General features: G+C 37.2%; 2 protein-coding genes, 3 long non-coding RNA genes and 1 pseudogene across 5 annotated transcripts; 3 read left to right on the top strand and 3 right to left on the bottom strand.

Annotated features, from left to right (window-relative positions):
• Positions 1-35505: 35505 nt before the first annotated feature.
• On the bottom strand, positions 35506-71920 carry LOC147580048 (uncharacterized). The gene is made up of 4 exons (XR_015251870.1): positions 71508-71920; positions 70384-70508; positions 58723-58763; positions 35506-36288 (listed from the first exon to the last, which is right to left on the bottom strand). It is a non-coding gene; the product is annotated as an uncharacterized LOC147580048 (long non-coding RNA).
• Positions 71921-87265: 15345 nt separating this feature from the next.
• On the top strand, positions 87266-89908 carry FOXG1 (forkhead box G1). Its single transcript, XM_086710012.1, has one exon. It carries the CDS (start codon positions 87497-87499, stop codon positions 88961-88963), a length of 1467 nt encoding a protein of 488 aa, XP_086566138.1. The 5' UTR covers positions 87266-87496; the 3' UTR covers positions 88964-89908.
• A 2901-nt stretch (positions 89909-92809) lies between these two features.
• LOC147580046 (uncharacterized) lies at positions 92810-101471 on the top strand. Its single transcript, XR_015252458.1, has 3 exons — positions 92810-93160; positions 93647-93717; positions 101331-101471. It is a non-coding gene; the product is annotated as an uncharacterized LOC147580046 (long non-coding RNA).
• A 423-nt stretch (positions 101472-101894) lies between these two features.
• Positions 101895-111990, top strand: LOC147580045 (uncharacterized). The gene is made up of 3 exons (XM_086708532.1): positions 101895-102046; positions 105642-105935; positions 111643-111990. The coding sequence occupies exons 1-3, from the start codon at positions 101895-101897 to the stop codon at positions 111869-111871; spliced, it is 675 nt and encodes a 224-aa protein (XP_086564658.1). The 3' UTR covers positions 111872-111990.
• A 21180-nt stretch (positions 111991-133170) lies between these two features.
• On the bottom strand, positions 133171-133870 carry LOC112855718 (ubiquitin-conjugating enzyme E2 E3 pseudogene; annotated as a pseudogene).
• A 36674-nt stretch (positions 133871-170544) lies between these two features.
• LOC147580044 (uncharacterized) lies at positions 170545-286289 on the bottom strand. Its single transcript, XR_015252457.1, has 2 exons — positions 285368-286289; positions 170545-174332 (listed from the first exon to the last, which is right to left on the bottom strand). It is a non-coding gene; the product is annotated as an uncharacterized LOC147580044 (long non-coding RNA).
• Positions 286290-288358: the final 2069 nt, after the last annotated feature.

Here is a 288358-nt window from a genome sequence, read left to right as displayed (position 1 = left end):
GTATTGAGTTATTTGAGTTTTTTAATATATTTTGGACTATACAGTACTTTTGGATTACTGTAAAACCTTGGATTGCGAGTAAGTTGTGAGCGTTCCGTAAAATGAGCAAACATTTCTAATAAATTTTAACTTGATAAATGAGTGATGTCTTGCAATACGAGTAGTACATGATGCTGAATGTCACATCATCACAACTGAGTCAATGGTTCTTGAAATTCACTTTGATATACAAATGCTTTGGATGACAAGCATGTTTCCAGAACAAATTATGCTCACAAACCAAGTTTTTACTGTATATAGTTTGCAAATATCTTCTCCCATTAGTAAATTGCCCTTTTGTTTTGTTAATGCTTCCCTTCACTGTACAAACCTTTTTATTTTGGTGTAATACTAAAAATTTATTTTTGTTTTTGTTTCCCTTGCCTGAGGAGACATAGCTAGAAAAGTTGCAAAGGCCTATGTCAAAGAGATTACTTCCTATGTTTTCTTTTAGAAGTTTTATGGTTTCAGGTCTGGTTTTTTTTTTTTTTTAATTATCTGTTTATTTTCAGATGGTCATATATAGTAATTTCCACATTTGTAATATAGACCCAAACTGAGCAATGCATTATTTTATCCATGTAGTGTAATACTAGGCTAAAGTATGCACGTTTATTTACCAGGGGTAATCAATTTTGCAGATTGTTGGTATAACTGCTTGTGACAAACAGTACTGTAGATAGATGCAGAACAGAACAAATCTAATTTGACTACTATACTAGTCTATTAAATACTATCTGTAGATAAAGGCAGTGGTAATGATCCTCCAGATCTCTATCATATTACCACTTTGTTTTTTATAGAAATTTATGGCTTCCTTCTGAAATGGAATAAAAGCCAAGCATCATCTGACCGGTCTATCAGGCAAAGCACTATCACTCTTCCCACTAATTCTGAGAAGAATTCACTTTTTTTTTTTCTGAAAAAATATCAGGTCATCTCAAGTTTTATCATGATTCAATGATTCTTTGACTCATCAAAATTACTTGAAAAGTAATCATATTTTAGAAACATCATTATTATGGCATATTGACTATTGACAAGTATGGTCTTATATGTAGTAATACCAAAGGTGAAATAGTATACTGTCATAAAAATCATTGCTTCTAAGAAATAATTTAGTTTCCAGCAACAAGTTTTGTTTTGTTCTGTTTTAACCAGGTCCAGTGGAACTAAGCCTTCTAAAAAAATTATATTGCTATTTCATAACACTGTGCATATTAGCATGTGATCACAAGCAGTGGTAGGCAGAACCCATTGAGGAGCTAGGCCAGAAAAAAGTAAACTGTGTGATGTTCAGACGAGAAATTAAAATCAAATACAGTGTTGACTGATGGAATGAGTTTGGAATTCAGGTCTCCATCCAAGATAGAACAATCAAGATCCCAAAATCATTGACTCAGAATCTGTCCAACAATAAAGTCTGAGCAAATACCCAGTCAGAAACAAAGTTTGCATACCAGCAAAGCTTTAGAATCAAGGGATCTTGAGGCACTTGGGTGGCTCAGTCAGGTGACTAACCCACCCTTGATTTCAGCTCAGGTTATGATCCCAGGATTGTGGGATCAAGCCCCACACCAATTTCCATGCTGAGAATGGAACCCGTTTAAGATTTTCTCTCTCTCTCTCTCTCTCTCTCTCTCTCTCTCTCTCTCTCCCTCTCCCCACCTCATGCGCTCTCTCTCTCTCTCTAAAATAATAATTTAAAGAAGAATCAGGGGATCGTGATTGGATATAAAAAGAGTAGTATTACAAAAACATGAACCAGATTATTCATGTCTTCAGTGTGTCCCCATTGTACTTAGTATTCTAAATCCAAATTTATTACTGTATCTATTAGGCTTTGGTTATAAGAACAGGAATTCAGTCTATGAATTCCTCCTGTGAGGGTTGAATTTAGGAATTAGGGATTTTGTACAACCACTATAAGAGCTTGAGCAACAAGGGTCAAGGGAACTGCCATTGAAGGCTGGGGGGCTGACTCCAAAGGATGGCAAAATAATGTTCTCAAAAATCTCTGTTTATTGCTATGAATATAAAGCACTTCATTTTTAACATTGATCTTGCATCCTGAGACCTTGCTAAACACATGATTTTGTTGTAGTTATTTTTGGTATTTTCCATATATAGCAACATATCTGACAATAAAGACAGTTTCATTTCTTCCTTTCCAACATAAATGCCATTAGCCACCTGCCGCCCAATGTTTTTTGTCTTGTGAGTCAGCCAACATTTTCTACAAAGAGGCAGGTAGTAAATATTTTAGGTTTAGCCAGTCACACATTCTCTATCACAACTACTCAACTCTGTTGTATCCAGAAAGCAGCTATCAACAAAAGGGAACAAGGGAGATACAAAAAAAACCAAAAAAAAACAAAAAAAAAACTTCACTCCCTTTCACTGAAAGTTTGCTGAGAGTTTTTACGTTGATGGTAGCTGGGTTTTGTCAAACACTTTTTCTGTGTCTCATGAGATGACAATATAATTTTTCACCTTTATTCTATTAATAAGTTGAATGAATTATAACCTAAAGTTTGTGTAAAACTGGTGTTTTTTATTTATACATTTGATATTATACACTAGTGAAGCTATCGGGCCTGGGATTTTTATTTGTAGGAACATTTTTAACTACTAAGTCAATTGCTACTTCTTATGTGTCTATTCACATTTTTTATTTCTTCTTGATTTAGTTTTACTAATTTCTATTTTTTATAATGTTTTAGTCAGTCACCAAATTCTGTGACAGATTTTTGGTCAAGTTGTTTCCATCAATAAGTACTGATTTTAAAACCTTTAAAACTGCCACACACGCATACACACACACGCACACACAGACAACAAATGGCTGACAACACATTTTCCTTTCCTTCTGAAGGTTTTACAATGCCTCCTCTTTGATTCTTGATTTTGTCAGTTCATGTGTTTACCCATTTATATTCTTGGCCACTCTAGTTAAAGTTTCCTAGTTTTGTTTTTCTTTGCATTACCAATTTTGACTTTATTGATTATCTCTATTGTTTTCCGGTGTTCTACTTAATTGTTCTATTACATGTTAGTCCGTACTATTTCATTCCTTCTGCCTGCTTTGGGTTAAGTTGATCTTTATCTAGTTTGTTAAGATACAAGTTTAGATTGTTGATTTTAGCATTTTTTTTCTTTTTTAATATAGGTGTCTCAAGCTCTAAATTTTCCTCTAAACATTGATTTAAATGCACCCACAAAATTTTATTATGTTGTATTTCACTTTTGTTCAGATAAAAATATTGGCAATTTATCTGGTGATTAAATCGTTGACATCTAAGTTCTTACAAATGTGTGTAATTTTGAAATATTTGGCAATTTCTCCAATTTTTTCTTTTTTTGATTTATAATTTAACTACAATATGCTCATTTGATTTAATGCTTTTTAATTTATTGAAATTTTTTAAGGTCTAATATGGGGCCTATTTTTTCAAATGTCCCATATGTATTTTAAATGAATGTTTATTCTCCTGTCACGATGTGGAATGATTATTTGAATTTGAGTTAGGTAAATTTCATTCATAGACTTGGTCAGATCTACGATATCCCTTCCAATTTTCTGCTCAATTGTTCTATTAATTTTTCAGATATAAGAATTAACTTCTCCAATGATTGGTGAATTGTCTATTTCTCCTTTCAATTTTTTTCTGGTTTTGCTCTACTTATTTTATATCTATGTTAACTGTGTACACATTTATAATTACTATATATATTTATAATGTATTAATCTTCTTATATTAGGTAAAATCCCTCTGTCACATGTAATATTCTTGGCTTAATGTCTATTTTGTCTGACATGAAAATAACTACTCTAGGTCTCTTCTGGTTATTTTTATGCAGTATTTTTTTCCATCCTTTTATTTTCTACCTATTTTTGTCGTGAATCTAAACTGTCTCTTATAGAGGCAGATAGTTGGATCTTGATTTATTTATACAATCTGACAAGCTCTGCCTTTTGATAAGAGCCCCTTTAGGAAAATTTTTTTTAACTTCTTTTTAATGTTTATTTATTTTTGAGAGAGACAGAGACAGAATGTGAGTGGGTTAGGGGCAGAGAGAGAGGGAGACACAGAATCTGAAGCAGGCTCCAGGCTCTGAGCTGTCAGCACAGAGCCTGATGCGGGGCTTGAACTCACGAGCTGTGAGATGGTGACCTGATCCAAAATCGGATGCTCAACCGACTGAGCCACCCAGGCGCCCCAGGAAAATTTTTAGCTATTATATTCTTCAAATCCAGAATTTCCACGTGGTTTCTCTTTTTATAGTTTTTAATCTCTTTATCAAGATCTCTATTTACTCAGCAAGTGTCATCATGCTGCTTTTTAATTCTTTAAACTTGTTTCCCTTAATTCTTTGAGCATAATTATCATAGCTCCTTAGAAATCTTTATTTTCTACATTACAACATCTCGGCTAACTCACAGACAATCTCTAGTTGCTTCTTTTTCCTGATTAGGGTTACACTTTCTTGTTTCTTTTCCTTTCTCATAAACTTTTATTTAAACTAGCATTTTAGATACTGTTTTATATATTGTAAACGGTCCAGATTCTGATATTTCCTTCCTAGGGGTTGTAGTTGTTGCTGTTCATTTGTTTGTGTCACAAACATGCTATGAAGGCACACACATGAATTGTGTCGCTCCACAATGTCAGCTTTATTCTATCATAAAGTAAGGTTAATATAAAATAACTATAAAGCAGTTTCAGGGCTCCAAACGCAATGATATTTCACTACATGTTTAACTTGGCTCCTTACACATGGCACAAAGCACAATAGCACAGTACAAGGTCACACAACAGGATACAAGGGGTAGGAAGTTAATGAACCAAATGCGAAGTCAGTCTGCAAGCCTGCAAATGAGATGAGGCCTAGGTGCCCTCAAGGTCAGTTCTCACGCTGCTTATTATGTTCAAGCAGTGGAGAATCTCTGCTATGTCAGAGATCAACTGGGCAGATCCTTTGGTGGCAGTTGACATTCTGATGTGGTCAGACATGAAAGGGTCAGCGTCTGGAAAGGCTAACAGTTTGCCACAAAAACCCTCCCTTCTTAATAGGAATTTAGTCAATCTTGGGACTTGGCGGCTCTTCTCTGGTTCTGTTGGTTATCACTTCGGTTGTCAGGCCTGTGCTGGTTTCAGCAATATCTGGTCTTGGCTGCAATGCCCTGGGCTGCTTGTATCACTGCTTGACATAAGTCACTGCTTGAATTGAGTGACTCCATCTTGCTCTCTACAGTCTGTTTGATTATTTAGCAATCTGCCTGGATCAAATCTGTGGAATATATCTCACTTGCAGGATGTCACTGCTGAGGTCTATACTCAGGGAGCTTTTTTAATTCTCATGTTAGTTTTTAAGATTGGCTTCCTAGGGACTGGTTCTATACCTGCATAGATTATGGCCATAGGTTGCACACAAACACCTTCATCCAAGAAAGGTTTCCACCCTCTGCCCAAGGATCTGGGTACAGGTCGGGGAGGACATTAAAAGTTCAGCATTGTTCACGTATGCTCCAGGTTTCACTTTCCATCAGGCTCTCTTATGTACGATCTGTGTATGAACACACTCTCCCAGACCACCTGTGATTTGTGAAAAGTCTGTTGTCAATCTCCCATGAACATTTACATGGACTTCCGGTTACCCAGGGATGTGTAAAAAGCTAATCAAGCCCTCCTCTGGTTACCTCATTTCCTGGACGTCCTTGTTAAATTTTTGTCTAGGTCATTGTCTGCTGCTTGCTGTAGCCAGAATGACAACTTCAGACTAGCTGAGCTATTGGCCTTTCCTGGTGACTTGCCATGGAGATCACTGCTTTTATTGACAACACTGCTGAGCAGGGGTTTTCACCTTCCACTCCAAATCAAGAGAGACTCCTTCAAAAGTAAAGTTTCCGGTGCGGTGTGTCTAGTCTTCCTTCCCCATGTAGAATAAAATGGAGCATCCAAACTATGAGGCCAGGGGAAGAGCCCTAGGCAAGAATGCCACAGATTCCCACTGATCTCATCTGAAGTTCAGTAAATTTTTATGAATTAACACTTCTGACTTTGTTGCATGGCTTTGATAGATTTCCAGAACTCTAAAATGGCTGTTTTTTTTTTAATATGAAATGTATTGTCAAATCGGTTTCCATACAACACCCAGTGCTCATCCAAAAGGTGCCCTCCTCGATACCCCTCACCCACCCTCCCCTCCCTCCCACCCCCCATGAACCCTCAGTTTGTTCGCAGTTTTTAAGAGTCTCTGACGGTTTGCCTCCTTCCCTCTCTGTAACTTTTTTTCCCCCTTCCCCTCCCCCATGGTCTTCTGTTAAGTTTCTCAGGATCCACGTAAGAGTGAAAACCTATGGTATCGCTCTTTCTCTCTATGACTTATTTCCCTGTTTTTGACAGTATGTCGGTTTTATAGTTGCTTTTTTGAGAATTTTCTGACCTCTTTATCTTGCCATACCAAAAGTTTCACCTCAGGCATGACTTTTTGCTCTAAGGTCAAAAGCTCTCTTATCTCCATATTACTTTTAAGCAAAGTACTGCTATGTTTATGGTTTTTCTACATTTAAATGGAGATACTGAGAGGAAGCAATTTTCGCTTTCATTACCCAATTGAATGAGAACAACTCAGTGGCAAAAACAAGTACCAATTAGCTAACTGAAAAGTTCAAGCTGTGAATTTATCTTCAGGGCAAACTGCAATGATTTGAAGGGCAGCAGTGGGAGGCAAAATATACAAGCAAGACAAAATAGATACTCTGGAGGTGGGACCTGCCTTTGTTGCTCATTGTAAATTACACATAGATTAACTGATTTTATATCCACGTTTACAATATACAGTCATATAATTTATTTAGACTATAGTTTGGACTGAATGCAGGTCATTGAATTCATTTGAATAAGCTAATCTAAATGGATATTCATGGAATAGTTATCAAGTTTAATCCTTTTACTTAAGAGTATAACATGTTTAAGAAAAGTTTTTTTTAAAATCTATCTGACATCCATTTAACATAATAAAAATGCTGCCTGGTAAAAGGCAAACCGAATTACATACTTGTCAAGAAAATTAAAGATATACAATAATTCAGTTTTAAAAATTGACAATAATTAAAAGTTGGAGGGAAAGAAATTTTTACAATCTATTACTACCACATATTGTCAAAGGTGTAGAAACTCATGGGAACTCTCCCCATGCTGGTGGGAGAATAAATTACTACAGCCACTTTGGAGAACAATTCCATGTTACCTAATAAAGTCTTTAAAAGCACAATTATACAACCCAGTAATTCCATTTCTTCCAGGGAGATATAAACAAGAAAAGTCAATTAAAATAAATGCACTATATCTAAATGTATCAAAACAGGTTTAAAATGTAACAATTAGAAATAAACAAGTTGTAGAAAGATATTTAATAGGATACTTTTATTTTGTTAGTGTATTTGTTTATGTATAGGAAGTTAATTTTAATATGATAAAGCAGACGAACTTATTACAAATTCATAGCGTAGGGTGACTCGGGGGAGGGCATGAGGAGTATATGGTACAGAGAAGGAGGAGAAAAGAGACTTCATAGCTCCCAGTAAAGATTTCTGAGTTTTAAAAAGATACGAAAATTTTGACCCTATTAATCATCACTAATAGTGCATGGTGTAACTAATATTTTTCTCTGTATTTCTAGCTTTTAATATATGTAGCTTTAAAAAATATATATGGTAAGATAATATCAAGAACAAATGGTGCTATCACACATAACTATTTGTTGTACCCATCTAAATTACCAGCTAATAGTAACAACTAATATGTTTCCAAAGCATTGCTTTGAGGAATATAGGTGAGTTATGGAATTTTCAATAAGTTCATCTTTACCAACTCCTCTATAGCATTTATTTAAAAAAATATTTTTTAATGTTTATTTATTGAGAGAAAGAGAGAGACACAGAGACAGAGCATGAGTGGGGGAAGGGCAGAGAGAGAGGGACACACAGAATCCAAAGCAGGTTCCAGGTTCTGAGATGTCAGCACAGAGCCCGATGCAGGGCTAGAACTCACGAACTGCAAGATCATGACCTGAGCTGAAGTCAGACACTTAACTGACTGAGCCACCTAAGCACCCAAGCCACCCAAGCACTTATAGTAATGCATTATTTACATTCAGCACGTAATTATTTGGGGGTACTCAACATGGTACAAAAGCATTTTCAGAGAGAATCCAATCAAAGTAAAAGTTGACATATGATTTCATCTTTAAAAAAATATGTCTTAACAAGAGTCTAGATGAATTATAGATTTCTCTTACTCCTCTAATATTTCAAATGAAAAGCTGTACCACAGCCAGCATCCTTTTGGCTGACAATACAATTTGCCTTTAGTGCTCACACCTCATGAAATCCTACTGCATTGCCCTATCTAATCCCTGTTTCATAGCAGTACTATAATCCCCAAAACAAAATTTTTTGTGTCCAAAGAATTGAGAAGGCAATTTAAACATTTTGACATATTAAATAATAACTGTTTTGCTCTAAGGCATGATTCTTTTCACCTGGTCTGGAAGTCAGGAGACCTATGTCATAGCTCTGGATTTCTGTTTTGGAAATCTGAACAAATCTGGACCTTATCAACTAGGGAGCAAATAGGGGTGTGAGGCAGACTAGTAACTTTAATTCCCTTCCCAATATACAATATTTGCATCAACTTAGTTGAGCAAATCACTTAACATGGCTGCACTTTCAAGTTCCTTACCTTTAAAATACTAACTAGCCTACCAAGAAGAATTAGGATAAAGTTTAAAAAGATTATATATATAATATTATATATATATTTATATTTATGCAAATATTTAATATATAAATACTTATATATTTATATATAATATATATTATATATATTATATATAGATTTTTATATATACTGTTCCAAGTATACTATATATACATAGTATATGTATGGGTACATGTATATACATACATATGTATGTGTACATATATATGCATATCTACATATATATGTATACACACACACACACACATATATATATAGTATACTTGAAACAGTGTCTGGTTTGTAACATATGCTGAGGTAAGTGTCTGCCATCATTATCATCATGACTATTTTTATTAGTGTCAGTAATAGTTTTAATAACCCAAAAACCTAGTTTTAATAAAAGTCATGAGAAACATTCACTATCTTTCAACAAATTCATGTAACTACTTTAAGCTGTCTATCTTTTTATGTAGATCAATGATACACAACTGAGGAACAAGATATTTAAGATAGCGATTATAATTACAGCACCTCAATTTCTCTGTGGAAGAAATATGCAAGACAAAAATATACAAATGCATTGAGTATGAAATTATAGTATGTTTCTAACAGAGGAAAGTATCTAAAGTTATAAGTAAATACACAAAGCGATTTATAAAACTGACATTCAACTTAAGTAATTAGTTTTATATTCCTTAACCACTTATTCCACTTCCAATACTAGAACCCTTCTCCTGTTACCTCTTATATAAGAACAAATTCCTTTCCCAAATTCACAAATAATCTTTCTTCTTTCCTCTCAAATCACAGCCAGATGAAGGGATGACATTCTTATTCTTGTAAGAAAACTCAATCTGACCAAATGCAGGAGGCAGAATCTTTCAACACAAGTAGCAAAGTACTATAATCCATTCCCATACTTTACAGTGTAGGCTGATTATAATCTGTATCAATAATTGTTTCCTTTAGACTCATTTAGTTATGTGACAGAGGCATTTCCTACACACTGTCTATCCATGTGCTCACCCATATTTCAGAACCCTCCTACAATCTGGCCTTGTGTCATAGACCTAGTTCTGACCAACAGACTGCACAGAAATACTATGTATCCATTCCAGACTGAAGCATGTTTAAGCCAATATATCAACCTTTTGCTCTCCCTTTACCTTCTGTGGCAACAGAGGAATCCATTTATTGAGCTGAGAAAGCCACAAGGTTAAAACAGCCTAGATTTCTAAGTCTACCCTTAGAAGGGAGCATAACTGCAGACTTTATGTGAGAGAGAAATTAACTTGTATATGTTAAGACACAAAAATATCAGCTTGTTTTCTTAGCAGAACATAATCACTTGGAAGTGCTGTAAGTTGCCCATCTCCATGAGCTACTGGCAACTGTCATATAACAAGTTCACAGGTACATGGATGTCACGAACAAGTAGTGTTCTTTAAACAAAATAGTTGGTCATGTTAAGATTATAGTAGCACAATGCTAAGGAAAAAGAGAAGGAGAAATTGGCAATTTCAGAAAGAAAATATTTATCCCAAGGTAATGACCACTCACTTCATATAAATCCTGTTTCCCTGCACAAATTTATATAAAATGTAAATATAAAAAAAATCTTGTATTTTTTTTAAATGTTTAATTATATTTGAGAGAGAGAGAGGGAGCACAAGCAGGGGAGGGGCAGAGAGAGAGAGAGAGAGAAACACGGAGACAGAATCTGAAGCAGGCTCCAGGCTCTGAGCTGTCAGCACAGAGCCCGATGCGGGGCTCTAACCCACGAGCTGTGAGCTCATGACCTGAGCCAAAGCTGGATGCTTAACCGACTGAGCCACCCAGGTGCCCCCAAAATATCTCGTATTTGTAATGAAGATATCTATTCTTCTAAATATCAATCTTCTTTCTAAGATCTCCAGATGAAAATTTAAAGATTTCAAAATTTACTTCAAGAAATACACTTTCCCATATACCCCTCTTCCACATTTACACTTGGATTGGCAATCAGTGGTATAAATGTGATTTAGAGGTAAGTGAGGAAAATAAATGGAAGAAAATAAATTAGATTACATAACTATGAGTTTTTCTTACTTATTGTTTTTCCCACCAAACTACAAAAGGATTTGTAGGTGTTTTAATGTTTCCTACAGAGAACTCCAGCACCAGATTAAAAGCAAGTGTGTGTTGGGGTCAGCAATCAATTATTCTATCCTAAAATAGCTTTTTAACAATTATCCTTTATAACAGTTTTCTGTTTTAAGTCCTAGTGATGAATTTTTTCATGATGTATCAAATGTGTAAGAACAAGAAACACTTTCCTTTAGATTTGCCGAAGGATATCTGTTATGATCTTTCTGTTACATATCATTCTTCAGTCAGATCAAAATTTTCCAAGTAGAATCACAGTGATATTGTTTTTTTTTTTAATTTGCAAATTTAATACAGTTTGGAAAGGAAGAAAAAAAAAAAACAGAGAGGATAAGTTCCCAAACTCCTATCACTGTCATTTACTAAGAGGCTCTATATTATGATAAAAGCAATGTTCTATAAATTTACAAATAAGTTGTATGTAGGTCAATCAAATGACCAAGATGATGTTTTCGACCAATTTTGGCCATTCTACATGGTGACTTTAAGTTTTTAATGTTTATTTTTTATTTTAGAGAGAGAGAGCAGGGGAGGGGGCAGAGAAAAGGGGAGACACGGAATCCAAAGCAGGCCCCAGGCTCCAAGCTGTCAGCACAGAACCTACTGCGAGGCTCAAACTCACTAACCATGAGATCATGACCTGAGCCAAAGTCAGATGCTTAACCAACTGAGCCACCCAGGTGCCCCTACAGGATGACTTTTAATGTATTTTATTTAATTTGATGTTATGAACATTTGGGGCATTGAAATTTCAAGTGTTTAGGGAAAAGGCATTTTTTTTCATGATTTAAAAACACAAAAAAAAAAAACTTCTAAAGACTTCATTTCTACTAGTCCATTTTCAAAAGTATATAACATCAAAAGATTTTTGCCTCCAATAGACATCGAGTTTTCTGACAAGATCAATTCTACAATCTGCAAGTGACAATTTTCTCCTTATTTAAAGAAAGCAGGGCAAAATCATAATTTGTCTAATTAACATCCTTCCCTAGTTTGGCTGTCAATGCTGCTGCTATTAACTAGTACTCTGCTACCTCACCAACTCCTACCATCCCAGCAGGCTCTAGTGATGCTGAGCCACTTCCTAATTCTACTGCTCTTTTCAGGACCCTGTTCCAATATGGCTGCCCCCCCCCCCCCCCCCCCCGCCCCACCACACTAGTGCCACAATTCCTCTGATTTCTCAAAGATGTTTCTTCTTAAGTAGAATGGTTATTACAACCTCTTTATTTGGCACCAACAATAATAGCTTATCCTTTCAGAGTCATATGCCCCTTAGATAATGAGGTTTCATCATAGTCATGGTGTACTGGACAAAGAATAATTTGTGAGCCACTATTCTGTCACATGCCATGCTTTTCTCAACAACAATACCCAGAAGCAATCTCCAATCCCACTTTTCCAAAAGCTCTCTTGTTAAATGATGGAAAAACAAACTTGCATCTTGTCTTCATGTTCAAGCAACTAGGTCTAACCCAAACTTCCTTCAAAAAACTCCATGCGGTCAGGTGGCCCGCCATAGTTATAAGCAAGTCTTTACTATGCCTTCATTATGTATTCAATAAAATTTCAAATATAAGATATTTATGAATTATCTCAAATTTGGTCTATTTGCCAATGTTGTTATAATTTTCCAAATATGGAAGATATATGTAACTATTTTGGGATTGCTATTGTGTGTCCTGTGAGTTTTGTGAGGATGGCATGAGGTAGTACATATAAAGAAATGTGCATTAAACATATAATAAACACTAAACACTAGTTTTCATTAATTATCAGTAGTTATTATCCAAATTCCACATATTATACTTTATATTGAAATAAATATCTAATTCCCCTGATTTACTCAAGTTTGAATAAGCCAAAAATTAATTCTTATAAATTTCATTTTAGGCTTTATTTTAAATATCAAACCTTAAAGGAGCTAAGAAAGTGATTTATAAAGTATTTCTCAAATGCATGATATTATTATCTAAATTATCCTTAAAATTTCATTAAGTTATAGTATTTCTCCGTTGTACTGGTTGATTGGTAATTTCACAAAAGATAGATCACCTGAAATCTATGAATGTGACCTCATTTGGAAAAAACATCTCCCAGAATTAATTAAATTGAAGGCTTTGAGATTATCTGGATTAGGGTAGGTCCTAAATTCAATGACAAGTGTCCTTAAAAGAAAAGGGAGAGTATATGCAGGTATGAAAACAGAGGTAGAGATTTTAGTCATAAATCTACAAGCTGAGAAACACCAAGGATTGCCAGCAGCCAGACAGAGAGAGACGCAGAGGGATTTTCCTTCAGAATGTGAAGAATCAATCCTACCAACATCTTGGCTTTAAACTTCAAGGCTCCAAAATTGTGCAAGAATACAATTATGTTGTTCTAAGCCACCAAGTTTGTAATAATTTGATACAACAGCCCTAGTAAACTAATAAAAAGTTTAGTTATTATAAATATCTTCATTATTATTATTATAGCTACCATTTATATAGAATCAATAGAATGAAGATATTCTATATCATACTTTATTCCACCAATCCCCCAAACTAACATAAAATGTATATAATATTATCCACATTTTACAGAGTGGAGAACAGATTCAGAAGGATAAAATAACTTACCCAAGCTTACCCAATAGTAGGCTACAAAATCAAGTTTCATACACAGGTACATCTGCCCCCCCAAATCTCAATCCCACAAGATTTGCTCTTTTATTAAATGGGAGATGTCTTAATAAAGACCATAAGACAAGCCAACAGCTAACATCATGCTCAGTGATGAACACCTAAAAGCTTTTCCTCTAAGCTCAGGAACACAAAGAAGCCCACTGTTGCCACTTTTATTCAACATAGTATTGGAAGAGCTAGTCAGAAAAAATTAGGCAAGAAAAAGAAATAAAAGGCATCCAAACTGGAAAAGAACAAGTAAAATTTCACTATTTGCAGATGAAATGATATTTAGAGTTATTGAGCAAACCATAAAGACTCTACCAAGAAATTATTAAAACTAATAAACAAATTCAGTAAAGTTGCAGGCTACAAAATCAATATACAAATATCTGCTGCATTTCTGTAAACTAATAAGGAACTATCAGAGAAATTAAGAAAACAATCTCATTTAAAATTGCATTAAAACAAAATATCTAGGAATAAATTTAACCAAGGAAGTGAAAGATCTATATATCAAAAACTTTAAGACATTAAGAAAAGAAATTTAAAAAGACACAAACATGGGGCGCCTGGGTGGCTCAGTCAGTTGAGCGTCCGACTTCGGCTCAGGTCATGATCTCACGGTCTGTGAGTTGGAGCCCCGTGTCGGGCTCTGTGCTGACAGCTTGGAGCCTGGAGGCTGGAGCCTGCTTCAGATTCTGTGTCTCCCTCTCTCTCTGACCCTCCCCCATTCATGCTCTGTCTCTCTCTGTCTCAAAAATAAATAAACATTAAAAAAAAGACACAAACAAATGGAAAGATATTCTGTCTTCATGGACTGAAAGAATTAATATTGTTAAAAAGTCCATATGACCCAATGCAATCTATAGATTCAATGCAGTCCCTATCAAAATTACAATGCTATTTTTCACAATAATAGAATAAATAACCCTAAAATAAATATAGAACCACAAAAGACCTTAAATAGCCAAAGCAACCCTGAGAAAGAAGAACAAAGCTGGAGGCATCAGGCACCCTGATTTCAAACTATGTTGCAATGTTACTGTAATCAAAACATTATGGTATTGACACAAAAACAGACACATAGACCAACGGAACAGAATAGACATGCATGGTCAATTAATTTACACCAAAGGAACCAATAAACAATTAGAGAAGGACAGTGGACAGTCTTTCCAATAAAGGGTATTCAGGCAAAAGAATTAAACTGGACCACTATCTTGTAACATATATATAAAATTAAAACAAGATAGATTAAATACTTAAACTTAAGACTTGACACTATAATACTCCTAGAAGAAAATATAGCCAGCATGCTCCCTGATATGTCTGGGCAATGATTTTTTTTTTGGATCTGGTACCAAAAACAAAGGCAACAAAAGTAAAAATAAACAGCGGGACTGCATCAAACTGAAAAGATTCTGAACAGCAAAGCAAAAGTATCAACAGAATGAAAAGGCAACCTACCAAATGGGAGGGAAAAAAATGCAAGTTATATCTGACAAGAGGTTAATATCCAAAAATATAAAAGAAACTCATACAACCCATTTCAAAAATAATCTAATTTAAATGGACAGAGGATCTGAATAGGCATTTTACCAAAGGAGACATAAAGATGTCCAACACCCATGAAAAGGTGTTCAGCATCATTACTCATCAAAGAAATGCAAAACAAAACCACAACGAGATATCACCTCACACTTGTCAGAACGCTATTACTAAAAAGACAAGAAATAACAAGAGTTGGCTAGAATGTGGAAAAAGGAGAAAGAACCCTTGTGACTATTGGTGGGAATGTAAATTAGTGCTGCCATTATGACAAACTTTATGGAGGTTTCTCAAAATATTAAAAATAGAAATACCATACCATCCAGCAATTCCAATTATGGGTATGTGCCTGAGTGGTGACTATAGTTAATAATACTGTATTACAAAATTGAGAGTAGCTAAGAGAGCGGATCTTGAAAGTTCTCATCACAAGAAAACAAATTTTTATAATTATATACGGTGACAGATGTTAATTGGACTATTGTGTTAATTATTTTGTAATCATATATACAAATATCAAATCGTTATGTTGATACCTAAAATTAACATAATGCTGTATGTCAATTATATGTCAATAACGTAATAATTAAAAACAATATAAATTAATGTTAGGTAATTTACAACTCCAAGATAATGAATGTTCAACCTGTGAATTACTTGTGAATGTAAACAGTAAGTCACACACTGCTTTCCCCTCCATACCCCTACCCAGTTTTTTCAGCTCATTTCATTTTTGTTCCATTCACACAGCAACCTACCTACAAAAGGACACTGATTCACAGATCCCTCTAACATCACTTAATTCCCTGGTAAAGACTTCCTTAGGGGCGCCTGGGTGGCTCAGTCGGTTGAGCATCCGACTTCAGCTCAGGTCACGATCTTGCGGTCCGTAAGTTCGAGCCCCGCGTCAGGCTCTGGGCTGATGGCCCAGAGCCTGGAGCCTGCTTCTGATTCTGTGTCTCCCTCTCTCTCTGCCCCTCCCCCATTGATGCTCTGTCTCTCTCTGTCTCAAAAATAAATAAACGTTAAGAAAAAAATTTAAAAAAAAGGACTTCCTTAGACTCAGTTAATTTTGCACATGCACACATCATATTTCCCAATATTTTTCCATTCTTACCAACTAACTTAAAAAATATTCTCCTCATGGCTCTCCCACCTCCATTTTTTTCCTCAATTGCTTATTCTCCATTCTTTAACAGTGATTTGATTAGGACTAAAAGAATTCTACCAATCCAAATTAGACATAATCATATTACGGCTATACAATGGGTTGTATTGTGTCCCCCCACAACCTCCCAAATTCATACGTTGAAGCCCTAAACCCACTACTTTGGATGTGATTATATTTGTAAGTAGGGACTTTAAAGAGGTTATTGAGTTAAAATGAGGCTCTTTAAAATGAGGTGTCTAGGGAAACCTGCGTGGCTCAGTCGGTTAAGCCATTGACCCTTGGTTTCAGCTCAGGTTATGATCTCACAGTTCGTGAGTTCAAGGTCCGCATCGGGCTCTGCGCTGACACTTATGGAGCCTGCTTGGGATTCTGTCTCCGTCTCTCTGTTCCCCTTCCTGGTCTCTCTCTCTCTCTCTCTCTCTCTCTTTCTCTCTCTCAAAAATAAATAAATTTTAAAAATAAATAATAAAAAACATGTAAAATCTATAAAAATGCCCAGAAGTTCCTTTCAAAAACTTTACAGATTTCTCCAATTAATCTATAAACAAGTTCATTCTCCTTGAGCACATTTAAAACGCAAAGTAAATAAGAAATGATTATTTACTTAAGCTTAGTTTTCAGTTTTAATTCACACTTCTATAACTGAATTGTTTTCATCTATTTTCTATTTGACAAGATTTAAGCTAGATTATGGACCAAATTATTTTCTGAATTAGGTGGAAGACAAAAGGTCAATTATAACATTGTTGATTTGAAAAATATATTGTAAGTTTCAAATAACCATTTTACATCAAATTTTCAGAATATAACCAAATGTCATTTAGGAACTATCTTATACCTTAGTGTGCATACATCTTGATACAAACTCACTAAATACCCTAGCATGCCTTAAAAGTATGCCAATTGTGCATAACATTTGACTAAATCTTTTATTACAAGGATCCTAGATGATTTTTTTATTGACATTCCTCTTAAGTCAGTACCGTTAAGAGGTACCTGGGTGGCTCAGTCAGTTAAGGGTCTGACTTCAGCTCAGGTCATGATCTCAAGGTTTGTGGGTTCAAGCCCTGCCTTGGGATTTCCGCTGACTGCTCAGAGCCTGAAGCCCACTTAGGATTCTGTGTCTCCCTCTCTCTGCCCCTCCCCTGCTTGCAATCTCTCTCTCTCTCTCTCTCTCCCCCAAGAATAAACAACATTTAAAACTAAAAAAAAAAAAAAAAAAATCAGTACTGTTAAGGATACAATTCAGTTAGAAGCTGTTTGGACAAATTGTACTCTGCTGTTAGTTTTTACTATTATCCTTTGTCTTATAGTAACTGAATTGTTCTCTGACCCTTTTTTCCTCACTCTTTTATCATGTACTACAGCCTTTGAAAGGACCATGGGCATTTGTTGGTAAGATATCTACTGACATCATCTAAGCTCCTCAAAATTGAGGGCCGAGTTTACTTCTTCCTATTTAATACCTAGATATATGTTTTCTTTCATGGTTTATCTATGGCATCATTAAATACCTTAATTGTCCTCATAAGGAAGTTGTTATCACTGGCACTAGTTATTGAGTAGTAAATTAACCTAGATGACATGTGAGCATATCACTACAGTTGCTCAAAAGTTTACAAAGTAAAGCTAAGTCAATTTCAAGTAATAGAGGAAAAGCTCTCTATATTTTCTTAAAGCCTGTCCTATTTACTCATTTTTACAAAAGCCTCCTCCTTACTGGTGTTTTTAATCCCAAGAAACCAAAGGACAGAACATCAGGCAATCAAAATGTGGAAAAGATATGTTCTTATTCCTCTACCTGTGATTGATATTTTAATAGACACCTACTACTTTTGTTCTTTCCTGAAATGCACTCAGATGTCACTTCTCAGCTGTCACCATGTTGTTTTGAAAATCCACATATTGATTTAATTTCCATGCACTATAGTTTTCAATAGTAGTGGAACTTCATTTTTCCTCCATGTTTTACATGAGTACATTTACATCCTCAGAAAATGGAACTGCAGCTATGGTAATGATACCTGTCTCCGCACCATCTCAAAAACAAACTTGTGTAACTAAGAACAGGAGAAAATTTATGTTCAGATTATTGACATGTAAGTATATAGAATGCAAGACTACCATTATTTACAAGTGGTTTATTACTTTCTTTTCTGAATAAATGTAAAGATGGTTAATTATATACTGAAAATATGGAACAGTTTTTTTATTCCTTTTGAATGCTACTTTTTTCACATAATTACCTTTAAGTAAGACCAGCATCTTTATACTTCATTTGCTATAATAAATGTATATTCTCTAACATATTTTATATACCCTAAATACGTTAAGTATTAAAACTTTGTCATTCATTTTCCTATTCTAAGATTTATGCAAGTGTAGAGGTTCAAAAGTGGTAAATTTTCACTATAATTCTTTTTTCAGACTATACCTCGAATCCAACACAGTCATTAAGCGCCCACAATATGCAAGGCACTATTCTAAGTCTCTAAAGGAATTAGAAATAATTAAGATATTGTTCCTATTCTCTGTGGCAGTAAAGCTGACATTACCTCACTGCTACTATGAAATAAATCTTATATGATATGGTATACCAATACTTGAAAATAGATGTTTTTAAGAAAATATTTAAGTGACTAAAATATCAAAAGGAAAATTACATAAAAGTAATTGAAGAATTTGTAAAATATATAGTCCCTAAAATTAACCAGTTTCAGGTAGTTTTACAGGTGAATTGCATGAGTTCATCAAAAAAAAGAAATGCATGGGGCGCCTGGGTTCAATCGGTTAAGCATCTGACTTCAGCCTGGGTCATGACCTCACAGTTCATGGGTTCAAGTCCCGCATCAGGCTCTGTGCTGACAGCTCAGAGCCTGGAGCCTGCTTTGGATTCTGTGTCTCCCTCTCTCTCTGCCTCTCCCCTACTAGCACTTTGTCCCTTTCTCTCTCAAAAATAAATAATAAACGTTAAAAAAAATTTTAAAGAAATGCATTACATGAAGAGATAAGGGGAGAAAAGCTATACAGTTAGTTATGGACATTGGTGCTAAAAATATATTTTATAAACACGAACAGGTAGTCTTAATTTTTAAATGTCTTTAATAAATTAGGATAGAATGAAAATTCCTTAATATTTTTAAGTATATAAAAATAAAGAATAAACATTTGTCTTAATAAAACACACAAGGATTTCTGTCTAAAGTCAGTATCAACATCAGTATCAATAGCCTCTATCATCAATATACTGAACAGTTTTCTTGAGGACTTAGGTGATGTAAAAATAAAGCAAAATAAAAAATATTTTTATAGTATAGGGAAAAAGTTTCACAATAATCGTTATTTGTGGATTTTTTTTAGAGTCTCTACCAAAAATTCCAGAATCAAGCTAGAAGTTAAAATAGCCATTTATAAGAGAAGATAAATAACTACCTTTAGTATATCTTATAGTCAGCCACGGTCCAGGAGCCCCTAGAGAACAATGACTTAGATAATCACTCATGGATGAGAGAGCCTCTGTGGAAGTCCAGTTTCCAGAGAAGTTACGGCACTCCAATGGAACAACAAAAACAAAAATTGTGTGTGTATATATATATAACATATATATATTATATATATATTATATATATATATTATATATATATATATAATATATATATGAGTTTGGATACCCTGGGGTGGGTAAGAGGAAGAATTTGACTTTATATTACTCTTGCCCTAAGATGGCATAGCTTAGGGCCAAGAAAGTTTTTCCTGGGCCCATGATTTTTCCCAGGGGAAAAGGGAGAGTGTGTGAGTGAGCACCCAGCTTCCCCAGATGTGTGGGACACTGCCAAAGAGGCTCATTTCACTCTCTAGCCATTAAGAGTAGCAAATCACGACTTATATGAGGTGGGGAAAGTGACAGATAGAACTCTCAGAGAACATCAAAGGGATGTCGATGCTAACTGTATCACTCATTCCATCAAGAAGGGCTTCTATGAGCTGCTGGGAATATCTCAGATCCCCCAAATGGCCCACAGGCACCCACAGTGCTCCACAGTGTGATGGGGGTATCACACATACCCCCATCCTGTGGCCAGCTCCCTGTGTATGCTTCCAACAGCAGTATGAGTGAGCTTTGTCAAACTAGGGAGCAAGCATAGTAAGTCAGCTGAATCTTCAGGCCAGAAGAAACCACAGACTTGAGCTTTAACCACACCTTTGGGGAAACAAAAAGGGTGGTCAGCACTGAGCCTTGTATGTGGCTGTTCCAGAGAAGGCATATAAGCTTAAGAATTCTGCCACAAGATGAAGCAAGAAGCATGAAGCAGGTGTACCCACAGAATTTCCAGATAACCTCAGAATCTCAGCAAGGTTAACAGAATGTATCTCTTTCTAGAGACAGTAAAAACTAGAGAAGGTAACTGCTACTTCAAATGTGAAGAAAACAATGCAAAACCTCAAAGAACACAAAAAATCAAAGAATACTACCAAAGAATCACAATCTTCTGGTCACTGACTAGAGACTTCTGCAATTTACCAAAGATTTCAAAATAGCTATTTTGAGGAAGCTCCATGAGCTACAAAAAGACACAGGCAGATTGGGGCGCCTGGGTGGCGCAGTCGGTTAAGCGTCCGACTTCAGCCAGGTCACGATCTCGCGGTCCGTGAGTTCGAGCCCCGCGTCAGGCTCTGGGCTGATGGCTCGGAGCCTGGAGCCTGTTTCCGATTCTGTGTTTCCCTCTCTCTCTGCCCCTCCCCTGTTCATGCTCTGTCTCTCTCTGTCCCAAAAATAAATAAAAAACGTTGAAAAAAAAAATTTAAAAAAGACACAGGCAGACAATCCAATGACATCAAGAAAACAATACAGGAGGAAAAATGGGAAGTTTAACATAGAGATCAAAGAAATCATAAAAAAGAATCACACAAATTTTGGAGCTTAAGAACACAATGAATGAAATGAAAAATGCAGTAGTAAAGCAGTACCATCAATTGTGTTTCCCAAATTCCACACGAATGAAATCATATGATATTTGCCTTTCTCTGACTGATTTATTTTGCTTAGCATAATACAGTCTAGTTCCATCCACATTGTTCTAAATGGCAAGATTTCATTCTTTTTGATCGCCGAGTAGTATTTCATTGTATGTGTATGTATATATGTATATATATGTATATATGTGTATATATATGTATGTATGTATATATATGTATATATGTGTATATATGTGTGTGTGTGTGTGCATCTTCTTTATCCATTCATCAGTTGATGGACATTTGAGCTCTTTCCACACTTTGGATATTGTTGACGGTGACCATCAGACTTCATTTAGCAGAGGAAACAATCTATGAGATTGAAGACCAGACTTTGAAATTAGCCACTCAGAGGGAAACAATTAAAAAAGAATGAAAAGGAGAGAAGAAAGCCTACTTGATCTATGAAACTTATAAGAAGGACAAATTTAAGAATTATTAGAGTCCCAGAAGGAGAAAAGATAAAAAAGGGAAAAAGAAAACTTATTTAAAGAAATAATGGCTGAGAACTTCCCAAATTGGGGGAGAACTTGGATATCCAAGTTCATGAAGCTTGTACACGATCAAACAAAATCAACTAAAAGAGACCTTGTCAAAGACACATTACAATCAAATGTGAACAAAGACAAAGAAAGAATCTTAAAAGCAACAGGAGAAAAAAGTTTATAACTTACAAGGGAAACTCCATAAGGCTATTAGCAGATTTTTCAGTAGAAATCTTACAGGCTGGAAGAAAGTATGATATACTCAAAGTACTAAGAGGAAAAAAAAAAAGAAAGAAAGAAAAAAAAACCTGCCAACCAAGAATACTTTACCAGGGTGTCTTTAAAAGAGTTCCTCAAGCTGTAATGAAAGGATGTTAACAAGTAACATGAAAACATATGAGAACATACAACCCTTTGATAGTGGTAAGTAGATAATCAAATTTATAATACCTCAATACTGTGCTCTGGTATAACATGGTGGCATATTCACCACTTGAGTATAAAGTTTAAATGCTAAAAGTATTGAAAATAACTATAGCTACAATAATTTGTTAATGAATAAACAACATAAAAATAGTTAAACTGTGACATTAAGAACATAAAAGGGGGAGTAAAGGGGTAGAGTTATATACGTATTGACGTTAATTTGCTAGCAGCATAAAATGGACTGTTATAAAGTGTCTAATATGAGCCTCATGGTAACTAAACAGGAAAAGCCTACATTAGAGTCACAAAAAATAAAGCAAACAGCATTAAGGCATACCACTACAGAAAATCATTTCACAAAGGATGGCAGCAAGAGGAAGAAAGGAACAAGGGACAGCAAAAAAGCCGTCAAACAATTAATAAAATGGCATTCGTTGCAGGATACAAAATCAACATACAGAAATCAGTTGTGTTTCTATATACTAAAGACAAAACATCTGAAAAAAAATTAACTATGCCATTCACAATAATATCAAAACAATAAAATGCTTAGGAATAAACTTAGCTGAAAGTAAAAGAACTGTATAATAAAAACTACAAAATTTTAAGAAAAGAAACTGAAGCAAATGCAAATAAATGAAAAGATATCCCATGATCACAACTGGAACAATTAATGTTGTTAAAATGTCCTTACTACCCAAAGAAATCTACAGATTCAATGAAATCCCTATCACAATACCAATGGCATTTTTCACACAACTAGAACAAATAAGCATAAGCTTCAACCCTGAATAACCAAAGCAATCTTGAAAGAACAAAGCTGGAGATATCGTGCTCCCAGATTTCAAACTACAAAAGTGTAGTTCAAAACAGTCTGGTACTGGGACAAAAGCAGGTACATTGAACAAATAGAGTCCAGAAATAACCGCACACATATATGATACATTAATCTACAAAAAAGGAAGCAAGAATACACAACAGGAAATACAGTCTTTTAAATAGCATTGGGAAAACTGGACAGCCACATGCAAAACAATGAAACTGGACCACTATCTTACACTCTATACAAATTTAAGTCAAAATGGATTAAAGACTTGAATGTAAGATCTAAACTGTAAAATTTCTAGAAGAAAACATAGGTGATAAGCAACTTATTATTGGTCTTAGTGACTTTTATTTTTTGAACCTGACTCCCTCAGCAAGTGTGAAAAAAGCAAAAATGAACTAAACTATTGGGACTAAAATGCTTTTGCATAGCAAAGGAAGCCATCAACAAAATGAAAAGGCAACCTACTGAATGGGAGAAAATATTTTCACATGCTATATCTGATAAAGATCTAATATCCAAAATATATAAAGAACTCATACAACTCAATAGCAAAAGGAAAGAAAAACAGTCCAATTAAAAAATAGGCAGGAGATCTGAAAAGATACTTTTCCAAAGAAGACATAGAGATGGCCAAAAGACACATGAAAAGATGCTCTACGTCACTAATCCTCAGGGAAATACAAAACAAAATCTCAACAAAACATCACCTCACACCTGTGAGAATAGCTAAAATAAAAAAAGATAAAAAGTAAATGTTACCAAGAAATTGGAGAAAAAAGAACACTTATGCACTGTTGGTGGGAATGTAAATTGGTGCAGCCACTATGGAAAACAATATGAAGATTCCTCAAAAATTAAAAATGGAACTACCACATGATCCAGTAATTCCACTCATGGGTATTCATCTCAAGAAAATGAAAACACTAACTCAAAAAATATACGCACCCCTATGTTCATTGAAGTATTATTTACAATAGCTAAGATATGGAAGCACCCTAAGTAACCAGCGATAGACGAATGGATAAAGAAGATGTGGTATGTATGTACAATGAAATATTAGCCAGACATAAAAAAAAGAATGAAATCTTACCATTTGCAGTAATATGGATGGATCTTGAGGGTTTTATACTAGGGGAAATAACTCAGAGAAAAACAAATATAATTTCACTCATGTGAAATCTAATAAACAAAATCAACAAAACAAAGCCAGACTCATAGATACAGAGAACAGACTAATGGTTGCCAGAGGAGAAGAGGCTGGGGGGAAGGGGGGAGAAATGAATGAAAAGGTAAAAACTCCCAATTATAAAACAAATAAATCCTGGGGGTGTAGGGTACATCATGGAGAATATAGTCAACAATATTGTGCTAACTTTGTATGGTGACAACCAGTAACTAGATTTATTATGGTAATCATTTCATATTATATATAACCTTCAAATCACTGTGTAGTACACATGAAACTTATGGGATACTCTATTCCAATTATACTTCCTTTAAAAAAGTTATTTATAGGGGCGCCTGGGTGGCGCAGTCGGTTAAGCGTCCGACTTCAGCCAGGTCACGATCTCGCGGTCCGTGAGTTTGAGCCCCGCGTCAGGCTCTGGGCTGATGGCTCAGAGCCTGGAGCCTGTTTCCGATTCTGTGTCTCCCTCTCTCTCTGCCCCTCCCCCGTTCATGCTCTGTCTCTCTGTCCCAAAAATAAATAAAAAACGTTGGAAAAAAAAATTAAAAAAAAAAAAAAGTTATTTATATTGTTCTTCCCATATATTCATACATTTGGAATTGTCACAAAATAAAATGTAACTTCGGCATTTAAAAAGGAGAAAATAGCTAAATATTTCTCAAGTTAATGCTGACAATATTGTACAGATGGCAGTTAAAATATAAGGGGGACATGAACTGAAAAAAAAAACCTCCAAAAACAAGTATTTTTCCTGTAAATTATTCATATAAAATAATATTAACAATAGTCTAGCTTTTAAATAGAATGTTACATTCTTGCTATTTTTTACTGTTATGGTTAATAATGTGGTTTTATATTACATAGACTATTTTGTATGTACAAAATATCACATTGAAAAACTCTCTGATATCTCCCCCTAAAGTATACACTGAATTATGTAAATATAAAAATGCAGAATCCCCAACAAAATTGATGAACAGAATCTTCCCAAAAAACACAATTGCTGAGGGAGGGGCCAAGATGGCGGAGCAGCATGGGAATTCTCTGCCTCTCTCACCTTTGAAATACAGCTAGATCAGCACCAAACCATTTTGCACACCTAGAAAATTGATCTGAGGATTAACACAACAATCTGCATAATCTGAGGCACAGAACTCAGCAGGTACACAATGCAGAGAGGTGAACTGGGGAAGAGAGAAGCTGTGGAGGGAAGGGAGCTGTCTTTGCAGAGAGAGGACAGAGAAATGGGGGAGAATACAGGAAAAGCACACCTCCAAAAAATAGCTGGAGAGAAAGAGAAAGAGAAAGAGTGGAAACACCCACAAGTGACTGAACAAGAAAGGGAGAAAGGATAAAGGAGTCCAATACCATTAGGACTCTATAAACAGGAGAGCACAGAGTCAGAAATTCTGGAATTTAATACCTGGCAGTGCTCTAGTGGGAAAGGCAAATTCCCAGGAGCAGACAGTGAGGTCCGAGAGATCTGTGCTCCACAGGAGAAGCAGTTCCCCTGCTAGGAGGTCATTTGGTAGAGGCCTTACAGCCACCCCATAGGCAAAGGTCCCAGCGGACCCCAGAGAACAGCCACGTTTGCTGGTGTTGGAACAAAGACACCAGGGTGCAGTGAAACCTGGTACCAGTTGTGTGTTGTGATTTACTATAATCCTGAACTGCTGCTGCTGTGTGATCGCGCAAACTTTTTCTGGGGCAAGCAGGCACCTGGCTACAATCTCTGAGCCTCAACAGCAGCGCAATTGCCTGAATGTTCCCAGATGCAAGCCAGCACCTGGCCATTGTTCTGCAAGACCCTCCCCTAGAGGTTCAGACTGGATCCAAGCTGCAGAGCCCTCAAAAGTAAGGGGTTTGGAAACACCATCTGAGATAAAATTTGGGAAGGAGGTGCTGCCTGGAAGGCTGACCGCTTGGACACAGACAGTGTAGAAGCAGGGACTGGACAGAAGCCAGAGACAAAGGAGGGGTGCTTGATTGCCAGTCAGTGAGAGCGCAGAACTCTGGTGCTAGAGACTGGGAAGCTAGGTGACGTCATTTTCACCTCTCCCATGCATGCACATGCTTGCACACGTGAACCACACCTATCAGCCCCAGTAAGCTAAGCAGCGCTAACTAGTGGAGCACAGAGCCATTACACCAAGCCCCTTCCAACTGCACCAACCAAGCACTCCCCGCTTGCTTAGTGTACAGACTAGGAAGTGCTTCATAGTTTGACTTCTAGGGGAAACTGGATGTAATTTCATTCAGATTTCATTCTGTTCACTGGTCCATCTATTTTCTTTTCTTTTCTTTTCTTTTCTTTTCTTTTCTTATTCTTGGATACAGAAGGAGAAAACATTTATTTTTATTTTCTGTTTTTATAAAAGTTTTAAAATTTTTATTATTTATTATTTCTTAAATTTTTATTTACTTTAAACAATAAATTAATAATAATAATTTATTATCATTAATGATATTAATATTATTAATTATTAATTAATTAATAATAATAACGACTCGTTATTAATTAATTATTGGTATTATTATTTATAATATATTAAAATATTATTGATAATTTATTATGATAATAAATTAATATTTATTATATAATTATATTATTATATATTGTATTATATATTACATATAATGTATATTATATATTTATTGTATATATTTATTATATATATATTATTATATATATTTATTATATATATAATAAATATATATATGAATATATAATATAATATATAATATATATAATATATATTATTAATATATATTATATATTTATATATATAAATATACATTTATTATATATACATTATATATAACTTATATAAAATATATTATATTATTATATATATTATATTATATATTATATAAATTAATAATAAATATAAATAATAATAATAAATTAATAAAATTAAATTTTATTACTTATTTTTTAAACTTTTTGTTATATTTTACTTTCTTCATTTCATTTTATTCTATTTTCTTATATATATTTTTAACTTTTAAATGTTTTCTTACTTTTTTCTTTTTTTTCTGTTCTTTTCTTTCTATTTTTTCTCTATTCTACCAAGCTTATTTCAACAACCAGACCAAAACACGCCTAAGATTGAGCCTCCTTTATTTGATTTTTGTGTTGTTTTAAATTTTTTAACTTTATTTATAATTTTATTATTTTTTTCTTCCTCCAAATTTTACTTCCTTAATATACAATAAATATTTTATTATAATAATGAGAAGAAAGCATAGTATCCCTTTCTGCAGAGATAAAAGAAGTAAAATCTAGTCAGGATGAAATTAAAAATGCTGTAATTGAGATGCAATCTCGAATTGATCCCATGGGGACAAGAATAGATGAAGCAGAGCAGCAAAATAGTGATATAGAAGAAAAATTTACGGAGAACAATATAGCAGAACAAAAGAGGGAAACTAAGGTAAAAGATCACAATATAAGACTTAGAGAACTCAGTGACTCATTAAAAAGGGATGACATCCAAACTATGGAAGTCCCAGAAGATGAAGAGACAGAAAATGGGTAGAAGTTTTAAGTGAGCAAATCATAGTGGAAAACTTCCTAACGTGGGTAAAGACACAGACATCAAAATCCAGGAAGCACAGAGAACTCCCATTAGATTCAACAAAAATAACCATCAACAAGGCATATCATAGTCAAGTTCACAAAATACCCAGACAAGAAAAGAATTATGAAAGCAGCAAGAGAAAAAAAGTCCTTAACCTACAGGAGAATACAGATTAGGTTCACAGCAGACCTATCCACAGAAACTTGGCAGGCCAGAAAGGAGTGGCAGGATATATTCAACGTGCTGAATTGGAAAAATATACAGCCAAGAATTCTTTATCCAGCAAGGCTGTTATTCAAAATAGAAGGAGAGATAAAGAGTTTCCCAGAAAAACAAAAACTAAAAGAGTTTGTGACCACCAAACCAGCCCTGCAAGATTTTAAGGGGGACTCTCTGAGGGCAGAAAAGATGAAACAAAACAAAAAAGACCAAAAACAAATACTAGAAAGGACCAGAGAGCACCACCAGAAACTCCAACTGTACAGGCAACACAATAGCACTAAACTCAGATCTTTCAGAACTCACTCTACATGTCAGTGGACTCAATGCTCCAATCAAAATACAGAGGATAACAGAATGGTTAAGAGAACAAGATCCATCTATGTGCTATTTACAAGAAACTCATTTCAGACCTAAAGTCACCTTCAGAATGAAAGTAAGGGGATGGAGAGCCATCTGTCATGCTAAAGGTTGCCAAAGTAAGCCAGAGTAGCCATACTTATATCAGACAATCTAGATTTTAAAATAAATATAACAAGAGATGAAGAAGGGCATGATATTATAATTAAGGGGTCTATCCACCATGATTCAACAATTGTAAACATTTATGCCCCCAACATGTATACATCCAAATATATTAATCTGTTAATCACAAACATAAAGACACTCATTGATAATAATACCATAATAGTAGGGGACTTCAACACCCCACTTAAAGCAATGGACAGATCATCTAAGCGAAAATCAACAAGGAAACAATGACTTTGAATGACACACTGGACCGGATGGACTTAACAGATCTATTCAGAACATTTCATTCTAAAGCAGCAGAATACACATTCTTCTCAAATGCACATGGAACATTCTCCAGAATAGATCATATACTGGGACACAAATCAGCCCTCAACAAGCACAAAAAGACTGAGATCATACCGTGCATATTTTTAGAACACAATGCTATGAAAATCAAAATCAACCACAAGAAAAAATTTAGAAAGACAACGAATACTTGGAGATTAATGAACATCTTACCAAAGAATGAATTGGTTAACCAAAAGTTAAAGAAGAAATTAAAAAGTACATGGAAGCCAATGGAAATGATAACACCATAGCCCAAAACCTCTGGGATGCAGCAAAGGCGGCCATAAGAGAGAAGTAGATAGCAAACTAGGCCTTCCTAAAGAAGGAAGAAAGGTCTCAGGTATACCAGCTAACGTTACACCTTAAAGAGCTAGGAAAAGAACAGCAAATAAAACCAAAACTAGCAGAAGATAGGAAATAATAAAGATTAGTGCAGTAATCAATGCTGTCGAAATGAAAAACAAAACAACACAGTAGAACAGACCAATGAAACCAGGAGCTGGTTCTTTGAAAGAATTAACAAAATTGATAAACCCCTAGCCAATCTGAGCAAAAAGGAAAAGGAAAGGACCCAAATAAATAAAATCACGAATGAGAAAGAATGAAATCTTGCCATTTGTAACAGCATGGATGGAACTGGAGGGTATTATGCTAAGTGAAATAAGTCAGTCAGAGAAAGATAACATATGTTTTCACTCATATGTGGAATTTGAGAAACTTAACAGAAGATCATAGGGAAAGGGAAGGGGAAAAAATAGTTTCAAACAGGGAGGCAAACCATAAGAGACTCTTAAATACAGAAAACAAACTAAGTGTTGATGGGGGGTGTGGAGAGGGGAAAATAAGCATCGGGCATTGAGGAGGGCACTTGTTGGGATGAGCACTGGGTATTGTATATAAGTGATGAATGATGGGAAACTACTCAAGAAGCCAAGAGCATACTTTATACACTGTATTTTAGCTAACTTGACAATAAATTATATTAAAAGAAGAAAAGAAAAGAAAAAGGAAAGGATCCAAATAAATAAAATCAAGAATGAAAGAAGAGAGATCACAACCAACACTGCAGGAATACAAACAATAATCAGAGAATATTATGAGCAATTATATGCCAATAAATTGGGCAATCTGGAAGAAATAAATAAATTCCCAGAAATATATAAACTACCAAAATTGAAACAGAATGAAATAGAAAATTTTAACAGACCCATAACCAGTAAAGAAATTGAATTAGTAATCAAAAATATCCCAAAAAACAAGAGTCCAGGGCCTGATGGCTTTCTGGGGGAATTCTACCAAACATTTAAAGAAGAGTTAACACCTATTCTTTTGAAACTGTTCCAGAGAATAGAAATGGAAGGAAAGCTTCCAAACTCATTCATGAGGCCAGCATTATCTTCATTCCAAAACCAGACAAAGACCCCACTAAAAAGGAGAACTACAGACCAATTTCCCTAATGTACATGGATGCAAAAATCAGCCAAACAGATCCAACAATACATTAAAGGAATTATTCACCATGATCAAGTGTGACTTATTCCTGGGATGCAGGGCTGGTTCAATATTCACAAATCAATCAATGTGATACAACACATTAATAAAAGAAAGAATAGGAACCACATGATCCTCTCAATAGATACAGAGATAGAAATTGACAAAATACAGCATCCATTCTTGATAAAAACCCTCAATAAAATAGGGATAGAAGGATCATACCTCAAGATCATAAAAGCCATCTACAAAGGACCCACCACTAATATCATCCTCAGTGGGGAAAAACTAAGAACTTTCCCCCTAAGGTCAGGAACACGACAAGGATGTCCACTCTCACCACTGTTATTCAACATAATGTTGGAAGTGCTAGCCTCAGCAATCAGACAACACAAAGAAATAAAATGTAACCAAACTGGCAAGGAGGAAGTCAAACTTTGACTCTTTGCAGATGACATGATACTCTATGTGGAAAATCCAAAAGATTCCACCAAAAAACTGATAGAACTGATTCATGAGTTAAGCAAAGTCACAGGATATAAAATCAATGCACAGAAATTTGTTGTATTTCTATACACCAATGATGAAGCAGCAGAAAGAGAATTCAAGGAATCAATGCCATTTACACTTGTACCAAACCCGTAAAATACCTAGGAATAAATCTAACCAAAGAGGTGAAAAACCTATACACTGAAAATTATAGAAAGCTTATGAAAGAAATTGAAGAAGATGCAAAAAAATGGAAAAATGTTCCATGCTCATGGATTGGAGAAACAAATATTGTTAAAATGTCTATACTACCCAAATCTACATATTCAATGCAATCCTTATCAAAATAGCACCAGCATTCTTCACAGAGCTAGAACAAACAATCCTAAAATTTGTATGGAACCACAAAAGACCCCAAATAGCCAAAGCAATCCTGAAAAAGAAAACCAAAGCTGGAGGCATCACAATTCCAGACTCCAAGATGTATTACAAAGCTGTAATCATCAAGACAGTATGGTACTGGCACAAAAACAGACACTTAGATCAATGGAACAGAATAGATCACCCAGAAATAGACCCACAAACGTATGGCGAACTAATATTTGACAAAGCAGGAAAGAATATCCAATGGAACAAAGACAGTCTTTTTCAGCAAATGGTATTGGGAAAATTGGACAGCGACGTGCAGAAGAATGAATCGGACCACTTTCCTCCACCATACACAAAAATAAACTCAAAATGGATGAAAGGCCTAAATGTAAGACAGGAGGCTATCAAAATCCTAGAAGACAAAGCAGGCAAAAACCTCTTTGACCTCAGCTGCAGCAACTTCTTACTCAACATGTCTCTGGAGAGAACTATTAGGACCTCAACAAAACTAAAAGGCAACTGATGGAATGGGAGAAGATATTTTCAAGTGACATATCAGATAAAGGGTTCGTATCTAAAATCTATAAAGAACTTATCAAATTTAACACCCAGAAAACAATTAATCCAGTGAAGAAATGGGTGAAAGACATGAATGGACAATTTTCCAAAGAAGACATTCAGATGGCCAACAGACTCATGAAAAAATGCTCTACATCACTCATCCTCGGGGAACAAATCAAAACGACAATGAGATACCACCTCACACCTGACAGAATGGCTAAAATTAACAACTCAGGCAACAACAGACGTTGGCGAGGATGTGGGGAAAGAGGAACCCTTTTGCACTGCTAGTGGGAATGCACACTGGTGCAGCCACTCTGGAAAACAATATGGAGGTTCCTCAAAAATAAAAATAGAACTACCCTACTACCCAGCAATTGCACTAGTAGGTATTTACCCAAGGGTTACAAGAGTGACGTTTTGGGGCGCCTGGGTGGGGCAGTCGGTTAAGCGTCCGACTTCAGCCAGGTCACGATCTCGCGGTCCGTGAGTTCGAGCCCCATGTCAGGCTCTGGGCTGATGGCTCAGAGCCTGGAGCCTGTTTCCGATTCTGTGTCTCCCTCTCTCTCTGCCCCTCCCCCGTTCATGCTCTGTCTCTCTCTGTCCCAAAAATAAATAAACGTTGGGAAAAAAAATTAAAAAAAAAAAAAAAAAAAAAGAGTGACATTTCAAAAGGGCACATGCACTACTGACAATAGCAGTGCTGCTGACAATAGCCAAAGTATGGAAAGAGCCCAAATGTCCATTGACAGATGAATGGATAAGGACATTACACACACACACACACACACACACACACACACACACACACACACACAATGGAGTATTACTCAGCAATCAAAAAGAATGAAATCTTGCCACTTACAACTATGTGGATGGAACTAGAGGGTATCACACTAAACGAAATTAGTCAGAGAGAGAAAAATATCATATGACTTCACTCATCTGGAATTTAAGATACAAAACAGATGAACATAAGGGAAGGGAAGCAAAAATAATATAAAAACAGGTAGGGTCACAAAACATAAGCGACTCTTAAAAATAGAGAACAAAATGAGGGTTGGTAGAGGAGTTGTGGGTGGGGGCATGGACCACATGGGCAAGGTGCATTAAGGAAAACACTTGGGATGAGTTGAGCAGTGGGTGTTATATGTAGGGGATAAATCACTGAATTCTATTCCTGAAATCATTATTGCACTATATGCTAAGTAACTTGGGTATAAATAGAAAAACAAAACAAAACAAAACAAAAAACCCACAACTGGTTATTTCAACTTTTAAAATCACTTCAAGTTTCTCTAGTTTTTTATATGGTCATTTTGGATCTTTTATAAAATGCAATACCATCCAAAGGGAAAGACAAAAAGATTAGATGAAGAGTTTTTAATAACTACTTTAAAAATAACTAATTATCAACGATTTCTGAAAAATGACAAAACAGTCAGCAAATAATGGTATCAGTGTATAATAGGCAATATGAAATTTATTATATGCACAAAAAACACCATTTATAAGGAACTTTATATTTCCAAAAGAATCATAATAGGTTTCATCAAAAAATACAACTATGTTGAATTGCCCCATACTTGTTTTATGATATAGTATTGATTTTAATCACCAGAATACAAACATAATAAGAACAAGTAATATTATTTTACTGTTTGTCTCCAGCACCTAGAACAATACCTGAGCAGATGTTCAAAATCAGTTTTGAATGAATAGATGAATTGTATCTGGAGATGATGCACTATAATCTTTTTAATGTTTGGGATACCTAAATGGTTGTAAGTCAGCTCCAGTTACCAAAATACACCGTGCTATATTTCAAATAACAATAAAAAAGAATTTGAAGTTTCTCCTTTTCATTCACAAAATTAATGGAGTTATGTAGGCGAAAAATAATTCTGTTTTTCATGGCCACTGTTCAATAATATTTCCATCTTTGTTCTTTTTAAAATTAAGTATTAGCCCATATAGAAGCAGAAGCCAGAAAGACATAAATTTGATATGTTCATTCTTGTTATGGATCAGAGCATGAGTGCCTTTGAGGAAAAGAAATTAAGTTACAAGGTGGTGTAGTAGTGGATTGTGGGAAGAGTGGAGAAGGACAAAGAGGCAGATTTTTAATCATAGGCTTTAATTTAAATCAGAAATTTCTGCTGAGAATTCCTTTGATAATTGCTTCTAATTTCTCTATCATTTGTCTTCTATGTTTTTAGCTATGTTCATTATGGGGAAGATTTTAAATTTAAAATAATTGTGCATACTGAATTCTCTATTGCCTCAATTTCCATTTCATTACATTCCTTTAATATTATAACGAACAATGTATTCTCATGCATCCAGTTATTAAGGAGCATTTGACTAGTCAAATACAACTTTAGAAACCTTACATTCTATTATTTTGGTATTCTATTTTAATGCATTCTTATAGCTTTTATTGTTTTTATTATACCAGTTTTCAGATCTAATTAATTCTGCCAGCACAATACCTTGTTAAAATGCTTTGAGACAGTAAACAGTGGAGATGTATGCTGTGTGTGTGTGTGTGTGTGTGTGTGTGTGTGTGTGTGTGTGTGTATACACAAAGGGTTTGATTATTTTAAGTGAAGTGATTGGATGTTGATACCTTAAAATGAGTAAATTCATTCAAAACAGTTAAATCTGCTGTGTGCATTAAAAAAACTACAAGATCAAAATAAAAATATCGGGAGCTCCATACAACACTACTTTTTCCTAATAATATTCAAAAACAAGAAGTACATTTTATTTTGTACTCAGGAAGATTGTAATCCAGCTTCTAGTTACAAGGAATCACCCCTTATTTCTAGATAGTATGTTAATATTGGCTATCTATTGTATTAATATGTAAATTCAGCCTAGATTAAAACTAGCTTACAAGGCAGACGTAAGTATCTAGGCTGATACATTAGATCTTCTCTTTAAAGTGACCAGCTGTCTAGGCTCCTTCTTTCTTGTGTTTACCACCCATCAAATATTATACTTTCCCTTTAAAGTGTAAACTGGAAGTTGCACACATGACTTCCACTCACATTCAAGTCAAAGACCTTTATCAATGACTATATCTAGCTGCAAAGGAGTCTGTTAAGCAGTGTTTATTCTAAGCAACTCTGGCCCATTGAAAACTTGAGAGAAGAAGCAGCAATCTCTGCCATAAGAGGTGAATACAATAAAAGCTCACAAATTCATAAAATTAGTTTACATTTAAAACTTCTGGGGGGGGGGGGGCGCCTGGGTGGTGCAGTCGGTTAAGCGTCCGACTTCAGCCAGGTCACGATCTCGCGGTCCGTGAGTTCGAGCCCCGCGTCAGGCTCTGGGCTGATGGCTCAGAGCCTGGAGCCTGTTTCCGATTCTGTGTCTCCCTCTCTCTCTGCCCCTCCCCCGTTCATGCTCTGTCTCTCTCTGTCCCAAAAATAAATAAAAACGTGGAAAAAAATTTTTTTTTTAACTTCTTGGGGGGGAGGGGTGTGCCTGGGTGGCTCAGTTAGTAAAGTGTACAACTCTTGATATCCACTCAGGTGGTGATCTCATGGTTGTGAGATCAAGCCCCATGTCAGACTCTGAGCTGAGCACAGAGCCTGCTTGGGATTCTCTCTCTCCCTCTGTCACTGTCCTTACCCTGATGTCTCTGTCTCTCTGTCTCTCTCTCTCTCTCTCTTTCTCTCTCTCTCTCATTCTCTAAATAAATAAATAAATAAATAAATATTTTAAAAAAGAATTCTAGGGGTGCCTAGGTGGCTCAGTTAAGCATCAGACTCTTGATTTCAGCTCAGGTCACGATTGATCCCAGAGTCATGGGGTCAAGACCCACAATGGCTTTATGCTGAGCGTGGAGCCTATTTAAGATTCTCTGTCCCTCTCTCTGCCCCTTCCCCACTTTCACACATGCTTATGTACTAAATAAATAAATAAATAAATAAATATTCCAGTTTGCAGCTGTATAATTCAGAATCTAGAGTCTCCATGTTAAGTGATCATAACTGAATTTCAAAAAGGAAGTAAGAATTAGGAAACGGGAATTTTTTTCAACACGGTTTTAAATCTTGCTCGAAGTAATGTTAATTTAGTAGAGTCAGACTTTATTAAAATGTGCTATCCAAAAATATTTATCATTATGTTACATTGCTTTCCTGTGTTGGACACGGATGATCACCCAGCATCCTCTCTTCCTTTCTCCTCTTTCCTCAATTATCCCAGTTTAATTCACGTATTCACAGAGAAATCCTCTCTGTGTGTGTGTCACATACACACACACATGACAAGAACAAAACACATAGCAGTTACCTCACAATCATAAAGAAAATCAACCTGTGTGTAAAGCTGATGTTGTAGGCAGCAGAGTGGAGAAGCTCAAAGAACTTGGATCCTTGATGAGAAGACTGAGCTGTTGAAACAATCCACCTCGATGCCATCCCTGACAAAAAATAAATTTTCTTATTTTAAACCAGCTTAAGCCAATTTTTCAATCACTTGCTCCACAAAGCATCCTAACTGATTTATATTCCTAAACAATGCTCTTCACTACTTACAAAAGCAATGAGCAATATGATTTCTAGAATAAACACAATTCAGAAAGACAAAATTTTAACCAAAAATTGTCAAACTTACATGGAACAGTTTCATCTATATTCTGAGTGAATTTGGATAAGACTAAAATGATACAACTTAAGTTTTAGATGATCAAATCAAAATATTGCAATTTTTCAAAGCATTTGATTTTAATAAGAATTCACTAGAATCTGTATAATTTCTGATCTAACCATGTATCAATGTGACCCTGTGAAATTCAGTTGAGTACAGAAACACAGCCATTAAATCAAACACACATACCTATTTGTCCAGCACCAAAAAATTGTTTTCCTGCTAAGATATGTCTACCAATGTATTTTTTTAATGCGTTTTTTGGTTTTTGTTTTTGTTTTTTCATGTGACTTATCTTTCCACAAAAAGAATCCTGGAAGCTTATCTATTTTCACAGGCTGGAAGTGCTGCATTATTTAAACGGAACTACAAATGTTCTCACTTTGCAACAGTAATTGTTCTTAAAGGGTCTTATAATAGTTAGATTCTATTGCAAACAAGCATTTATTTCCCTGACTAAAGGAAGGAACTATTGCACACTATCTGACTGGGATTTTTTCTCAGCCTTCTTTCTTTTCTGTGACTACTATTCGTGACTTATTTACAATTTATGCTTTGTATCACAAGATACATCATTATAATTGTCAGTCCCATTTAAGGTTTTGAAAGAGAGTGAAAGAGATAGATGTTTGAGACCTCTGAATAAGAAGTGAAGTAATATTAACATGTGATTGATTGGATGTCGGCTGCTTGACTAAAACAGATGATCGATGATATCTAGAGGGAACACACTATGGGCTGAGATGATGTTAACATAACTAAATAAGGCCTCCTAAAGAATAAAAAGAGACATATATGGGCTACTTATAACTTCACAGAGAACATAGTTCTCAGTTCAGCAATTCATCAGAAATTGGTTCCCTACCTATTAAAAGCAAGAGATAAAAAAAAAGCATTGATATATCCTAGCATCCTATATATGCTAGCAAATCATATAACCCAATGATGGTCTCATATTAAAACAAAAGAAAAAGTTGATAGTACAGCTTCTTAGTTTTACAAAGGATAAAAAAACAGAAATTGTAAATGTGGATAAAGGAGAAAACGATGCACTTTTTTGAACACATGGAAAGGTCACATGTGTTCCCTGTAAATAAATAAATGATGTAATGCATTTCACATGATTTAGTAATTCTTTCAGAAATTATCATGACAAAAAACCAATATTACAGTTGGTTAAGAGCATAAAACCAGAATACTGGGGTTTAAATCTTGGCCCTACCACTTATGATTGTGTGCCTTTAGACAAATTAATGAACATCTCTGATCCTCAATTTCCTCACCTGCAAGATGGGGATAATGATAATAATTGTAAAGACCTTATAGGGTTGTTAAAAGGAGTAAAGAGCAAATATAGGTAATTATTTAGAGCAGTACATGTATTAAAAATGTAAACTATTATTAGTAATTCATACACATGAAAGTTGTCAATTCATTCTATACATGTAAGACACATTAACTAAAAGCATACTTTTCTGTTTTTCTATTTCAAATTTTAATGGTCATACAAATACATGACACGTGATTCTATTAGATAGTCTTATTGACAGAAAAATTTAAACCTGCAGTCTGTTTTCTTATGTAAATATTGATTTCGTCCAGTATATATTTTTAAATAATGAATATACTGGTTCTATTCACAAAGTATAAACACCTCAGATATCTTAAACATTTTCTTTTAAATATATTCATTACATTTAACATATTCCAACCACTTATTTGGCACCTTATCAAAGATAAAAATAAATAATGTTATTTAACATATTTACATTTAACATATTCCAACCACTAGTTGAAAAATATTTTAAACTAGTATACTGAGTATTTTATTTTCCCTTAGTTTACATTATTTTAAAAAAACAACTATTTCTCTTTGACCTAAGTAAACAAAGAATTCATACATTTTAATCGCATTGCTCCCAAACTAATCTGCTCCCAAAATAATATGTATTGAAGACACCATGGTATTTCCATATAGCATGTGTTTCTCCACATACATAAGTCAAACATTGTTCATCAACATCAAATATTTATTACATACTAGCCAGATTGAGGGCATCACTTGGACTCCAGGTAATTAGCCAAAGAACTTTAGAACTGAAAGGACCTCAGAATATGTTGGACAGCACCCTCTTTTCACTGATGAAGAAACTGATTCCCATAAAATGACTCAAGAACAGAGAGAAGCCAAAGGCCACCAGCTTTGGGCAGGCAGAAATTTCAGATTCCTGTTGACTACATTCCACTGTTTAATATTTGCAGGGTCCCTGTCCTCAGGTTATGGCCAAGTTACTAAAAAACTTGCTTTTCTGTAGAACAGCAAATGGATTTGATTCGGAAGGCATTGTTATGGCCTTTTATAAAGTTGTATTGAGACCTACAGAAGGTCCTGTCTTCAATTCTACTAAAGATACAATGCTATTAATAGACCAGAAAAAAAAAAATTGGTGATATCCATAGTCCTATCTAAAGTTTGTGATAGAATCATTATGTTATCCTGATTAAAGAAATTGCTCTCCTTTGGTCAATCTGCCCCAGCTATTATCTGAGAACATGTAATCAAAAAGTGCTGGATAACATGTTCTAACAAGAAAAGATGTAGTTGTGCGTTATTAGAAGATGGTGACTGAAAAAAAAACAGTCAGAAAAAAATAAACTGCAATAAGATATTCTTGAATCCTCACGTATTTCTTGGAAGACTCACAATTTTAATCTTTTGGTCAATCAGAATATTTGTATTATCTATCTTCATTTTACTTCACATACAGTGACAATTAGAGAACAATCTTTTCTGAAGAGTAAAGAAAAGGGTTCAGCATCTACCTAATCAATCTTTTCTGTATAAAGACCAAACTGTAGAATTCGGTAGGAAATTTCACTTATTTTTCAACTGCTATTTTTAATCTGAGCATTCTGATAAATTGCCTTAATATCCAATTATCTTTGTTAATATGAATTCAACCACAGAAAGGCCAATAATTAAAGAACACTTAAAATGGGGAGAATTTCCATACTTCCTTGACTCCAACTTGACAAAATGGTTTTTTGCTATTTTTAAGACCCATTTATATCTCTGTAATTATTGAAAGTAATATGCACACTTATATACAAATTTGGCAGAATATGAATGTTTAAATAATTTTAATATGCACACCTCTTTTGTTACTCTCCTCCTTCTTTGCCATACTAGACATACTGCCCCTTTCTTCATGGAATGTTTTAAACATTATGCCTTCGGTTCAAGGAAAAATAGGTAATATAGTTGTTGGTAATGATTCAGATTCTAGTTTTAATGGTAATCAATGTCAAATATGAAAAAATATAGGGAAAGTAGAGCTTACGCGAGGAAGTGGATTGGAGATTCCTCTAAATGTGAAATAGGAGAAGTCTGGGGATCCAGAGCAGGGAGGAGACTCACCTGTTAACCCTGGAAAAAATCTTGAGAGGGAGAGTATGAGACCCAAGAGAGGAATGGCTATGTGGTCCATCTAAGAAGTTTGTACCAAAGGCACAAATCAGTCAACTGAACTGATGCTAGATTGACCAATGTTCTGTGACCTAAGCAAAACATAGAAGTAGCAAATAGCTGATAGACCAGCTATTTGCCAGACTATCCATTCTTAATGGTAATCAGTACTAATGGATGAATAATAATTGTAATTCCCTTCCTACCTCCAAACCATAGCACAATCCTTATTGAAGCTTGAGATGGAAAACCTTTGTTTCACCATCCACTGGGTGGTCAGGCTGTGCTTGATAGAGTATAACACGAGTGCAGCCAAGCTTAAAAGGCAAATAAATGACACCCAGGGAAGACACTAGTGCAATATTAAAGGTTGCTGAGAACAGATAATACACACACCAGTCCAAGTGGTACCGTATTTATTTGTAGCAAGAAAAGGAAGAAAGCGCACACAAATTCCAATCCTTTGCAATGCACTAGTTCCCCTCGGCCAACAAATCTATTCCATAGCTATCACAGGCAGTGTGACTGCACGCATCCCAATTTTTGCTGCAGTATAAGGACCCCAATCTTTCCCCTAGAGGATATGAAATACAGAAAATTCGAGGTGTGCCTGAGGGTCATTGAAGCGTGTCTTTCAGCAGAACAAAGGAGTGCATTGAGTTTGACACAGGGAAAGATATTCCCACACAAAGTAATAAGCCCAGCAAGGTAGTGTGGGTTCCCTATCTCTTGGTAAGGGATGTACTCCAGGCCAGAGGCCCATTCTTCTGGGCCAAGCTGGGACTGAAAGACTGCATGCAAGAGACTGTCTTTCTTAACAAGTTTCAACAAGTATAGCTAGATCATGACATCATCAAATTAAGTGCTTTTTAAATAAATACACATGACGTCTCCTGCTGAAAATAAACCTTCTGAACACACATTCAGAGACAGCTAACAACACCAACAACAAAATGGTTCCCTCCTCCATCTTCTGTATTTGCTCTTACTCCTTTTTCTCTATCACCACGGTTTCCCCAGTTACAATTTAAAAAGCCATCCTAATCTCCTACGCTTCATCAACCTTCTATCCAGTGTTTGTTCAACGTACATGGCTAAACTCTATTACAATGTGATGACCACTGAGCTCAAGCCCTTCATTGGGTGAGCTTGAGCCCCCACTTCAGGTAGGCCCCGCTCTCTCTCTCTTTCCCTCTCTCTCTCTCTCTGCCCCTCATGGGATTCTCTCTCTCTCCCTCTCTCTCTGCCCCTCGCTCACTTGAGCTCCCTATCTCTCAAAATAAGTAATAATGATAAAAAATAAATAAAACACTGATTAGCTTTAAACAAATAAATATAAATATACTGTGATGACCATCTACCTGTATCTTACTTTTCTCATCATCCTTAACATCCTCACTTCTTCTCATTACTTCTACTTCTCACTACTTCTAGTCACTTCCTAAATTCTCATTACTTCTTGACATCTTACAGTCTGCTTCAGTGGATAAGTGGATAGTGAAAAACAATAACTAAAAATTACAAGTTAAAAAAAACAAAAAAACAAAAAAAAAATTACAAGTTTCCCCCACTCTCTGAAAGTAGAGTGCTCCTATGAAACCTGTCATAAGCTGAAATGGCATAAAACGAAGAAGCAGTCACCATTGCGTAAAAGTGAAAATTCTCTCTGGCTTTCTTTTGGGTTAGTTAAAGCAGATATTAATGTAGGTCTTTCACAGACGTGAACTCTAGGAAAGCAAGGGAAACCTGTACTTCCGTTTGTGCAAAAATTCCATTGATTATGTATGTCCCCATATTCTAGTAATGTTTTACTTAATATCAGTGACTCTTTTGGATCGTCTCTTTTTCTTATTCTTTCTTCTTCATCCTGTTCTAATTTTCTAACTTTCCAAACGTACCCACACACACAGAGCTGTGTACCTACCCAAACATACGTGCACACAAACACATACATACACAAACACACAGAACTGGTTCATCCACTCTGACTTAGTGATTTACAACGACTATTTTTATGCACAAAAAAATAAGACTATTATAAATAATAATAGTGTCTTTAAATACATGATATAGGTTCACCATTTTACATAATTATATAGCCAGACAGGACAGATCGCTTAGTTGACTAAATTCAGAAAATAAATGGTTAAAATGCTGGTAGTTTAAAAATAGTTGTTTGCTATTTTATTGTGGGCTATTATAATTATTTGGAGAAACTACTCAAGCTGGTGGCAGTTACTAGTTATCAATAATTAATCCCCTCTGGGCTCTAAGGGATTAACCACTTCTTAACTTCCTCTTAACGGTTTATCTTGAGCTCTTTCGTTCTACATTTCCTTCACACACATGAGTCCTCTTTCTATCAAAGAGCAATATTAATCATACAAGAATAGAAAATATTCTCGGGGCGCCTGGGTGGCGCAGTCGGTTAAGCGTCCGACTTCAGCCAGGTCACGATCTCGCGGTCCGGGAGTTCGAGCCCCGCGTCAGGCTCTGGGCTGACGGCTCAGAGCCTGGAGCCTGTTTCCGATTCTGTGTCTCCCTCTCTCTCTGCCCCTCCCCCGTTCATGCTCTGTCTCTCTCTGTCCCAAAAATAAATAAACGTTGAAAAAAAAATTTAAAAAAAAAAAAAAAGAATAGAAAATATTCTCATTAAAGCCCTGAAGCTCATTAGGGAAGTTTAAGTTATTCTAACACTTCCCTGATATTGTTGGATCCATGTAGTGAAGAGTGCGGACTCTCCTGCCAGTTAATTGTCTTACATGAACTGACCTAAAGACTGAAATGCATTTTCTGTGCTGAGTAGAAGATGGAGAGTTGTAGCTATTTTTACTAAAACAACTAATTAAAATTTTCTCTGCCAAAACACTATTTTTCCTTTAGTGCTATTACATTAGCACATGCTTGTAAGCATATTATAGATATGCTTCATTTTATACAACTGATGCATTTCTGAAAAGTCAAAGATATTTGGTACCTGTCTGAGGTGCAGAGAAGATTTCAGGCTAAAGGAAGCCTATGCAAAATAATTTGTTAAATAAAATATTCTGAGCTATACAGCTATCCTCAATGGATAAATTTTCTTCTAAAGTCATTGTGGGACACAAAAATAATATTCTGTAAAGCTGAAAGAGCCTTGGCAAGACAAAGACTGCATTGTAAAAAAAAGGTAAGGAAAAAGGCAAAGAGTCAAAAGAAATACGACAGATTTGGCAATGTATGAATGCGGGCAGTGAAAGGATAAAGTCTCACCTTCAGAATCAACTCACCTAACACTGATTGTCAAGGAATTTCAGAAGTCATCTGAAGTAATAGTGAACAATTAGGGAAGCTGTTTAAGAAAGAGAAAAAAGATGCTTATGTAGTCTACCCAAGTGGAAAGTATACCCATAAAAGATTCCCTCTCTCACTGAGTCAATGCAGTAGAAAAGGCATTCATGAAATTAACTAAAGTGAATATCAATTTTAAAGTTCTAAGCCTTTCAAACTAAAGAATAAATAGCATGATAAATGTGAACATTTTTTAAGTTGCAGGGCAACCACTGGATTAAACAAGCTAAACAAGTATAAATTTCCTGCAAGCCTTTACTCCTCAGAATATAAGTATTTTAGAATATATGGTAAATCTTCAACAGAAAGGGTTTTTTCCAAATTTAAGTCACAGAAATTTCTGCTGAAAGGTTTTCTGGGATTAAAGATTAGAGCACCATAAATTACCATAAAGTTGTACTAAGATACAAATAAAAATTATATTAAAAAAGACATTAGCAAAGTTCTGGTTGGTGTGCCAACCAAAAAGAAAAAAAAAACAATTAGCTTTACTAATGCTAAAGCATTAAAAATTTAAAGCATTAAAAAATGTATGGATAGTGTCTTCTTCCTGACTGGCCTTGGTGCATTCTGTCTCAGCTGCTGATGACAAGATATCTTCAGGAAAGGCCAAAATTGGGCATCCTGCCTCCAACTTCAAAGCCATGGCTGTTATGCCAGATGGCCAGTTTAAAGACATCAGGGGAGGGGCGCCTGGGTGGCGCAGTCGGTTAAGCGTCCGACTTCAGCCAGGTCACGATCTCGCGGTCCGTGAGTTCGAGCCCCGCGTCGGGCTCTGGGCTGATGGCTCAGAGCCTGGAGCCTGTTTCCGATTCTGTGTCTCCCTCTCTCTCTGCCCCTCCCCCATTCATGCTCTGTCTCTCTCTGTCCCAAAAATAAATAAACGTTGAAAAAAAAATTTTTTTTTAAACTTTAAAGACATCAGGGGAGGCACCTCAGTGGCTCAGTGGGTTAAGCATCCGGTTCCTGATTTCGGCTCAGGTCATGATCTCACCGTTCCAGGTTCCAGAGATGGAGTACCGCTGACAGCACAGAGGCTGCTTGGGATTTTCTCTCTGTCTCTCTCCCAGCTCCTTCCCTACTCACACTCTTTCTCTATCAAAATAAATAAACTTAGAAAAAGACATCAGCCTATCTCACTACAAAGGAAAATACGTTGTGTTCTTTTACACTCTTGGCTTCACCTTTGTGTGTCCTGCAGAGATCATTGCTTTCAGTTACAGGGCAGGAGAATTTAAGAAACTCAGCTGCTAAATGATTGGTGCATCTGTGGCTCTCATTTCTATTGCTTGGCGTGGATCATCACACCCAAGAAACAAAGAGAACTGGGACCCAGGAACATTCCCTTGGTATCAGAAGCCAAGCATGCCAGTGTCCAGGACAATGGAATCTTTTTTTTTTTTTTTGCTTTTCTTTTCATGTTTTTATTTAGATTCTAGTTTGTTAGCATACAAGGTAAGATTGGTTTAAGGTGAAGAATCTAGTTTAATTTAGTAAAATTGGTTTCAGGTGAAGAATTTACTGGATCATTACTTACATACAACACCCAGTGCTCATCACAAGTGCCTTCCATTTAGCCCATCCCCTGCCAGTACTTGTTCTCTATAGTTAAGAGTCTCTATGGTTTGCTTCCCTCTCTTTTCTTTTCCCTTCCCTTATGTTCATCTGTTTTGTTTGTTAAATTCCACATATGAGTGAAATCATATGGTATTTGTCTTTCTCTGACTCTTATTTCACTTAGCATAATACATTCTAGCTCCATCCACATCGTTGCGAATGCCAAAGTTTCATTTTTTTTAATGACTGAGTAATATTCCATTGTGTGTATGTGTATATATACATATATACATATACATATATATACATTTACATATACATATACATATATATACATATATATCCCCTCTTCTTTATCCATTCATTGGTCAATGGACATTTGGGATCTTTCTGTAGTTTGGCTATTCTTGATAATGCCTCTATAAACCCTGGGGTGCATATGCCCCTTCAAATCTGTAATTGTATCCCTTAGGTAAATACCTAGTAATGCAATTGCTGATTTGTAGGGCAGCTCTATTTTTAATGTTTTGAGGAACCTCCATACTGTTTTTCAGAATGGCTGCACAGTTTTGCATTCCCACCAAATCATAAGAGGGTTCCTCTTTTCCCACATCCTTGTCAACATCTCATTTTGTGTGTTGTTAATTTTAGCCATTCTGACAGGTGTGAGGTGGAATCTCATTGCAGTTTTGATTTGTTTTTCCCTGATGATGAGTAATATTGAGCATCTTTTCCTGTGTCTGTTGGCCATCTGAATGTCTTCTTTGGAAAAACGTCTATTCGTGTCTTCTGCCCATTTCTTAACTGGATTGTTTGGCTGTTGCCTGTTGGGTTTGATAACTCCTTTATAGATTTGAATACTAACCCTTTTTCAGATATGTCATTTGCAAATACCTTCTCCATTCTGTAGGCTGCTTTTTGGTTTTGTTGTTTCCTTAGCTGTGCTACATTTTCTTTATCCATTTATCCATCAGTGGATATTTAGGTTGATTCTATGTCTTGGCACTCATAAATAATGCTGCAAAGAACAGAGGGGTGCATATATCTTTTTGAATTAGTGTTTCATTTTCTTTGGACACATACCAGAAGGGGAATTGCTGGATGGTATGGAATTTCTATTTTCAATTTTTCGAGAAACTTCCATACTGTTGTCATAGTAGCTACATGAATTTACATTCCTACCAACAGTGCACAAGGGTTCTCTTTTTTTCCACATCCTTGCCAAAACCTACCATTATCTTCTTAGTAATAGCCATTCTGACAAGTATGAGGTGATATCTCATTGTGCTTTTGTTTTGCATTTCTCTGATATTCATCAGATATCAGATGATGCTTAGTTCCTTTGCATCTGTCTGTTGGCCATTTGTATGTCTTCTTTGGAAAAATGTCTGTTCATGTCTTCTGTCCATTTCTTCTGTGCAGAAGCTTTTTATCTTGATTAAGTCCCAACAGTTCATTTTGCTTCTGTTTCCCTTGCCTCCGGAAATGTGTCTAGTAAGAAGTTACTGCAGTTAAGGTCAAAGAGGTTGCTTCCTGTGTTCTTTCCTAGGATTTTTATGGTTTCCTGTCTCATAATTAGGTCTCTCATTCATTTTGAATTTATTTTTGTGTATGGTGTAAGAAAGTGGTCGAGTTTCATTCTTCTGTATGTTGTCACCCAGTTTTCCCAACACCATTTGTTGAAGAGACTATCTTTTTTTTTCTACTGGATATTCTTTCCTGCTTTGTTGAAGATTAGTTCACCATATAGTTGTGAGTCCATTTCTGGATTTTCTATTCTGTTCCATTGATCTATGTGTCTATTTTTGTGCCAGTACCATACTGTCTGGATGACTATAACTTTGTAATATAATTGAAGTCCAGAATCATGATGCCTCCAGCTTTGCTTTGCTTTTTCAGGATTGCTTTGGCTATTCAGGGTCATTTGTGGCTCCATACAAATTTTAGGATGTGTAGCTCTGTCAAAACTGCTGGTGGTATTTTTATAGGGAATGCATTAAATGTGTAGGCTGCTTTGGGTAGTATAGACATTTTAACAATATTTTTCCATCCAATCCATGAGCATGGAATGTTTTTCCATTTCTTTGTGTTCTCTTCAGTTTCTTTCATAAGTGTTCTATAGTTTTCAGAGTACACATCTTTTACCTCTTTGGTAAGGTTTATTTTTAGGTATCTTATTATTTGTGATCCAATTGTAAATGGGATTGATTCCTTGACTTCTTTTTCTGTTGCTTCATTATTGGTGTATAGAAATGCAACAGATTTCTTTACATTGATTTTATATCCTGTGACTTTGCCAAATTCATGTATTAGTTCTAGCAATTTTGTGGTAGAGACTTTTGAGTTTTCAACCTACCGTATCATGTCATCTGCAAATAGTGAAAGTTTGACTTCTTCCTTGCTGACTTGGATGTCTTTTATTTCTTTTTTGTTGTCTGATTGCTGAGGCTAGGACTTCCAGTACTATGTTATATAACAATGTGAGAATGGACATTCCTATCTTGTTCCTGACCCTAGAGGCAAAGTTCTGTTTTTCCCCACTGAGGGTGATACTGGCTGTGGGTCTTTTGTATATGGCCTTTAGGACTATGGAATGTTAAAGCTGATGAATGTAACTTGTTCAGGGCCTCTCTATCATTGATGATAAAGGCATCCTTTGGCAAATCACTGTGAATGACTTCCTTCTGGAACACTCTATGGATAAGATTCTGAGACTAATTCAGGCCTTCAAGTTTACTGACACGCATGGGGAATTGTGCCCAAGGCTGCAAGACTGGCAGTGATATCATCAAGCCTGATGTCCAGAAGAGCAAAGAATATTTCTCCAAGCAGAAGTGAGTGCTGGGCCATTTTAGGGCCAGGCTGCAGTGGGTAACCATGAAGACAAGATTTCATTTGTACAATTGTCATGCTTAAAACATAAGACTTTAGGTTCAGTGCGGATGTGGTGTGGAACAGAACAGGCCTTTCCTGCAGGGGTTGGGAAGGCCGCCCTTTCTTCCTCTAGAGAGAGTGGCCTGAGCTGTGCTATGGGGCAGGACAACTGATGTGTATAGTAGTGGGGCATCACTTTAGATTATTTGTTGTTTCTATTAAACTCGAACTGAGGGGAAAAAAGAAATATATAGACAAATGAATTCTATATGGCTATTTGACATCCTTCAGTTTAAAATTTGGATGAATGTATAGAGTCACAAGCTTCTGTAGGCTTGAGCATGAAAAAGAAACAATAGAAAAGGTCTACATCCCAAGTATCTTTGTAGCTTCCTTAGCATATTCAAAATATCAGATACTTTGGACAGTGTTCTTTACTATTTATATACATTGCTGCTTCATACAACATAGAAATTCCTATATCATAGTACGTGAACTACATTATAAAAGCTTCAAACTTTGCAATTACCACCTACAGACAGGATCCTATTTTAATAAACATATATAACCAATATGAATTGTGGTCTTAGGCCAGATTTTTTCCTTAAAACTCAGATTTTGATGTAAACACCTGAGTGGGTGATGAACAAGGGAAATTTGAGGAGAAAGGATGAGGAGCTGATGAGTTCAGTTTTACCACATGGTACATTTAGGTGAAGATTTTCAGTAAGCAACTGAACTTGCACGTCTGACGTTCAAAAATAAGTTGAACTAAAGGTAAAGATTTGGGATTAACAAATGATAGAAACTGAAGCCAACAAAGTAGTGAAGATCATTCAGATGGACAATATGTAGTAATATGAGAAAACATCTAAGGGGAAAAAACACCTTAAAGAAAAAAAACTCACGGGGTGCCTGAATGGCTTAGTTGGTTGAGTGTCCGACTTCAGCTCAGGTCATGATCTCATGGCTTGTGAGTTCCAGCCCTGTGGCAGGCTCTGTACTGAGCTGGGAGCCTGGAACCTGCTTTGGATTCGGAGTCTCCCTCTCTCTCTCTCTCTCGTGCTCTCTACTTGTGCTCTCTCTTTCTTTCTCTCTCTCTCAAAAATAAATAAACTTTAAAATAATTTTTTTAAAAATTCATTATTTAATGCTTAGCCAGACAAAAACAAGAATTCCTTATAGAATGACAATTTAACAAAGACTATTTTATATGAAAGTGCATCACATTATTGCCTTTCATCTTGAGTTTATTTTCTCAGTACTTGCAAATCACACACACACACACACACACACACACACACACACACACACAAATGCAGATTTCATAATTATGGTTATGGTGCAATAATACCATAATAGAAAAAAATGTTTATGAAATATTTACTCTGTGCCAGACACTGTGCTAAGTGTTTTATATACATTAAATCACTTAATCTTCATAATAGTCTGTTCTAGTTATTTGTTGCCATTAATAAACTAAACCTAAACTTGGTGTTTTAAAAGAGCCATTTATTATATTTCATGATGAATGAAATCCGTTTAAAAAATCATATACGGTTAGAATTGGTGATACTGTTACTCCACAATGAGTCAGCTGATGTCACTATATGCTATTCAGCTGGTGGATGGGCTGTTCAGAAGAGTCCCAGAGGTTTAACACACATGTCAGGTGCCTTGGCTGGAATGGCTGGAAAGCTGAGTTCAGCTAGTATTGGTAACCCAAGCACCTACATGTGGTGTCTCCAGCATGGTTGTCTAAGGGTAGTCAAATTTCTTATATGATTGGCTAAGGACTCTGAGAGACAGTTTTTCAAGAGCAAGAATTCAAAAAGGGATGAGCAAACACTGCAGAGCTTCAGCTCTCACTCCAAAAGTCCCAGAATCCCACTCCCATTGCAATCGATTCATTAAGGGCATCACAAAGGCCAACTTAGACTCAAAGAGATGAAAATTGAACATCACCCTCAAAGAGAAGGGTAGCAAACTATTTATAGACATCTTTATCACAGAGCTCTATACGATAAATATGATTATCATTCCCTTTCATAGATGACATAACTGAGTCCTCTGTGGTTGATAAATTGCCAGGATCCCATTGTTGGTAAGTAGTTAAACCAGTAATTAAAACATGGCAGTCCTAACTCCAGTGCCTTAGCCCTTAGCTGCTGTTCTAGAAATGGTTGATTATGTATCACATTTGAGGAGCTATTTTGGCTGTCAATCAGTAGATCTAACATAAATAGTAACACTGTAAAATCTTTGGTAATTTGAAAGGTGCCAAGTAAATTTTTAAAATATTTTTACATACAGAGCGTTCATAGATGTAGCAGAGGATACAAAATGTACCAACTTATAACCCATAAAAAGTTTACGTTTTAGTGGAGAGAATGAGGATAACAACCTTGGTACAAAGTTGTTACTACATATTGTGAAGTGATCCCTGTAGAATAGTTATAGCCATTCAGAAGTAGCAAATAGGCTGATTTGCACTGATTCTTTATATAGAATATGCTCTCTGCCATGACTGTCCTTCCAATCCACTGTGCAGGTGCATGACCACCTTTAAGTTCAAACTTGAATGTCACATCCTCCTGAAGACAATCCTCAATCTTCAAACTCTGTGCAAGCTCTCTGCCCTTTGAACCTCTCTTATACATTGTTTACATTTATCTCAGGATACTCAGCTCACCCTACTTTATATTAGTTATGTTTGCACTTGTCTAGGCTCTCCTCTGTTAACCAGACCATTTGTTCTACTCATCTTTGTCCCTTCTTTAGTACACTGAATTTTAAAAATGAATCAATAATTATTTGTGAATTATGTTAAATGTAAATCTAGTAAGGATGTATTGAATAGCCATTTAATATTTACAGATGTTTAGTATATGCCAGAAACTAGGTACAGAAAGGTTAATAAAACATGGCCAATGCCAAGGATGCAGAGAAAGGGGAACTCTTTTGCACTATTGGTGGGAATGCAAACTGGTACGGTCACTCTGGAAAACAGTATGGAGGTTCTTCAAAAAGTTAAAAATAGAATTACCCAATTACCCAACAATTGCACTACTGGGCATTTACTGAAGGATACAAACATACAGATTGAAAGGGGTACATGCAACCCAATATTTATGGCAGCATTATCAATAATAGCCTAATTGTGGAAAGAGCCCAAATGTCCATCAACTGATGAATGGATAAAGAAGTGGTACACACACACACACACACACACACACACACACACACACACATAACGGAATATTACTCAACCATCAAAAAATGAAATCCATATTTGTAGTCACATGGATGGAGCTAGAGTGTATTATGCTAAGCAAAATAAGTCAGTCCGAGAAAGACAAATACCATGTGATTTCACTCACATGTGGAATTAAGCAAAACAGATGAACATAGGAGAGGGGTAAAAAAAAGAGAGAGAGAGAGAAAGAGAGGGGGGAGGCAAACCCTAAGAGACTCCTAACTATAGAAAACAAACTGAGGGTTGATAGAGGGAGGTGGGTGGGGCATGGGCTAAATGGGTTATGAGCATTAAGGAGGGCACTTGTTGTGATGAGCACTGGGTGTTATATGTAAGTAATGAATCACTAAATTCTTCACCTGACACCAATTTTACCATATATGCTAACTAGAATTTAAATACAAACTTGAAATTAAAAAAAAGAATTGTAAAAACAAACAAAGAACAAAACAGGGTCGATGCACTTACAAGAGTTGACAATGTAGTTATCTGTTAAATCTAAATCTAAAACTTAGAGTTCAAGGATTCACACAAGTACAGTTATTGAAAACCACAACAATGTCTTGAATTCAATTTAAACTGAGAGATTTACCTAACACAAATTTTAAACTTTTATTTTTTTACAATTTACAAAGGCCTAAACATTAAGATAATATTAAAACGGACAGTACATATTTTTTGTTCAATTAGGGGAAAAGCTCTTCCTCATCACCAAGCCATGTTATCTGCAATTTTTTTTAAAGCTCGGGGCTGAAAATAAATGCTAACATTGTACTAATATCTTTATAATATCGGCAATAGATCAATACCTTTATTAACAAAACTATGTTACTTAAATCCTATTTCACCAATCCTTTGGATTTATCACCAATATATTTTATCATTAAGGTACTATATAAATTTAAAAATCTCTCCATCAAAACTTTTAGCATGATTAGCGAAAATGAAATCTTGGTGTTTTCAATTAACTATGATATTGCAAATGAGGCTGTTTTTTTATTCTTTTTTCATTAAATCACCAATGGTAATTTTCTAACTTAAAAATAAATACCAAAAATTCAGGGAATGTTGCATACCTTTTGCACATAAAAAAATTCTTTCAGTGGACACGATCAACTCTAATTTATCCTCTTTAAATCAGTTAGAATTGAAAGTGACCCTCCATGAAGAACAGTTCCACAAATCAACCTCATCTTTCAAGCAAAAAAATATTTTTGTGTCCATTTCCCTCATCAGTGGACCTGCTCACCGCTACTTCAAGCAACTTGCTTGCTCCTATCAAAATGAAACCTCAAGAAACTCAAGAACAAATTCAGCCAAATAGAATATAATGATTATAAAGTTTAAAGAGTCAGTTTCCAAGAGGTAGTTGAGTTTCAGAAAGGCAAACCCTTACACCAAAACAAATAATCTGTAATTGAGAAATTGAGGCATATGCTAGTAAGTAGGGATGATAATATGTGATAAGGAACTTCTTGGGTCTTGTTACACACACAGAAATCATGTTACATCAACAATATATTTGGTCAGAATATAAAACTAGAGAATAATTACTACCCTACACAAATGGACACCATTCTCTTTTCTTTCTAACTGTAAGGTATCTAATATTCAATCCCAGTTGAAGAATGAGTTATTAACCATAAAGAAAGCCTTTACAGTAAACCTCCCCTTAAAGGTTACCTGTACTCTAGATCATCTTAAAAGAGGACACATTAGAAAATATCTATTAAGCAATGCTTAAATTAAGCACTGATTCAGGAAGAAAGGAGATTAAAACGTTTTGATCTGCTAAGAACTATGTTTTTCATTGCAGCATTGGTAGTAGAAGCTGGTTTTTTCCCCTCTCAATTAAAGGAACTAGGAACAAATTCACAAGACATAGACAAATCACAATTTTTAATATTGCTTCCTATCCTTCTGAGATCAAATCAGTTTTTTAAAAAGAGTAGGGAGGATCTTATTCAAAGAAAGATTATAATTTCTCACCATTATAGTCACAGTGTAATACTGCACACAGTCTGCAGAAAAATAAAAGTCATTATTATTTCTCCAGTTTAAGGGTCCATACAGAAATTATACCAATTCTTACCCTTTTCAGAAAAAAAAAAAAAAACTGTATATAATCAGGAAGCCTTACCATGATCAATAGAAATAGCACACACCATAAGGCAGTCTGTTAGTTTGTCTACCAAATGTATTTTCCCTTTATTCCTAGACACAAAACTAAATGGAATTTTCTAGCCTCCTTTTTATAATGAAGTCATGTGACTGTTTTTCTCCATAGAAGATAATGTGATATATGCCTGTTATGGACCTGAGTCTTGGGACCATGACTATACACCCACCATGTTGTCCTTCTCCTTATTATCAGCTGGGATTTACAGAGACTTGGTCTCTGCCATGCAGAGGATGACAGCTCTAGGGGATGACAGGGCAACCAGTGGGGAAAGAACCTGTATCTCTGAATAACCTCATAGAGCAGAGTTGAACCACTCAGTTTGAACTTTTATGTAAAGGAGAAATCATCTCATCTCATTTAACTTACTGAAACATTGTTCTCTTTAGTATAGCGTCCTACTCTAACCCTAACTAATAAAGACCAATATTTCCTATCCACAGAAGCTATTCGAGAATTACTAGCATGAGTACTTTTCCTCGTTATTTTTTTAAAGTAATCTCAACACCCAAATTGGGGCTCAAACTCATGACCTCAAGATCTTCTTTTTTCTTTTAAATATTTATTTCTTTTTGAGAGAGAGAGAGAGAGAGAGAAAGAGAGCACAAGATGGGGAGGGGCAGAGAGAGAGAGAAGGAGACACAGAATCCAACCAAGTTCCAAGGCTCTGAGCTGTCAGCACAGAGCCCGACACGGGGCTCGAATTCACAAACTATGAGATCATGACCTAAGCCAAAGTCAGACATTTAACCAACTGAGCCACCCACGTGCCCTCCAATTATTCTTGATCAATATCAGCCTGACTAATTGAGAGTGGCAAGGCATTCATATATCTAAGTACAAGCAAAAAGGCAACCCCACCAATATAATCCAAATATAGTAATAATACCTAAATTCAGCTGTATATAACCATGTTTCATGATTTGACTTTATATAAAAACTTGGAACTTCTGCATTACTTTAGGGCACAGTCTGGAGACCAATAAAGAAAAGACATATTACAAAGTGATGTTTGATTTTTTTTATCATTTAAATAATTTTCAACAACTGCTTGAAAAGTTAATAACCAGTTTAGGCTTCTGTTTTGTTTTAGGGTTTATTTGATATACAGGTAAATTATTTCCAACTTAATTTATTATATTTCAGGAAATCCTGAAAAGATCACTTCCCAACTTCCCAAAGTATGCCTTCCTTACTCAAAAATGCCCAGATTTCCTTTAATAGAGTGAAATGTCTAATAAAGGGAAGATAAGATTTGAGATAATCTTCTGAGGAGAAGGTAAAACAAATTGAATTTACATCCAGGTATAAATGATTGACTTCAGACGTTCTTCTAAAAATAGTTTTTATTGAGGTGTCTGGCTGGCTTGTTTGGTAAAATGAATGACTCTTGATCTCAGGCTTGTAAGCCCAAGCCCCATCTTGGGTGTAGAGATTACTTCAAAATAAAATCTTAAAAAAAATTAAAAAGAAAAATAAAAAAAAAGAAAAATAGTTTTTACTGAAAGATAGGGTACATGAAAAGTAGAAAGGAAAGAGGTACGTCTTCAGGTGAAAAGATATAACTCATCTATTTTCAGTTCCATCTAGAATTGATTGACTCTACTGCAAATAAAGTGATAGTAAAAAGAAAAGAAATCAACAGACAGACCAAATAATCATCCATAGATGGCAGGGACACAGCATTGTTAACAGGAGATGTGCTATATCCACAGGTATGAATCAGTTTTATGTGTCAGCAGTTAACCACCTATTGTGTTTTTTTCTATGATTCATATAAGGAAATCAGTCTCCTCCCTGAAATTCACCCCACTTTCTCACTGATAAAAGAAATCATTTTGTTAAATTGACAGTGATCTAGGATCCTTCACATCTCTAAGCCAGCTTCCTCATCTGTAAAATAACAAAATAATACTATGTTATAGACTCATTTTAAGGTTAAAGAAAATTATATCTGTGGAGTGCCAACACAATTCGTACCATTCAGCGGGAATTCAATAATTTTTTGTTTTCTGTTTTCACTCTTTCATTATTATATAAAATGTGAAGTTCCTCAGGTACTTCCTTTGCCTAAGCCAAATACCAGAATCCGGCAAAAAATATTACACAATTATTATGAATGTACTAACCTTACTTTGCCAACTTTTCATTATAATAACAGTTAACATGTGAAGAATGCTTATGATTTTATGCCACAATCTTCAAAAGGTTTTATAGATGCAGAAACTAAAATTCAGATGGGTTAGGAAACTTCTGAAGGTTACACAGCTAATAATTTGAAAAGATGGCATTTTCACTTGGGAAATTGAGTTCTCAAGCCCATACCTTTAATCACTATGTTGTACTGCCTCTCACTTTTGTTTTCATAATACCTGCCTGGACATAACATCGCATAGTCTTATTTTCATATTTACTGTCTAACCGTTCTTGAAAATACCCACTCTGACCTGTCTCTTTATAAACACTCTATTGTACATGGCCTTCTTATAATTTTCATTTCATTTATATTATTGACCTTAATATGTTTTACAAATATTGTCATAGTTAATCTGAATCAAGTTTCTTTTAAGTATAATGAAAAAGAGATTTAGAAATTATTAAACATTAGAGCCCAAGGGAAATTTTATTTTTTTTTAAGTTTTTTTAAATTTATTTATTTTGAGAGAGAGAGACAGAGAGAACGGGTGGGGGAGGGGCAGAGAGAGGGAGAGGGAGAATCCCTTCATGGAAAGCAGGCTCCATGCTTTCAGCACAGAGCCCAATGTAGGGTTTAAACCCACAAACCATGAGATCATGACCTGAGCCAAAACCAAGAGTCAGATGCTTAACCAACTGAGCCACCCAGGTGCCCCTGAAGGGAATTTTTAAAAAGCTAAGTCTTGCTTCTAGATTGTGTAGGACTTGTAACCATTCAGAACATATTAAATGGTGACTGTTTAAATCTCTTAGTGGTTCTACCTAGCCCATTATCTTCCAAAATTAATTATTTAAATTACACTTTTTTATGGTCATCTCCAAATCTCCTGAATTTAAGTCAGTGTTTTTTTCCAGAAAAATATTTTCTTAATGAACAGTGGCGTTCCTTATCACATAGCAAATCAAACAAAAGTAGAAATAGACTAGACTTTAATTATAACCTATGACTCATCCTATTTTATTTTAGCATTTTAAAGATTATCACTCCATTATCCTCTGGCGTCCACTGTATTTTTTTAGAAAAAAAATAGCTAATACCCTTATCTTGCCTTTATTAGCTCCTTGCAAAGTAATACATCTTTTTTTTTTTTTTCTAGCTGCTTTTTCTTTTTATCTGTAGTGTTCAGAAGTTTTATCCTCATTTGCCAGTTTTGTTTGGTTTTGCATTTATCCTATTTGGACTCTTAGCATTTCTTGCTTTGATATTTTAATCAATGTTGGAAATTTCTGCTGCACCATCTCTTTATTACTTCCTTCCCATCTTCGCTCTGATCATTTGCCTTTAGATCAGATCTTCGTTATCAATATGGACTCTTTCAACAGCTTTCTAAATTTGCTCCCTGCCTCTAGTCTTTAAATATACCTCCCTCACATAATCATACTACTTTCACAATTAAAACACTCAGTTCCCGTAAGATAATGTCTAAAGTCCTCAGTAAATGTATCTGTAAGGTCCTCATGATATGATGCCTAGCAATATTTCAGTCATGTGTCCTGCTCTTTAACACTTCAACCTTAAACAACCTGTGACTGTTTGTAGTTTCCTATAAACTCATACTAGGTCTCAGTGATACATCTCTATTTTTCAACTCCCCTGAGACTCTTCTAAACTAAAAACAAAAATCCATAAAAATAGAATTAATATGTAACCAAGAAGAAGGTAAGAGAAATATAAGCAAATGAGAGAGAGCAACAAATTGCTAGAGGCTGGAAAGTGCAGAATAGAAATTTAACTAAGTGCAATTAAAAGGTAAGGCCTAGAAAACAAAGTCTTTAAAACAGATAAGTCAATTGCTAACTGAAAGCATAGGAGGCTTGCCTTTTTTTTAAACAAGAAAGAAAAGTCAATTTCTGACCAAAATTACAGTAGAGCAGAGGGAAGTAAAGTTGTGTAAAAATTCATGATTCCAATGTGGAAAATATACATCTTTGGCATGATTTTAAGTAAGTGATAGTTAAGAAAAGAGAATCCATTTCATCAGAGCACAGTACATGACCCAGCATAGTCATAAAAACATAAATGTACACAGTCAATTAATGCAGAAAAAGTGAAAAACTTGTTTGCTGTTTCCTATCAAGTCACAATGATAACAATCTTAACAAAATAAAAATAATAGGGTAGCTGATAAGTGGTGGAGAATGACAAAGGTAAAAAGATGGAGGAAACAGCAGAAGTGATAATATCATCTCTTAACAATGTGTTGGGTCATTATTTATGAACACAAAAGTAACCTGTAGAAGTAATAAAATGATAAGTAACTCTAAAAGACACCAAGGAGGTCTAATCATATAATTTAGTGATATGGAGAAATCACCAAAAGAAATGCAAGCAAAAATATTTAAAAGAGCTTACCCCTAGGAAACCAATTAGCCACTGAATAGAAATGGTTCTGTTTCTTTGATTACAAGATCTTCTGAATCATTTTATTATTGTTACATGTTCTTGTTTTCCATTTATAATTTTTTTCTAAATGTTTTGAAGAGAGAGCTTAGGTGGCATTAGGCTTTCCAGAAAGCCTTCCCTCAATCTGAAGATCCAAGTGTCTTTCCTGTGTGTTTCCATAGTACCCAACACATACCTCCAATGTGGCACTAATTTTAACATACACCTATGACTATGTGTCCATCTTTTCCATTAGAATCTGAGTTCTTTTGGAGTAGGAATTAAATTTTATTCATCACTCTACCCTCATCACCTCATACATTATCTGGTACAGGGTAAGTCATAATTATATGTTCACTTAGTGAATAAACTATCAACTGTGTTGGGTAATCAATTTTTTTAAGGAGGCTCTATACCCAACATGGGACCTGAAAACACAAACCCAAGTTCAAGACTCCCATGCTCTACTGACTGAGCCAGCTAGGTGCCCCATATTGGGTAATCTATATTAAAGTCAATATTTCAATTCATTTATGGGAATTAATATAGACACTCATGAGATATGTAATCCTTTCCTTACCTCACTGCATATTTTAACTTTGTAATGACAATGAATGTAATAGAGATGTAAAGCCACATGTTTCCAAACCATCAGTATTTATCAGACACTGCAAGAAAACTTTAATCACAATATAATATTCAAAATTCTCACACCTACAATTTAAAATAAATCAAAAGTTGATTCTAAGTCTAACTGGTTTTAAATCAACTTACCAAGTTCAAAAATGTTAATATCTCTCACTAACTCACAGCATGCTACTATCAGCCTTAATTTTGTATTATTTCATAGAAATGTTGTAATTACAATTTAGTCCACATTGATCAGCAAAAGTTAAAGGGCAAAATTAATTAACGGAAATAGTAAAGGGCAAAAGATTAATATGACGACACATCTAAAATGCTTACAGTAAGAGAGGCACTGTTATTTTGAGATTATCCACATTGATCTGCAAAAGAACAGAAGGAGAAATCTGTGAATAAAGCTGAATTTCAACAAACTAAATTGTATGTTAGCATTTTAAAAATAATTACTAAAAATGGCAACCGCATTATAGATTTGAAACTTCTGACTAATAGACCCAACAATGACTAATGTATTACAAATAAGCTATGAAGAAAACTCCAAGTTGATGTGTGGATTTATATCAGAACGTCATATAAAACATATGACTAATTTTTTACTACAATGCATGAAAAGTTTTAGACACCATATAAAGCATGTAATCTATTTTAAGTTGTCAGGATTTTCTGGTGATATTTATTTTGAAAACTTAAGGAACAGTATAATATCCAAACAATTAATTCAGCATACTTGTAGAATATATGAGGACTTTAGATCAATCAGAGGTAAGTAGTTGATAACAAAGAATATTCTTATCTTTTGGGGGATTTGTGTGACTTAACATAAATCAAATCCAGAAATAAAATCAGAGCACTGCCTTTGCTATTCATATACTTTCATCACTTACATCTCCCTTGCTCTGGGGAATAAATTTCTGAGTTAGACCCAGCAGGTGTTTTGAACTCCATTTCAGATAAAAGGAACATGAAAGAGATTAGAATGAGAAGCCCTACCTCACACAATTATTAAGTAACAGAATGGATGCTAGGATTTGAATCTTCTGGTATTCAATGGTCTTTCCACTAAATGCTGGTTTCCAGTCCTTGTTCACTACTAAAACATACGTATCCTATCAGGACTCAATTAAGAGCCATTTTGGAAAATACTGAAACCTGTGATGAGCCATTTTCAACCTAAGTCATTTATTTATTTATTTATTTGTGTGTGTGTGTGTGTGTGTGTGTGTGTGTGTGTGTGTGTGCAAAAATGTGATTTTATTAAAGCACAGGGATAGGACCAGTGGGCAGAAAGAGCTGCCCTAAGTAATTTTTAAAGCCTCTCCCACTCCCCTATCCCAAGAAATGGCTGTGAGTAAATGGGAGAAATGATAGAAGCCTCATATAACACCTACGGCAATAATCTACACCTGCCCAATAAAGCAGTTAGGAGGGATGGTGAGTTCTAATAGGTTATGAAAGGAGTTTAAGAAACACATTTTTATAAGCTTTATTTAGAAGGCTACCTACAAAATCTTTATGTTTAAAATGATCTTTTCGATCAATCTGAAGAAGCACAAATGAAACTGTGTGTTATTTTAAAATTTAGCAAGTGTGTGTATGTGTGTGTATCTTTTGTTTGTATTTACTTGACTTGGTTACAGTTATATCTCCTTGAAATAATATATTTTACTTTTACCTAGAACTTTTTTTCTAACTACATTCTAGGAATATTAGAAAACAAAATTAGTATTTTGAACTAACTGTAAGCTATCTAGTATCTTTGATTCAAGCCATTTAGGTACCTTAAGATCCACATAACCCATGCCATCAAGCAGGCAAACATCTACACTATGTTTTCTCACCACTGTGGACTTTAATATTAATACCTCAGATCCATCAAGGCATTCCAAAATCATAAACACGTAACCCTCATATGGTGAACAGTAAAACCAGATGCTCTTCTGCATTCGGAGAATGGTTGATAATACAAAAATAGGAACCAGTACAGGGAAAGAGTGTTCTTGTTTCCCAGAGTAAAGCAATTTGATTTAAAAAAAAAAAAAAAAAAAAAAAAGACTTCTGACCCCAAACAATGAAATTTCCTATTGGAAATAAATAGCCCCTTCATTCATGTCAGAAGACAGTTTCAAAAGAACAAGCTATGTAATAATTAAAAAGCAGACAACATGACTCCCTCAGTAGTCAGTACAGACACTACAGTGTCAGTGACAGCGTGAGTTCCACGGTGGAAGAGAAGCAACTATGGAAAGTCAGTGGTTGCTCAAGGTTTAGAGGAGGAAGCAGAGCAGGAGAGCAAATGTGATAGAAAGGCAGCCGGCACACAAAGAAAATCAACACAAAGAAAATCAAAAAACTACATTGTAAATATGGAGTTCACAGAGAAGTGGGGGGAATAGAGTGAGCATCAAGATTTAATAGTAATCAAATCTTATCCCAGTCCTACAGTACAGAGACCTGGATTTAACACCTATCTCCACCACCCATGCATGCTCTCAAATTAGTTACACAGCCTCAGTTTTCTCACCTGTAGTCTAAGGTGAAAAATAATCAAAGAAATAATAAAAACATTTACTTTATGGGTGCCATAAGTTTAAAAAGAGATAACAGCACAAAGGCAGCTATTAGCATTATTAATATAGCCAGAAATCATTGAGTCCCTTGTAGCATAATGAGAAATATGATACAAGAAACCCAAAGCGGACAAAACATTGACTTAGCCACCCCTAAGTAGTGGTCGTAGCCATATGGTAGTGGTTGAGAGCATGGACTTAGGAACCAAACTGCCTGACGCTCTTACTTACCAAGGAACCTATGGCAAATTCCTTAATCTCTGTGCCCGTTTCCTCATCTGTAGACTAAGAACTATAAAACAACAACAACAACAACAAAACGGAATTATCATGGGGGTAGAGTAAATCTGTCTTTTAGAATAGTGACTGGCATTTATTGTCTTGAACAAATAAGTAAAGCATATCAATGCCTTCAAGAGAGAAATTGGTGATCAAAATTAATGAATATGTTCTTAGTTGTTATCCTTATTTAGCATACTCCATGAATTTATTTTTAAAGATTCGACACAGTGTGATTTATTTATTTTTAGTATCTTTGCCATTATTTTTGGTAGAACTAAGACCATAATCTATTTCTCCTAAGTATACCAGTATATTTCACTAGCATATAACATAAAATCTTTTTTTTTAATTAAATAAGTAAGTAATTTAAGCAATCTCTACACTCAGCATGGGACCTGAACTCACAACCCTGAGATCAAGAATTGCATGTTCTTCCAGTGGACCCAGCCAGACACCCCGACCTCTTTTTTATTTTTTATTTTTTGAATTACTACAAATAATTTAAGACAAACCAATAGGTCTTTCATTTTCAAACTGTGCTCTGCTGGAACCTGCCTTAAATCTCCTCCATGATTATAACTGGCCTGCATTATAAGTATCAAAATTCCTCTTACTGTCAAACTGCAGTCTGTCAACCCATTGGTGGTTGGTACATCACTTAGAGGGTCCCAACCAGTAAGTTTTTAAATTGAATACAATAACAGAAAGCATCAGAGCGCATCACAAGTAGTAGGGGTATGGGTTCATAAATCTTTTCAGCTGCATAGGGGTGTTTATGTAGATACATGTATTTGTGATCTGGTTCATGATGTAAACTGTGTTTTTTACTATACTGGCCTCATAAAATGAATTTGGAAGTTTTCCTTCCTCTTCTGTTTTTTTTTGAAAAAGTTTGAGAATAGGAATTAATCTTTCCTTAAGTATTTGGTATAATTCATCTGTGAAGCCATCTAGTCCTGGACTTTTCTTTATTGGGGAGTTTTTTGATCACTGATTCTATTTCATTGCTGGTAATCAGTCCATTTAAATCTTCTATTTCTTCCAAAACTGGTAAGTTATATGTTTCCAGGCATTTATACATTTTTTCTAGGTTGTAGTATATATGTGGTTCTTACTGTGGAAATAGCATTCTTTCTAAGAGAGAGAATAATATTGAAAACTTAACCAAACTGGAGTTAGTTAACCAAAGTGGTTAATGTATGACTCAGTAGGAATGAACCCTTCACGTGCAGTTTTTAACAAAGGAAACCTGAGAGAAGAGGAAATTATGAAGCATGGGTGTTCCCCGTGAAATTGGGAGGGAGACTGATTGGGCAACATGGAACAACCATATGGCAGCACGGGGTGCTGAGCTGAATTGAGGAAGCCAATGGTCCCAAAGAGAAATACTGACTGGAGTGAATAATAAATTCCAACTTTGTTTTACAACTTTGTCCAGGGATCCTTTCTCCATGCCTACCTGTATACATCTAGATATAAAGCAAAGATATTAATTCTTGCCCTTTCCTCCCTCATTGGTGTGCCAGTAGATACAGCAACTACGGATATACTCTGAAATCAAAATAAATCACTGTGATGAGTTACCTTCGGCCCACCAGGAGCCAGAGATTATGACCACTTGACTTCCCCCTAACACTTTATATGATACAACATTGAGATCATCACCAAGCCGGTTTTAAAGAAAGACTAGTAATCTACTAATCTATTCTAAGAATTTACCACAGTACATAGCAGGTCATCAATGTGTGCTTTTCACTTTTCTCTCCTCCATCATATACTCCTTTCCCTTCTTACCAGCTTAAATTCCATGACCCATCATTACAATCACTTTTTCTTTATTCTATATACACTTTTCTGGAACCTCTGCAACTAACATAACTGGAAAAAAGCACACAGAATATAAACTAGTCTTATTATATTAAGTCATGAACATGAATCTCAAGTAGGTTCATAGTGCTGCCTAACAATCACGTTACATGTGCCTAGTCAGTTTGCTCTCCGGCTCACCTGCAGAAGGATTTCATACCTTATCCTTCCTCCTCACACTTCATGCACTTCCATTATCGTCCTCAGTCTTAGCTGACCTTGCTTCTTAGTTCATTGAGAGAACCGAAGCAATCAAAGGAGAACATCCACAACTTTCTGTACCCATGCGACCCCTCCCATCTTGGGCTCTTGGTCCCATCTCATTTCCCCATTCAAAACCATGCCTTGAGCAAAGCCTTTCCTTTTTCTCCTGTATCATCAAATTCTCTCTCTCTACTGGACCACTTCTATAAACAATTAAACATATTTTTTCTCCCTTTAGAAAAACAAACAAACCAAAAACTCTCTCTTGGATCCATGTTCTCCTAACTAATGCCTCTTCTGTTTCTCTTTTAGCAAAACTGCTCAATAGATTGTCTACAGTCTCTCGAATTCTTCTCTATCCATTCATATTTTTAATGTTTATTTATTTATTTTTGAGAGAGAGAGAGCAAGGAGGGGAATGACAGCGAGAGAGAGAGAGAGAGAGAGAAGACAGAAAATCCCAAGCAGGCCCCACAATGTCAGTGCAGAGCCCGATGCAGGTTTCAAAGTCATGAACCACAAGATCATGATGACCTGAGCCAAAATCAAGAGTCAGAGGTTTAACCAACTGAAACACCCAGGCATCCCTTCATTCATTTTTAATCATCACTCAAGAGACTTTCATCTCTACCATTGTAATGAATCTGTTCCCCTCATGGCCACCAATGACCTCCATTTTGCTAAGTCAAACTAATTTTCTGTCTTTATCTTACTGGGCCCACCAGCAGTGTTAATACAGTTGACCACACACACTCCTTTCCTTGGCTTTCAAGTCACTATGTACTCTTGATTTTTGTCTAACCTCAGCTACTGCTTTTTCTCACTCTCTTGTTCATTCCTTTTCTTCTTCCCAACCTGCTGAATTAGAGTCTGCTGAACTCAGTCCTTGGTCTTCTCTATATACTACTTTTTTTATATTAAATATAATTTATTGTCGAATTGGTTTCCATAAAACACCCAGTGCTCATCCCAACAGGTGCCCTCCTCAATGCCCATCACCCACTTTCCCCTCTCCCACACCCCCCATCAACCCTCAGCTTGTTCTCAGTATTTAAGAGTCTCTTATGGTTTGCTTCCCTCCCTCTCCGTAACTTTATTTCCCCCTTCCCCTAACCCGTGGTCTTCTGTTAAGTTTCTCAGGATCCACATAAGAGTGAAAACATATGGTATCTGTCTTTCTCTGTATGACCTCTTTCACTTAGCATAATACCCTCCAGTTCCATCCATGTTGCTACAAATGGCCAGATTTCATTCTTTCTCATTGCCAAGTAGTATTCCATTGTATATATAAACCACATCTTCTTTATCCATTTGTCAGTTGATGGACATTTAGGCTCTTTCCATAATTTGGCTATTGTTGAAAGTGCTGCTATAAACATTGGGGTACAGGTTCACCTATGCATCAGCACTCCTGCATCCTTTGGGTAAATTCATAGCAGTGCTATTGCTGGGTCATAGGGTAGATCTATTTTTAATTTTTTGAGGAGCCTCCACACTGTTTTCCAGAGTGGCTGCACCAGTTTGCATTCCCACCAACAGTGCAAGAGGGTTCCCGTTTCTCCACATCCTTTCCAGCATCTAGTCTCCTGATTTGTTCATTTTAGCCAATCTGACCGGCATGAGGTGATATCTCAGTGTGGTTTTGATTTGTATTTCCCTGATGAGGCGTGACATTAAGCATCTTTTCATGTGTCTGTTGGCCATCTGAATGTCTTCTTTAAAAAAGTGTCTCTCATCCAGGCTTACTGGCTTTAAATATCTCCTATTCATGCTAAAAACTCACAATTTGTATCTCCATTCCAGACCTAATTCTGAACACTAATTCTGAAGACTCACATATTCAACTTTCATTTGACATTTCCATTTGGATGTCAACTACACATCTTAAACTTAACATAACCAAAAGCAATAATCTGGCCTTACTGGCTTTAAATATCTCCTGTTCATGCTAAAAACTCACAATTTGTATTTCCATTCCAGACCTAATTCTGAACCTAATTCTGAAGACTCACATATTCAACCTTCATTTGACATTTCCATTTGGATGTCAACTACACATCTTAAACTTAACATAACCAAAAGCAATAATCTGATGTCATGTCCAAACCTGACGTCCCCAAAGCTTCCCCATTCTTAGTAAACAGAAACTCTAGCTTTCCCAGTGTTCAAGCCAAATTTTTCTAATCAATGTTGGTGCCTATCTTTCTTTCACATCTCACGTTTATCCCATCAGGCAAATCTATAGGCTCTACCTGCAAAATATCTACAAAATTCAATCTTTTTTTTATCACCTTCACTGCTACTGACTTAGTCCAAGAACCCCATGACTCTCACCTGAATTTTTTCAATATCTTCTAACTTGTCTACTGTTTCCCACACTGACCCTCCATAGTTTATTCTCAGTAGGGTAGCAGGAGGAATTATTTTAAAGTGTTAGACTATATTATTCATCTGCTGAAAACCCTCCATCATGGTCTATCCATGCATCAATTTTACTCATATTAAAGTTGAAGTCCTTACAATAACCTACAACAGTCTACATAATACCATGACTTCCATTGTCTCCAATCCATTCAGTGTTTCTTTTCAGCTACACAGACCCTCCCTCCAATCTTGCTGTTATTTAAACATACCACATGCTTTAATTTCATGGTCTTGCAAGGGGTATTCTTTCTGCCTAGAATATACTTTTCCCAGTTACCCACAAGGCTCACTCTCTAAATCCCTTGAAGTTTGTCCAAACATCACTTTTTATGATAGGCAAGATTCTAAGAAGTCCCCAAGACTTCTGCCCCCTGGAATATACACACTATATAACTCACTTCCCTTGAGTGTGGGTGGATTTGTGAATATAAAGGAATATCACTCATGATTAAGTTTTTAAGCAGTTGACTGTCAGTTAATCAAGAGTTGTTATTCAGATTATGATATGTGGGCCTGTCCTAACAAGCCTTTTAAAGAAATTGAAGTGTCAAATAGACACTCTAGCTGGCCTCAAGGAAGACACAAACCACTGTGTTGTGAATAATTGCCCATCAGGGTCACATGCCTATAAAATGCAGGTGGCTTCAAGGAGTTGAGAGTGAATTCAGTCACAAGCTAGCAAGAAAACAGGAACTTCAGTCCTACAACCACCAGGAACTGAATTCTCCCAACAACCTGAATAACTTCGGAAGAAGACCCTGAGTTGTAGATGAGGACCATGAGAATGAGAACACAGTCAAAACATTGATTTCAACCTTGTGAGGCTATGAGCCAAGGACCCAGGTAGCTTGTGCCTGAACTCTTGACCTGACCCACAGAAAATACAAAGTAATAAACTTGTGAAGTTTTAAGCCACTAAGTTTGTGGTAATTTTTGACAGCAATAGAAATCTAATACAATCAGTGGTTTCTCCTGGCTAATCTACTGAAAATTCTAACCACTCTCTTTTACATTCCTTATGCCCTCTATTCTCCATTACATTTTTCATGACACTGATTTATTTTGTTTATTGCCTCTCCAAATGGAATGTAAGCTCCACAAAAGCAAAGTTGTTTAACTGTCTTATTTACCATTTGTTCAACTACAGTTCCTGGCACATAGTAGAAGATATGTGTTGAAAGAATGAATAAAATTGTTAGATACATGAACAAAAAGACGTAATAGTATTTCCCCCAGAATAATCAAATTAATCATTCATTTAATTTATGAAACTATGTATCCCAAACTTTAGCTAAATTTGAAGTTTAGTTAATACAACATGTTAGTATTCAACTTACCTCTGGATGTGTATGTTATTTTTTATTATTAAGAACAATGAAAAAATCCTTAAATTCATAAAGTTAACTACTAAAAGCAATAATGCAAATGGCAAATGTTTATTTTGGGCTTACTATTTCCCTATTACTTGTATAAGTATCTTCTCTATGAATTTAAAATATTTTATCCTCATAAAGACATCATGAGATAGTTACCATTATTATTCTCATTTTACACTTAGTGAAACTAAAGCATGGAAAGGTTTAATCATTCATTCAAGGTCACATACCTAGAAAGTGATGGAATCAGACTCAAAGTATGGCAGTGTAACTTTAGAGCTTGAGTTTTTCAGCCACCATGCATTTAAACTTTGAGGTTTAAACCTCATTACGTTTTGAGCATCTGAATATACATAACATTTATATTTTTCTGTGGCCAAAAGAATAAATAAATTGAAAAGACCAATTAAAAATTGCAAAACATATTTGAGCCAGATGACAAAGGGTTAATAGACTTTCATAGAAAAGCCTTGTAAGTTAATAACAAAGGCACTATATTGCAATAAAAAAGACAAAACAGCATAAAAACAGACAAAAGACATAAAGATAACCCATAGAAGAAGCAAAAAAAACCATATGAATAATAATTGAAAAAATTTATTCAACCTTGATGGGAGATTTAAAAAAACACATTAAAACAAGTTTTAAATATTATTCTTTTTCCTCTTAAACTGGCAAAAGTTCACATTTAAAAATGGTTCAATAAGATAGATACTTTCATAGATTGCCAGTGTGAGATACATTAGTGGAACTCTAATGAAGTATAATTGAATAATATGTGGCACTGTCTTTTAAAAACTCATACTGTGAGGGTTGATGGAGGGTGAGGGAGAGGGGAAAGTGGATGATGGGCATTGAGGAGGGCACTTGTTGGGATGAGCACTGGGTGTTGTATGGAAACCATACAATAAATGTGACAATAAATTATATTAAAAAAAAACTCATACTGTGAGATCCAAAAAATTTATCCCCTAAAAAAACTCTATTAAAAGGAAATAATCAGAGTTGTAGAGACATCTCAAGTCACTTTAATGATGAAAAATTAGAAACAACCTAAATGTGAATCAATGGTTATACTGTTCATTGTCAATCCATAAATTATATAAACATGTTAGTCTATAAGTTAATAGTGGTTTTCAAAAATAAAATAGTGATGAGGAAATGCCCATGGTAAAACACTGAATGAAAAAAGTCAGAACACAAAGCATCCTCACAGGATGTTCCAAATTATTTAAATTGTACCATATAGTATTGGACCTTTATACACAGGAGAAGTCCTGGTTTTTAAAAATTATGTAAAATGATAACTGAAGTCACCACTGGGTTTGTTTCAATAGGTAATTTATACTGATTTTCTTCTTTATAATACACTGGGAAATTTTGTATAGAGAGTCTGTGTTAAGCTAAAATCAGAAGGAAGCAAAACTTGTAAATTTTATAAAATAATTTATTTAAAAATATACATTTCTAACTCACATACAAAGACAGAAGAGACTTTAGATTCTTATAAGCTGCCCGAGTCCACAAGTTGCAGATAATGGCATGTCTGCCTAGTAGAAGACCATACCATAAGACTACACCATAATAACAAGACTAGAAAGTTCAACTCAGAAAAATCCTCCAAGGGAAGGATAAAACTTCTTGCACAACAACCCAGAATCAGTTTTATATTATGAAGCTTTTTTCCAAAACGTGGACTATTTTTTTTTTCCTTTTCATACAAACATATTACTTAGAAACCCTGAGATTTCTCACAATTCCTATTAAGAATTAAAGATTTGGGGGGCACCTGGGTGGCTCAGTGGGTTAAGCTCCCGACTCCTGATTTCGACTCAGGTCATGATCTTACAGCTTGTGGGATCGGCCCCCGTCAAGCTCCGCGCTCACAGCTTGGGATTCTCTCTCCCTCTCTCTCTACCCCTCACCCAGCTCATGCTCACTCTTTCCCTCTCTCAAAATAAATAAGTTTTTAAAAAAGAAGAATTCAAGATTTTCCAGCAATTATTTTTTAGATGTCTGAGAACATGCTGAAATCTATAATCGTCATATTACAAAGATTTTTTGATATCATAGTTTTTGGTTCTTTACAATGCTGTAGTCAGTATGCATTTTTACTAGATGTATCTTCCCAAGAAGCTATACCGTCACTATACCTGAATCCATCTCAAAGCAGATAAAGAAGTACCACACTGCATGCAATTATGAGATGTAAACATTTTAATAGCAATGAAGTATGGATGCATCTCACAATTTATGGCATGTCACAGATAATTTGCAGCACTTGTTTTTCTGTCTTTATGATCTATGAAACAATGGTGCACATTACAATGGACAATGTATTCAATTCAACTAAACAAACTAACCCTTCACTTCTCCCGTTCAATCACTTCAAATTAATAATGTAAAGCCCTGATTATCTAAACACCAAACTGCCAAACTGTCTAAAATTTAAGACCATCTTCTAAGTTCAGAGCTCTTCTCACAAAGATAATAAACTACTTAACTTGACCAAAAAGAATTGGTTTCTAGTGCAGAGAACAAGAAGGACACATACCAGTTTCATAGAGTCTGGGCAAGGAAAGTACCTATGCAGCTATATAGACATGTTACGTGACCTTTACAAGTTGGCCATGAATGGTATAGAAAGGCTATTGATGCCTATGGCCAAAATATTTTGCATGTGTCAGGGCCAGCTCTGGGTTAGACTGCAACTGAACAGCTAAGCTCCATAAGAAATATAAGAGTATGAAACCAACTAAACTTCCTATTCAATTAAGAGAGCTACAAGCTGCTTTCCTGACAACGAGTTTATACATCTCTGGCAGACGGCTCAGACCTGGCAGACCTGGGTGAGGGCTATGGCATTATTCCTGAGGAAGGACAGGCAACTTGTCGCAACCCTGGGTTCCTGATAACGCACTCAGAAGCGCTCTTCAACCAACACAGCTTTCTTAAAAATTATATTTGTAATTAGGGGTGCCTGGGTGGCTCAGTTGGTTCAGTGTCCAACTTTGGCTCAGGTCATGACCTCGCAGTTCGCAAGTTCAAGCCCTGCCTCAGGACCTCTGCTGTCAGAATGGAGCCCACTTCAGATCCTCTGTCCCTTGTCTCTCTGCCCCTCCCCTACTTGTGCTCTCTCTCTGTCTCAAAGATAAATATTTAAAAAATTCTATGTGTAATTAATGCCAATCCTACTTTTTTATTTTGTTTTTGTTTTGTTTTGGTTCCAAACAAACTGTGTTTCACCTGGGACAAACACTTACTTCAAACAGACCGGTAGAGAAGAGAAGGCCAGGGGATTATACTTGCTTCATTGTGATTGATAGTTCTGCCCTATAGGAAAGGACAAACGTATTCCATTTGGCCAGTTGTATCTTTTAGAGCTAATCTGTGGGAAAAAAATAAAAGACACAGAAAGAAAACGTAATAAAAACAAAGGGAAAAAGAAAGACTGTAACAGAGCCCATCATCAAGGCCAGCAATAGCAGGGACTTCCGAGACAGCTATTACAGGGGGTGACAAGGTGGCAATCGCCAGACATTTTAACAGGAGAGAAGACTGTAATGGAATCAAAAGATGAAACATCTTTGCAGCTGAGAGATCCAAACAGTCATCTGCATCAATTATTTTTATAGGCCCATACTATACTCATAGTAAATTTATGAATAAGTGAAAGAAAAACACTGAATATTTGTAGCCTACAAAGACCCTATCTAACCTCTGATTATGCCTCTCTTAATCTTAATGCCAGCATTCTTAAATACATGAGATCATTACAGTGTGTTTATGGTAGGAAAGAGATATGGTAATACTATATTTCTTTAAAGAGCATTTTGCTTATTAATTTGTTTTAATGTTTAACTTTCCCAACTAAGAAGTGAGCTCAAGAAAGGCAGAGCATTGTTTTGTGATTTTCAGAGGTTTTTTTGTCTCCTTTTTTCAATGCTGTATTCTCAGCACCAACAATAGTGCCTGGCATATATCATAATATACACAGTGGCTGATAGATGTTTGTGGAATAAATGAAAAGGGTACATATTATTTAGGAGCTTCATAAAATTAATCGTATCTTGATAACATTAAAAATAAAATATTTCATTTGCCGCAAGACTGAGTAATACAGCAAGTTCAGAAATTTACGGCCTAGTCTTCTGTCAGCTGAAGGGTATTTCAGCTTGATAATTAAAGAGAAGGTTTATACTTTCAAGAAGCCCTTCCAAATACGCCAGCACAAATACTTAAATAAAGTCAGATATACTCCTTCACAGCCCATCAGCAAACTCGTAGGACGTGAGGGCATGGACTATAAGTAGACACGGAGGGTCTTGGGTTCTATTTCTCAGGGCTACAAAGGCCGTCTATAGGGTGGTTAATAAAGTTCCCATACCTCCTTTGAAGCCAGGGATGGGATGCACTGAGTTAGCACCGACGCAGAAGGCTAGCTAGCTCTTGTGGCTGAGAGCCAGTGGAGGGCAGCAGAGAGCTACTTGAGTGAAAATACCTTCAAGAGGAAGATTTAACAGCTCCCAGCTGAGAATAAGGTCCTTGGCCAGATCTACACCGCACTATTGACGAGGCAGCCCGCTTGGAAAACCTGACCACAGGGTAGCCAGCAAAAATGGAGTTCCCAAATACGTTAACATATGAAGCCAAGAAGCAAAGGAGATGGGCAGGAAACAACGCCAGGATACTGAGGATAATCCGGACTCCAGCTAAGCACAACTCATTGGAGCCATTGATTCAGATAGCGATCTCTCTCCAGAGCTGCTGAAACAGATGATGTCTCGCATTCATTCCAACTCCAAAATCTTACATCCCCAAGATCGTTAACGAGCATGTTTTAAGTACAATATTTTTGCAAAGAAGACCTCTCCTGTAGGAAATAGAAATAATATATTAAGAATATAACATTGTTAGCATTAAGAGGATAAAATCATACGTGAAGGAAGATTAGCAAGCACAGAGTCTCTCTTGTTACAAGCGGTCCCTAGAATCCTCCAAAAGTTGAAACTTCTCACATATGTGTGGCGGAAACTTTGTGAGGCCTAACAAACAGTAGCAGGTTCAATCAGTTACCCGGGTCTCACCGTGAGGGCCCCCACCCTAAGGACAACCAGGAGTAACATGCACCCCCTCCAAGGCCAGGATCCATGCTCCTTTTCTGTGTCTTCCTAGTGATGTGAGTTTAGGTCAGCTAGGTGACCTCTCTAGGTCAGTTTCCTCACTTCTATTTTATTTGTTTTTTAGTTTGAGAGAGAGAGAACATGTGAACGGGGGGGAGGGGGGAAGAGAGGCAAAAGAAGAGAGAGAGAGAGAGAGAGAGAGAGAGAGAGAGAGAGAGAATCTAAAACAGGCTCCATGCTTAGCAGGAGCCTGACACGGAGCTCGATCCTCGACCCTGGGATCATGACCTGAGCTGAAACCAAGAGTTGGGCGCTCAACCGACTGAGCCACCCAGGAGCCCCAGTTTCCTCACCTCTAAAATAAAAAAGAATATCTATCTCTATTGGGTCTAAAGGAATTCACAGAAGAAAGCAAGCCTTGTTAATTTTATACAAATATGCAGTATTTTTATCGTCAGTCTGAGTAGTAGGAAAAGCAGGAAGATAACCTAGAGAACAACAGAAAAGCATCTAAAAACTAAACCTTTGGCAGATTCAGAATTTTCTTTGTAATGAAACTTGTTCTTTCTATTAATCCAGGTCAGGAGAGTTCCTCCTCACTGGAACTCATGTTAAATGATGAGTGTATTTGCATTATGGAGTAATATTTTCCTCCTGTTCACAGTCTTCTCCTTGCTAAATGTGTATAATGATGTTCCAAGCCAGATACAAGTGGGAGATATTTTACTGCCGCCTCCTGAAGGAATTTATTCATAGGGTCACAGAAGCTGGGAGGAAATGTAGGCTGTTTGCCGCCAGAATACTTTGGCTCTGGTCCCCCTTCCCCCCAAAATTAATAGCAAGAATAATCATTACTCTAAGGATATGGGGACGTGTTAGAGAAACTCAAATACAGCTGCCTTAGCTTTGTGTTAGTTTAGTCCCATTCCTATGCTGTGATTTTTCTGGATGGACAGCAAGAGAGAGCTGAGTGCATACCAACGCCTGAATGAACATTAACTGGAAAATCTATGAGTTTTGTCGTTTATTTTAATTTTTTTAAGTTTATTTATTTGGAAAGAGAGAGAGAGAGAGCAGGGGAGGAACACAGAGAGGGAGAGAGAGAATCCCAAGCAGGATCCGTGCCGTCAGCACAGAGCCTGCTGAGAGGCTCTAACTCACGAACCATGGGATCATGCCCTGAGCTGAAGCCAAGAGTCGGACGCTTAACTGACCGAGCCATCCAGGTGCCCCAATTTGTGTCATACTTTTAAATCAAACAAAGGAGAAGATGGGAGGGACATGACGAAGAAGATTTCGTCAGTTCTTTTAATTCTTACTTCTGATGAGATGCCTAACTGGAAAATTCAGAACTGACACTGAAGGGTCACAAATGACAACAGGGGCAAAAACAGAGAGTCTTCCCGAATGAGGGTTCCTCAACAATGAGGGTTTATTGACTTATAGCTCTTTCCAGCTATAAGGGACAACGGAGAGTTCAACCTTCTCATTTCTATAGGAGGAAACTAAGGCCAAGAGAAGTTGGGTGACCAGTTCAGATTCTCCAAAGTATTAACAACAAGTCCAGTTATCTTATTAGTTTAAAATACTACATAGCTAAATAGCTAGCATGCCACTCGATGACCAAACCCCATAGTAAAGGCACAGAAATTGTTGTTCAAAAATAAAATGGAATTAAAAAATTGGCCCCCGTTAAAGTTACAAAACATGGATCTCTATATTCCAGTAGTCATCAGCTGCTTTGCTAATACGAAATTAAACACACTTATGCTTCAGTGAGTACGTGCACAAACTACACCCACACACATGGCCAATTTATAAAGTCAGAGGGAATGAGATGAATTCTTCTGTTACCTCTGTTTAAATTGTTAAATGCCAAGCAAATGCTAAAATTGTTATTCTGAAAAGTCCTGGGCCATTGCTAAGTCTCTGCCATTGTTAAGACCTCACCAGTGCCCAGATATTCCATTTAAGGAGATGGCGCCCATCTGGGAATGGGAATCCCATTTCTTCGAACTTCAAAACATCTTGAGCAAATATGATATAGGCAGAGAATATATGTGGTAACTTAAAGGAGGGGTTATCTTTAATATGTTTCCTGATACTGACTAAACAGCAATCTCGAATCAACTAAATGGTTGGTCCAGACCAAAGGAAATCTCAGGAATTTCTTCCTTTTCCAATTTTACTAAGTATTTATGTATTAATACATTTGATTATAATTTGGAAAATTGGTTCAATAAAGTACACTGCCCAAAAGTATTTTTTAGAACGTCTCCTGACATGGAATTTAAAACATTTTGAAGAATCTTCTTGCAATTGCCCTGCGTGCAGACACCCGAGGTAAACGTCTTTTCCTCTCTCTCTATATTACTACCATAATATAAACTCAGTAAAACATCCTTTGATATCAAGAGAGTACTGTTTTCCAGACAATCAAGATTAATTAGAAAAACCACAGGTCTCTCTCCTGTGAAAATCCATTCCTCAGTAAACTATCCCACACCTTCATCACTACTGTTGAGCGTTATGGTCACTAGATGTCGCTGCTGTCGTTTGAATCAGATTTTCTTCCAGCTTTCCAGAAAAAAAAAAAAAATCTTATGGTTTTGGGAATTGTTTTTATTGTTGTTGATATTTTGGTAAGTGGATGCTATTTTATATATTAATGAATGCAGATCACTTATGTCTTAGATGAAGACAGAAAGAACCGGAAAGCTGAAGTAACTTGCCTAAGGATCCATAGGAAGAGACTGGTAGAACCAGAGGTGTAAAACTCTGCTCTCATGTCTATATAGGTTTTTAAAAAGCAAAAATGTTCCCGATGGGAGCCATGAAGACAATAATCTTTTTAAACCAAAACCCAATGAGTAATACTTACTACATATAAAGTTAGTTTTGTTTTATTTTCTCCCCGATGGCCTTCTCCTTGGAAACTTGATACATGTGAATCATGAGAACACATGATTTTCCCAGGCCAGACTTTAAAAGAGTAAGAGAATATGACAAAAGCCATCATCTAGGTTCAGGTGATTCCTTCCTTCAGACAGTCTCCTCCATAAAGTTATTAAAACTAGACAAACGTCCACGATACGTAAACAATCCTATACAGAGAGCATCTCCAACCCAGCTTTCCAGCCATCAGAAAAGAAAACCAGTAGAGTTTTCTTCAGAAGGCTAGGGCTAAGAAGGATACAGAGGCAGCTGTGAATGCAGTCCTGAGCTGCTTTCACAGACTGAAGTGAGGAGGCCGAAAGGAAAGATAAAGGCAAGTTAACTGACGGAGGCAACCCAGTGCCGTGGCTGAAGCATCCATTTATTCCTCCTCCTGAGGGAAAACCAAAAATGTACAACCCCTTGGGTGGGTTGACAGGCAGGAGATAGAGGAGAGGGCTCTCACACTCTCGCTGAAACTTGTTGGACCCCCTTGTTGAGCCCCCAGAGGGGGAGGGAGGAATGGACGTGCCCTGAAAAGAAAAGAAAAAGGAGCCAGCATCGCGACCAGCCTTGGGAAAATCTCCACAGATGAGCATTTTTGTGCGTTAAGTGGCCCGCATTAGCAGCCTAAACACGTAGGGGAAGGCTAACATCGCCTGTTAATATGATGCGGGAGAGCAACGCTAGACCTGGCATTTGAGAGTGGAAGCGCCACTTTTCACCAAAAACCAAATGAAACATTTCTGAGGGTTTCAGTTCTTGGGGATTGGGTGGAGTGAGTTTTAGGGCGAGCCCCGTTCCCTGGGGCCAGGCATGTACTGGGCGACCAGTTTTAGAGGCTGGTTGTTTTATATAGTGTACACACTTATTTCAACTATCTTTAAAAAATAATAATAATGATGATAAAACGTCTTGGTCCGAGATTCTGAGGTCGCCTCCGGGAGAGGGGAAAGAAGAGTCATCCCTGGGATGTCTCCTTTAAGCTCCAGCGTTGGGACTGAGAACAGACGAGGCGGTTCTGAAACTCTGCATAAAAATGGTCACCTCCACCCCTTTCGAGCCGCCTCTTTTCTCTGACACCCAGAGAGACCGGGATAGGGATAACGACAGGAATAGGGATAGGGAGAAGGGATGGGGTGGGGGGCGGGGAGAAGGCGGAAGGCAAAGGTGAGAGAAATCGAGGAAGAAAAAAAAAAAGGAGAAGAAAAGGAGGGAAGGGGAAACTGATGAAATTAAACCCAATTGAACTCCAATTATTTATGAGTTTTCTTTCTCCCCCCCCAAACGAATTAACCTTGCTTGTTCCTTCCCTGCCTTTCTAGCAAACTTTCAGCTTGAACAGTGTTCTGGATACCTTAAAACAAATCAAAACAAAACTTTGGACGGGTTGGGGGTTAGAAATGCCTGCAAGCCGGCGCTCCGATATCCACAGTTTGCTTGCTCGGGGATCAACCAGCCGCGGAGCGCACGGATCACCCTCGTTACTTTTCTTTCCCTAACCCCTTCGCCCTCCCTTAGCATCTCCTTTCTCCAAGACAGGAGTCGGAAGCAGCCAGGCAAGGATCGGGAGTGAGGTTGGCTTTTTCTGCGCAAGAAGCCGATAGGATCCACCGAAACTAAAATGCGGAAAGGCCCCTAGTCCCTGCGGGCCCAGCCTCAAATTTCCCCGCACACTGTGGCAGTTTCTCGAAACTCCGGGACTCCGTGTCAAGGCCTGGGGTTTCTCCCGGGGTGCTCCCCCCAGGCCACAGGGGTCACCCATCCAAACCTAGTCTCCCCTCTAATGCCTTTACCTCAGCACCTCAAGCAACCCGTTTGAAAAATCAAAGGACCCGTTGGGCTCGAAGAACTGATTAGAGAGAACCAGGATCTCAGATCTTCGTGTTTGGGGGTGCAGGGGAGCGTGGACTGAGGAAAAGTCGGGAAAAATCCCGCGGTAAGCAACTGGCCGAGAGAGGAATCCGGGCTGGTCTCTCCGAGAAAGCCCTAAAAAAGCATTGGCATGTGGTGGTGCCGGCATCAGGCGTTGCTTTAGGAGCCCCAAATTCAGGCTGCCCTAGACGAATTTTGGATAAAAAATGGATTATCGCTCCAGACCCAAATATTCCCTGACCTGTTTCCCAACGCGCTCTGGCGCTTTGCTGGGAGAGCACCGCGCCGCCGGAGACTTGGCGCTTCTGTCAATTGCACGGAGCAATTACTAAGAAAATATTGTGACGATGTTGTAGGGCGGAAGGGGATGTGAGGGGGTGTGGGAGGGGGAGGTAGTTTGGAGAGCGATTTGCAAAGGAATATTAAGTTTGATTCCCGAGGTCACCACGGGAAAACGGGTTGGCGTTGGGTGAGCTGCAGACCTCTTCCTCTAGGTGGCGGATGTTGGTACGCAACCACAGGCGGGTGCTGACTCCAAACACAGGATTAAGCTTCTTGCTGGCTTTAAAAAATAATAATAGTAATAATATAGAGGTGTGGGGCTGTTTTTCCCCCTTTTGAGTATTTATTTATTGTAGGGAAAAGTCATTGATTTTCCTAGGCAAACTGTGTTTCTCCTTCACTTGGTGGAAAATAAAAACTGTTTGAATAAATAAGTTATTTCTGAACATTTTGTTGTCAAAGTGTTAAATGTTCCCGTCATTTTTATTCAAACACTAACATGATTACAGCCAATTATATATTCACCAGTGTTCTTTATTTTAGAGTAATTGTACTTGTCACTAATAAAACAGAGGCATAATGGATCGCTACTGTTCTGGATTTTCAAGCAATTTTGTGTAATTTGATTGAATTATACATCTTATCTGCTACTTTTTTATTTTTATATTTGGGGATCCTATTTTCTTGAAAATTGCAGCTCTATGCTTGTTTTGTTGTTTCTCCAGTAACGTACACTTCGGTAACACTGATAAATAGAAAGAGTCCCTTTGAAATGTCAAAAATCAGCTGTTTCTTTCCCCACCCCTATCCCCACCCCCTCCCTGCACTTCAGCGCGGGGAAGACCTGAACTCTGGCTGCCAGGCAGTCTGAGTCAGTGGGTTCGCTTACCAGCAAAGTCCAACGCCAAAGCAAATTCCCCATTCACCCCAAAGGCAGCCGTCTCCCTGCCTGGAGTCTTTGGGGTTTTGTCTCTTTCCTGTAATGATACTGTTGGGTGTCTGGAGCTTTAAACATGCCAAGACAAGCCGACCATGGGTTCAGTTTATGTGGAATATGTATCAAGGGAAAGAGGAGGCACAGCACAGCCAAAAGATAAACTGTATACATTACTCCAATTACACAACCCCCAAATGTCCAATCTACCCAACCGCCACCACCCGGCAACCCCGACCCAGCCATAATTGCAATTATCTGTCTACTGGCCTACGTTCTCCTTCGTTTCAGATACACCTAGAGAACTGGGATCGATAGTTTCTTCCTCCTTTTTTTTAAAGACAATTTCAATTAAAAAAAAATACATTTAAAAGACACAAGCATCCACCCAGTGTTGACATATCTGAACAAACCAAGAAACAAACGTGACAGCAGGCAGACAGGACATAGGATTTTAAGAGACCATCTCTGCAAGTGAAGGAGCAGAGAATGTGCAGTTCTTCTCCCAATAAATCCCTCCAGTTCCTAGGACACGACTCAAACGCCCCGCTAGGAGCTGCAGCTGCGAGAATGAGCCAAAGGCTCTGACAAGTGCCTTGTGTATGACCCAATATTTATCAATAACAACAACAACAACAAAATCAAGTGAAACCAAGGCTGGGGATTTTGAACTGCTTCTAAAGCCCTGGCGTGGATACGCACGTGGGCGAAAAACATCGCGGGAGATGAGTTGGCTCCATTTGTCCGCCCTGGGGAGCAATCTTGGGGCAAAATCCAGTGCTAATTGATCCCAACCAGCCACACTATCAGCTGAAAATGTTCAAGGAGACAAAGAATGGAGAGTGTGTGCTAAAGATACCTAAGCATTCTTCGAGTAAATCGTGGTGTGTGATCAATTGCGTGCGCGTGCATATAAACAGGCAAAGGGAACTACTTCTAATTAATGAGAAAAATAACGTTTCGTGTGTGACTCCGGACTTGTTTAAAATCTAGTGTCTCCCATCCTTTGCTTTGTGGTCGGGCTTGCAACTTCCTCCGGGAAAACCCGCGGGCCCAGTTTAGTGTTCCGAGCTGGAGAGCAGACGCTCAGCCCAATTAGGGGCCGTTTCTCTCATCTCCTGGGCTGTTTACTCCAAGGCCAAAGGGTAGGCCGCTTGGGCAGCGATCCCAGCGCAGCGTTGGGTGTCGCCGGCGGCCGCCGCGGCAGGAGTTGGGACAGCTTCGGAGCGAGTGCGGCGTCGCTCTGCTCCTAGACAGCGCGCAGCCGCCGCCTGCCAGCTTCACAGGCTGCTCTCCAAAGGAGCTGGGGCTTTTGCAGCGTTTCCGCTGCTTCGTGGCCTCCTCTGTCTTATCGAACAAGTTCGTGCCCCAAGGAGAAAAGAAAAGAGTGAGAGGAAAAAAAAAAAAGAAAGAAAAAGGAAAAGAAAGAAAGAAACCTCTTCGCCGTGGCGATTCGTAGTTCACACGCTCACGAGGCAAACTTGCCGGCTGGGCTTTTTTCATGAACAGTACTTGATCTCCTTCGTGCCTTAGGACAAACCCAGGAGGAAGATACTGAAATTGGTAAACAAGAATCTAGGATTGTTTTTAAAAGAAAAGTGACACCCCCCCCCCACCTTTGTTGTAGATTCTGAAACGGGGGGTCTGGTGGGTTTGTTCCCCCTGCTAACGGGAACTTGCTCCTGACGCCATTCTGCGTCTAGCTTACCCTGGCCGCTCCTTTCCTCCCTGCGCGCGGCTTCTTCCAAAGGGCAGGAGACAAATAGGGGTACAACTGCCCTCCCCGACTGGGTTCAACATCCCGTACACGTAACTGAATATGCGAATTAACTTCGCCTACACGAACCCTAGTCTTTTAAGTCGGATCTGTACTTTATACAAAAAATAGGCTTAAAACCATCAACTGGTCTCTCGCTCTCTCTCTTTTTTTTTTTTTTTTTTTTCCGCGTTCACCGTAGCAGATGACCTCTTAGCCCAAAAATACTGATCTGTGTGTGTGCTTCCGGTATGATGTGCAAACACGAGACATCTCGTCTGGAAAGGTAACTGTAAGGGGGGAAAATCCGGAAATGAAACCTAAAAGCAGGTCCTCTAAGCTTGACTGCGCTCGGCAGGCTCCAGCGACAAAGGAGCGCGGGGCAGGCGCGCGGGTGTGCGCTGGGAGGAGCGGTGCGCGGGCCCGGGAGCCGGGACTCTGCTACCGTCCTCTCCGGGAACTGCCAGGGTAGTACAGCCTCTAGGGGCGTGAGCGGGGGAGGGGGAAGATCCGGACCTTTGGGGAAACGCAGCTCCAATAGATTCTCCACCGCTGTTAGGAGGGGGGAGGAGGAAGATCTTCGGGAACCACCGCAGTTCGAGAGCGAGGAGGCAGGTGGGTATGAGGTAGGCAGGAAGTCAAAACGGGCTCATTGGTTTGTCCATTTGGGGTTTTAGAAAGGGAGGTGATGTATTGGATTAGCAAATAGTTTGCTTTCTCCCATTTGACTTTCCCCAGGAGAAGAGGGACTTTGTGATGGGAGGGCTCTCTGCGTGCCTCCTGGCCTGCCCACCCCAGCGCTTGCAGTTTTTTTCTCTTCCCCCATTCCTTCACAGACTGTTAGTAGGTACGAGTGTGTTTTCTCAAACATACTCATCACTCTCCAATACGGACTTTGGGCTGTTCAGTGCTCCTCGTGTACCTTTGTGAGTTGACCACCTAAAACCCGAGACTGAGTAACAAACACCCATCCGTCTTCCCTCACAACGACTGGAGTATGGAGGGCCTTTAGAAGGGTGCTTCAAAATAGAGCAGAGTGGATGCACCACATTTTCGGAAGACTCTAGAACACTTCCCAAAGTAGATTATTCAGGCTTCTACGGGAAATCAAACTGAAGCTCCAACTAATTAAGGAGAACAGTGACAGGATAGTTAGGAACTCAGCATTTTGAGGCCTGGAAGTTCTTCTTTCAGCCTGATATATATTTATGAAATCTTTCTTTTTCTCCCTCTTTTGGTGTCCCACTGATGGAAAATCCATTATCTTGTGTGCTGACTTTTGCCCAATCTCAATTCCTCCCTTTTCAGATAGACTCCAGAGTGAAAGCTAAAGACCTCCATCATACTCGTGTACCATCCCCCCTCCAACTCTTTGTCTTTCTCTTTAGCGTTTCCTGACCCCTTTGAAGGATGAGCTGTGCCATTTCCTAGGGCAACTAGAGGAGAAAAGGGACCTCTCAGCGGGTTTGCCCAAAAAGGTGTGGGATCATTTCTCCCAGTTGGATCAGGTCAAGAAATGGAACATGCTTGCCCTCACCTCACACTACCAGGGACTCAACTCCTGAAAAGTGTCTACCCTCGAAGGTCTTGACCAGGCTGGCAAATAATGGGAAACAAGTAAGGGGTAGTGGGCATTTCATATTTATGAAAAATGTGTAGAATATTTGAAAGGTTCATAGAGACTTTCTAAAAGTCCTTCGACCCTAGGGTGACACTATTGCATTGTGGATCTCTGTGTCTCGCTCTCCACAGGGTAATATTAGGAAGAAGCTACTCCCGAAGTGTATTTTGTCGCAGATCTGCAGTTCCTTTGGATGAATATGCACTTGCCTTCAGAGAGCCTGAAACCTCTGACGGGGCAAAAAAACAAAAACAAAAACAAAAACAAAACCTGCCTGGGGAGTCCCAGGGGTCTCTGTTCAGGCCTTCTTCTTCTTCCTTTACCTTGGACTTTCTCACTTCCAAAGCTTCGATAGCTTATGCCAGTTTAACATTTCGACTCTCAAATATGAGGCTCTCCCATAGTTTTTTTTTTTTTTTTCTCGAGGTTCTCAAGCAAAATTGCCTGTGCCACAATGTTATGATGGAAGGATGCTGAAATGACAGGCCTAGTAGACGCTTGTCTTAATCATCGGCTTCTTAATTTAGTTTTAGTGCAGTGTGTGTGTGCGCGCGCGCGCGTTTGTGTGTGTGCGCGCGCGCACGCACACACACAGGCTCGCACACATGTGCGCGCCCCCGGAGGTATTGGGGGTGCGCGCGTGCGTGCTGACAGCAGCCGCTTGACAACCTGCAGCTCCCTAATGAGTGACGAGGCAGGGCTGCTGCAGAAAAGTAACACTTCCCTGGTGTGAAGACCTCTTACTGAGAAGTTTAGTTCACTACTGTTCTCGCAAACCTAATCGTGTAACCTGTAACCAAAACCCACAGAACAAGGATACAAGACGCTAAAGAGTAACTTATAATCACTAAATGTTAGCACCATTACCTGCTGTTAGGAAGCGATTGCAGACCTCGCTCGTCAGTCTCTGGAAATACCTGGATGCCTCTGCACGAGTTCCACTTGTTCCCAAACGTCAAGGGGTCAGGGACTCCCTATGCATCTGCAGGAAGAGAGCTTTAGCCAGAGCTTGGTGCCACTCCAAGGACATTCTGTCCAGGGAGCCAAAAGCAAAGTGGATTTTAGGTAAAAATGGCCCTCCCTCCTTTAGCCAGCAGATACTAAGGGGGAAAAAAAAAAGAAGTGAAAAAAACGACAGAAAGCGGGGGGAAAGCCCTTAAAGAAGACTTAATGTAACACCGCCAAATGGAAAAACTAAATGTGCTGCTCCCTACTCAGATGCAATAGGCTGTGGTGCCTTGGTTATTAATTAAAAGTAGACATGAAATCATCTAGTTCATATCCCAAGCAAGTCTTCTGTTGGGACTGCTCACTCTTTATGAGGCCTGTCCTCTTTTCGGGGGACGTGGTGGGGTAGGGACTACAGACAGAGAAGGAAAGATATTTACCCCTGTATATACCAGAAAATTACATTTGCTCTGACTTCTCTTTGATTCATCAACAGTGCACATTTATAGATGTTTGCGTGTGAGAGATCAAGATTAAGCTAATGATGAGAAACTAGTAGAATGATACAGAATTTGTTTTAGATCTCAGACCACTGGATGCCCTCTGTCTTCTGAAAGTAATCACAGAGACTGAGGTGGAAATACAGAATTGGGGCTTCATGTGTTTAGGACCGAGGTCCCGAGGTGGACTTGGGCAGCCCTTCAAATCCAATTTGCACCCAAATTGACCAGTAGGATTTACAAAGCTCCATCCAGGGACTTTCAACTTGCACAATGCTCTGCCCAAGAACCCCCTCCCCCTCCATTTCATCTAGTAGCAGTTCTAAAAAGAAGCCATTGCTGAGACAAATGTGGGCTGCTGAGTAAATACTGCATGTTTTGTTGAACAAGCCTACCCCCACACCTATATATTATACAGTACTCTATCTCACCATAAAGTCCAATTAAAATTATTAAAAGAATCATAAAAATCACTTCCCTCCAAATTGCAAATGACCTCTGTCATTAGGGAGACTAGATCTTTAGAGTGATTATATTAAACTGTAATCTATTCCTACACAAATATCCTATTTTGAAACTTGCATCCATGCAACCCTTAATATAACACATTCTTAATTTGCATGCACAATATTTTCCCAGTCAATATCAGCTCATGGCACATAAGACCAGATTACTACAGCTCTCATTAGCAGACCCCAGTTTTTGCTTTTTGAAAGTAAACAAAAGAAAAACTTATTTTCACCTGCTAAATTTTTATGCAAGATTACAAAACAATGCACACTCAGCTTTGACCTAAGAAACACCTTAAAACATTAAAAATTCATCAGTCAGTGCTGGTGTTGTATTCAAGGAATGCCCCTCCAGTTTGCTGCTGAGCTCAGATTTGAATAAAATGTCCAATGTTAACAAACAATACCCACGTTTGGCACTTTGTGTATTAAATTGATCAAACAGATTTTAGGAGGCACAATGCACAATTTGTACAGACCTGATTGAGTTAATATAATATCAGCAAATTTTACATCGAAATGATTCTGTTTCTTTTCTTTGTGTTTAAAACCAGCACAGATTACAAATTTTAATGATCTGAAAATGTTTGGTATACAAAATCATGCTTATTTCAGTATTAGCAAAAACACAAGAAATTTTTCAACACAAACACCCAGCTGTGTCTATTTTAAAAGCAGTTCAATGACAGCTTGCACTTATGAGCATGCAATCAGCTAATTTCGCTTTTTTTTCTTCTGTGTTAATCAACACTTTCCTTCCTGCATATCAGAGTACAAATAGTATAGTTACTCCACATCAGTAAATGTTTACGTAACCTGTCCTTTCCCAAGAATCCGGTTACACCGAATCATTTCACGCTAGACCGACTACGAAAACGTACCGGGCCGTCCACCTCAGAGGGAGCCCTTGTGTGCCATTATAAGTGGTGATGCGAAGGGGGGTTGTGGGGGGAGAAACGGGGAGGAGTAGGTGGAGGAATGGAGTGAGGGAGAGGAATAGATGGAGGAGGAGGGGGGGGGTGCGAGCAGCAGGAGGGAGGAAGAGGGGAGGAGGGAGGAAAGTGAGTTGAGGAAAAGTAGGAATAACAGGCCTGAGGAGGGGAGTGAAAGGAGGAAAGCGGGCAGAAGGAGGAAGGCTCACAGAGCTCTCCAAACGGTCCACAAAGCCCATTAGCTCACCCGGCTCTAAGAAATTGGAGCTTAGAAGTCAATGTTTGGGGCCATGCCACTACCAACGTTGATAGCTGGGACCCTTGAACTTTCCCACATGTAAATACAGCTTAAGGAAGGAAATATGTAGAAATAGCGGTGGGATACATATAGTAGAAGGGTAGATGAGGTTAATCCAATGTTCCAGGTTTTTCTTTTTGGTATTCGTAATAGATATTTTAAAAATCACTAGCTATTTGTAATGGTCTGTTCTTCTCTTCAGAGTTTATTCTCTCTCTCTCTCCTCGGGATTTCAAGGTAGGGAGTGGGGTGGGGAGAGTGGAATAACTCCACATGAACCTGAGCATTCTTGTTTTCATCGATTGCATTCTTCGTTTTAGAACTGAACTTTAACAACACACGTAGGCATCGTTTTTTCTTCCTTCCTTTTCTTAAATACTAAATCTGCCAGTTTGAGAGTTTATCAAAGTGAGTAAATGTTTATATTTTACGATTATTTATTTTACAGAGGAGGGGGAAAAGTGCGTCTCATTTATGCTTCTCCTCCACCTCCCTCTTCTGTAGGGCTACATCCTCCGTAAAATGTGGTATGTTTCGTACCCATGTGGGATGAAACAGCCTTTGATCAGTGTGCTCCGCACCAAATTCCAATCCCTGGGAAATGCTGGGCCTTAGCCCTGCCCCTGGCCACGGGATCCTTTTAAAGCCCCCGAATCACAATCTCCCCACTCACTTCAGCCCTCAACCGAACCTTCCCAGTTCTAAAGCCCAAGAAGCTGGGAGTGTGGGACCCACGCACCCAAGGCTTCTAGTTGCCTTCCATCTGCATTCAGGGTGGGAAAGGGCTGGCTTCAGCATGCGGTTATTTCAGCATTGAGGCCCGCACAAATCAAAAGCATTTGAGAAACGGAAAGAAAAAAAGAAAAGAGGGGAGTGAAAACAGGAAGGCTTAAAAAAAAAAAAAAACAACGGAAAGAAATAGCCGCCCACCCTTATTTTCCCTCCAATGTCAACAAGCAAAATGAAACATTTCCAGGGTGATCGCTCGCGGCTACTCGCTTCCAATTCGGATTAGAAGCTGAGGAGACGCTGGAGCGGCGGCAAGGAGAAAACGACACCGAGTCACCCAGCGTGTGAGCGACGATCTGGAGCAGGAGAGAAGGGGAAGGAAGAGGCACATAGACATAGCATGTGTTACCTGGTTTATTTCGAGATTGTTTGGTATTGTTTTCTCTCTGAGCACCCCTCATTTCGGAAGGCTATCATAGGCGCCCACCACTGAGCCGCCCCCGCCCGCCGCCGCCGCCGCCGCCGCCGCCGCCGCAGCGCCAGGAGCCCCAGGCCCGGCTTCCCGGCGGCGCCCGAGCTCCGAGCTCGCCGCCGCCCGGCCGCAGGAACCGAGTAAGTAACCCCTGTTTGGCCCCGCGCTCGCCAGCGCACTTCCTCCTCCTCAGCCCTCCGTTCCCAAACCTCCTCCAGACCCTCCTCCCCCAAGGTGTAGGGCACCCCCCCTCCCCACGCCAGGGGTGGGCCTTCCCTCCCCAGCCATCCCAAGCCTCGCTGCAGTGTTACCTACAAGGGGCACAGTTTTCCTACGGACTCAGAAATGCCGGAGCCGGGCCTGCAGGGCCGACTCGGGAAAGTGGCGCCTCGCCGCCTCCTCCTCCTCCATTTCCTGCCCTCTCCTTGCATCCTCGCCCTGCACTCCCACTCTTCCCTCCACCACCGCTGCCGCCGCCGCCCCCCGCTTTTAAAAATAACATTGAATACAAACTTTAATCAATAACGACCCATATTGACGCTCAAACGAAAACGACCCAATACAGTGAGAAGGCAGCCGGAAACGGGAGCTATTTGCCCTAAGACGAGGGGGATTTCGGCTGAGCCGACCCGCGGGGTGGAGCGGGTGGAGGGGGCGCAGCGAAGGGCCGCGGCGCAGCGTGCTCCCGGCGGCGTATCCCTACGCGGCTTCGCGCGGCCGCGAGGCCCAGGCCCGCGGCGAGGGGGAGGCGAGCGCCGAGGGGGCGGGAGCCTGCGGGCGGGGCGGGGGTGGGTGGGCCCGGGTCCGCCGATTGGTCGACGGCAGGAGAGACGCTCCCGCACGCCGCCGGCTCTGATTGGCCCAGCGGTAGGAAAGGTTAAACCAAAAATTTTTTTACAGCCCTAGTGTGCGCCTGTAGCTCGGAAAATTAATTGTGGCTATAGCCGCCTCGATCGCTGTCTCCCCAGCCTCGCCGCGGCCGCTCCGGGACGCGCCCGCCCGCCGCCCGGCTCTCCCCCCCTTTGGGCTGCTGCTGCTGCTGCTGTGACTGCTGCTGCGAGAGGAGGAGGAGGAGGAAGCAGCAGAAGGGGGGGGGAGCGGGGGGTGGGGGGGAGACCAAGAAGTAGAGTTGGGAGCGAGGGAGCTTCACCCCCGGGGCGGTGGTTGTTTCTTTTTTTTTTTTTTTTTCCTCTTTCTTTCTTTTTTTCTTTTCCTTTTTTTTTTTTTTTTTTTTTTTTCTTCTAATTCCTGAGGGGTGGTTGCTGCTTTTGCTACATGACTTGCCAGCGCCGGAGCCTGCGGTCCAACTGCGCTGCTGCCGGAGCGCTCAGTGCCACCGCCGCCGCCCGCGCCGCCCGCGCCCCGCTCGGCACCCACCGGTCGCAGCCGCCCGCCGCGCCGCTGTCCCGCTCCCGCTCCCGCGCCGCCGCCGCCGCCGCCGTTTCCCCCCCGACGACTGGGTGATGCTGGACATGGGAGATAGGAAAGAGGTGAAAATGATCCCCAAGTCCTCGTTCAGCATCAACAGCCTGGTGCCAGAGGCGGTCCAGAACGACAACCACCACGCGAGCCACGGCCACCACAACAGCCACCACCCCCAGCACCACCACCATCACCACCATCACCACCACCACCCGCCGCCGCCCGCCCCGCAACCGCCGCCGCCGCAGCAGCAGCAGCCGCCGCCGCCGCCGCCGCCCCAGGCACCGCAGCCCCCCCAGGCGCGGGGCGCCCCGGCAGCCGACGACGACAAGGGCCCCCAGCAGCTGCTGCTCCCGCCGCCGCCGCCACCGCCGGCCGCCGCCCTGGACGGGGCCAAAGCGGACGGGCTGGGCGGCAAGGGCGAGCCGGGCGGCGGGCCCGGGGAGCTGGCGCCCGTCGGGCCGGACGAGAAGGAGAAGGGCGCCGGCGCCGGGGGGGAGGAGAAGAAGGGGGCGGGCGAGGGCGGCAAGGACGGGGAGGGGGGCAAGGAGGGCGAGAAGAAGAACGGCAAGTACGAGAAGCCGCCGTTCAGCTACAACGCGCTCATCATGATGGCCATCCGGCAGAGCCCGGAGAAGCGGCTCACGCTCAACGGCATCTACGAGTTCATCATGAAGAACTTCCCCTACTACCGCGAGAACAAGCAGGGCTGGCAGAACTCCATCCGCCACAACCTGTCCCTCAACAAGTGCTTCGTGAAGGTGCCCCGCCACTACGACGACCCGGGCAAGGGCAACTACTGGATGCTGGACCCGTCGAGCGACGACGTGTTCATCGGCGGCACCACGGGCAAGCTGCGGCGCCGCTCCACCACGTCGCGGGCCAAGCTGGCCTTCAAGCGCGGGGCGCGCCTCACCTCCACCGGCCTCACCTTCATGGACCGCGCCGGCTCCCTCTACTGGCCCATGTCGCCCTTCCTGTCCCTGCACCACCCCCGCGCCAGCAGCACTTTGAGTTACAATGGCACCACGTCGGCCTACCCCAGCCACCCCATGCCCTACAGCTCCGTGTTGACTCAGAACTCGCTGGGCAACAACCACTCGTTCTCCACGGCCAACGGCCTGAGCGTGGACCGGCTGGTCAACGGGGAGATCCCGTACGCCACGCACCACCTCACGGCCGCCGCCCTCGCTGCCTCGGTGCCCTGCGGCCTGTCGGTGCCCTGCTCCGGGACCTACTCCCTCAACCCTTGCTCCGTCAACCTGCTCGCGGGCCAGACCAGTTACTTTTTCCCCCACGTCCCGCACCCGTCAATGACTTCGCAGAGCAGCACGTCCATGAGCGCCCGGGCCGCGTCGTCCTCCACATCTCCGCAGGCCCCCTCGACCCTGCCCTGTGAGTCTTTAAGACCCTCTTTGCCAAGTTTCACGACGGGACTGTCCGGGGGACTGTCTGATTATTTCACACATCAAAATCAGGGGTCTTCTTCCAACCCTTTAATACATTAACATCCCTGGGACCAGACTGTAAGTGAACGTTTTACACACATTTGCATTGTAAATGATAATTAAAAAATAAGTCCAGGTATTTTTTATTAAGCCCCCACCCCCCCCCCATTTCTGTACGTTTGTTCAGTCTTTAGGATTGTTTATTATTCTAACAAGGTGTGGAGTGTCAGCGAGGTGCAATGTGGGGAGAATACATTGTAGAATATAAGGTTTGGAAGTCAAAATTATAGTAGAATGTGTATCTAAATAGTGACTGCTTTGCCATTTCATTCAAACCTGACAAGTCTATCTCTAAGAGCCGCCAGATTTCCATGTGTGCAGTATTATAAGTTATCATGGATCTTTATGGTGGACGCAGACCTTGAGAACAACCTAAATTATGGGGAGAGTTTTAAAATGTTAAACTGTAATTTGTATTTAAGAAGCATTCGTAGTAAAGGTGCCCAAGAAATTATTTTGGCCATTTATTGTTTTGTCCTTTTCTTTAAAAAACTGTTTTTTTTTCTTTTGTTTACTTTTAGACCAAAGATTGGGTTCTAAAATGCACTTGGTATGCTAAGTATTAAAAAACAAAGCAAAAAAAAAAAAAAAAAAAAAAAAGGAAAGTTGTTTCAGTTGGCAGCACTGCCCATTCAAATGAATCGGAAGGGGACAAAATTAATGATTGCCTTCAGTTTGTGTTGTGTATATTTTGATGTATGTGGTCACTAACAGGTCACTTTTATTTTTTCTAAATGTAGTGAAATGTTAATACCTATTGTACTTATAGGTAAAACCTTGCAAATATGTAACCTGTGTTGCGCAAATGCCGCATCAATTTGAGTGATTGTTAATGTTGTCTTAAAATTTCTTGATTGTGATACTGTGGTCATATGCCCGTGTTTGTCACTTACAAAAATGTTTACTATGAACACACAGAAATAAAAAATAGGCTAAATTCATATATATCTTGATACTTTTGTCTCTTTTATTAAGTAGAGCTAATTTTTAAAAGACCATTAAAGTTCTAGGGAATTCAAAAGGCTTTTTCAGCCAACTAAAATTTAACTGCTCCTTTCATTTGAACCGAGACTTTAAAAATGAAAATAGTATTTTTTTCCATTGTGGAATCAAATTTTACAAGGAGCAGGCCTATTTAATAAACACTAGCTTTAAAGAAACTATAGGCTTTGCAGCTGATAATCTTCAAGTTTCTGTAGATATACAGCAAAAAAAAAAAAAAAAACAACCAATAATTTACTTTTATGTGCATAGCTATTTACATTGTGTTTATTTTCAAATCAGTTGATAGAATGCTTACTTTTTATATATTTTGTTTCAGGTATCTTGTTTATAGCATTTGGCAAATTATAAATAAATATATGTATATGGCTAGATAGAAGTAAATATAATGCACACATATGTAATATATATATAGACACACAGAGCCCTTCAGTTCAGGTACAATTTGCGCTATGAATGCTGCAAATATTTTTGTTTAAATATTTGTATTTATACTTTCTAAGTCAGCATTTATTTTTGTGGCTGTTTACCCACAATGAAAGAGTTCTAATAAAGATGTGCTGAAGTTGCAATATAGATTTGCTGAAGTGATCACCTGTTGTAATGACTTGCAGATCAATGTTTATATTTTATTTTTAATTATAACAACTTAAAATTCTAGATGTTCAGAAGACGTAAAATGCCTCTCTCTCCTTTTCTTTCATTTTTACAACATAGAGGTATTTATTTGATTCCCTTTTAAATATGTCTGTATAATTTAATCTAGAGATTTGTTCCTTTTGCTTACAGTCATAATTTTAACTTACAATATACATATGCATGCATATATGCATATATATCAATCTGAAACAAAAATGATAACATTTTTTGAATCGTTTCAGTATCCCAATTGCTATGACTCCAGAAAATAATTAGAAAACCTAAGTAAAAGATTTAGTAACTAATTGGATCCTGTGGAGAGTCTGTGGAGGACAAGTTGTTCATTTGTTACAATTGTATAGTCTGAAATGTGTTCTGCAGTAATGCAATAAGCTGGCTACTTCTTACAATGGGCCCAATGAAAAATAATCTGTCCCCAAGATGTTATCGGCAAACACTTAGAGAGTTGCTCAGGGAAAAAGAAGAAGAAGGAAAAAAAAAAAAAAAGCCTAGGAGAGAAGCAAGCTGACTCAAATAGATTGAAATAGGAATGCAGAATAGTTAATATTAGGGCATAGGGATGGGTGGGTTGTGGAAGGGAGAGACAGAGGGAGAGAAAGAAGAAAGGGAAAGAGGATCTTTAGTGGGGGCGGGAGCATCTCCCACTACCAAAAAGAAAGGAGAAAGAGAGAAATGCTATTTAAGAAAGAAAGTTAAAGTCCAGGAAAATTAAAAGATCTGGAACCAAATATACACAAATGGGAAATCGACTAAAATAGACCAAGACAGCTAGTTTAATTATCTCCTTAAAGCAGACTGGACATGATTTTATTTTCTTAGTTATGAGAGCAGTTTCACCAGAGGTCCAACTTTCTTGAAATGTAACATTTCTTCAGAATGAAGCATGAAAGGAAATTCCACAAATAAATTGTTTTAGAAACCAAATTTGTGGCTGATATTAAAAATAGTAGTAGAGTCCAAGTGAATGAGGTTAAGCAAGGGAAATCCCCCTTACATATTTGTGAACCAAAACAGCTCAAAGAAAAGCATGTGTTTAGACTGAAAAAGGTGATGATGTATTGTTTGCTTTTACCATGGATTTTATTTGTGGAAGTGAGAATGTACTGGCACTGAAGAAATAGTCTTTGGCCTATCAAAAGTTAAAAAGAAAGTTGAATTCTTCTATTGAGGCAAAGGGACATAGACATAGAAAAGTTCCTCCACGAGTTTTTTTTTTTTTTTTCCTTCTGGCCATATTAAATAAGTATACTTATTTGTGATAAATGTTCATTTGCATGATTGAGAAATAGAATTTCAATGGCAAACTTTTCATTTTGAGGTCAAGCATAAAATTGACTTCTTTGAACTCATAGGAGCTAAGGACTGGAGTGGAAGTTCTATTCGGATACATCTCCAAGTTACATATATAATGGGATGTGACTAGAAGAATAGCTTGTTGAATATGCTTACAAAATAGGGAGGGGGATATACAGAGAGAGAAATTTGTGAAGGCCTCCTGAAGCCCAGTATGAACATTTCATTTATCTCCGTCTGTCCTATCATCTCTCAATTTATCTTTTTCAAAAGCATACAGTATTCTAGCATGTCATTTAATAGATTTTTTTTTGCAAAAAGTTGGTTGTAATATTGTGTTGATATTTGTTGTCACCAACCTTTGCCAGTTAAAATTGGCTTATGCCAGAAAAACACTTCAAAACTTTTTGAAGCTTTTCTTCTTTAGACTTATAATTATTTTTAATGAGATGAAGGTTGCTCCTTTTGAGATTTTGGAACTGAAAATGATCATAACTTAAAACTCGAAACCCCAAATTGCAGTTTATCTCCAAGTTTCAGATATTTTGCTTGAATTTGTCTGGTATAAAGTTAATACAAATCATTAATATATAAAGCATTGAGAAAAGGATTTAAACTAGAGCAGGGAGAGAATTCTTCCAAATATGTTTCTTCAGCTTGTTACAAAATTGGGAATCAAGTGAACATGAAGTCCAGAACTAGCAAGATTGAGCACAAGTATCTTTATGGCCATGGAAGATTTCGTGTGGTTTATATGACTTGCATAAAATCAAGTGTAGAGAGACAAAAAGAAAATGAGTCATGTAGCATATTGGTATAGTTGTATATATTTAAGTTGGTGGATATTTCACCCAAATAGGTGGATAAATCAAATATATTTAGAGCTCTAAATATATAAATGTGGTTTTTAAAAACTGTGTTTCCTCCAACATTGTTGAGGAATTTGTGTTGAAATAATTTTGCTTTTGAGAAACTAATTTTATAAATAGCTGAAGTGGCTAGTTGTGTTTGGAAGTAAATGCCTGTTGGAGAAATAGGCTAACAAAGGGTGAAGGTGAAGATCATTAGAGGTTTTAGAGCTGGCTGAGACGGGTTGCTGGGGTTGTATAACTGTGCCTGGAGGGCGGGGTTCCTGTACATTCCTACTTCACCAGATAACCTGCCCCCAACACCACTGCAGCTTCTGCCAGACAGATGGAACTCTCCAGCGTGAAAATCTGCGCAGCCATTCCACCAAGCAGGGTAGGTGAAACTTGAATTAAGATTTTCCCCTCTTTCTTTTTTTTTTTTTTTTTTTCCCCCTACTTGAAGCCAATTGAGGCCAGATCCTGGAGATATGGAAAGAATAGGGGTCATCTAGATTTTCCTTTCGCGCGTACACACGTCTGCACTCTTCCTAAGAACTACCTACCTGTAAGAGTTCAAAGGCGCTTTCATTCTAGATTTTCTGTTCCGTGTTTTTCTTTTGCGTGTTCTCATTCCAATCATCCCCCTTTCCCTTCCCTCCCTCTAGGGCCTCCCCTCCCCCCAACCACCAGCAGTTGAAATAATCCACCTCTTAGTTTTTGGCCCCCAAACCGACCTTTTCCCCACTCCAGCGGTCAGTTCGCCCAGACCTTGTCCTGAGGATGTAGGCCAAGGTGGTTCCGGGGAATATATGATGTATTGCTATGTTTGAGTCTCTTTTCTCCCTTCCGATTTCTATTTTTTTTCCCCCCTTAACCTAAGACTGCCTGGTGTTGGCCGAAGGATGCTGAAGAAAAAGATTTAAGGACTGGGACGCTCTTACCCCAAGATTGGTAAGTGCAAGTGCTTTTCGGAGGGAGGAGAGCTATGCCAGACTGCTTTTGACTAACGCTTAAACCGCGACTTTGAGGTCGGGGGCTAAAGTGCTCCTCCTCTTTTCTTGGAAAAAATTTCCTTAGCGGGCGCGCTATCAACAGAAGTAGCTGAGAGAATGCATGGTTTTTCCACGTCGGCAGAAAGTCACCAAGGATCCCTAAGTAAAGGGGATGAAGACGTGGCAAAGAGGGATGAAGAGAAAACGAGACGAATTTATAGGGAGGGGAGGGGTAGTGGGAGCCTGAAATCGGTCCCAAAGTGCAGAGTAGTTCAAATCGTGGAGATAGGATTTCTGAGTCTTGCCGCAGCTTCGAGAATACCCTAACGGACCTTTCTTAACGTTCAAACTCCTAGGTTATTTGTTCTCCCTATTTGAGACAAAGCTCTTTGCTCCAAAGCCAAGGACTTGCCTAATTCTAAAGTTCTTTTTTCTTTTCTTCTTCTTCTTCTTCTCCACCCCCTTCCCCTTGTTTTTTTGGTAGATCGCCCCTCCTCCCCCTATTTTCACACTAACTCTGCCAAGCTCTCCCAGATCTGGCCCTCCGCCCCCAGCTCCTTGGCCTGGGTCAGGCGAGGGTCCCCGCGGGATTTAGCGGAGCTGCTTCAGGTACTGAGCGGCGGGCCGGGGGTGGGAGGCTTCCCCTCCGCCCGTTCGAAGGACGAAGGAAAAGAGCACCGTTCTGGGCTTGACTTGGTCCCTGCTGGGAATATCCCAGTTCCCGGCTTTGGGAATCTCAGGCAAATAATTGATTCTTAATGCACACTTAGGAGACGGCCGCGTAAGCTCGAGAGCCCGGCTGTCCCGAGAGTGCCTGCGAGCGCGCCAGACACAGGTTGGCTTCCTTCGCCGCGAATCCGGGGCCCTGGCCGCGGCGTCCTACTTGCCTTCCCCGCGCCTCCGGGACCCCCGGCTGAAGTCGGAGAAGGGCGCGGTGGCGGGAGTAGAAGCAGTCGCGGCAGGGACCCAGCGGCGTGGTCGTCTCGGGCTTTGGAATCGAGAAGCAAAGCGCTCCAGGCTGCTGAGTCCGGGCGGCGCTGGCGGCCGGTAGCCGGGGAGGAGAGGCGCTTCGGGGAGTGGCGGCGGCCGCGATTCCGGCGGAGGGGAAGCCCGACGCTGAGCGGGGAGCAACAAGGTGAGGGCGCTCTTGCCCAGGACAAGGAGAGCTGGGAGTCTGGTAGCTCACACAGACTGGTGCCAGGGAAATCGACTCCACAGCCTTGGCTGGCGCGCTTCCCCACCTTGTCTCTCTTTATTCTTGTCCCTCCCTCCCCACCCCCTTTCCCCCTCAAAGTTGTTTCTTTTTGTTTACCTGGTGCGGTTTCAGATCTCAGCACGTATCTGCTAGTTGATAAAACTGTTTTCTTTGTAATAGACATCTTTTCTCTTCTCCACTCCCTACTCCTCCTCTATTTCGCTTTCTACCTACCCCATTTTCCCTTCTGTCCAAGCCTGCGGTCCAAGGTGAAGGGTTCTTAAAGGAAAAGAGCTAGCCTGGGGATAGGAGTTTCCGTAACACTAAGGGTGGTCCTGGGTTGGAGAGAGGGAGGCAGGGGTTTGGGTGGACAGAGGGCATCCCAAGTGTGCGGAAGATTCTCTGGCGGTGATCTTCAGCCTTGGAAAGAGGACGGGAAGAAAAGGACAGGCAGAATAGAGCTCGTCCACTTCCGACTGCCCCCCAAACCCCATAAGACTCAATTTCGGTGCTTTAACGCCATCCTCACCTGGCCCTCTGTCAAAACTTGAGGTAGGCAGAAATCTCGAAACTGTTGTGATCAGAAAAGGCATTTAAAATAATATCAAATAACTCTCAAAATTATGGCTGCGGGGGTGGGAGGGGAGCTAAAACGTCCCACGACCTTTGGGGGGTCTGTTGCTTAACACCTACAGTCCCCTCCCCGGTCTTTGGCCTCGCAGAAAAGCTGCACGGGAGGAAAGCACTTTGCACACTGCGAGATTTGGAGATTTGTATCCGAATGAAAGAAAGTGTTCCGTTGCCAGACGTGTTTGGGTACTCATTTTCGCCTTAGGTTGAATTTTCCTACAGGGCTAGCACTCCCTGAATTGGGGTTGTCTTCTTCAGTTTTATTTCCGCCGCCCCCCCCCCCCCCGCCCCCTGTTCTGCTCCCCTTAGTGTGTCATTCTTTCAATCGGAATAGGTTTAAGGTGCAAACCTATCTTACTCCACGTCCGGTCAGTCCGTCAGTCCGTATGGCAAGACGTTGTTGATTTCATTGATGGGGCAGAAGGACCAAAAACTGTAGTGGAGTTAGAGAGAGTTGTTTCTCAGCCCTTTCATTTTCTCACTGCTCTGAAATTTAATGACCTGATCATTGTTGTTTGAGGTTAAATTATCTGTTAAATTAGCCCTAAACAATAACTGATGATATTTTCCATTTGGGTCTGGTTGCCCCTGGATGGGAAGGAGAGGAGTCAGAGAATCCTTGATCACATAGTAATATAATCAACACCCATATTTTGGTGCTATTATGTAAGAAAAATCACTTTCAAAGAAGCTGAATTTCATAACTAAGAAATTCTTTTAAAGGCCTGTGCTCTAGAAGGGCAACACTAATTCAAGAATGAATGTAAATAAGCATCTTTGTTGATTAAGAGAAAAATATGAACGCCGTATTTTCATTACTCTATAGAACCTAAATACTCAAAATCATCATACACTGGTTCTTGCTAATCTAAATGAATTCTGCCCTCCAAGGATAAATAGTCTCAAAAAGGAAATTTAGCGTTAAGCAAAATCTGAGCCATTCTAGATGTGAATTTCTAGAAATCCAAGGCATATTTATTTCTTTGAGTCAGACACTGTTTTGCAATCATTGTATGAAACAATTTTGGAATAACGCAGATGCTTTTTCCCCTTTCTTGTTTCAGATTGCTTGTATATACAGGCATAGGTGTGAGAGCCTCAGAGTATATTGAGGAAATTAAATTTTTCTTATTTGTTTTAACAAAAGGCCCAAAGAATCTTTAAACCCAAAAGTATCACAGTAATTGGAAAAATAAGCACTTGTAAAATAATAAGCACTACTGTGTTTTGCCTATTAAAATGTGCTGAATGAATAACAAGAAGCTATTATAAAGGTTGAAAAATGCAGAGCAAGAACAAGGAAGTAATTTTATTATTCGATACTTTTATCATTAATAATGTAGTTTTAAAGTGTGACCGAGCCTTCTTAGAAAAAGTGGAGTACTTCTTCCACACCTTCAAAAATACTCGTAACTCTAGATGGAATAAAGTAGAATCTGATAGAACTGGCAGCAGGACTTGTTTATTTATTTATTTATTTTTCCCAGGAGTAGTAATAGTAGTAGCAATAGTAAGAGTAGTAGAGTTGAGAATTTTACTTTTAGTTATACGTTGCAAGCTCTGATTGCAGGTTGGAAGGCTAAAATCGATCATTCCTACATCGATAGTGTTGTCTATGACTGCATTGATTTGCGTTTATTTATGCAGAGATTTTCAGTTATTTGCCTACATATTTCAGCATCTGCCTCTTGATTATTTTTGCAGGTTGGTTTTAATGAAACAGCTTACCTAGGAAACACATTTGACAGATCGATTTTAAGCAAACCTCATAGTGAATTATGGCAACCCAAAGAGTTCACAAAATTTCTTATGCGTACTTGCTTTTTAGCGATGAGAAACCTGTTTCTGATTAAAACCTCACGCTACCAGAACACGTCCATTCTCCTCCCGTCTTCACATATTGTATTGATATCTTCCAGTAAAATGGAAAAACAGATGATTTTATGATGTCAGATATGATAGAGTGAAACCGATGAATGAGCCTCGTCTTTCTTCTGTTGGCACGACTCGGTTTTTCTCATAACAATAAGGTGGCCGCTGGGTTTACTAAGGATGTAGATGAAAAATCAAGGAGCAGCAGGATTTAAATAAAGAAATGATATTGTTTAAAAATATCTATTAACTTTAAGTTATTGGAGGGGCTTACTCATGATATTCCAGAGTTCTTCGGTATATATTAAATGCATATATACACTCATATATTCTATCATTTAGTGTATATGTGTGATTATACCTTAGGAATATAGGCATTTCTCTTGAACTAATAGCTCACATGTGATTGTTATATATCACGTCTCATTTGAGCAAATGCAACAACTAAAGATCACGGGTGGGGTGTGTCTTTTGTAGGTACAAGACAATTGTGGGAGATTGAGATGCATTCGTGTTTGTTCTTATTCTCATCAACACAAAATGTTGAAAGATGACTTGGAAATTGGGGGGGGGGGAGTAGCCTTATTTATCCAGGGCTATTTACTCCTCATTTTATAGGATTTTGCTTGCAATTTGGACAACCAATCTTCTTTTCCTAGTAATTTGGAATATACCTACCAAATATGGTTGACAGTCATATTATTCGTTTCTTGCACCCTCCACTCCTGCCACCCCCTCCAGTATTTGAGAGGAATATAGAGAGTAAAAGTAACCGAGTTCTTTCTTGAGAACGAAAGGGCCTTGGGAGATGGAAAGGGACTTAATCTCTTCACCCTGGCGAATTTTCCTGAAACTACTTATCTGTAGCTTCCGCGATGTGAGAGGTGGAGCCTGGCAGTCCAGCGGCTGCAGGCAGAAGGTGGGCGAGCCTGGGGACCTCAAGCTTTGCAGAAGGTTGAAAGGAGGAGTGGAAAGAGAGATTTGAGTTTGTTTATTTGGTTTATTTTATGTTTCTGTCCTGTGCCAAGCCCTTGAAGTTAACACGGCGACATAGCCTTTTTAAGACCAAGCACTCTTGGCATTCTTTCGAGACTGAGATTCCAGAGCATCGGATGAACAGGACTTATAGCTAAGGCGTGCTCACCCACCCCTCCCTCCGTCTTTTTACGCACGCACCAGCTCGTCCTCACGTGCACGGGGTAGTGGACAGTGTTGACTTGAATTGCTCTCGCTTGCTCCAAGCCTTTCCTGTGAATGAACCCGAAAACACTCGACAGGTCGTGAATAATCGTTTTAATGAGTGTGCAAAGCGTGCGACGGAGTGCACCGAGCTGTCGGGTTAAACAAACAACTTGTACCCTGACCAAATCCGATTGTTAAAGTGCAAAGTGATGTCAGTACCATTTCCACTGCCCTTCGGAAAACCACAGATCTGACACGCGGGAGTCCAATTTTCCCCATTAAAGAAAAATAACAATATTTTCCAACCGTGTATGTGATCTTCTTTAATATTAATCTGAGCCAAAGGAAACCTCATTTGAGAGTCAGAGAAGCAGTCCTGTCATTGCTTCAAAAACAAACCAAAAGGGGAAAGGAAGAAGAAATCAGAACAAATATAAAAAGTCTGAGGGAGGATTTCTTTTTGATAGCTCACGTGTCATTGCTGATCAATACTGTAAAAAACCTTACATATATAAAAAACTTTATAGCTCACTACAAGCGTATTTCAAATTAACTGTTAGCTAACCAAGTGGGATTGGTAATTTGGTTCTGTACTAAGACTGAATCTCGGAACCTGTGAAAACTTTTTCTATTGAATATTTAACTAAAATATTTGCTGTTTATATATTGGCCTGTGAGAGAATGAAGGGATAAGTAGTTTCCACATTTATGCTCTCAAGGAAAACAGTTTGGAGGAAAGTAATGGGAAAGGAACCCTGATGGGCCACCATCTAAAACAATAACAAAAAGCACAAGTGAGCTCTTGAGGGATCACACACTCTTCCCTTTCTTTGCACCACTGCACTGGGGAAATATTTTTGTTTCTTTCCCTTCCAGTTAAAAGAACTACTTGGAATCAGCCACACGTTCTCCTTTCCTTGTTCATTCTTTTATCTTCTTTCACAATTCCAAACCCCCAATACTACGTGAAGAGTACAAAAGCTAAATCTCAAAAGATGTGAAAGAAATCCCTTTTACATATCCTCTCTAAAAATTTTGTGAAGAGAAATGTGTCAAATGCTTCCCCTGACAGCCCCTGGTATACATCCAGGAGTCAAACAAAATGGCCAAGATGCTTGGAAATCAGTGTATTAGTTCCAAATAACCAGCTTCTTTAACTCGGTAACAATATAGGAAGATTAAGGTTTGTATTTTCATTGGATTAAGTATTATAGCGTATGTATTCTTCCTTATTAAAGACTGCAAATATATCATGTCCTACAGTCTGAAAGGTTATGTGTCCTCAGAATTGTAATCGGCTTGTAGAAATGAAATGTTAGGGATATGGTACGCTTGAGGATGGAAATTCAGCAGCACCCGCTCACTTAACTCCCGCTAGTCATGTTGTCATCTACATACCTTCCTTTCTGACCACCTACTTCACACGTGAATATGTTAATATACAACTGACGGCAATTAAATGGAAGAATCTGCCTAAAACATGTACCTGGGGTGTTGGATGGAGTAAGCAATTTCTATAGAAGTTATTGTAGTTTTGTCCATTATAGTTGCTAGTTTTTATATACCTGTGTTAATTTCACACCAGTTGGATAAAATAGAAGGTATTTCCATCATCAAAACTTGGAAAAGACAACCAGTAGTTTAGGACAGTGTTTTTGTTGATTTTGACTGTTATCTAGTGAATGTCTGTTTCCGAAAATCAATTCAGAATATCCTCTATTTTCTAGGAAATTTGACAAAAAATGACTATCAAAAACTAGGGGCTTGCATTTTTTATTGTTTTAAATATTTCTGGGCACACAACAGACTGTGCAGTTATTACCTAAACAGATTTCTTCTCTGTGGGCTGACTGAGTTGAGGAATTTTAGGAGTCACTGAAAGAGCCACATCCATTTCTGTTTTAAATGCACAAACAGTGAAGCTAGAGGGTGCGTCTGTTTTTGTGTGTATATATGTAGTTAAAGAACTACACTATCAAAACATTAATTATATTTGAAAGAGAGCAGAGAGCTTGTTGTGGAGAGAATTGCATTATTGAATTTATATTCCATGGAATCTGTCTGTGGAGAGGGCTGAAATTGTATACCTGTCTTATATGATGCACCCTCTTCAGTGAGGTGCATAACAAGAGCAAAGAGAGGCAAACTTGGAGGGGAGTGAGCTTAGGCATTTGGATGGTCCTCAGCAAGGAAATCCACGTGCAAATGCAAATCACATGAAGAATAAGCATGGGGTCTTTGTTCTCTGTCAACAAAAGCAAATATAGTATTTTTCCTCTATCAAGCAAATCACAGAATGATCGGAGCTGGATTTGGAGGAGGGGGGAGAGGTTGAGTGACTAAGAATATTTCAATTATCATATTTCTGATCCCCAAGTCCTGTTTATTTCACAGCTGCCAAATTTTATATCCAAAATTTAGCTTCTCTTCCTCCCAAATCCTACATTGCTATGAATCATCCCTGATCATTTTTAGTTTTTTGGCTTAATTACCAGTTTTCAGCTTTAAATTACCAATAAACTAATTAATCTGACTAATCTTTCTAAACTTCTGTTGAATAGTATAATAGCTGCAACAACAACAAAAATAAAATAACATACACTGCAGCAATAATGACAGAAATAAAATGTTAATAATAATAAGGCAAACAATAATAGCAGAACCAATTTTAAAATAATCTCTCTGGTCGACAGGATGAAGATGGAATCCATTTCAGTCTGAAATGTGTTTCATGGCTGCAGTCGGGCATTCCTCTGATTTCTTGTTTCACTGGTTAGATGGACGATCCATTCCGGCCCAACTCAAGTATTCTAATAAAGACTCCCTTGGTCTAATATGGTAGGTCTTTTTAATAGCTCTAAGTACTTTCGTACCCATTCCTCCTCGTTCCTATAGGCAGGTCTCCCTTGGACACCATTCCCAAGTAAATCAGTCGGGGATGGAGACTGGGAACAGAGGCAGACATGTGAAGGGATTCTTGGGTAGAAAGACCTGGTGCCTCCAGGCTGGAGTTAAGCTGATAAATGGGCAAGTTGTCATATTGGGGAATCATGTTTACAGAGCTGAGGAGTTTGAGAAGGACAAAGTAACTGAGTCTAAGGAGAACACTGGCCCTGAGGAACTCAGCCCAAAGGGCAAGACACAAAAATTAGGAATTAGGTCCCCCCTGATGAACTCTTTTGACTCCTTGGGGCTGAAGGGACAGAAAGGGGACAATAAAGTGAAGGGAGTAGAAGTGAAAGGAGACCAGGTTGAAGATGTTAGTAACCAGTGGTTATCGGGCTAGTAAACTAAGCCTGTCTCCCACGGAGGAGGTAGGTACAGGTGCTTTTGCCAACTGTAAACCTGCCAAGGTTCACCGTTCAACGGGCAAGAACAGCTACCACCAACCAGGTCCTGAGTCTAGGCTGTAAAGAATCTGCCAGTGAGTTTGTACCTGCAGGAATCTAACTCTCCTCTCAGCCAAATGTTCTCCCTGTCTCCTAAGTCCCAGTTGCTCCCCCAGCCTCAAGAAAAAGGAAATGAAAGGAAAAAAAAATCGGGTGTGGAGGGAATGAGACTTAGTGTTTGTCAGGTAGATGTTGGGGTTAAAGCAGGTTGTTTGATAATTGCCTTCATTCGTGGAGGGGAAAGAAAGCTGGTTAGGAGATGAAGGGTGGGTTATAGGACAGGAAAGCAGAGACTGAGAGAGAAATTCCATAGCAGCCCAGCAGCTAAGGCCAAATGGAAACAGATCTCAGTTACAGAAGAACAGTTTGGGAGCAAGGAAGTGGTTCAATGTTTTTGCTTTGTTCTGTTTCCCTGCAAATTAACGTAGCCCTGAAAATGTATGAGAGAACAAGATCTGCATGCCTTGTTAAAAAAAAAAAAAAAAAAAAAAAAACACGTTACAAAAGAAAAGCATAACTGTCAATCGCCAGTTTTGTCCTCTAGAAAACTTTTTTTCTTCAGTTACTGTCTTCAACCTCACGTATATGCACAGTTCATAACTAAACCAAACGGTAGTTGAAGAAAGGGAGGGGACAGCAAAGAAGGGCCGGCTTCCCTGCTGGTAGTACCGTGTGCATCTATCTCCTCACCCTTCACAGCAGGGAGGCTGAACAATCCTTTTCCGTGTCTGTCTGGTCTTGTCGTTTTAAAAAGTATGAAAATATTCCGGGTCACGAGAATACCGTGTCACTAAAAATCGGCAATGAAGGAGGGGCTTTCATTTCTAGGGATAAATTCACTGGGGTGATTCTTACTCTGCAACGGGAGTAAGGCGACTTTGGCTGTGTATCGCTCTGCTCTTCAGTGGTACCCCAGGCTTTCTCCGTGCACTAATCAGAACCAGTAACTGCTAAGTTCACTCCAACTCTTCCGGAAGTACAGCTCTGCAACTTGAAATCAAACTGGAGTTTTCCATAGAAAATCCAATTCTAATTCAAGTCATATTTTAAGGAAAATAGTCTCAGTTACTGGGATTTTTATTTAAAATTTTCCTGTGATTCAGAGACAAGTGTTATTTGCTTCAGTAAGAAAATTAAAAGAAATCAATATTTCAGTGAAAAGGCCCTCAATCCTGTTGTATACATCCCCAAAGTATGGCTTTTAAGAATTTATTTTCAAACACTTTGGTTTTCCCTGTATATAACTGAGAGCCTCTGAGTCATTGGAGACATGCCTAACTAAAAGAAACTAAGTTAATACTTTTATAATGGGAATATCTGAAAGTAAAAATACAATAAAAGCAGTTATTTTACAGAGTGGTAAAAGTCATGCAGACATTTGCATGCACTCACTTTATGCGCTTATTTAACAAAATTAATAGGCTTCCACATTCCGATATCTTGAAAACTCTTTAACCAACATAAACCAGATATTTCAATGCATATACATTTATATATATACGTTATATATACCATGTTGCGTGTAGTTCAAATATGTATGTTCATTTTTTATAAAAAATAAGAACTAAACAACTATTAGCATTTATAACTTCTTGACCACCAATAGTTGGGTTTTATTTATGATCTGTAAACAATGAAGGAAAGCCAGAACCACTGCATTCTGCTTAGACTGTATTAAGAAGCAAATAAAGGTTTCTTTCTGTCTAGGAGTGTACAAGAATAAGGAATTTAGGGATGAATGGAATTACGATCTATATAGGTTTTCAATAAACCAAGATGTAGTCATTTCCTCCTTTAAACATTAACATCCTACTATTAAAAGAAATATATACAGTTTGGAAGATAGGAGAGGTAAGCCCAAGTCAACTGATGATATTTTGAAAGGAATGGTTTCAAATGATGCTAACAGTTTTTTTTTTCCCCAACAAAGAACTTTTCAAGGCAGATACAGCCAGATCTGTTGCACCAGTGGCAAAGCAAATATTTTAGAAATGGGCTGTGGGGGGATTTAATGGACTGACACACTTTGAATATTTATGAAGAGTAATATTCCTTTGAAGAGGGTTGTGATTGTCTATCATGCTCCTTATAAATGGAGAGAAACAAGAGAGGGAGGTTTGGGGGAGGACATGTTCAAGCATCCTGACTATTGCTAATGGTGAAAGGATATGACCTGTGTAGAACAGGAAAGGATTCCATGCCCTGAGAGAAGCTGCAAAAGTCTATTGGACCTATCACGTTTAGTCTCTTTCAGGTACACACTTCAAAAACATATCCTTTCCACTAGGTTCTCATCTGCAGTTATGGCTCACAGACAGCAGCCAGTTTGTATTAAAGTGTAGTCCAATGCATCAATCCAGTTTTGAAAAGAAAACAACAGACAGGAAAAATAAAGGTACAGTCTTATCAATGAAATTCTCATTGAAAGTTGGAGAACAGGGAAGAGGGAGGATTCAAAACGGGGTGGTGGGAGGAGAGCAGTACTCTTTAGGTGAGTTTTGGGAAGATGCTAAGTAAAATGCTGTTCAGAAATTGGGATTAATCGAGCAGTTTAAATACAAATCTGCCGGAAATCATGCTCTGTGCGAATGAAAATGAAGGAATTTATGCATATTCTAATTTTCCCTCTTTGGCTGCTATTTTGGAGGAAGAGACTTCTTTTGCTGATGGTGGGACTTTTTTGTTCCGCACAGGAAATGTGTAAATGAACACAAATGTTATTTTTTTTTCTCCTTTCCATTTCTCTCCTCCATCCCTCCTCCCCCTTTCAACAACCATAACTTGTTAAGGTCCTCTCGGTTCTGTAGCCACAGATCCCAGAGTTTCTCCCCATTCCAGGATGTTAGGGTGCAAGAAGTGCAGGGGAGGGGGGTTAGGGCTTCCCTGGGCCCCTAGACCTTTGGAAATTAACTTAGGAGCTTCCATTCCGCTTTTGGACATTCAAAGACAGTTGAGAGTGAGGAGTCGTGCGTTTAATGTGATGAAAATTCATCTCAAAAGCTATTTCCTCTCACGACTGAACTCTCAGTGAAACTGGGTTGAGGAGAGCTTAAAAGCGATCTTATAAATCAAGTTGTGAAGATCGGTTGACCTTCAGCGCCAAGTCGAAACATTTTCCCTCTCCGGCCTTTGGGAACAAACAGTGCTGGTGCATTCCAATTATATTAAGACCAGCAAGAAACTCCCTGGCCAGCCTATTCTGATGTTAGTCGCCTAATGCTGAGATGAAGTCAAGTGGAACGCTGCAGTCGTTGTGTGGAATGTATAAGGGACTCCTGAGATGGTTCAACGAACCGCGTGGGGTGCAGGTAGGGGCGGGGGCGATTCGGTCCAAGGGGAGAGAAAGAGGGAGCGGGAGAGGGAGAGCTTGAGAGAGAGAGGAAACGACAGGTGCGGTCTTTCCTCCGGCTCCCGCAGTGGCAGGCCACGCTGAGAGCTTCAGAATCCATTCGGGGACCGGGTGGGTGGCTGGGTGGGGGGTGACATACTGAGACTCAGAGTTTCCACCTTCTTTTCTACCCTCTGAATAAAACTCCTAGAGCCAACGTCATTCTTAACAATTTAATTTGAAAAGAGCCCCGTGGGGCACTCACTCCCCACTCCCCCCCGCCCCAGGCTCCCTCAGCCGCCCGCACGGCGCCGCCCGAGCCCGGACGTCCGCGGAGCCGGAGCGCTTCGGGCCGGGTCACCTCCAGCCCCGCCGCTCCCGGCCCGGGCCTCGGAGAAGGAGGGCGGCGAGAACGAAGCCCCTCCCCTTCCCCCCTCCCCCGCATCTTCAGGGCCCCCGTCGGAGCCCCGGTGCCCCAGAGTGACCGCTTTTCAACCGCCCGTCCGCCGGGACCGCGTCCCGCCTCCCACTCCAGGCTTCCGCTCTCAGGAAGGGGGCGCCGCTCGGCAAGCGCCAGGCAGGTCAGCATCCCCCACGCCGCTCGCGTGACTCGAGGCCGAGTGCCCGTTCCCCTCCCCGTACGGGGGGTGCGGGGCGCAGATTCGGCCAGAAAAACGCGGGGAGGGGAGCGCGGCCCCTTCCCTGCGCAACTCACTCCAAGGTTACAGCCACGTTTTAGGAACCTCTTCGGAAAAGCTCAAAAAAAAAAAAAAAATCCCCATTTTGCAGAAAGGCTGCTATGATGGGATGGCACCCTGTGGTCAGAGAAACCCCGGAGCGTTCTCGAACGCCCTCGGTTCTACGGTCAAACCCTGCTCAAGGCAGTTTCCCCCGCGCACACCGGAGCCTGCACTTCCGGTCCCCCTGTGCGGCCCTGAACCTCCGCAACCCGGGCACTTCCGCCCAGTCACGTGGCTGAGGGATCTTTGGAGGGCTGTCCTGTCTATATTTCCGTAGCTACTGGGGTCCTCGCTTGCTCCCGTCATTTCTCTAAATTCCGCACTTCCTTTCATTGCATTGCTTCCATAAACCTAGCAGGAGGTGGGGAGTGCAGTGGAGGAGGGCTAGAGGTGGAGAGAAAAGGCCTATTGAAGATAACCTTTTTTTTTTTTTTTTTTTTTTTTTTTGCCTTTTCAGATCACCTACCCCTGAGTTCCCTGGACAAATTCACATCAGCAACTAAGACTTAGACATCTTTTTTTTTTTTTTTTTTCTTCCACGCCGGGGCCTACGGCAGTATTTGTACTTAGTAGGCCTGCCATAAATGTTGAAAGAATTCCTGAATAAATACACTGTTTCTTTGGGCACACGGTGCTTAGAGTTAGTGGGTAGCCTCAGAAATCAGCTGACCTCTGACTTGTGATGTTTTGTTGAAGTCAGTTGAGAGCTTGATAGATAAATGGTTTTTACAGACATTTTGGAAGGAAGGAAATCAATGGAGACTTGTTGAAAACGTTTTCTTGGACCAAGTCATATGTACAAAGTTAAAATGCTGTGATTTTTAGAATTTGGGGGATTTTCAACCCTTCTGCAGCTCTTCCTTTCCATTCTGGTTTCTTTTTAAAGTTTTAATTTCTGTGGTGAGAGGTCAAGGTCTTATACAGTCAATCTCTTTATTTTCTAAGTTGATTTATTTATTTTGGAGAGAGACAGAGCAAGAGAGGGAGCATGAGCAGGGGAGGGGCAGAGAAAGAGGGGGAGAGAGAGAATCCCAAGCAGGCTCCGTGCTGTCAGCACAGAGCCTGATGAGGGATCCGAACTCATGAACCAGGAGATCCTAACCTGAGCCCGAAACCAAGAGTGGGTCGCTTCACGAACTGAGCCTCCCAGGTGGCCCTGAAGTTAATCTCTTCTACCCAATTTGAGGCAGTAGCTAAGTAATTTATCTTTTGCTTTCCTGCTATGTCATAGTTTAACCCTTGATTCACTCCTGCATTGTGTCTCCTGCATCATTGAACTGCAGTTGTTCTTTACAGTAACATTTGTTTTTAAATGCCATAAGAGCTTTAGAAACAGGAGAGAAATGTTATAGTTGTGAAGTTGTGAGACTGCAGTCAGTCAGCATATATTAAATGCATGTTCTAGTGAGCACCAGTTGTGTAACCCATAGACTAGTCCCTAGAGTAATGTCCCACTTTCATTGACTATAAAGTAGTGAAAATATATAATCAATAAGTTAATAACCATGAAAGTAAATTGAAAGGTTATAACTGCTAATCAAATTTAAAGCATATTTATTAGCATCATTATTAAGAGGCCTCAGAGGGATACAAATAAGACCTGTTCTTATCCTCTGGGAACTTACAATCTACTTGAGCATAAGTAATGTGAGCATAAATTGGTAGAAATAGCTACTATGCAATATTCAGTGTCTGGCATATTGAAGACATTCAGTAAACAGTTGCCTCACATATTAACTTGCAGTCATGTCATTCTTCTAACAGGGATAATGATACTGATAAGAAATTAAGGAAGGATTAATTAGGAAAACAGTCATGGCGGAAATGAATTTGTCCTTTTTGTGTCACATAGGGAGATGGGTGTATGCAAGCCGTTTGCGTTTGTGGGGGTAAAGGTGGCATAAATGGAGAAGAAGAAAGATATTTGGTGAGATGGAGTTTGGTGGTGATTTGTAGGAAACCTTAAAGACCATGCAGAGGAGTTTGTATTTGGTAACAGAAGTGATGCAGACCTATTGTGGACCTATGAGCAGAGAGTGGCACTATTAAAGTTGAGAGTTATATTTAGGATGATTCTAGCCAGCAACCCAGTATAGGGAAAATTGAGGGAGAACGAGTAGGAGAAAAGAGTTTAATGCAGTTCTGGAATGGGATATTACTAGAGAGACAGAGTTATGGCTAGGCCCTTCCTCCCCAATTTTTATACAATGGAAATTACAGTGAAATGATAAAGTCAGTAATGAGCCTTGAATGGAACAAGAGCCACAGTACCCCTGAAATCATTCTTACCCCTTTATTCTTCATTGTTGGTGGCACTAGGAGATATTAGGTGTTGACTGATGGCAACTAATATCACGGTGCCTTCATCACCAATTAAGCTCAAGATATCTTTCTTACAGCATATTTACTCATTATTCAGCTGTGGTGGTTCTCGACTGTCTCAGTTGGGTGTGATTTTGACACCCCCCACCCCACCCCCGGCACATTTGGCAATGTCTGAAGACATTTTTAGTTTTAACAACTAGGGGGCCACTACTGGCATGGGTAACTAGAAACCAGGGATAGATACTGCTAAACCCCTTACGAAGCATGGGAGAGCCCTCCCCGCCCCAGCAATGAATTATCTGGTCCAAAGTGTCAATAGGGCTGATGTTGAGAAACCGTCCGTTATGGGAATGAAGCATGAGCTCTAACTCTGGAAAGCTACACAATGAGTCCCAGAACCTAACTTCTATTACATAACAATTTCAGATGACAAAATATGTTATTTGTTTAGTGAGTCAAATGTGCCTCTGAAAATGGCAGTGCTTCTGTCTAGCCCCGAAGCCTTAGAAATAGGAAAATCAGAAGGGTACCTGCTTGGATTTTTTACTTTTTATAAAACGGAGTTAGAAATCTTCCTCAAGGATTTGTCATCTAAATGTTATTTATTAAATTGATAAAATGTGCCTTTGGAGTTGCTTAGCAACTTATGGAAAGCTTGCTTTTTAGAAGTTCATTTGTTTGTTTAAAACTAGGGTAGGTTGCATATTATTAGCTACATTACATAAATCAACAAAGAAATGTACACTGAAAATGGAATAAGATGTTTCAACACATTTTCTGCTCTCCGTGTCTGGCAATTAAAACACTCTAATTGTCTGGTAGAATTGCGTGAAGTATTTGACAAACATTATTTATGTATGAAACTTCAACATAATATTGAGTATGTAAGGGAACCAAAGGGGAAAAATTAAGCAGGTTTGTCATAAAGTATGTGTTTATCGTAACCTTTCTTCTTCAAAAATCTTATCTACTAAGTACTTTTATCAGACACTAATTATACTCTTTCAGAAAAGAATTTCTCCAACACCCTTCAGTGCCTGCACCCTTTAATCATATCTCATTACATCTACCTAATCCATATCTTTTTCACATTGCCAGGGCTCATTAACAGTTTTAAAAGCCAATCTTGGACATTATTATTCCTTGTAATCGAGATGAAAATAATGCCAATAATATTTTATTTCTAAAATATAATGGATCATTTAAAATTTGTTCTGAAGCCATTTCTTCTTTAAATATTAATGAGAAATTAACTTTCAAACATGCATTAAGCTAGCAGGAATGGTGAGATGTGTCTGAAAACCCTGAAGCACCTTTTCGAAGGAGAAGTTATTTTTATAAGCTGTTTTAACAGTGGATCATCAGTCACTTTGAAGGGAAGTGATCCTTGATTAACAGTTGGCTGATATTGTGCTTCCACAGATGTGTAACAGCAATACAGGTGCCACGTATGAAACAGGACAGGTAATTCATGAGATCTGAGCACCTTCTTTTGCTGATTGAAAATATAAAAGTTTGAATGGGCTTTCATTTTTGTGTATTGTTCCATTTAATTGTAGACAAGACAAACCAAATGCCCCAAATTGTGAACTATACGTGGGTACCATGTTTCCCATACATTTAAAGAAAAGATTGTATGTCTGGTTCTTTATTCTTTTTGATATCCCCTTTTTAGAAAAGGGAACCTGAGAGACAGCTGGGTGGTTCAGTTGGTTAAGTGTCTGACTCTTGATATTGGCCCAGGTCATGATCTCACAGTTCATGCTTGGAGTCTGCTTAGGATCCTCTCTCTTCTCCTCTCTGCCCCTCCCCACTTGTAAGCACATGCATTCTCTGTCTTTCATTCAAAATACATAAATACACTTAAAAAAAGAAAAGGAAACCATGGATCAGATTTGCAGTTACTTGATTAAAATAGAGCCTCTTGATAATGACTTTTTAGTCAAATCCCACCCCTTGGAGTATAGCTACATAGGACTAACACATTATTCTAAAAAATGAAAGTTTCCTCCATGGTTATAATTGAGTTTGAGATTCTTTCTTGAAGATAATTGTTGAGAGTCTTAGGAAAAGCTTCATGGTCCATTGTTTATTATGCATATACTATTAAGTCATAGTATTTGAAAAAGAAACACAAACCTAAAGTCATTGTTCCCCCAAACCCAGCTTTTGTAGAAGCACCTCAAGCTGCTATTCAGTAGTAATGGAGATGTAATAAAGCTTTCATTTTTTTTTTCATTCATTAGTTCTGCCAGACTGTAATTAGCTCTTATTTTGGGTGTTTTATTAGATTTTTATTTTCTTCAGCTTTTTCTTTGGAGTGTATATATATATTTTTTTTCTTTTAGAGTTTTATGTTCTGATTTCTGTCCACCGATATGGTTCAGTTTGTTGTTGACTATAGGAAACTGTTAAGAAGAATCAAGTGAAGGGGCGCCTGGGTGGCGCAGTCGGTTAAGCGTCCGACTTCAGCCAGGTCACGATCTCGCGGTCCGTGAGTTCGAGCCCCGCGTCGGGCTCTGGGCTGATGGCTCGGAGCCTGGAGCCTGTTTCCGATTCTGTGTCTCCCTCTCTCTCTGCTCCTCCCCCGTTCATGCTCTGTCTCTCTCTGTCCCAAAAATAAATAAACGTTGAAAAAAAAAATTAAAAAAAAAAAAAAGAAGAATCAAGTGAAACCATGATAGTTGGTGAGTTTTTTATGCTGTCTTATCTTTTACAGTTGCTAAAAGTAGAGTAAGATAATTGGAATTTTAGGATCTGCCACATTTTTTTGAAAAATTATTCTTGGCATTTTTTTCTTTCAAATTCTTTTAATTTCTTTGTTCATAATTTTTGGGGAGGGTAGTTTTGCATATGCTCAATTATACACAACAATTTTTCATATGTTCTTCTTTTTTTTTTGTTTTTACTTTACCAAAATAGTTTAGAGTATTCAGATCTTACCAAACTTTTACAATGACACCACAGACGACGCTTACTTTAATGGAATTCCCCTCATTTTATTATCAATTCTAGTAAAAATAAAATTTGGTAAATGTAACAACATTTGATATCGCCACAACACTTATACAAATTAGAAGTCTGGTATTAATATCGTTTAAAGTTGTTTTTGCTTTTGTAACTTCATTTTTATATTTGTCTATTTATCTCTTATTATGAAGAAGTTTTGCCTTTTCTGTATTGATCACTTATTTTCTTGTCCTCTTCATGTTGTTTTTTTCAGAGGTTTCTCATTGGTCAGTACCATGGAGGTTGACAGTCTGATAGCCCCCTACACATCAAAGCATATCTACTCATCCGTGTGCTGTTGTCAATCCGAGGTTTCCAAATATGTGTTCTCCAACTCAAAGAAAAGTAGCTGGATCCAGGCATCTCCAGAGAAAGCTGCTTCAGCATTTTTCTTGGTTTTTGTTTTTGGAATACCTCTTTCTACAGGAGTCTCCAGACTCTAAAGTAATAGAATAGTTCCTAAGTCCATCCAGCTCTTTCCCATGTCTGAATTCTTGATTCTCTTTCCCACCCCCTGGCTCACAGATAAAAAAGAAACAACAGTAAAGGAATAAAAATTGTTCATTTCTGTGTGACTGAATCATTCTAGTCTTGCAGCACCCTGGTGGGTTAATCAACTTTGTTATTGCCTTTACTATCTCCCACATACTTGTTTGTGGGAAAGTGCTCTTCTTGGCATTTGCCTCTTTGGAAAAAAGAACTCCAGGACGGTGGCACTAGACTTTGCTCTTGAAGTGCATGGCGTGGTGGCAGCATGAAGCCTGAACAAGCTTAGTTTTTCACTGATGGGGAGAAACTGGCATAGCACCACCTTTCCCTGCCATTGTATGGCAGCTTTGATGAATTCTGGGCCATACTTCCTTCCAGAATAACAGTTCTAGCTTAGCATGGGGTTTGGTAACTTCATAAAGAGAAACACGGTGCCTCCTGTAGGAGGAGTTTGGAGAGCTTTACCCCAGCAATCAAGATGTGTGTTAAGATGATTAACTGAATCCTGTGGATACACTGCTTCTACACCAAGTGAAAAAAAAAAAAAAAAAAAAGAACAGCTGCTATTACTTATCCTCATAATTTCTCATCAATAGGAAGGAGTTTTCAGTGTGCATTATCTCATCCTGGAATGAATTCTTTCAATTCTTGTCATTTAAAAAAAAATATAGACAATTATGAGAGAGGTATTGGCAAAAAAAAAAAATTGAAATAAAGGACGCAAGATGAGGTTGCCTTTGGATGGTTGCATTTCAAGATCACAAAATAGATCAGTTCAAGGATGTGCAAAATTCTCTTAAAAGTACACATAAATTCTTGTGCAGCAGGGTTTGACATAAACTAATTGAAGGTATTGACATATCCACAGGAAGAATTTTAGCCATGAAATCAGATAACAGAGAAGTCAGAAGCAATATGGGCAAAGCCTACCCAAATATGGTTCAGAGATGAGGGACTGGCGCTTAATTCCATTGAGCCTCAGTCCCAAAGACCAGGCGATTCATACTGTGAATGAATATCAGGCTATTTATACTTGATGCTATTAAATATTCTATCCACAAAAATATTTTTATTCTTGAATCCATGTTTTTCAAGCAATATTATGATTATTATTTAGCTTCCAAAGTATCTCTGCTCCAAGGATATATATTAATCACATTAATTTCATATATATCATTTATAATGGCAGTTTAAGTTTAGGTGAGTAATTACTATATCCCAGGCCTTCAAGTGAAGTTTTTTTTTAATTTAAATTATTCATCATAAATGAATAATTTGATTTGTGGGTTAAAACAGTAATGATTACTGTGCCTCTACCTTTAATAGATGGATTTTTTTAGCATGTTGATCAAATCAGGGTATAAGATTTTCACTATGAGGGGCAGATCCAGGATTACAATATTTTGGCTAAAGTCAACTCTGTTGGCCTTTTCTGCGATGTACAAAATGAATATACAACTATATGATTCTGTTTGTGGGTAGGAAAGTAGTTGAAGGAAATTATCATTGCTCAAACAGTAGTTTTTTTGAAATCAAATATTACCCTGAATGCAATATTGTATGTTAATAGGGTAGCCCTGGAGTGAAAAAGACCTTTTGAATGCTGGGTTCACCAGTGGTTAGCCATGAGATCATCTTAACTTTCACGGACATCAGTTGCCTCTATAAAATGAGTATATTATCAAAATTCCTTCATAGGGTTACTTTGAAATTAAATGAGATAATTCATATAAAATGCTAAGCACTATGTTCAGTATGGTATGAAATGAATGGCAGCTAATGCTTTAAGCATTTATCAATAATATTAATATTATAATAAGCTGATATAAATTCAGCATATGACTGGGGAAGTAAGAGTTTGGCAGGGACCGACTGCAGAGTACTTGAGATCATATACATTGACCCTTGAACAATGCAGGGGTCAGGGGCACCAACCCCACCCAGTGCAGTCGAAAATCTGCGTGTAACTTTTGACTCCCCTAAAACTTGACTAAATACCCTACTGTTGACAGGGTGGATGCCTTACTGATAACATAAACAGTCAATTAACACATGTTTTATATGTTATATGTGTTATATATACTCTTTTCTTATAATAAGTAGGCTAGAGAAAAAATGTTAAGAAAATCATAAGGAAGAGAAAATACATTTATAGCACTGTACTGTATTTATCAAAAAAAAAAAAAAACACACATATAAGTGGACCTGTGTAGTTCAAATCTGTGTTGTTTGAGGGTGAACTGTAGTTTCTAAAAACTATTCCTAATCTAATATTTACATCCAATACAATTGCCATCTTTTCCCTCCTCCAAAGTACCAAATTTTATTTTGTCCCCTGTAATTCTTATTATTCATAATATATGAGAAACAGATAAATTAATGAGTAACTTTCTAGCCTTTCCCAAGTTGCAGTGGCTTAATATTATAAAGATTTATTATTCCTTTGGGGCGCCTAGGTGCCTCAGTCATTTAAGCATCTGACTGTTGATCTCTGCTCGGGTCTTGATTTCAACTTGAACTTATGTGTTCAAGTGCCACGTTGGGCTCTACGCTTAAAAAAAAAAAAATATTACTCCTTTATGTCACATTCTAGTGTGGGTCAGAAAGATAGTGGTGGTGGGTCTTTGTTCCATCCAGTCACTCAGGGACCCAGTGGTGGCTCTCCCGTCTTCTTCCAGAGGCGTGGAGTCCTCCACTGGACACGCTGTACTAGACAGGGCAGGAAGAAAGCTTGTTGAGGATTTTGAACAATAATACCTTACCACTGGTCCAAAGTCAGTCACATGGCCCAAGCTAATTGCAAGGGAGGTTTGGGAATGTAATTTAATTGCGCATTAAGGAAGAATATAAATGGGTTTGCTGAACATTCAGCATTATCTCTGCTTTACCAACCATCCAAACACTTCCACCAACAAAACTCTTATGATTCTTCTCTAACTTTTCATTAATTAAAGATGGTAAGGAACTTTTGCTTACAAAGTTTATTTGCACATAATTTTATAGAGCAAAATATCTCATATTAGAAAGGCTTTATCAACAAGGATTGGAATCTCGGAAGGCTTTCTATACCTTTTGCTAAGTTTTTTGTTCTATAGGAATTCTCTGGGTAACCTCGGGGAACATTTCTCCTACTTCATTTCTACTTAAAGCTCATATATGTGAAAGAGATTATATCCTCAAATGAGCATTTTCCTTGCTTTTATCATCTTGTGTCATTATCTCAACGTTCTTTTATTATAGTTGTTATTGAGAGCATACTTTCAGATTTAGCATGGAGATTAACTGTAAAATAAGTAAATAGCAAATTGTTTTGTTAGAATGAAGTGTAAAAGTCAATGCTTTTAAGAGTTCTTTTTCATTGTTAACTGCTAATTCTAAGCGACTACAATACTCCAAAAAGTACAGATTGACAACCTTACATTTAAGAATTTTTTTTTCTATGAAGAGTTGCTGTGACAGTAAACTTTACACATAGTACAAGCTTTGCTATGATACTTCAAAATATGACTTCTTCTAAAGTTTCACTTTACTGATGAAAGAATTCCTTATGTTAAAACCTATGTAGGGGCGCCTGGGTGGCGCAGTCGGTTGAGCGTCCGACTTCAGCCAGGTCACGATCTCGCGGTCCGTGAGTTCGAGCCCCGCATCGGGCTCTGGGCTGATGGCTCAGAGCCTGGAGCCTGTTTCCGATTCTGTGTCTCCCTCTCTCTCTGCCCCTTGCCCGTTCATGCTCTGTCTCTCTCTGTCCCAAAAATAAATAAACGTTGAAAAAAAAAAAAATTAAAAAAAAAAAAAAAAAAACCTATGTAGCACACAGATTCCCAGGCACTCTCCAAAAGACAGACTTTTAATGTTTTCTTGATGGTGCTTATTCTTCATGGCAAAAGAAAGAGAGTCAAACTCCCTATTTATTTTACACTTTATCCAACAAATCACAAATGACAGCAACTAGCACTCAACACTCACATTTTAGTAATACTAATAATCTGTTGGAGACTGGCTGTGTATATTAAATGATTTCATTGCCGCTAAGTATTAATACTATTTTGAAGGTATAAATATTTTAATTACTTTCTCATAATTAATATGTAATTGGTCTTATGTTTTGATATTTTTGATATTTTATTAGAAATCAAAATAAAAACTTACAGAAAAGAAATCAAACTATCCCTTATTATTCTTGTTTAATCAAAAGATATTTTTGAGACACTCATTTAGGTACATTCTTAAGTGGCCATTTTGTTTTAAAAAAACTTTCTTTTTATCTTTTTAAACATTTTTTTTAAATAACTGTATTTTTTTAAGTGTATTTATTTTTGAGAGGTAGTGAGAGCAGAGGAGGGGCGGGGAGAGAGGGAGACAGAGGATCTGAAGTGGGCTCTGTGCTGACAGCAGAGAGCCTGGTGTGGGACTCGAACTCAGAACCAGGAGCCCATGACCTGAGCTGAAGTTAGCTGCTTAACTGACTGAGCCTCTTAGGCACCTAAAGATTTTATTTTATTTATTTTTAAGAAGGCTCCATGCCCAATGTGGGACTCAGATTCAAGACCCTGAGATCAAGAGAGGCATGCTCGACTGACTGAGCTAGCCAGGTGCCCTTAAATGGCCATTTTAGTAATTAAGTGGAGTTTAATAATGTCAAAGACTCAAACGTCAAAGACTGACATTCTTTGGATGATTATATATTTTTGCACAAACTTCTGTTTTTAATGGTTATTACATTAATTAGTAATTCTTACATGAAATATTTATTGTTTTTGAATTGCTCTTTTAATGCATTCTATAATTTTTCATATAATTACCTGTTTGCAAATTAAGAGGTTGTAGAATTGAAAATAACATCATAATTTTTGTTTCTATGATAGCCTAAGCAACTTTAGCCTTTATTAAAGAAATAAATGTAGAAAAACTAATACCCATAACTACATTAGTTCTCTGGAAAAGCATGTTTTTTAATTGAACAATTCTGTGAGAGAAAATGTTTGAAAATATACATTAAAAAAGAAGAAAATCGCATTTTTCTTATTTTATTCAGTACAAATAAGTTATTAAGTGTGGAGTTCTATAAGAACTATGATTAAATATTTTAGATGTTATGCATTATAAATTCAGTTGTCTTGCATTATGCATCATTGTATACAGCCTTTTATTAATTATATTGTTTGTATTGTATAAATAATTTGCTTTATATTTTAAAATAATGATTGTTGAAGATGAGGAAGCATTTACTGAGAAAATAATTTCAGTTATTTTAACCTTTATACAAGCATTCTAAAACTTTAATTTCATTTACTCTAGTAAATATGAACCTCTAGACAAGTTTCTAAGTTTCAGCGCACTTGGACATAGAAGTTATTGAATATTCATTTAAGAAATTATCACCTTGAATGCTGCATATTCTTTATGAGATTTCATATAATATATTAAGGATTGAAAAGGTTTAAGTGCTCTAGACTTGAAACTATTTTGTTCCTTTTGTTTCAAAACTTGAACTGTTATTTAAAAATTCTACATTTGCATCACCAAACTTTTACATTGTAGACCACAGACATTTGAGCTTAAGGTTTTATGCACATTTGACAAAAATAACTTCAGTCCTATAGTAGTTAAGCACAAATTGTTCAGCATTTGCAGTGGTAACATAAACGCTAATTATAGTTTATTGCCAAACCATTTAAGATTTTATGTACATGGACTTCAAGACATTTTTTTCCAAAACAGTTGTTACATTTCCCCTGTTTCCTGCATGGTGGATTTTGAATTTAGCATCTGACATGTTTTCTCAACTACTGGTTTATAACGAAAACATGTAGGTACTCGAGGGAATGTGTTAAAAGCAAAAATTCTATGATCCTTGAAAGGTAAGTGACAGTGCTGAGATTGTCACATCTGGATCAGAAATGTCTCATCTGTTTATCTATCTAAACAAACACAAATAAGATAATTAAGATCCTAACAAAGCATGTTTTGAAAAACAACTTATGGCTTTGATTAGGTCAGAACCCAGTGATTTTTTTAAATTTTTCTTTGTTCCCACATGTGAGTCAGAATGGATTGACCTTCAACAATGAGTGCTTTTGAAGGATTACAGCAAATCTATTATTTCATATTTTGAAATTTGACAGTAAAATTAATTCTTGGCTTTCAACCATCATATATTTATATATACATATATATAATATACTTAAATATACATATTTATATACCTATACACATAAACACATGCATACACACATATATAATCATGTACATTATAGTATGCCTAATTATTCAGCTAAATTTACCTCACCATACTTTCACTCTTATTAGAATAGAGCTAATATATTTCAGAGTTGCAAACCTGTGGCTGTGAAAAACCAGTCACACACAAAAGGAAAATGAATCCCTCAGAAAATCACAATTGTTTACATTTAAAATAAGTTTTTAGCGTCATAGTAAGCTGTTACTTGACTTTTAAATTTAGCTTTGTATGTACATTATTAAGTTAAAGAAGAAATTTTAATGTAAGCTAATATGTTCTAAATTGTATTCATTTTAACTCTTAAAAAGACCTATTTTGATATTCCTAAGACAGGAAATTAAAATATTTTGTTTATATTCCGATCAATTTTGAATTAATATAATCATACTCTCTTGTTCAGGTAGTAGTAAAGTAGTTGTTTAATTAAACATGTCATTTGTTTACACTGTAGTGTTTCAGAAATGCTAGTTCAAAAGATAGGATAAGGACTTCTATCAAACATTTCAATCTGACAAGTAAATTACATTTCTTCCACCATAAATAGGTAAGCAGAAAACCATAGCAGTGATGAAAAGACATATTCTTCTTACTCAGAGATATGATATGCAGTCTACAAAATAGGAGCTTTTCCAAACTTCAAGATTAAAACAAAACCTCAGCTTTTACTATTTAAAATATTATAAATTTATTCAAATACTTTTAGCATTTTAAATGTTATATTAAAATTGTCATTCCTTTTATTAGCCAACTCAAAAGGCAAAAAAAAAAAAAATAGCAGGTGGATTTTGATGGGAAACTCTGGATAAAATGAAATCCATGAATTATTGGACACATATGAAGAATGAGAAGCCTCAGTCAATGCCATCTCAAGTGAAAACATTCACAATGTCTCCCATTTGCCAAAGCAGGCTGGGAAGAATTGTTTACATTTTTTACAATTTATATTTTGTTAAGTAGCCTTTGTTGTAATTTCACCTTTGCCTAGAATGTTTGTTGTTATAGCAATTACCATTGCTTTCACTATAGTAAAAGGCATCCTCCTAACTTTTAGTTAAACTTATGAAGTGAAAAAAAAGTCAATAAAAATTATGTATGCAAAGGAAAAATTTTATACAATGCTTAATTTGCAAAGAAATTTGGATAATTTTGTCAAGCCTTATGGAACTAGAGGACAGGTTTTATATTTTGGTTATCTTTTGTATAACTAGCGTATAATGACTGTTTTTGAGAAAATATTTCTGGTTTTTATTTTCTCATTGAAATGAAAACATTATATGGGAAAACCAAACTATTGCTAATAGTTATGAATGAATATGTAGGTCATCAGAACAAGGAAAATTGATAGTACTGTTACAAAACATAAACAATCTGATTTTCTGTTCTTTATTCAAAGTTCAGTTATCATGAACTTTTTAACCACGTTTTCAAAATTACTGAAATATTGTCTCTTTATTTTATGAATTCAAGGCAAATATAAACAGACATTTCTTCATTCTCTAATTGAATCTCTACATCCTTCTGTTAGGTTTTTAGAATTATTATGATAGGAATATTGATATTAACCAATATTTATTGAGTGATTATTATGTATAAGACACTTTACATATGTTTACTATTTGGATACATTTAGTCATCTCTCCATACACACACACACACACACACACACACACACACATTGTTATGCCCACAATATACTTAAAATTTATTGAATAGATTAAACTTGTATGTGAAAGAGAAATTAGGAACCAGTCTTTTACAATTAAGTTAACAAAAAGGGATGTTAACATGTGGTAAAACCAATCTGGTACTATGTTATGTTGGCAGTTATGTTTTTTTCTCTCCTCGGTGAACCACAAAGAAAGAAGATGGGTATGATTTTTACAGGGGTGAAATAGGTTGTCTGTCAGTTGGATTTAGGCGACAGTCTGTCTGCAAGCCGTAAGATGATCTGCAGAGCGCCAGAGGAAAGCAGGCAGGATTCCTGGCTTGCAAGAATAGATATTGATCTACCTTAGCCACCTAAACAATGCCTCACCTGTTTGCCTTGTCCATACCTTATTTTACGCAGTCTAATGCTTGTTTTGTTTGACTTTTCTTTTATTTCTCTGGATCTGAGCTTTGATACACTTTGGGGAGTACATAAACACAGTGTTGTACTTGAACATCACCATACTTCTGAGTCCTCTGGTGGTTTAGGACCACCCCTCCCTCTTGAATAGCTCTGTTATTGAAAATTATGAACCAGAGCTAAATTACGAGGCCTCATACAGAAGAGGTTGATCCACAGCCTAGTGTCCAATAACACTGAACGTGAGATGCTACTAATTACTGCCCTATGGACCTCGTTTAAAATTTCTTAAACTTCAGCTTGTAAAAGGCTTTATTATTATTAATTCTTTTTTTCCTCAACAGATAGTTGAAAGATAAGCCACTACAGTATTTAGAATTCTATCCATTTTTTGGAGCACAACTATGTTACTATGTACTGCCTCAAGCACTAATGAAATACAAAACTACATTCAGCTTCCCAGTAAACTATAATATAAATATTTTACCAGCACTTATTATTAGTTTGCCATTTCCTGCTGACAGCTATTCCAACTTTGCCAGCAGGCACTGGATCTCACAATTGTATTATGTTTTGAACAAATAGCGACAAACAAAAATTCTCACAAAATAAATGAACAAGATTTCCTGGGAAAAAAAAAAAAACTCTTCCAATGTTAAATGAATATTTCTTTCAAACTCTGACATGTAATATTATTTAATTTGCATATTGCACATTTCACTTTTTACTGGAAAACAATTAAGTTAACGAGGAACTAAATAATGTGCACTCAGGGATAATTTAATATTACTTGTTTGATTTTAAGAGTTTTTTTTTTTTTTTTTAACTTTTTTGCTGTTCTAGAGAAGCCCACATCCTAATGCTTATACTGACAATGGAGCACTCTGGTTTTCAAATGATACAGTGTAAAGACCAGCAGAGAATGGAGTCATCTTTTTGAGAACCACAAAATGAAAAGGTTCATGTAAAACTTTGTGACTTTTCTGTGCTGTCCAGGAAGACCATAAAACTTAGTAACTAATGAAATATGAAAATGCTTAAAATATATCTTGGCTTTAAACTGGAATAACTTTCTACTAATGCTGCTTCTATCAGTGATAATCAGTAACCAGCAAATACATCCACTCCCTCGCCCTACCCTTGCTTCATTCCAGCTCACTAGGATAAAGCACCACCTTTGTTAAGTCAAACCCTTCAGTTATGCAAGCTTCGCCCACTTAACTGAATGTGGCTGGAGGAAAAACAAAACAAAACAAAACATGAAACAATGCTGACTGATCTCACCCTAAGTTTGGGATCACTTTTCTTTTCACATTTTTTTTTTTCTTAGTGCTTATTTATTTTTCTGAGAGAGACACAGTGCAAGTGGAGGAGGGGGCAGAGAGGGTGGAAGGGAGGGACAGAATCCAAAGCAGGTTCCAGGTTCCAAGCTGTCAGCACAGGGCCTGACGCGAGACTTGAACTTTCGGACTGGCAGATCATGACCTGGAGCTTGAACTCACCGACTGGGAGATCATGACCCGAGCCAAAGTCAGATGCTTAACCAATTGCGCCACCCAAGCGCCCCTGGGATTGCTTTCCTCAAGCAGGTCTTTAATTCTGTGTAGCACTCGTACAACATTTGCCTACTTCATTCATAAGATGCAGATGATGGTTTTACATCTTTTCTTCTCAGATCTCCAGCATGTCTTTCCTCATCGTCATCCTAAACTGCTGTCCATAATTTTTACCCCACTAAGAATGGAGCAAACAGCTCATTTCCATGAGCTCCTACTTCTGCATCTACTGACCTAACTACATTTGACTGTATTTGTGCAAATATACTTGAACTTTTAATTACCATACACCTAGAAAAAGGCTAGCCCACTCTACGTGGGTACCAGATCGCATCCTTCTGTTCCCTACCCTATAACGTGAATCTAGCAATTCTCTCTGCGCTTCCTTGGACCCGCACATACTTCCCTCCATACCCGATGGTTCACACCAGTACACACACATGTTATTTCTCGCGCTTCTATATAAACTCACTTTTGCCTCCGTTTCACTTTCTGTCTCATCCTCTTTACGATCTTTCCTCTTCTCTCATTCCTTTTAAAACAAAATTCCTTGAAAAAGAGTTTCCATATGCAGTTTCCAACCTCTCTCTCCCATCCTTTCTTTAAACCTAAACAGACTGTTGGCGTCAGAACTTCCCTGAAACGGCTTTGATCAAGTCGCCGGGAATTCCATGTGGCTAAATCAAATGGCCAATTCCCAGGCTTCATCTAACTTAAACTCTCATTAACATTTGACAAAATCGATCACCATCTCCTTCTTACCACATTGGGCTTTATTTGGCTTCCAAACTTCCCATGTTGTTTTGCTTTATGTTTGTTTTGTTTTCCCACTTCTGGATGTTCTGTTAGGCGGTTTGACCAGAGTGAGGAGGCCTAAAGCAGATGCTGACCACACCCTCCCGCGTTAACAGCCACACCTTCAGAGCCACCTCTAAGAGCCAAGACACCAGGAGAGGCCTAGGCACCGCGCTGGCTCAAAAGCCGCAAGGGGACTTCTAAGAGCTGAGCATGCATCTAAAAGGTGCAGCTTGCCCTTAAGGCCACAGCCAAAGCTCATTCGAAACTCCTAAATATACAACACACGCAGAAATACAGTCATAGCACAATGCATCATGGGTAGGCACATGCGCTGAAGCCAAACTGTTAGGTAACCACCAGCTGTCAATCAAAAATGTCTATCATAGCCAAATTTACATATGCAGAAAGCGGCCGCAAAGAGATGCAGCTAGTGCTTCTCTCCTCCATTCCCTCTGTTCTGCAGGAGCCTGGTTTCAGTCTGGAAAGTGTACTGTACTTACACGTAAGATACTCAGTAACCCCTGTCTCCTTGTTCTTGTCTCGGGTCTCCACATCTTTAGCATCTGGGACAAGACTCTAGCAGCCCAGTAACAGTTCCATCTCAGATTTGTTATTTCCTCCCAGTTTCCCTGACTTGTAAACATCGCGGTGCCTCTGGGCTCAGAACTCACATCAATTCTTTTTTTGATCTTTAGTAATTACTTCGTGGAACTCATCCATCTCAAGGCTTTAATTGCCATTGATATGCTGGTTTAATATACAGATCTATGTTTGATATAACAATACAAAAACGTACAAATATATCATATAAAATATATTTGTATGTAAAATATATAAATACATTGTATATAGACCTATAAACAGATTATATATAAATTGGCATAGGGGCGCCTGGGTGGCTCAGATGGTTAAGTGTCAGACTTCAGCTCAGGTCACGATCTCACAGTTGTGGGTTGGAGCCCTACGTCAGGCTCTGTGCTGACAGCTCAGAGCCTGGAACCTGCTTCTGTTTCTGTGCCTCCCTCTCTCTCTGCCCCACCCCCTCTCATGCTGTCTTTCTCTCTCTCAAAAATAAATAAACATTAAAAAAATTAAAAAAAAAATTAAAAAACCAAATCGCATATAGATACAAGTGATTCAGATTCCTTTTGTGAATTACATTATTTACAGCTACCCACAAGGTACGTCCACTTGGATTGCAAATATACATCTTAAGTTTATTTATTTATTTAAAAAAAAAAATTTTTTTTTCAACATTTATTTTTGGGACAGAGAGAGACAGAGCATGAACGGGGGAGGGGCAGAGAGAGAGGGAGACACAGAATCGGAAACAGGCTCCAGGCTCTGAGCCATCAGCCCAGAGCCTGACGCGGGGCTCGAACTCACGGACCGCGAGATCGTGACCTGGCTGAAGTCGGACGCTTAACCGACTGCGCCACCCAGGCGCCCCTATACATCTTAAGTTTAACATGTCCAAACATGGTCTTTTCCCATAACCTACTCCTCACCCACTCTTTTCCTGTTCAGGGAAAGGCAACTCCATTCTACTAATTACACGAAATAAAATTCCTTAGCCTAGCCTTTGGCTGTTACCGCTCTTTCACATACGACATTCAATCTGTCAGTAATTTATGTAGGTGCTATTCTCAGAATGTATCCAAAGTCATCCATTCCTTGCCACCCTCACTGGCACAACTTGGGTCCAATCCATTCATCATATCTCACCTGGATTATTACAACTCTCTTCTGCCTCTGCTTCTGCCCTTGTCTCTCATTGATTGCACTCAACCAGTAGCCAGGAAATGTTCAACCCTAACTCAGGCAATCTCATTTTTCTGTTCAACTTCCTACTGTTTTACTATTTTAGTCAGGCTAAAAGCCAAAATCCTTGCAAAGATTATAAGGCCTTGCATGACCTGTGCTCTTCCTTATCCTTCTGACTTCATAATCACTTCCTCTCTTCCTCAAGCACTCTGACCTCTCTAGCCGACTAGCTGTTCCTCAAAGTTATCAAAATTGCTCCTGTCACAGGACCTTTGCATTTCCTGTTCCCTTTGCTGGGAAAGCTTTCCTTGCCCCCACCGTACACACATGCAAAAAATGTGTTATATGGCACATCTATGCCCCACCTCCTTAACACAGATTTCAATGAGCCCTTCCCAGACTATATTACCAAAAATTTGATCCTTCTCCCATGATTCCCATGACTTCTCCCTGCTTTGTTTTTCTCCTTACCATTTAGCTAACATACTATATATTTTACTTATGTAACTTGTTTATTGTCCATCTTTCCCACTAGAATGCAAGTTCCATCATGTCAGGGATTTTGTCTTCTTCATCTTATTTTGTCTATGATAAATCTCCAATGCTTAAAACATGCCCTGAGATAAGGTTGATGAGTAGTATCTGTTTAATGAATGAATGAATGATTTAGGGAAGGCTGTGTAAAGAAAATATTTTCTTAAATTTTAATTTTTTGTAATTATTTATAAATTGTATGATGTCTGACGAATTGAGGAAACAATTAATACTGTATGTTTATTCTCTGAGTCTTCTGATCTGACCTGCCAACTCTGTCATTGCACTTGTTAATTTCAAAGGCTCTGCTATCAGGCATACGATAGTTTAATCTTCTATGTCCTAGATGTCCCACTTGAAAAAGAATGCTAGTTAGTGGCTATTTATAAAATTCATTATGGACGAATGAGAGTAACTTAAAGTTACCTATTCTGGAATTTTAAAAATTACAGTCAGAAGGAATGTATGATGATCTCCTTCCCTTCTGGTTCTTTGTATTGACTTTTCCTTTGGCCCAGTATGTTTTTACTCCTTCTTCAACTTTCCAATTTCTGTCCTTGAAGTCTCAGCTTAGATGCCACTTTCTTTATAAAATCTTCTCTTAATCACTTCCATCTCTGTAAATGGGGTTAAGGGCCATACTTACTTTGCTCTATCATGACACCACACATTGGTGAAAATGTTTATTTTTCAGTCTCTTATAATAAATAGACTTCAAATGAATTAAAGGCAAGGTGCTTGTCTTATTTTGTTATGCATATATCTCGCAAAACTCAATGCCTAAAATATGAACAAACATTTAACAATGGTCTAGTATTTTAGGTACTTCTGCCCTCTAGAGATAGGACATAATCAGTTCCACTGAGACTCCTGAGAGTATGAAACAGGTGCTGTGTCTGTTTTGTTCATGTTTGCATTTTGTGTCTGTGCATTATAAGTATTTAATACATGGTATTGAAAGCTATTCTATGTAGTGAAATTAATAATGAATATAGGCACAGATATACATATCATGGCTTCGTTTTTTAAAATGTTTTTTTTTTAATTTTTTTAAAGTTTATTTATTTATTTTGAGAGAGAGAGTATGCAAGCAGGGAAAGAGCAGAGGGAGAGAAAGAGAATCCTAAGCAGGCTCCACACTGTCAGTGCGATGCAGGGCTCAAACTCACAGGGCTGGAACTCATGGGGCTTGAACTAATGGGGCTCTAACTCATGGGGCTCAACCTCACAAACTGAACGGTGAGATTGTGACCTGAGCCAAAACAAGAACTAGACGCTTAACTGAGTCACTCAGGCGCCCCAACATATCATTGCTTTCTACTGCCTGTTTTGGTCTTCAAGAATCGTCACCTGATAAATGCACTCTGTTAACACAGAAAAAGCATATCACACTGACCTAGGTTTTGGGTAGTTTCCTTTACAAAAATCTTTATCTTTTTAGATTCTTGTTTTCTTTTAAAAACTTGAGAATATCTTTCATGACAAAGTTGTGTTCCTCTAGGACATTTTGAAGAAGATCTTTTTCCCAAAAGTCAATTTGCAGAAGGCTGATTTGGAGTTTGTTTCTTTTAACTCTCCAGTGTTAGCAGTCAAGTTTTTGTTTTGTCATCATAGTAGCATTTTAAGTAATGTCCAATTGCTTTTATGTCAGCTTCCTATTTGCATATGTAGACTAAGGGGCAGAAAGTGGAGGACACCGAGTAGAGAGTGTGGAGAAACGGAGGAGCACTCAAACTTCACATTTCACCAGCTTCCTATTATTTGCATGATACAAAAACAAGCATATTACTCAAATACAAGAACTGGATTGGCTCTTGTTCTAGTCTCAAGTGCAAGATAATTGCCAAGTGAATCAAAATTCCTCCCCACCCCCAACAATCACTTTCCATATCTCTATCCTAAAAATATAATAAATTTTATTGAAAGAATATTCTGACCCACTGATTGAAAATATCTGTAAATCACATATATATAATAAAGGACGTGTGTCTGCAATATGTAAAAAGCTCTTACGATTCAACAATAAAAAGTAACTCAATTTAAAGATAGACAAAAGATTTGAATAGATGCTTCTCTAAAGGAGTATTCAAAAGGCCAATGATCCTCTGGAAAGATGCCCAACAACATTAGTCACTAGGGAAACGCAAATCAAAACCACTATGAGATACCACTTCACACCTATGAAGGTGGCTCAAATACAAAAGGTGGACAATAACCAGTGTGGATGAACGTGAGGAGAAATTGGGACTCTGATACGTTGCTGGGGGAATGGTAAAATGGTACACTTTGTAAAACAATTTGGCAACTCTTCAAAATGTGACCTTTGTCTCTTTCCTGAGTTTGATTCCCTGGTTGTGGATTGCTAGAGGCCACTTCCTTGAGGCACTGTCCTGGAGTTGGTGAAAAGCAGTTCCTTCAATAGCTTCCTGAGAAAGACCAACTAGAAGGTAAGTTATTTGAGACATGACCTGGAAAGACTATACTCTGTTCTCACACTTGATTGATAGGCTGGTAGGAAATAAGTTTTTCTCAGTATTTTTGTTATTTTCCCCTCGTTTTCCACTTTCTATTCAGTGATGCTATTGAGCTGTTGAGTCCTATTTATGACTTTGGCTGTTGTTTGTTTACTTGTTTATACTACAAAATATAATTAATTCTCCTAATTCCTTTCAGGCAGGTCTACTTATTCCAAATGAAGTGGAACAAATTCTACAATGATGGAGAATGTAGGATAGTTTAAAATCCAACTTAGTCGTCTAGACAATGTATATTGCTCAGTGGATTTGTCCAATAAAATTAATTCGACTTTTCTAATTTTTGCTAGCTTTATTGGAATTTCTTTTGATACACCTTAGATGACATCTTAATTCCACTTAAAATGGTGGTCAGATGGCACTTAACACATGGTGGGGTATCATTAACTAAAATGAAATCCTTTTTCTGTAAAACATGTTTTTCTTTAAAGTTCTGACAAAGTCATTCTATGGAGAAAAAAAAAAAGCTTTCAACTGCCAAAGTAAAGTGATCAGGGAACAGGAGATTAGAGCAAATACTAAAAAGGGAAGATAATTTGTGAACTGACAACCCATTTATTTATATTTACCAGATAATTACTTCACCTCCTGCAACACTTTGATTATGAAATAAAGGATGGAGGAAATTAAGTGGATTAATTCAGTCAACAAAAGTGTCAGTTTTTATTTAAATTGTTTCCAGAGATTTTCAGTCAGGTGGGTAGGTGAAAAGATACTCTCTATCCTTCTGCCCTGGGAGGATGTCAGAATCTCAGCAATGGCAGTTGAGAATATAGGGCTGCGTTCGGAAGGGAAGAAGGGATGTGTGTATATTTTGTAAGAGTCCCTAGGGGGTTCAGATATACCTCCATGCTGGTTTAACCAGTGCAAGCTTGTATTTCCACTTTACAGTAGCCACTTCACTCCGTCTCTCAATTGCCTTTTATCTACCTAGTCCTGCTATTACTTCCCCCTTCTCTCCATTTTCGGAAGGGAAACGAATTGTGATAAAGTGAGACATTTTGTGGTGAAGAGGATACAGTTTTACTACCTTTAAAACATTTCAAAAAGCAATACAATTAGCTAAGCACTTATGTTTTATTAGTAATAGCAAGCAAAATTAATAAGTAAATTCAACTAAAAATGATTATGTGTCAGAGTGTATAGTTTTTACATTGACATTTCACATAATCTGACTTTGCTTAGAAGAGAAATCACTCGGCTGTTAAAATTACTTTTAAAGAGCTGTCAAAATTGGAAAACCTGCTGTCAAAAATATGATGAGAAAAGTTTAAAAATGGTAAAGTATGTTGACTTAGATAAAAAATATTACCTTCATGAAGGAAAACTTGAATATTTATCATGATCTTCAAAAGGGATGACTTTTTCTCCCTGAAACTGGACATCTTTGTTTTAAAAATTATATCTTGACAAGTGAAGGATACCATTTATATTGTACCACAATGAGAACACGTCTGGGTGATAGAAAATGTTAAAATATTAATGCTATCTATGATCCTTCTTACTATTATTTATTTTGCCTCATTTTTAACTGAAGAGAACTTTTAACCCTTGTCCTGGTTTTCAGCTTCTTGGAGTTCTTACACATGTATTGACCAAACAAACACGTTTTAACTAATAGCAGAAGAGTGCAAATAGATGCTTTCTGAAAAGCATGGTGATATTTTTATATTTTGATTCTGCCTATTCCAATTATAAGAAAAAACATTATCTCCCGTAGGTCAGACGCTCATTATGCACCACTGAGAGCTTGAAGTGCAAATGGTTAATTTTGAGACTTCACATTAATCTTTCAGTTAAAGATTGATCCTTCTGTCCCTATCATAATATAATTCAAAACACATAAATTTGTTTGAGGGCCTTGGAACTGAGGAAAGATAGATTAGTAAAACCAAGCCTCTTTTAAACTCTTTCCATTTTACTTTGAGTGAAATCTGTCAGTAATGTAAACCTCAAGGAGTTGAACTTCTCTTTGAACTAGTCACTAGGATTCTCCAGAATATGTTAAACATTTGATTATCAGTTCTTAATAAAAATGAATCAGGGCTTGTATTTAGGTGAATAAAATATATGAATATGGAATAAAACACAAGATTTCCCCTTATTTTTCTGCCTACATAAATAATATAAGACTTAGAGTTGGTAGGCTGAGTAACTGTTTTGTCCACTTCTTACTGTTATGTGACCTTAGGTTTGCCTGTTTCTCCATATGTAAAATAAAAAATTGTAGCTATCCCCCTCTGACACATTCACAAAAGTCTTATGAGGACTAGTATACAAATGATTGAAAAGCGCTTTGTAGGTATAAATGTTTGAGCAGCTCTGTTGTATAAAGAAGAAAAATAAAGATACAACTCTAACGGAGGGGATTATCTGAGCTAGAATTGCCGAAGGAAAAAAAATTTCCCTGCAGAAAGAATTACTCAGTACAATTGTCCATGATGAGCAAAGAATATCGTTTTATGGTAGTTACTATTTTATTGTTAAGTGAAATAATTTAGGGCTGGCTGGTAGATATCCTAATATTTACATAATCTTTTATTGTCTCTAGACGTAACCATCAAAATTTTTAAAAATTGAATTTCACACACTGCATATATATATATTCTAAAACATACAAGCTTAAGCAATAAAGATACTTACAAACATTGCGATGCATGATAGAAGTGTAATTTCATAGCATCAACTTGAAATGCCAGAATAATTTTACGAGATGTCAACTATATAGAAAATTAAGTGCGAGGCTTGTAAATTTACACATATTTGAATCTGAATATATAAAACTTATTGTGCTTAGAATAATGTTGATATACCCTTATTATACATGTGCATGAGAAACTATAAATTTAGAACTCTAACTGGTAATCCAAAATAGAGTATGTGTACATTGAAGAAAAGTTTGTGTTGCTATGGGAACTTTGGCTTTGTTTACATTATATTGCAAACTATATTATGTGCCTTGGTTCACCTTAATGACTACCTTCATATATTGCTAATTATACTATTTTCCCTCATTCACTCTGATGATTAACTCCTTAAGGTTAATACTGCTCATCTTTATTGAGTTAGTTCATATTTTTCTCGAATACAGAAATATGAACTTACATTTACCTTCATTTGTGAAAATTGCATTATGCATGTCACCATCACCTGTTCATTACATTAAGTAAAAGGAGTTTTAGCTTTTATGAAATTTGCAAAATTACATTTATGAAAATTATAAGCTTGACCTTGTTTGCCTATAGATACAACATGTGCCAAATTGTAGAAAATAAATTTGTGAACATTTTCTGTTTTGAATATAAAAATGTATAATTTCCTGGAACGCCTAGGTGGTTCAGTCGGTTAAGCGTCCGATTTTGGCTCAGGTCATGCTCTTGCAGTTCGTGAGTTCGAGCCCCATGTTGGACTCTGCGCTGATGGCTCAGAGCCTGGAGCCTGCTTCGGATTCTGTGTCTCCCTCTTGCTCTCTACCCCTCCCCAGCTCACACTCAAAAATAAATAAACATTAAAAAAATGTTTTTAAACGTATAATTTCCTTATTGAGAATTTCTTCTAACATTTTAAAAGAGGAAATCTAGGCCATTAAAAAAAAAAGTTCACATGTTCAATGTATAGGCAAAGACATGATGAAATATTCATTATGTGTATGCAGAATTCCTGCTGAGTTAGTAGGACTATATAGAGCTAGTTAGTAATGAATGTGTTAAATCATAAATATACCTATAGAGCCGATATTGAATCTCAAGGCTTTGGTTACCTTTCCACATTTTCCAATTAAAAAACTTGAATTTCAGAAAAATTTTACAATGAAAACTATGTATGGATTATTTCAATTCTGATAAACTGGGGTTGCTATCTTTCTTCAGAAATGGTCCCTGACGGGGCGCCTGGGTGGCGCAGTCGGTTAAGCGTCCGACTTCAGCCAGGTCACGATCTCGCGGTCCGGGAGTTCGAGCCCCGCGTCAGGCTCTGGGCTGATGGCTCAGAGCCTGGAGCCTGTTTCGGATTCTGTGTCTCCCTCTCTCTCTGCCCCTCCCCCGTTCGTGCTCTGTCTCTCTGTCCCAAAAATAAATAAACGTTGAAAAAAAAAAAAAAAAAAAGAAATGGTCCCTGGGTTTCTATCATGTGCTAGATGTGTGCTGGGCGTGGGTGTTCATGGTAATATAGGTAAGCTCTCATAAGTTTAGAAATATGCAAGAAGCAATTACAATATAGTCTTTCAGCTCCTGTATTTTATGAAGCTGTTGCAAAATCCCTTGGGATTTTTGGGGGGGCCTTTAGTAGCGTATTTATTTGAGATGCTACATGAGGTAGTCCCTGAGCTACAGAAGGTAAAAGAACATTCTCTTATTACAAGTTGATAAAAGTAAAAGGTAAAACATTTTTCACAACAGCGTGAACCACATACTCAGAAAGAGCTGTGGGTTTGCTATAAATAACCTCATTCCCAGTCCCCTATGGCTACTTTTATAACTTTATACAGATAATGAATTAAGTTAAAATGCACTATTATATACACACTTACATATATAGCATATAATATAAAATATAAAATGCGCTATAATATTTGGTAAATTTCAGGACCAGTATTCTTAGTACCCCATAATATACATTTTATCATTTATTTTATTATTTAAAAAAATGTTTATTCATTTATTTTGAGGGAGAGAGAGAGGGAGAGGAGAAAGAGAGCACATTCAAGGGGAGGGCAGCAGAGAGGAGAGAGAGAATCCTGAGTGGACCCCATACTGTCAGTGCAGAGCCTGACCCAGTGTTTGATCTCAAGAACCTGAGCTGAAATCAAGAGTTGGTCACTTAACCGAGTGCACATCTTCATTCTAATATCCAAAAGAAGGAAGACTTGCGAGTAGACATTTCAAACAAAACCACAGCTACAAAGTTCTACTTTTTTTTTTTTTTTTTAAGTAGGCTTCATGTCCAGTGGGGAGCCCACTGCAGGGCTTGAGCTCGTGACTTTGAGATCAAGACCTGAGGTGAGATCAAGAATTGAATGCCTAACTGACTGAGCCACTCAGGCATCCCTACAAAATTTGACTCTTGATAGCATGTACCCTTTGGGGAAGTCTTTTAATCTTCAAAGGATAAAAGCAGAGAATAGAATTATATACGCTGAAGGGGTTCAGAACAAGTCTCCCCAAAATGCGCCACTTAGGCATGTGGATTATTTTGAGCTAAAGGCAATCAAGACCCAAAAACTCAAGAAAACTTTTTCCTTCTCCCTTAAACTACCCCCAAAAATATTTATATAAGGGGTCTGGCCCAGAGAAAGATCTATTACCAAGGGATAACATATCTAAATGACCTATCCGTATGGCAGGACAGACATCTAATTATTACATATCTGCTCTTCTTATTCTGTGAATCATCCTCCTACCCTTTGAAGCCCCCAGCCTCTATCTCATCCCTTTACTCAAGATGGCATATAAGCCTCAACCGCCTGACTTGTTCCCAGTCTCAAATTTTTCTGGGATCTCCATTTGTATGTAATTAAATTTGTTTTTCTCCCATTAATCTATTTTATGTTAATTTGATTATTAGACCAGCCAAAAAGATAGAATGGTAGAAGAAAAAATTTTTTGTCCCCAACAACACAGAAATCCATAATGTAAAGGCCATAAAAATTTGCAGCACAGGAGCGCCTGGCTGGCTCAGTCGGTAGAGCATATGACTCTTGGTCTCACGGTTGTAGGTTCGAGCCCCACGTTGCATGCAGAGATTAGTCAAAAATAAAATCTTAAAAAAACCGCAAGATTTGCAGCACAGTGAGAAGGTGTCTCTGTTCCTTCTCATTGTATAGAAAGTATGTGAATTGTGTTGCCCAACTCTTGTCACGTTCTGTTCTGTTCCTCAAATACAGAGAAGCTATGCTTCCAACTGGAGTATCTGCAGAGTTACAGACTGTCAAAGGGAACAAGTCAGCAGCAAAATCTTTGAAATTGTCCAAGTGGGACTCCAGTTGTCTTTAAGGATGTAGAAGCAGATGAGTCCTTAACTGTTGATGTTGTAGTGATAGATTCTGGTGTGGAAAGTAACTTTTGGTGGCTTACATGGATAATCCGATGAAAATGTGATATCCAGAAAAACCACACCACCTTCACACACAGAGGCTGGTGGACCAAGTATAGTTAACTTCCATTCATAAATGTTGTCTGCTTTAGGACCAGCATGGCAGTTGGGAGGAGAAACATGGATGACTTCGGTTAGCTCCTTCTGAAGTCTTTTCACACAACTGGTGGGTAATTTAGCAGTGGTTTTCCTAGACAGTTTGGTGTTTTTGTGTTTTGTTTGTTTTGTTTTTCCTGCTGGGTGACAGAAGATATTCCTTCTTGTTGTCTTTCAGGCTCTGGAACAGCTAGATCTCTCTGATGTGCCTCTGAACTACCATTGCCAGTGCTGGGGCTCTCATCATTGGATCGTTGCCTATCACTGGACATCTTGGTGAAGTTATTCCTTGGAAAATTCGACTGCTCATCTGGCCTGTTCATACAGTCCTACAGTGTGGGATGAGGAGAGGGGGAAAAAAACCTTCCTTAAAGAAATACAGGCAGCTGGGAGTGGGGGTTGAAGGAATAGAAAAAAAAAAAAAAAGCCAAGGAGATTTGGGCTGGGGAGTGTGGCAAATTGAAAGGAGGGGGGATTGTGTCCCCTAGGAATTTTTTAAAGGATAATTATTTTTTTTAAGGGCATGGCCATTGATGATGTTTGCAAGCAGGCTGGTTTAGGTCAAGAAGCAGGGATTTGTGGAGATAAGTTTATATACGATACCGGAGTGATGGATATACAACATTGTGCCTTTGTCAAAACCCCTAAGACTTTTTATAGCACCAGAATGAATTTTATTGTGTGCAAATAAAAAAGCAATTTAGAAGATTGGGAGAGCTCAGAATGTAAGACATACTGTCACACAGGGATCTGACTATATGACATTAACAAAACAACCTCACTGCAGGGATAGGGAGAAAAGGTTCTGGCCTAAGTAAGTTTGGGAATGAGTGGATTCTGTAAGACCAAAGGCAAAGGAACTGCACATAAGCAAATATAACTTCAGTTAATATTTGTTTTCCATAAAGGTATGAGCTCAAGTACACTCTGAAGCCACTATGCAAGTACACTATGAGGGCTGCAAAGTAACAAATTTCCAACTCCATCACTATCTGTATTTGTGGTGTCATCTTACTGTAATGGAGATAACTTTCTTCCTGTCTGCCTGTCTCTACTTTTTCTTCCTTCCTTCCTTCCTTCCTTCCTTCCTTCCTTCCTTCCTTCTTTTTCTATCATCTTACCTCTCTCTCTCTCTCTCTCCATCTATCATCTATTTATCAATCTATCATCTATCTATTTCGCATCTTTCATCAGTATGGACTTACAGATTCTATTCTAATCATTGGGTTACACTCCATTACTATGTTATTTATTTTGATTTTCAAATTGTTCCAAATTTGGCCAACAGGAGACCCTATAGCTTAGCTTCTGTGTCTTCTTGACATTTGTTCTTATCCTTTATTTATTTATTTTTTTTTTTGAATACTATCCCCCTTACACAATAAGATGTTCTAGACTCATTTTGTACTTTTCTTGACTCACCTTTGGTGATTTTTTTGTGGCAGTAGATATGCTCATTATTGGTGTATTATTGCCTCCAGACCCTTTCAACAGAGCTATGATATGCATATATACATGAAATTAAGAGTGCATACTGATGCTTTCAATTGCAAACCAAACCTACAGGGTTTTTCTATATTTGTATCTCTGTTCTTTCACAGGGAAAACCCTGACTCACAACAACATTAACTCATTTGTTCAATTATCTATACACAGAATAACAAATGTACTAAGAATTCAAAATCTGTTAGTTCTTTGCTTTCCCTAGATTGACAGTATATAGTCAAAGTATTGTGTTCAAAAATTACTTGTATTATTATATTTTCCTTCCTTAGTGTATTTATGTCCTTTATTTGAAATACTGTTGGGTTAATTTTGTTGGGGGGGGGGTTGCATTTAGTTTTAGGTGTTTCCTCCCCTTCTTGTTAAATGTTAATTTGATTTAAATTTTTGATTATGTAGAATACTTCCAAATAGAAACTATTTTAAAAAGGTATACTCAGAACAGTGTCACTCTATCCCAAATCCCTTCCATCTGATTCTTTCCACTCTGCATATAGATAATCAGTTTTATTGTTCTCTGGTTTATATTTCATGTTTTTATTTTCCAAAAACAAACAGATTTTAATATGTTTTCTATTATATTTACCCTGTTCAAAGTACTGTGTGTTTTCTCTATCCTGTATAGATTCTGACTGACACAATTTTATTGCAGTGTATCTTCAAATAATATGCTATTTCCCTCCTATAATTTTTATGGTACATAAAATTTTATTTCTACCTAAAATTTTAAATGAGTTTTTAACATTTGTCTTAAAAACTCTTTTCCTTTACAGAAATTAAATGTTTTATGCCTAACCCATTGTTAATTTCTTCTAGGGAATTTATCTTTGCAGATATTGTATTTGTCTAGAAGTTTTATATTTTTGTTATGTATTTCATGCTTTGTCTCATTATGTTCATGTTACTCTTCAAATTCTTGAGTATACTTTTTGATACCTATTTTAAAGTCAGTTTATGCTAATATTTTCATCTTTATCATTTATGTTTTTTTTTGTGTTGATTGATTTATCTTTTTTAAAAAATGTTTATTTACTTTTGAGAGAGAGAGAGAGAGAGAGAGAGAGAGAGAGAGAGAGAGAGAGACGGAGCAGGAGTGGGGGAGTGGCAGAGAGAGAGGGAGACACAGAATCCAAAGCAGGCTCCAGGATCCAAGCTGTCAGCACAGAGCCAGATGCCGGGCTCGAAGCCACGAACCGTGAGATCATGATCAAAGCCAAAGTCAGATGCTTAACCAACTGAGCCACCCTGGTGCCCCTGACTGATTTATGTTTTAACTAAGGATTTAATTTTCTTTCCTTCTCACATGTGTAACAATATTTTATTGAAATGCTGTACATTATAAATTTCATGTTGCTGAGCGTTGTATTTTTAAATTTTCCTTCAAGTTGTTATTTGTTATTATCTAACTTTATTCTGCCAAGCAGTTAAGTTACTTACAGTTCAGTGTTATCCAATTAGGGCTTTCTTGGAAGCTGTGGTAGGGTTAGTTTGGGACAGTCTTTGCATTAGGCCTAGTTTAGCTCTCTTGGTGTCTCTATTGAATGTTCTAGGTGGTCGGTGAGGAATCTACATTCTGACTTTTGGGAACTTGAGCTTTCACACCCCTTTGTGATTTCTGGGAATTGTTTGACATATAGGTCCCTGTTCTTATTTGCCTTGAGCTATGAAAGTATGACTGAACTCTGCTTGGGAGCTACCTCCTCACAACAGGGCCCAGCAAGTTCTTCCAAGCAGAAATCATTGATTATAAAGCTCACCTAACTTTTTCTCTACTGTTGGTGATTAAAGCCTGTTGTACAATGTCTAAAAACCCCTTATTTGTATTTTCCCATTTTTCTAGTTGATAATGGTAGGTGGTAAGTCCTGTACTGTTTCCTCCATCATGGTAGAAACATAAACCCCTACAGTCGTCTGAATTCTGTCTTTAATGGTGGCTATCTCTTTCCTTTAGGGCTTCTATTTTTTTGGTGGAACTTTTTGAGATTTAATGTTACAGGGTCATCTTCCTACGGATATTCCATAACTTTTCTTTTCTTTTCTTTTCTTTTCCTTTCCTTTTAATCTCACATGACTTTGGTAATCTTATTCATCGATTTGGAAACTCTAGACTCTGAGTGTCTCCCAATTTAGCAAAATTGGAAAGGTGAGAGTTTTAATTTTTTTTGATGTCTAATTTTTTGATGTTTAATTTTAATTTTTTCTTAAATGGCATACTTTAATGCCTTTATGCAGTTGCACTTTACAAAATGGAACATACATCTTGAATGTATTGTGGATGCTGTATGATCAATGGTATGAGATTATAAAATTATGGGATCAAAGAGTCCATTATGGGATCAAACATCCAAAGGGATGTTGGTAATGTAGTACATAATCAGGATGAATATCCTGTCAAAAATGAAGGAGAGTGTCAAGGATGGTATTGAAGAGGGAACTGAGATGTTAGAGTTGAGTGACTACTTGGAAACTCAGAAGCATGCAGAAGACAGTTATCCACATGACACAATTAATCCAGGCCAGGTAAGGGGCAAACATACCATGCCAATGACAAGAGAATCTCAGAACTTGGAGAAAGCCTCTTATCTTTTCCCACCATAGTAAGAACTAACAGCACCTTAGCCAGTGTGGGGTCAACACAGGTGTGTATTGATATATGGCTAACACTCCTGGGCAATAGTGCTGTGCTAAGCACACTGGGGGTTTCAAAGAGTTTGCCTATACCTGTGTCCATGATGGAGAAAGGTTTTGACAGTATCTTTTTATTTCTCTCTCTCTCTTTATTTTGCTGTTCCATGGTTCCAATAAGCTTTATACTTCTAGATCATGGATATAAGTTAACTGCCTTTATGCATAATTCCCAGACCAACACAGTCATACAGGATTTTTACCTTTGTGAAATTGCTCAGGAAGATTATTTGAAATTCATGGCAAGAACATCCTACGTGGGGAAGATCTTTATAAGATTTTTCAAAATTCACGGGAACAGTAACCCAAATAAGAGAAACATCTATAAGATCCTAGAAGATATGTCCATAATTTAGAAGACCAGTACACTTTTAGAAGAAGGAAACAGAATATTATAGTTGAAGTTTAGAAGCTTTAGGAAGAAAGTCTGTAATTGCAGTGTGATTCCCTAAGAATGGTATTTTAGAGGACGAGTTTACAGCTACCTTTAGACAATGTGAAAAAAGCTCACAAGTAACCTCCCAAGAGATGACATTGAAGGGAGTGGGGCACCAAGACAGATATTATAACTTTAATGAGTTTAAGTATTACATCTATTTATGTTTAAAGTATTCACCTCTTTAAAGTAATGTGATAAAAGTATAGCATAATAGGAAAATACATCCTATTTTAGAAGTACAGCAAAGCAGGCTGCCCAATGCAAAATTGTGAGTGAGATCATTTGAAGCTGAGAAAATATAAATACAGTATGAGCCCACATACCATGAAAAGTTAACAAATAGGGAAGAGAAGCAGCGGGGGAAACCCCAGGGCATTTAATCTTATTTTATGGTGGCATTCATGTACTGAAAAGAGTGAAAGAACAGCCCCCACACTTCCAGAAGTGAGTCAGTTTCATGTCTCAAGCTGATTATAAACCATTCAAGGGCGGCAGCCTCCCACAGCTGACTTTAACCGTGATTAGAATAGAAGATGGTGGCTAGTTTGGGCATACCATATGTACTCTGAAGCCTCAAAGCCCAATAGTCAGGTAAACTCAGTTTCTCTTGGACTAAAACATTGGCTTACAAATAACTTTCCATCAACATATTCTGTAAAAGACAGCTCGTCAACTGGCTAACCATATATGTTTAAACCATGACCAATACTATTTGGCATATACTTGACATTCTAGACCAATTTCAAAAGTTTACGAATTCCATTGTAATTTCAAACCCTTTCAACTCTCCATCCTTATTGCCATCACGAAGAATAGTATTGCTTCTGATGGATGTGGATCATACTGTTCTACACAAATTCCCAGTTTTGTGTGAGAATCAGAATTTGTATCAAACAGTATGGATTCAGGACTGTTATGGTCTAGGAGGGGAGAAAACTTTCTAGTTGATGTCATTGTCTTTAGTGACAAAACACTGCATGGGGATGCTTTTAAAAACATTACAAAAATATATTTTTTTCTTTCCTAATTGCAAACAGGATCTCATATTTACAGATCTCCTTTTAATCCTTTCTGAACAGCTCACTTAGAATACACATAATGAAGGATTAAAACAGAAAGAAGAAAGAAAGAAGTCTGCTTTGCAGAATGGAAAGACTTTCTACATTTTCCCTTAACTGAAAACAGAAGTCCTGAAACTTGCTTGAGGTGTTCTCATTTCTGCTACATATTTTCAAGCATTGAGACTCAGCAGTGAAACTGCCTTTCCTGCTGTTGAAGTTACATGACCAACTTTGATTAAAACAATTGTGAGTGTATCAGAGCCACAAGATAGTATGTTCTCTGCCATGTGGAAGACGATGAAAACAACAGACATTGGACATTCTACATTCCGGCACATAGAACAGGTTATTCAAATCACAGAGCATTGCAGGCTATAATTTAAGAAAAGTTGTTTTTGCTTCTTCACAGAATTACTATTTTATTTAAAACAAAATGTGGAAATATTTCCCAGTATCATTTGTGGCCACTTGACACCAAACATGAAGTATTCTTATTTAATTGTGTGAAAATTCATTGAAAGCATGACAGGTTGAATTTAAGAGAAACAGAAGTTAGTTTTTCAAATTATTATCTTTTTTTCTGAGCTCAATTTGACCTACTAAATCTGCTTTAAAAAATGATAAATCTGAAACAGGTGTAGTGAAAAATTCGGAAAGAAACATCCTTTCTCCCCATGCTTATTAAAGTGCAAACCAACTAAAAGAACCTAGTGATATTCAAATGGAAATTTCAAATTCTGAAGGTGTGTAACATTATATGGGGGTTACATGTACTGGTTTTTCATAGTATCTCCTTAATTTTGTTCTCAGACGAACATATCTAAAAATAAGGAGATTTACACCCCCAGCTATCCCGTCTATATCCCACTAACTTGACAATAATGTATATAATGGGATCTACTCCGACACAAATCCACTTTTCCTTTTTCCTGGGAGGAGGTTTATAGCAGAATTAAATTTTAACTTATTTTCCTTGCAAAGTAAAAAAGTAAGAATGGTCGCTATATCACTTCATATTCCTCCCAAAGAAAAATAAATAAAGCACCTAATTAATCCAGGACAAGTAATCCAGGATTCACATAAGTGGCACTACACATTTCTGAAATGTCCTCCAAACTAAAGGTTTATAATGAGTGAGACAAGAAATTATAATTCACTCTATCAAAAATCTGAAGAGGGAGGGAATATTTTTGCTATGCACAAGCTGAATCAAGTTAATGAGGCATCTAACATTGCAAAAAGAACGTTGTCTATAAATAAATTCAGTCTGATTGGGATGTATTAGTTGTCTGATAATATTCTGTAGCCTACAGATGCTTTGGGTAGAATGTAGATTTCTTAAAAAAGAAAGGCGAATGGAATTACTTCTGTATAGCTCCAGGTCAATTCTTGTAAGTGGCATTAAAAGAAAATTTTCCCTTTAAAACATGACCTAACATTCAGGATATTTCCAATGTAATACATTTCACAGAAGACAAAATGTATTCTCAGTCAAATCTACTTGAAACTTGGAATTTGGGGAAAGTATCTCCCCACTCACTCATGTTTTTTTTTCCATTGAAATTAGCATGTTAAGGTGATACTCATAGGCTGCGTACGTAAACTCTAGAGGCTAAAACGAGGATATAATTAGATTAGAATCTCAGCTACTGTTCAGCCTATTCCTACAACCTTGTACGCGGAGTTATTCTTATTGTTGAGGGGATTGTACTTTTATTAATGAGCACCTGTGTCTGCCAGCTGTCTCTACAGAGTGGTATGCATCACATTGGAAGTTCAGGTTTTCAGGAACTTGTTTTTTATAGGATTGCAGGGTGTAGAGGTAGAATACATTGTATGTTGGCTAACCCTTTTCTTTCCCTTCAGGGACCTCTTGATTTGTTCATGTACTCACATGTGTAACACCAAAGATACGTACTCTTGAAAACATTCAGTAAAAATTCACTTCCCCCACTTTTATCCTACTGAAATTGCTTTTAAACAATTCAAAAATGTATGTACATTTTTACCTAAAAAAGCTCAAAGAGTGGGGAAATGTACAAAGTGAAAAACAGAAGTCCCCTCCTACCTTTCCACAAACTTAGTCCTCACTTGTTAAAATTTTCTATTTTTAGGGCTTTCTTGTGTATTAAAAAAATGTAAAATTCTATGAATTATAAGGGAGTTTCTTTAGTTTTATTGACAGATTTTGTAGGTTTTGACTTGGAATTCTGGGAATTATATAGCCTTTTTGGTGATGAATTTTTTTCCTTTAGTTTTTATTCTTTTTTAAATTTCATATTAGAGTCAGAATGAGAAGTATAATATCTTTATGCTGACATCTTTTATTGAAAGTTACTTTGCTTCCTATTCTTTTACATGATTGTCCTTATTCTGCCTTAATTGCAAAATTATTTTTTTGTCATACAAAAGTTCTTTCTTGCTACACCTACTTCTTCATTTAATCATTTTTCTTCCTCCAATTTTTTCAAATGGAACCCTACAATCGTAGGATTGAAAGAGACCTTTAACATATGCAATCCAGCCTTTGCTGTGGTATTTTCCATAATTGTTTTACAATCCCTGCTTGAAAACAGACAAGAAACTTCCTACCTCCTTACAAGTCCGTTTTATTGTCTGCTTTTCTGTCACTACCATTCCTTTGCTCCTAGTTACACCTTCCTGAGCCTTACAAAGTAAGTCCAATTCATTTTCTGGTACCACTGCAAACATGTGAAGGCTTGTGTCTTGTTTTCTAATCATAAATTTTCTAGATGTCTGGGTAAAACATGTCAAGTTCTTTCAAGCATTTATAAATGCCATAGCTTTCCATCTTTTCAGGGTTTTGATTCACTCCACAAATCATGTATCGAGGTGTTACTATGTGAAGAGTCCATGCTAGATGCCTTACAGTGACTATCAGTTGGTCTCAACCTTGAAAGAGCTTATCTCGGTCACTATCCATTTCTAGGAGTAAAAGGGGGTCAAAAAGTGTAAAGAAGCACATGTTTATCAAAACATTATGTGAATAAAGAGGATTGTGACCAAATAAGTTTAATGTTGGGCTAACATTTCAGGGGATTCTGATTCTATTGGGAACAAAAATCCAAATTTCTTTTGGTAGCCCATTAATTCCTGCACAATCTGGCCCTTGCTGGCTTCTGGCCCTTTGCCTCTTATGGCTTTCATGTCACTGCTACCTGTCAGCCATACCAGCCTAATGTAAGTTCTTCTAACAAGCCAGTTTTTTTTTTTTTTCTTGCCCTGGGGTCCTTGGATATGCTCTTTCTTTTGCCTCAAATGTCCTGAACTTTGTCAGGGTTCAATATATATTTGTTAAAGGAATGAATGAATGAATAAATGAACAAATGAATGAATAAATAAATACTTTTCCCTTCAAATCTTGGACCTCTCAAAGCTTGAAGTATGCAAATATATAACTCAAATTTCTAGGAGGGTGGTATGTAATGATTCCCAAATTTATTTGATCATAGATTTTTTTCATGGAGGGACTAATTTATCATGCACATATTAATTTATCATGCACATATTTTGAGAGTTATGGTAGGATAAAAATAGGATTTGAATCCTGGCTGGCACCAATTAATTTATGTGATCTTGGGCAAGATACTTATATTTCTCATAATCTCCTATTTGTGACTCTGTGGGAGACCAGTAAAGAGTCAACTTCTATTTCTCCAGGTTCTGGTAAAAAAGGAGTAAACAAGGAAGTACCAGATGGAAATTAAAACGTTTTATCTCTAATGGGTATCAGTGGGAGGATAGAGCTTAATATGAATGACAAATGAAACTATGAAGTGAATCCCAGTCACAGGCACTGATGGACCATTTCAAGGCACACAGTTTTTCCATTAATGAAGTATATTATCTGTGGCAAGAGGAAATGATCCATAGGATGCCCCAGCCTAAGTGAAACATAAGATGGGAAGGCATAGAGAACTCCCAAGAAGGGAAAACAAGAAAAAACTCTGCAAGGCATGCCTAGGTAAGCTTTCTGAAATTGTTAATCAAATTAAGAAAGTCTTCTGCCTGGTGTGTCACATCATTGGAAGGAAGGAAAGGTAGAAATGGAGACTAAACATTTTATTCTAATACTTGTTTCCTCATCTGTAAAATGTTGACACTACCTATCACATGTTGTGAAAAGTAAATAAGGACCTGGGATAATCTACAGTGACTACTTTCAGAAAGTCAGATCCCTTTCCTTCCTTTTTTATGTGTTCAAACACGTCTTCCCATTTTACACATTCAAATACCTCATCAGAGGATTGAGCACTTGAAACCTTTAAACTCAGCTCCACCTATCTAATACGGAATTTGAACGAGTCTTAAAAGGAAGTAGATTAGAGGCCATTATTGTAATATCTAGAATTTTGCAACTTTCCATAGATCTTGTATCTGGTCTCCCTAATACAGTACAGACCCTAGGCACATAAGTCTCAACTAAGAGAGAGCTTTTCCTCAGCCTCCTCTGGGCTTACTCAGTCCAAACAATTTGACTTCCATCTTTATACCTTTTTTAAAAAGTTTATTTATTTATTTTTGAAAGAGAGGAAGAGACAGCACACATGCAAGTGGTGGGGAGGGGCAGAGAGAGAGAGGAGAGAAACAATCCCAAGCATGAAGGACTCGATCCCACCAACCCAACAGTGAAATCATGAACTGAGCTGAAATCAAGAGCCTGACGCTTAATCAGCTGAGCCACCCAGGTACCCCTCCATCTTTCTATCTTGCTTAGTGTACCCTTCTAGAATTAGAGATTTGTCCTGACTACTTTTATTATTGAAATGTAGCCTTGATCTGCTTAAACTACATATGAATTATGAAAGATTTTTTTAGAAGAAAGTGATATGATTCAACTATGATTTTTGACTGGTAACTATAAGAGTGCTAGTGGATAGGTGCTGCTGGTGAAAAGATCTATTCAAAAGTTACCTGTTCAGAAAGACTTTGCTGACCATTTCAAATAAAATAATCATATCTCTTAAATCACATTCACCATCCTACTCTGCTTTCTTTTTTTAAAAAAATTATTGAGAAACAAGATATTTTATTTACTTTAGTTTCTTTACATTATAATCTGAGAATGTATTATTTGATTTTTTTTCCTTGTTTATTATCTCCTCTCATAGAAAGACATGAGGGCAGAGGCTTTGTCTTGCCTAGCGTGTTATCTCTAGAACTGAAGAGTACCTGAGGTATAATACATGTTCAATAATATTGGTTCAGTAAAAGAATGATTGGAAAGAGAAGATTGGAAAGAAGTGACAGTGGAGGACAGAATATGTACCTGCAATCAGCTTATTGCCTCTCAGCTCCAAATTCATCCCTCAAAACCTGCAGCTGTACCTTCTTTTTCTACCACAGTCTTGTGGAAGAAGCCTTCAGTCCAAGTTTGCAATTCTTTAGGTACTCCCCCCATAGCCCTAAGAAGAATTATAGAATTTTCTTACATCTTTTATCAGAGATTAATAATTATTTATATTAAACTTCTGCTTGAACCACTATGTTGTTTCTATCTCCTGGTTAGAGCCAGACTGATTCAGAATGGGGATAAGAATTTGGATGGGTCTCAGGAGGTAGACCCTTGAAGATGGGATTTTGAGATTGTTTGGCTATGCCCTTGAGCTTGAGCACAGTGCTGAGCATTTTTGTCAATGGGAAATGGATGCTAGTAATCCATGACTTATCGTGGCATCACAGTTAATTAAGCTACCAACTGTGGTTGATTGTAATGAAGTGCCAACTGAAGCACATTTCTTGGGAACTTGAGTGGCTGTTACACTTGACCAGATGGAAGTAATGAATCCTATAATGACTAGAATGTGGGATGAAATATTTTCGTGTGTACTTGAGCACTTATATAGAGAAAATAACCATCTTAGCTTCATTATTTCTAAACTTAACTTACAACTTCATAACCAAAGAGTTTCTCCTAAAAATATATTATTTCTTGTAGCCACATGACTGATATTCGTGTAAATGAAATGCAAAATGTTATCGGGTGAGTTGCTGAATTATAACGACAGGTAAACCCACACACTTGCTAAGTTTCTCATGTGAAAATGGAAAAGAATAAAACTCTGAAACTTGCAATAGGGACATCTGGTTGGATCTAAATGAACAGACAATCTTGGATCCACATGCCATTCTGAGACTCTCTTGTCAGTGTAAGTAGCTTGCTCTCAAAACCTTGTGATAATCATATTTGAACAGATGCCTTGAAAGGGGACGCTTCTTCTTAAGATCCACCTCAACTACCCTCTGTTGCCATTAAACCCAGAACTAATGTCAAATCTCAGCATTCTCCATGTTGGGTTTTCTCATCCTCAGCACTATTGACATTTTGAACTGGATAATTCTTCCTTATGTGGGCGGTCCTGTGCCTTGTAGGATATGTAGCAATATTGTGGGTGTCTACCCACTAGACTGTACAATAAAAAAATCTACCCAGTTGCACAATAAAAAAAATGTCTGCAGCAATTGCCAAATGTCTCTGGGAGAAAAATTACCACTAGTTGGGAATCACCACTCTAGGGCAAATAGTTACACAATATGAACTAGGAAGATACAGCTTACATACCAAAGAAATCACAAGACTTTGTTAATATCTGTCAGCAAAAGCCTAGGATACATGTGCATTCTGAGGTATTAGACCCAGGAAGGCATAATATAACACCGATTTTATTGGTATTATTTATAAGAAATTAAAATTGAACGTGTTAGCTAATGCAGCAGGAGATGTTTCTAACAACTTGCTTGGGTTGACTGAAACTTGGACTCAATATTGGCCTACATTTAAAGAGACTGTGATTCTAGAACCTCTCTGGAAGGATGTGTAGGGAAGGATCCAAAAGTTAATGGAGACAGGAAAGTTGGACTTGATTTATCATGCACCATTTATACACCCACCTTCTAATACGTTCCATGAGAAATCCTAGAGGACATTTGCTTCACTGAGACATTAATATTAGTAAGAGAAGTACCTGCATCTTTGAAAAACTCTAAGGTTGGTCTCCTTTTGTAGACCAGATACGACTGTACGGGATCCCACAATGAGATGGGTTCTCCAATTTCATTGGGGATGAACTGACTCCAGAATAGCAGAAGCTAAATGGCCACACTTCATTGTCAAAGACAAAGTGATCACGTCAAGTGCTAAAGGTCAGGAAGGCATCCTAGAAATAAGAGTGCATTTTCTCATACAGATCTTTGCAAGTGGCCAATTTATCACAGAGTCTCTAAGAATGAAATGAATAGAATTGGAACCTCCAGGAAATCCAGGAAAAAAAAAATATTCTGTGAGAAATAATTTTCTATGGGGTCCTGGGTGGCTCAGTCAGTTAAGTATCTGACTTCGGCTCAGGTCATGATCTCATGGTTTGTGGGTTCAAGCCCCGCATCAGGCTCAGAGCCTGGAGCCTGCTTTGGATTCTGTGTCTCCCTCTCTGTCTGCACCTCCCTGCACCTGCACTCTCTCTCTCTCTTATAAAATATAAATAAACATTAATGTTTTTTAAAAAAGAAATACTTTTCTAAATATACTACAAAAGAAAATATATTATGATTTGGGGAAATTGATAAAAGTGTAGGGAAAAAATGATTGATCCAAGTGTTTGGAATATTCTACTTTGAGAAACAGAGCTTTAGTAACCTGAATACATTTCCATAGGTATAGACACACTCTGTGGTATAGTGAATAACATGTGTTACAATATAATAGCATATAATATATATAATAATATATCATATATATAATAGCATATATATATTGTTTTGTTCTTATAATTTATTTGCCTATATATAAGATTATACACATTTATGTGTAATAAGATTTTCAAACTTTTAATAAAAGTTAAGTATGTTACTGCTTCTTAAGTGTCTTTATTGGAAGATTGGGAGAATTTGAAGAGGGTACTGAAATGAATAAACTTTAAAAAACATCAATAAACTGAAAATGTATTATTTGGAGTGTTTCTAGTGTCAGCATCAGAAACAGGAAGAAAACAGAGGGCATAACTTAAGGAATTTATTTAATAATAATTCTGGTAGTGACTGTTGCTTCGAAAGCTTCTCATTTCTAGCTTGAAACCTCAATTAAGGGAAGGAAAATTTTTGCTTAATCTTAGAAAGTGTTGATAAAATTAACAAAACATTATGGTATGGGTTAAAAAGCTCACACCTTTATCAGTATTGGATTCAGAAAAGAGCAGAAGCTGCTTATGTAGGAACTTTCAGTGGATGATAACATATGCCACTTGGAATGCGAATGCATGGGATGAAGGGAGTCAAGAAAAGTGCAAGTTCATTCACATCAGCAGAAGTTGAAGTTTGGAAACTGATCATGTCAGTGAATGAGATAAACAATAGATTTGAGTGGGGGAAGGAAAAATATATTCAATTCTCTGAGGCAAATGTCCATTTGAAATGTATTCAAAATCAAACCATCCCCAGAAGAAATTAAAAAATATATGGAAACAAATGGAAATTAAAATACAACAATCCAAATGCTTTGGGATGCAGCAAAGGCAATCCTGAGAGGAAAATACATTGCAATCCAGGCCTATCTGAAGAAACGAGAAAAATCCCAAATACAAAATCTAATAGCACACCTAAAGGAAATAGAAGCAGAACATCAAAGATACCCCAAACCCAGCAGAAGAAGAGGAATAATAAAGATCAGAGCAAAAATAATCAATATAGAATCTAAAAAAACAGTAGAGCAAATCAATGAAACCAAGAGTTGGTTTTTTGAAAAAAATAAAAAAAAGTGATAAGCCTCTAGCCAGCTTCTGAAAAAAGAAAAGGGAGAGGACCCAAATAGATAAAATCATAAATAAAAATGGAATTGTTACAAATGATCCCTCAGAAATACAAGGAATTATCAGGGAATACTATGAAAAATTATATGCCAACAAACTGGACAACCTGGAAGAAATGGACAAATTCCTAAGCACCCACACACTTCCAAAACTCAAACAGGAAGAAATAGAAAATTTGAACAGACCCATAACCAGCGAAGAAATTGAGTCAGTTATCAAAAATCTCCCAACAAATAAGAGTCCAGGACCAGATGGCTTCCCGGGGAATTCTACCAGACATTTAAAGCAGAGATAATACCTATCCTTCTCAAGCTGTTCCAAAAAATAGAAAGAGAAGGAAAACTTCCAGACTCATCCTATGAAGTCAGCATTACTTTGATTCCCGAACCAAACAGAGACCTAGCAAGAAAAGAGAACTACAGGCCAATATCCCTGATGAATATGGATGCAAAAATTCTCAACAAGATACTAGCAAATCAAATTCAACAGCATATAAAAGAATTATTCGCCATGATCAAGTGGGATTCATTCCTGGGATGCAGGGCTGTTTTAATATTCACAAATCAATCAATGTGATACATTACATTAATAAAAGAAAAGATAAGAACCATATGATCCTGTCAATCGATGCAGAAAAAGCATTTGACAAAATTCAGCATCCTTTCTTAATAAAAACCCTTGAGAGAGTCGGGATAGAAGGAACATACTTAAACATCTCAAAAGCCATTTATGAAAAGCCCACAGCTAGTATCATCCTCAATGGGGAAAAACTGAGAGCTTTCCCCCTGAGATCAGGAACACAACAGGGATGTCCACTCTCACCACTGTTGTTTAACATAGTGTTGGAAGTTCTAGCATCAGCTCAGACAACAAAAGGAAATCAAAGGCATTAAAATTGGCAAAGATGAAGTCAGGCTTGCACTTTTTGCAGATGACATGATACTATACATGGAAAACCTGCAGACTCCACCAAAATTCTGCTAGAACTGATACATGAATTCAGCAAAGTCGCAGCATACAAAATCATTATACACTAATAATGAAGCAACAGAAAGACAAATAAAGAAACTGATCCCACTCACAATTGCACCAAGAATCATAAAATACCTAGGAATAAACCTAACCAGAGATGTAAAAGATCTGTATGCTGGAAACTATCGAAAGCTTATGAAGGAAATTGAAGAAGATGCAAAGAAATGGAAAAACATTCCAGGCTCACGGATTGGAAGAATAAATATTGTTAAAATGTCAATACTACCCAGAGCAATCCACACATTCAATGCAATCCCAATCAAAATTGCACCAGCATTCCTTTTGAAGTAAGAACAAGCAATCCTAAAATTTGTATGGAGCCACATAAGTCCCCGAATAGCCTAAGTAATTTTGAAGATGAAGATTAAAGCGGGAGGCATCACAATCCCAGACTTTAACCTCTACTACAAAGCTGTAATCATCAAGACAGCATGGTATTGGCACAAAAACAGACACATAGACCAATGGAATAGAATAGAATAGAGACTCCAGAATTGGCCCCACAAAAGTATGGCCAACTCATCTTTGACAAAGAAGGAAAGAGCATCCAATGGAAAAAAGACAGTCTCTTTAACAAATGGTGCTGGGAGAAGTGGACAGCAACATGCAGGAGGATGAAACTAGACCACTTTCTTACACCATTCACAAAAATAAACTCCAAATGGATGAAGGACCTGAATGTGAGGCAGGAAAACATCAAAACCCTAGAAGAGAAAACAGGAAAAAAACCTCTCTGACCTCAGTCGCAGCAGTTTCTTACTTGATACATCTCCAAAGGCAAGGGAATTAAAAGCAAAAATGAACTATTGGGACTTCATCAAGATAAAAAGCTTCTACACTGCAAAGGAAACAATCAACAAAACTAAAAGGCAACCGATGGAATGGGAAAAGATATTTGCAAATGATATATCAGATAAAGGGCTAGTATCCAATATCTAGGGGCGTCTGGGTGGCTCAGTCCATTAGGCATCCAACTTTGGCTCAGGTCGTGATCTCACAGTCCGTGAGTTCAAGCCCTGTGTCGGGCTCTGTGCTGACAGCTCAGAGCCTGGAGCCTGGTTCAGATTCTGTGTCTCCCTCTCTTTGACCCCCACCCCCCCCACCCCCTTCACGCTCTGTCTCTCTCTGTCTCAAAAATAAATAAACATTAAAAAAAATCCAAAATCTATAAAGAACTAACCACAATTCCACACCCGAAAAACAAATAATCCAGTAAAGAAATGGGCAGAAAACATGAATAGACACTTTTCTAAAGAAGACATCCAGATGGCCAACAGACACACAAAAAGATGCTCAACGTCACTCCTCATCAGGGAAATACAAATCAAAACCACATGGAAATACCACCTCACGCCAGACAGAATGGCTAAAATGAACAAATAAGGAGACTATAGGTGCTGGCGAGGATGTGGAGAAACGGGAAACCTCCTGCACTGTTGGTGGGAAGGCAAATTGGTGCAGCTGCCCTGGAAAACAGTGTGAAGGTTCCTCAAAAAATTAAACAATAGATCTATCCTACGACCCAGCAATAACACTGCTATGAATTTACCCGAGGGATACAGGAGTGCTGATGCATAGGGGCACTTGTACCCCAATGTTTATAGCAGCACTTTTAACAATAGCCAAATTACAGAAAGATCCTAAATGTCCATCAACTGATGAATGGATAAAGAAGATGTGGTTTATATATATACAATGGAATACTACTTGACAATGAGAAAGACTGAAATATGGCCATTTGTAGCAATGTGGATGGACCTGGAAAGTGTTACGCCAAGTGAAATAAGTCAGGCAGAGAAAGACAGATACCATATATTTTCACCCATATGTGGATCCTGAGAAACTCAACAGAAGACCAGGGGGAAGGACAAAGGGGTAAAAAAAGTTACAGAGAGGGAAGGAGGCAAACCATGGGAGACTCTTAGATACTGAGAAGAAACTGAGGGTTGATGGGGTGTGGGGAGGAGGGGAAAGTGGGTGATGGACATTGAGGAGGCACCTGTTGGGATGAGCACTGGGTATTGTATGGAAACCAATTTGACAATGAATTTCATAAAAAAAAAAAAAAAAACAACCATCCCCTTAATTATCTTGCAGGTTTTTACAATATTAACCACTTTGCCTGTTTTTTTTTGCTTATGACTTCTCTATGATGAGACTAATATTAATTCATAACTTTTTTTTTTCAATAGAGGAAACTGATACCAGTCTGTTGGTACAATGACATGTACATACAAATCAATGCAATGTCATGTTTTAACGCAAAAAAAAAAAAAAAAAATCTTGGTGTACATACCCTGTGAAAATCTGACACCTCATTATTTTTCTCTCTCTTTTTTGTTTGTCTTTTTAAATAATAAATATTTTCAAGGTTTTGACAAAAGAAAGTCCTAAGGCTCTTGACTAGCCAAAGACAATTCAGAACAATTATTACCTGCTTGGACCTTAACATTCTCAAGGCTAGCAACTGATGCTTTACCTTCCCAAGTCATTTTTATTAAAAAATGCTCCAACCATAAGATTTCCAAAATCTCTATAACAAGCACAAGAGCAAGGTTTTGAAGTGAAAAAAGCCAGTTGAGGTGATTTTTCTTTTTCTTTCTTTTTTTGGAGGTATGCGTGTGTATGTTTTATTTAGCACACTGGGACAACATGGTCTTCTAATTTTTTATTCCTTTCGAATTTTTTAAAGAAAGTAAGAGTTTTAGTTTCCATATACAAATATAGAAAAATGAAACTTTTAGTTTTAATATACAAATATATTTAGATAAAATACCTTCTAAAAATAATCCCTCCTTTCCTTATTTCTTGCCTCATGAGTTGTTTGTTTTCTTTTTCTAAATATGAACTCTCGTATCCTTTTGTTAACCAAGAATAGGCTAAAACCAATTCTTGTGTTTCCATTTGTGTGACAAGCAAGGTTTTGCTTTTCCTGAAGCATATGTAGACCAATGTATGTAGGGAGAGGAAATCGAAAGAATGGGGCCAGTAAAGAAGAGGACAGAAGACTGAGAGAAGAGATGGGGGAGCCGATAATTGTACGCAGCATGCAGAAACCAGCTTCAAATTGGTGAAGCAAAGAATAACGGGTATGTGAGTTCAAGATAAAGAGAGATAGTTTCTTTCCAAAAGATGGTATGCCTTTTGTTGACATACACAGGTTATCCAGAACTGCTGTTAGTATAGAGTTAAATAAAGCCCCATCCATGATACCCTCCTTCCCCTTACCATGAATTTTTGTGGGTGCCTTTGAAATTTCTCTTTAAACTATTTAGCTGTCTCCAAATGACTTTGTCTATTAAAGTGTCTATGCTTTAATGTGTTTGAAGAAAAAATACAGAGGATTAAGATATTTAATTCAGCCAAATTATATGATATGTAAATTCTTTGAAGTTTCTTTGTAGACACTTAGACTGTCTTCAAATAACTTGACCTTTTAAGTGTTCAGCATTTAAAGAGCTAAATGGAAAAAATGCTTACAAATTGAAGGTACTCCAATTATACGATATATTATTTCAAAAACATATTAGGTCTTCAGATACTCTGTATTCTTCAGGTGACACATTAAACATCTCTCCCTTTAATACTTATACAGAGACTATTATGCACTGAGAGAGAGAGAGAGAGAGACAGAGAGAGAGAGAGGTTTTTTTTTTTTTTTTTTGCTTTAAACAACTCTACTAGCCCAACTAAGTAAGATGGTGTTATGAGAGTTACGGAGTATATCATGGGGGTTGCAGCACACATGGCTGGAAGCCTCCAGAGTCTCTAGTGGGAGGCATGTGGCTGAGGAGGTCTCTGTTTTGTTCTCTGTTGGTCTAGTGAAGCTGGTCTGACTCCCTTCCCTCCCTTCTTAGTGCCTAATATTCTCAGGTCGTCTTTATCTTTTTTTTTTTTTTTAATTTTTTTAACGTTTTATTTATTTTTGAGACAGAGAGAGACAGAGCATGAACGGGGGAGGGGCAGAGAGAGAGAGAGACACAGAATCGGAAACAGGCTCCAGGCTCTGAGCCATCAGCCCAGAGCCCGATGTGGGGCTCGAACTTCACGGACCGCGAGATCCGTGACCTGAGCTGAAGTCGGACGCTTAACGACTGAGCCACCCAGGCGCCCCTCTCAGGTCGTCTTTAAAGTTCCTGCATGCTCCTGGCCAACTTGCCATCCAGCAACTTGACTTTAATAAGGATTTTATTTTTGAAAAGGCAGATGAATGCTGGGTGGATGTTTTACTTATAGACCTTAAATACCTGTGCTGGTATCTGTTGGAGTGTTTTGATAAAATAAATTTCTTTTTTTAAAAAAATTTTATTTTAAGTAGGCTCCATGCCCAATGTGGGGCTTGAACTCACGATCCTGAACTTAAGAGTTGTATGCTCTACCAACTGAGCCAGCCAGGTACTGCTGCTTTTGTGCTTTAGAAAAAAAATATTGCGGTGTAGGCAAATTTTAGAAAAGAATTTTAGTGGAAAGACAGTTTTGGCTTATAGAAAAGAGGTTTTGGTTGCTAGTAATAGCTGAACTAAAAGCCAGACATGAGAGTGAGACACACATATGCTGGAAGTTAATTGGAAGTTACCTGATAGAATGGAAAATTTGGGAATAATCAAGCAAAGAAAACAATAATTCTTGGTAGGTAGGTTTGAATTTTTCCACACCTTTTAGAAAATATTTAGAAGTTCATATTTGAAACAAAAAGAAGTTGAAAACCACTGTGGCTTTCTAAGAGAGGGAATGATGTTATCCAAACAACACTTATAGAAGATTATTCTAGCAGCTGTGTTGGACTTCTTTAGTTGCCTTTCAGTTTATTGCCTGATTGCAAGTAACATTTTAAAATATGGCAGAGGAAACATATGGGAAGTTGATCTAAAATGTCTCATCTGTAAAAAGCCATAACATACTGGTAAAATATATTGTATATATATATTTTATTTTAAGACAAATTAAACATTTGAATAATCTGATTATAATCTATGTCCCTCAGAATAAAGAGGTACCCCAGTCAGTGTTTCTGCGAAATTTCTTCTTAAATTACATGTATAATAAATAAATTATGTTCTCAAATATGCTCCAAACATTGAGCAGGTGCCTGATATAGACCTCTTTTCCATTTCAAAGCAGTGAAATTTCTTGAATTACTTTCCATGTATTCATTTATAGGGAAATACCATAGGAATAATTTTGCTTTACTTGAGTCCTCCTCACAATTTTGGAAATGACTTTTCTGAGTCTGGATAGGAATACAATTTATGGAGGTCTATTTAATTCAATGTATTTGCACCTTTGAAAATGTTTACAACTATTGGTATTGGGTGAATTGTGTACCCTCAAAAGTTCATTGTTGAAGTCTTAATCCACAGTACCTATAATTTGACTATATTCAGAGATAGGACTTTTTTTTTTTTTTAACTTTAGAGAGATAAAGGATTAGTGAGGGAGAGGGGCAAGGGAGCGAGAGAGAGAAGAGAGATAATCTTAAGCAGGCCCAATGCTCAGTGTGGAACCCAACTTGGGGCTCGATCCCATGACCCCGGGATCATGACCTGAGCCAAAATCAAGAGTTGGGCAATTAACTGACTGAGCCAATCAGGCACCCCATAGATAGGTTCTTTAAAGGGCAATTAAGTTAAAGTGAGGTCATTAGGGTAAGCCCTAATACAATATGACTGGTGTCTTTATAAAAAGAGGAAATTTGGTCACATATATAAAGGAAAGGTAAAATGAAGATATAGGAAGAAGATGGCCATCTACAAGCCAAAGAGATGGACCTGGAACAGATCCCTCCCTCACAGCCCTCAGGAGGAACGAACCCGGTAGACACTTTGATTCGCAGATTTCCAGCTTCCCATATTGTGAGACAATACACTTCTGTTGTTTAAGCCATCTGGTCTGTGGTGTTTGTTTTGGCAGCCCTAGAAAAGTAATAGAATTCTATAACTAATCCCAATTCTAAAATTTTCTAAATAAATATGAAGGGAATCAAACAGAAGTTTGTTTTTTTTAAACGTCTGTTTATTTATTTATTTATTTATTTATTTATTTATTTTGTGTGTGTGTGTGTGTGTGTGTGTGTGTGTGTAAGAGAGAGCGAGAGAGAGAGAGCGAGCCTGTACAGCCTTATGCGGAGCTCGATCTTACAAACCATGAGTTCACGACCTGAGCCACAATCAAAAGTTGGTCACTTAACCGACTGAGCCAGACAGATGCCTCCAGGATTTTATGTTAACAAAATTTATTACAGTGCTATTTAGAATACTGAAAAGTGAAATTAACTCAATAAAGTAATGGTTATATGATTTCTGATACAAACTTATAACACCATTAAAATATTTTAAAAGATGAGGCGCCTGGGTGGCTCAGTTGATTAAACATCCCAGTCTTGACTTTTGGCTCAGGTCATGATATCATGGTTTGTAAGACTGAGCCCCACATAGGGCTGTGTTCTGGCAGCATGAAGCCTGCTTGGGATTCTCTCTCTCCCTCTCTCTCTAAATAAATAAATAAACCTAAAAGGATAATTGTTAAGGAATGCTTAATGACATAGGAAAATGATCATAAAAAATGTAAACGAAAAAGCAGTTGACTACATTATTTACACCATGATCCTATTTAGTGAAAATAAAATGATTGCATTTATTCAGACAAAAGAGTAGAAATAAATCTATCAAAACATAACATGTTAATTGGAATTATCTCTTAGTGGTGACATTTATTTTCTTCTCTTTCTCTTTCTGCATTTTTTGTGTATCTACTGGAAAATGTATTTTTAACATTATAAAATATTCTTATTTGGATAAATAGAAATAGAAAAAAGAAATTAATATTGAAGTAATTATTATTGCTCTTTTTTAAGATTTTATTTTTTTTAATTTTTATTTATTTATTTATTTATTTAAAAATTTTTTTTAATGTTTTATTTATTTTTGAGACAGAGAGAGACAGAGCATGAATGGAGGAAGAGCAGAGAGAGGGAGACACAGAATCCAAAGCAGGCTCCAGGCTCTGAGCTGTCAGCACAGAGCCCGACGCGGGACTCGAACCCACGAACCGTGAGATCATGACCTGAGCTGAAGTCGGACGCTTAACCGACTGAGCCACCCAGGCGCCCCAAGATTTTTTTCATTTTTAAGTAATCTCTACACCCAATGTGGGGCTCAAACTTTCAACCTTGAGATCAAGAGTCACATGCTATACCAACTGAGCCAGCCAGGTGTCCTATAATTACTATTGTTTTATCTTAAAGTTCAGTGAATCTCTCTCTCCTGCCATCTGCAGTCTTCAACCTCAAGCAGGGAATTTTAAAATTTCAGGTGCTGTCCTGTTTAGCTTCAGAGTTTTCATTTCTTCCTTTGTTTCTTTGTTTCTTTCTTTGTTTCTTTGTTTCTTTCTGTTTTTTTAAAGAGAATCAGCCTTTTATTTTGTATTTTATTTATTTATTTATTTTAAATTTTATTTTAGAGAGAGAGGGAGTATGCAAGTGATGAAGAAGGGGAGAGGGGGAAGGGGAGGGAGGGAGACAGAGAGAGAGAGAGAGAGAGAGAGAGAGAGAGTGAATCTCAAGGAGGCTCCACACTCAGCATGGAGCCTGACACGGGGCTAGATCCCACGACCCTGGGATCATGACTTGAGGTGAAATCAAGAGTCAGACGCTCAACTAACTGAGCAACTCAGGTGCCTCTAGAATTTTCATTTCTTATAATTTCTATTTCTCTCCTGAGATTCTCCATCTGTTGACTTCTGAGCATATTTTTTTTCCTTAACTTCTTGAACCTATTAATAATAGGTGCTTCAAAGTCATTGTTTGTTGATTCCTATGTTTGGCTATTTTTGCCACTCACTTTTGGTCATTTTTTTATATCTACTAATTTTTTATAACATGTTCCACATGTTATTTTGGTAACTGTACACAGGAGAAAGGGGAATATGCATACATTTTGAGGAATTTTAGATACAGGGTATGAGTTGACATTGATATTTGGAAACTTAAAGTTCCATCAAGTTTCCTCCTTTAGGATGGAGACTTAAGGGTGGCATGTAATAAATGAGATCCTAGCCTAAAGTCAAACTCATAATGTTTTCACTATGCTTGTGGACCCATCCAGGACTCATTTCCCAAGTCTCTTAATGTATAATTTGAATTGATATACTATCCTTGGCAGTTGGAATAATCTCTATGTTTGTTCTCTGGTCTGTTGGATAAGAGCTGTAACAGTGGATAAGGCCAAGTAGAAACCTCTGAAACATTCTATGCCGTCTCCTCTCCACCAAAATAGTAAACTAAAAACAATATCATACTTTGTGGGAGATGGTAGAGATTTTTTTTTTTTAATTTTTTTTTCCAACGTTTTTATTTATTTTTGGGACAGAGAGAGACAGAGCATGAACGGGGGAGGGGCAGAGAGAGAGGGAGACACAGAATCGGAAACAGGCTCCAGGCTCTGAGCCATCAGCCCAGAGCCTGACGCGGGGCTCGAACTCACGGACCGCGAGATCGTGACCTGGCTGAAGTCGGACGCTTAACCGACTGCGCCACCCAGGCGCCCAGGAGATGGTAGAGATTAATGCAACAATTAAAGACCTAAAAGATGCATGTGTAATTGTCCCTGTCATTATTTAACTAGCCAGGTTGACTCTTATAGAAATCAGATGGGTGCTAGAAAATGACTGTGAATCTCAATTGTAGGTTCCATGCTAGGGTTGGTATGATTGTTAGAATAGATGAATAAGGTCTCAAGTACATGGTGCATGGCTAAAAATTTACCAAAGGCATCCTTTCCTGCCTTACTTTGCAAAGAAAATCATACATAGTTTGCATTCATATGTGATGGGCAGTAATACTGATTTACTGTTTTGTCTCAGTAATGCTGAGACTGTTAATGCTCCCACCCAATGACATGAAATAGTCCAAAAACACCTTGACTGCTTGGACATCTCACAGACCATGATTGAATTACATCAGTTACATCATAATGATTGGTCCAGATATATACAAGATGACTAATAACAGGAGACATTGGTAAGACACTTATGTTTCAGAGGGTGAAATCTTATGAAGATTCAGGGACCACTTCAGAGTGGTCAGGAGCATGTCACAATTGCCCTCTGAAGAGAAAGAAAAATTCCTGAATATTCCAATGCCTATCACAAGGTAGGAAGTACATCACCTCGCAGGCCTCTTTTGGTTCTATGGGCAATAGATTTCACATATAGGTATATTTTCCTGGTCTATATACTGGGTGACACAGAAGGCTATCACCTTTGAGTGTGGTCTGGTGCATTAAGGGTTGTCAAATGAGTCCGAACTGTGGTACAATCTCCCCTGCCACTCAGATCATATGATCTGGCAGACAGACTCTATAATTTTGGAGGTATACTATGCAGTATGGACTTTATGGAAAGCCCCAGTAGAAAAAAATCATACTGCTATGGGCTAAGATCTTGCCATTCACCACAGAAAATTATATGACTTTGGGGAAACATTTGCTGTCATGTTACTGAGTCCTGGTAGAAACAGAACATTTGACCATGGGGCATTAAATGACCATGCATCTGGAATTGCCCAATATGAGTTGGGCCCATCAAGTCATAAAGTAAGATGAGCCTAGAATCAGTTCATTATACACTGGCAATGGTGAATCTGGAATTGAGCCTGAGCAGGACTAGGGGGCACAAGAAAGCTGCATGAATGAGCAGATTTTCACACTAACCACCATAGTTGTCCATCTCTCAGCCTTTACTTATGGCTACATGGGGAGAAGGTGTTCATACCACCAGCCGAAGAGGAGAAAAAAAGTCAGAGGGATTATTTTGCTCGTTGAGTTTATCAGCAAATTCTTCCATAGAAGCACCGTATTTTTTAACTACATAGATAAGCAACCCTATTGTTGATACAGCAGAGAAGGTCTCTGCAGTAATCACATATATTTCTTTGGAAAGAAAACATAAGGTAAGCTCAGTTCCAAGCACACAGGGTGCTGTTGCACCAGTTTTGGGCAGAGGAACTGGAAGAATTTCTTGGGATCAGCACAAATGAACTTCTCCTCCATTTTTAGGAAAAAGTTATAGAGGGACATGATTTGGCTGCCCTGTGTGAAAGATCCTTGTTGCCTGCAAAACCGGGATGGCGAATGCTATTTTCTTCAAACAGGGGACACTGTGGCAGCCACAGTAAGCACCACCCAGGATAGTACAGTCAGTGAAGGTCCATGCAGCAGTCTTCAGTCTTCATGTCCTAGTGATAGGTTTCCATCCAACACGTCCAGGATGCAATTGAGCTGGAGAAGTCACAGCAGACCCTGGCTCAAAAGCACCATTACCTTTTTGATGTCCAGGGGGAAAAATAATCTGCTATGGCATTGGACCTCACTTATGAAGAATGGCTGCATAGAGTAAACAAGGAAGAAAAGAATTGCCTAAACTATCATACCTCTGTGCAGAACATGATATGTCAAAAGGAACGAGAGCACATGACAAACTGGGGGGAGAAGCAGGTGGTGCAGAGCACCTATACACAGCAGGAAAAGGAGACAATTGTTAAGCGTATTGCAGATCTACAGCAGCTGACAGAGAGGGTTCCAGCACAGCCGGTTCTGAAAATGTATCTACCCCAATGGAGACAGCTAGAAGCAATTGACCAAGGAAACCCGCCCACATGACAAAATCTTTCTGTATTGCTATCTACTGAAGTTACACTTAACCTTTCCTAAAAATGAAAAGTTTGAGTTTCCTATAGTGAGAGAATTGAAACAATCTGTTGTCCAGTGGGGGTGGTTTGCATCCTTATTGCTCTGTGTTTTGAATTGTTCCATGATCACTTTTGAATAAATAGTTCATTTTTAATAAAATTTGTTGCCTGACTGAAAAAACAAAAAGCCAGAGTATGTAGTTTTCAGATGGGTTTATTTGATATGTGAGTATAAGTTGAAAATAAGTAGTAAAGTCACATTCAGAAGTAGCCTTGAAAAAGAGTGAAAAAGCAACACCTACTCAGTGGGCAGAGCAACAAGCCACGTACCTTGCCATTCACTGTGTGTGGAATAAATTACATGGGATGAGAATCTAGAGATTTGGGGAAGTGACCTCACCTTGTGGACTAATTAAAAAACTGGAGACAAGTCTGGGGGAGAAGCATGTGGATGGATATATAATTAGGGGTATGGAGTGTGAAGATTCTTGAATCTTATGTTAATGACTCTCAGAAAGCATCTAACATGAAGTAGACACTGAGCAGTAGACAAAATGACTCACCTACTGAAAAACAGGCTTTGTCACTAGATGCTCCAGAACTGGTGTGATAGGCAAATGAATAGAGCAGTCACAGTGACAGAAGTGGAGGCTACATAATACTGGTACAAAAGCACGTACTTCCACTTACTAAAGACAATCTATGCTGTTATTGTCTCTGAATATCCAGTATGTCGGTAACAGGGACCAGTGCTAAGCTCTCCATATGTCTCTATTCCTTGAGGAAACTAAGTAGTCACATGATGGCAAGTCAACTACATTGGGCTCCTTCCATCTTGGAAGGCCAAGAGTTCATCTTCCAGGGATCCGTATCTGATCTAGGAATATGTCTGCTTTTCCTGCCTTCAGAGCCTCAGTCAATACCACTATACAAGGACTATTGAATGCTTAATCCATAGACATGGAATCACACAGTAAAACATTTGACTAGGAAAGCTACTTTATATCAGAAATGTGGGAGTAGGCTCATGACCATGAGATCCATTGGTTATATTATAGATTCCATTATCCAGAAGCAGTTGGTCTCAGAGATTACTAAATTGGCCTTATAAATGCATAGCTTATGCACCAGTTTGGAGGCAACACTATAGAAGTTAGAGTGCCATCCTTCAGATTGCAACATATGCACTAAATCAGGGGCTTATATAAATTATATATAGATATGTAAATACACATATCTATACACATATCTATCTATCTACCTATATATCTATGGAGAGAGAGAGAGAGAGAGAGAGAGAGTGCGAGTGAGAGAGCGCTCACAAAGTTCTCCCCAAGATAAGTCAACCATGGCATATGAAATGTTAAATGTAGGTCAAGCAGAAGAGAATCTTGAAAATAGCTTTTGTGTATGACTTTGGGTTCATCTTTGACTTCTCTGGCACCTCACCTTTGTGGTTACCAAATCCTGTCAATGCTTCCTCAGTTTGCCTCTCTTCATTCTTGCTGCCACTTTCCTCATTAAATCTCATGTAGCTAAAGCCTTTAGCTCAGTCGTTCACAACCTTTTTTGGCACAACGCAGTCATTGATTTAGTGGTGTTCTCACACATTAGTATTTTTTAAAGTTCCCAAGGTAACTCCAAAGTGCAAAGTTGAGAAACATTGTTAGTTGTCTTCTTTGCCTCCGGCCTCTACCTTCTTTAAACCCTGTTTCACAATAATGATTTACCTTTCTAGCACACTGATTTTTAAATATAATTATTCTGTTTAAAGCATTTATATTACTTTCAATAGCCAAAAAAATTCCAAACGCTTTAAAATTATATTTAGAATCTTCAAGCTTCTGAATTTAATCAGTGCTTTCAGTTTAATATGTTCTCTTGCACAGTCTGGGGTTAAGACTGGAGCACTTACCACTGCTGGAATATGCCATTCATTTGCTGGCTTAGTCTATACCACTGATTCTCATACTCCGTGTGCATTATAGAATATGGAGAAGAGCTTATTAAAATGCAGATTCCAAGTTTCTGTACTGCATTGTGACCTAGAATGGTCCAGAGAACCTTGCTGCTACAAAACAACAACTTACTTGATAAAAATCTTAGTTTACTATGCATTGCTGAGGTCATAGGAAATAAGGGAATTGCTTAGGGCACCTCTTACAGGTGGGAAAAGAGTCTGTTTGCTGAATCTGAAGTGGAGTCAATGAGCAGCAAGCCAATGAGAACCATGAAACTTCCCTGTAGGTAAATACGAGTATTAGCTCTGTCATTAGGAAAGTCTTGAACAAGCCTCAAGGAAGCATTGCTGAAGCCTAGGCCCTTGCATTATCTAGCGGCTCTCAAAAGAAATTTACATGGTTCCAGGGGGTTAGACTCCTTGTCAATAGGAGCTAACTTTCAAATTTGAAACTTAAAATTAATCTCCTGCTTAAAAATTAAATGCTAATTTGATGAAGGAGAGAAGATAGGGTTGGTACTGTGAAGAAACTTAAGCTTCAATAGTATAAAGAAAGAAATACAATCTAACAGGAAAAGCTGAACGCTCATGACATGTTATAGTTTCACAGAGGTATCTACAATTCTCACAAATTAAGATAGAACAAACATGAAATTTTAAAATATCCCCAAGCATGGAAGAAAACAAGCCATTGTGCATAAGTCAGTAGAAATAACCAATAATAGATTTGTTCCCAGAGATTTCAGATATTGTCATTCTTAGGATCAAAATATAAAACTTCTGCAAGATTTCACTCCTTTTTATGGCTGAGTAATATTCCATTGTGTGTATGTATGTAACATATCTTCTTTATCCATTCATCTATGGATGGACACTTGGGTTGCTTCCATATCTTGGCTACTGTAAATGATGCTGCAATAAAAATAGCAGTGCATATATCTTTTTGAATTAGTGTTTTCATTTTCTTTTGGTAAATACCCAGTAGTGGAATTACTGGATCATTTCATTTGTGATATTAGTAATTTGTGTTTTATCTCCTTTTTTCTTGGTTAGCCTGGCTAAAGACACATTTTATTAATATTTTTCAAATAATTAGCATTTATAGATTTTCTGCATTAATTTCCTGTTTTCAACTTCATTGATTTATGCTCTAATTTTCATTATTGCTCTTCTATTGGTTTGGATTTTATTTGCTCTCCTTTTTCTAGTTTCCTTATATGGAAGCTTAAATTATTGGTTTTAGATTTTTCTTTTCTTCTAATCTATGCATTCAGTGCTATGCATTTTCCTCTGAGCCCTGCTTTGGCTGCATTCCACCAAATTTTCCAAGTTCTATTTTTAATTTTTAATTTAATTTTACTATACTCATATATGCTGAGAAATGTAGAGTCTTTTTTTTCCTTTTTCACAAACTTCTATTTCTAGAGCTGATCTGATTTTTATATATGGTCCAAACTTTGCTGGGTGTTGAACAACAAAAAATTAAAAAAAAAAAAATTTAAAAATCCGTGAGCTTAATCTATTCCAATAATTAAATGAATTTCTTTAAGTGTATGTTTTATTTCTACTCTGTTGTATCAGTAAATACTCTTTTTTTTACATTTTTTTTTTTTTTTTACCAAGGGGGGGGGCAGGCAAATTTTCATTGTTATGATGGAGCCTAGGATTTTTAAAACTAGTGTAGTAACACCCTTATGTCTTGGTATTCTCTGAATCTTCCCTGGATTGGCTGGGAATAGTTAGTCTAATCTTCTCTTTAGATGAGGGCCTTCTGAGTCCAGGTGGTTCCATTCCTGGGTATTCCTTCAGCCCTATGTTAATGAATCTTGCCACTGGTATAACTCATGACCTGGTCTTTGTGCTTGATAAAGACCTACCATTTCTCCCTGGACAAACCAAGTTCCACCTCAGCTTTTGCTAGTGGTGTAGACCTCTCTAAGTCTATGTCACATCTTCCATTCAGCTTCTGGTCTATGATGACTACACCATACCCTATATTGTGGGGGTATATTGAATCTTATTACAGAGACTCACTTGTAGGTTTCTAAATATCCATTTATCCCCTGTTCATGCTCTGTCTCTCTCTGTCTCAAAAATAAATAAACATTAAAAAAATGTAAAAAAAAATGGGGCGCCTGGGTGGCTCAGTCGGTTAAGCGTCCGACTTCGGCTCAGGTCATGATCTCACGGTCCGTGAGTTCGAGCCCCGCGTCGGGCTCTGTGCTGACAGCTCAGAGTCTGGAGACCGTTTCAGATTCTGTGTCTCCCTCTCTCTCTGCCCCTCCCCTGTTCATGCTCTGTCTCTCTCTGTCTCAAAAATAAATAAACATTAAAAAGAAATGAAAAAAAATCCATTTAACTTCTTTGTCCTTATGCAAAAGTTATGGTAAGTCCTGAGTACTTTCCATATTACACAGTCGCTGAAAATGACTCTGAGACCCTTTCTCTATTTCCAAGCAGTGCTATCAAGTTTTCTTTGATATGGACATCTCCATACTGGCATGAGGACAGCCTTTCATTCCATTTGTTCCCAAGCTGGATGATAGGTAGAAACCCCAGAGAGTTTGGTTAGCTGATAACATCCATAGAAACTGTATTTCAGTATTTTGTATGCTAATATCACAGAGGGTATAATATTTTTAAAAGTTTAATATACTTTTCTCAGTTCATCTAATATTTGGACCCTTGCCCAAAGATAAAAGAAGACACAGGTATGATGACCTCCTTTGTCTTGCTTAATTCACCTTCTTCACTCCATCATCTATCTTTGCCAGAAGGTGCAGATATATTCAGAGTTTCCTTGTACCTTATAGTGAACTCTGTGGTCAAACTGGCAGGACAGTCTCTTGAAAAATCAAAAGATAAAATGGAATAGTTAAGAGAAAGCTTTTCTTTCTTTTAAAGTCTTGGTTTCAAACCAAGTTCAATACTTTAAAATAGTTTTCAGATGATTTGGAGTTAATTTTATTTTGGATATCTTAGCTGCAAATTACAGTTCTTATTCCTCATTCCTCTTTTTCTATTCATCCCCCTTCCATACTTCCTGCAGATGATTGCCTTGGTTCTCCTGGAAAGAGATCATCTGCGGAAAAGTACAAAAGAGAATACTTGAAAGTAATTTTTAAAAATATCACTCTCTGTCGTTTAGACAAAATACTAAAGTTTATGTTCCCTGGATATTATTAGCCCTCTAGTCTTTATAGCCAGGATGGAGGGAAAAGAAGTTTTGGTCATGTCACCATATATTTTAAGTCTGAGAACTAATAATTTTTATTGACTTACATCGATTTAAATCAGCTCACTGTGACCCATCATACTTTGTGCTAGAAAAAAAAATCAAAGGCTTTTCTAGTCAATTTGTCTTAAGAATCAACTCTGAAAGTGGAGAAAAATCATTAATCAATTTATATAGAATGAGAGAGAAGTCTAGCGGTTATGGCACATTCAGGACATAGAAGGTATGCCACTCACAATACGTATGATCTCAAACCAGTTATTTATTTGTACCTCAATTTTCTCATCTGAAAAATGGGGATAATTTAAGAGGATTAAATTAGTTTGAGTGAATCTCTGTGAAGCACTTAGAACAGACTGCACATAATATGATTATACCATCTTATACTAAATAATAGCATTATTTAAAGAGTACAGTACAGTGATTCAGTATAGGCTTTGTAGTTTGCAGGCCTGGGTTTTAATTCTACTTAAATTTTAAAATTTAAAGGGGCATCTGGGTGGCTCAGTTGGTTAAGCATCCGACTAGGCTCAGGTCATGATCTCACAATTTGCGATTTGAGCCCTGCGTAGGGCTCTGTGCTGACAGTGTGGAACCTGGAGCCTGCTTCAGATTCTGTCTGTCTGTCTCTCTCTGCCCCTCCTCCCTTCTCAAAAATAAATAAAACATTAAAAAAATTCTAAAATTTAGGTAATTTGGGATGAGTTGTTTCACCTCACGAAGACCTGTCGTTTCTCATCTATAAAAGAGGATTAGTAACAGAATCAACTTCCTGGATTCTTTATAGGAATTTATATAACATATGTAAAGTTCCAACCAAGTAGCTGTGTGTCAACTACTACCCTAATTCAGCTAATGACAAAAATTGCAACAGAGTTTATGAGAGAAAACCTGTTAAATCTGTTTTTAAAAACTTATCTCTAACTTCAGAGCTGGAAGATAACTATACAAAATTGAATGAACAATTGTTACACCCATATCTACAAATCCAATAGAAGAGCTGCTGTAGAGTTATGTGTTTTTTTCAGATAATATAGTCTCTTTGTGGTTTATTTTACCTGTATGTGAAAGAAAGGCTCTTAAAGACCAGATCAAATTTTTGCATTTATCTTCTTAAAGCAGCAACCTAGCCCAGCTGGCATTCTGGGACTCCTTCCATCTTTGGTTTGACTTGATGATTCAGTGAAGTACATACTGTTCTTGCATCAGAAGTAGCAGTGTTAATTCTATTATGCCAAATACTTTCACAGTAGCTCAGCCTGACTTCCCTGTACGATTGCTTATTGCAGAGTCACTGAAGCAGCTGGTGGAAAACTCCATGTCGATCCCTTTGAGACCTGTGCCTTTGGAAAACATTCTAAGTTGTTCTGCATTTCAAGGAGCAAGTAACATGGTACAAAACTACCAGGGACTCTCCATTTGTTCTTCATTGGCTTGTAGGAACCCCACAGAAAGTTCTTTAGCATCCTAGACTTAGGTTGACCATATAATTTTTCATCCAAGGAACACTCTTGAGAGTGAAACGGGACACAGTTAATAATTAAGATGGGACAACAAATGTAAAATGGGCCTATTCTGAGTGAATGGTGTTGTGTGGACACTCTGTTGGACTCCACAGTCTCTGATCCTGTTCTTTTTTAGTTCAGTTCCAAACCTGAATAGCCCTGTTCCTCTGCCTGCTGTGAACTGTGGAAGAATGTCCCCAAATAGCTTGTAACTAGTTTTTGTTTCCCTGCTACAGCATTGCTTTTGCTACTGCAAGAGAGTATTAATATTTCTCCTTGGTTCTCATCAGCTTGCCCCAAACTTGCCTCATTTCAAAGACAATGCCTTGGATATCTTCCAATAGACATGTATTTGTTCATTTCACAGGTATTTTATTGAGTGCTGATTTTGAAGTAGGGGCTGTTTAAGGTGTAGGGAAATAATGCACAGGAGTGATAATGTGCCTGCCTTATGGAGTGTATGTTCAATTGGACAGACACAATACATGACCAATAATAAGATACATATTTTAGGTAGTGAAAGTTACAATGAAGAACATAAAACAGATAGGGTTATCTGTGTGAAAGGAGACCATTTTAGATAGGTTGAACTCTGAGGGCCTCTGAGACCTGAAAGATAAGGAGTCAGGTATACAGATGCAATCATATAGAGGGAAGAGGAATCATCTAGAGGAAAAACGAACAGGAAGTGTAAACATACCCAAGTAAGCATAATCTTAAAATGTGCTACGGCGATCAGTGTGTCAAGGTAAAGAGAGTAAGTAGAAGAATGCTGAGGGTCAGATCATTTCTGGCTATGTAGGCAGGCCAGGTTATAGGATCTGAGGTCTTTAAAAAATTGTTTAATGTTTATTTATTTATTTTTGAGAGAGAGAGAGAGACAGAGACAGAGAGAGCGAGAGCTAGCAGGGGAGGGGCAGAGAGAGAGGGAGACACAGAATTGGAAGCAGGCTCCAGGCTCTGAGCTCAGCACAGTGCCCAATGTGGAGCTCGAACCCATGAGCTGTGAGATTATGACCTGAGCTGAAGTTGGACACTTAACCAACCGAGCCACCCAGGAGCCCTGGATCTGAGGTCTTTGTCCTAATTTCAGTTGAAAAAAAAAAAAACCAAAAACCAAAAAAAAAAAAAAAAAAAAAAAACCATTGAAAAGTTTTAAGCATGTGAGTGGCATAATCTGGTGTTACTCTTTGAAAGATCACTCTGGTTTTCAGGAAGAGATACATTGTGCAACATGAAAGTTCAGGGTGATCAGGTAAAACACAGACTCTTAAATACAGACAGAAAACAAACCATGGGTTGCCAGGAGGGGAGGTGGCTGGGGGAGGATGGGTGATGGGGATTAAGGAGTACACTTGACCTGATGAGCACTGAGTAATGTACAGAATTGTTGAATCATATTGCACACCTGAAACTAACATAACACTGTATGTTAATTATACTTGAAAAAAAGTACTGGGTGGCTCAGTCAGTTGAGCGTCTGACTTTAGCTCAGGTCATGATCTCGTGTTTGTGGATTTGAGCCCCATGGTGGGCTCTGTGCTGACAGCTTAGAACCTGGAGCCCTTCTGGATTCTGTGTCTCCCTCTCTCTCTGCCCCTCTCCTGCTCATGCTCTTTCTCATAAAATAAAATGTTAAAAAAATTAAAAAAAAAAACCTACTATGTAGTAACCCTAGTAAGAGATTGGAAGTTTAAACTAGGATGGTAGTAATGAAGATGGTAAAAATGGCCCAATTAAAGAAATATTTTGGATGTAATGCTTACAGGTACAAGTGGTGAGAAGTGGAAGGAAAGATGACAGTTACATTTTCAGTATGGGTGAATGAAATGCCAGTTAACTAAGACAGGGAAGTGTGCATGTGTGTGTGTGTGTGTGTGTGTGTGTGTGTGTGAACAAGCACATGTGCTCACACTAGAGGGAAATCCAGGCCTACTATGTATCCACTTCTGCATCTATCTTTGTAGACTTAGAGGAGATGTACCCATTCTAATCTCTGTTACAAAACTTATTATATATAAAAAAGAAGAAACTACCATCCACATGTCTTTCCCTCATAAGCAACTTTGCCGGCATCCTGTTTCAAAGATTTGAAATTTCTTCATTTTTTACAATTGCACCACAGTCTTTGGAATTTGAACAGCTAAATAATTGCTAACTCAATGCAAATCTAGTCTCTCTTTCTCTCTCTTTCTCCCTCATGCACCCCCCCCCCAGAATCCTTTGACTCATATTTTTTATTAACAAATGTTCAGGATTATTTGCTCAGATAATCCCTTATGTTTACCATTTCCAAAGTCTATTTAAACTATTTGAATTGAAGATACCTCAGCTCTTTAATTCAATGGCCTAGAATAAGGTGTCTATTTCTTTTTTTTTTTTAAATAAACACTCATTTTACATATAATTGTTAACACAATCTCTGTCATTTGTTTCCACAATACTTCCTCAGCACTTTCCTCCTCGTGTTCAGGGCTTTCCAAACAAGAATGTCTCAACCTCACTCTTGTTAGGACTATTGATCGCCTATGCCATAATCATTCTCACCTTCTTTATTGATATCTGACTAGTTGTGTGTGGTGATGTGATTAGTAAAAAACTACATGAGTGGACTTTCTTATAGTTAGGAGCACAGTATGGTTCAAAAAGGTATAAATGGAAGTCATAGGGTGAGTCTTTCATAAAAGTTCCTCCAAAGGGACAGGGAAAATGGCCCAACCAATTATTTCTGTTATTTTTGGCTTGGAATACAGTCCCAATAGCTTTGGCTGAAGATACATTGTGATTATGAGTTCTAGAGTTTCAGATTACAAATCATGGAGTAGAAAGAAGGAAGACCTGATACATCAATGATGTTTTGGAGTTTCTGATTCATAGCTCTCAGGACTGTAACTCTTTCTAGCTGATACATATGCCTTCAAGATCACCTGCCACCTGATGATCTCCTCCAGCTCTTCTCATAAACAAACTTTTATTCTTCTGTGTGGAATCTTTACTGTAGGAAAACAAGTCTTTCTATTCGCTGCACATTTTATGTTTGTGTCTGTTCCTGAGTCTCAGCACGTGCCATTGTTGTTTGCATCTATGTAGCCAACGTTGGATGGAGACCTCATAAGGGCAGGCACAGGGTTGGAATCCTTTGCATATCAACAAAGTTCTGTACTGTGTATAATGCCTTGCACACAGAAGGCATTCAATATGTGTTGAATGACATTTAATTCCCTTCTGGTGAGCTTATTTAGTCCCTCTTCTTTCTATTAAATAATTCTCAATTACTTAAAAGTCTGGCTTAAAACTAATTTTCTCTGGAAAGGTTTTCATGATAAATCCCACCTGATTATGATTACACCTCCACTTGGAATTTTCTTGGTACATATGCAACTTTGGCTAATAAAAGTGTATACCCAAGCCTTCTCAATGTATGTCCTGGTTTTCCAATATATACTAAAGTGCTCTGTGGGCAGGAATCTTGTACCCTCCCTTCCCATTTGGACTATTCCCATATAAAATCTGATTTGTGTTCTGTTATACAGAACCTAATAAAAAGTGTTGACTAAACTGGAAATTCACTTGGGCCAATCTCCTCCCGGGTAATATAAATCTGTCCCCATCCAAAGGAATAGCTTCCTATAAAAAGAATCAGATACTTCTAGAATCAGATACCATAATTAAAATTTACAAACAACTAGCTCAATATGACTTGGGAATTAAGAATTAATTTCATTCTAAGTGACAACTATGGTATTATTATGCTTTGAATGAGATAAATATATGTATACCCTATGTAAATATTTATTATTCTCATTAGTTTGTTATAAAATTCTGTAGGATACATCACCCACACTGATGACACCTATATTAATTGGAAGGTATATTCTTTGCATGAAGACTAAAACAACTAAATAGAATTATGTGTTTGATATTCAGGAATAAAATCATTTTTGAAAACATTAGTGAATGAATGAGAATAAGCTGAAAAGGCACAAATCATTCACTTTGCTCAGTATGATCACAAATACATTATGGTCTGTAATACTCTTTATTCACAGACAATTGATCATTAACTTACTTCAATTTTCTGAAGTCACTTGAACTAAGGGCAGCTACAAATTTCAGCACATTACAGGATACATCTAATTCACTGCTTTGAACATTTTTAAAGAAAAAGGTGCAGTATAATGCAGAAAAAAGGAAATTGAGGGAACAAAACATAATTTCCACTTAACGAAAATCTAAAGGTTAAATAGATGAGAACTAAAGATTTGAATTCACTTCCCAGAACAGTGCCTTCTTACCAAAATAAACTTGAGATGACCACTTAACTGCAAAGAAAAGTCAACAAGACATTAGATAGTCATTAATCATCCTAAATAAACAGTACTTTTAAAGTGTCTGATTGGCATTGTAGGCATACATTCTGTCCTTAGAAATACGCCTCAGATTTCTACCATATACCTACATAGCTTAATTCAATGCCTGACCACTCTAGGATTTAAGATGAGAACAGACATTGGTAAAAACAGATTCTGAATCTAAGAAGAGACCAAAGCAGCCATGTGTGGACTTTCTCCTAGTTTCAGTGTGAATTTTTTTTAATCTATTAATGAGTTCCTAGAAATTTGAAATATTTGGTTATTTTTAACTAATGCTACATATAATTAGTTTCAAAGTTTGTTTTAACAAATTAGATCTTAGTCTATTTCTTAGTATAGATTTCCATGGTAAATATAAGGGCATGCTATTTGCTTACTCAAATCAGTCACAGAATTGAAACTTTATATTTTAGGCAATTTCTGAATGACATGAGTTGATTAGTACTCTCCCATAAATTTATAGCAATCATGCCTTTTATAGCATTCTTCTTATATTTATTTTCATGTTTCCTAATGTTTCATAGAATTCTATCCTTCATAGGCTTACCAAAAAAGAAAAAGGCAATTCTTGGGATTTTACCTTTTTTTCTCTCCTAAAATATCAAATCTCTTTTTAAGAACAGCAGCATGCAACATCCAAATATCTGGCATCCAATGCCAGCTAAGGTTTTGTTTTGTTTTTTATTCCTATTCACCTCATTTCCCATTAAAAGGCACAATAAATATACCATGTGCAACAATTTGTGTTTTTTTTAAGATTTTTAAAATGAAAAAAATTATTTTGAGGGAGCGAGAGAGTGAGAGTGTGAGTGCTAGTGGGGGAGGGGAAGAGAGAGAGAGAGGAAGAGAGAGAATTCCAAGCAGGCTCTGTGTAGTCAGCGCAGTGCCCAAAGAGGGGCTCGATATTACCAACTGTGACATCATGACTTGAGCTGAAATCAAGAGTTGGACACTTAACTGACTGAGCCACCCAGGTACCCCCATGTGCAACAATTTGTAATTGCAATATACTGACCTGAAAAACCAATAAATATCATTACCATAAATGACAAGAATTGGTATGTTGTTATACCATATATTGGCAATTTATATACTGAAAGTGTCCGTTTATTTAATTTAATGAATATTTACTGAATACCAAATACATGTTTAATGTTGGTTAAAGGTTAAATGAAACATTTATCTTGTTTTCAGGATCCCACGATCTAGCCAATCAAACATAGATCCCCACATATGTGTTTACAAGCCCTGTAAAGAACACTCTTTTAAAATGAAACGTTAAGATCTCGTCTAAAGAGTATTGAGTTCTAACTTTGGCTTAGTCATCAATTATTTGTCTAAAAAGTAATCCTCAATTTTCTTGCATGTAATAAACATAATATTTGTCCTCAACATCCTTAAAAAAGTTAATCAATGTATTGAATGTTTAAGGATAGAGTTCAACATCAAATAACATGAATCGACTCACAGGAAAAAGAGAATATTGATACACAAATTATTCATATCATTATGTATGCAATATTATTGTATGCCTTATTTACTATTTTAATACATGCAAGTCAAGTAATATATGCAATGATGCAAATCATTGCTATCCACAATGGAAGGGTAAGCCACTGTCTCGCATTTAGCAGTAGTTATTTTCGTTGAATCAAGTTTGTAGGGAATCTTCACAAAAATGTTGACAAACGCTTTAAGTTTCCAAAAAAATAGAAATGGAAATAATTGGGCTGCCATTATGTAAATGAGATATGACAGGGAAGCACAAAAAAGCAACAGGGAATGCAACCGTATCAACCAAATATCTGTGATACATTCTTTCTAATGAATAACATGGAGTTTTATTATATGAACAAAACTGAGTGTAAATCTTGTAGTTATTGAGTAAAAATAGGTGGCTGCCATTGCGACATATACATTGAGTGGCACATGTGTGATTTCCTTATTTTCTTTTTCCATGCGTTATTCTTAATTAAAAGTGCCATGAAGCACTTACAGCATTTACATTATTTTAAGGGGACACACATTTGGAAGAGCTGGCCATTTTAAAAATTATTTTGTTATTGCCATGTCATGCAAATGCCTTGTTCTGTAACTTTATTTTAAATTCCCCAATTGAATTTGTTTATGAAAACCAAGAAGCAAAAGGTTCTGTTTGCGGAAATAGAAAGGAATGTACATGAGGGGCAGAGTGTGTTTTGCTTGGCAGTTCTTTTGCTACCATTTTGTTTTTGTTTTTAGTGCTGGAGGGCAGCAAATTGGCAGGTGTAAATAAGGCTGTAGCTAGTTTCATACTGTATTTACAATCAGTTATTGTGGGTTAAAATGTCTGTAGTGCATAGGGAATTAGGCACACAACTTCTGTTAAGAACGAGGGAAGCTTATGATCTAATTTCAGACATTGCCTGAACATACTGCTTCTACCTAATCTTGTAATAATTTCCACCAACTCTCATAAAGTGAACACAAATGGATTATTTCATACTTGCACAATGTTTGAAATTTTGAACATATATTTTTGTATCTAAAATTCTAATATAGCATAAAATTTGCCATAATGACAAAAACTGGTAGTTAAGAAATGAATATTCAGCTACAACTAACTTGAGAAAGAGAAGAAGAGAGCGATTCCTTAGTTTAAATGATGATTTGTTTTATGGAATCCATACAGCATATTGTTACAACTTTTAATTTTTTAAAACAGCAAATAGCTATTTGCCTGTCGAATGTGATGCAAAATGGTGTCATTTTATGATATAGTTTACACTTTACTAGGATTTGCATGTACCACATGTCAAATCATGTCCTAGAAACATAGCAACCACTAGCGGAGAAAGCCTAATGTCACATGATTACATAGAACACAAAGGTTCTAATGTTTGTGCAGATAATGCTTTTTAATAAAGAATCTCCATGTCAAGGAAAGGAAAGCAAGAATAGTTTTATAAAAGATTTAGAGTGGACCTTATTTTCATGATCCACCGACCTGTAACAACTTTTTTGAAAGCTCCCGGAAACATGAATTCCCCATGTCTCTATATTTGCTCTGTACTTTCAGACAAAGAGCCAAGACAATTTTGACTTTGAAGAGGAAGAGTAGAAAAGATGAGACAGAGGGGTATGAAATAAATAATAAATAAATAAGTGACTGCTGAATAAAACAATTAGTTTTGCCCCAGGCTTCTGCAATAGCTTATGAATTCTTACCAGCATTAGTTTACAGCTGTAACTTCAGGATATAATAAGAGATTGAATCTTATACAGGCAATGAAACAGATGATCAAATTCACAAGGGATTGTGTCAGGCTTTTTCCAGTACTAAAGAAACATATTAATCCTTGTCACTGTTTTCAGAAACGCTGTGACAGAAATAAACCTGTACTGTAACTTGGCCCTTTTAATGAGCTTCTGGAGTGTGGGCTTTCCACTCAGCACCTGAAAAACACAACAAAACACCTTTTATATTAAAGATGTGAGGTTTGCTGCTGGCTAAATTTGTACACAGAAGTCTATAAACCAGTGCTCAGCCAGCTGGGAAGCAAGAAAGCAAATTCAGATTCTGCCATGAACTTCACAGACCAATTATCTACTTGGAATCATGGGAGTTTAACAAACAAATACCAGCCCCTGCTGAGCCTTTTCAGGCCAGCAGCTTATGGGTGATTCAGTTGCATCCGAGGCTTTTAGACTGATCAATTCTTAATCACAAAGCGCAAAAATTATTCTCAGACTCATGTCAGTTTCTTTGGACACGTTTGTTAACAATCTGCTTCAAATCATTTTTTTAAAAGAAACTGCAGACACTGTTTTTATTGACTCCCCACTTGTAAAATGTTTATAGCTTGTTAATTTATATTTACCCCTTTACTTTTGCCTGCAAATCAACATCACTTAGCACAGTTTGGTTACACTTTGTCCAAAGGAAATTACAGAAGCCTGCTATGGGGCTAAAATGAAGGAAAGCTGCGGAAAATCAATACACTGCTGATTAAACAGATCGTAGCAAATTCACGGCTGTATGCTACAGCATGGAGACATCAGTGTGATGCCTATCTAGCAGTTAATGTGCTTTCAGTCAGGTGAAGAAAATTTCAGAATAAGGCAAAATCACTCAGAAAAACAAGAACTACCTAACACAAGAATGTGTGTGCTTATATGAAACCTACATTTTGTGTCAAGTAGTATTTCACTTGAGGAATAAAGAGGACATATTTATTTTGTGAAATAAAGCAGTGTGGCATCTATATTATGACATTTACCCTTTGTGTTACGAAAAGACCGAATGCCATTGCAAGATACCACCTATTAGCTACAAGTCAAATATTTGGTTTTTCTTTTTATGAAATAGTAGGTTTTAATCAATGTTTTCTTGTGTAATTTTCAATTCGACAACAATAGAAATGACTGAAAGGTGGATTCTTTGTAGAGGTTGTCCAAAGTAGCAATGATCTCCGATGAAAATATTCTAAGCAATTCAAAAAGAATCACTTAATTTCCAATTTTAGAGTAGAAGAATAAACATGAAATAAATCAGGCATAAACAGGGGATTCAGTTCATACATAATTAATTTTCTTAATGTGTTGGGAATAGATAATCTTAACACAACGTAGTTGGAAAGACCAACAGTTGTTTGTACGTCATAAAGGCAGCATTAGGGTTACAGGGAAGAACTAAGGTATCCTGACGAAAGCAAAGGTACCCTGGGTTAAAGCATAAACTTTCATTTCCATGCTATCCAATTCTTGGGCTCTGCAAACCAAATACTTTGAAGACTGTAGGAAAATATGCTTATCCCAAAGACTGCGTAAGAGGTGGTACCTACTTTAGTCCAACTTGAAGAAGTACACGCTGTACCGTATCGCATGTAAAGTAAGGAAATGAGAAACAAACAAACAAAAGTTTAAATACAATCTTTCTGAGAGAGTGTCATAGAAGAAATTTTGTTTCAACCTCTTGTTATGCTTTTTACTTGGCATACACATTTATCTATTTAGAGTATTGTGATGCTATTGCAAGATGTTTTTTTTCTTTTTCAAATAGATAAACTAGGGTAGAATTTATGGCTCCCCTTACTATTGTTCATTCAGGAAACCTATAGCTTTGATATGTTATGGTATCCTGGAAGATAAATTTCAGTAGTAAATCCTTATACTGAAAAATATACTCGAGAAAATTATGTTCCATACACAAAAGCCAACTTAAGTTTCAATCTCTGTTGTTTTTAATTCTCTCTTTTTCAAAATATCAAAGTCTTTCAAATGGTAACATGGTTAAGTTCTTTGCCAAATCCCATGTGTTAAAATGAAGGTGTTTTTGAGTCATCAAAGCTTATAAAAAGACCTTTAACAAGTAAACAGCTTTTCTCTTTTTTTTTTTTTTTTTAACTGGAAGATGTGGTATAAGAAAACACATTCATGGACACCATATGTGAACCAAGTTCCATCCCAAGATTTTGAGATTTTTGAGAATTCCTAGAAAATGAGAGATTTAAATTTATAGTCTGAAGAGGCTCACTCAGTGACACTATTTTCATACTGATTTTTGTGTATGACTTATACTGACTCATACTGATTTATATGTATATATAAAACTCAAGGTGTCATATTTTGATTATTCTATTTAAAATCTTTGGTAATCTTGCTTAGGAAAAAAAAGAGGCCATCAGGATTTCAGGAGTATGAAAAATAATCATTATTTCAGTATCGTCACTGTAAGGTAAACATTAACTTACTTTTTTCGTATTGTGGGAAGTGGTCAACTTGTTTCACAAGTCAGTATCAAGAGCAGAGATCATTTCTACTTAAATAATCATGATTTTGTGACATTGGGAGAATAAAGCAATGGGTACCAGTAGAAAGAGCAAGTGTTTTAGAAAATATAGAACAATACTTGTATTTGCTACACACATCGGTATGCTAGGTTGATTGTGCCCTTGAGTATGTATTTTAAGATTTTTCTTTCCTGGTGGCATTGAAGGAAAACTACATTGAAGTGACAGAAGAGCAGGAGATAATGGACAGACCGAATGATGCAAGTATAAACTTCTGAGCGAAAATTATTTTCTAAGTCTCACAGTTTCTGTAGATATTTTCACATTTTTGTAGTTCCAATAAGCTAACAAATGGCTGTTTGTAAACATGCTTTACTTTATTTAAAGTCCACGCACTGTACGAATCTGAGAGTTGGCAAGGGTTTGAATACCCTTTGGTACAGACCCACTTTTTCTTCTTAATACATGGTAATTTATCACCATTAAGTATATGATCCCTCTGGAAAAAAAAATTGATGCACATTGCTCTCTAGACTATAATTTCAGTGTTCATGATATTAATCTTTAATTAAATTACAGTTATTTTAGAAATCTATATCTTTAATTAAATTATACCATGCGCTTAAAGAAGAAATGACTATGGCACTATTAAAACATGTTTAAAAATGTACCACTGAATTTTGCATGCTGTCTGTCATCCCCAAAGTATGACTAACTAGGCTTAAGAAATGACTAGAAAGTCAACTGAAAAATTGCCAAGTAAAACTGTTTGGCTCTTTAAAGAACTGTGCATTAAAATTTTGGACACTTTCTCTATTAAATCTAAATATACTTCTTATAGTATATACAGTATTACATTTCTAAATTAATTGCCATAGTCCCATTTGTTAAAGAATTTCACTCCACGTGAAAAGCAAAGTCTCACTAGATGTGAATTTTACACTGTGCTAGATCAATCCCAATACCAGTAAATGGATATTATTAAACAGCATGGGGTAGTGCAAACTGGGAAAGAAAACTTGTAGTGTGCTGCCTTTGAGCAGACCTGGCTTGCATGCTGTGACAGGGCAATTGTCGACATGCTTTTTCATGCCAATCTGCAGCTTTTTCAACTCTAGATGCTATGGCAACCAGGGTTTAACAGACTAAGCAGCTAACAAGCTTCCCTGATGGAATTGTCTGGTTGTGTGATTGCCTTGTCTTAGGGAAAATATAAAATAGAATGAAGACGCTTGTGGACATTTGTCAACCTGATTATAATTTGGACAGTTGAATCATAATTGTCTGTTGTGTGCTGTGCAGCAGTGACATGTGCTATTTTCCACGTCCCTTGCAGGGCACACCACTACATTCCCGCATAGGCTACGTTTCCCTTGGGAACAATGGGTCCTGGTTGCTGTGGGTTCGGTGCAACATGGCGGTCCGCATCTCACACCAGATCATCTGGGAAAGAAGGGAACAGTGAACAGCTCTAATGGTGTTTTTTTTCTTTCTCTTTGAAAAGGCTTGTGTTTGATTTGAACTATATTTGTATGAATATAATGAACACAAGTTGATGTGGAAAGAGATTTCTCTCTTATAAAATGTTCGTGCTCATAGGGTAAGTTGTAGATCAAAATATGCAGGTGAATTAATTTGTTATTTATGATTGGGCATAATTTTAGTTCTTTGGGAATATTGATTTTTTAAATTTGCAACCACTTAAACATGTATTTGTGTCACCAATCATATGCATAATTTAAAACACTGAGGAAATAATCAAGCTTCTCTGATAGAATGGTCTTGTTTTAATACTGCCTTGTCCTATTGAAAATGAATAGAAGACACCCTCTTTATTGTTTGAAATGATTAAAAGCCTACTAATACAATTTCAGTCTCTTTAAACAGTCAAAGGCATTGTATTTTCCACATCATTTGATGCCAAATCCTTACTTTTTTTCTTGAAAAGGATACAGGTTTTAAAAAATTAAAATCCTAAGAACAAACATTTCAAATTAAATGTGAATTCTCATAAAACAAAACGTAGGTTTCCATTTTATAGACAGACAAATAAAATTAGCTATTTTGCAAGACAACTTCACTAATTATTTTATAGAACATTGAGAAATAGATTATTTCGTACTTGGAAAAAATCAATATTAGATCATGAGGATCAAAATTTGAGGATATTTTCAGTATGCTCTGAATGAGTTGAGGTTTAAGTATAAGTTGATTGTAAGAAGATTTTGGCTAGTACATAGAAAGGATGCCAATGATTATGTTAGCATATGCGTCATGGACAGATCTCACCAACCACAGAGTTCTGCCAGGTTTTTTGTTTCCTTATTTATATTTTGAAATACTTCAAACTGATGCCCTTGCTTCGAGACACCAAGGCCTTTAGGAAAAGTAGGGTTTTCCCTTCCTCTATTTTGGAAGAATGGGTAGCAATCCAAGCTGCCTTTTAAAACAACCTTCAATGTCACAGACAATGACATGCCTAGATGGTGCAAATCCGAAAACAGGTTTGTTTCTAGTTTCAGAGACCTATTCTTTTTCCTAAACAGAAAGATCTCAACGTGAAAACACCTTCTTCTCTGATGAGAGTGGTGCACCCAAGAAGGGTGAGGAGTGAAATTGGGAACATTTCACTCTCTTCATAAAGAACCTTGTCTAGCCCAAGTTATAAAAAAATATTTTTGCAGAGTTACGGTGTACCAAAATTAATAAGCTATGAATTATTGCCATAAAACTGAATTTTATATGAATCAGTCTTCACAAAAATTGCCTTTATTTACTAGACTACCAAGGTCTTACCCTCTAATTCCTAGTTTTGAAATTAGGCTCTTTTTTTAGTCACCTCTGTGCCTGCCTCCTTCCTGTGGGCAGCTAGTGTGGCACTGTTTCCTTCATTTCCCTGAAGAATGTGGCATTTTCTTTATCTAATAGGGAGCTTGAGTCACATGCTACATTAATGTCATCTGAAATTAAGGAAAATCATATGTTTTCAGTGGAATGAGAATTTGATTCTACTTTTTCTTTTGAATATCAAGGATTCAGATTGGATAGATTTTACTTTGGGATTCATTAAAACTCTTTTTTATTCAATAGATTCAAACGTACAACATGTTAGATGGTACCTACTTTTTTTTCCCCCAAATTGATGGCCCCTACTTTGGAGTTTAAAGAACTATGCTTGAAACTAAAGTAATTCCTTCAGTCACTACAGACCAGAGGTGAGAGTCAGGATGCTTTATGTTAGTTTGATGACAGCTTTCCAGAAGATAAAGAAATTATGGTTCAAGGTGCAACTATTTTCCTTCCTGTTTAGGAAAGAAAGGCATCCAAGGATATGAGATTTCCTTAGTTACTAAAGTAAATATCAGCAATGTTCAAAGGTCAGCCTTACTTTGTGAAACATTTTATAGCTATAAAATGTGCTTTGTACTGTCTTGCATTATTATCTATCATCTGAAACAGTCAACTGATAAGCCCATTTTAAAGCTTAGAATAAAGTGAAAACCTTGAGTTTATGTATTTACTAAAAGAGGCATGTCTTTTTAAATGTTTTTCTTCTTTATTCCTAAATTTCACCAAGAATCATATGCCATCGGTTCTGTAACATTAAGGTCGATTCTCCACTTTGAAAGGCACCATAAAGCTACACCATCCATGCAATCTTTTACCAAGGCTTTTTGGTGAAAAACATTATCATTCTCCTATTAAACTCAGGCACCAAATTAGGTCGTTTACAATGAAAACATTATTGGAAGTCATTAATGTTTTAGTATAAATTAGTTTCAACCATTATCATCTTGGTAATATTACCAAAGTTCCACTTTGGAGTTCAGTAGAGGGCTACCTCAAACTTCTTACTCAGCCCTATATATCTCTATGCAAAATTCACATCCTGAGGGACAACAGGGGTGGGGATGGCAGACAAAGGCAGCAATAGTGCTGGTGTGCTACTATTCTTAAGCAGCTTAGGTGTACCTGACTTCTGTCAAGTAAGCAAAGATGAAAAAAAGAAGTGAAACTTGTTTCTGGAAACAAGTGAATCTCCTCCTTGAGTAAGTTAGAAGGGGAGTTGGAGGAAGAGATAAAGTGTGCAAGAACAACTATGCACTAAGACCTAGCAGCACTCGAATATTTTTCCAAATGTGACTATTCTCATGGTCACAGGCAAGGAACGTGATGGTTAGATTTTGAGTAATCTTTCCCATGAGGCAGAGTTGGACTGCAGTGAAATTCCCTTGGATTACTAGACCTCTATCCACCTCTATATTGTGGAAACTTGTGACTTTAAAATTTTCCCTACATTCCACATTTTTTTCCCATAATAGATGAGTGCATATTTGAAATGGATTTTTGTTTTGTGTAAAATTTTCAGTTGCACTAAGCTTTCTAAAATATATCATATGGAGAAAAGTTATTTTCCTAGAGTGTAGAGTAAGCTTTCTCAGCTACACACTGCTGTTTAGCCCCTTGGCACATTCTCTCAAACATAGGAATTTCAACCCTTGTTGAAGAGTTGGGTATATCAGTGAAACTAACTAATTGGGTAAAGCATCTTTGTGAAAATTCTGATCAGCAATTCACGCATTTGGAGTGATATTGGAGGACACTGTAGGGAGATGGGGGGATACTGAGGACAGAGGTCTGGAGAGGCAGGGAGCATGATCACTCTAGGACATGTACATAGAAGTAGCTACCAGCCTGTCTTTTCTGGTGAGGGCATTCTGTTCATATTACCTCAGAATGATTAACAGTTATATATCTTCAATCAGACTCAGAAATATTGAAGCAGCCTTCAACATTTCTAGCTCTGAAATTTACCTACGTACATTTGGCCCCTTTCACAGATTCTTCTACCTTTGAAATGAGTGGAGTTTAAAAATAAAATCTTTATTATTGCTAAAATAATTCACTGAAAAACCCGTGGGAAATTATTTTAAAATATCATCTAGTATTTACAGTGGTATTTTTTGTTGTTTTTAACTTTCAAAACTTTTTCCTCCTAAAGAACAAAAACAAAATTAATATAATAATAATGGTACTAAGCATAAACATGTTAATGAAAATAGGTAACATTACTCAGCATTTACTATGTTCTGGGTTTTCTTTTTTTTTTTTCTTTTTTTCTTTTTTAACATTTATTTATTTTTGAGACAGAGAGAGACAGAGCATGAACGGGGGAGGGTCAGAGAGAGGGAGACACATAATCTGAAACAGGCTCCAGGCTCTGAGCAGTCAGCACAGAGCCCGACGCGGGGCTCGAACTCACAGACCGCGAGATCGTGACCTGAGCCGAAGTCGAACGCCCAACCGACTGAGCCACCCAGGCGTCCCTGGGTTTTTTTTTTAAATACTGTAAAGTAATTTAATCCTCCCAAGAACCCTAAGAGGAAGGTATTATTTCTAATATATAGATTATGAAACTGGGACATTGGAAAAGTTACTGATTGCTCTATGCCACACATTCATAAGTATAAACCTGGCATTTTAATCCAGTATATCTGACTACAGCACCAAAACTCTTAAATATCTTCTTTAAAAAATTTCTTTTAATGTTTATTTTATTTTTGAGAGAGAGAGAGAGAGAGAAAGAGAGAGAGAGCGAGCAGGGGAGGGGCAGAGACAGAGAGAGACACAGAAGCCAAAGCAGGCTCCAGGCTCTGAGCTGTCAGCACAGAGCCCGATGTGGGGCTTGAATTCACGAACTGCAAGATCATGACCTGAGCCAAAGTCAGATGCTTAACCGACTGAGCCACCCAGGCGCCCCTTCCAGTGCCAGAACTCAGAAATCTTTCTTGGTAATTCAAAAGCTGTATTCTAATACTAGGCACTTGTGATTAGGTTTCATTACATGCATTTACTACCAATATTACACTCGATGAAGATGGCAAAATGTGTGTCCTGACATTATTTGATCGTGTGTCCTCGATGCTTAAAGGCACTTTGCAAAGTTCTTAACAGAGTGCGGTTTAGGAAAATCAATCCTAAAACTCTATCAGTATAATTATACTTATGTGGCATGATGGTAATACCCACAATGTTCTTGCTAGTGTGCTAGGTGCTTTAGTGAGGCTAACACCAATACCATGAAGCAGGTATCAGTATCACTATTTACACATAACACTGAGGCATAAAGAAAATTTCACGGTAAGTAACTCGAAGTGAGTTTCTAACCAAAATATATCTGAAGACACAGCTTTCTCCCAAGGTTTATTAACCTAAGGTCATTTATATCATAGAATTCACAAATGGTGGAATCAAGAATTTAAACCTTTCTCCAATCCTATCGGTGGCAAAGTTAAAAGGAGAGGTTATTCCACTAGAGACTTCATAGAGATAGTATGGATTCAGTCTCTTACCTTTACCCCATAGTAGGGGTGGCAATTTACATATAACATGCTAAAAAATACTATTTACCTTTATTATGTACTGATGTTGTTCTGGAGCCTAAACCCTGTTGTTGAAAGAAATTAATTTGAGTTAGTTAATTATAGGTAGCTCATTTCTTCCAGTTTAAAACAGTCGTCATGGTGGTAAAACATGTCCATGTATTCTTTTGAAGGGATACTTCTCTCTTCAAAAGGTGGAGCCTAATTCCCTTTCCCTGAATGTGGGCTCACCTAGTGACTTTCTTCTAACATGAAGAATATGGTGGAACTGACAATGTGTATCTCCCGAGATTAAGACATAAAGGTATTGTAGTTTCCTCTTTGCTCTTTCTTCTGGTGTCACTCACTTTGAGGGAAGCCAAGTGCCATGTTATGAGGATACTCAAAAGCCATAGAAAGACCCATGTGGCAAGGAACTGAGGCTGTTAGCCAATAGTTAGTGAGAAGTGAGGCCTCCTGCCAACAGCCATGTGAATGAGCTTGGAAGCAGACCCTGAAGCCCGAATCAAGACTTCAGAAGACAGAAGCTTTGGCTGACATTTTGTTTGCAATCTTATGTGAGACCCAGAGCCAGAAACACCCAGCTAAGCCATTCTGAAACTACTGAGCCATATATATTTTGAGATAATAAATGTTTGTTGTTTTAAATCACTAAGTTTTGGTATAATTTGTTGTACAGCAATACATAATTAATAGCATAGTATCTGTAAGGTAACAGTTTAAATTCAAACTACCTGATAGGTTTAGCTCTCCCAACTTCCTCAGAGTCTCTCATTCTCTACCTACCAAGATGGAAGCCTTCGAGAGGAAATTTTTAAAAAGGACGTGTTTTGTACCATTCTCTAAGGCTCTGCTCCTTTTGCTGAGAGGACCCTCTTTCTACCTGGACACCTTTTTTCAATAGAGTCCACTGAGGGACTGGTTCAATTTCAACATTGCTCTGGAATCTACTCTTGATTGTGAACTTGATCGTCACACACATACAATCTTTGCAGTGCCCCTAGTCCCCCTCTGATCTATTTGTATTTTCAGCTTTTGAGGACATGAAAGCTTTGGATGCCCTACATATCAGGTATGGGCTCCAAGGACCTGATGCTCTGTCCCACAGATTGCCCCTCACCTGTAGTGCTTGAAGTACCATACTTTCACTGCCCCATTTGATGTAGAATCTGGTTAAGATTCTTGAAGCTTTCCGAGGCTTCATCCTGAGGACATAGGACCAAATTCTTTCACTGAGAATCCCTTAAATTTTTCTTTTTTAAAAAAATATTTATTTTTGAGAGAGAGAGAGAAAGAGAGAGAGACAGAGAGCAGGGGAGGAGCAGAGAGAGAGGGAGACACAGAATCTGAAGCAGGCTCCAGGCTCCAAGCTATCAGCACAGAGCCCGACACAGGGCTCAAACTCATGAACAGTGAGATTATGACCTGAGTGGTCAGGTGACTGGGTGACTGAGCCACCCAGGTGCCCCCAAATTTTCTTCATAATATGTGAGATACTGGAAACAGCCTAAATGCCCACACATAGGAAAGTAGTTGAATAAACTATGGTACATCTACATAATGGAGCACTATGCATCTATAAATAAGAATGAGAAAGGCCTTTTTAGGATATATTGTTCTGTGATCAAAGCAAAAAGTGCACCTGGGTGGCTCAGTAGGTTAAGCATTCTGCTCAGGTCATGATCTCATGGCTCCTGAGTTAGAGCCCCTTGTTGGGTTCTGTGCTGACAGCTCAGAGACTGGAGCCTGCTTCAGATACTGTGTCTCCCTCTCTCTCTGCCCCTCTGCCTCTTGCACTCTGTCTCTCTCTCTCTCAAAAATAAATAAACATTTAAAAAAATAAATAAAAAATAAAGCAAAAACATCTATAGTATATGACCATCTAAGTCAGAAAGAAGTGTAAGAATATACGTGCATCTGCTCATTTGTGGAAAAGACATATAGGAAGGATAAAACAGAAACGAAAATGATTGGTCACATATAGGGGTGTATGTAATGGGAACATGGCATAGAGTTGAAGAAGACACAATACTTTTACGAATATATATTTTTATAGCTTTTCCTCTTAGAATAACGGTATTGTTTGAATACCTCCCAAATAAGTAAGTGATAAAATAAACCAGGCTGTGAGTAGAACCCAGAATGGAAACAAACAGTACCAAATGAACCTCATTGTATTATAAATGAGTAAAATAACCACACCAAAGAGGGTGGGGATAAAGGAAGGAATGTAAGTAACTTCAGAAAGCAGTATTTTGACTAAATATGGTAAAATTAAAAACAAGAAAAAAACCCCAAGCTTTCCACAAACAGTATACTCTGTACAGTAAATTTGTTTGTAACATGGATATACATTAGCAATTCCAAAACTATTTTATGTTCATACTAAGTTTGAATGAACCAGCAGATATGTTGTTTACAACACAGCCATGTTTTTCACTGTCAGAGAAAGAGGTAATGAAAATGAGGAAAGACTGAAATGAACCCTGTCATGTTAAATTAGAATAAAAGGCATCAGTATGAATTCATATTTTTTAATATAGATACAGCTAGATACAGAAATAAACAGGTGTATTCATGTGTTAACTTACATAAACATATTTCCTAGGCCCTGTTCTCCTAGAGGGCCTAGAAACCATGACACCCCCAGTAGCATTGAGCACACTTAGAATTTAGATGTTGAATTGCAAATATCATTTCCCAATGAAAGGGACCAGGGCTCCTTGGAGAAGTAGCTGATGCCAGAAAGGACCAGGGCAGGGAAAATAGAAGATGAGACTGGAACATTTTAAGGTAACAGAAACTACTCATAAAATGATGGAGGCCTCTCAAAAAGCCCACAAAAAACAAGTGTGAAGAGGTCCCGATGGCCACAGTTGGCCAATTTCAGAACAACCCAAATAATGGTAGATTTGAATTTGAACCTCTAGATTACAATAGTTATCCGTGACTCCACACAGATATAAATATGTAAATGGAAAAGTAAATAGAAGAGAGTACTCTCTTTTATAGTAGAGTACATATTAACAAATCTACAAGGAATAAGGGAAATAGAAAATTACCATTAAACAAACACCACAGTAATATTTGTTGTATCTACCCATCTGTATACATGTTGTCCAAACCAACAGCTAAAATTAGTGAGTGATGAGAAATAGAGTATTTACATCATTTAAAAGTATTTCCTCGCAATATACTTACTAACTACAAAGTGAAAATATTAAGATTACAATGAAACTTGGCAGACACAATCTCTCCATGTGATCAGAGTTAACATTATTTGTAACAAGATATAATACCATGATATATCCCTTTATATGAGGTATTGAAAAGGATATAACATCCCTTCAGTTTTAGTTTTGGCAAAAAAAAAAAAAATAGAAGAAAGCATAAAATAAAAATTGAGGGACATTCTAAAAAATAACTGGCACATACTTTCAAAAAGTGTTGAGAACATGAAATACTGAGTAACTGTCACAGATTGAATGACCCTAAAGTGAAATGACAACTAAATGTAATAGAGGACCTTGGATTGTACCTTGGGCCAGAAAAAAAAAATAGGGAAAAACTGGCAAAATTCTAATAAGGACTGTATGTTAGTTAATGATCTGTTATCAACATTAGTTCATTGGTGTTAATAATTAAATTACATCTATATAAGATGATCACATTTGGGAAGTTGGGTGAAGAGTATACAAGAATTCTTTGTACTGTTTGTGCAATTCTTCTTTAAGTCTAAATAATTTTTTAATGTTAAAAAAACTTGGCAGAAGTCAAACTCTAGTGAATTTGCTTCAGCTAAAATAATCCAAGTATTTTGGGAGAATGCTTTCAACATATGTCAAGGTTAGTTAGTTCCAATGGTCTGAAAAACAGTATCATGTCAACTGAAGTTAATAATAATTTCAGACCACTACAAGCTAAACCAGTGTTCTGGCCAAATTGAAATAAATACCCTATGTTAATCAGCACCCCCCCCAACCCCCCGCCACACACACACATACACACACGTGCCCTCTGTTATATACCACTCCTGGCTCCCTCCACTCTCTGGGAGAATAGGGGAATGGTAAGAAAGGATGTTCATAACGGACTTAATGCATTTTTCTTCATTATGTCTTTATTTCTTAACTTCCTTTCCTTTTAAGGCCATTCATTTTTCAGTTCCACAGAAACAGACTCCTTTCATACCCTGCTCCTTCCTTACATGGCATTTACTCACATTATCCTTTACCGGGACAAAGTGACAAAAGTGTTGCAGGGAGACTCAGATATGAGTGCCTCTCAAGATTCATGGAGATATACTTAAACAGATTACCCCTAGCATACTTAGTATCCTCCTGAGTTGGTTCCCTGAAGTTTATCTTCCTGGTTACATTGTCAAGTCCTTGGCAGCCAGACTGAGATCTTACACATCATGTGCATCCCCCATAGCATGCAACAAATACTAACTCACCAGCGCATATTTTGTTGACAGACTGAAGTAGATCAATCACAAATCATTTTGAGTATGGTATTAAAGAAGTGTGGAGGACCAATCTATGAAGAGCAAAGTCCATGGTTCAACTTCCTGCTTATTTTCGAAAGGTTTGTCAATCCTATGGAAAAGTTTGCCCATCGTCCACTTTGAGTTTGGCTCTTTATAAAGATTTTCAGCTATGGAAAGGCATCAGACATACCCTCTGTTTAAAGATCATACATATTAAAAATAACTTCACTATCTTCTTTGGGAAGATGACAAATATGCTGTAATTTGAGGGCATCTGGTTGAAAAAGCTACTCATGACCTGAAGCTATTCATGCTTCAAAAATTTTTTGAAAAAAATTAAAAAAAAAAACACTATTTCTATCATAAGAATCCTAGCTCCATCTTTTGAAATGTGAGCAATTTAAAGAATTTTTTATTTAAATCCAAGATGGGATCAAGAAGTGACTGTGGACAAATAGAGTAACACATGTGAAGATTTAAAAGCATACAATATTTGAGTTTGTTGAGAAATCAAAGACTTAGAGTCAAATACATAGGCATTTTGGCTGGTACGGAAAAGAGAGAAATATGAAAATGTTTACTGTAAAATGCCAGGATGTAATTTTCTAAGTTTTATAACTTTTAAAGTATGACTTTTTTGTGCATCCTGAGATGCTAAGAATGGACTTCTATTTTTTACAGGATTAAATATTTTTAATCTTATTGAAAATTCTATATTCACACTGAACAGAAATGGTGAACTATTTGCTGGAAATAAGAGGACATCTCATTTTGAAGGAATCGGTTACTTTTACAAGCAGTCTTGAGAACATTGCTTTTTGTTTAATAAAAACTTATTTTTTCTAAGATTACATCATAGGTGGGCAATGGGATGTTTTTCAATTTTCCTTATTTTGATGTTACAGTTTACTGTAAAAAAAAAAAACAACTTTCAGACAACTTAATTTAGGATAAATTATTGCAATTTGGATATTTATTGTATTATAAAAGACAAAATTGTTAACTACTTATGAATTCTCTTGCCCAATTATGGGTGGTTATGCTTGAGAAAAAGAAAAACATTTTAACAATATTTGTTCTTCCAATGAATGAACATGGAATGTTTTCTGTTTCTTTTTGTCTTTTTTCAATTTCTTTCATAAGCTTTCTATAGTTTTCAGCATACAGATCTTTTTTACCTCATTGGTTAGGTTTATTCCTAGAGATTTGATAGTTTTTGGTACAATTGTAAATAGGATCAATTCCTTGATTTCTTTTTATGTTGCTTCATTATTGGTGTATAGAAATGCAAACTATTTCTGTACACTGATTTTTTTTTTAATTTTTTTTTCAACGTTTATTTATTTTTGGGACAGAGAGAGACAGAGCATGAACAGGGGAGGGGCAGAGAGAGAGGGAGACACAGAATCGGAAACAGGCTCCAGGCTCCGAGCCATCAGCCCAGAGCCCGACGCGGGGCTCGAACTCACGGACCGCAAGATCGTGACCTGGCTGAAGTCGGACGCTTAACTGACTGCGCCACCCAGGCGCCCCACTGTACACTGATTTTTATCTTATGACTCTGCTGAATTCATATACCAGTTCTAGTAGTCTTTTGGTGATCTTTTGGATTTTCCATGTACAGTATCATGTCATCTGCAAAGAGTGAAAGTTTGACTTCTTTGCCAATCTGGATAATTTTATTTCATTTTGTTATCTGATTGCTGAGGCTAGGACTTTTAACACTATGTTTAGCAACAGGGGTGAGAGTGGACATCTCTGTTGTGTTCCTCTTCTTAGGAGGAAAGCTCTCAGTTTTTCCCCATTGAAGATGATATTAGCTGTGGGCTTTTCATATATGGCTTTTATGATGTTACCATATGCAGCCCAGGCATGAATCCCACTTGATCAAATGTCAATACTACTCAAGGCAATCTACATATTCAATGTACTCTCTATCAAAATGACACCAGCATTCTCACAGAGCTAGAACAAGCCATCCTAAGGCTTGTTCTAAGCCGTCCTAAGCTAGAACAAGCCATCCTAGAACATCCATCCTTTTGTATGTAACCCCAAAAGACCCAAATAGCCAAAGTAACGTTGAAAAACAAAACCAAAGCTGGAGGCATCACAATCCTGGATTTAAACCTGTATTACAAAGCTGTAATCATCAAGACAGTATGGTATTGGCACAAAAAATACACACATAGATCAATGGAATAGAATAGAGAATGCAGAAATAGACCCACAGATATAACCTTCAACAAAGCAGGAAAGAGAATCCAATGGAAAAAAGACAGTCTCTTTAGCAAATGCTGCTGGGAGAACTGGACAGTGACATGCTGAAGAATGAAACAGGACCACTTTCTTACACCATACACAAAAATAAACTCAAAATGGATGAAACACCTAAATGTGAGACAGGAAACCATCAAAGTCCTACAGGAGAAAACAGGCAGCAACCTCTTTGAGTTGGTGGCAGCAACTTCTTACTGGACATGTCTCTAGAGGCAAGGGAAATGAAAGCAAAATGAACCACTAGGACCTCATGAAAATAACATTCTTCATAACAAAGGAAACAATCAACAAAACTAAAAGGCAGCCTATGGAATTAGGAGAAGATATCTCAAATGACATATCAGATAAAGGAGTAGCATTCAAAAATCTATAAAGAACTTACCAAACTGAACACCCCAAAATAAATAATCCAGTGAAGAAATGGGCAAAAGACATGAATAGGTACTTTTCCAAAGAAGATATCCAGATAGCCAAGAGACATATGAAAAGATACTCAACATCACTCATCATCAGGGAAATACAAATCAAAACCACATGAGATATCACCTCACACCACTCAGAATGGCTAAAATTAACTCAGAAAACAACAGATGTTGGCAAGGATGAGGAGAAAGGGGAAGCCTTTTGTGCTACTGGTGGGAATGCAAACTGGTGCAGCCACTTTGGAAAACAGGACGGGGCTTCCTCAAAAAATTAAAAATAGAACTACTCTATGACCCAGTAATTGCACTACTAAGAATTTATCCAAAGAATACAAAAATGCTGATTCAAAGGGGCACATGCACCCCAATGTTTATAGCAGCACTATCGTCAATAGTTAAATTATGGAAAGAGCCCAAATATCCATCAACTGATGAATGGATTAAGAAGATGTGGTATATATATATATATATATATATATATATATATATATATATATACACATACACACACACACACACACACACACACACACACACAACGGAATACTACTCAGTGATGAAAAAGAATGAAAGAATGAAATCTTGTCATTTGTAACAACATGGATTGAACTAGAGGGTATTATGCTAAGGGAAATAAGTCAGTCAGAGAAAGACAGGTATCATATGATTTCACTCATATGTGGAATTTGAGAAACTCAACAGATGAACACAGGGGAAGGGAAGGTAAAATAAGATAAAAAAAAGAGAAGGAGGGAAGCCATAAGAGACTCTTAAATACAGAGAACAAACTGAGGATTGCTGGAAGGGGGAGGGTGGGTGAGAGGGTGGGCTAAATGGGTGATGGGCATTAAGGAAGGCACTTTTTGAGATGAGCACTGGGTGTTATGTGTAAGAGATGAATCACTGGGTTCGACTCCTGAAGCCAAGACTACATTGTATGTTAACTAACTTGAATATAAACTTAAAAAAAGAAAAAAAAGGAAAATATATTTTAGCTTTACTGGATATTATTTGTGTATGAGATTAACAATGTCAATCCTAGAACTATTATTAGGTTCTTCTTCAACTGAGAGACACAGTTCTTCTACTTGTATCTTTGGTAGCCATTTGAATGTTCATCAAATTTTTTATTGCTAAATGTTATAATAGCAACATCTAACATTATTAACATTATTTCGTACATTCAAGAAAAAATCTGCTCTTACTGTGCGTAGACTTAGGAAGAGATGGATTGTTACGATGTTGAGGTAATAATATATAGTAGTAGTGTAATTAAACAGCAAGGGGACATATTTGGGCAGCAGCAGAATCCGAAAATCAATAAATTACTCGGCATATTCCTAGCTGGCAAGACAAGTGTACTCTTGTAGAAATTGATCAAGGAGCTTATACACAAGATAGAAAGAAGTAATGAAAAGATAACATTGTTTACATAATATAACTAGCATACACTAAGAGCTTACTTTGTGCCGAAACTATGTTAAGTCCTTTTCATACATGAGCTTATCTAATATTTTATATGGTCCTAATATAACAGGAGTTACTTTCAAAGAGTTCTCTGAAAAAACACATTTGTTTCATGATTTTGTTTCACTGTTAACAGAAGTAGCCATAGAATATTTTTTTCAGTGTAATTCTTTTATACAATGTTTAAGTTATCCACTCTGTATTTGAGAGTTAGGTTTTAATTTTCAATGAATCTGTTCAAGATTGAATTCTTTCTTGTGTTTTTAAAAATTAATTTTCTAAAATGATAATTTCTGCATAAACATTTTTGATTGGAATGTCTACTTTTAATGTTCAAGAAATAAAACAATATGTTGGATTTGCTGTTTATCAAAATTTAGAGAAAAAAGTACACAAAATTACATGTTCAAAGTAACTAAGTCCCCCCCCCCCAAATAAGTTCAGCTTATAAAAGTTGAATCAAAGTTTAATGGGGAATCATAAATAATAGCATCAATATCTTCATTTTCAATAATAACAATAAAGGTAGAAATGTGTCTTATATTCCTAAAACCTCTTTAATTTTGAAAGGTTTAGTCATCCTGCCTCAAATTGCAAGAATTTGTATGCTCCCTCTAATTATTTTTATATAAGCTTTCGCTTGACTGTTAATATACTATATGTATTATATATGATGCAAATGTACATATAATAATTACAAGCAACAATGATTGGTTTTAATTTTCGAGCGCTTCTGAGGTAAAATATGCCATTAAACAATTATAATCTGAAGATAGCTTTGTGATATTATAGATACCAAAATTCTCCTTTCATGCAAGAGTATTTCCCTGCACTATCTGCTCCACTCAGTATGTTATTTCCTAGTTTGTGAGTATTAGCAAAAATGTTGTACTGAGTTAAGTGGGTATCTGATTTACTCTGGTAAGAAAATATATACTTGAAAAGGTAGGAGATGATGAAGCCAAACATGTTAAAAGTGATAACTAGCTTGCATTTCAGTGCTTAAGATATGCCAGGCACTGCTCAAAACACTTTACATGGATTTTATCAGTTAAAGCTAATCTTCTTTGGTCGTTAATGTCATCATCATCATCTCATTTTATAAATAAGGGAAAGTACTTAGAGAGGTGAGGCAATTTTCCCAAGGTGACACATAGTAAAAATGCTAGAGCAGGATTTAAATCCAAGTATTCTAGCTCTAGAGTGTGTACTACAATATTAACATCTTATTGAATATTTGCCATATAAAGTCATTCTAAGGATCAGATGAGATACACTCAAGTTACCATCTAGAGTCTCTGCTTATGTTACTGTGGGATAAGGGGCAACTTAAAGCTGAAGGTAGGTTCTGAAAGGGTTGATCACTTATTTCAAACAAGTTTCATTCATACCAATAGGGACATTTTTTCCATCAGTAGATGATAGCATTAGGTCAGCTTTTCAAAATGGTAGTTTTGGTGAAGGGGGTCTGGGATAGGCTGAGCAGGGAGATTCAGCAAACTCCAGTGGTGCAGGATACGTTGACTTTAGTGTATAGGCTATGCCAGCAATCAGAATTAGTCTGTATTCTTCCTTGGATTTGGGTCTGCCTGCTTTAGACTAGATCAATCAAAACAATGGGAAATTTTAGGAGGACATTTCAGATCTGCTAATTCTGGACCCGTTTCTTGGCAATAGTACGGTATCTAGTGTTGTATTCAAAATGTGTAACTTCAGTGCTAGTCCTCCCTTAGATAAACTCCCTCTTCAAACTGTCCTATTTTACTCCTCAGGGTTTCTTTCCTGAAACTAGTTGTGCATCTGAATAATACAAATAACTTCAGAATGTAATTTGCTGACATTAATAATTCATGCACTGCAGGTGTGTTAGCAAAGAAAAATCAGTTAGCAACAAGTTTTGAGGTTTGGGGACTTGACAACATGATAAACACCCATCGAAAGGTCTTGGTCATATGCTTAAAAATCTACAGTAGAACCCCTCCAGCAGGGTAGTTTACTCTCCAGGTACTGGGCCCAGGCTTAATTTAGGATATACATTCAGATTCATTGCCCTGCAGGCCACATGTCTGATCTCTTCTGAGAGCAGGACTAGAGTCTTCACATTTGGTTGAACATAGATGGCAGTAAGGGAAGGAGCATAGCCACGTATGTAATGGTGTGTGGAGGAACGTGGAAACGTACTCAAGATCTATTCAGGAAAGAGGTATACAAACACTCTTCCGAGATCACATGTGGGAGTGTCTGAAATATCTTAAAGCTCAGTAATAAAAGATGATGGAAGAGTCTTGGGCTGATTCTCGGTTTGTGAAAAACAGGGCTTGCCAAATTCCACCCACTTCTGTGGCAGTCTTCCCAAATCAATAAGTTGTGTTTCTATAAGTAGGAATTCATTACCACTGCCATTAAATACATTCTTGCTGAAACTTGGGAAGATGGACTTGTAATCTTGAGATTGAGATTCAAAAATGATTGAATTTGATGACACTTTAAAATTACAACTTTAATTAACACACTAGTCTCTCAGTATCAAGACTTATGTATGTTTTTTATTCATTTATGTTGTATCAATACTATCAACGCTAGTAAATAATAAATATGTTAGCAACAGCAAATAAAGCAAAAGTAAATAAATAGTTGATAACTTAAATAGGTCTGTAATTAGTTTGATGATATAAGAAGGCAAAAGGAAGTACCCAATATTACCTTCATTTTCTATATTTTCACTATAGATGAATCAGTTTCATATTATTAATATGAGTCATTTATTAAAGATATCATAAGGTTTGTAAGTGAATGTATGTGATAGACATTTCTTTTTTTTTAAAATATTTTATTTATTTTTAAGACAGAGAGAGACAGAGCATGAGTGGGGATGGGGCAGAGAGAGAGGGAGACACAGAATCTGAAGCAGGCTCCAGGCTCTGAGCTGTCAGCACAGAGCCCGACGCAGGGCTTGGACTCATGAACTGTGAGGTCATGACCTGAGCTAAAGTTGGACGCTCAACCGACTGAGCCATCCAGGAACCCCGATAGACATTTCTTAATGGAAAGATTTATATTTCTTATTTAACATTTGGCAAGAAGTGGCCATTTGATTTTCTAAGCGTCAAGTGGGTTCTCTTTGAGAAATATTCTGTTTGTACACCAAGGAAAAAACCTTCAAATTTAAAATGTAAATTTAAAAAATCCTAATGTAGGATTGGAATAGTTCATGTCAATGAAATCAGACCAATTCAATCAGTCAGTCAACAGACACCTGAAGTGCACACATTCTTTCCAGGCACTGATTACGATGATAGGAAAGGGACAGTCTGTGAGGGCCAAGGCCTCTACCTCTGTGGAGCTGGTAATATAGACTCTCTGGCTATTTGATCTACTTTTCCTTTAAGTAGGAGTAAAATAAGGATTTGTAGGCCTTAAAATACACACTATTTAATAAATAGCATGGATTGTATACTGAAAAAGATATTTGAGACTTTTTGAATTACACTTTCTTTGGGTATATTGATGCCATGGAAAGAGTGAACTTATACAAACTTCTCATCTTATAATTGTAAAAACAATGGCAGTATTAAAACATCTATGTAACATTATATAGAAAATTAAGTGTGTGACTATGATTTTCATCATTTGAAAATTCAACTTGTCCTTGATTTTCTGAAGTAGCTGGTGTACAATGAGCCCATGCAATATCAATGTGCTCAGTGATCGAGAAGATGGTAATTGTGTACTAAGGGAATTTAGACTGTATTTTGATGATGTGGTCAATTACTTGGCCTTTGTGAACATTCATGGAATAATTGGTTTTATTTAATAAGTCCATTTATGGAAATAGCCACTGTTGAACACTGGTGCTTATCAAAAAGCATTTTTCCTTGAAGAGATTGCACATGTAAAGCACCAAACTACCAATTAATGTAATTTGTTTAGAGCTATTTTTCCTTCTGTACCATCAAGGCATTAGCTATCAAAGGTGAATGGTACAATATCTAGCCCAAAATGGGTTGTATGGCTATCCCAACAACTTAAAGAGTGTAGAAGGGAATACAGGTGTTGCATTTACCCAGATTCTTCCCTTAACTGAAGCTTTTAAACTAAGATTGATAGAAAACAGTGTTTAGGAAGAAATAATGCATACTGATTTATATAAAATGCTATTCGCTGTATTTTTCTTTTTGTATTAGCTTTAATGAATAGATATGCCTTTTTATTTTGTGGTACCCTACCATTAAATGATACCATCATTTTTTTTCTGCCTAAATAAATTCAAATTCTTGTCACCCACTATCTGTACAGCAAGATTTGAGACATTATTCCTAATTGAGATTTTTACTGAATATCTTTTAAAGATAAATTTGTTTTATTCTTTCACCCCACTATTTAAAAGGATTTTCACATTTTTATCTTCTAAAGGAATTGTCAATGAGAAACTAAAACTGCATAGACTATACATTAAAATCACTTTAGTTTTTAAGCTGTCATGAACTGTTTCAAAAAATGCTAAGTTGCTATTGTTTAATGTCTGTCATTTTATAATGCTTTAGAAGTTATCTATCCTGTAAAATTATTAACTGATGCTAAAATTGCCTTGTAAGTATTAGGACAATAGCAATTTTGTAACAGCTGGGACACTGCCAATGTAAGATAAGTACATTTTGCTCTGTACATTCATAAAGTGCTTTGAAATGGTTTGTAACTGATGGATGGATGCATTTTCTAAGTGTAGAAAGCAATATTTTGTAGAAGGAAATGGCTTGAAAGCTGACACACATGCATGCAAATGCCATTCTCTTCAGTAAGTAATTTGCTTTTTCTTTCAAAAGCATAAATGGCATAGTTAGACACATTATTTTGTATATTGCACATAACAATACAAGATGCACAAAAACAGCAAGTACAAAACATTTCATATTGATAGAAGAACCCATGGCTGTGGTATATGATTAGCATAAATGTATACACACTGAAGTAATGCCTTCAGGATTAAAAAGTGAGACTGAAAAAAAAAAAAAGGAAAGTTCTACTAAACTTCAGGAATGACAATATTTATTATGTTTTCCCTCTTTAACTTCATTGTGCTACTTGATTGGAAGGCTAGATCACTTTCAATGGATATATTTTCCTTAACGTGCTAAATATTAATCACAGTGCCTCTGCAAGGTTACAGAGCTATCATATTGTTCTGCTTACCTACTTAGGATGGTTAACATTTTTCAGCTTTTTAAAAATAAAAGTCAACAACAACCTTTCCTATAAGTGTTCATATAGGACTAGTTTTTGTCAAGTTAAAATTGTTCTGTGGCTTGAATTTGATGTTAAATTTTTTTTTTAAATATAGTTACTGTTGGGGGCATCTGGGTGGCTCAGTTGGTTAAGCGGCCGACTTTGGCTCAGGTCATGATCTCGAGATTCGTGAGTTCGAGTCCCGTGTCCGGCTCTGTGCTGACAGCTGAGCCTGGAGCCTGCTTCGGATTCTGTGTCTTCCTCTCTCTCTCTCTCTCTCTCTCTTTGCCCATATTCTGCTTGTGCTTTCTCTCTCTCTCTCTCAAAAAAAAAAATAAACTTAAATAAAAAATAATATAGTTACTATTGTATCCTGAGTACCTAGAATAGACTGACAGAAAGTATGTAACAAATATTTGTACTGTGAATTTCTGAAAGTCTGTACAAGGAAGACCAAATTTGAACTGAAGTGTCTTTCAGAGACCCTTCATTTAAAACATCCCTTATCAACTCTGCGGTTGTTAAAGAACACAAACTTTGGAGCCAAGTTGGTTGGGTTTGAGTCCTAGAATCAACATCATTAGTCTTCTGAACTTAGGCCAGCCTTCACACTTTGCTAACCGCTAGCATCCTGCTATACATAACATGAAAAAAGTACCATCTACTTCTCAAACTTGTTATGAGGAGTAAATCCATAAAAAAGTGCTTTTGCACAGTATTAGGCACTTAGCCTTTGATAAATTATAGCTTTTGCATATGAAATTATTATTGTCACATCTCCACCATGAACCACATTACCATTTTGTTTGCCGGATCAATATAGATTTAGCTCAGTTTGGGGCACCCGAGGGGCTCAGTTGGTTAGGTGTCGGACTCTTGATTTTGGCTCAGGTCATGATCTCCTGGGTCCTGAGTTTGAACCCCACATCCCTGCTTGAGATTCTCTGCTTCTCCTCTCTCTGCCCCTCCCCTGCTCTCGCTCTCTCGTGCTCTCAAAATAAGTAAACTTAAAAAAGTAGAATTATCTCAGTTCTTTCAAATGTCTTCAGTTTCTTCCTTGATTTGGACAATTTCTGTGAAAACCACTTATATTAACTTGACTCATTAATGGGAGATGCATATAATTAGAGAGGAAACCATACCCTCAAATTTTACCATGCTTTTAATCTTGTTTTACTGAATCAAATTTTTTTCCTCTTTGATACATGTTTCATTCAACATGTTCAATGGAAATGTAGAAATTAATAAAACCTATTGGTTTGGGTAGTCTTTTGGAGGATAGTCAGGCAAAATTTCCAATTCGCACTTTGAGATGTGCCCCTTGTTAGGTACTTTTCTCAGAAATCAGATATTAGAGCACCTGGACATCTTTGGGTCCATCGATCAGTAGGAGATGTTATAAAGCATGAATTGATTAATTGACCTGCAACTTAGTGAAATTCTCTACCTTTTCATAAGGTGCATTCATTATTCACCTGAAAGATTTTGTCACAAAGATATGGCAGAGGAATGCTTTTAGGCCACAGCTGTTCACATCTGAGTTATTTCCACTTGAGATCTTTGATGGGACTCCTTGACTGGATAGACTCCCGACAGAAGAATGGAAAGAAATCTTACAGGCCAATTTTGAAGACTTAAAATTGTGTGGATTTTGTAAAACATGTAGCTTATTAAATTGCTACAATGTTTCAGGCTTAATAAATTTTCTTTTATTGATACAGTATCTTAATTTGCTTTGTTATGCCTTCAACTTTTGCTGAAGAAATTTATACATATAGTTTCAGTTGGAGCTGTGCCACTTGGTGTTTATGATATCACATGTGTTCATTGCCACAGTACTCCCCCAAATTCTTCATGTGTAAAAATGACACAAGAGCATTTTCCTAACTAACTTTATATCAGATGGAGGTCATATACATTCATTACCATAAGCCCAAAGCTCCTTAGGAAATATCAAGGTTTTTAGTGACATCTCTGATTATGGTCCTAGAGATGCGATATTTTACTTTTTCTCTTATTGGTATGGATCCACTGAGGAATGGTGTACTTGTCTGCGGGCCATCTTCTCTCTTTAGCAAATTCATTTGATACAAAGATCACATCCTCCTTACAGATTTTAAGATTTTTCATCTCAAACTCCTGTCATGCACAGCCTAAGTTTTGTGGGTATTTATATCTTATAACCAGCTATTGGCCGACTTTGGACATAGTTATCCTATTACTGATACTTTTTATACTCTGTCGTCTTGTGGATAAATCTACTGGAACAACATAAGTTTGTTCACACCTTTTCTTTACTTTTGAGTCCATGAGCGGGGAGTGCCTTTGGGATAACTTATAATAATGCAGTTTAAACCCTTAATTATTAATGTTTATATAAGACCTTTTACTGCCATGTAAGTGTTGACGAGAAGCTTAATGGCAGATGTTCTAGTGAGATAAACTAGTTTCGTGTTCTTTTATCCCTCGTCTTTATGTTATATGACTCAATACCACTTTTTTAAATTAAAAAATACCATTGTTGGATGCTTTGGATAAATGGCTACTATAAAAGAGGAAGACAGGCATTCGTCTATATCCTGTCCTTAAGATCTTAATTATCACAAATTTGCAGAGCTCTGACTTACAAGCTGATCCTGTTCTATATTTATTTCCAGAAAAAAAAAATAGTTAAGAAATATAAAGCTACCAAATTGCTATTTTTTACTCAAAAATATATCTTGAAACTGTTTTATTAGGCACATAGTTCTGCTTCATTTTGACTCCTGTACAGTGTGATAGGTTAAAAAAATAGGGGCATCGCAAATAAATTATTAAGCTTATTTATTTGAGAGAGAGAGACAGAGAGAGACTGAAAGTGAGAGAGAGCATGCACAAGCAGGGGAGGGGCAGAGAGAGGATCCCAAGCAGGATCCACCCTATGAGCATGGAGGAACCATGAAAACATGACCTGAGTTGAAATCAAGAGTTGAATGCTTAACTTGAACCAACTGAGTCACCCAGGCACCCCTGCCATACCTCTATTGATAGACATTTAGGTTATTTACAATTTGGGGCTACAATGCTACAGTGAACATCCTCATAGGTCACCTCTTGTGTATAAGTGTTGCTTTTCCTTTAGGGTGTATAAGAAAGAGTTTACTAGTTTGCACAGATTCTGTCAAACTGACCTTTCAATATATACTCTTGTATTTGGTACGACATAGTACTTATTTCCAGTATTAGACATAGTGGACTCCAACTTTTTAATTCTTACTAACCTGACAATGAGTTAAGATACCCTCTCTGTATGATTTTAACTTATATTTCTCCTTTTATCATTAACTTTATCACCTCTCATATATTTATTTATAATTGATATTTATTCTGTTATTTTCCTATTCACATTATTTGCATATTTTTCTGTGTTATTTTGTCCTGTTCATTCATAGGGTGGCCTCTTATTCAGTTGCTTATCTTTAGTGTTGGATTATGTGTCTTGTCTTTTTTTTAATTTTTTTATTTTAGAGAACATGAAAGTGGGGGAGAATGGCAGAAGGGGGAGAGAGAGAATCTTACACAGTCTCTATCCCACAACTCTGGGATCATGACCTGAGCTGAAATCAAGAGTTGAACGCTCAGTGATGGAGCTCAACTCACTGAGCCACCCATGTTATTTTCAACGTTGATAAAAACTGGTGTCCTGTTAAGCCATATACAATGCCTTTAATTTGTAAGGTATAATTGAATTCTCTGCACTTCAGAACTTGGTTAAAGCTTGATTTTGTGATAAAATATGTTTGGAAACTTAGTATTAAATATTTAATCCCTTTCATTACTTATAGACACCTTAAATTTTATCTGTGGATTATGCTAGTCCTTCAGAGATTTCTGTGTAGGTTCCAGTCTTTTGACTATAGTGGCCTGAACTGAAGGCAATTATAAATTTTTTAAAAAGGTCCTGTAAAAGGTATTACTTTAATGTTATAATTGTAACATCTGTAGAAAAATTATAGCTATTGTTCACCCGGTCATACTGTCAAGTTTATGGCACTAACAGTAAAACTATTTCTCAAATCTTGTTATGAGAAATAAATATATATTTTCTGAATAATTGATTTTTAAAAAGTGCCCTTTGTTTACTTTTTCTTCTTTATACCAGCTGCCAGAAATCTAAGAGCAAATTTATAGCCCATCAGAATATAGGTGTGCTAATAATTGCCTTGGACCTAATATATCTTTTGAAGTTTTTATACTTTGTTATTTTTTTTACAATTATTTTCCCTGTATCTTACTTCCTTGCTTTTTAAACAGCATATTGCATATGCAATTGTAAAAAATGAATTTTATGTAAGGATGTAGATACAACCTGCTTTTAAACAGTTACTATAGCGAAATTCATCATCTATTGTGCCAAAGCTTTAAAGGCTTGGTTCATGTTTAAATTTCATATCATACAAAAGAAGGAAATAGGCTCAATTATTAAATAGAAAAATATAAAACAAAGGATAATCTTGTTCATACATCTAGTATATTTGCTTTTTAATGATATGTTAGTAAAGGATTAAAAAAAGTGGCTAAGTTTGTGTTTGTTGATGTCATGAAACATGACTAATAGAATCATTTTGTTGGGGCGCCAGGGTGGCTCTGTTGGTTGAGTGAGAGTCTGACTTCAGCTCAGGTCATGATCTCACAGTTCGTGGGTTCAATCCCTGCATCAGGCTCTGTGCTGACAGCTCAGAGCCTGGAGCCTGCTTCAGATTCTGTGTCTCCCTCTCTCTCTGCCCCTCTACCACTGTACACGTGCACTCTCTCTCAAAAATAAACATTAAAAAGTTAAAAAGAAATCATTTTGTGATAGAGCTATTTTCTTTCATAAACATGTTGGCCCAGTTATTTTTTAAGAAAATAGTATTTTATGAGTAAAAGTATGAAATTCAACATATTAATAAATACTAATGACTTGCGGTAATAGAAAATTGATGTTACAACTAGTTATAGATGATTTTGGGGGATTGAATTGTATTCCCCTAAAACATATGTCAAATCCTAAATTCTAGTACTTGTGAAGGCAACCTTATTTAGAAACAGGGTAATTGTAGAGGTAAACAAGTTAGGATGAGGTCATAATGGATTACTGGAGTACTTATGACAAGGGAAGTCTGGACACAGATACGTGGAAGAATGCCATAGGAATACAGAGGCAGAGATAGGAGTGATACATCCACAAGCCAAGGAATGCCAAGGATTCCAACCACCAGAAGCTAGGAAGAGACAAGGAAGGATCTTCCTCTAGAGACTCTGGAGAGGGCATGGTCCTGTCAACAATTTGATTTTGGACTTGTAGCCTCTAGACTTGTGAGAAAATAAGTATCTGCTGCTTTGAGCCATTTAAGTTTCTGGTAATGTGTTATGGCCATCCTAGGAAACTCCTAAAATGGTCATTATTTCCGGACATAATAATATTATGATCTAATGTCTAAGAGAGAGCATATCAGGGACTTTGTGTTCTCCATTTCATTTCTATGTGAGATCATAAAAGATGCATGTTTGTGAATAATGAGTCTAAAATGTTAAATTCTGATACATACAAATGTCAATTACACTGGAAATTTGGAAGAAACTTTGAAGAGGAAAATTTATTCCACGAGCAAATGTCAAAAGAGCTTCAATGTTCAAATTATAAAGAATATATTAGGAAAATATGTAAATTCAGGTCAGGAGAGTATCTGATCTCAAGAAATGAAGGTTAATTGTCATATTTTTAAAAAGTGAATATTGCACTTTTAATGCTAATAAGGGTTTTGTTCATAATATGACAAAAATAATTTACCTTATTTGTCCATTATTTGTAGCTCTGTGTTGACATTAAAAAAAAAATCACAGAAGCTTTTCTTTACTTTCAATTGACTGTTTTAAGAGATTATTATTTTTTCACTTAATCATTAGGGTCCAAAAGGCTGTCATTGGCTATTCTTAAATTAAATATCATAAGTGCAGTTCTACCATTATGTAAGTAAGGAACTGCATTGCCTTATGACTGACAAAGTCTATATTTGAATGACCTTTATTACTTCTGAAAGATTGATGCTCTTGGGCCGATTTAAAGAAACCAATTTAAAGAAGCATCACTGGTTACTACATGTGATAATAGCTTTTGGAAAGAAAATAAATAGTATTTATTAGTTGTTAGTTTCACAGTATAGAAGTAGTATAAACTTTTGTGATCATATACGAAGCCAGCTTGGATAGATGATCTTATCACTTTGGTAAGAATGGAATTTTTACATTCAGGATTGTTTCTGTTTCCCTAAAAATTCATGTGAGACATGCCATCGTTGAATTTTTGCCTCAGGTACTTTTAAGTTCTCCACAACGCATCTCAGCCATAAAACCCACTAATCAAATTAGGTGGGAGAAGACAAGTTTCCCCTGGCTTGATCTTGAGTTGTATTCGTGACGATTAATCATTGCACAGCACGCATGAGGTCACTGGAAAAATGTCATACTCATAGTCCACCATTTAGGTTCAAAGAGAGGAGTAACTTCAGAGTAATGGTCCAGCAAGAATACCTTTACAAATGGTTCATAGTAAGAAGCCTAATTTCTTTAGAATGTATCAGTGAATAATAGTTTTCTTTCTTCTTTGGGATTTTCAGCTATTTTCTCTACTGAGATGTTTATTACTTTTGGATGCTTTCATATTCGTACCTAGTTTATTAACAGTTTTTGCATAATTTTATTGGAGGAAGGTTTATTATAAAAGTGATTCTGGCCCATGTTATATTAGTATCTTATATTTGTGTAGCACTTAGAGATTTCAAAGTGTTAATTACTCTGCTACCAAATTTGATGTTTTTTTTTTCTTTTTGTGGTGAGTTCTTAGAGATTCATAGTTGAGAAATAATTTTGAGTAGATACTAGATTGTCCACAGTCTGAATTACTTAACATTTCTGACTTAATGGGATAAATAACAAAACCAAAAGCTACAGATGATACACTTAATGGCCACCCATTTCACTATCTGTAAATTTAACTTCAGCTTAAAAAATCGACATGTGAAGATTTCCTATGTTTTAACAAAAATTTGATACGCAAAACTGAGAGATAAAAATTTCCAAATATTATCATTTATTACATATTCCCAAACACTGTATAAATGGTCTGATTTCCTTGCAACATATGCCATTCTGAAATAATAAATAGAGACATTTGCCTGCAAAATAGCAATTACTGCAATTATTTTCATGGAGAGACTTAGGAAAGGACTTAACATGTCTCCAGCTTCGTTTTTCGTGCTCTCTCTTGGTGCTCCCATATCACCAAACTACACTCTTACATTCGTTTATTCTTTTATTCTTTCTGTATCATCACATGCCTTAACGTTACTGTTATGGAACTTACTATGCAATAACCTTGTCTTTAAATACTCAACTTTTAGGCACTCTCCATGTTCAATATTTTCCTTTTTACCCTTCAGGGGATGTTTCTCAGTCTGTATCTTATTTTTATCTCTCAGCAGAATTCAATGTGGATGACTACTCCCTCCTCTGAAGGAAATTCATCCCTACTGAAACACCACTATGTCCTGATTTTCCTTTTGCCCCCTTCGCCAAATTCTTTCTTACTAGCTTCTATACCAGTTTCTCAGTTTTTCAATTCTACTTCTCAACCATCTGATAACTTCATCTCGGGACTCCTCTTATCTACCCATGAACTTTGGGGACAGACACCCTGCGTTCAAATTCCAGACTTGACACTTATCAGCTGCACAAATTTGGGCAAACACATGTTTGTGTTTCAGGTTTATTATCTGTAAAATGGGGGTAATAATAGGACCTGCTTCATAGGGTTACTGTATTAAATGAGATAATATAAACAAAATGCTTAGGACAGTACTCACACTTAAGCTCAGTGTAAGTACTAGAGATGCTTATTCTTTCTCCTCAGAATATTTTCTCTAATGTCATGGCTTTAGTACTATTTCTGCTCTGGTAACAACCAAGTTTATATTTTCTCTAAACTTTGCACACAGATTTCCAATACAGATGCTTAACTGCAGTTTGATATTTCCACTTGTATGTCAAAAAGCATATTAAACTTCACATATACAAAAGGGAAATCTTGAGGTCTTTCTTTCAACCAATTTCATGCCCTGTTTTTACACTACCATCCATTTGTTCAAGTAAACACGCTTGGAGTCATTTTTCTTCATGCTTTTCTTTCTCTTATTTCCACATTCATTCCATCAGCAATTTCTATTTGTTCTACCCTAGTAAATAGTTTGAAGCCATCCATGCCTCTCAATCTTTATTGCAATCTGCCTAGTCAAAGCGACCAGCACCTCTTGCCCAGCATTGTGTAATAGCAAGTCCTCCTCTTTCCACTCCTGTCCTTTTGCAATTCATCTGTATATACCTGCTCTAATAAGCCCTCTGCAACACAGACTATAATACAACTCTGTGCTGACCACATGGTACAGGTTCAATTGATACTTACTGGAAGAGTGAATTAATGTGCTATTAATTGGGTGGCATAGAATCTTAGTGGTTTAAAAAAAATCAAATATCATCTCAGGATTAAGAGCTTACTATGAATCAAAGAACAGAGTATTATGAGACAGAATAACCCGGAGATAGGAGATACACTTAAAACAAGATGGCTAAGGAAGTTCACTCTTAGCAGGTGTATTTTAAAGTTTGTTTGTTGGTTTAGAGAGAGAGAAAGAGAGAGAGGGAGAGAGAGAAAGAGAGAGAGGGAGAGAGAGAAAGAGAGAGAGATCATGAGCAGGGGAGGGGCAGAGAGAGACGGAGAGAGAGAAAATCCCAAGCAGGCTCTACACTGGTAGCACAGAGCCCAATGTGGGGCTCAAACTCAAGAACTGTGAGATCATGACCTGAGCCGAAATCAAGACTCTGCTGCTTAACCAACTGAGCTACCCTGGTGACCCTGAGCAGGTGTATTTTAAATAGACACTCGTACACTGAGCAAGAGCTTCATGGCACCGGTGAAGACTGTATGCAAAGAACTCCAGGCAGAGGATCTCTGGGAGGGGAATCTCTTCCCCATTTCACAAAACTCGGATGATCAGTGTGCCTGAAGCTGTGTAAGGAAGAGGAATAACTTTGGAAATTAGTCAGGGGACAGTTCTTGCTGGACCTTAGTCTGGTAACTGGTAGTGATTTTTTATTAGCTACACTGAGACCACCGGCCGATTTTAAGGAGGGGCATTACACAATCCAATTTATGTTTGTTAAAGAGAAAGGACTGGTTTCTTTTTTTTTTTTTTTTTTTTTTTTTAATTTTTTTTTCAACATTTATTTATTTTTGGGACAGAGAGAGACAGAGCATGAACGGGGGAGGGTCAGAGAGAGAGGGAGACACAGAATCGGAAACAGGCTCCAGGCTCTGAGCCATCAGCCCAGAGCCTGACGCGGGGCTCGAACTCACGGACCGTGAGATCATGACCTGGCTGAAGTCGGACGCTTAACCGACTGCGCCACCCAGGCGCCCCAGGACTGGTTTCTTTGTGGAAATACTGGAAGGAAGTGAGTGAAAACAAGGATACTATTGAAGTAGGCCAAAAGAGAGGACAGTCACAGTGGGGATACATTTTGGAGATAAAATCAGGTATCAAGAGCACTTGCTGATGTATGGCCATGAAGAATGGGGGAAGGGAGCAATTAAGGATGATTTCCAGGTCTCTTTGAGTTACTGTGTAGAAACTGATGCCAGTTAATGATTTGGGTAGTGAGAAGTTACATATTTGACAATGGAGTTAAAAGTTTACATTAGAGATACAGATTTGAAAATAATGAAGATTTAGATGGCACTTATGACCAAGGACATAATTGAAATGTCCTTGAAAGAAAGTAGTGAGGAAAGAGAGGAGGAACTCCAGTTTTTAAAGCTTGATAGAAAGGGGCTATCAAGAACGTTACCTCATTTGCCATATTATCTCTCTCCACCAATTTCTTGCACGGTAACACTGTCATAATCTGCTTGGCATACTCCATCATTTGTAACATAAAAAATGCTACCTCTCCTGCTACCTCTACTTTAAACAAGGAGTATTATTTAACCAACATTTATCAAGTGATTATTAATACCGAAGGTACTTTAATATGTGTGAATGCATTATCCCAGTCAACCCTCATTAAAACAACTCTGTGAGGGAGATACCATTATACTGTTTTAAAGATGAGAAACCTACAGGGTGTCTGGGCGGCTCATTTGGTTGGGGTTCTGACTCTATTTCAGCTCAGGTCATGATCTCAGCGTTCATTGAGATGGAGCCCTGCATCAGGCTCTGCACTGACAGTGCCTGAGCCTACTTGGGATTCTCTCTCTCTCTGCCCCTCCCCTGTCCACGTCTTCTCTATTCCTCTCTGAATAAACATTTAAAAAAAAAGTTTAAAGATGAGAAACCTCAAGTAACTTACAACTGGTTACCAATGGAAGTAGAAGATGAACCCAGACTGTTAGCTGTTAAAGTCTATGGATGTAATTTCTACATTGTGTTTTATATATAGCTGGAATTTTATCTTCACAGTATAGTGCATTTTGTATGTGTACATTAGTATAAATATGACAAACAAAAGTTAACAGGAAACTAAACAGAAATTCATACCTATTTTGTTCTTTGTCTTTCTCCTTTAGAAAATACGAGCAAGTTGAAGGTAGAATTCATGGGTTACCAAATTTTATAGCTTCCAGGCCACCATGGTGTCTGACGTATAGCAGACATTATACAGATATGCGTCTGTGATTATATGAATACCGATCCGCGATTTTGAGGGCTAAGTCTTATAAAATTTTAAGTTCCTCCGCTTAATCTCTTGTTTGCATACCCATGTACTCACTTGCTCAAAAAAGAGGTGGGATCCAATCTTCATACATGGAATTTGGAACCTAAGCTCTGAATGAGTTTGTTAGACGTATGCTTGGCTGTGTGCATCTTCTCTCCACCAAAATTCCTTTTTCAAAGATTACATCGCCGAAATATCACGCTGGCTGTTTATTAAATTAGTTTATGTAATTTGTTCTAAGTTGTTATTTCATGCAATTTGTTCAAGCCTATCTTTTTTTTTCTGGATTCCCCACCATTTTGAAGTAGTCTTCTATTACTAAGAATTTAATTTCATGCTGCTCTCAAGTATCTTGAATGGAGACCAAAATGTGTGTGACTTCTGGAATGGTAAAATACTAATTTTGTATAATTCACCAAAGATAACTGTGTTAAATGTTCCTTGCTGTAAAAATGCAAGAGAAAAAAAGATAAAGAAATATTCTTTTTAAGTAATACTCAGCAAACCACCTTTTATTGTTAGAATTATGAAAGAATATAGCTTAAAATGGACTAGAATTATTACTGAATTAAAAGATAAATTGTCTCTATTTTAACAATGACTGGTTTTGTGCTTCAGAAAAGTTGACATCATTACAATGTTTTTCTTTGTCAGGCAATTTCCAGTTTCTGTTATTAAGAAGCTTTCATTGCTTTGACACACTTTCCAAAATGCATACTGTTTTCCCATATAATTGAAACCAAAACAGTCTAAAACAAAATGTTTCCATGCAATGCAACATTTTACAATAACTAGGTTGTATCTATTATTCAAAATGTACAGAGCAACAACTTTTTCTATTTTATTTGCAGGACACATTTGCTTCCTTCCCTTCTCCCAGGTATATAAAGATCTAAGCTGGGATGCATTGTTAGTGGGCTCTTTTTGGATACTCAAAGAAATAACTGACAGAAATTTTATACTCCTTCGAAGGGGTTTTGATTTGGAAATAAATTTTAAATTGAACAATCTCATTTTTACTTACTCTTTTGATACCTAAGAATATATACTTGGCAGTCAAACTTCGTCATAATCATTCACCCCCAAAATGTACCATACATTTACCATACAATACATTTACCATAACTTAACCATTTTCTTTTTCTTTTTCACACGCCATCAAGTTCACTTTTAGTTATTTTTTCCAGAATATTTTTTTTTTTTTTTACTTTTTAAAAATTTTAATTCGAGTTAGTTAACATACAGTGTAGTCTTGGCTTCAGAAATAGAGCCCAGTGATTCATCTCTTATCTGTAACACCCAGGGCTGATCCCAAAAAGTCTTTTCCTTAGTTTCCATCACCAATTTAACCCAACCCCCATCCACGTCTCCTTCAGCAACCCTGTTTTTTCTCTGTATTTCAGAGTCTCTTTGGTTTGCCTTCCTCTGTGTTTTTACCATACTTTTCCTTCCTTTACCCTATGTTCATCTGTTGTGTTTCTCAAATTCCACATATGAGTGAAGTCATATGATACCTGCTTTCTCTGACTGACTTATTTCGCTTAGTATAATAGACTCTAGTTCTACCCAGATTGTTGCAAACGGCAAGATTTCATTCTTTTTCATCACTGAGTAGTATTATATTGTGTGTACACCACATCTTCTTTATCCATTCCTCAGTCGATGGACATTTGGGCTCTTTCCATAATGTGGCTATTAACCATTGTATAAAGATACTTTGTATCTGGCAGGAGGTGAGGCACTTCTGATGTTATATATCCTCTAAATAACTACACCCCAGCCAGTTCTACCACCAGGGATATTATAAGTGATAAAGTGATTTTATATTTGTGGCCACCTGGCTGACCACTTGCTTACCTTCATTTTTTTAATTTTTTATTTATTTATTTTTTACATCTAGATTGATTCGCTTACCTTTAAACTAGCTCTCCTATTCAGTGCACAAAAGGACAGATAGATGTACATTCCCTAACTTATTACTTGCTATTCCAACTCCGTTTCTTTTACTTCTGTGGAACTTACCTCTCACCCTCACTATGAACTTTAGCCTCTCCATTTGCGCAATCTATTGTTCTACTTTTGCTTAACTGGAAGCTTTACCACAATCAACCCTTCGAAGAAACTCTCAGCATGATCAAATATATTATCTCTTTGATTTAGTGTTTCCAGACTTATTACGATTACCAGCATTACCTCAAATAATCTCTTCCTTCCATGTGTTATACTCCATGCCCAAGTTTGATGGCTATATTTAAGAATATTATTAACCAGAGGTAGAAAGTCCACTATATGTTAACTTTATCTTGATCTACATCAGAACAATTATATTTTTCTCAGAAAGCTTTTTATTCCCCACCAAATTTTCCACTACAGTGAGTTCAAAATTTTGCATAACCTTAAAAAAAAATCAAGCTTATATTGGTTCTTATCATAGGTAACAAATTATTTTAAAATCTCCTATTTTAAAAATCAAAGACACTGAAGTAGACTCTGCCATTTTATACCCTCCCTTTATTAAAATATATGCATGTCTAACTATGATTCCTATTTCATATTTTTTTCTAAGAAAAGGTTTTCCTTCTCCTTCATGAGCTTGACCATTTCTGTGCGCTCTTGCTATATCCCCTTTAGTCCCCTTGTGCATTATTTTATTTATTTATTTACTTAATTCATTTTGAGAGAGACAGAGAGAGAGAGGGAGGGAGGGAGAAGGTGCACGTGCACAGGCAAGCAGGAGAGAAGCAGAGAGAGGGGTAGAGACAGAGAACCCCAAGCAGGTTCTGCATTGCCAGCACAGAGTCCAACGTGGGAGATCATGACCGGACCTGAAATCAAGAGACAGAGGCTTAACCAACTGAGCACTGGGGCATTCCTCCCTTGTGAATTATTATCTTTCATTGTGTCATCAGTCTTTCCCCATTGGATCATCTCCTTTTGTCTACAAGAGACTAAAGCATCTTCCCGGCTAAAAATACTCCTGTTTCTTCCACTGTCCTCTTTTCCACACGCAATTGTCTTTCTTTCCTACCATTCTTTAGAAACTGCTTTCTGGAAAGTGACCAATGACTTCTCTGGAATATTTCCTCTTTGGCCAACCTGCTATCCATGTTTTATCTTCCCTTGGCTTTCTAATACCACCTCATCCAACCTCTCTGGTAATTATTGTTACTCCTTTTTGTATCTTTTTCTGTCTTGTCCTTTACAATAGATGCTTACCACAAGTCTGTTCTGAGCCCTCCACTCTTTTTTTCAATGCTTTCTTGTTTCTTTACATATTGTTCTTATGTATATTTATCATGTTTATGTGCATCATCTCTAAATCGCTATCCAAGTCTAAATGCCAGGTGAGACGCTCCAGCTATTTGCTGAACACATTACATATCTGCTTAAGGCCTTTAATTTTTGAAAGCATTAAAGGTCTTCTATTATCTTCCCACAACATGACTGCTCTTCACATCACAGTAAGTAGCCCCTTCATGCACTTGACACGTTTAGTTAAATTTAACAATTTTGCCTTTCGGCAAACACTTGTTTTGCTAAACAAGTGTTTTTCGTCATTTTCTATTTGTTCCTGAATCATCTTCTCTCTGTGGGCTCTTCATGGGTGAGCCCATGTGCCTCCTACCTTGAATTCTCCCTGACTGGGATGAGATATTCCCTTCCTCTGGAAGCTCAGTGTTTTCTTACCTTCTTCTTGTTTGTGACCTACACACGATAGTCAAATCTCAAAGTTGGTGTAAAGAGAGATTAACAGTTTTACTCTCTGAGTTCTACTGGTGTTTTAGCTATTTGTGTTCTGAATTCAGCCTCCAGCCCAGCGACTCCTAGAGTCTACAAAAGGAATTTTCTTACCCAAGTTTACATTCCTCCAAAGTTTCTGACATAGTGCTTTTTCACCTCCTACAGGAACATTTAACATAAATATACAGGATATATAAATATTAAGTTTGCTATACATGAACCTTTTATCATTGAGGTTAGAAAAGCTGACCTTGTCTTTCCTCTCCTCATTCTCACTTAGGGCACAAATTCTGCATATTGCTGTAAATTTGCTGTTTTATTACTCTCCTGCTTACCACTGGGAATGTTGTCAAAATACACCTACCTATTTCCCTTTCCATTAAAAAACTCTGGATATAGACTCTTAAATACAGAGAACAAACTGAGGGTTCATGGGAGTGGTAGGGGAGAGGGGGAAATGGGTGATGGACATTGAGGAGGGCACTTGTTGGGATGAGCACTGGGTGTTGTATGGAAGCCATGAATCATGGGAATCTACCCCCAAAACCAAGAGCACACTGTACACACTGAATGTTAGCCAATTTGACAATAAATTATATTAAAAAAACACAACTCTGGATTTAAATATGCAGTTAACTGACTGTGTTATCAAATTTTTCAAATGGAAGAAAAAATCTTCCAAAACATTTTTAACTGATTGGTGTTCACTGAGTTCTGCAAAGGGATGGGTGTATCTGTTTTCTTCCAGTAGTACATGTTATGGATGGAAATACTATTTATTTTTTAGGTGGGTACACTATCATAAGGTTTAATTTAGAAATTTAAAGAGCTTGGTAAATGGTACCTTTAAGCCAACAGATTCTTAAGAAATGTGGAGTGGCCAGTGTTAGCTACAGTGTCAAAGAAGCAACAGGAAAATGCCTATTAGAGACCAGTAATCATATGGTTTATTACAGGCTTAAAAGAAAGTAATTACATAAGAAAGGATTTAAAGAAATGCTAAGATAATGTATTTCTAATTGAAATAAATGTAGTAATAATCCTCAAGGTATGAATATTAAGATCGCTTACTGACAGAAATAGATCTCCAAAGAAAGTGTGGATGTTCTTTTTTAAATGTAACCTTCTGCAGAAGGTATCTTATAGATTTCTGTAGTTCATGTGGGAGAAAATACCAAATAACCTGGAGTACATTAAGAACAAATGATGAAACAATTTCAATCTGAGACAGACCAATCACAAGGAATTTGATTTTGATCAACCTACTCTTATATTTGCCAGTGAGTGTAAGCATTGTAATTATTACAGACTTTATTTGGAATAATTCCTGGAGTCATTTAGGTCGTTAAGAAATTAAAATAAAATTCAGTGTATCCTGCCTGTGAAAAAAACCAAATCATTCTTTATTTTTTCCAATGGGACAATTTCTAGGAAGTTGGGTTATGTTCACATTGACCTTATAACAAAAATCTTATTTTTCAAATTATCCTTAAAAGTGAGGTGCTTAAAACTTTTAATAACTGATAGTATTCTTTGGGGAACTGTGCTAAACACACACGAGTATGATAAATTGATGACACAGTGGTCTTTGTGGTCATAGTGGAGCTTGATTTCAAATATTATATTTCCTAATTTTTAAATGTTCCTAGGGCCCATTTCCTTATCCAGCTTTCATTCCTTGTAACATTTTAGGACACTTTAACTATTGCTATTTTGTAGACATTAATAGGACTGCAGTGAGGTACATTTAAATAAAGTTATAGATTGAGGATGCTTAAATATCCCCTTGACCGAGGATGAAAGAGATTTAATGAAATGGTTAAGAATTACCTTTACTCACCATTTTGCCTTATCTGTGTAGATCAGGCCTATGTGAGATAGGTATCCTTAAATATTAGCTCAGGGCAGTGATTAAGTGCAGGTAAGTCTGTGTTGGATTCATTTCTTGGCTCTGACACTTATTATCTGTTTGGACTTGAGAATGTTTCTTAACCCCTCATGTTTCAAATTTTCTTATCTGTACATTTGTGGTAATAGCACCTATCTAGCCAGATAAGTTATACGTGTCTGATGCATTCTAGCCACTTGAGGTGTTAACTGTTTGTTGTAATCAAGAGGGAAATTAACAAGACATTTGATTAATTCTCTAATTCAAGAAATATTTATTGTAATTTGTGTTAATACTAGATACTATTTTAGGCACTGTCTCTACCCTCAAGAACCTCCTAGTTTGCAAGAGAAATTGGCCAAGGGGCACCTGGGTGGCTCAGTCAGTTAGGCATCTGACTCTTGGTTTTGGCTCAGGTCATGATCTGGCAGTTTCATGAGTTTGAGCCCGGAGTCAGGCTCTGCAATGGCAGTGTGGAGCCTGCTTGGGATTCTCTCTCTCCTCTCTCTCTGCCCCTCCCCAACTCATGCTGTCTTTGTCTCTCTCAAAATAAATAAATAAACTTATTTTTTTTTAAATGGCCAAGTTATAACAAGATGAAATTAAATGCTAAATAAAAGCTGCTCAAGGTATTATGGCAGGACAAAAAGATTTGACCACAAAAGAATTCACATTAATAGCAACAGGAAATGCACTATAGGATCAGAATTTGGCAAAACTGACATCAATAAATGGAAAAAAAGTAACCAAAACATTCTTTAAAGAGTAGTTTTGACAACTTACATATATTTTCTTGTGAGAAAAGAGAAAAAGGGACTAAAAGTCCATAGCTTAAGTAATAATGGCTCGGATTATTATTAATTTATGTAATTTCTACTTTAATAGAAAAAAGGTTTTAAAAAATTTATAAATAGTAGGCAAGCATTTTAGATTCAAATCACATACACAATATTCTTCTCCTATACATATAGTCTTACATACTGTGGCAGGTGGTTAAAAATTATTCTGTTGCATTCCTACCTACGGATACATAGTATTATAATGCAGATTTGCTTTCACTTCTTTCAAACACCTTCAAATCCCACAGGGCAGAGCAAAATTTTCAGTGGTCATTATTGCACTTGCTTTATAATCACCACCACTCCTACTTCTTATTGAAACAAGTGCCAGTAAAAAAAATACATAAATATCAGAGTAATTAAATGTTTTATATCGCTAATAATTTACATTCATTTCTCCTTTCTTGGAAAAAGAAATAATGTGCCTGTTGTTTCTTAAGATTCTGAATGACGGTTGTTGCATGATACACACACTTGCTGACATGGTCCTAAACTTAGAGCTGTGTGAATACATTTCTGGTCTTTATTAAACCTGTTAAAAGGAGTTTAGCTCAAAGATATGTAAATGACTCCTGCTAGCCATTTCATTCCCTTCAAATATGACATTTGTTGGGGATCCAACTAATTATACCTCAGTCTAAGATGAAATAATTTTTCTTGGTTTATGATTATGAAAAATAATCCCACATTTTCCCCCAAAAACAGAGATAAGATTTGGGTGATGAGGTTGTACGGCTTAGTCATTTGAACTTAATTTGGACTTCAAATATATTTCAACACACAAAATTTAAAGATATAATTACATTATCTGAGAAGAATTATCTCAAAATGCTCAGGAGGTACAAGTCATTACATTTGACAAAACTTAAAGCTTTGAGAATTTAAATAAGTTTTGAATTTCACAGCAACATTTTTGGGGGCCAAACCTAAAGCCTAAGATATTTTTAAGTTTTTAGAAAAAAGCTCAACTGGGTATTGTATGTAAGTGATGAATCACTAAATTCTATTCCTGAAACAATATTACACTATATTTTAACTAACTCGAATTAAAAAAAATTAAAAAGAAAAAAGAAAAAAGCTCACTGCCTAACACATTCTAGCGATCCACTCATCACATACTTGATTTTCTGGATTTTTTGTTTGCTTGTTTCACACATGTACTCAGCATTCACAATGAGAATATATAAGGAATTTACATTGTACATACTGAACTGAAAATATATGGTTGACCTGATGTAGGAAAGTTTTGTTAGGATGAGAGCAGTGATTACACTTTATTAAGACGTGAGGCAGATTATTTCATTGAAAAATCAACACTGTTGTTGGACATTCAGATCCCTGGACTGCAGTTAAAATTGTAGTATAGTTTCACAGGGTTTTACTAGCTGAATAAACTTGTGCTATATGAATTAGCTTGTTTGTACAAGTGATAAATCTACCTTTTATCTTTGGAGATGGCTCTGGAAGGAAAGGCTATATATTTCGTGAGATAATATAGAATAAAAATAGCAGCATATTTTTATGATCTCTGAGAACAAAAAGAGAAAACAAGATGGAGATCTAGCCAACGACTTATAACAGCATGGTATCTGTAAGAAAAAATCTGTTAGTGGTAACAACTGAATCATAACTTGAATATAAATGTTTGACTTAGTTTCTCTGTTCAATTTATAGGACATTTTGTGGGTGGGTGACACTAGTCTTTTAGTTGTAATTATTTTTTTAGCAAGTGCTAAGTCAATGGAATTCATTGTATTTACTTTTTAAATTTCAGTAAAAGGCAGTTGAAAATTACACATAAAACTTCAGTGAATAATTTCAGTCCTCTTTAGCTCTGGCAATCATTAAATTGAGTAAGTAAGGGGATTTAGGAATTAGATATTAATGTTATCAGCCATTTCCTTACTACTGCCTATGTGAACATAAAATATTACTGTACATATTCTAGAAGCAATAGGAAATGATTTTGCAGGAAATGGCAGAGGTTTGACAATGCAGGTGACTCCTCCTAAACTTCTCTAGAAATACAACAATACTTAATTGTTGAAATACATCAAATACCCATTCCAGAAATACAACAAATACTTAACATCCTAAAATGAAAAAAAAAAAAACAAAACAAAACTATAACCAATCCCCAGAAAATTAACCTTAACAAATGCAAAGTTTGAAAATCCGACTCTCCGGTTTCTCTAACTACAAATCATTATCATACCAGAAGAGAGACGATGAAAATTCTGGTACACTATAGAAGTCCCTTCCAAAGATGGCTACTACATCAACTGATCTAAACAAATGATAATAACTATGGAGATAACTAGTATCTTAAGAACTTAAAAGAGTCATTGCAACCCCCAAATAAAGGCGACTTTCTGAAGAACTTTGTTAAACTTCTATACGCCATGTAGTAAAAAAAAAAAAAAAAAATTGTAGAATGAAATAGAACAATGGGAAATGAACTTCTTCATATAGATGAAGTGCTATTCTTCCCCTTTCCCTTACTGTTCCTGCCATCCCGCTCTTTTTGAACATTTGAAATTTAAAAATTAAAAATTTAAAGTTATTCTTCCTTGTCTTAATGCATTCAAGAATAATGCTTTCTTCATTTATAACCATCAACACCATTCCTGATGTGCTGATTCCCATTCATTTTCAAGTAGACACTGTCTGACTTCTCAGGCTGGGTTAAGTCTCCTTCTTATCATCCCATACTTTCTTATTTTAACATCCTCACAATTGTATTCACTTGCTGTCTATCTTGTCACTATACTATAAGCCCAGCAGGGTTGGGGACCAAAGATACTCATTTAGTGACTGATGTGTCTGGTACCTCGCATACTACTTGGCACAGTTTTTGATGTATCCATTTACCTAGCTGTTAAATGAAAGAATACATAGAAGATGACAAGGTTATCAGTTCTCAGTGAAGGTCCTACCTCTAAAAATTTGTAACAAGAGGCATTTAGAGATATTACAGACAAATATTAAGAGATATTAAGTGACTAGCTCCCATGATGCTGTAAGTTATCAGTTAGTGGCAAACGCTGGATCGGTCCTCAGTTAGGTTCACCAACCAGGTTTGTTCTTTTAGTCACTGGACCACTGGGCACATGAACCACAGAAGCTGTTCAAATGCGTAACGCTGTCTCCTACACCTGAAGAGTTCCCATTCAATATGCAGGGCCAAAGAACCTATTAGGCACAGTAAACACAAGGCATGGAGCCTACACATTTTCAGGGGCCTATGAAAATATTTTAATATTTAAAAAAAATCATAAGAAAAAATGAACGGTCAGGCTAAAGATAAAAATTTAAATATATAATATTAATATATTTGTCTTTATACTAACACATATGTAAACAAATTATTTTCAGTATGTTCTTAAAGAGAAAGTGGCCCATGGAGGAAAAAGTATGTAAGTCCCACAAATGTCATAAAATGGCCCTGTAAGTCTGAGTTGAACAATTTTAGGAACTTTCTCAAATGATTTTGAAAAAGGTAGCCCTTAGGACCACATTTAAGCTGTACACTAGATTTTTCTGCTTTAGTCCTGACTTAGGTTTATTGTTTAATTTTCTAAAGAAAAAGATCCCCTTATTAAAAGCAGTGTTTCTTAATATAGAAAATGATTGTAATACACAAAAAGGATGTAAAAATATCTTTGTCACATTAGGAATAAACACATTAAATCAAAGTAGCAGGTAAGTTCATTAGTAGAGATATTGAAATTATAAATGACATTTCAGCTCACTTCACAGGGTAAAAAAAAACGTATATTTTCATTATGACTGAGTAAGACTTAGTACAGCCAAGAAATTCTGGCATAACACAGGAGAGATTATTAATATAATTCATTACATTTGTAGGAAATATAGTAAAAAAATAATATTACCTTCATAGATAATGAGAAGAAATGATAAAATTCTACATCTATTCTTGAGGAAAACACCAAAAACTATGTTTGGAGTATTTCTTTCTTAGCATGACAAAGAATACATATTTAAAACCTAGAGCTAGCATTATAATTAATGGAGAAACATGGTTAATGTACTCTGTACCAATTCTTACTTAATAACATACTAGAATGTACCGGGCCCTAACTATTCAAAAAGGAAAAAAAATTAAGATAGAAATACAGCAAGATTTTGAAAAATAGAAAAAGCTTTCTGAGAATACAATTATGTATCTAAACTGAAGGAAATCAACCAAAAAATATCCAAGGCAATAAAATGATAAAATAACAAAGCCATGAAAACAGCTAAATATCAAGGTACACATGAAAACTAACAGAGTGAGAAGAAATATTACAAGCTGGTTGTTCCACTTTTTCCACACCCATTTCAATTTTATGGTGAATTTATATGATGTACTTTGAACTAGATTCTGAAGCCAAGACAGAGCTAATTCATTGGCATCTCCAAATTATCAGCACACAACTCACCATCTGCACATATGCTTTGTGGGAGAAGGGTGACATTCGTTCCCGAGCGCTCACTCAACCACGCATAAACACAAATGCATGCACATAAAACATACACACCCACTCAAGTACACACATGAAAACACAAACATACACATTTATACACACATAAACACACATATACACTCATATATGTTTGCACATGTGCCCATAAAATGCATATGCACACGTGCCCCTGTCCTCTTTCAGAAGACTATCTGGCAAATGTCCACAAGGATTAAAGCCAGAATCTTCATGGACAAAAGCTAGAAGGTGATGGGAGTAAAGTTCACATTCCCATAGTCTGGCTATGGAATCCATGCTATGAATCACAGTACTTTGAGTCCACTTCTGTAACCTGAGTGAGAATATCTGCCTTAAAGGGGTTTAGCGAGGGTTATGAGTGATAATATTCGTGAAGTGATTAACACAATGCTGGCACATAGTACAAACCTACTGAATGTTACACATTGTTATTTCATTAGTACTCATTTTCACATAATGTCATTATCTAAAATTCATGACAGCTCCACAGCAGTCTACGATCATTGCTACTTCTCTAAATCTTAAGGGCTTGGAGACCCACCAAAAGGAGACACTTGCAACCACTATCAAAGATGAAGTATTTCATTCCTAGACCGCTACAACATACTGATGATTGTCAGGGAAAAATGTGTTCAGTCCACAGCGTGGTCAGGCTGGGTGGTAGTGAAAGGGAATGTTATAAGTAAAGTCAGGGGCACCTGGGTGGCTCTGACTCTTGATTTCCACCCAAGTAATCTCACGGTTCATGAGTCCAAGCCCCGCCTCTGTCTCTGTGCTGATAGCACAGAGTCTGCTTGGGATTCTCTCTCCCTCTCTCTGCTCCTTCCTGCTCATTCTCTCTCTCTCTCAACAACTAAATAAACATTTAAAAAAGGTAGTAAAGTCTCTAAGTACAAACGTGGAGGAGCAATGCTTCAACGGGATAGAGAAGAAGGTATCGAATGTAAGATCATAATGAGAGCAGTAGTATTTGCTACATTTGATTTGAGGAGAGGTGAAGACCAGTTCAAAGTTGCTGGGGAGGTACAACAATAAGGCAACTCTGGTTCTTCAAATACTGAGGAAAATTTGGTACAGCTGTTATTTAAGTGTTGAGGTTGAAGAGACAGCAGGGTATTCAAAATCAATATGATCAAAATGAGTAAGGTAGATGATTTGATACAGTGTAAAAAGTTTTAGACCTTGAATCTGAATACTTGAGTTTACTGGGGAGCCTGTCACACATCATTTCACTTGAGTACCAGCTGTCTCAAGTGTTACAATAATTCTTTCTTACCTAAGAGAGTTGTTGTGGATCATAAATGATACAATATTTACTTGCCTTAATCTTTAATTGCAAAAGTTTTTCAATGTAAGAATTGAAATACCATTCATTTATCTCCATAATTAAACATTTGTGACCTGTTTCCAGTATTGGCGATTGAGGATATAGTTTTAATTTCTAACAACTTGCCTAGAACCTAGTAAAAAGAAATTTAGGAAATTTAAAAAATGGATGTTGACTTCTATCTGCAAGAAATAAGGAAAGCCTAATAAAATAATTCCATATGTGGTTGGATAGGTGAATAAATAAGTAATATATATATTACATGCATACTTTTTTACTGTCTCTGGCTTTATATTTTTCTTCCATACACTCAGCCTGACACTTTGCTTAAGACTCTTGATTATCAGGTTTACTCCATGTGGCATTATTTTTACCCCAAGCGTAGTTGTATTAGGCTAATAAGAATGTTGTGGGATCTGTTATTACCTTGGCTTGCTCATTAATGAGACTCATGTGGCTTTCAGTGTGTAATTATCCACCTTAAGGGAATGAGGTGGTTTCCTGCCCGGGAGTCAATCTGGCTACCAGGGAAGAGTAGCTTTATTCCATCCCAGCAGTTCTATTCTCCTTGGAGATAATAATATAAGTGACATAATATCACGTTCATAATTCTCAGCGTATTTTATCAACATCAAGTGATTTATATTTAACAAGGTTGTTTGCTCATCTGAGTAGCCAGTTACGAATATAACTTTGAAAAAGGTACTTTTTGAGGATAAAAGCTAGGGAAGTTAGACAACTGCCCTGGAAGTACCTAACAGTGTAAGTTATCCGTGATGCTGTCTTATTTAAAGAACTCATAAAATGATAAGTAGTTTTTGAATTGCAATAAAGCTCCATTCTCAAAGTGTTACTTTTTAAGGAACATAGTATTCATTTCTTGAGAAATCTACTTAAAATGCTGTTTAGGTACTCTGGTCCACGAAAATACGTTGACTGTTTAATGGACTGGAACTATACGTAGGAATACACTGGTTTCACACAAACTAACCTCAGTGAAAAATATATTCCAAATTTCAACTTTGATATCACAATATATGGCATTGAGAAAAGAAACCCATTCCATATTCACTGAACTCTCATCCATAGAGAAGAATTAGCCTCCTCTGGTCCCTGGACTAGTAGCGGTTCTAGTTAGGAGGGCAAAGGTGTTATAAACTCTAAGGCACAGATTGGCAAGCTTTTTATGTAAAAGCCCAGATAGTAAATATCTTGGCTTTGTGGGCCAAGAGGCAAAATTTATAAACAAGAGAGAAAACAAACTTCAACATTTTTTTCATTGACACATTAAAAATATAGTAATAGAGGACTTTCTGTAATTCAGGGCTACTAGTGAGAAAATGAACTCCTATTTTAGGGTAGTATTTTGCTTAATTTTGTTTCAGTTAATATTTTCTATCGCCAAAGTTAACTGCAAATATACTTCTGTTAAAGCTGATCTGTAAGGACATTTTACATATTTCATCCTGAAAAAAACCTTTTTTTCACACAGATAAGGACTGACAAATACTGATGGCAGTCCTTGAGTTATCACCTTAAACATTTTTTCACTTGGAAGGCATTTATAGAATTCTATTATTCTTCTGTCATCAGGCATTTACCAGGTCATTAATGCACAGATTAATTACTTCCAATAGAAAATTAGGTGGAGCTTCTCAGTTGCACAGTTAAATGGATTCTGAAATACAGAAATTTCTTTGGCACTTGCATTGAGGTCAGAAAATGCTACTGAAATTGTAATTTGAGTTTATAAAATATAACCACTAAAATATTTTGTGCAAATGGACTTCTCACCTCGTTTTAAGTTCTATTATTGTGGGAAGTGTATTAAGCAACACACAGTGGCTGCTGTTACAAATGGCAATATTTCATTCTTTTCTATGGCTGAATAGTATTTCTGTGTGTGTGTGTGTGTGTGTGTGTGTGTGTGTGTGTGTATACACACATACAACTTTTTTATCCATTCATCTATCCATGGACACTTGGACTGCTAGGACTTCCAGGATGATGATGTTTTGTTTTTTAACTTCTTATTGATCTAATCCAGTAACCAGATAATCTATACTCTACTGTGTCTTAGATATAGAATATAATAAGTTCACTTTTCTTTTTCTGTTTAATGCAATGCATACGCACTGTAATAAAAATAGTAAAGGCCATGGGATGGAGATATGTGTGGCACTTAAAACACTGAGAATTTATAATTGCGTTACTGTGTTGGTAGTGCCTTGAGCAGTAGCGTGAACCACTGAGAGAGCCACATGTGGTCTCTGTAGCCCAAATAGGCTTAGAAAATATGACAATAAAACATTATTCGTGAATACTGAAATAAGAATTGCATACAATTTTCACATATCATGAAATATTACGTTTTTTCTCAAACTATTTAGAAATGTACGCACCATTCTTGGCTCTCAGACAATATTTAAAAAGGTGGCAGGCTGGATTTGGCCCATAGGCTGAGGTTTCCTGACTCCTGCTCTTAGTGATAGATCTAGAGAGGGTGAGGGGGAGGCATCAATGTTTCATACAAAGACAAACACCTAGGGCTAGGCCAATACTCTTCTGAGTATTGCCCTATACTCTTCTGAGACAGGGCAAGTCTGTGTATATGTGTGTGTATTGTGTGTGAATGTAGGTGTACATATGGTGAGCGTGTATGTGTACATGTTTTAAGAGTGGGCAAATGTAGGCATATATATGTGTTCATGTCTACGTGTGTGGGTGTTTATATGCACAGGTGCAGAAGTGTTTTTATGCATGTTCGTGTGTTTATGTACCATTAAGAACTCATAAACAAATCTTACCTTCTTCCCACAAGGTATATGAACAAATGGTTGTATGTTGACAATTTTAAAATGGCATATATTACTTCTATCTTGATTTGGGGATCTAGTTCAAAATTATACTTTGCTATCTTCTTTCAAAAGAGTCTAGATATGTCCCTTTCAATAGCACTGCTCTTTTGACCAGCTAGCCAGAAACTGAGTTGTCACATACATATCCAGACAACTACACCACATTTAGTGCCAAAATTTAAATGTCCGCACCTCCAAGTCATGTCTCTATTTATTCCCAGCTTTAAATAAATCTTATCTTAAGAGATATGTCTTCCTAGGAGTTATGCAACTTAATTTGTCTTCTGGTTACAATTTTTGTTGTCTCTTTCAAATATGTTATTTAACTTTCTGAAGTGTTTGGAGGCGCTCTGAATAAATGAGGGAAAATATCAAGTGAAAAAGTTTTTTTTCATCCTGTATGACTATATGCAGGGAGTGACAGGTCAGCACACATTTTCTTGCCAATTCCATATGTGAAATTCATGGGATACTCAGAAATAGTGCGCGCCTCCATCTACTCAGCTGGAAAGTTGGATTTTAAAAAATGGCGTGCAGAGTGAATATGGAAGGTATGGGGTCTGGCAATTGAAGGTGTCTGTAGGAGATTCCCAACACATTATATGTCTCAAATGATGAGCACTCCAAGTAATCTAACAAGGAGAGAAAGGTTATTATCAAATACAGCCTTAGTCAACAAGAGGATTTCCTGCTGTCTGTGGACACAGAGGGACGAGAAAACATGAAGTCACGGTGAGTACTGTTTGCTCTAAGATATTTAGAAGTAATTTTATCATAAAATTTACTTCTATACTGTAAGCTTCCAGAACCCTTGGAAAGGAAACAAAGGTTCCTTTGGGTGAAGGAACAGTCCCTGGATCCATCATGTATAAATCTCTCTAAATAATATATATTTTTTATTCAACATCTAATTATTTCAGGTTTGTGGGCTGGCTTTTTTGGGGGGTAAAGGGGAATTTTTGATCTCTTTTTATATAAATATTATCTTCTTTTATTTCTGAGATATTCTAATAATTGCCTTTTACCCTTTTTTGAAATTATAGCATTTTTTTCTTATGTTATGCTTCTAGTAATACATGACAAAACAGGAAATCAACTTGATAAATAATGTATCAAAATTTTCACCTGCACAAGTGACTTGCCTGGCTCAAAGAGGACAGATTTGTACCTATAATTAAAGGTAAAAGAAACTGCTGGCTCCCAAATACATGTATGCGCCTATGCTTCCTGAAGACAAAAAAAGAAAAAAAAAGTCAACCTGATAAATTAAAACAAGAATGAATATACCAATCATTATTTGTAACTCTAAGTATAGAGAACACAACATATTAGACGTTATATGGGAAAGGTGTAAAGTCCTACAGTTATGATATTGGTGAATGATCTTTATTTTTTAAAGCTTATTTATTTTGAGAGGGAGGGAGAGAGAGAGAGAGACAGCCTGCACACATGGGGGAGCGGCACAGAGAGAGAGAATCCCAAGCAGGCTCCTCACTGTCAGTGTAGAGCCTGGCACAAGGCTCAAACTCACGAAATGTGAGATCATGTCCTGAGCAGAAATCAAGAGTTGAACGCTGAACCCACTGAACCACCCTGGTGCCCCTGGTGAATGAGCTTTAAATGCACAATTTCTGCTCGCCGGAATTGTTTCTATGTTAAAATTACCAGTAACAGGGGTTTTCAGAATCTGCAGAAAATAGATTCTGAATTGCAACTGAAGGTGAGTGTTTACTTCCATTCCTATTTAGATCTGAAAGCCAGTTCTGTTACAGGTCAGGTGTGCAAAGCTAAATAAAGTTAATACACGCCACTCCTCCCCAAACAAACTGCTCAAATACCAACTCTGAGTGTTTGGCATCCTTGAGAAGTAAAGAAGTAAAAGCAGGAGATCTAGAGAAAAATCTACATTACACTACATTACACTTAATTAGCTCACAGATTGATCAGACACTGATCTCTTGAGTTAACTGTGGGTGACTTATCCTACCTAGCCCCAGATTGGGCCTTTGTAATCAGCCACTATTTCAGAAACGTCCATACCCCATGAGTGTGTCTGTCTCTTTAAATGTCTCAGTTTGATATTAAAAAGAAATAGAGTTTACAACAAAAATTAAATATATAAATATTTAATGCTTGATCTTAGCTGAACCTGTAAGTTTTCTTTCTGTTTACAGATAAGGACGTTTTCTCGTAAACTGTTAGATTTTATCATCTATATGAAATACATCTTTTCATCTCTATACTATGAAAACATCCATATGGATATGCATCATTGCTTTTCAGGTGTCAAAATTTGTTGATAAATATATAGTTCATAAGAAGCATATAAGTGGCAAGTAAACAACTGTGACTAGTAAACTAATATGAAATTCAAATAAAAATGCATGTGTGGTCTAACAAAGCTGATGGCCCAAGTTCAAAGTTAGGAATGAACTAGTTCTGTGGGTAGAGCTCTTTTACCTAGACATGCCTGTAGGATAGTAAGAAAAAAAGCAAGAACTTATTGCACATTACAAATTAAGTCTGGGTTCTTGATAAATCAGTCAACATCCTTTGTACTGAAATTCTCTCTCTCAACACATGATTGTTTCCAGTTCATGTTATGCTTAGAGAGGATAGATTTTCATCACATCAAATGGTTTAATTTGATTAATTGTGTTTCTTTTTCATTATACCATCTGTTTGAGTCAGGGTTGGAGATAACTGAACTACTCTGGCTATTTTAAGCAGAACAGGATTTAATGCAAGAATTAAGTTTGTACAAACTTATTGGAAAACCTGAAAGGCAGGCTCCACTACTATAGAAGTAATCCACCAGGTGAATCTCTTCCTCTATTATAATTAAGAATTTAGGGCACTGTCATTGCAAACATAGGATCCAGGAATGTATTATTATAGCTGTTGCAATCTCTAAATTATAAAACCATGCATGTTGACTCTAGAGTCACATTATTCCTATATATTGACAAACATGGATACCCTGAGTTTTCTTAATATTCACAAATTAATTATGGGGCACCGGGATCTCTGCAAATGGTGTTACAGAAAAATCCAGGGCCTCTTTGAGTAGGATGACAAAAAAAAATGGCAGAAATGGTAGACCTGTGGCCTCCCCATTTCTTCCCCTTCCTTAGATATGAATGTCGCCCAACTGTCCAAATCTAAACCACATTCTGAGCCCCGTTTTCAAAAGAGATTTACAAATGCAGGTTTTAGCTTCTCAACCTCAGAAGTGAAGGAAAGAATACTAGGAAACCAGTGGGTGGATAATGAGCAGTGTCCCCTGACCATTCAGGTTTCTCTTTCCATGCATAAATTTCCAAACAACAGTAGCAGCAACAACTGATTTTCATTCAACACAGCTATTCCCCCGTATACATGAAAACATATCATCCTGCCCTCAAGAGAATAAATTCAAGCTTCTATTAGTCATAGAATCCTTCTCTAGATGATGTTCCTTCCTCCTCTGGTTCACTAGCTTTCCCATCTACATACCCTACAAACTTATCAAAGAACAATATATAATATAAAATGAGGAAACTGAGTGGCAGAAAGGAAATATATTTACATAGACATAAATACATAAAGAACAAGAGGCTCTTCCAGCTTTAATTTCTTCACATGGTCATAAGATCATGTTTGCTATTTAAAGCATGCTTTTACACACTCTGAACCCATGTTCCCTCAGCTGTTTGAAGTTAAATGATGGGTGGGTTAAAGGAAACGTTTATTCCTGGTAGCCTGGGACATTAGTGGTCCTGCCTGTTTTGGATTGCTGGGATTGTACCAGAATTTATACCTGAGGACATGGTAATATCAAAACACATCCCTAAATACCCCTCCCATTCCACATACTCACATGCTACTGCCCCTGACACATCTTAACAGCAGCTCTATGTCTCTATAGAAGCAATATTAATCTTCTTATCCAACAAGAGAAACCACTTTTTTTTCCTCCTGTTACTTTAAGGTCGTAAGGAGTCCACAAATGGCCTTATGGCAGACCCTTCTTCCAGTTCTAGAAACCAGTGTGTCATCTGGCAGAACCATTACTTTCCTGGAGAGTACAGCCTCTAAACCAGTATAGGTAAAAATTGTGAGAAGAACAAGGAAATTTTTGCAAGAGGATACACCCACATTATAGGGGCACCTGGGTGGCTCAGTCCATTAAGCGTCCGACTTCAGCTCAGGTCATAACCTCGCAGTTTTGAGTTCTAGCCCCGCATCGGGTTCTGTGCTGACAGCTGGGAGCCTGAAGCCTGCATCAGATTCTGTGTGTCCCTTTCTCTCTGCCCCTCCCCCGCTCTTGCCCTCTCTCTCTCTCTCTCTCTCTCTCTCTCTCTCTCTCTCTCAAAAATAAACATTAAAACAATTTTTTTAAATTCCACATTATAAATTTGCATATAGAAGATGCACCAAAATGAATGTCGGACACTTTACTTCTCCACAACTATGAAGTTGAGGACACTGGGACCAATGCTGCCACAGTAAAGTCCAATGTCACCATGACCATGCTTGCCACCAAAACAGCAGAAGTAATGGAAGCATAGCTTCACTTTTCTTCTACCTTCCAATGTCATATGAGTCCCTCTGATTCTCTTACCCTAGATGACATCCAGACTCTACCTGCAGGGTAGTCTGGAAAACACAACACTGGAAGGAAGGTGGAATGATCTTGAGTATCAGCCCATTCTGCCCACCACCTTATTTAATTTTACCACTACAATATTCGTTTTAATTCAGGTCATGGGTCACCCAATTCTAAATTTTTTTTAAATGTTTATTTATTGGGGCGCCTGGGTGGCGCAGTCGGTTAAGCGTCCGACTTCAGCCAGGTCACGATCTCGCTGTCCGGGAGTTCGAGCCCCGCGTCAGGCTCTGGGCTGATGGCTCAGAGCCTGGAGCCTGTTTCCGATTCTGTGTCTCCCTCTCTCTCTGCCCCTCCCCCGTTCATGCTCTGTCTCTCTCTGTCCCAAAAATAAATAAACGTTGAAAAAAAAATTTTTTTTAAAAAATAAATATTTATTTTTGAGACAGAGCGCGAGTGGGGGAGGGGCAGAAAGAGGGACACACAGAATCCAAAACAGGCTCCAGGCTCTGAGCTGTCAGCACAGAACCCGATGCAGGGCTCCAACCCACGAACCATGAGATCACGACGTGAGCTGAAGTCGACGCTTAACCGACTGAGCCACCCAGGTGCCCTGTGGGTCATCCAATTCTAAAAGCCAAAGGTCATGAATTAGTTTTCTGTTTATCATTCAAAATGGCAAAAAAATCCTTTTTCCCAATGGGCTCCCCAATTATTCATCTGCTTTTATTTATTGCTTTACCTTAGATACTAATTGTGATTCTGCCAGGCAAGCCTTCTTGTCCAATTTGAAGGTCTTCACTTGGCAACCAAGATTTGAATATCATATTATGTTTGCAATGGGCCACCTCAGCTTATCTTGCTCCCAAGCTCTTATTTGTATCTCCTTACTGTTTTTTGCTTGTCTCTTTTTAAATAATTTCCCAAATGAAGTTTTCCTGTGCCTGCTCATCCAGATACCAGCTACCTAATTCCACAGACAACACTATGTATCACTAATTATCTTTAGCCAAATACTGCATATAGATATATTATTAGTTTTGAAATTTTTACTCTTGAATGTTTCATTTTTATAGTCTCCTTTATATAAGTATAAAAACTTTTTATTTTTTTCACTCACCAAATGTTTACTCAGTGCTATCATGTGCAGAATGAATTGTGTCCATGGCGATAGGAAAATGTACAGCCTGATAAATATGAAACAGTACTGTACACATGCAATTTTCTGAGTAATTAGGATTCATTACATTACCTAAAAAGTTACAGTAGAATGATGGTCACAGAGACACCAATCATATAAATCTAACTCATGCATTCATAAAGTTTAATGGGTTCAAATATTTTTTTACTTTGCTATCCAAGTATTTCATCTTATAAATGGAAATAAACACTACATAGGTAGGTATAAAAAAAATTCACCTACTGGGGCGCCTGGCTGGTGCAGTCGGTTAAGCGTCCGACTTCAGCCAGGTCACGATCTCGCGGTCCGTGAGTTCGAGCCCCGCGTCGGGCTCTGGGCTGATGGCTCAGAGCCTGGAGCCTGTTTCTGATTCTGTGTCTCCCTCTCTCTCTGCCCCTCCCCCGTTCATGCTCTGTCTCTCTCTGTCCCAAAAAAAAAAAAAAATAAATAAACGTTAAAAAAATTCACCTACTAACAACATTATTCTACTTTATATTGCCAGTTTCATTGTTTAGTTCTTTTGAATTCAAGGATTATTCCACAAAGGGAAATTTATTTTTTTAAAGATTTTTTTAAAGAATAGTTTGGCAGTAATTGATTCTTTTATTTCTCCTTTCTGCTTAGTGGGCTTCAGGAAGTCAAGTCTCTTCATAAAAACGAGATAAAAACATATCATAATATTACCTTGTTCCTAACACTGCTTTTAAAATATCTAGTAATATTTATTCCAAAATAATTTGAGTGAATTTTCTTTATGTCTTGGTTGGTGTTTGGGGCCAATTTGGCTCAAGATTTTAAGAAAGAAACTTAATTGTCCATATAAGATTATAAGATCTACAAAATGATGTAAAATGATCAATGACTAATATATTTATATGTTTATATTCAGATATTCACATTCAGATAAAAGTGATCAATAAGACTATATATATATACATATACCTATATGTCTATATAGCCACACACACACGTGCATTAAAATATGTTGTTTATTTGGGGAAAAAGCTTTAGAATATACCAGGTGACTCCTTAATTTCTGCCCACATCTATCCAGTTCTTAAAAGGAGAAATTGCCAGTAACTTCCCTTCTCCCAGAAATTAAATGAATGACTATGTGCCTACTAAACTGATTTTCTTACTTCTCTTATTTACTCATTTAACTTATTAAGACTGTAGAAATTTTAACTTCTTCAAGGAGACACAGTTAGCCTATAGCTAAATACAGCTTATGTGTTAGGAAAAGAATAGTAGCTGTAGATTCAAGCTTACTTTAAAATATTTTTAGGTCATAAACAGGAAATATTCAAGTCCAATCTTAAAAAAAATTTTTGATGTTTATTTATTTTTGAGAGAGAGAGAGAGCACAAATAGGGGAGGGGCAGAGAGTCAATCTCACTAGAAATCATAAAACACAATCAGGATTGTGTTAGCCTATTCACATATAAATCAGTTAACAATGTAGAACTGTAGACTCAGATCTTTAGGTCTCTGTAATTGTCAACTACTAGTACAGGCATCAGGGTGTAATTGGACTGTTTCATAGTGTGAAGAGGTGAGGTCTTCTTTTTAGGTCCTTGTACCTGTAAATCAGAGCAGGTAACACGTCTTAAAACTGAGGTGGCAGGACTGACGCATGCATTCACACACACTTGGTGTAAGTGTTCACACTACGTCCTACAGAGTGCTGTAATATCTGTCAATTAATATCACTGATACTTAAAAGCTTTAAGCATATTTAATTTCCTCAAAATTACTTGGAAAAGTTTAGCGTCACAGAGTTTAGAGTCTTGGTCCATTACTGGATTTTAAACTAGTTTCAGGTAGGCCCAAGTAACTTAGTAGATGGAGAAGGGACAAGTCTCATGAGAATTCTGAGCTCTTTTGTGCCTTTCTGCAGCTCTTCTCATTAGTCTGTTGTGGAACTTGAGCAACGGGACCAAACTGCAGGTTAGTCTTCCAAGGAACTGAACAAATTATGATTCATCTGCACATATTCATAAAATGGATTCATTCCAGTAAAAAACTATTTATTTTCTAGAGCTTTAGAATATTTCTTGATGTGTTGAGCATTAATCAGCTGCACTGGTGTTATAGGACTCATCGGTAAAATGCAGCTCCTGTACCTTACCCACAGATTAGTGTATTAGACCTTCTAATGGTAGAAGAAAGAAGTGGTTCTTTTATACTCCACAGTTTAATTACTAACAGAAAAATGAGAAGCAGTTAAGGTTTACATAATAGAGCACTTTTAGATAGTGGGTAGACATCAGTATGAAGAATTTGCTATTCAAATTCTCTTGGATCTGGGCCCTGGGCCCAACTGATGTTTACCAGTGACACAGTGCTCTTTGGTTTCCACAGTCCAGAGGTTATGGAACAGCCCAGCAATTACAAAATGGGAGCCTCAATAAGCAAGTCCTGTTGCGATATAGACACCAATATCTGATAGTTGAGCTATGTTATTGAATTAAGATTAGAGTCAGGAAAAAGTTAAGCAATATGTTGACTAATCATGTTTGCGAAGAAAATGGAGCCAAAATAAAGAATGGATTAGGAAGAATAGTGAATATATTGAATTTTATGCTTTTAAATTGGTAATCATAAAATGGAGATGAATTATATATAGGATTTAATTTTAAGAGTACCTCTAAGTCATACTGAAAATATCACTGGAGAAGATAATTCTATTCTCTAACGAAGTATAAATTAATTAAATGTATTCCAGGGAGAAAAAGATGATGCTCCTCCCCAAAAGCAAACTATTTCCTCTCTCCTTATAGCATCAAAATTAAATTAATCATGAGATTTTGGTTCTTGTTGATGATAGAATGGCAGATTGTTAAATCATTTTTAAAAGTGTAAAAATACTTTAGTATCTATATTAATTAGCAAAAATAATCAAGACATTAATTTATAGAAAAGGTCTTCAAAGTGTAAATGGACTTCTCTTTGGTAGATAAATTACTGAGCATGGATGTCACTTTGAGACATTTATGGCCTGAATATAGAATTACAATGGCTTTTTATTTTAATGCTGTGGTAATTAATGCTAAGTTATGATGATAAAAGTACAAATAGCAATGAATAGCAAATGAGCTAATACAATAAATAGCAAATGAATCAGTCCTGACACAGAACTTATCAGACTGATAAAGTTACAATTTTTTTAGTTACTTGGACATATTCTTTGAAACAAAAAATTTTTACAACAAGCTATAGCTTTTGATAGTATAATTGTTATTTCTTTCAAAGGGATTATATTTTATAGTGTCTTTCTTTTTTTATGTTTGTTTATTTTGAAAGATTAAGAGAGAGGGAAAGAGCAAGGGAGAGAGAGAGAAGGGGCAGAGAGAGAGACAGAAAGAGAGAGAGAGAGAGAGAGAGAGAGAGAGAGAGGGAAGGAGAGAGAAAGAGAGGGAGAGAAAGAATTCCAAGCAGGCTCCATGCTCACCGTGGAGCCAGACACGAGGCGCGATGTCCCGACCAGGAGATCATGGTCTGAACCGAAATCAAGAGTCGGATGCTTAACCGACTGTGCCACCCAGAAGACCCCTATAGTATATTTCTGAGTGATGATTTACCTAAGAGTACCTAAGGATTTCAGCCTTTCAGAGTGCACCAGGTAAATAAAAGTTAATCTGTTCACAGGATTAAAAACAACAGTATGCCACATCCATTTTATAATCAGTTCTGTATCTCGACTCCTAAAACGTATCCTAAGTAGTATTTTTATGGGAATAGAGTCATGGTGTTAGCCCCTTTTCTCTGCAGAACTTTTCCCCATTTGCCTCATATGACATTTGTAGGTAGTTGTAGCACATTTCTTCTCTATTAGGAAGGTATGGACCTGAGTCACCAAAAACTCCTCAGCCTCTAATCAAGTACCCAACATGTACTCAGACAACGCCCCTGAGACAGCCCTCTACTTTAATCACAGCCCACTACAGAGGGGTCTATGCCCTGAGAGCTACATGCATTTGTGTGCTCCTCTCTATCGTCCTAAAAAAGACCATTTAGGACCAAGTTGAGGAACCAGTGAAGTGGCTTGGGGTGAGGAGGGACTATGAGGAGGAATTGAAGGGATGAGAAGGAGTACAACCACTCCTTCTGCCTATGAAGAGAGTTCATAAACTCACCTGATAGACTGGGAATTATGCTCTTCAAGGGGCTGAGATCTAATGTGTAACCTTAAAAGAACTGAAGGGTGGAGAAACCAGGGAAGCCAATGGTGAGAAATAATGGGAAAGAGAAGTGGGACACAGTGTAAAGAAATTCTGATGCCAAAAACCAGAATGCTTTCTCACATTGTCCTTCTGTGGCTGTGCCAGTGTGTTATAGACTTACTAAAATATTATATACACACACACACACACACACACACACACACGTATATATGTGTGTGTTATATATATATATATATATATATATATATATATATATATATATGTAAATAAAAGTTTCTCAACGGCCATGATTTTACACATTTCTTTGGGGTCTATAACACAACTTTAAAAATTGCACGTTCTACTACTGTTATTAATAAAATTTGGTTACATCTTCTCCCTTTCTATCTCTAGGCTGCAAAACATTTGAGTATACAATTAACAAGAAAAATTCTAGCCAATAAAGACATGTATTGATTCAGTATATTTCAATATGGCAATTTCCACACTCTTTCCAGATTACAGAGAATTTTGTTACACTTGCATGAGTGGGAAGCACAGAATTGCAAAAAGCTCCAAATTGGTAAGACATTTCCCATTTTATTACCAGCATTTTCATTAAAGGAAAACATTAAATGCCTGCTCCTTTTTGAATAATTCATATTCGTTTTGTATTATTAAACTTTTGCTTCTCAGATTGATCTTCATTCACAAAAGCAAATTTATATAATGGCTTGGTTGGTGATATATAGCAATTTCAAAACCACTTTTCATAAGACTTTAAAAAGAGTTAACTAACTTCCCTTTCAAAATACATTTCTCCATGTATAGACTATGTTGACATTAAATGAACATGATAGGGCAGTTTTTGATGTAATACAGTAGTACTAGACAAAACAGTGTTTTATGAATTAGTGCTATATATTAATAACTGCTCCTCATGATGTATCTTTCTGTTATTAGTGTCATTGCAAGAGCAGTTTAGACAAGGTTAAAAATCCACAAGATGACATCAGTTAATACAGTGAAGACAGCTGAAAATGTAGAGCATTCATACAGGAGACAATGTATTGTAATGGAGATTTCCGTTTCGTCTCTCAGCAGAGAGCAGCCACTGTCTTTGTGTTTAGACAGACATATGGATATATGAAAAATTATAGAATAGGATAGAGGACATGGTAATCTAATGAGTGTTCTGACCGAATGTTCTAACCTATGAAATTATCAGTCCATAACTACACGTTCAGAACTTATGAGCAACATTATCCTGCATTATATCAGTAAGCACATTAAAGGAAATAGCTGAAGAATAAAATTAAGAAAAGTAAAAAAGACTTTTACTTAAAAAAGCTTCTTTTCAGGAATGGTAGGAGTTTTTCCCCAAACCATCTTAATTTTAAAGTGGCTTTAAGAACCCAGAGAGTGGTTCTAAAAGTAACTAAAAGTCTCTTAAGAGGTACTCAGTGTTCAAAGCTATTGCTGAGATTCAAGTTAAATTAAGTGTGCGCAAAGAAAAATGTGTAGAAAGTTATTTTAATAACCTTGACTACTTGCTCTGATTTAGACCCTTAGACTTCTTTTTTTCTCTTCCGAAGTCCACATTAATGAAATGTTAAATCTTAAATCAAGAAGCATGGAAAGGAACACATATAAGAAAAACATTAAGTCCCAGTACATACTGTAAGGACTCGGTTTTGTTTTGTAGAATGGCTTTGGTAAATAGAAGTTGCTTTTTTTTAGGGGCTTAGAGGTGGGTGTCACATCATGATTGCTGGGTAACGGAGAGAATATTAGTTACTTGACAGTGTTTGTTGCATTCTTCAGCATAATTACGAGTATGTAGTTGTGTTATACCACACTCACTTGGTGGATGTTCTGTTCAACTCAGCAGGAAATGTTACCAAAAATACACGGATGTAAAATTAGTGGGTAGAAGTTATGTAAATTAAACTATATCATTTAAAAAAATATTCTTTAATCCTTTTAATTCACTATCCACTCAAACCACACAGAAGCTGGATTTATCTAATGCTTTAGAATAGCCATGCACATGACAAGCAACAAAGGTGAAATACTTTTTCCACACTTGAATAGAGGAGTTGGAAGCCTATACTGTTCTAACTCCTGTGTAAGGATTAACCTACAAACAATATACTTTCTATTTGTTTTCTTTTGCACATTTACTTTCAAGTGTTGTCATTTTTAAAATTATGCATTGATTCATTCAATAATCAGCTATAGCTGGAACCTCACATGCCAGGCATGGGGTGAGATACTGAGGGGTCAGATACTGAGGGTCCCCACCAGAACTTCCATTCTGATCAGACAAGGCCAGCAAAACAAATAAAGACCTAAAGAGAATTTCAGAGAAGATATAAGCCAGACACAGAAAAAAAAAAATACTGCACAGCATCATATGAAGAATGTAAAGTAGTCAAATTCACAGAAGCAGAGAATACGAGAAGGGGGGAAGCAGGGAAAATGAGATGTTGGCCAAAGAGCACAAAGCTGCAATTATTTAGAAGGAATAAGTTCCAGAGATCAAAGGTACAACATGGTGACTATAGATAATACTCTATTATATACTGGAAATTTACTAAGAGAGTAGATCGCAAGTGTTATCACACACACACACACACGGTAACTATGTGAGGAGATGGATAAGTTAATTAGACTGTAATAATTTCACTAGGCATATATAGTGAAAATGTCATGTTCTGGATGTTAAATATACACAATTTTTATTTCAAACCAGTTATAAATGATAGAAAAACTTGGGGGACTTTGATGAGATATTGAGGACTAAAATAGGAGATCAACAAATTTTGAAATAATGGACTCATTTTGTATGGTGACGGAATAACTTTTAACTGTATTTACTCCTATGTCTTCATGTGATGTGAATCTACCGAAACCGTTCCAGGAATACCTTGATTTGGAACTGATTTTTAAAGTTTATGTGTTAGAAAATGCTTGGTTTAGGGCAAGAGGTGCTGTGGGAGCAGCACCTTCAGATTAGATGGTAAGGGAAGGCCTTTCTGAGAGGACATTTCAGCTAAGAACTAACGATGAGAAAAGGCCAAGCATGGGAAAGCCAAGGGGAAGGATAATCCCAGCAGAAAGAACTGGAGGAACAAAGGCAGAGGACGGCAAGGGGGAGGAGCCGTTCAGGAAGTGAAACAGGTCAATGAGGCTGGGGTCAAGAGTGCTAACTGGAACAGGTATAAAAAGGTTAAGAGAAGCAGGCAGCTGACACATTATCAGCAACTTTGTAACCCATGATAAAAGTCATGGATTCTATTTTAAAGGAGTGGGAAGCTATTATATAATTATAGGTGGTAGAGTGAGGTCGTCTGAACTATGAGGGATTCTACTTTGTTAATGAAGGAAGGGAGTGAGTTGAGGAGGAGTGCAGATGATTTGAGAAGAAAAGATGCAAAACTGCTGTTTAGAAAACCAGAAAAGAACATGCTCAAGCAATAATGGGGTCTAGTTGAGATCCGTAGGGACAGGATCAGACCACTGTTATTTCATGTAGAACGAATCAGCCTGTAAAGAGTGACAGTCTTTATCCCTCTCTGCTGACTCTTCTTTTCTGTATCAATGACTTGTTCTACTTCATGTTAAAATTTGTTAATGCATTCAACGATGCCTCCCCAATTTTTATAAGTTCCTTGAGGACACAGATGATGTCTTGTACTTTATCGTATGCTTTGCTGTCCCTAACAATACCTTTAAAATAGCAAAACACTCAATGTTCTCAAATGAGAACAACTTGTAGTTCAACTGACCTAGCCTCTGTATATAACATGTTGCATCTAAGAAATGAACAAGATCGGTGCCAAAATACAAATTTCCTTTAGTGCCACCTGCAATATTTTCCGAAAGAAATTGATGAATATGTATGCACAGATTGAAATGCTGGTCTTCAACGGAATATTTGTCATTACATTTTCAAATGAATCCATAGCAAATGATCTCAGGAGGATCTTCCTCTTTGACAAACTCAGCTTATTAACACACGTTTTGTGTTCAGACTGGAAGCTTTAAAACTCCATTGCTCAATAAAGACACTTAACTTTATTCCTTTCAGATTTTAATATGACCAATTACTGGACAGAAGAGATGTTAACTAACATAAGCTCAAAGAGCATGTGTAGCTCCAGGAGATTCTTTAATTCCTGTTTTAACTTTGACACCTTTTTTTTTTTTTCCTCCCATATTTCACTCAGAGGAGAAAAAAAAGGGAGGGGTGGGTTGTCTTTGTGTTTGAGAGTAATCATGGTCTCCTTCAATTGTCAGCCATTATTGACACGATGTTGCTCTTTCAAAGAGTGCAGCAAACCATTTTCCTGGACAGTATTTTAGTGAAACTTGATATGATGTCACAGCATCATTGAAAACTTAGGGCAGAAAGGGCCCCTGTTAAGTCAACTGCGTGCATCAGCTCCTGCTGAATGCTGATGGATTCCAGGGTGTACAGAATAGACCTAATTGGTCTTAAAAACTACAAATTGAAAATTTTAAATGTTTTTTCCCTTTCACATATAGCCAAGGCTTTGTTTTCTGTGGTTGACCTTTCTGTTCAAGCGTTTTCTACTACGTAAACTGGTATTCTACAACAACTCAAATCCAGTCTTTCTGATGATCTCATCGCCAGAGAACAAAAATAATTCCCCTCCATCTGAGAAACGTTATTTTATGTATTTTATGCTAACATTACATCCATCCCTCTTCCTCTTCAAATCATCTAGGCTGCATATTTAGTTGCCATGCATTCTTACATTTTATTTCCTTTCTGTTTGTCATCGTCTTTGTTTACTGATTGGGTTATACAGCTGCACCTATTAGCATTCTGGGCCCAATTATGACTTTAATTTCATAATACTCTGTTGCTTTAGTGGGAAAATAAAATCACTGGCTTCTGATATCACATTAGGACTTGTGTGGCAAGCTTCTTTCCAACAATTTTACATCTGCCATATTTGTAAATCCTAAAACACATTTCTGGTATAGGACTTTTTTCCCTCCACAGCCCTACTGCTCCCACCGTATTATAGATGGATAACAAGAGGAGTGAAAAGGAGAGTGAGGTTAATGGAAGATGTGAAACAGCTCCCCAACCCTAAGATGGCCATTTATGGAATAGTGGTCAAGGGGGTGGGCTCTGGAAGATGACAGACCTGAACCTAACCTCCGGTTCTGCTATTTACTTCTGCCACCATGGCAAGTGACTAAATTTTGAAGATATCAGTTTTCTTATTTATAAAATGTCTGCCCTCTGATTATAAGTTAACATAGAGCTCTTTCTGATATCTCTTAAGTGTGTGCTGTCTGCTCACCTCCTCCCCAGGATCACCTTTCTTTCCTGTTTTCTTCGTTATATTCCACAATACCTTTCTGATGATAAAGTGCTGATTGATGTTTCCATGCATTACTTCATCCATTTCCTCTGCCTGGTTTCCCCATCTTTTTTGTTCATGTCGTCTCCTTTAAGACTCAAGTGGAACATCATATTCTTAAAAATAACTTCCCTCTCTGATGCCTCTCTAGATGGACTAATTTTCCTTCTTTTATGTTCCCCTTGCACCCAATGCCTCTCTCTATAATTGCACTTAACAGGTAGTGCTGTAATTCCATGATTATCTGTCTGTTGCTCTCCTGAACCGTAAGCTTAGAGGACACAGGCCAAATTCTGCTCATGTTTGTTTATCTAGTGCCAAGCTTCAAGTGACCTCTTTACTTTTGCTAACATTAGGGAAGTCACTAGAAATGCCACTGCCATTGAGTGGCAAACACATTAATATCAAGTCCTTCAGAGATATCCTCAAAGTATTTTGACCTCTTAGAGTGAATAATGTCTCTGCACCTCCACACACTTAAGAGGGAAACCTGTGTTGACCCAATAATCTCTGACCCTTTCAGAGATATTCTGAAAGGACTGTGGGAAAGGTCTTTGAGGATGTGGGTAACTGCTTTTTCTCCCTGGACTGCACAACCCCCTTTGCTCATTCGGTCAAATCTCTTCAAAACCTACTAATGTTGCCTTTTCATTAGCTGCCCATGATTAGCTGTTCCCTGCTCTGTGCTTCTAAGAAACTTTGTTTATCCATTTAGTTTAGTCTTTACCACATAACATTGTAATGATCTGTACATGTCTATCTCCTCCTCTGGGACATAGGTTTCCTAAGAGCATGCAGGGCAGGTCTTCCTCATTTACACTTTGCAACTGTTATCAGGCCCAGCACATCATAAGCACTCAAATACCAAATAGACGATTCAATTCTGCCAAGTGCCGTGCTTGGGTGAGTTGATTCAATATTACCTGCTGGTCAGGAGGAATAAGAGTATATCAAGATGCATTTCAGAGAGCAAATACAAGACTAGCTTCTCAGTATGCTGAGTGTTTTCAGTGCCTTCTTAAATGTCAAAGGGTAAATCCAGATCATGATGTTCCCAGGAATTTAAAGCAAGAAAAAAAAATTATATGTATGCCTTAGATATTCCAGGACTCTTATATTTCCGATTTTGAATGGAACTTTTCTGTATAGTAAAGAGACTCTACTCATCTGGATATAAGGGAATTTTCTGAATATACTGGATCCTCAAGCTGCTGGTTGTGATTTTCTTACGATTGTGGTGCTTGCTTCCAGGTTCTTCCTGTTCTCACTTGTAGTGTGTTTTTTGTTGTTGTTTTCTTTAAAGTAGAATTCACCTGAAGCCAGTTTTCACACTGCAGAGCTAATTTCTATGCAAAAGTGAATGATGTCTCACATTAAATATTCCTTAGAGCATAAAGCTGACATCGAATGTATAATTTTAAGCAGCTCAAGCAGTATTCACGGAAGGGCTGACACAAGAACCAGGATCACAGGAAAATGTAGGTGAGAAGAGAAAGGATGCACACGCTAAGGCTTTTCCCCTCATCTCAGCACTGTCATGCCCTCATTTACCTCGCTTTATACATGGGGTTCAATTCTTATTTTTTAGAACTGGGTCAGATCCCTTAGGGAGAGCTAGAGAACTTTGCACAAAGATTAGGGGTCTTGAGATTCGTTAACTCTTTGAGGCCACTGGGAAGATGATGTTGCAAAAAAGGGCAGTAGCACAGTTTACCTTATAACATCTTAATTGTCTGAAATCCAAATGAAAATTTTTCATTACCAAGACTTGAAAGGCAAAGCAACCACCTCGTGTTGAAGGTACAGTTGTTGACATGTCTAATTCTTACATGGACATGTTGGTGAAGAGACCTGCTTCACACAGCGGACTCACAAGTAAGTAATTCTAATAATTCAGAGCTGGCGGAAATTCCACATTTTATGGCATAAAAGAGTTAGATACCCTGTACCTAGGACAATTTTGGATTTAGTTCTAGCAAAAGAATTAGTGATTTAAATAATTGGAGCCTACTGACCTTTTGCAAAGCCTATTAACTGAAGGGAAGAGTGTGCCTTTGGTTAATTTCATACGCAGCCAGTTACGAAAAAACTATGAGTCCTTTTAAATTCATACGTAACACAATGTATCCATCTAGATTGCCCTTTGTATTTGAAGGTGACGCTGCTGTTATCGTCTCTGCTATTTTCTGTGTGTTCAGATCTGGCTGTTTGATTGGCAATTCCTACTGTGTACCGTCTGTGTATGTGTCAACTAACAAGTGCAGCCATTGCCTAGAGGGCTTGATTGCTGGGTTGTTCAATATTTATTAAGCACCCAAGAAGTGCTAGGTGCTGTATTGAACAGTGCAAGTGTCTAACTGACACTTGCCTCTAAAAATTCTATTCCAAGGTGACTAGTGGAACGCACATGCTTCTTGGTTTTTTTGTGTGAATTCACTGAAACTATGTAATTAGAAAACGGAACACTATTTACCAGCTGTTGTCCTGAGAGAGGTGGCTAATGTCTTTCCTATTCACTTGAAGTGTTCGGGTTAGAAGTCCATGTTTGAAAGAACCTACTCTAATGGTCTATGCCATGTGAAGACCAAGGAAGGGTGATGTGAAAATCTGTTATCGTTAGGGCAGAGTAAGATTTGGAAAGAACCGTGGAACAGGGGAACTTTGTTTAGAGAAAAATGGAGAAAAGAATCCAGTAATGTTTTCAAGGTTTGGTCATAGTAAGCTTCTGGGTCAAATTGAGCCACCCCACCTTTGGCCACTGCTCACACTGAATTCTGATCTCATTTCCGTATGTTTTAATCCTAATATTTATGTTGATCATGAGATTTTATAAGATAATAATGGAAACCAGTGGACTCAAATGACAGTATTTGTTTGTTTTAAGTTGGGTGCACTCCTAGATTTCCTCAAGTATTTGACACCAAATCATAAAGTTTCCCCTTAGTGACAATTGAATTTAAAAATAATTAAACAGGAGTTAATAAATAGGATAGAGGTTTAAGAAACTGGTTCAAGACTATGCAGTGCTGTTTACAGTCAATGTTAACCCAAGCATGTCATTAAAAGACAAAAAGGTACTTCAATGTATACATAAAATTGCTCTATTTTTTTTTCCATGCTTATTCATTTTGAGAGAGAGCACACACGTGAGCAGGGTAGAGAAGAGAGAGAAAGGGAGAGAGAATCCCAAGCAGGTTCCACGCTGGCAGCACAGAGCCCAACTCAGGGCTTGATCTCATAAACTGTGAGATCTTAACCTGACCTGAAATCCAGATCTGGATACTAAACCAACTGAGTCACCCAGGTGTGCCAAATTATTATATTTTTAAATGTACTTCTCTTAACTCAAGCCTGAGCGTACTTATACTCAATTGAGTTATTTACAAGTTGTTTACTAAATATACTCAGAAATATATTAGACTTTGAAGTGTTTTTGTAGAAAACATGACGAAAGATTTTGTATAGATTTGAAAAATGTGTTGCACTTTCATTGCAATTGAAGGAGAGCATATTTAAGTTTAAAGTTTAGAAATTTTTGTTTTGATACTTTTCAAATGACAAAGATGTCACCTACATAATCAAAATAACTCTTATTTTTACATGCAAGCAATTTAAAGGCACTTAGTTCAAAATACCCTTAATAAGAGCTGATAAAGAGTGCTAATGCAATGTCTTTTCTTCAGTCATAATTATTACAAAGTGAATGTTACACAAAGAAGCCTTGGTCAGGACATGAGGAATAATGTAGTATTGACAGCCAGACTACACTCTCTTCAGATTCTGGGATTTAAGGAAAGTGTAAGAATGCCGACACCCACTTTGCAGCTACTAATCTAAAAGCTACTCATCTAATGGGTTATGCATTAATTCTTTTAACTGACTTAAATATTATCCACGTTTTAGTGTAATTATATGGCCATAACTTCTCCTGTAACTATGGGAGCAGAATTAAGAAAAATCCAGAAACCAGTTAGAGCTTTGGTACATGAGCTGAATAGTTGCAAAGGTAAAATGAAGAAAGTGAAGGTGACAGACGGAAGAGGAGGTGACTTGAGAGGGTGTGAGTCAGTGGAGAGAAGATGGTATGACAGAACTGGTAAAACAAAAAACAAAACAAAAACAAAAAACAAAAATTTGAATACAACATGGAATCTTAAACTGTTTTCTCTTCAGATGCAGGGGGGGTTCTAAGTCTATGTAAATAAAACACTATTGTTTCAGTACAGTTATTTTTTTGTAGGTTTTGCCTCATTTTATTGGCACATTTTTTTCTCATACATCATGAATGTAAGTCTTAGTTCAGAGAGGCATGGGTAATCTCCATTTCAGAAACCTGTTAGTAGAGAACAAAGTATTTTTCTCGCTCTCCTAATCTTTCTCCCATTAACGAAGGCTCTAATCAAAATTCTATGCCTTTACTGAAATAATCAAAGAGATCAAGGGCCCTGACTCCAGTAATCATGGTAACACTATCTTTTTGGAGGCTAGTTGATAAGATTTTCATCACACACAAGAGGAAATAAATTATATGAGGCTGCCAAAACTCTATGGGTAATAAATGTAGGACCCAGAGCCAGAAACGAGGAACTGAGGTCTGTTGCCATCTTGAAGAAACGGGTTTCTAAACAGTCATTGACAGAGCTGTGGGATTCTCAGACTCCTTTTAGTAACAGTCAGTATGTAACAGAGAGAGAGAGGTAACTGGATCAAAGAGGTCTTCTCCACATGGCTCACTTCCCTAAGAGCAAAAGCACTTTGATTCGTCAGGTATGCTGGAGTTTCCCTGGTTTTATTTTTTGAAGAAAGAATAGCAGGACTAAATAAACTGGTCCAAAGTATTTAGGTACTTTTTTGCAACTTTCTGCATATCTGAAACTGAACCAATACATCATATAGTACATCTAGGAGTTAAATATAGTTAAGATTTTCATGAGTTCAGTTTTGCAGATAAGGTAACAGTGGCACCGAGAAATAAAGTGCCTTTCCCGGAGTCTCAAAGAGAGTCAGAGTCCTGGATGAATACAATTTCCGAAGCCAGGCATCTCTAGTTCCGTGTTCTATCCACTAGACAACACTACCTCTTTGCTTTTACAGTTGTTTATATTTGGTTTAACAGTAGTTTCCATTAATGCCTCTTAAATGATTGAAATATAGTTTTAAAAACCTGAATTGTTACAACTGCATTGTTACCTTTGTCTTTATTAGTAAAACAATCTTTTTCTTGTTTACTCTGTTAAGTGCTAATGTAAATAACAGCTTTTATTTAGCATAGTTTTGCTGACTGTTTTTACACTTTTTTGCTACCTCTAGCCTAACCATATTTGTCTCATTCTTTTGCAAATCTTCTAATTCTAAATTAAATGAAGCTAGGGTTTATTCTAAAAGGAATGGTACAACAGTGCTCCTGTTTTCCAATTCCAATTAAAACCTTCAACTCCCTTGCAAGACTCCCTTGCGCTTACACTTTCGTGAATTTCATCACTGCTGTGCAAATTCTATTGCAGTTCACACAGGAAGAGAATTAAGATGATCTAATATATTGTTTGCTGAGAAACTAAGTGTATTCTCTTTAGACTCTCACCAGTTTAACTTACAGGTATCAAAAAAATGTTATTTATCAGTTCGTGGCTCCTAAAAAGTATTCTTATTCTTGGTACAATCATCTAAATATTTTTTTTTTCCTTCCAGTATTTCCTGATTGCTTAAAATTACAATTCTGGTGCTAATAAGCTGTACCGTTCTAAAAAAGCCACTTCATCTCCTCAAGGCTTTTGTTTCTCCAAAGGGAGATGTATTAGAGAAACACTCCCCGCCTCTCTGTGGTACAGGGTTCAGAGAGGTACTGAAGGGTGCTTCAACCTTACTACCTTTCTATCTGGGTTCCAGAGGGTGAGTCCCTACCCCTTTGGAGGTAAAGCTTCCACACAGGCCAAATTAGCACCGGAGGGGAAGTGTTTGTTTCAGCTCATGCTGAATCAGTGAGCCCAGAAAAGTACACAACCATGGGCACCCAGTTGTAGCACCCTTCTGCTTTGGGCATAAATTTTAGTGTCCTCATCTTGGGGGCAATGGTCATTAGAGGCAAAAGGGACCACTGTCTGCTCAATTGATAGCAAGGTCTTTAAGCAATCTGAGTTCCAGTGGAACAGAAAGGTAGATGTGTCTGTACCTGAACATAGGACTATCTCATTTTCTGGAACAACAGAAATACAGAGCCATCAGACCATTAACCTGAAGTAATAGCTACCAAGGACAAAGGTGAACCAAAGTCAAAGTGCAAAAGGTGGTGGTTTTCCTATCCTGTTCAGAAATAGACCACACAGGAACCATTTAAGAGAGATTCCTCAACTCGTCCTCAGGGACTAATACCTTGGATCATACACAGGATCCCTCTCACAGGATGGGTGCTTGGTATCTGTGGGCTTCTCCCACCTTCCTAAGCCAGCCTTATGAACACCAGCCTCTCTGCCCCTGCACAGTTGCCTCTTCAGGACAGGAGAGCTCCACCTCATCCAAAGTCAGGGCTTTACTGGCACTCTTTTTCTTCTTCAGCACCTGTCACTTACTCATTTACTCACAAGAACAGTTAAAAACAAGAGAAACAGATGTTGTTGAGCTCATCAAACTGTGCACTTTTCTTCAGTTGAATCTCACTTAGCTTCAAATGGGAACAAGATGTTCTTTCTGCTATGGATGTTCTTCTACTGCTAATTTCGAATTCCAACAATTTCCCCAGGTCTCATTTCAATAAAAGGTGTAAGTCCCTAGTAAATGGTGTCTGTATGAGGGCAAAACCCTTCCTTTCATGAAGAAGAGCCTTTAGGAATGGATACTTATTCCTTGATAGCAATTCACACTTCTCAAGAAAAAAAAAAAACAACAACAATAGAAGTACAGACTTGTACACGGTGGGAAAGAATGAGTAATTTTCAAAATTTTTTTCCCCATGAACCTCACTTTGCAACAATTGCTACGTGGTAGATTTTGATAGGTATCTCAGTCTTTAGGGGTTTTTTTCCTAATGGCCTCAGTTTCTCATGCATTCTGGTCTTCCTGTTATTTGCAGGTTTGACAGCTAGAGGAGAGGTTTTCAAAACATGAAGATTTTAGAGGAAGCACCCTAGGGTGTTCTTATTGTCTAATTCACCGGTGTCATAGGAATTCAAATCTAATGTAATAATCTAAGGAATAATAGTTATTATTATTCAAGAACTCATAATAGTAGCAATCATTTAGTAAACAATATGTGCAGAATCTGGATTAGAATTGTTCAGTCAACAAATATACATGGAAAATATGCTATTCACTAGGCACTGCTAAAAACTCTTGGAATAGAACTGTGAGAGAAACAAACAAAATTCCCTACCTGTATTGTGTGGTAGGCAGTCTCTAAGATGCTCCCCAAGGATCCCTTCTTACCAGTGTTCACCTAGTTGGGTAAAACCCTTCCCTTGAATGTGGGCTGGACCTAGTGACATACTTTAATGGAGTATGGCAAAAATGTCCCTTTAGAGATTGCAAACACACTGTGGCTTGCATCTGGGAATTCCCCCCCACTCTTGTGCTTTCTCTCTGAGGAAAGTGAGCTGTCATGTGGTAATTGTCTTGTGGAAAGATGTATGTGACATAAAGCTAGGGGAGACCTCTGGCCAACATCCAAGGAAGAACTGAGTCCCTCAGTCCAATAGTCCACAAAGAAGTGAATTTTGCTAACAACTGTCTGAGTGAACTTGGAAATGTGTTTTTCCTGGAGCAAACCTCAGATAAGGTCATAACTATATAGCTATAAACTTGACTGAAATCTCTTAAGAGACTGAACCGTAGGGATCTAGCTGCACTATGCCAGGACCACTGACACTCAGCAAATGTGACAAAATCAATTTTTTATATTTGTTTTTTATAAGCCACTATGTTTTCGTGTAAATTGATAGAATATGCCATGACAGATAATTAAAGGAGACAGAAGGGAGGTAAAGGAGAGACGTAAGTAGTAGTGGAAATGGGGAGTAAGGAGGCGTCACATTTAAATAGCAAGGTCACAAGATTTAGATAGTAACATATAAGCAAAAACCTGAAGGAAGTGAGAGGGTAAACTGTCATTGTATCTGGGTAACAAGTTCCTAGACAAAAAAAAAGAAGAGTAAATTCAAAGGCCCTGAGGCAGAAGTAATTCTAGAAGACTAAAAAATGCAAGGACGCCAGTATGACTAAAAAGGAAGTAGTGAGAGAGAAATTACCAAGAACTGAGGTGATAAAGACAAGGAGAAGCCGTGTGTGTGTGTGTGTGTGTGTGTGTGTGTGTGTGTGTGTGTGCCTGCGTGCATGTATGTGCATTTTGGAGGGAGGCGTAGAAATTTTGGTGCTGTTGGTTCATTGTAAAGACTATGGATTTTTATAAGAGCAAGACTGAAAAGCTTTTTATGTTTTTTATAATGATTATATCAGATGGGGAAGCCAATCTGAAGCACTGTTAAGGACATACAATGCATGTTAAATATTATTTAATTTACTCCTTAGAACCACGAGATACAGATAGCACCAACTATACCTTAAAAGCAACTAATTCAGAATAGTGAGGGGACATGCCCAAGGCCATAAAGCTAAAGCAAGAATCACAATTTGAGCTCATGTTCTTTTGTCTCCAAACTGGAATCTGTATTTCAGAGTAATATCCACCATTATCTGCTCCTTCCCCCAGCATATGTAAAATGCTGAAAGATATACAAACTGGAAAGAAAAAGAAAGAACAAGCAACAAATAGGTTGAGATAGATAGGGAATGGAATTACCTAATTTTTCTACTCGTAGTAGTCAAGAAGTACTTCTTTGACCTCTTTTAAAGCTGGAAACATTACATGTGAAGAGCTCAGCCTATGTTATGTGACTTATCTAAAAATCACTGAAGTCGGGGCGCCTGGGTGGCGCAGTCGGTTAAGCGTCCGACTTCAGCCAGGTCACGATCTCGCGGTCCGTGAGTTCGAGCCCCGCGTCGGGCTCTGGGCTGATGGCTCAGAGCCTGGAGCCTGTTTCCGATTCTGTGTCTCCCTCTCTCTCTGCCCCTCCCCCGTTCATGCTCTGTCTCTCTCTGTCCCAAAAATAAATAAACGTTGAAAAAAAAAAAAAAAGATACTATCCTAAAAAAAAAATAAAAAAAAAATAAAATAAAAATCACTGAAGTCAATAGAAGGGACAGAAATAGAACTTAGTTCTCTGAACTCTCAATTTCTTGTTGAACCGCCAGAGAACACGCCTTTCTATTAGTTCACCTGTGTAAGGTATTTTGCTGATGAAAAGTGCTATTACCTTGGAGCTTAAAAAAAAAATAAGACAAAAAACACTTTTAAAACAATTATAATTGATTATGTCATCCTTGTACTTTAGCTGAAGTTCACCAAATTATAGTGTACTAATAAATGAAGATAGTACTTCGTTAAAGACTTTAGACATTTTCTGAAATGAATTGAAATTAACAAAAGGATCTAAAGGGTGAAATGCAAATCTTCTGTAAAGTTCTTTTCTAAAACTGTTCAAAAGCCCAAGTGATTAATACAGCAGATTAGTATGAATTTAAAACAACACAAGTGAACTTTGAAATCAAATAATGAAGAGTTTTCACAATTTTTTTTCATGTCCAGACACTTAACTTATTACAACATAGATTTTGGCTGATAAATTTATTCTGTGTAGGAACACAGGAAAAAATGATCTCTAAGCTGAATCTATCCTATTTCTCTGATAAAATATTATTAGTGGATGGATACCTTTTGGTTTATTAGATAAAGCCTCTAAGTAATAATACCTAGTAGGTACAGGCACTGTGTGTAACTCAGGACATACATCGCTTCTAATCTTTCCAAACAATACTAAAAATATTAGCTTTGTTTAGACAATTGAGAAAATGAGGATCAGAAAAAACCATCACACAACCAATAAATGGGAAGGCAGGATTTCTGGCCTGCTGACTTAACCACCAAAGTCCATACATTCCAGCTAAGGTTTTTAGTTAGAGAGTAATAACTCCGGGTGATTTCCTATATATTGTGTGCACATGCGTGTGTTTCTATGTTTGTGTGTATATATATATATATATATATATATATATATATATATATATATATATATGAGAGAAAGAGAGAAAAGACCTTAAAATATCTGAATTTTAAGTACCTGTTTATATCTCCTCTGTCTCAGGTATAAAACACAAAGTGGTAATCAAAAGATGTTGCCTGGACCTATCTATCTGGATTATTCAGCTCAGCCTTTCATGACGTTTTGTTGCCTCATAGACACCTACTCAAAATGTCCTCCAAGAAAGCCTCCTTTAAGTAAGTCAGTCAAGGTACTAGTAAATTTCATTCGTTGCTGATTTTAGCCCCAATCTTACTTGGTGGATGTTGCTCTTTGATGCTTTGAAAACCTTTACCATTTAAAAATCCTCTGTATCATTACTATGATTCAAACTACTGTGTCAATATTGTTACTATTGTTTTATTTTTTTAAGTTTATTTATTTTTGGGAGAGACAGAGTGTGAGCAGGGAGAGGGGCAGAGAGAGAGAGAGGGACAGAATCTAAAGTAGGCTCCAAACCCAAAACAGGCTCGAACTCACCAGCTTTGAGATCATGACCTGACCTGAAGTCAGACGCTTAACCGACTGAGCTACCCAGGTGTCTCTATTACCATTATTAAACTCAAAAGAAGGCTGAGCTACCCAAACAGAATGGCTCAGCTGTAAGCCATTACCCCTCCATTTGTTGTTTTCTCTTCAGAGACCTCATAGCATTTCCAAAATTATCTTCCACTCTAGTCCTACACACACTTCTTAACTACATGGCTTCCCTTTGGGAAAGGTTAACTGAATAGTCAATTACCCGAGCTATTTTTTATATTAAAATTTGAAAAATTGAAAAATTTTATTTACAGGACCCAGGGCAATGACGGAGGTAATAGAGGCCCCAAAACTGTTTGCTGGATAAATGGGATAATTTCATACAAATAAAGTATTTGTTTGCTAGGAATCGAGGTTTCGTTTTCTAAAACTTTTCTGCAAAAACACTAAGCTCAATCTCCCCATACGGAGGACAGCTTTTAGAAAAGGTGAGCTTTCTCATATCTGAAGACAGTATCTGTTTCTTCAAGGCCCACATTACATGGCGGTCAGAAGTGGGATCTGAAGGAGATGAACCCCTAAGGAATTAAGGATCCTGGCACGGGAGGCTCCCTCTGGAGCCCTTTGTCTATCCACTTTGGTCAGTTATCTTTTGCCCTTTGGTTCAGGAAGCTTCCTATCAGAATTGGGCTCCCTCCTTTTGGTTGAGCTCTCCAACTTTAGTAGGAATTTCAAGGCTTCATCCTCTCTGTTTAAAGTCTTTGTCCCTATGCTAAACACTCACTTTTGTTTTTATTTTTCAACATCTGGCTCAGAATAATGGGACCTCAATCTGCTAGATTCTTCCAAGAGGGTCCTCCTTCCTAGGACCTTGACAGATTTTATGTTTAAAAACAAAGATTACCCTGGGGTGCCTGGGTGGCTCAGATCATGATCTCAAGGTTAATGGGTTCAAGCCCTCTGTGGGGCTCTGCATTGATAGAGAAGAGCCTGCATGGGATTTTCTCTCTCTCCATTTCTCGCTCTACCCTGCCCCCCACTCTCTCAGTCTCTCAAATAAACTTAAAAAAAGTTCCCCCTTCATACACATTTTTAACTAATTGAACTGACTTAACCAAAAATATATTGTAATTCCAGTGGCCATTATGAGGAAATTTCAATCTTCCCAAACTTGCTTTTCTTAGAACCAGGTAAGACAAGATCGCTAAAATCAAACAAACACATGACTGATAGAAACCTATTTCAATCGGTATCTTGAGGCTTCCAAACATATTCAGGTCACTAAAGTCACTTCTTTACAAAATACTGTTTCTAAATTAACAGAGTCAAACAACTGGAAAAAGAAAAGAGATAGGAAAGCATCAGAACTCTAGCCCTTTCACCTCCATCACTAACATCTTTTTCCCCTACTACATCTTTCGTTTAGTCAAAGATTTTCCCGAGGTAACAGAGGATTCTGACAGAATTACTGAAGAATTTAAGAGAGTCAGGCACACTCACCCACCAGAGTTCTCAGATTTATACCGGCTAGTTCACCTGCTTGTTGGAAGGGGCGGAGTCCAAACCCACATCCAACAAGGGAAAAAGCAACCAATACCATGCCTTGTTATGTGATCAGGTTCAGCAATCACTAAATGACTTCACATGGCAATCTAATCCCTGGGGCTTTCCCAAAACCTTTTGACAGGAATAAGATTCAGGCTCATACTCAGAAGCCCAGTGAGCCCATGCATGATTATTATAGCCAGTGCCAAATTCTTTTTAAGAAAAATTGTGGCCTTCCTATGGGTGTTGAATCCACTTGGATAGCCTTCAACTCTACGTTCATTAACAGGCTAAACTAACCTCTCTCCCTTCTAGTTAAAAAGACCAGGATGGAATGGAAAACTGTGTCCACACTAGATTTAGTTAATTTAGCAAATCAGCTTGCCTGCCCTCTAGATCATTCAACTAAAAGGAAAAACACTATAATCCTTAATTTTCAATTCCAACAAAAAAGGAGGCTCCTAAACAAATCAAACTTTCCTGGTCTTTGTTAATACTGTAAAGAGCCAGGACACTGGCCTACTTGCAGGACTCTGAGGAACTACAGGGGCTTTTCTCAATCTTTCTTAACCGGTTTAGAAAGACAACTCTCCAGATTGAGAATGAATCTTACCAACACTGGAGATATATATAGTCTTGGTGCTCAATCACACTATTAAACAGTGCCTCAGAACTAACTAACAGCACCTCAGAACTAACAGCGCCTGAAAACTAACTAACATGGTTCTTACTTCCTCCACCCCTGTTCATTTATTGGGCTGAAATTTCTTAGAGGAATATCATGGCAGACTTTATTCCTTCTGAAAGGGGAAATAATTCTCGAATTTGAGAGTGACGCCAAAATAGTCAAGCAGGTGAAGCAAATGAGCCTTCAACATGTTTTACTGGTTCCATTTCTGACAACACTAAAGCTAATTTTAAGGATGCTATTTGTGCCTGTTGGGTCAGCTGTAAGGCCTAAAGCCCCTAAAAGATGGTTATAAGGCTCGGGGCCTCATTATCCTGCACTAGTATCTCTGGTCACCTCACTGTTCCAAATTTCTATACTTCCTTAGCCTCCATCTCCACTGAGAGCAAATTTTTCATTGTGATTTATTCACGTACCACCTTTAGCATCCGTGTGGATAAGACCAGCAAATATCTCTGCCTTTACTTGAGAGGGAAAAAACATCCTTCCTATTTCTTATCAACTTTAAAAGCTATTTGGATGTGTAGGCCTCTTTACAGAAAGACAGCATGCACCTGTTAAACTTTTAACTTTAAGAGACAACAGAGTCCCCAAGCAGAAATTGCAGTTTGCTAAAACTCACGATCCATATTGGGACACCTAATCTCAGAAAAAGGGCTACATTTAGATCATGGCATCCTGAACTTCCCAAAACTCAAACTAAGAAAAAAAAAAAAAGACATGACCCTATTATTTTGGAAGATCAAGATGCCTTAGCCTTTAAAGCCCTAAAAGAAAGCTTGATAAATCCCCCTACTCTTGGATCAGCTTCCCTTTTCCCTTTTTGTATTTCAAAAGGCAGGAAACAGCCTTGGTGTACTCATGCAAAAACAAGGGGTCAGCCATCAATCCACAGCCAACAGCTAGACCTCATGGCACCAGGATATCCCCCTTCAGAGCCATTCCCAGCAATGCCCTTTTAATTAAGATCACTAAAAAGACATTTATGGAATCCCCTATAACCATCTTTGTTTTTGTTGTTGTTTTAGTTGAACATCTTATTCTGGAATATACTTGCAAAGATATGTGAACACATGCACGCGCAATTCGATAATGATAATAAAATAAATATCCACATATCCACCACCAGGTTAAGAAATGGCACTTGCCTAGTGCCTTAAGAGTACCCTGAGTTGTACTCCTCTGATAATGTTTTTGAAATTGAAGTATAGTTGACACACAGTACTACATTAGTTTCAGGTGTACACAGTGATTCAACAGATTTATACTTTTGCTATGCTTACCACAATGCTTACCACAATGCTACAACAAGGTCACCATATAATACTATTACAATATCATTGACTATATTTCTTATGCTATGCCACTTATTCCCATGACTTACTTACTGCCTAACTGGAAAACTGTACCTCATGCAGTAGAAGCTCTTCTGAATTCTCATTATTCTCAACACCTTTTTGCAACTGTTTGTCATACAACTTTCTCTCTGTAATAATCTTAAAAATTTGTTTTTAAATGTTTACTTATTTTTGAGATAGAGAGAGACAGAGTGTGAGCTGGTAAGGGGCAGAGAGAGAGGGAGACACACAATCTGAAGCCGACTGCAGCCTCTGAGCTGTCAGCACAGAACCTGACACAGGGCTCAAACCCACAAATGGGAAGATCATGACCTGAACCAAAGTCAGATGCTTAACCAACTGAGCCACCCAGGCACCCCATCTCTCTGTAATAATCTTAACCCTGCCACCCTTCTTCCCTCCTCTATGGACAACCCTCCTGATGACTGTTTGACTCAGACAGATTACCTCTTGATAATGTTTTTCTTGGTTTACCAATGGCTCTTATTTAAAAGGTGAAAATGGTAAATATTATGCTGCCATAATGGTAAATAGTATTCCATTGCAACTCTATGAAGTTTTTGAGGCAGCACCTTTGTCCTCAGCTACCTCAGCCCAAGTGGCTAAGTCATACACCCAAGGTTGGGCCTCCATTTAGCCAAAGGCAAAACTGCAAATATCTATACTGATGGTATGACATTGGAGTAGGTCATGCTTTTGGAATGGTATGGAAACATTGAGGCTTCCTCACTTCCAGTGTGGACAAAATTAAAAATACCCTTTATGTCTAGGAATTGTTAGGTGTCATAAATTTACCAGCTGCCTTCATCATTATTGAGGCTGCTGGGCACTCCAAACTTGATTCCCTGGAGGCTAAAGGAAACCACCTCATTGATATCTCCACAAAGAACACTGCTCTCAAAGGAAGTGGACTTCTGTCCACTTCTGTGGACTTCTGTCATAGTCCAAAAGGATGCTCCCCCAAGTGATAATCTATGAAAATTGACTAGAGATGTCCAACAATTGGCCCCAGAAAAGGAAAAACAATATTGGAAACTTAATAACTGTTGATTCAATTTAAACAAGAAAATTCTGGATTGGGCCAAATAATAATCCAGTCTTGCCAGAGATTCTAAAGTTCCCATTACTGACTACTATACACTGGCCTACTAATACAATGATAACCTTTATGAATCAGTATTTGTGGGGAAGTATTAACAAGGCACAGAGTGCCTACTTTGATTTCCCCACCTGCCTGAAGTAGAATTTAGGAAAACCTGTCTGCACTGCTCCTAGACACTTTAAATTGCCCAATGGACCATTCAAGTTTTGGTAAATGAACTTTGTATAGTCTTCCCATGGGTATAAAAATGTCTTGTTAATGGCTTGTATCTTTTAAAATTTCATCCCTGGCGACCTCACCCCCTCAAACTTCACAGTGACTGGAGAATTCATTTCACTAGTCAGTGCTTTAATAGATCAGTGCTATTTGGCCAATATCATGACACTTTCACTGCACCTACCACTCTCAACCCTCTGGGCTAGTTTAAAACACTAATGATATTATTCAAGGTTTGTAGAGATGCTCCAAATACCCTGGCCAAAGGCACTGCCATTTCCTTCCAGTGTACCCTTTTTGGAACCCATAAACTCCCACCCTTTGAGATAATCACAAGATGCCCAATGCACATGGCCCCTGATCTTTTGATCCACAGCTGGCAAAATGGGATATACTTCAATATTGCAAATGCTTCCTTGAGAATAATCATACTTTAGTAGAACAGTCTTTCCTCCACATGCTTCCAGAAGACAAAGATCTTAAACATTATACCTAGAGTCTAGAGAGTTTGTCTACTGAAAAAGATACCTCTAGAAAGACTCTCTTCAACTTCATTAAAAAGGAATCAAGCCTTGTGCCATCAAACTCCAAGGAATAGATTCTTGGATTCATGTGTCACATCTGAAAAGAGCATCAAAACCTGACTGAGTCTACATAGCAACTGGTAACCTGAAAATAAAGATTTCCATGAACTGAAGCAACAACAGCTGAAGGAGATAGCTTTCCAAAGATGACCAGATCAGGCTTACATACCCTTTTCTCACTGTTGCTTTCCATCTTAATGCCCACTTCTCTTTCTTGGACCAATCTGTTGCAATAGGGGGACAAATTTTTGATCTTTAAATAAGTTACAATAAAATCTGATCTGTCCATAATGTTGTAGATACCTTGATCTTCAATCCATTCCTCTGCACTCAAGAGAAACATAAGCAAGCTAAATCTTCTTTTCAAGTCTTTTAGGAAAGATCCCTTTAGTCTGAGATGGTTCCTTGCAGAATGCATACTCCTCATCTTATTCTGTAGAATCATTTTAGGTTTTATATCTGTTGACTGTCAAATTCTGTAGAAACAATGTGCCAGTAGGGTGACATTAGCTCAGTGTTTTGAGATGATCTCCATCCAATTCTTAAGATATAGATCTCAGATAGGAAATGCCTGAGAGTTCTCCTTCCTACCCTTTCTCATTACTCAATCATAGCCCCATCAGTTTCTAACCTGTGCACTTTACTTCCAGTGTGGGACATGACAACCAGGAAGGGTCCTTCCTGGCAACAAGGGTTCAAACCACTTTAGTAAACAAAACCACTGAATACAAAAAGCAAACCAAACCAGACAAAACAAAGGAAAACAAACAAACAAACAAAAAAACAAAACTGACTCTTGGTCAGTGACATTTTCAAAGAAAGATCTTGATCAAAAAAGGAGAAGTGTGAAAATAAATAAAGGAAGCCTCATTTAAAATGGATTCAGGAACTTTGGCCACAGCAACTTCTTACTCAACATGTCTCCCGAGGCAAGGGAAACAAAAGCAAAAATGAACTACTGGGACCTCATCAAAATAAAAAGCTTCTGCACAGTGAAGGAAACAATCAGCAAAACTAAACAGCAACTGACAGAATGTGAGAAGATATTTGCAAACGACATATCAGATAAAGGTTTAGTATCCAAAATCTGTAAAGAATTTATCAAACTTAACACCCAAAAAACAAATAATCCAGTGAAGAAATGGGCAAAAGACAGGAATAGATACTTCTCCAAGGAAGACATCCAGATGGCTAACCGACACATGAAAAAATGCTCCACATCACTCATCATCAGGGAAATACAAATCAAAACCACAATGAGATACCATCTCACACCTGTCAGAATGGTTAACATTAACAACTCAGGCAACAACAGATATTGGCGAGGATGCGGAGAAAGAGGATCTCTTTTGCACTGCTGGTGGGAATGCAAACTGGTGCAACCAGTCTGGAAAACAGTCTGGAGGTTCCTCAGAAAATTAAAAATAGAACTACCCTATGACCCAGCAATTGCACTACTAGGTATTTATCCAAGGGATACAGGTATGCTGTTTTGAAGGGGCACATGCACCCCAATGTTTATAGCAGCACTATCAACAATAGCCAAAGTATGGAAAGAGCCCAAATGTCCAATGACTGATGAAAGGATAAGTAAGATGTGGTATATATATATATATATATATATATATATATATATATATATATATAATATATGTATATGTATACACACACACACACACACACACACACACACACACACAATGGAGTATTACTCGGCAATCAAAAAGAATGAAATCTTGCCATTTGCAACAATGTGGATGGAACTAGAGGGTATTATGCTAAGTGAAATTAGTCAGTCAGAGAAGGACAAAAATCATATGACTTCACTCATATGAGGACTTTAAGAGACAAAACAGATGAACATTAGGGAAGAGAAGCAAAAATAATATAAAAACAGGGAGGGGGGACAAAACATAAGAGACTCTTAAATATGGAGAACAAACAGAAGGTTACCGGAGGGGTTGTGGGAGGGGGGATGGGCTAAATGGGTAAAGAACATTAAGAAGTCTACTCCCAAAGTCATTGTTGCCCTATATGCTAACTTGGATATAAATTAAAAAAAATAAATTAAATTTTAAAAAATGTTCCATTAAAAATTAAATTAAAAAAAATGGGGTCAGGAAGCCCTGAAGGGAGAGCTCTCACACACTACCACTCACTGTTAAGAAGCACACCTTTTGTTTCCCAACAGGAAGAAGATTATTTTACATACTCCAGCAGGAGGAAGGAAGAATTTCTCTTTTCCCAGAAACACCACCACACTCAGCCAATGAGAAGCCATCATAGTTCCCTTCCATAGTCCTCCTTTCTTCTATAAAAGCAAGCTCCTCTCCCCTGTTCTCCTGACTTGCCTATGTTTCGCCGTAATGTTTGCATGTCCTGAGTTACAATTTTCTGCTTCTCCCAAGTAAACTCTTTGCTGGTAAAATAGCTGGCTTTTTCGCTTTTTTAAGGTATTATATTATATATAATATCATATTATGTTTTGCAACAGAAAACTTTTTGGATATATATGTATTTATGTATGTATATGTACATATATATCCCCCAAATTACTCCATCTGGATGGAGAAGAGAGTAAGCTAGCAAGATCTCTTACTGTTTGAAACATAAGGTTTCTTGTACTCTTTTGGTATAGGATTCTCATCCCAATGGTTCTCAAGGATAGTTAAATTACAGAAATTAGGGTAATGGAAAACTTTTGGGCATGGAAATACATATAATGTTGTCTTATTAATTATATCGTTACTTATAAAGTTATCGAAAATCTCTTCACCACTATGCCCATCCCCCATCTTTGTCATATTTTTTGAGAACAGGGTCAGATTGAGAGAAGATTAGGCAATTTGGGCCTATAAAAAAATCTTAATATCTCTCTGAATTGAATCTTGAATCTCTAAATTCAATCTTAAATTAAGCCAATTTTATATTCACATATTATAAACCATGTCCAAAAATATCTCCTATAATTCTAGCAATTAATAGTTTCTTTCTTCTTTTACATTTTTCTTAGAAACTAAGGGTCAATGACTACTGGGGTGCTAAGTCCTGGAAAATTAACTCTCCCTGACTTTTGTGTATTTGTTCCCAAGTTTCTTCTTAGTCTATGGCATTCCTTAGATTGATTCTCACTTAGCTACAGACAATAATCAATCTCCTTTCTTTTGTTGACTTCTTTTCAAGCTTCACTTCCTGAGAAGAGCAGTCTAGAAAGCCAATAAGCCTACTAGAAGCAAATGAACACCCAACACTATTCTATTTTGAATGAACAAGGTTTAACCCAACTGTGACCACATTGGTTACATAGCAATTGTGGAAGGACAGCATATAGTCCTGAAAGACATATAGCCTGATATAGTAAAAGAGGACAGAATCAATTCTGTTCCTAAGATGACTTGGTAGGAGTCTACCTAAAATCCTCTATCTTTATCCACCTGGTGACATCCTGCTATCCTTCAGGATGAATTCATCCTTCATATGAATTGTTTTTGCAGCCTCTCCCAGCCCTCCCCCAGACTCAGTTAATAGCAAGTGTTTCCTCTGTGCTGTCACTATTCTTTGTATACATATTATTATATGTCTGTTAGCCCCATTGACTGTAAACATTCTATTGAAAGAACCATGTTATTCAATTTCATTCAGTATATATATTTTAAAGCAAGAAGAGTGGGGAGGATGAGGCACAGAAGAAGAAAGACATAAAGAAGGGAAACAAGGAAGGAAAGATAGAAGGAAAACATACTAGGATTTGGGCTGGAATACTGTGTTGTCTGTTTTCAGGACTTTGGCACATGGTTTTTTTTGTGTGATTTGTCTGTATAACCACAACAACTAATAAATTTTGGAGGAACATATGTTTCAAAAGGTCCACTGATACTAGTTCACTGATTAGAAATTATTAGAGTGCAAACAAAAAAAATACATAACTTATTTGTTGTTGTTTTTCTTTGATAGTCCTTATATTATGATGGATAATGTCAGCACTGAAGACTGTTACGTAAACTTAAACAAAGCCTGTCATTAAAAATTCACAACAACAAATTTGGAAAGTAAAAAAAATAGCTTAACACATTTGGTTGGAATAAAAATTATGCCTTATGTATATATATTGGAAATTTACATTGAAAAGTTTATTCTCCCTATTTGGATAGGAATAAAACATTTTGATTTAACAGAAATGATTAATCAAACAGTAGTTATAATGGCTGAAGCATTAAGTATTGGTACAGTCACAGGGAACACGAATCCTTGTTTTTCTATTTGTTTACTCATCTACCTATATTTAGTAGGTTGAATGCATTAATGGATTGTCTCCACTTAAGGTGCCCCCATTTTGTTCTAATCTGAATCTATTTGACCTTTTAAGTCAGACTTTTCTCTGTCCAGCTCATTTATGTTGCTTTTCCAATCCAGTTACAGACCAATTTATAATCCAAAGAGAATGCTCTTCATCTAAGGCCTGAAGACTAATATTGTAATGTATTCTGAATTGTCCCACATTTAAAACATTCTCAATCCTTTTAATACCTATGCAAACTTTTATGCTAATAGTTTACTTTTATTATAAAATGTATATTCTTTCTTTTTATGTATCAAGTACATCATTCATATGTTTACTTTTCTTCAAACTAGAATGTGTTACAATCTGTTTCTACTTAGCATGTGATAATAGCACAGAACGCAGCACCAGATAAAGGAACAAAATGAAGGAGAAAGTTGGCATTTATCCAGTTTATTTGATTACTCTAGAATGTTGGTCTGTATAATTCAATCTCCATAGTTTTATTTTTTTAACACTTGATTTATATAGTTCAATCATCTGCTAATTGTTAAGCAGATAATCATCTTTTATTTTAAAACAACAAAGGTCTTCAAAGCACTGGGTTTAATTTTTATCAGGATAAATTGTGATAGTTTTAATGTTTAAACAGTGACAAAATTGTTTAAAGCGTCATAGAAAAAATCAAAGCCCTGGGGAAGCTATTAACGATTTAGCTTTTCCAATGCATGTGATAATATGAATTCTACTTTCCTAAGATCATTTTATAGATGTGTTTAATAATATGAGACCATCTCAGCTGCCAGTGGGCATCTCTGCTATGTGTCCTTGACTCTATCATCTGACATTATCACCACATGTACAGGTCTTTCACCAGGCCTTAAATAGTTTGTTCTATCAGCCAATTTATACACAGGCTGATTGGCTTAATTAATGAAAACAGAATGAGTAGAAAAAGTTAATATAGACTCCTATGGAATGTCAAACTTTCAAATAACTTACTAATTCTGAGAGGAAGAAAAAGTGGTTTAAATTCTAGTTACGCTTAAAAAAAAACAACTTTGATTCTGGACAAGAAACTTCACATCTATGGACTACAACTTCCTAAGGTACTCTGTAAATGGGTTGTGCTTTAAATCTTTAAGTTTCCTTCTGGATCTAAAATTATTTGTTGTATTATAAAGCATCATATTATATCATATCACACTATATTGACAATTCACTCATTCAGGAAATAAGGATGTTGTCCTGAACTATAAATGATTATACTTAAGCACATTTTGAAATTTGATGTAAGAGCATCAGTAACAAACATGAATTTAACAATATTTAAATAAGCTGTATTTCCAACACCTTTCTGTAATCATCTGATCTGATCTCAAAATACCTATCAAACACGTTTTGCTGTTATCCACATTTTGTGGATGAGGAAAGTGAGGCATGGAGAAGTTAGTATCAGACTTCAAAGTCTACACTGTCTGCATCTTGGATCACAAGATATTGTTTGAGACAGTTTGTCCCTGCAGCCCACGGTTTTGAAATCTAACAACCAGGCTGTCACCATTAAGAAGGATGGTAGGGCCACCTTTTCCATAGAGAGGAAATATTTCTAGCAAACTTTCCTAGCTTCATGGTACTAAAGTACTCTTAACTCATGAACGCAAAGAGGCCAGCCCACAGGGCAACAGTTCTTTCCCAGATTTCTGAAGTGACAATTCTTCAAATTAGCAGATACAGAATCTGACTTTGGTGCTCTATCATGCATAAAAGGTCAAAAGAAAGAAAGACTTCATTTTCCGCTGGATAGTTTTTCAAGTTTACATTCTCTTTTAGAGTTTTTCCTTTAAAAGCCAAAAATTATGGGTAACTTTTACTTTCAAATATCAGTGCCTTAATTCTTTGATTGCCTTGGAAATATTATACAGCTAATACTTTTATGTGTTTTGAATGAATTCTCTGTCTCCTAAATATTGTCTTTCCTGGATTATAGGTTGGGATCAAGTCATAGAATTTATAAATTACAATTGGGGAGGGTGGATTCAACCTAAGAGTTAAATGTAGAAAAACATAAAATTTCTCATTTTTGTTATGTTGAATAAATTGAGTGCTGTATATTGATGATCTAAATATACATGTAATTACTGCTTTAATTATACATGTGATTGCTGCTTAACTTTATTATACATTGTTACCATGGAACTGAGAGATTTTAATTTTAAAGAACATTTTATATTAATTTCTCTTCATTTTATGAATTTCTTTCTTAGCAGCATGTTTAAGAAAAAAATGCCACATCTATTGTGGCATTTATATAGTTGTATACATAATGATCATTTAGATTCTATTTAATGTTCTTATAATATTGAAGAAAGTTTTCAGCTGTGTAAAGAATTGTTCTCATTTCCAAATGAGATTTAATATTCACCATTTCTTTCTAATTGTAAACACTGAAAACTGGCTCTACAGGGGCATATTTTTCCATACTATATTGAAAAGGTCTGGTGTTCAGAAATGCATTCACATTCAGGTGAATATATGACATATAATTAGCTATATTTTCCACCAAGATGGTATTATTTATGAAGGATGATTTGGCATTGGACAGATTTCTTACTCTCATTCAGAAGTAGATATCTCCCCTACCCATATGCTTTTCCCACTTCATAAGAACCAAAGTTCTACCTTGTAGAACTTGTTCTAATGGACCTACATATATAAATTATGCTTTGAAAGAACTCCCGGGGTGTCTGAGTGGCTCAGTCGGTTGAGGTTGAGGGTCAGACTTCCGGTTCAGGTCATGATCTCATGGTTCATGGGTTTGAGCCTCGTGTCAGGCTCTGTGCTGACAGCTTGGAGCCTGAAGCCTGCTTTGGATTCTGTGTCTCCCTCTCTCTTTGCCCCTCCCCTGCTTACACTCTTTCTCTCTCTCTCTCTTTCTCTCTCGAAAGTGAATAAATGTTTAAAGAATTAAAAAAAGAAATAACTCCCATTATCTTTTTTAATAGCTAGTTTTTCTCCACCAATAATAGAAACTAAATTATTGGCCAAACTTCCAAGGTCAAGAGCAAGCAGAGAGCCCAGATAGCTGGGGAGACCTTGCAGAAGGGTGACACAGACACTATTGGGTAACAAGCCCATGGCAGTTCCCGCACTTGGCTCTGCCCCATGGCTTAAATCCTTCAAATGAGTTCCTTTCTGTATTTTATTTCACATGTGTGGTGCAAATATAAGGCTGCAATTGGATGCTGTTACCTTGTCTGCCATTCACAGGAGGGAGGCTTCCCTCCTGAACTGTGATGTAAAGAGTGAGCTCTATAATCACTGTTTCTTTTATCCTTATTCCATGAAATTCACATTTTTCTTCTCCATTCTGGACTGTTGGCACCTTCCTCTCTCTAGGAATACAGTGCTGTCCTTCCTGTTTCTGCCTTTGGCTGCTTTCCCAATAGGAGAAGATAGAATTAGCACATACTCCCTGAGGAGCATGGGAGGGGACTCAGCAGGGTGCTTCCTCAGTCCCTTCAACCACTGGCAGGGAGTATTCACTAAGGCACCCCTGGAATCAGCTAACATTGTATTTTGTGATGAGTAGTACCAGTGCCTCTGTATTCATGTACAGCCAGCTAAGGGAAATAATACACAAATATTAATTATTTAGAGATAATAATATGTGTACAGCTCTTGATCTGTGTGTACAACTCCCATTGATATTCCATTAAGAAAACAAAAACACATTCACAGTCAGTGTTTGCCCAACTTATTTTTAAAAAAGTGTGGGTGTCTGCTAAAGGGAAAGGTATAAAGAATCACTGCTTAATAAAAACACACGCCTGTGTATAATTTTAATAGTCAAAGTTAGACTATAGCCTTAAGTGTTTTGCATGCTATTAATGAGAAATAATGCTAAACTACTACTTTTTCTGTGTAAGCAAAATATCCAAATTAAATGAATAAATTTGACCAAGTTTTGCTTACATAGTCTAGATCTGCAGAATAATCAAGAGGAAAGAAAGTGAGTTATAAAATAATTATACATAGAATTGGACAACAAATCATACGGAGAAGGTTTAATATACTTTTTCCAATGGTATGGGGTGGCTGTATTTCTAAATGGTGTAGCTTATTTTTCATCTCTCCCAGGTTTACTTCCTGTGGATAGTCAATGGGATTTCTAAATACAGTGGTGTCCTATGATTTTCCCCTCTGCTAACACTGGTAGAGGCTTCTCTAGACATTCCTACTAGACCGATTTGTGATAGCTCCATTTCACATCTCTGTTTCAGTACAATTCCATGCTGATAGATCTCTCTGGAGAGAAGAATGTGGCAAAGAGCCTTCTGACATAGCTGGAACACAACTAACTAAATTAATTAATTAATTGTTTGTGGTATTAAATAATGTTGGAGAGGTTATGGAGGATCAGGTGATGCAGGGCCTTTAGACTATGGTAAGCTCTTCATTTTTCATGCTGTGTGAAGTGGCAAGCAAATGGAAAATGTGGAGCCTAGAATTGATTATCTCCTGATTTTTTCACCCTGGCAGTTCTCAGAAGTGATTATAAAGGAGTATGGTCAGATGAATAATTGTCCTCCCAAAAGATGCCCAGGTTCTAATCTCCAGAACCTGTGAATGTTACTTTTTATGGCAAAAGGGATTTTGCAGATGTGCTAAAACTAAAGATTTTGAGATGGGGAGATTATCCCGGATTATCAGGGTGAGCCAATATAACCACAACATATTTATAAGAGGGAGGCAGGAGGCAGGAGATCAGAGTGAGTAGTAAACTGATGTGACCATGGAAACAAGAAGGGGTGACACAAGGAAGGGGTCATGAGGCAAGGAGTGCAGTTGGCTTCTAGAAGCCATAAAAGACAAGGAAATGGATTCTTCTTCCAGATCCTCCAGAAGGAATCAGCCCTGCCAACATCTTAACTTTAGCCCAGTTAAAACTAATTTTGGACTTAACGATCTCTAGAATGGTAAGAGAATACATTTACATTGTTCTAAACCACTAAGTTTGTGGTCATTTGTCAAGGCAGTCACAGGAAATGAACCAGGGAGCAAGGATACCACCTGGAAGGCCAGCTAAGAGGCTTGAGTCTGGGGACTGAGATGGTTTGCACTAAAGTGACAATGGTGGAGGTGGTGAGAAGAGGTGAGATCCAGGGTTTGTTTTGAAGACTTCCTGGTGGCATTTGATAATGAATTGGATATGGAGTGTGCAAGAAAGACAGGAATCAGCGATGATTTTAACAATTTGGGCCTGAGCAACTGGTGGGGGAAATTTCTATGGCCAAGATGGCGAAGACTGGGGAGGTCATGAACAAACATTTATTTGTGTGCCTACTAAGTCCCAGGCATTGTTCGATGGATGTGGAGGTAAAGATAGACATGCCTTCACAAAATTTGCAATCCAGTATAGTGTTTCTCAAGTGTGGCCCCTGGAACACCTACATCAGAATCACCAGGGTGGAGGAGGATGCTTAATAATACAAAATTTTTAGACCTTAACCATAGAGAATACATTAGAATCACTTGACTTAGGGCCCAATGCTATGCTTTCTTGCCTCCCCCCCCCCCATCTCTGGATTAAATTTTTATTTACCAGTTTCACAGGTGTTCAATGATTACAAAAGTAATATATTTTCTTTGTAACATGCCCATAGTTTACTGAAAAGCACAAAATAAATCCCTTGTAATTCTATCATTCAGTGAATAACAGCTGGTAATTTCAGTGTGCAGCCTTTCAGACTTTATATGCACATACACACATATATGCATATTACAGAAAGAAGGAATCATAGTTTAATAATGCCATTTTTACTTGATGATGGTCTTTTTAAAATTTTTTATTGTTTATTATTTGAGAGAGAGAGAGAGAGAGAGAGAGAGAGAGAGAGACTGAGAGCAAGCTGGGAAGGGGCAGAGAGAGAGGGAGACACAGAATCGGAAGCAGGCTCCAGGCTCTGAGCTCTCAGGACAGAGCCTGACGTGGAGCTCCGACTCACAGACTGCAAGATCATGACCTGAGCTGTAGTTGGCCACCCAAATGACTGAGCCACCCAGGCGCCCCTGATGATGATCTTTCTAAAATAAAGCTATTGTGTTTATGAATAGTCTCGTTGAATTCTATTTTATGGACATTGCCCAATATCATAAACTTGTACCCAGTATTTTAGCCTTTTGATCCCCTTTACTCATTTCTCCCACCCTTCACCCCTACCTCTGGCAACCAATCTGTTCTCTATATCTTGGAGCTTGTTTTCTAGCAAGCTCCTCAGAGCTTCTCATATTCACTAGGTTTGTGGAATACTGATCTAGTGGCTCTTTATTATTTTAATTTTATTTTAGAACACTTGGTTTTCTTTTATTGGGATGCAGACATATCATTAACAGGTTTATTACAAAGTTACTGTTTAGCTCTCCAATGCAACAGGGTTTTTGTTTTGTCTTTTGTGTGTTGGAGCAATGGAAGAAGCAAAAGGAATTAAGATATACAACTACCTGCTTAAATGATATTGCTCAGGGTGGAATTAGCAGAAATGTGAACAAGGCAGCAGATACGTGATTAGCTTGGAAGAAAGTGATGTGGAAACTGCAGAAGGTTTGAGCAAGATAGAACTGTTTTCATGCGGGGCAAAAAAAAGGGACAATAAAAATGTGAGGTTAGGGGATATGTGTGATCTAAATATGCATAAATCTGAGTGGGTTTTTTCCCCCTTATTCAGCTCCATTGTACTTTTAGTCAATTGCAAAACTGAATACCAGAAAATGCCCCTTTGTATATGTTAGCCCCACACTAACAACTAAGAGGTAGGTAGGTGGCGGTGGTGACAGCTGCTGATGGAAATGGGGTTGACATCATAGGATTCCTTGTTACCCTTGTTGTACAGATGAAATAGTAAAGCTAAAGAGAGAGATAATGCAATATATTTATAACATTGCCATCATTTAAAAAAACAACCTAATATTCTGGTTTAGTATAATGTGAACAAATCCTTTCTCAAATTGATATATTATTGCATATTATGTCGCTCTAGATTGAGAGTATCTTAATATTTTTCTGTGGCTTTTTTTTTCCATTACATAAGAGTATGAAGTGGCATGAAAAACTTGAAATTCAAATCTGACATATTAGGTAATGATTTACTTTGGGACATCATGATGATTTTTTTTTTCTGTAGCTATTTTTTTTAAATGAGGGCTTAGGGGAGCCTGTTTAGTCGGTTAAACATCCGACTCTTGATTTAGGCTCAGGTCATGATCTCACGGTTTGTGAGGTTTGTGAGTTCAAGCCCCATCTTGGGTTCTGTGCTGACAGTGCAGAGCCTGCTTGGGATTCTTTCTCTCTCCTCTCTCTCCATTCCTCCCCTGCCTGTGCTCTCTCTCTTCCTCTCAAAATAAATAAATAAACTAAAAAAAATCTTTTTTTTTAAAAAATGAGGGCTTAAAACAGCCATTAGTGAAAAAATAGGTAGCACTTCCCAGTGGAAAAAAAAAATGATACAAAAAAAATGTGTTAAGATGAGAGACTGATTTACAGATAGCTGGTAAGAGCCCTACAAACCAACTTTGTGCCTAATGTTCTGAAAAAAAAAATTCTACATATCTTTTCCTTGACACTTCAAACTCTAAACCTGATTCATAATCTGGATTTGTTTAAAGTTTATCAAGTACTTACTATATGCTAAACACTGTGTTAAGCAATTTACGTGAAATGGCTCACTTTATCCTTGTAAAGTGTTTTTAGTTAGATGATACGACCACTTTATTTACTACTGCTGCAGAACTTGTAGCTCTTGTATCAATGAAGAGTCTCACAAAATTCTCTAGGTAGTCTCACAGAACATTAGAGAGACATTCATTCAGGAATTACATGTGGAATTGGAAACTCCCCTACTTTAACTCCATAATGTTGAATTCCCCATTTTATGTTTGTCACTTGGTTCTCAAAGGCCAAAAAAATGTGGGAAGCGTCTGTGTTTGGGCTACTCCATTCCAACTTGGGCTCTCTGACATTTCTATGTTTTCGACTTCTCCACCAGCTAGGACATAGTTGGTTTAGTCTACCCGGCAGTGGAGTTAACCACTCTGAAATCTGTGACTTATACCTGCAAAATTCACCGCAACATTGTTGGGGAGGGTCCTAATTTCCCTTCATCATTTTCTCCAGTCATTGGTTACTCTTCCCCTCTCGTCACCCACCAAAGCCATTTTCTGTTGTTTCTATTTTCTCTCATGTAACACAGTCACCTTGCACTGATGGGCAGATATGTTTTCAAACAGGGCCTCTCACAGTGCTGTGGAAGGCACGATGGTTATTCTGTTTAACCTGGACCATTGCCTTGTATGCACACTATTCCCAGAGCATAGGAATTTAAAACCTTCTGCGTGCCTCTGAAATAAAATGCACTGCTTAACCTATATATTCACAACTCTGATATTGAAAGTGTAATCAACCTCAAAACAAGGTTATTTTTTGCAATTACAGCTTTACATTTATAATTGTATATCCATTGCAAACTATAGCTATAAAGATATCACAAAAGAGAGAACTGATACTACCTAAAATAGCCTGTATTAAGATATGGGTTTGGCTGCCTTAAAAAGTGATTCCAAAAGAAACTGGCTTAAGAATAAACATTTTGATGAAGTCAGAAGTGTTGCAAGGGAGAACTGAAGGCACCCTGTCCAGATCAACTCCCCAGTTTAACTACCTTAAAAGAAATACTTTAAAAAAAATCCATGACCTCTGCATCAACACCAGCACACTGGCCTGTTACCCCCCTGCCCCCAAAATATGGTCTTGGTAACCAGTCAAGAAAGGTACAACAGTTTGATGGCACTGGGGATTCTTGCTATTTCTGTGTTAGTGTTTCACTATTGCCCAAGTTTGCTCCCATATATAACCGAAACAGGTCTGTAGGCCAGTATGATGCAAAGAAGAGAGGAGAGGATGCAGTCCTTCCCTCTAGGAGCATATCCTAGGAGTTGCCCATATCAGTTCTTTCACATTTCATGGATAAGAACCTACTCCCATGGGGACACCTAAATTCAAAAAAAGCTATGCAACTAATTCTTTAGATAGGTTAACCTATGCTCAGCTAAACTTCTATTACTATAGAAAAAGCAGACATCAGATATTGGCAGAATAACTATTAGCCGCAACCACAGAGGAAATGAACATATTTTGCATCACATACTGTGAGGTTTTCTCTCCTTTGCATTTCACTCTTTCCCCTACCTACACTGCCCCTTATACTTTTATCTGTCAAAATGTGACTGAATCATTGAGGCCCAACTTTCATCTCCTTTCTGAAATATTATGTGGTAGAGATAGTCATATTTACCAAGCGTGAAATCTATTTGTATTTCCCAGCCATCATCTCACAGTACACTGGGGATGGGAATGGCTGGAGGGTGGTGGGAAGACTGACTAGTTCTGACTGATGGGCTGTGAGCTGAAGTAATGTGGGCCTCCCTGCCCATTCCCCTATCAAGGTCAATGTGGAGATTTTTGTTCCAGATGAGGGGACTAAGAGAGGATAGAGGCTTCTTTGGTCAGGATTCCTGAATGGCAAACCAACTTGAGTTTGATGTTGTTTATTGCCTCAATAGCCAAGTCACTCTTTAGTCCTTCCAGTTGGATTTGATTGTCCTCTCCTTTGTATACATATATGGGCTTTGCACTTATCACATTGTACTTCTTTTTGTCTGAGTATTTCCGGTTTCTTGAGAAAATTGGTCAGTTCCAATGATGTCTGGAAAACAGAAGAGCTCAATAAAAAGGTGATTGTTTAGACAGTGTTTTAAAGCTGAAAGTGGAAGCAAGAAGCAAGGGGTTATCAGAGAAGATGAGATTTAGACTGAAAATAGGAGAAGGTATGTCATGATGTAATAATTTAGATACCTACACTTAACTAGAAGATAACATTCCTGTTTATTGGCCTCTGCTTTCTTGAAAACTGGTAGACAAGATTACCTTTATACTCTTTCTGATGGATAAAGTACCTACTTAAACAATCTTTTTAATGTTTATTTGTTTTTGAGAGAGAGAAAGACAGAGTGCAAGCAGGGGAGGTGCAGAGAGAGAGGGAGACACAGAATCTGAAGCAGGCTCCAGGCTCCGAGCTGTCAGCACAGAGCCCAACGTGGGGCTCGAACTTATGGACAGTGAGATCATGCCCTGAGCCGAAGTCGGACGCTCAACAGACTGAGCCACCCAGGCTCCCCTAAAATACCTACTTTTTAATGCAGCATTTTAAATAAATTTTTAAATTGCTTTTGTGTTGAAGGATTACAGTAAAAATTATCCACCTGTTTTAGTGCTGTAAGGGCTTACATATTCTAAAATGATAGAGTTTCTTTCTAATCAGGAAACCAGAGCACATGATACAATACTCCAAATAAAAATACTGTACTTTGTATACTATCGTGCCTGCTATCACCATGATTTGGTGATTTAGGGATTATCATTATCCTCATTTCATGTATCAGAAAACAGATTGGATTTTAATGCTGTGGACTAGATGTCTAGATTATCATGGAGCCATTCAGTAATTTATGCAATTACTTCATGCAATAATACAAAAATTTATAATAATATAAATTTCAACATTTGAGGTATTCTTTTCAATTTACCCTGACTACTCAATATATTTCATTCATTTACTTTTTTATCAATAATAAAAATTAAATTTCTCTACTTTGATTTATAATTTGTACTTGAAATATGAACTACTTTATGAAAAGATCAACATATACCATGAAAAGTATAGAACCGTTGTCTGAAGGGTTATGCTTAAATTGTTTATCACATTGAAATACTCAGGGATAGCCAAGGGAGGAAAGAAGTAACCCCAGAAGTTAAAATGATCTTTCTTACAGACATTTAAAAAGAACAAAGACCTGTAGATTATATCAAAACTTGTCTGAGTTTATCCACTCCCCACATGCAAGTGGGTTTTATAACTTGTATTTACTAAGATGATATAGTAGGAAACCCACAGTTTAACTTGATGTTTTATCAGCAACACACAGTTGTTTAAGGCTAAAATTAAATAAAAGAACTTGGAGCTGCTTTTCAAGTCAGAGTGGAAGAAAACATTTTAAGAAACTGAGATGTAATTATTTAAACATAAACCTGGCAAAAGAGAGAGAGAGAGAGAGAGAGAGAGAGAGAGAGAGAGAGAGAGAAGTCAGTCATTTCATCTGGTTTCTTTTTCATATGACATGAGGACTGGCTTTCATCATTATTTATATCTATCCTTTTTATTCCATGAACGTATTAAAAGGCATTAAAAAATTGTAGCATATCCTCAGAAAGAGAAAAGGGAGAATGTTCCACTCAGTATAAGATTTATGCTTGCTGAAGGCAGCAAGAATTGCTGTGAATATTTTAGAGAAGAACTTGGATCCTGGCTACAAAAGTTCAAGTAACCACTTAGAATTTCTCATTGAGAACTACCGTATGCAAACACATGAGCTGTGGATTGATTCTTACTTAATTACCAGACCACCAACTTTGCCAGTGCCATTAGCTGCAATACAATCTGGGACAATGTGAGAAACCATCATTTTTCCTTCTGATCTCTCTGGTATGTTTCAGACCATCTACGGAAGCTCAGAAGTAGTACATATAATTTCACAGTTATGTGTCAGGTTGATGGAAAAAGTGGGCATGCTACAATGCTTTCAGAGTTACAATTCAAGTGAGAAACCCAACTGCATATTAAATTCATGGATGAACAATGGAAACTTGAAAGCCATAATTTGAAGTTTTATTTCTGTAGGTATGGGCATATGACACCAAATTATTAAATCTAGCACAATATAAAAGTGAACACATGAGAGATTTACATAGAGAAGAGAGAATTGTGAAGTTTGGGAATGTGAAAAACTGCAATACTTTCATAATAGCAAACTTTAATATAGAATAAGCTGAACAATAGTTTTCAAATACAACTCCCTCCTGATTCATATGGTAACTTACCTATGTTGTAGCCCTCATATAAATGCGCAAGAAAGTACTGAAATGCAAAAACAATGTGAAGTACCACATAGACGCTTGCTTTGGTTGCTTATGCATATGGATAGCTAGTAATCCCACACAAAAAATACCTTTAGCATACAAAATTTTCTGGATAAAAGGGGTGGTGATGGATTTTCATAAGTAATATTCTGTCCAGAAGTTTTTTCTTTGTGCTTCAAACTAGGGAAGTTTATAAATCATTTCCCTTATAATGTCAGCAGTGAAGAGAGAGAGTATGTCATTGAAAAAAATATTTCTGCACTTTTATAAGATGGCATGGCAGGTATATTTGCTACAGCAAATTAAAAAAATCTACTTAAGAAATATAGCTGACAAAGAGTTTATTTTTTTAAATTTTTTAAACATTTATTTATTTTTGAGACAGAGAGACACAGAGCATGAACAGGGGAGGGGCAGAGAGAGAGGGAGACACAGAATCCGAAGCAGGGTCAAGGCTCCGAGCTGTCAGCACAGAGCCCAACTCGGGGCTTGAACAAACGTACGCGAGATCATGACCTGAGCAGAAGTTGGACGCTTAACCGACTGAGTCAGCCAGGCGCCCCAGACAAAGAATTTAAAGCATAGATCATGGGTCAGAAGACTTAATATTGTTAAGATGGTGATATTTACCCAACTGATCTATAGATTCAGTGCAATCCCTATTAAAATCTCAGCTGACTTTTGTAGAAGTTGACAAGCTGACTCTAAAATTCATATGGAATTGTAAGAGATCCAGACTAGCTGAAACGATCCAGGAAAAGAAGAAAGTATGTGGACCCAAATTTCCCAAATTCAAAACTCACTACAAGGCAATTGTAATCAAGACAGGGTAGTGCTACACAAAGATAGATAGATAAATCAGTAGAATAAAATTGAGGGTTTAGAAATAAGCCCATGTATCTACAGTCAAATGATTTTTGACAAGGGTGACAAGACCATTTAATGGGGGAAAAATAATCTTTTCCACAAATGGTACTGGGACAACTGTATATCCACATGTAAAAGAATGAAGTTGGATCCTTACCTCATACCATATAAAAAATAACTAAAAATAAATTTAAAAATCTACATGGAAGAGCTAAAACTATAACACTTTTGGGAAGAATATATAGGGGTAAATCCTCCAAACCTTGGATTTGGCAAAGATTCTTAGATAAGACACCAAAAGCATTAATAACCAAAAAAAAAAAAAAAAGTAAGTTGAGCTTAATCAAAATTAAAATCTCTGTGCTGATTCAAAGGACACAATCAAGAAAGCAAAAAGATATCCCGCAGCCTGGGGGAAATATTCGCAAATCATACTTGATAAGAAGTTTTTCTAAACTATATGAGGAACACTTAAAATTCAATAATAAAAGGATAAAACGCCCAATTAAAAAGTGGACAGAGGGGGAGCCTGGGTGGCTTAGCAGTTAAGCATCTGATTCTTGATTGTGGCTCAGTTCATGATCTCCTGGTTTGCAGGATTGAGCCCTGCGTAGGGCTCTGTGCTGGACATAGAGCCTGCTTAAGATTCTCTTTCTCTCTCTCCTCTGCTCCTCCCCTGCTCATACTCTCTTTCAAAAACAAACAAACAAAAAAAAACAAAAAAAAAAGGGAGAAAACTTCAATAGATACATCCCCAAGGAAAAACTAAATATGGCCAATAAACATGTGAAGAAAGTCTAAGCATGATTAGCAAGCAAGGAAATGCAATTCAAAAGCACAATGAGAAATCACGTCGCAAGTACCAGGACAACTATCATCAAAATGTCAGATAAAGGGGCGCCTGGGTGGCGCAGTCGGTTAAGCGTCCGACTTCAGCCAGGTCACGATCTCGCGGTCCGTGAGTTCGAGCCCCGCGTCAGGCTCTGGGCTGATGGCTCAGAGCCTGGAGCCTGTTTCCGATTCTGTGTCTCCCTCTCTCTCTGCCCCTCCCCCGTTCATGCTCTGTCTCTCTCTGTCCCAAAAATAAATAAACGTTGAAAAAAAAAAATTAAAAAAAAAAAAATGTCAGATAAGTGCTGCTGAGAATATGGAAATGTCAGAGCCCTCATGCTCTGTTGATGGGACTGTAAAATGGTGCGGCTGCTTTGGCAGTTCCTCAAACATTCAAACATAGAGTTAGCGTATGACTCAACAATTCTACTCCTAGATTATATCCAAGAGAAATGGAAATATATACCCACACTAAAAGTTGTATACAGATGTTTATAGTAGCATTATTCAGAATAGCCAAAAGGTAGATACACGCAAATTCATCAACAAATGAATGCATAAATAAAATGCCATATATACAATGGAATACTTTTTAGCCATAGAAAAGAGATGAAGTATTGATACATGTGCCAACTTAGATGAACCTTGGAAACATTACCCTAAGTGAAAGATGCCAGTCACAAAAGTCTACATATTACATGAGTCTGTTTACATAGAAGTCCAGAATAAAAAAAATCAATAGGGACAGAAAGTAGATGAGTGGTTGTTTAGGACTGGAGGTGGGGGCAAAAGAGGAGGGAGCGGAGAGGTGGTAATGGCTAAAGGTTACAGGGTTTATTTACACGTGATAGAAAATGTTCTAAAATTGGAGTGATGGTTACATACGTCTGTGAATATACTAAAATCCATTGTTTGTATACTTTAAATGGTATAATTATAGCAAGTGAATTATATCTTAATAAAACTGCTTTTTAAATAGAAACATTGGTAGTTTTGTTAATTCATGCTATACATTTAACTCTAAGGCTAAACAGCAACTATGCAGAGACATATAATATGAATTCTGGGGAAAAAAAACATATATGGTAATGTGTCAAATTACAGAACTGAATATTCACCTTCTATTATACTGAAGCAAATTATTTGCCAATATTAAATAAATGAGGTAGGAAGAATAGAAGCCAAGGGTTGGTTTCTATTGTAAAAAGTAATTATAAACTGGAGGCTATCATGAGCCCTTATTTACTACCATTGAAATTCAAGAGAGCTATCAGAGATGGCCTCTGAAACAATACATTCAGAAATAAATTCTCCAGAGAAGAAACAGAGAAAGAAATAAGAGGGGGGGAGAGAGAGAGAGAGAGAGAGAGAGAGAGAGAGAGAGAGAGAGACCAGAGATTGCATCCATAATGAAAAGAAAGAAAAGGTAGCTGAGGTATATGTGCTATGTAATCACTGAGATTTTCTATTCAAGAGGGTATGTATGGTTGTAAACAAAGCAGACCAGAAGATCAAGAACACTGCTGTAACTGAGGAGCATAAATGGGAAAATCAAAGCATTCCAATGCACTGTACATATAAGCTTGAAAATAGATACAGTCAACACTATCAGCTTCAAGGCAGTAAAAGTCTGCTGGTGCCTAAAAAATTTTGTTATTTGGTCAAAGGCACACAGAGGAAAGACTGAGGCACTTCCAGGACGGGTGGTGGGTGTCTTAGGGGAGATTCTAGTCCTATTAAAAAATATGGCTTCATTACTAGGATGTAGGTGGGCCTATATTTACAAGACTGTGTTTCTCATAAGTAGGATTTAAAGCTCTTTATGAATAAAACAGAGAAAACTGAAATGTTATATTTTTGGTAACAATCTAAATTTATATTAGAAAATGGTTTTATCTAGAGTGATACAAAGACTAATGGAAACACAAAAGCGGCTTATAGTTTTTACTATAGAACCAATGTCAACGTGGATACATAATAAAAAGAGAATTTGGTGGAGGTTATACTCAGAGTAAATAGAGGTAAAATGACCATGAAATGTAGCATAAAGTAGTATAAGGAGAAGGAGTAATGTAGAAAGATAGGCCAATACAAGACGTTAGAAATATTGTCCCACTGTAATTTATGTGTATAGATTTTCTTTTTTCTTTCTTTTTTTTTTTAAATGTTTATTTGAGAGATAGCGTGCTTGTGCATGGGTGGAGGAGGGGCAGAGAGAGAGGAAGAGAAAATCCTAAGCAGGCTCTGCACTGTCAGTGCAGCGCCCAATTCAGGGCTTGATCTCACTAACTGTTGATCTCACCAACCTCGAGATTGTGACCTGAGTCAAGATTAAAAGTGGGAAACTTGTGACTGAGCCACGCAGGTGCCTCGATGTGTATAGATTTTCTTAAGAGTTCAGCCCTAATTTAATCCTAATTTACATTGAATCTGGGTAAATGCTTACTAATTATAAACTGAATGAATGGATTTCAATTACTACACTAGAAACATACTATTTATCAGAATTCCTTCTTTCCACAGTATTCCTCATTCCTTATCTTCCCTCTCTCCAGCAGAGTGTAATAGAAGGTGTGCTTGCTTTGCATCAGAGAGACCTGGGTTTAAATTTCAACACTGACTTACTAGCTCTGTGATCTTAATGCTCTCAGTAAGGAACTATTTTAGCATGGTCATTTGCTTACCTTCTCTCTCTGTAGAGGTGGAGATGAGACAAGGATCAAGGACAAAAAGATGTGGGAAAGATGACTGGTTGGATGGAATTAAAGGGAGAAGGAAGGTATGACTATAGGTTAACTAAGAGTTCGGTTGCTTGTAGGGGCCTAGCTAATTCAAATCTTCAGCAGTGGTTTAGGCTGACTCTGTATGCCCATGACTCCTCATTCTGGGAGTAAACTCAAGCCTTCCTTTCCTCCCCTCTCTTTACAGGAGCTCCATGGCCTTTGCTGGATTGTTCTTTCTTCCTTTCATCCTAGACTCTTCTGGTTCACCCTGATAAGTACTGTAACATCCTAGGCCACTGTCTTAATGATGAAAAAGCAAAAGGCTATCCCCTCCCCACTGCTGTTTTGTGGGCATAACTTAAAAGTGGATGTCTTGACAATACATGTGCCTTTGCTCCCTGTCTTTGTGACTGATTCCACAATTTCAGATTAGGGTGGCAGCAGGGTGGTGGGGGAACAGGACAGCTATTTTGCTGCTGATGGGGACTTCGTTGGTATTGCATTATCATACCTTTTAGAGGCTACACTACTCTGAATCTTTCCAGGAGAATACAACATAGCTGATCTTTCCATCACAGGATAACCAGAAATACACAAATGCCAAACTTGATTGTATTTATGAAAACTTCTGTTCATTCCTCTCCAGGTCAGAGACCATATGAAAATGGGAAGCACTAAAACCCACTTTGAATATGAACAGGTACCTGTGAAAGACCTGTGAATTATTTCTCCAATTTCTCTAATCAAAACATTGTTTGATAAGAGCTAGTTGATAGTCAAGTAGCCTTTTAAACGATGTTACTTAAATCAAGAAAGGTGACTTGGAAAGCCTGTATTATAACACTGTCGAGGTGATTAATATTATTATGTATGCTCTATCAAAATTCACTTCTGCAACAAAGGGCTGTTTGTGTAATATCTCTTTTCATTTTCAACAAAGTGCTTTAACAAAGAAACAGCAGAATTCCAGCCTCAAGACATTGTTGCATGGTGTGGTTTTTTTTGTTTGTTTGAGCTTTCAGTTTCCATTATTAAAAAAAAAAAAAAGATTTAGCAGATGGTATAATCCCAATATAATACATAATAATCTAAAAAAACTTTCTTGAGATTAAGTCTTTTCTAAGTAATAAAAGGAAAATGAGTTATTCTTGTATCAATGACAAAGCAAAATTATGAAGACAATCGTGCAAGACCTGAAATTAGACCAAAATTACATCTGTTAGTGATTCCATTAAGAGATGTATGTGTTTATACAATATAATTCAATTAATTTTTAAAAACTTTAACAGATTTATTTTCATTTCTATTTAGGGTTGCCAGATTACATACAGAGGCCCACTTAAATCAGAATCTCAGATAAAAGCACTTTTTTGGCCTAAGTATACCGTATGGCCAATATGTGGCCTGCATTGTGTGGGCTATCCTAATACTAAAAAAGTCATTGTGTATCTCACATTCAAATAATTGTGTGTCCTGTATTTTATCTGGAAGATAGTTGGTCTAGAAGCCTTCTTCTCTCCTTTACTCCAACCTATGAATAAAAAACAAATCCTAAAATAAAATATCTGTTTTAGTTTAAGTTGGTGCTTGTCTCTTCACTAAACATCATGTACATATTTCTGCTTTTAGGTGTATATCCATTTTCTTCTTTCCTTTGTGCTCTGCCTTCTTCCCTCTTTCTCTTCCTCCCTCCTCCTCTTTCCCTTCTATCATTTCTCTTACTGATAACGATTTCATTTTTTCCTCCACTCTTGAAAACTACCCTTCTTTCACACATATTTAGTTTCTGACACACTTTCTCTATAGGTTTTCCCCCTGGATCGTTCTTATGAATTAATTAATTGCTAAGAAATCGTTGATACTATTAAACTTTATCATATATTTCATTTTAGGAAGCAACTTACTAGAAAATGTAAAGAAAATAAAGTATTTTCTTGAATTAAAAAAAACAACATTTAAGACCCTGCCTTAAGGAAGATAAAATTAGAGATAAAATATATCTAGTTTCTACCAACTTACAAAATGCTAATAACGTATACAAATATATGAGACAAAGGATAATCAATTTCCCTTTTATAAGAGAACATTTTATCTTGGGAAGGAGATGTATGTTTTAAACTGGGAGCTTGTATTGAACTCTTGTTCTCAAGCTAATTTCATGCAGTACAAAATAATATCTCTTGATATGCTCAAAAAGCAGCAAAGAGCAGCTCACAGTATTGAGACTTACCATCATTATATCTCCTTTGTTGCTTTTGCTTAGGTGATACCCCAATCCACCTTTAGTGTTTAAGAAATGTCTGGTCCAGGTGCTCTTTCTGCACACAGCTTCAGGTGTACCTTAGACCTCTAACTCCTTTTCTACCATATTTTAAATTTAAGGTGACATACACTTTGAACAACAGATCTATGAATTTAAGTAGCCTCTTTTCATTACCCTATCTACCCCATAAAGGGTAGGAAAGAGCAAAAATAGACCAAGAGAATAGATGCTGTGTACAATGAACCCAAGATGCTCCTAAATTGCTCAGAATTATAGGGCAGCACTCAGATTTGGACTGCAAGATTACTTTCCGTAGACCACCCATTTGACTTTGACTAGAGTGTTTCATTATCAATTTACCTATAGCTATCAATTATCTGTAATTAGGTATATATCCTAAGCAAGTTATAAATAAATGAACTTATCCATACTCACCATCAGTATTATTTTTAGCTGACATAGTATTGCAATTTTAAAGGTTAAGATTTCCTTTTGATTGCCAGGGGGGTATTGTATGAGAAGCAGTTCAAATCTATTAGAGGCTTTTGTTAGAAGAGCAAAGACTCTTCAAGACCCCCATGTATATAAATATTATACAGTATGATAATGAGAAACATTGAGAATTATTTTAAAACTATTAACAATTCAGAGGAATGTAGGGGCGCCTGGGTGGCTCAGTTGGTTAAGGGTCTGACTTTGGTTCAGGTCATGGTCTCACAGTTCATGAGTTCGAGCCCTGCAATGGTCTCTGTGTTGAAAGCACAGAGCCTGGAACCTGCTTCAGATTCTGTGTCTCCCTCTCTCTCGGCCCCTCCCCTGCTCACACTCTGTCTCTCTCTCTCAAAAATAAATAAATGTTAAAAAAATTAATAAGAATTCAGAGGAATGCATACTATAAATTAAGAGATGGAAAAACATATCATACAATTTTAAGCAATTGTAGTGTTTAAAAACTGTTTATGCATTAGGATATTATTTTGACAGAATTCAATATTTAAGCCTCTGTTATCTGAATTTTCATCTAGACTCACACAACATAGGAAATTGATGGTTGTAGAGTACAATCATTGTGTTAAGCAATTTACATATTTCTTCCTAATAACTCTGTGAAATAATTTTTTTATAGCCATTCTATAAACAAAGAAATTAAGGGCAAGAGAACTCAGGTAACTTCTCTATGGTATCAGAGCTATTAAGCAGCAAAGCTGGATTTGAATTCAGATTGAAGATGTGTTTTTTCTGCTACATAATGCAAATTCTGAATTTCACAAATGGAGCAGCATGAGGAAATATGGAATAAATAAGCAATTACCATGGCTATATTCAAAAATTTCTAAAGCTGTTTTGGAATTTTTCAGAAAAACCTGGATTTTTTGCACAATATCTAAAGGAGCTACCTGGTAACTCTTTTAGTATAGGCACTAAGTTAGAGAAAGAGAGGGAGAGATAAAAAGAGAAGGGAAGAGAAAGAAGATAAAGTAGAAATAGAAATGACACATAGGGGGAAATATTATTATTACTTTTTAAGATGATTTAATAAATATCAAGAATTATGGTGAAATGGAATATGAAAAACCTGATGACCTGTAGTTTTATGACTTAGATACTGAACTTTGCTAGCGTTATGCTAAATAATAAGGGAAATATAGTAATTGTTACTAGTTTCCTCCACCTGAGGGGTAGGCAGGGGCTGTAGCTAATCAGTTGGGAGAATCAGGAAGGTAGAAACATCCATGAGAAAGGCAAAGGGAGCTTCCTGAAAGTCTCATATGATACTCATGCTAAAGGTCTGTGAATATCAGGAAATCTTTTCCCTGGCTGGGAGTGGGACTGTGTCTCTTACTCTGCAGGTGTCTGTTAGCATCTTTTTGTCAAATTCATCATCACCCACATATGACAACTACACAGGGCCACAGAGGACAATGCCAAAGCCAATGAAGGAAAACAGTCAACAGTAGGTTCACCTGTTGGCTACCGCACTCGAGGTATGATCCTCTCACTACCGAATCAACAGACTTTCTTATTTCCCGTTCTTTCTGTATTAACATTTCATATTCTTCCTAGAAAATCATTTCCCCCTGTTTCCATATACAATGCTGTCCTCATTCCTCATCTACCCCTTTAAATTCTTTTGCTTCATTTGCTACTCAAGGCTGTGAATATCTTCTGAGAGTATATCATTGGCCCTTTGCTCTCTCTCTTTTTGTATGTACTTAATAAAATATTCAGTCTCATGGCTATTATTCCTGTTCTGTGCTAAAACTAAATTCACATCTCCTTTCCTGACCCATCTTACAAGTCTACTTCCTCTCCACTATCCTGCTTTTACTTCCAAGTCTATGTGTCGAAAACCAAAATTAATATGTACTCCAATAAAAAATGCCAAGACACAAACAGAAATGCACAAAATGAAAAAGAAAAATGACTAACAAGCATAAGATATTCAAAATCACTAGTTATCAAAGAAATGCAAATCAAAACAAAAAAGGCAAACCATTTACACCTATCAAGTTGTCAAATACTATTTAAAAATTATAATACAGAGTATTGGCAAGAGTGTAAGGAAATGGTCACTTTTACATTCTGTTGACAGAAAAGTAACTTGACAAAACTTTTCTGAAATGACATTTGGCAATATATATCAAAGCCTTAAAATGATGCAGTAAATATAACCCAGTAATTTCATTTCTCAGTATATATTTTAGGTTAAAAATATGTGATTGATATCATATATCTCATAACATTGTTTATATAAATGAAAATCAGAAATAATGTAATTATGCAACAGAGGGGATTGCTTAAGAATAATGGTATATTCTACACAATAGAATATTATACAGCCAAATAAATGCAGTTATGGAAGAAATGTGATGTGAGAAGGTGTTCTTGATACATTGATGGTCATGGTATGTTCATGTTTAGTTTATATAAAATGGAAAGTGTAGGCAATAGTACAGTGGATAGAATGTAACTCCGTATTTGTAAAAACTTATGTATATCTGTATGTTTATATATATAAGACTATATATCTGTAGAGAAAGATGGAGAAAGGAAAAGATTTGGGAGAATATATATCATGGAGTACAGTATAGTTGTATACTACGTACACATAATTTATTTTAGTTTCTCTTTATTGTATTTTCCATTTATTTCCATGATGAGTATATGAGTGTGGTTTTATAGTAAGAAAATAATATTTTAAAAAAAAACAATTCATTTCCCTTCCAAAATTCAGCCTTTCTCTAAATTTCTAGTGATGCCAATGGCATCATCATTCTTGCTCATCCATAATCAAAACCATTTTATATTCATCTCCCTGACACATATATACTTTTATCCAAATATCAAGTTTTGTGAATTTGTTTCTATTCTGCACCCCACTGAGAGATTCATCTTTAAATATTTTTTTTTCAAATCAATTTCTATGCTGAAAACCTGTCCCATGCAGAAGGGAGAAGTTTTGGGGTTCTGATTTGCATGTAGTTAGACAGTAGAGGCATGTTCAGTTTGTGAAAATTTATCCACTTCTATACCTATGATTTATACTGTATTGAGTGTATGTTATACTTTGATAAAAAGCGAACAAGCAAATCAAAACAAAAATCTGCATGTTACCTACAAGGTAAATTCCAAAATCCTTAGCTTAATATTGAATCCTTCTATAATCTGATCTCAATCCTCCTTAACCAGGATCATCTCCAATATACCTCATCATAAAACCTGCTAATAGCATTGACTATGCGGTCCTTAAGCACTTTATATCAATTGTCTCATTTGATTATCCTAGTCCTCTGGAGTATGTACCAGTATTATCCCCATTAAACTAATGAAGATATGGAGACTGAGTAAGAGTAAATTACTTGTAGTTGTGGAAATTTACTAGCTTTGTCCACTTAGTATGCATTGCATTATTTTCTGGTAATAGCTCCCAGTTTCATAACCTAGAAGATCTGTCATTCAAGGTAATTTGCTCTCTTCAGCCAAAAAATAGAGTGAGACTTTTCAGATACTCTTACTGGATACAAATTTCAAGAGCAATAATAAATAGGGTGACTATAGCAGCATATTGCGAGAATGCATATTAGTTTCTGCTACAAACCCACCAGAGACTCCAGGTTCCTGCCATTGGAGCAAGATTCCATTTAAGTCCCTTAGTTACCCCATATCCAGGGACAAATTCGTTCCTTCCCTTCTCTTCTCTTCCCTTTCAACCTCCCTCTCCACCCTCTTTCTCTTTCTTTTGCATAAATCAACCAAAGTATGTTTCTATTGCCTACAATCCAAGGAATTGAATGTGACACTTGCTCTAGAGTATTCAGCCAGAACATGTGTTAAGTGCTGAAATTTGAACTTAAGTCTAGATAACTCCAAAGTTTGTTTTCTTAACCGTTATATTTTATACTGTGACTGCAATGCTCAAGTGCACCTCTGGTTATGACTGCTTGAATGCATACGTATTCAATGTTATCCAATTTTGCAGAAGCTACTTTCTCTACTAAGATAGGCTTTCTTGAGGCGCCTGGGTGGCTTGGTCAGTTAAGCGTCCGACTTTGGATCAAGTCATGATCTCACGGTCCGTGAGTTCGAGCCCCGCGTCAGGCTCTGTGCTGACAGCTCAGAGCCTAGAGCCTGTTTCAGATTCTGTGTCTCCCTCTCTCTCTCTGCTCCTCCCCTGTTCACGCTCTGTCTCTCTCGGTCTCAAAAATAAATAAACGTTAAAAAAATAAAAAAAAACTAAGATAGGCTCTCTTTGCTTTTCTTTTCCTCCCAGTTCTACTGAAATCCTTCCACTGACCATCAGAGTACCCACTTCCTCTAAAATATTAAATTCTTTATACCATAGAGACACTCTCCTTATGACAATTATTATTTACTGGTGTAATTTGAGACAGAAGGATCAAAGCCAAGAATAACTCTTTAGCTTGAAAAACCACCATTGGTTCCCTATGACTTGCAAGATAAAATCTAAACCTCAGAACTTCACATGCAAAGCATTTTTCAGTCTGGTCCAAATCTACCTCCCTAGTTACATCTATGCTACTTACTCCTTTCCTCCTTCTCCTCAGCCTACAAGGGCTTCCTCTCCAGCTACACACATCAGCCTCTTCTCATAATCAGGTGTAAATCTGTTAGCCTTTTACACATAATGCCCTAACAAACTTTATTGTAAAGCTTCCTTGTGACAAATCTTTTTTACATTTTCTTGTATCCTCCTCCTCCTTGTAGCTAAAGTGGTATTTATTTATTTATTTATTTATTTATCAGATTTATTTATTGAAATAAATCTGATAAATAAATAAATAAATCTGAGTGAATTAACATACAGTGTAGTATTGGTTTCAGGAGTAGAACCCAGTGATTTATCACATATAACATCCATTGCTCTTCTCAACAAGTGCCCTTCTTAATGCCCATCACCCATTTAGCCCATCCCCCCATCTTTCCTCCCCAATGTTGATAGCAGTTCTATCAACAATAACCAAATTATGAAATGTCCATTCACTGATGAATGGATAAAGAAGATGTGATATCTATAGATATAGATATAGATATAGATTAGATATATATAACAGAATGCTACTCAGCAATCAAAAAGAATGAAATCTTGCCATTTGCAACAACATGGATGAACTAGAGTGTATTATGCTAAGCGAAATAAGTCAAGCCTAGAAAGACAAATATCTTCTGATTTTCCTCATATGCGGAATTTAAGAAACACAATAGATGAACATAGGGGAAGGGAAGGAAAAATAAGATAAATGCACTGTCTTGCATCCTTGCATTGAAATGCACTGTCTTGCATTGAAATATTTACTTTCATGTGTGGTGTAGAGCAAAACAGACACCATTCAGGCAGTGAAAAAACCAGATTAGTTAGCCGCTTCTGATCTGAAGAGTTTACATAACTTATTACTCTATTTTTATAGCTAGGAATTCTAATTAATTTATTAATTATGTGGAAAGTGTATGGGGAGAATGGCTGTTAACATGATAAATCTGAGTTACCCTCAAAGGAGCAATTACTCATTCTATAGAGAAATCATACTATATCATTGTTTAAATCCACAAATAAATATTATAACAGAAACAGTGAAAAAAAAATTCACATTTTTTGACAATTTATTAAAACAATGCCAAAGCTTATGTCATCATTAGTGATATTTTGCCTCAAGGCTTTTGGCTCTTTGAACACAACATCATGTTGTACAAAATACAATGGAATATTTTCCTATAGGTTAGAAGGAGTATGGTGTAAACTGCTGGAAATAAGTTATCTGAGAATAAATATATTAGGAGATACAGAATGCCTTTTGTATGCTTATAAAGAAAGAAGACATCAGATGCCTAGAACTTGATGTTAACAGTTTATATAGTAAATGCAACACCTCAACTTGTCCTTGAAGCACAATGACTTTTAACACAAGACTTAAGCAGTCAGTCATAGCTTCTTTTCTCTACTTTAAGAGAAGGTGGAACACGTTTGCTGCTTTCTTACTTTGGTACTGATTCAAATAAATATTGGTGTATTTTGGGTTTCTAGATTTTTGGGGCATGGGGGTTGAGCATGGGACTTCTTTGCAACCGTGTCCCCAGATGTTAGGACTTTTTCCACTGTGCATAGAAATATGAATATATTTATATATCGGAGTGACACTTCTACAGGAAGCCTAGAGACCTATCTGTTTACTACATGTCACTGAAGTTGAAGTGTAAGTGTGGGTAAATTTCACTTCTTGTTTAGGCTTTAGGAATATAATTACTCAGTGTTAGACAATAAGAAATGGAAAACACTTAAGTGGCTTTCTTATACCTGGATCTGTTGATTTTGTTTTGTCAATGAGGGCTTTCATTAAGAGCCACTGAAGGTTAGTCTCTCTCAATTGATGTAGTGGTAACAATTTACTCTCTCCTGCCATAGTAAAGATAGAACCTGTCCTTCAATCTGTTTGTGGTAGAGATTTTTTTTTTTAAAGTATAAACATTGAATTCCTCTGCTTATTTGGAGATGGAAGGTCATTAACAGGGCACTTGAGCAGATTGGAATTACAGTCAATTGAGACGCTGAAACATCCTAAATGGCCTAATGCAGCAACTAAGTGCTTCTTAAATTCCAAAACTTTTACTTGAGCACAGCAATCATGAGTTTCCACTGCCTTTAGTAAATACTGTTTTTTATAGTTTTGTGTGAGGAAGCAACACAAATTTAAATTACTGAGTTCAGATTTTTTTGCTTACCCATATTCATTCGTCAAGATGTAAATGTGAAATTTGATTCTAACTTAATTATATGGTTAAATCTTGAAATTAATAGAAAAGTTAGTAAAAAGTAATTTAGTGGTACAGCTAATGTCACTGCAATTTACTTGAACTGTTTGAGATTTTATATTAAGTTTGTACTGTTATAGCCATACATATGGAGAATATGTATATATGTATGTGTATTTCTTTTCTAGCTTATAATCTCTTTAATGTTGGTTTAACTCCTAGAAAAAGGAAACTCATTTCCAGCACACAAAGATAAAAAGATTTTTGTGGTTCAAGGTAGAGAATGGACTACAGAATATAAAGAAAGAAAACCCAACATGATACACTCAAACATCAATAGGTTACAGATATCAGATTTATAATTCCAGTGAGCAAACACTAGGAAACGTGCTACAGAAATCCCAAAGAGCCACTGATGGAAGAATATGAGGCCCAGAGGACAAATAAAAGAGCCATTTTTGAGTTAACAAGGACATCAGTTCCCCCATTTTTTTCTTTAAATGTTCTACTTAATTTTTCTTCTATTTTTTTATTTTTTTGATGTTCTACAAATACATTTTATTCATTTTTCTCTTCGTTGCACCTTTGATCTTCATGCCATAAAAGACAAAGACAATTAAAGGGAGGGAGCCAAGAAAGCATTGTGGAAGTGTCAGCAGCAATCATGTTTATCTGAGGCCAGACAAAATACAGCATATGAAAATGATGCATATCTAAAGTTCTACCATAAATAACTCTAGTAGATATAACAATGAATTACTAAGAAGAGTTGGATCTTAGTCCTGGTATCATCACTCACCAACAGTAAGATCAAGGTCATTTGACTTTTCTTGCCTTGGCGTTCCACATCTGCTAAATGGAAGGATCTCATTAGATGACCTGTGAGGTTATAGACAACTCTAAAATCTATGATGTTAGGTGAACTTAAAAGTTGCTGAAATTATTTCTTTGTCATTTATTCAACAAATTCAAGTTGCTAATGAAAATAAGTTAATAGGATTTTTGATAATTACTACAGTATGAATTCGAGAATGCAGTCTCTGTTAACAACAATGATGGAATAAGCGAGACAGGGAGAAGGGTAGGTTGTGAGGAAGGCATATTTAGTCTTACAATACGAACTCAAAAACTGAAATGATATACAGTGATAGGCACTGTATTGATAATAGTTCAGCGCTGTGAGTTCTTGAAAGGCTGAACTTTTGGAGATGGAAACTGTGAGCTAGGAAATAGGATGCCAGTGGTACAGGTGTAGACATCTTTCTGAGATCAGAGTTAAATGGGAGGCAGGAAATGAGGTGGCAATTAAGTAATCGACTGCTGTCAAGATTAGATTTTTTTCAAGACAGTCTAGGTCAAGGTCAAAGGTAATGGCAGGGTTGAACAAAATAAAAATCAGATTTTTTTTTCCATTTCCTAGATAAATATATCTGAAGAACTTCTATAGATTTTATTCTGGGGCAGCAATGCATATTTTGTAAACACAAATTTTCAAGCCTCATACTAGTAAATAATATGTTTGAGACTCACTTGTGCATACCTGGCATGGCCCCAGAATAGTACTGAGAAAACAACACCTCTTTTATCATGCTTGGGTACAAAGTCTACCAAATAATAATACGCATTTTTTGAAATGACTAAATATATACTTACATAGCAGACTATTCAAAGCCATTATAGAGTAGTAAGCAAATAATAAATGTTCAAAAGTCCATAACTACACATTCATGTAATATACAGCTGTCACCTTCAATAGATTAAATAATGTAACTTCTCAACCATGGTTCTTTAACCAGTATCTGTAACAGCTTAAATAGATAACTTTTAAACCTAATCTTGAATATGTAGAGGAAAAAGGTATTTACCTTTCTTATGTAGAAGTTGTTGCAATTACTATTTAACTGTTTGTTGCAACAACATTTAACTGTTGTTTGCAAAACATTTTGATTTTGAATGCTATTGTTGTAAAATGTTATTAACTTTTTTAATGTTTATTTATTTTTGAGAGAGAGAGAGAGAGAGAGAGAGAGAGAGAGCAGGGGAAGGGCAGAGAGAGAGGGAGACACAGAATCTGAAGCAGACTCCAGGCTCTGAGCTGTCAGTGCAGAGCCAGATATGGGGCCCTAACTCAAGAACTGTGAGATCATGACCTGAGCAGAAGTTGGATGCTTAACCAACAGAGCCACCCAGATGCCCTGTAAAATATTACTTTATTGGATATAAAATATATAATAATGAAAATTGCTCATAAAATAAATTATTGAAGGACAAAGAAAGACCATCACTTTTAATGTGTTCATTGATAATCAGTAGGGATTTGCTTAAAACAAAATGTTTTTGCTGATGATGTGAACTTGACCCGCTCCCTACCAGTAGATATAAAACAGGAATTTACTTTCCCACGGAACTGTGGTTGTTATCTTCAATAATTCAAGAGGATATGTTTCCAGAAAAATTTTAATGGGTGATAAGGTACTTACTTAGATCTTAAAATATTTTAAACTATATTTAAGAAATTCATTTTATCATTTCATTGTTGGGATTTGTGGATAACTCTATTCATATTTCATATTAGTAAGTCAACAGATCATGATAACTTTCTGTATTTTATCAGGTCTCCATTCTTGCTCCAGTAGACAGCTGAACATTTCTTAGCACTCTCTGAAGGTAAAATAATCATATTCACTGCATTACCTATCTGTAAGTCTGTGTAGCAAACAATGACAGGAAAAGGTTAAAAAGTTATGGGTTGTTTTCAATGCTTTCTTAAGCATTGTGTCATTTTGTTTTACTACTATTTCAGACAAAACCCTGGTTGTAGTCCTAGGTGGTGGCTTGGCAGTACATAGTTTATGGAAGTTGTAAACATCATAAAAAAATCAGTCTTAGGGGCGCCTGGGTGGCGCAGTCGGTTAAGCGTCCAACTTCAGCCAGGTCACGATCTGGCGGTCCGGGAGTTCAAGCCCCGCGTCCGGCTCTGGGCTGATGGCTCAGAGCCTGGAGCCTGTTTCCGATTCTGTGTCTCCCTCTCTCTCTGCCCCTCCCCCGTTCATGCTTTGTCTCTCTCTGTCCCAAAAATAAATAAACGTTGAAAAAAAAAATCAGTCTTAGCAGTAAAGCACATCCGCCTGATGCATCTCTGTCAGAGTAGTCCCTCCATCTTTCTATCTCTCTGCTACTTGGAGTTTGCCTAATTTAAACCTACCTGCAAAACACAGGAAATGTTGTTCCTTAAGTTAAAAATGCTTTTAATTTGTGATAATCATAAACCCTTCCCAACACCAATATCAGACTGCAAGAGACTTTGCTCCTATTTAGGGAGGAAATTAAAGCTTTGGTGAAAGATTCATCTCAACCACCCATTCATTCTCTGAACATCTGCTTTCTTTCTCCTACTCCCTTAGCCTCTTTCTTTCTAGTGGTGCCTTTGCTCAGTCTAAAAACTTTTCCAATTCTCTTGCACTAAAACTATTTTCTTTCATATATCTTTTGGCATTCACTATATTCTCTTTCCCTCCCACCCACACTTACTGAACAATTGGTTTCATCTCAGATGTCTATTACCTCATCCCACATTCATCCTTCAACTGCTTGCAACCTAACTTCTGTCCCCATCACTCTGAGAGACTATTTGTGCTGAGGTCACTGGGGATCAAACCCAATGTACAGTTCAATCTTTATCTTACCAGACGGTTCTTTTTCAGTGAATACTAATGATGACCTTCTCTCCTGAAACTTTTCTATTCCCTAATATTCCATGACACTATACTCACTTGGTTCTTCTTTTCCT

This window comes from Puma concolor, chromosome B3 (genome assembly GCF_028749965.1).
Source record: "Puma concolor isolate L17-30 chromosome B3, mPumCon1.1.hap2, whole genome shotgun sequence".
Classification (NCBI taxonomy): domain Eukaryota; kingdom Metazoa; phylum Chordata; class Mammalia; order Carnivora; family Felidae; genus Puma; species Puma concolor.
This window is presented reverse-complemented; position numbering and strand designations above follow the sequence as displayed.

Coding starts and splice junctions, on each gene's coding strand:
- FOXG1 (XM_086710012.1), top strand. CDS start 87,497: ATGCTGGACATGGGAGATAGGAAAGAGGTGAAAATGATCCCCAAGTCC.
- LOC147580045 (XM_086708532.1), top strand. CDS start 101,895: ATGTTAGTAACCAGTGGTTATCGGGCTAGTAAACTAAGCCTGTCTCCC. Junction 102,047..105,641: donor CCAGGTCCTGAGTCTAGGCT/GTAAAGAATCTG, acceptor CCCCCGCCCCAG/GCTCCCTCAGCCGCCCGCAC. Junction 105,936..111,642: donor GCTCGGCAAGCGCCAGGCAG/GTCAGCATCCCC, acceptor TGTTTTTTTCAG/AGGTTTCTCATTGGTCAGTA.